The sequence below is a fragment of the Bombus bifarius genome, unplaced genomic scaffold (assembly GCF_011952205.1).
Source record: "Bombus bifarius isolate JDL3187 unplaced genomic scaffold, Bbif_JDL3187 scf7180000008008, whole genome shotgun sequence".
Taxonomy (NCBI): domain Eukaryota; kingdom Metazoa; phylum Arthropoda; class Insecta; order Hymenoptera; family Apidae; genus Bombus; species Bombus bifarius.
In genome coordinates this window covers 3,479,303-3,723,095 of record NW_022884386.1, presented here as the reverse complement: position 1 = coordinate 3,723,095, position 243,793 = coordinate 3,479,303, and the positions used below count along the sequence as shown (strand labels likewise).

General features: G+C 41.9%; 12 protein-coding genes across 25 annotated transcripts; 5 read left to right on the top strand and 7 right to left on the bottom strand.

Annotated features, from left to right (window-relative positions):
- Positions 1-2,439: 2,439 nt before the first annotated feature.
- Positions 2,440-148,797, top strand: LOC117206678 (protein Fe65 homolog). 9 transcript variants are annotated; one of them, XM_033446212.1, is made up of 16 exons: positions 2,440-2,457; positions 24,549-24,605; positions 36,189-36,541; positions 88,875-89,193; positions 139,328-139,480; positions 141,321-141,550; positions 141,698-141,816; positions 141,898-142,010; positions 142,121-142,319; positions 142,405-142,532; positions 142,635-142,640; positions 142,718-142,968; positions 143,039-143,241; positions 143,308-143,484; positions 143,560-143,698; positions 143,881-148,797. In XM_033446212.1, the coding sequence occupies exons 3-16, from the start codon at positions 36,250-36,252 to the stop codon at positions 143,901-143,903; spliced, it is 2,352 nt and encodes a 783-aa protein (XP_033302103.1). In that variant the 5' UTR covers positions 2,440-2,457; positions 24,549-24,605; positions 36,189-36,249; the 3' UTR covers positions 143,904-148,797. The 9 variants fall into 9 exon arrangements, with proteins under 9 accessions (XP_033302103.1, XP_033302106.1, XP_033302107.1 ...); XM_033446215.1 differs by having other exon boundaries at positions 143,560-143,730; XM_033446216.1 differs by having other exon boundaries at positions 143,560-143,730; positions 143,854-148,797.
- On the bottom strand, positions 12,938-15,149 carry LOC117206682 (probable cytochrome P450 28d1). Its single transcript, XM_033446223.1, has one exon. It carries the CDS (start codon positions 15,147-15,149, stop codon positions 13,659-13,661), a length of 1,491 nt encoding a protein of 496 aa, XP_033302114.1. The 3' UTR covers positions 12,938-13,658.
- Positions 18,747-20,658, bottom strand: LOC117206684 (cytochrome P450 9e2-like). The gene has a single exon (XM_033446225.1). The coding sequence runs from the start codon at positions 20,515-20,517 to the stop codon at positions 19,027-19,029; it is 1,491 nt and encodes a 496-aa protein (XP_033302116.1). The 5' UTR covers positions 20,518-20,658; the 3' UTR covers positions 18,747-19,026.
- On the bottom strand, positions 21,967-23,573 carry LOC117206683 (cytochrome P450 9e2-like). Its single transcript, XM_033446224.1, has one exon. The coding sequence runs from the start codon at positions 23,499-23,501 to the stop codon at positions 22,011-22,013; it is 1,491 nt and encodes a 496-aa protein (XP_033302115.1). The 5' UTR covers positions 23,502-23,573; the 3' UTR covers positions 21,967-22,010.
- A 470-nt stretch (positions 148,798-149,267) lies between the features above and the next one.
- On the bottom strand, positions 149,268-178,640 carry LOC117206681 (bicaudal D-related protein homolog). The gene is made up of 5 exons (XM_033446221.1): positions 176,264-178,640; positions 155,474-155,806; positions 153,167-153,336; positions 152,210-152,528; positions 149,268-151,808 (listed from the first exon to the last, which is right to left on the bottom strand). Exons 1-5 carry the CDS (start codon positions 176,501-176,503, stop codon positions 151,191-151,193), a joined length of 1,680 nt encoding a protein of 559 aa, XP_033302112.1. The 5' UTR covers positions 176,504-178,640; the 3' UTR covers positions 149,268-151,190.
- Positions 178,641-179,565: 925 nt separating this feature from the next.
- Positions 179,566-182,605, top strand: LOC117206769 (coiled-coil domain-containing protein 63-like). Its single transcript, XM_033446389.1, has 7 exons — positions 179,566-179,741; positions 179,969-180,349; positions 180,428-180,762; positions 181,173-181,396; positions 181,548-181,810; positions 181,935-182,224; positions 182,386-182,605. The coding sequence occupies exons 2-7, from the start codon at positions 179,999-180,001 to the stop codon at positions 182,564-182,566; spliced, it is 1,644 nt and encodes a 547-aa protein (XP_033302280.1). The 5' UTR covers positions 179,566-179,741; positions 179,969-179,998; the 3' UTR covers positions 182,567-182,605.
- Positions 182,606-182,772: 167 nt separating this feature from the next.
- On the bottom strand, positions 182,773-184,317 carry LOC117206770 (cilia- and flagella-associated protein 73). Its single transcript, XM_033446390.1, has 4 exons — positions 184,072-184,317; positions 183,558-183,866; positions 183,213-183,452; positions 182,773-183,130 (listed from the first exon to the last, which is right to left on the bottom strand). The coding sequence occupies exons 1-4, from the start codon at positions 184,180-184,182 to the stop codon at positions 182,801-182,803; spliced, it is 990 nt and encodes a 329-aa protein (XP_033302281.1). The 5' UTR covers positions 184,183-184,317; the 3' UTR covers positions 182,773-182,800.
- A 121-nt stretch (positions 184,318-184,438) lies between these two features.
- LOC117206765 (protein sly1 homolog) lies at positions 184,439-186,838 on the bottom strand. Its single transcript, XM_033446382.1, has one exon. The coding sequence runs from the start codon at positions 186,467-186,469 to the stop codon at positions 184,580-184,582; it is 1,890 nt and encodes a 629-aa protein (XP_033302273.1). The 5' UTR covers positions 186,470-186,838; the 3' UTR covers positions 184,439-184,579.
- An 85-nt stretch (positions 186,839-186,923) lies between these two features.
- LOC117206763 (jmjC domain-containing histone demethylation protein 1-like) lies at positions 186,924-192,144 on the top strand. The gene is made up of 7 exons (XM_033446379.1): positions 186,924-187,202; positions 187,285-187,564; positions 187,641-188,328; positions 188,406-188,730; positions 188,817-189,114; positions 189,207-189,502; positions 189,577-192,144. Exons 1-7 carry the CDS (start codon positions 187,152-187,154, stop codon positions 190,588-190,590), a joined length of 2,952 nt encoding a protein of 983 aa, XP_033302270.1. The 5' UTR covers positions 186,924-187,151; the 3' UTR covers positions 190,591-192,144.
- Positions 192,145-192,408: 264 nt separating this feature from the next.
- LOC117206766 lies at positions 192,409-207,443 on the top strand. 5 transcript variants are annotated; one of them, XM_033446384.1, is made up of 4 exons: positions 192,409-192,573; positions 203,714-203,886; positions 204,641-206,002; positions 206,634-207,443. In XM_033446384.1, exons 2-4 carry the CDS (start codon positions 203,879-203,881, stop codon positions 206,887-206,889), a joined length of 1,626 nt encoding a protein of 541 aa, XP_033302275.1. In that variant the 5' UTR covers positions 192,409-192,573; positions 203,714-203,878; the 3' UTR covers positions 206,890-207,443. The 5 variants fall into 5 exon arrangements, with proteins under 5 accessions (XP_033302275.1, XP_033302277.1, XP_033302276.1 ...); XM_033446383.1 differs by lacking the exon at positions 192,409-192,573 and adding an exon at positions 197,508-197,617; XM_033446386.1 differs by lacking the exon at positions 203,714-203,886.
- Positions 192,750-196,406, top strand: LOC117206768. Its single transcript, XM_033446388.1, has 4 exons — positions 192,750-192,862; positions 193,669-193,772; positions 193,851-194,691; positions 195,326-196,406. The coding sequence occupies exons 1-4, from the start codon at positions 192,765-192,767 to the stop codon at positions 195,546-195,548; spliced, it is 1,266 nt and encodes a 421-aa protein (XP_033302279.1). The 5' UTR covers positions 192,750-192,764; the 3' UTR covers positions 195,549-196,406.
- Positions 197,948-203,875, bottom strand: LOC117206764 (trichohyalin-like). Of its 2 annotated transcripts, none has more exons than XM_033446380.1 (8): positions 203,520-203,875; positions 201,054-201,300; positions 200,494-200,781; positions 199,659-199,978; positions 199,330-199,573; positions 198,782-199,058; positions 198,429-198,717; positions 197,948-198,361 (listed from the first exon to the last, which is right to left on the bottom strand). In XM_033446380.1, the coding sequence occupies exons 1-8, from the start codon at positions 203,691-203,693 to the stop codon at positions 198,200-198,202; spliced, it is 2,001 nt and encodes a 666-aa protein (XP_033302271.1). In that variant the 5' UTR covers positions 203,694-203,875; the 3' UTR covers positions 197,948-198,199. The 2 variants fall into 2 exon arrangements, with proteins under 2 accessions (XP_033302271.1, XP_033302272.1); XM_033446381.1 differs by having other exon boundaries at positions 198,782-198,983.
- Positions 207,444-243,793: the final 36,350 nt, after the last annotated feature.

The window sequence follows — 243,793 nt, the reverse complement described above, 5'->3', positions numbered from 1 at the left end:
AGTGTCTGATGTCGTGCTGTTAAGTAGGCGACAGACTTTAATCATGATGTACTGAGCGTCAAGTACATCGCGAGTTCAACGTTTTACAAAACTGTTGCGAGTAATTACGAAAAAAGGGTGAGAAAGATGGGATCATTTAAATTAAACCGATATATATGGTACCAGTATAATTACTCCATAACGTGTTCTCTTGGTGATCTAACGAAAATTTCTAATTTAACCTGGCGTCTGATGCGAACGAGCTCTAGCCTCGTTATTTTTATGGTGTTTGAATTTAACACCGTTTAACCACACCCTCTGAAGGATCGCAGTCGGCTCTGCTTAAAGGGTAATGGCGCGATACGCGATATCTCGGACTCGTTTCCTGCGAGTCGTGCTTTTACGAAATATTACATGACTGTTTTTATTTAAAAAAGCGATGCAAGATACGCGTAAATTACGAGTACACGAACTGTTCGTATTGATTTTTGTACGCCTGTCCTAGGAAGCGTGTGCCACGACCCTGCAACTCACTTTTGTGGCCCTCCCTTCTGGCAAATACACAATTACACATACCGTTCGTGCCACGCTTCCTGAATCCATTGTCTATTATAATCATTAACGGGATTTCGATTATCCGGCAGAACGCCTCGCCGCTGCACACGTAAGCTTTTCCATTTTCTGATTGTTAGAGATTTTATCGACTATTCGCTCCCTCGTCAAAGGCTCGTTCTACGCCAAATGCTTGCTACAGATTATCATTTAACAATGGCTATATCTGATTTTGTTGTAATTATCGGACCGATCTAAAAATTTCTACAATGCTCGTGGTATTTACCCTTAAAGCCATATATGTACTGTATGAGAATTATAGTGGTGCAGATAAGTCCACTGCTACTTTTCATAAATTACTATTCTATGTTTATTGTTACAAAAAATTCGTATTTTTTCAAGTCATGAAACTGCATTGCGGCAGAGAATAATGTTTTAAGTTAATTAATTATAAAAATACAGGAATTCAAATTTTTAAAATATCGGCTTATAGCATTGTAATTTCCAAACCGATATATTATTGGGACTCTGTTAAATTCTTCTCCTTAATAATTATTATTGTTTTGAACTATTAATTGATGTCAATGCAACTTTCCATAACCTCCAATATGTTTCTATTAATAAGAAATTTGAGGTTATTCGAAAGACATATTAAGATCATAAAATGTTACTTCTAACATATTGATATATATCTATATATATATAATGGAACAACTGAACATCATAGGAATTCTTAATATAACTCCATATGAACATCCAAAACACGATCAAATCGGAGCAACCGATAGGAAACGTACGAAATTACTCACTCATTCGTGTCTTCGGTTGTTTTTTCCCGGGAAGCAAAACGAACCCAGTTCTTAAGAAGAATTGCGACTTGCTTGATGTTCTAAATGAATATTTCGATCCCAGTTGAATCTCGCGTTATAAAACCGTATTAAACATTCTGATATCTTGTTCGAAGTTCGGATCATATATGTATGTGCATCAACCGTTGTTATCGTCCAAAAATCTGCTACGTCAACAATTTAATCGGTACAAAAATCTATTTACACATTTACCACCGTTTATGCAACCAATAAAATAAAAATGCATGACGTATCGATCTATCGTATACCGCGTAACCGCCATATTACGATCACTGACACTTTAGTATTTGAACTACTAAATACATACAATATTCCAAATTTCTCAAACATTACCAATAAAACACAAATGCGATCAATATAATCATATCTTAATTAAATTATGTATTTTAACAAGTAAAATATTCCCTATGAAAGTGACGCTTATTAAAATCAAAGTAATTAGCAATACTGCATATGACTTGCGAACTATGTAGTTTGAACTTGCATCCAATTGGGAGTCGACTTCAGTGAATATATAATTAGTGCTTATTTCCACGAGGAACCTGTATGTTACATATATGGAAAACGGTGGTGGAAATTTCGGAAAATCGTTTCGATAGTTGTTACGAGGGTAATCGTAGAAATTAGCGAACAATACGGATGAAAACCAATATTCCTGGATGGTGGCTGTTGGTGGGGATTGGAGGGGTGGCCAATAGCGTTTGCGCGGGAGAAAGGTACGAAACGGGGGACATATTCGTAGGGGGATCGTAGGAACGCGGTCGCATCGTCGCTCGGCAGCGCCGCGACGCCCTCGAGGCGAACTAGACGTGATACTCTGTGCTCGCCACTACTCGGACTTTTTGGCGTTTCTAACCTTGTCTTTGCGCTGGTGTGTTGCTCCCTTTGTTCATACGTATAACGTAGTGTCGTGCGTTATCTTTTTTGCTCTACTTTCTTACATACGTTGTTAGTTTGTGACCGTCAGTTCGAGGTGAATCGTTCGATTTGTGAGCAAGAAAAAGGAGAGTCCGCTGACGCGGATTTTCGTCTTACGAAAATGCAACAGATTTATACGGTAAGCGTTCTTTCTTTCCTTTAGTACGAGCCTTTTCGAGGTCAGTTGCGTCTTTCACGATCATTTTCAATCGCTGTCACTCGTTCGCGCTCACAAATATTTGAACGTGCATCTCTTTGAATCAACTCGTTCTATAGGTCCATTCGCATGCTGCGTATTTCGCGCGAAATTTTCGAAGCGAAAAATTATGAGTCGAGTGATGTTATAAATTACGTATTAATAATTGCGTTACGTGGTCGACATGTATCGCGAAACGACGTTTTGTTCGTTATTACGTTGTAAAGTCAATAAGGACATTGATGTTTAATGTCGCGTAAATCGGCGTTCAAATTCTACTCGAACGATGCGACTGACAATATCACCTCACCTGCCGTTTTGCAACATTTCGCTTATAATATTTACGAATTGCGAAGCGTTGGGATATTCGGGGTATGGGATAAACAGGGCACAAGTTTAACATGCCCGCAGGCAATTTGTTATTTTTATATTACTACATACACGCGGCGAAGGTAAGAAGCCAGTTGCACTTTAGAAGAGCAATATATTTTTCTATAGAGGGCAATAGTGTAATTTTCTGTGTATGCCCTTGACACGGTTAATTTGCTTGGACAGTCGATAACATCAACTGTCTACAGTTTTTAGAACACACTTAACGTAATAATACTGAATTAAATGTCTCCACCAAGAAATTCAATATCAATTTTTTATTCTGATTGATCAATACAATCAGGTGTTTGTGATTTTTTTCTACGGTCAAATCCTACTTTTTACGAAGATTGTACGTAATGACGATCGAGCTACGATCGATCCTCTTGAATAATATTTAAAGACATAGCTAAAGGTCGACCAACTTGACTGTTAAATTTCCTCATACGCTCTTCGTGTTGAGATTCTTCTACGATATAATATAGATTTTACGGTTCGTGAACAATATTGGCAATACTTTATTTGCATTATTTCTGGAGTACATGCGTTCACTGTATATTATTTATAATCTTCCGGCATTTCCTACGAAACATCTAACCATCTATCCCAGAACACCAGAATCTAATCTGAATCGTTTAGAAAATATATTTATCAAACGTATAATTCTAATGACAAGATCGGGGTGTCGAAAAAGGGAGAAGGGACAAAGGGAATATAACCATAGTTTCGTCTCCCATCAGAAGACCTCTTCTTTTTATTCTCTCGTTTCCATTCTCTCGAAGCGTCGAACGTGTCTCTTGTACAAACGGCAGAACCACGCTAGCTCTTTCCGTGTATTATTTTTTTGCTCTTTCTCCCTTCGTTCTTGTTTTTTCTCGTTTTTCTCTCTACTTTATCGTGGCACCGGGGACGGAAAGACTGGTCACGGATGTTGTTTCTTCCCTTGCTCTTCTCCACCGATTCTTCCCCGTTCTCACTCTCGTCCTTCGCCTCTCTGCATTCCATCTTCTTTCCTCTAGGCTTTTCCTTTGTCTCCCTGGAAACCTTGCGGTAGTTATGCGACGTTCAGCCCAGCCGCTCGGCTGGTGGGGTTGGAAAAAGGGGAAGGGGGTGACTCGAGGTTGTGTAGGCGGGAGGGGGCATCGGAGTTGAGGGTTGAAGGAGGAGAGGATACGGTCCTGAACGTGACTTGGATGCAATATTTAAAAGCGGCACAACGTCAATACTCCACTCTCTCCTCTTTCTCCTTCTACTGCTGTTTCCCTTGGTTTCTTCTTCGGCGACATCTTTGCGATCCCCTTTACGATCGGTTACAACAAGACGATCCTGAATCGGCTGCTTGGTCTGACCTTAACCCGGCATCATCCCCTTGTTCTTTAGAGGAGACCCTTTGCTATGGTCTGAAGGGAGCTAGACCCTAATGTTTCCTAAAATTCGTTACTTCATCCCTCGGCGCACCAGTGACCGGTGGCCGGTTTACGAAATTCCTCTCCGTTTAACTTTCATATTCTTTGAAAATCTTATCCGATTACCTTTTACGGATCGAGCAATAGGAAATTAGCGAAGGGTGAATTTTTGAACAGTTACGTCCACGAATTGATAAGGAACATGAAATATAAGAACGTGTGCCATTTATCGTGTGTGGTAATTCATTGGGAATGACGCTTAAATTTTAGATCACTCTCGACCGAGAGTTATTACAGCGCTCGTCTTTGCTAATATTGCCGCTTCGGGAATATTTTATCAATTTTTGACGCTGCTCGGTAATTTATCTCTAACGTCTTTCTCTGTGGTGGTCGGAGGAAGGACAACGAAGCGCAAAGGAGAAAAAAAGAAAGACTAACGAGCAGTATGACATAAAAGGACGAGAAAATGCAGGAAGTTATGACAATTATGAGCAGGGGAGGAAAGAACCGTCTAGGTGTGCGACGGCTCGTGAAATGAAATCGGTACGACGAACGATCGTTTATAAGTTCGACAGATGGAATTTTTCTTTTCATCCGCTTCTTTTGCTCTTATCCTTTTTCTTCCTTTTTGTTTTTTTGTCACAAAACTACGGATCAGCCGATAAATGGGTCTTCTATAATTCAATTAGGATATGAACCGACAGGGAAAAACAAGCAGAATACATTCGTCCGCTAATATTCGATTTTTGGAAATGTTATTAAGGAAAACAAAAATCTTGAGGTTCGTTAAATTATACCGATCGATTCGTTTTCTTTTCCGTTTCTTTATCTCTTTGTTCTTCGATCACGCGTGATGTCACTTTCGTGACTACTAAACCCATCGGGAAATTTTCAAGCGTAGCATGCGAGTCACGGAAAGAAAACTCCTTGTACTGTATGTGTGTGTACTGTGTTCTAATTAAAAGGGAACTGTAAAGTTCACCCGTTTCATGCTTATCTTTATCTTTATTACATTTTCCCGAAACTTTGTTTTTCGTTCTTTATCGAGTTTAGCTATTTTAAAGTATCATCAAACATTTCTTTTCGCTTCTCTTATTTAACTATGTAGTCTTATTTTGTTGTAGGTTATTGAATATATCGGTTACATTTCCAACATTATGACTTATTCATGAATTAAGTCAAACTCGACACAGTTTCATTTTATAGACAGTGTCTATATCAAGGATATTTGTATAACACATTTCTCCAGATATTCATTGCGATAAAATAACTACTTATCGGATATGCTTCATTACGTAAAATATTATATTTGTTGATCATATTGTTGTACATTTTACGTAGATATTACTTATAACCTCAGGCATTTAATATTCGGAAAAATCGAGTTACACTCAGGACTTAAATGTTAATTCTAAAAATACGAACTTTTTATTACCGACTGTAGGATGAAACATCCTTGAGAAAATAATTTTAGCAATGTTATCATATTAATCAATAACAAACTCACGTGAATATCTTACACGTTGTTTTCTTCGCTGATAGCTAACTATGGTTATAAAACCGATTATATAACGCAGACACGGTATGGCCAAGGATTTTACGATGACCTTTACAAAACTCAACTTCTTGGAATTCGTAAAATTTGAAGGTTTATTTCTTTAGCGAATCGTTAGAAGAGGTAAAAATGGATAAAGTAGCCGGTAAAACGCTAACACTGTCTGATCAATTTTACACTGCGCCCTTTTGTGCGCAGTTAAACATTGTCAATAATTCTCAGACATCGCTTTATCCGAAATTTAATGTCAGATTAAATCCGGGAAGATATGGGAAACGAGAAATTATTTTCAGCAGATAATTTTGAAGATTTCCTGGAATTGTTTAAAGAAGCTGTTAAGGACTCGAAGAGACGTAAATTGATTCTGATGCAAAAATTGTATTAAATGAGATATTTTGATTTTTTCTTCTTTCAACGCATAACAGAATGTAAATATTTGAATTCCACCCCCCGTTATACGATCTCTTTTTCTTGTATTTCATTTTATCTGCACGCCCTTGCCCTTGACTTCCTCACCCAGACTGCCTTCAGATACCACCTTATCCCGAGCTTAATTCGCGGAAGGAACGGTCGATGAAGGGCGTGTCTGGATGTTCGAGAAGAGCAGTTAGGAGGAGAGAAAAATTTTATGCTTACATAAGAAATGCTTGCTCTGTAATATATTCCAAAGTTGAACATTTCGCAGTAACGTCAGGATGACATTTAGCATATTTTCAATCCCCTTACCATAGAACTGTGTTTCTTCTGTATCGTTTATCTTGCACAATACATTCTTGTATTATGTTTTGTTACATATTCATAACACAGGTTACAACGTCGATATTACAAGTTTTGTGTTAATGTCAGTAATGCATATTCGAGCATATTCACGACGCTTTAGCCAAGGACTATCTGTAATCAATATTTGCGTGTTGCTTTCACGTGCAGTACTAACTGTTATTGACCGAAATGCCACTCGGCCTGAGCATCGCTTCGTGTCGTTTCCTTCGATAATGATTCTATAAGGATTCCGAAAGGCATCCTCGAATCTATAAGTTTACACTTAATTCTGATACGTTGGCTATTCTGAGAACCGTTTAGGTGGTAACTGCTTCGTGATACTGGATTTATGAACTTATCACGTTCCTGTTAAATTTAATAATGGCACCAAGATGATGATTTACGAAAGCTGCAGCTCACGAGATACAACGATCCGAGTTGTAAAGTCGATCGCGAGACGGTTTAAAAGCTTCTAGCAGGATTAGAATGGAGAGGGAAATGAATTCGTTTATTTACCATTAAAGTCGGGTGTCAACGAATAAATTTCGCGCGTCACACCTTAACACGCGGGGGTGTAAAACGAGACACGGGTGAAATATTTATTTTAACGCTGTTGTAATTACGTATTCCGCTATAGTAGCATGTAATTTAGCTGTTGAATGCACTTACGTCACGGCAAGAGTTTACGAGCTGTGCGTTACGAGCGATTCACATAAGTAAAACTATAGTGGAAAGATGATTTAAAGTAACAGTACGAAGCTGCGGGTCCGAGAAATTCGCTGGAATAATACAAAAATCTAAAAGTATATTACGGTGGCTAAAAAATTGCGTGAAAGAAGAATTAACCTTCGTCCTATTATCTGCATGGGAAACGTAATAAAGTTATTCGTATTGCGAGCACGAATTGATTTTCATCTAGATTAGAGATACTAATTTCGCGACTTGTCTCGCAACTTGCCCCATCAACTCGTCCAGACTTTGTCTCCTTGCTATGGTTTACAGGAAGCTCTTCACGTTGTGTTACAACGTAGCGACGTAACTGAGGGAGTCTCCCGAGAACTTTCGACCTGGAAATTCAATTTTCATCGCGAGACTCGCAGTAATGTCTCGCGACTTCTTTTTTTCTTTCTTTCCTTCTCGCCGCCTCCTTTTTTCACGGATCTTATCTCACCCGGGAGACGTGGAATGCCTATAACGGGCGATTTTTGCATCTTTTCTCTTCGCATGTCAAGAATGAGAGAGGTCGCGAGAAAATAGGAAAACAGTCTGGAAATAAAGCGAGAGAAAGGATAGATAGAAAGTGTACGTGGGCGATAAGAAGAATGACAAAACGAACAGAATAGTTGGCGTTCACAGGGACATTTTGCACAGCGAGAGCCTCGAGTTATTTGGAAAAATTCAGAAACATTGCTTCTTACGGATTGTATTTTACGACTTGTTTCCAAGTAATGGCAAAGTGGAAATCGATTTCTGCCTTAACTTTATAGTCGAGCGTAATACAAACTGGATGATAGAATTGTTGCCACCGACAGCTGTCAGACGTATAAAATGCATTCGACTGTTGCATTCGATGCCGCGGACATATAAAAGTTTTAAACTAAAAAATAGTCTTCTTGATGACTGTCCGTGCATAACGCGACATAATTCGGCTTTTGTGCATCTATAGCAGATTATATGATAATATTTGAGCACCGTATCTCCATGTTAATATCTAAGTTAGATTGACCGGAAAGGAAGATCGTATTTCTCACAGAGGAGAAGGAATACACCTGTTACGCTGTTGAATGGACAGGCCCGGCCGTATGTAGATTTGCATATGCATATTCACACTGAGCAACGGTGTGGGATTACAAACAATTCCTTGCACGTTATCCTCGAGCAAGTATTTAGATCTTCACACACAACGCGAAAAGAAAATGGACGCACGAACTCGCTTTTACGTCGTCGTAAATAATTTCCAAAATAAAGGGTGTTTCCGCGCCTTCGACAATTTCGACACTTTTATTCAGGAAAGGCTCCGTTGTGGCAGAACTGGCTTATCCTCCTTTCTTCCGACAATATTGAGGTTTGTACTGTCCAACGGTTCAAGGGTGATGCTTACAGGCTGATGTCCTATCGCTATCCTAGTATCTCGGTGAGACTAACTGGCAGAAAGGGTCGTGTTGCTTCAATGTGGCGTGGTTACATGTGTTTGCCTCATAGGTGATCGTGGTGTCACGTGCAAGGGTGTGCGCGCACCGTCTTTACTAGAGAACCAGCTACAGAGGGATAACACCATTTTATGTCCTTGGGAGGTCGTAAAGATACCAACAGACGTGCCTTCGCCCTTTCCTTCTTCTTTCTCCACCCGGAGCTAACGCACGTTTCCATCCATTCGTACACGCAGGAAACGTGCGGAACACAAAATCAGGCGCAACAAAATTGCCCTATCGACCTGTCTCTCTTCGCAACTTAGGAGGAAGATCGATCGATTCATTTAGTAGCCAGACCAGAAACACGATAAAAAAGAGGAGGAAAATAAACGGTGTATGTTAAGTTTCGGATAATACAGAATCTAGTCTCGAATGGAATTAAAAAATATTTAGATAATCTGATTGATTAAAGTTACTTAAATCGTGAAACGTTGAATTCAGTTCTGTGGCGCCTCTCTCTTTCTCTTTCTCCAAAAGCTGGTGTGGACGACGGTGCTTTATCGGTTAGGGAATACCAGCGCATCGTGACTGGCTAGAGATTAAAGCTATTGTTTTCGCGCTTACTCGAATCGAATGACCTAAGGGAGGACGAGAAATACGAACTCGTTTCGAAGCAGCTTCTCTGTTCATTTCTTGCCATGTACCGACTATACCTATACGTGCTTTGCTAATTTCCGGTAATAGATCTTCGCCTCTTATATCAACAAGCTCCTCTTGTTAGTGGCCCTCTCGGTGGTGATAGGATTTTATCGATGTTCAAACAGTTCCCCGTTTCATCTTGTTATTGTTCGGAAGGTCCGTTTTATTTTTGCTTCAGCGGTCGGTCAAGTGATCGATACTCTTCAAACTGATAACATTTGCTACATAGACTTTCTAGTTATTACGAGTTTCATCGTGGGCCCGCGTGTAAACCGTGTAAATCGAATAAAACGATCCACTTCTCCATTGAAAGCTACTTGCTCGTGAAACGGAAGAACAGACTACACGCGTGCATACTGTTTTCCAATGGCGCGCCCATGTAGGTAGATTGCGCATTTTTTAACGTTGTAGCCAGATACGAACGGCGGAACAATTTCCAGGGAACCGTCGCGTTATCACACTGCGGATGTTGAAGACACTAATTCCTGAATTGACAAGAACCAAAATGACTTATTCTCTATAATCTGCCAGAGATCCCTGGGCACTCGCGAAAGTTTCACCGGCTAAATGAACCCCTAAATCACTCAGACACGATTTATTATCGTTATTACGCGTCGTCGCGAGGTGGGAGGCTGCCAGAACCAGAGAAGCGAACAAAAATCGAAAAATGGATAGACAGAGCGGGAATAGAAGGGAGGAACAGGATTGGCGTTAGTGTTTACCGTCCGTTCCCGCGGGAATCAACCGTTGTGTTGGTAGCACTGAATGACACTATCTAACTTCACCCTGTTCGCTGATTCGCAGCGGCAATGTTTCAAACTCTCTTCCTCTCTTTAGTTTTTGTTGGCCCACTCCACTACGTTGCCCACTACCGTTTGATACGTTCCTGCTTCACTCGCGGTGACGCAATCTCAAAAAAATCCCCCGGTTATAAATGGCGTTAGAGATGAAAATGAAATTTTTCGTTGCTGCACAGTTCGCATTACACGCAATGCCGATGATCGCATTACAGGTGAAAGCTTTGGTAGTTTTCGCGGCGGAAAGCTTTCGTCCCTCTGATAAATCCTTTAACGAGTCAGCATAATACGTATTTAATGACCTCCGCTCTCTGTTTCTATTCGGAATCACAGTTTTCCGATTTCCACGAAAAGGATGGGCCAATTTTCGAGCTATGGATCCCTGATATTTCCTATAGTAGTTATTCGCGCGCTGTGGTGGTGCGTGTTTGTGTGTCGAGAGGCGCTGACGTGGATTATAAGAAAGCGTGCGAGGGAGAAAATCTGTGTACGTATATATAATCGAACGAATGGCAGAAGGAGGAAGGATAAAGAAGGACAAAGAGATACAGGACGAAGGGAGGGAGGAAAAGAGAAGAATTCCAGCAGGAACACTGAACAAGAGGGACCCTTTCCAGGGCGATGCCTAGCTCCTAATTGCATGCCAGAGAGTGACTGCATCTCCACCCTTTTCCCTACTATTTTCACCCTCTCTATTGCACTCTCATTCTTCCTCTCTCGCGCGGTGAGTATTTGCAAGCTACCCCAACCCCCAACAGCACGCCACTCCGGAAACGTGGCATAAGAAACGTTATTGCGCCACTCCGTGAAATTTCCTGGTACGTCCCTGTCTCTATCCCCTTTCTCCATTTCGTTACCCCCTCCCCCCTTTACCCTCGACGATGTGCATTCGGAAAAGGCGGCGAGCAAGTATATTACGTTCTGGGTTGACGTTCTTCCGGTATCCTTCCAACCGGGATGCTAATATCGCTGAACAAGAGTAAAGAAAGAAACACAACGCTGAGAACAAGAACGAAAGCAGTCGAGGGAAATCGTTTCATGGTCGTTTAAAAAATTTATCTTTCATACTTGGGCTGCAATTGGTAAGCGTACGCTATATTTCAGTCCTTATGAAAACATTTCTTGAGAAAATATCAATCGTCCTTTACATTTTTCACCAACTTTTCGTTGCCGGAATACTTTTATCAAAGATTGCAAGTAATTAACCTGTCAAATTTGTGAGTGAATAGTTAGTATACATGGAACGACGATAAATTAAAGCAAGAGAATGGACGTTGTGAGATTGCATAAGAGAAGGTGAATAGTAGGATTTAGACATCAATGCTACCAAGTATTGAACGTCCACTGAAGGGGATTGATTTATTGCCATAGCTTTAGTCAAAAACAATCGAATTTGTCGAGTTCTCTGTACCATGCCGCTAGTAATATTCCATTTAAGAGGATTAGTTCGCTCCGTAATTTTCAATTTACCGCATCGCCGTTACTACTGTCCGTTTTAATTAAATTAAACCCAACTTCTACCTGGTCTCTCCTATTTCGAGTTGTCCCCGTCTCTGCGTGATCTGTATCATCAGCTTAACAAACCAAAATTTTCAATACTGTCTTCGTGTTTCCCTTCGATAAATACAATGACAAACGAATTCATATAAATTTGTATTCCCAATATCTCTTGCGATATCTCTGTACATTAAAGGATAGCGGCTGCGATTTCTAGTCGAGGGATAGTGTCCTGTACCTGTTGATCCCTTCCTGGGGTCCTCGATCCTCCGATTCTGTTCGTCTTCTGTACGTAGATAGAAGGGGGTAAGTAACTGCTAGTAGGGAACGGGGGTGGAATTATGCTAGCTTCTCGAAAAGCAATAAAATAAATCATGCCATGCGAGAACACGCGTTGCGACTCTGTATCTATCTACCTTTCTCTTTCCTTCATACTGTTCTACCTTCGATACGTAGCAGAAAGCTACCGAGACGACTTCTCCCACGGGAAATCAGAGAAAGATGCACTACGACGTGAAGGACTCTTTTCTCATCCCTCGAACCACTCTTTCTTCTTCATCGTTCTATGCCCTGCCTCGTTCTCTTCTTCTTCTATTCATAGAATGACGCCACACATTTTCGCTTTCCGTGTGCGCACGTGTTCTTTCCACTTTCTTGTTTTCCGGCAGGCGAACGTACAAATCGATCGGTCGTGAACAGGGATAAGATAGAAAAAGGAAAAGGAACTGGCAGAAAGGAAAGGTAAAAAGAACGTAGGTACTAACCGGGAATGCGAGTGTATTGTGCTTCGCTTTGAAAGCGTCAAAAGGTGTTGCTCAAAGATACAATTTATCATTGAGAAAACTCAAAAATCGATCATTATTCGATTTCCTTGTAAATTTATAAACAAGAATTATGATATTTACAGGATGAAAAACTTCAAAGTTGGAAGCTAAAAGATTAGATTAGAAATTAATCTCTATTTCGCCTGTAATTTACTTTTATCAAAAGTGATCTGAATTATTGCACAAACATTTGTAATCTGTAGATAACATTTGTACCATCCCAAGATATGAGGTTATGTTTTTCTTTTTTCTCAGAATTTTCATCATCTCTACAATTATCAGTTCAATATCCACAGTTTTACTCTTTCTTTTTACGTCGTTTGCTAAAAACGAAAAACCCAATCTTGAAGAATTACGTCAATAGCGTTACTATATTTTGTTTACTATATTTTATTTTGTTCCTATTTTGTTAAGAAGAATCACTCTTTTTTAGTCGTATCACCGTGGATCAGCCTATATGATACGTTATAACAAAGGATTATTTATTTTCGAAAGTGCACGCCAATTTGTCGCGTCTTTCTATATACATATATTACGTAGCAGATGATACGATATATGTACTGTGTACATATAAAATATAGAATATGTACGCCAACACACATACGTATATTTGACGCAGTTATGTATACATAGCCACGGTGAACACGGGAAACCACTCAGAAAACTCGCTCGAGTCCCTTCGTTTTGAGACACGGAATATAGACTCGTATACACACTCCCATAAATGCTATACGTCTAACTTTTTATTTTATTTTATTCATTCGTCTTTCACGCTTGCATCATGCTCAAAGCTTACATAACTTCCGTATCAATTCCGTAATGTTAAATTCCCCTCTGTTAATAAGGCGTATATATATATAGAATGCCAAATCAGAATTTATTATCAAGTAACAAAGGTCGCTGTCATGATAACTTTATTTTTGCCGATTAAAAGAAGCAGCAGCGTAGTGATAAATATATTACACCTATAATTATCTCTTCTTTATTCTAACAAACCTCTTTACTTAACAATTCTTAGCCAACGTAACAGAAATAAACGTTGATCTTCGCAGTATTATACATCTGAACATAAATATATGAAAATTTATAAAAACTTTTCAATAACTTTAAAGCTTAGAGATATATACCCAAGCACCGCCATGTGGGTGCGTTAGGAAATAATGCGGCGACATTTTCAATGGAAGTTGCATTTTTGGTGACAATTCCAATTTGTAGTTTCTCAGCAAAGTAGCGAAACAAGCCTTCACCTGTAGCAAACCCATTCTCATTCCAACGCAAATTCTCGGTCCCTCACCGAAAGGAAGATATACCATTTTTTCTATAGTTTGCTTTCTCTCATCGCTGAATCGTTCCGGATCGAAAACTTCTGGATCAACCCAATAATTGGGATCGTTGTGCAAACCGTGAACGGATAGGAATATGTCAGTGCCAGGCTTCGCGCGATAGGTCAATCCATCGGATCCTTGAAGCTCGAACTCTTCCGTGCATACTTTATGCATGAAACCTAGTGCTGCGTGACATCTTTGAGATTCACTAATTACTTGATTCATGTACGTCATCTCCTTCAACGCCTCGTACGTCAAACCGCCGTGCTTCTCGATCGTAGATATCACTTCGTTCCTCACCTTTTCTTGAATCTCTGGACGAGCAGCCAAGTCATATCCAACGTAATTCATGGTGACACTGGATGTTTCGATACCATCAAGGTAGAAGGAAACTGCGTGGGCTACTACAATCTCTTCGGCGATGTGCTCTCCTGCTTTCTCCATGTCGATCATTAATTGAAGGAAATCTTTCCTAGGTATCGATTCGCTTCTTCTAATTTGCAAATTTTCTGCGACGACCTTTCTGAAAAATTGATCCACGTGTTTAGGCAGGAATTTGATCTTCAAGAAACGATTGACAGTAGGAAAGTGGAATCTGATTATAGATAATAAGGATTCGGCGAATGCTTCTCCAGAAAGTTTATCGAATGCATTAGGACGTGGTTCATCTTCGAAACAGTAACCCTCGACACCTAGGCCAGCGTTCGCCACAATTTCACCAGTGAATTTTAAAAATAATGCTTTTAATTCGATTTCGTACTTGTTGTTTCTTTCTAGTCGTCTGTTCAAGAAATTTTCGAATTTCTTACACACTCCGTTAACAGCTGTAAACAGGATCTTCAATCTCACGTTAGAAAACGCATAGGTTATACGTTTTCTTCCAGTTAACCATATATCTCCGGAACAGAAGAACGGATTTGTATATAAAAGAGGATCCGCGTTTGGATCGACATGAAATCCATTTTCGTGGAAGCTGGAGAAATTATTTTGCAGTACGGTTTTCACTAACTCAGGGTCCCGAACAACTAGTGCCGGCACTATCCCTTTGTACACTCCAACCATACTGTAATCTTTGTAATCTTCGTATATTTGACGAATAAGTCCGGCAAGATTCATTCTTCTTATTACTACGGGTAACAAGTGGCCCACGATTGGAATACATCCTTTGGCAGTTGGAATTCCATTTCTCTTCCAATGATTGTATACCAGATACAAATAAAAACAGAATAGTAAGAACGCTCCTATAAGGAGCGTGACAAATGCAGAAGCCATATGTTACTCACAGAGATAATATCGTTAAATTACTATTCCCAATTACAACTACTCCAACAGTTTCAAAAGCACAATGTAGAATGATCGTCGTATTGCAGTGCAATTCTATCTAAGCTTTAATGCCCAAAATGATTCTCCCACTCTAGTTGCCTTAATACGTATTATATTATGAAATCAAACTTTTTGGCCACAGTCGTTTATCTGAAAAATGTAGAAAGCGGACATATTACATACGTTTATCTATTTCACAATTGTTTTGTTTTATGGTGATAACACTTGGAGGAAAACAATACAGTACATATACATATTATTTATATATATAACTAGTTACTAATGTTTACTAATTACTATTGTTTGATATCAATATATTTTCTAGATTAATAGCCCTTTTACGTAATTTATAGTTAAGAAAGATCAGTATTTTCTTATATATGATTTTATTCAAAAAAACAGATTAGGGCTCGTTGTAGATTCTCTACACTTCACGGACCCCATTGGGAATACCTAATTGTAGTACGTAACAAGAAAAATTAATCACGTTAAATTAGATATATTCCTGTTAAAAAGTCTTAATCTCCCTTCAAAACACCTATCAATATGCTAAACAGTTGTGCAAAAAATATGTAGCAAATAAAATTTCGAATGACGCGACCTTGAGATATGCGAGCCTCATTCCTAGAAACTATACGACATTTTAAAGATACACCCATTGTTTAGTAGTCGGTTGTCACATGTCACGCCTACGTCACGGTTATCTCTCTGCCGTGCTATTTCTTATCTGGTTAACTAAGCATTGAGTACATCTGTTTTATGTTATAGCTCTACTATTCATAATGCAATCGTCATGTCGAAGCAATGATCTTTATGAAAGCTAAAGAGTCTAATGAACCCATTAGAATCTCCGAATGCCTGTTCGTTTTCACGCTAGAGAAACTATCTGAAAACTGTTTTGTTTTACGAGAAACTCTTACTCTATTCCGTTTCGAAATGCAATAGATCAGACAAGACGAATTACCTGATTTTTCAGATTCTTGTTTGTCAACCTACCTCTTTTTTACATATTTCATTTTAACTCAAATGAAATTGATGAATTTGTAATTTCGCCATTTACCGTTTACTTGGTTACTTGGTTCATGTACGTCATCTCCTTCAACGCCTCGTACGTCAAATCGCCGTGCTTCTCGATCGTAGATATCACTTCGTTCCTTACCTTTCCTTGAATCTCCGGACGAGCAGCCAAATCATATCCAACGTAACTCAGGGTAAGACTGGACGTCTCGGTTCCATTAAGGTAGAGGGAAAATGCATGAGCCGTTATAACCTCTTCGTCGACTTTCTCCCCTGTTTTTCCCATGTCGATCATTAACTGAAGGAAGTCATTCCTGTATATCGGCTCCCTTCGTCTGATTTCTAAATTTTCTGCAACAACTTTTCTAAAAAACTGGTCTAATTCTTTTGGAACTAATTTGAGCTTCAAGGGACGACCAATAGCGGGAAAGTATTGCCAGACTAAAGTTGTTAGCGATACCCCTAACGTGTTCCCAGTAAGCTGATCGAACTCCCACTTTGCTTGTTACGATGCATATTATATACATGTATGCGATCAGATTTGTCGATTAATGTCGGCTATCTCAAAAACGTATGTGAAAGATACATTATTTGTGTTTATCTATTACTGAATTATTTGTTTTATAGTTTATCGAGAAATGGAATAATACATTACAACGATACATGTATATGTAGTTGATTTTTCGTACATATAGGCCATATGGTACTGATAACAATATCACGTAAGCGCAAGCACGTGGAACGAAATAGTATTGCAAATCTACATTGTCTTCTCCTAATACCGCGAGGTTATTGAAAAACCTGATAGCTATATAAAGTGGAATAAAAAGTACTGCTATTTAATATGAAAATGTTTCTCAATTGAATAACTTTTTTAATCTGCAGATAAATAGTTTTATGCCTTTTTGTGAAACTCGAATTGTTTTGTGGAAGACACGAAAGTAAAGAATACAACTAATTACATCGAATTATATATTTTCCAAAATCACTGATGCTTTATTTAAAAAATCTATGAATACGCCTAACAGTTTTGTAACACAACATTTCGAGAATAAAACCTCTAGTGATATGGCCTTGAAACATGCGAGCCTACAATTGTGACTCTACATGTGATTGTAATGATACAAACATTATCTAAGTGGCTGCTTCCGCCACTGATATCCCTTGTACGCACTATATTGTTTTTCTCTGAATTGTGCTTTATTATGTTTAACGCAGTGGCCTTTTTCGAGTAATGAACTTTATGAAAGCTCCGCTAAGTAACGCTTAGATTTGTAATTTATTCTTCTTCCACAGTGATACATCCTGAAATAGTGAGTGAGAGAGAGAAGGAGCGTCCTTCTGTCCTAGGCTAATGGCTAGGCTCTACGAATCCTGTTAAGTTTTCACGCTAACTGCACGAAACTATCGGAAAACTGTTTTGTTTCCCGAGAAACTTTAACTCTATTCCGTTTCGAGGTACAGCACGCGTAATATACGAAAGATAAGTAATGAAACAATGCGTCCACAAGAATTTTCATATTTGATAGGCAACTTTCAGAAAGCAACTTTTCTATTTAATCACGAGAAACTATACGAAGCAATATGTAGCATTGATCGCGTTTATTTTCACAGAAATTTAATCTGTTAACCAGAAGAAACGAGTTAGCTAGTTACTCAAATTGCCCATTCTGTGTTTGAGTCTCCCTTTCCTCCCATTATTTATATGTCGTTTTATTTGGTCATAAATGATTTAAATGATCGCGATAGGTCCAGAAGGGGCAGGACGGTTAGGTTCCCAACAGCGCGCACACTCTAATAGATGTTTACTATCGCTTATCATTCTACACTTTGTTTCAATGCCGTTGTTTTATCACACGGTATGCGAATCACAAGATCAGCTAGGTCGTAGCGATTAACTATGTATCACACCACTATCATAGCACGATGTATGTATGAGCACAGCATATCCTATTTAAAATGATTTAAAACTCAATTGAAATTGATGAATCTGTAATTCCGCAATTTACCAATTGACGGTGTAATAAAGTAACGAAACACTCAGAATCTCTTATTTCTTTATCTGTAAAGGTTGTCACTTTCCGGAATGTGAAATTACTATATATATATATATAAATTACTATAATTGCCTGAGTCTCCTTCAGGCGACGCAAAGGATTAAAAACAATTCCGATTAAGAAACGACTCAGTCAACAGGCTAATAGATCGCACATAAGTTACAAGAAAACTAATACGATATATATAGAAAATATAGAATGTGTATGTGGACATACGTCCATATATATTTGATACATTTGTATATATTTGACTTACCTAGCAATATAAGACAGGGGAAACCGCACCGGAAACTCGTTCGAGTCCCTTCGTTCTGAAGAACAGGATATATATCAGCTCTCGACACACTCTCATAAATTCTATATATCGTATACTTTTTAATTTTTCACGTTCATACATCTTCCATGCTAATATCACGCTCAAAATTTGCTCTACTTCTGTATGATTTCGATAATATCAAATTCCCGCCGCTAGTGAGATGCATATAATTGCAAATCGCAATTTATTATAAAATGTACAAAAATAACATCGTTACGATCATTTTATTTTGTAATCTGCCCATTAAAAGAAGAAATACTGTAATGACTAATACATTACGTAGAAAATTACAATACATATGTTCTTCATTATATAACACATAAAAATGTTTTACATAAAAATAGTCAACACAGCAAAAATAATAATTTGACTTTATGTAGTACAATTTTGTATTCTATAAATATTAATACATGCATTGAAAAGTGCAACGATAACTTCAAAGCTTGGTGATATATACCCAAATACCACCACTTACTTCCGCCAGAAAATGATTCGGCAATATTTTCAATGGGACTTGCGTTCTTGGTGATAATTCCAATTTGTAATTTCTTAACAAATTAGCCAAACAAGCCTTCATCTGTAGCATAGCCATTTTCATTCCAACACAAATTCGTGGTCCCTCACCGAAAGGAAGAAATGTCATTTTTTCTATTGTTTGCTTTCTCTCTTCGTTGAATCGTTCCGGATCGAAAACTTCTGGATCGATCCAATACTTCGGATCACAATGCAGTCCCTCAGCGGGTATGATTATATTCGTCCCAGGTTTCGCACGATAGGTTAATCCATCTGAGCCTTGTAGCACAAACTCCTCTGTACAAATTTTATGCATGAAACCTGCAACCGTGTGACATCTCTGAGATTCGCTGATCACTTGATTCATATATGTCATCTCCTTCAATGCTTCGTACGTAAAACCTCCGTGTTTTTCGATCTTAGACATCACTTCGTTTCTCAGCTTTTCTTGAATGTCTGGATGAACGGCCAAGTCATATACAATGTAATTTAAGGTAAGACTGGACGTCTCGGTTCCATCAAGGAAGAAGGAAAGTGCATGGGCCGCTATAACATCTTCGTCGACTTTCTCCCCTATTTTTTCCATGTCGATCATTAATTGTAGGAAATCATTCCTGTATATCGGCTCCATTCGTCTGATTTCTAAGTTTTCTGCAACAACTTTTCTAAAGAATTCGTCTAATCGTTTAGGAAGTAATTTGAGCTTCAACAAACGACCAATAGCGGGAAAGTATTGCCAGATTAAATTTGATAGTGATGTGGTTAACGCGTTTCCTGTAAGTTGATTGAAGGCACTGGCAGTTGTTTCATCTTCGAAACAGTGACCTTCGATGCCTAAACCAGCGTTTGCTACAACTTCACCAGTGAATCTTAAGAATAACGATTTCAGTTCGACTTCGTACTTGTTGTTCTTCCCTAGCTGTTTGTTCAGGAAATTTTCGAATTTCTTGCACACTCCGATGACAGCTGTGAAAAGAACCTTCAATCTAACGTTAGAAAACGCGTAGGTTAGTCGTTTCCTTCCGTTCAACCATGCGTCTCCGTAACAGAAAAACGGATTTTTGGATAAAAGAGGTTCTGTATCCGATTCGATTTTCAACCCATTTTCGTGGAAACTCGAGAAATTACTTTGCAGCACGGTTTTTACTAAATTAGGCTCTCGAAGAATTAGCAATGGCATTGTTCCGTTGTATATTCCGACCATGCTGTAATCTTTATACTCGTCGTATACTTTTCGGATAAGTTGACCGAAGTGTATTCTTTTCATCAATACGGGTAACATATGGCCGGCGATTGGAACATACCCTTTAACAGTAGGAATTCCATTTCTTTTCCAATGATTGTGCCTTAAGTACAGAAATAAACACAATAGTAGGAACAGCCCTGTAAGGAGTGTAAAAAATGCAGACACCATCTTCTATCGCAGTGTTGTCAGAGCACTATTCCGAATTACAACTACTCGAACAGTCTCGGGAGCACAATGTGGAATGATCGGCGTATTGCAGTGGAATCCAGCTCAGGCTCTCATGGTTGAATCGTTTCCTCCCACTCTACTTGTTATCGTGCGAGTGTTTACGATCAAACCTGTATACGGTTATTGTCTGTCTTAAAAATCTAAAATAATATTATATTTCATGCCTTTATCTATATCTCTGTTATGTTTGTGTTATTTAATGATAACGTGCGAGGAAACACAGAAAGACAAATATATATATATATATATATATAATATATATATATAATAATATAATAAATATATATATATAAATATATATATATATATATATATATTTGTCTTTCTGTGTTTCCTCGCACGTTATCATTAAATAACACAAACATAACAGAGATATAGATATATATATATATATATATACATGATGGTACATGTATGTAGATAACACGACAGTTATAAGCGTATCATTTCAATGTCACATAGGTGTCATTGATAGGTGTATCACGATTGTATTATCCTGTGTCAATATCACGTGCTAATGTAAGTAATTAATAGTTACATAGTGTGAACTAAACTTACTTACTAATGTAGTATCGTGGAAAAAAGGCCTGTGGCTGCCTCGATAGCAAATACCACCACTCGATACTAACTAGTGTCAGACGATGGCAGCGCAGTAGTTAGTGCCTTAAGTTACGAACGTTCGGAACCCGGTTTCGAATCCGGCGACCGGAGTCCGATTTTTCTTCCACGATAAAAAAATGAGAAGAAAAGCAGCCGTACCCAGCAGCGACATCTACAGTCTAAGTATTACGATACTACGCTAATATTTAATATTAAAATATTTCCTAAATAAATGAGCTTTAAGTAATCTATAGATAAATAGCTTAATACTTGTTTATGGAAGTTAAATATATGATTCCAATTGGAAGAAAAATAGATTTAACCTTCACAGATTAGCTATAAGCACACCAAATCACACACTAGAAGAAAAATCTAATTATCCTAAATTATATTCGCCCCGAAATCACTGAACCTATATACAAAAAATCTGTATATATATATTTACCAGTTCCGCGATAAAGTATGTTGCTAATCCCCGTGGTTGATCGAACATTGCAATCGTTCAGAGTTTGTTATATTTTTCACATGGTATGTTGACTAAGTAAGAACTAGCTATCTAGCCGGAAGAAACCACCCACTAATGTGGGAAATGATTACTGGGACGATTGCTAAGAACAAAAGATAATAAATAAACTATCGAAGACGAGATCTAATTCGAGACAACAGGCATTTATTGGAAAGGGCAAGTGGCGACTACGAGTGTTGACTCGGGGGAGGACTACTAGGAATTAAATAAGGCAAAATTAGAGAATATAATTTATTATCAGTAAACAAAGATAGCAGGGATAGGCAAATGCCATTAAAAGTCGTAACAGTGAAGCCATACAATAACTTCAAAGCTTAGAGATATATACCCAAATTCCATCATCTACTTCGGATAACATAAGGTTTGCCGACATTTTCAACGGGATGTGGGTTTTTGGTGATAATTCCAATTTGTAATTTCTTAACAAATTAGCCAAACAAGCCTTCATCTGTAGCATAGCCATTTTCATTCCAACACAAATTCGTGGTCCCTCGCCGAAAGGAAGGAATGTCATTTTTTCTATTGTTTGCTTTCTCTCTTCGTTGAATCGTTCCGGATCGAAAACTTCTGGATCAACCCAATATGTAGGATCAGAGTGCAATCCATGAACGGATATGAATATCTCGGTGCCAGGTTTTGCACGATAGGTCAATCCATCTGACCCTTGCAACTCGAACTCTTCTGTGCACACTTTATGCATGAAGCATATAGCTGCGTGGCATCTTTGAGATTCGCTGATCACTTGATTCATATACGTCATGTCTTTCAATGCCTCGTACGTTAAACCTCCGTGTTTCGCAATCGCAGATATCACTTCGTTTCTCAACTTATTTTGAATGTCTGGATGAACAGCCAAGTCGTATCCAACGAAACGTAAGGTAATGCTGGATGTTTCGACTCCGTCAAAGAAAAAAGAAACTGCATGAGCCGCTACAACCTCTTCATCGATATGCTCCCCTGTCTTTTCCATGTCGATCATTAATTGCAGGAAATCATTTCTATGTACTGGTTCGTTTCTTCTGACTTTCAGATTTTCTGTGACGATGTTCCTAAAGAATTGGTCCACTTGTTTAGGCAGGAATTTGATCTTCAAGAAGCGATTGATAGATGGAAGGTAGGATCTGATTATAGATAATAATGATTCCGCTAACATATTTCCAAAAAGTTGATCGAAGGCATTTGCATTTCGTGCATCTTCAAAGCAGTGACCTTCGATGCCAAAACCAGCGTTCGCCACAACTTCACCAGTGAATTTTAAGAATAACGATTTCAGTTCGACTTCGTACTTGTTGTTCTTCCCTAGCTGTTTGTTCAGGAAATTTTCGAATTTCTTGCACACTCCGATGACAGCTGTGAAAAGGATCTTCAATCTAACATTGGAAAACGCGTAGGTTAGTCGTTTCCTTCCGTTCAACCATACGTCTCCGTAACAGAAAAACGGATTTTTGGATAAAAGAGGATCTGCATCCGGTTCGATTTTCGACCCATTTTCGTGGAAGCTCGTGAAATTACTTTGCAGCACGGTTTTCACTACATTAGGGTCTCGAACAAGTAACATTGGCATTATTCCTTTGTACATACCGACCATGCTATGATCTTTGTACTCTTTGTATGCTTTTTGAATAAGTTCGGCAAAATTCATTCTTCCCGTCATTAGGGGTAACAGGTGGCCCAGGATTGGAATAGATCCTTCGACAGTTGGAATTCCATTTCTCTTCCAATGGTTGTGTCTCAAATACAAATAAAAGCACAATAGCAAGAAAGCTCCAACGAGGAGCGTAAAAAATGGATAAGTCATCTTTTGTCAGCGGAAATGATATTGTTAAAACACTATTCCAAGTCACAATTACTCTTGAACTCGCGGTTGTACAATGTACAATGATAAGCATAGTAGAGAGTAATCCACCTTAAACTCCCATACTTGGTGCGTTTCCCCTACTCCGTTTGCTGTAGTATATATTATATTCAGTCGAACTCCTCATTTCTTATCGTTTGCTTTAAAAACAGAATATATCGACTGATAATGCGTTCTATAATGCGTTTATCTATTTGTGATTTACTTTTATATTCTGCTGTGATAACACACTAAAATAGAAAACGGTACGTGTATAAATCGCTGATGCTGCATTATGTAATATGTAGGCGATACGGTATTAGTAGTTGTATCATGTCAATATATATATATATTTTATGGAATAAAATTAAGAATAGGAAATTGGAATTGAAACGTTGACGTTGAAATTGGAATAGGAATGAAATTTTATCATTATCAAAAGCGTTATCAGTATCGAAATGTGGTAGTTTACTAGTCTGTATTACTCTGTAAAGATCTAAGAATTGTATTGAGTGAAATTAAGCAAATTACTTTCATTTGAAATTAAGGTATTTCCTACGTTTTTCTAACCAATCTATGGTTGATTAGTTTGATCCTTTTTTATGGAAGTTAAATACATCCAAAAATATATGATCACTTTCGGAATAAAGATAAATTATATACTTTCTTGAATGATGTACAGTTACACCAAGGAGTAAAAGAAGGAACTAATTACATCAAATTATGAACTTGTTGAAATCAATCAATCTTTATACAAGAAGTTTATCGATATGTTAAACAATTTCGGAGATGATCATGTACAACGATTTAAATGGGTCAATCTATATAAATAAAATAAATTAGGTTTCAAGTGCTTCGACATTGAAAAATACAAGCTTAAAGGTTTGACACTCTGTGTTACTGTAATGGATCAGCCATTATTTAATTGAATTCTTACGTCATTGCCATATCCTATGCGTGTTAGTTCCTATTTAAATTGTGCATTGAGTGTAACTATATTTTCTGTTACAGTTCTACCGTGTTTAATGCAGTGGCCTTTTCGAAGTTGCGAAGTTTATGAAAATTACGGTAGGTAATGCGCACATTCGTAATTTATCCTGTTTCAAATATGAGACATACTCTTTACTCTTTGTACGATATGAATATTAATAATTACATTACGTATGGTGACGCCTAAGATGAGAAGATACTACTATATTTGACATTTTTCCTATGTCTCCTTCAGACAATACAGTTAGAGTTAAGCGACGATCCACTCGATAAATGAAATTATTTTTGAAACTCAAATGTTGAAAGAACAATTTAATTTAATAGCGAAGGAGATCGATTTCTCGGTGAATTTTGCGCTCGTGGAAGTCTGCTAAATGGAGCTTAGACTCAGATCGCTTCCGATAAGGTGTCCTCTCGCCTCTCTTTACCTCGCTGGTCTTTGCCAAAGGCAGCCTCTGGTAATTAAGTCGAGCCCACAGCAACGTCGCTTCCATTGTGTTGGGCAAATGGGCTGTTTAGCCCGGACACATGACTTCATCCCCCTGTTATTGTGCATGTACCGACGCAATCGATCACCACCCTTGCTTTATTCTCGCCATCTCAACCCCACCATCCTCTATCTCTTCTCCGTCTCTTTTTCTTCTTCGACTTTCCACCGATTCTGTTCCAACCCTCTTTTTCTCTGGGCTAATTCTGCCCTCCTTTCCATCAACCTCGATGTCTCGTCGGGCCTTCGATAATCGCCTAACATTAGATCGAAACGTTTAAACGAACAGGTAAAAAAAAAGTACTCCGAAAGTTGATTCGAACGAACTCGGTTTGTCGTAATACGGAAAAGATAGACACTCGTCTCGTAGCCGAATGACAAAAACTCCTGTGTCAGTCTCTGTGCCGAAACCCTAGAAACATCCGGACGGAGGATTTGCTAGAACAAGTTTCCAGTTCGAGTCGAATCTGGCCGAATGAAACGTGATTCGACGGTAGTAATACGTGGTGTATGTTTTCCCTTTTTCGAGTACATGCCGTCAAACAGTCTAGGCACAGATCACACACAAGAGGAAAACGAAAATATTGTTCCATCAAGATACATTTTGTTTGTGTCGGCCAAGTGGCGCTCTGTCATCTCTTTGTACGTGTATACGACCACCTCTGTTGAAGTATACCCGTCTGAAAGATGGGAAATCCAGTTGAAACGAATTCAGGAAAATTCTCTCTAAGGAGTGGACGACGATTCGTGCTGCTTTCCCGCAAGAGTTTCTGCGAGCTCTTTGACACCGGATGCTTTGAAAACGTGCGACGAATATATAAAATATGTCACTTTAGCGGTAACTATTTCCTTGGATATAAGCAGCACTTTTTGACACTATCGAGGCGGAATTACTTCTCCTTCAAGATCGTGTTTCTCCAGATTTTCATTCGAAGCATGAGATCTTTCCATATATACATACGTTACATACATAAAGTAACTAAATACTTCGGAATTTTTATGTTTATTTAGATAAAAGAAATTTGCTCGCTATATTTTTGAAAGACACGTTTGGCCACAAATTCCTTCAAACTTGTTTGCAATTATATCTTCCGTTGTTAAGTTCGCGTTAACTTTCAAGTTGTTATATTCCGGAGGAATAGCAGACAGCTCATAACTTCGGAGCGTCGAACGAATCTAGTTTCGCGAGAAACTTTGGCGACACGGTGAACTTTCGCGACACGTTGCGAATATTTCACGTACGTGAAAAGAATGTAGGATGTGACTGGTTGGTTATTTTGTAGGTCGAGAAGGGAAAACGAGATGGTTCCGCAATTGATGACAATCGGTATCAATTACCATCGACCACGTACGATTGTCTTCATGTAAGACGGATATTGAGCGCTCCATCGACGGTACCCCTTGTCCTTAAACCACGTTTCTATCGATCAGATGTGGTTTGGAAACCACCTGACGCTTCGAGGATCTGCCTCGTTCCTGAGGAATTACACGATGTTCACCACAGATGCACCGATCCTTCGGTGAATAATGGCCTTCCGAACTAAGGAATCTTGTCACGAATTCTTAAAGCGATAAATCAACCGACGCTAAATACAACGTTCCGACGTTGTGAATTTGTGAAAAGCGAACGATGGATGTCTAATTGGAAAAAAATGTTAACTAGAATCTTTCTTTGCATTATGAAACATCGTTGGCGGAGCAATTGCTGCTTTAATAAATTTATGACGTATGGAAGTTGGTTACAATTATGCGCTTTCAAATTAATAGTGTAATTATTCACGGGCGGCGATATGCGTCGCGCTTTCCACAAAATGTAATAAAGTAGACAGGTGGTTTTCAATGCGCCTGGCGACCGACCTCTGAAATGTCCGACAGAAAATAAAGCTCTGATATGTCGGTGTTGAAGCTAATAACTTAATTTATAATGTAATCAGATAATTTTTAGTAACAGAGAGAGAAGGGAACATCTATCTTTTTCTGTAATGTTTAATAAAATGTTAACAGAGAATAACGTGAGATACTTTCCTGTTTTCGTTCTGGAACAATATTACACGTGAAACAATCTTATTTTGAATAAGACGTATGTGTCTTATATGTCTAATACGTTATATAACGTCTAATATTATACGATGTTATGTAAAGTAATCTTATCTTGTTACACATACATTAGTAAACAGTGGAATATAATTCTCCATATCAAGAAACTATAAATATAAGTATCTTTTTCATGGCTATTCATTTCAATTTATCGAAATCAGAAATTAAATCGACAAGCAGAAAATTCTTTGACATAAGAGACATTTATTACAAGGATACATTTAAGTATAAAGAAGTTAATTCTGAGAGAATTTTCGATCAAATGGGCATTAATCTACATATTACTATGAATATCGTGCGTATTTGCATTCCTCAGACGAATATTCTCAAACTCAGCATCTTCAAATACCCTGGCGACGTCATTCTTGTGATTCCATAATGATTTGTACTATAAAATATTTATATTTACTAAATGACTGTGACTAAATATTTATAATTACACAAAAACAGTTTATATTCATGAAATAAACATTAATATTGTATTATTATTTATTATTACGGATATATATATATCTGTTTAATACATCTGTTTTTATATAAATATAAATATAAATATTTTACAGGAATGTTATTGATAAATGTATTTTTCTCGACCATCATACACAGCGTATCTTTCCACTTATCAATTAAACGTTGCTTGGTAACACGTGGCAATGACTTGGATGAATCTCTACGCAGTTATGGTTCAAATCATATACATACACATTAACAGAAATATTTAATCATTATCGGAATGACTTGCGATAAATTTTTATCCAACATTTATTACATGAAGGTTAAGAACTGTTTTTGCAAGCTAATCCGTGTATTTGTACATCTTTCGATCTTTCACAAATGCATAAGTATCAGCAATCTATTTGTAAAAAATCGATTTTCTCAGTGATTCGATCGACGATGTGTGTCTTCGAAATCCTGATACGAAGGTATCTTCCATCTGGCACGTGTAGCATAATTTTCTTATGTTTCATTCAGTGGCATCCTGGATAAAGATACGGTTTGGCGAGCAACCTTTGCCGATTTATTTCGACACCAAATCCGACAGAGTACTACGACAATTTCGGGGTAGCCTCTTAGCCACGCGAGGCTCACGGTACCTGAGTTTTCTCTGCGTTCGTTCTGAGAACCGTAAACTAGAACAAGCTGCCGTGCCCTCTCTGTCTTCTCTCGAGTGTGACGAAGTGGTCTAGAGTTCACTCTCCTCTCTTTGCATTCAGAAGTCTCTCTTCCTGTCCATCCTCTTTTGCCGTTACTTCCCTTGTCGTTTCTCCGTTTCTCCAATGTTCACGGATTTTAATATTACGCCGAGGTCATCTTTCGAGCGTGTCGCACTCGCAACAAGTTCTCCGCTACTTTAAAATCGATCTGTTTAATCCTCGATCGTTAACGTTGTATCGTGGATAATCCACAAGATTTTGGGATGAAATACTTAATTTTAAAATAACTGGCTTTAATTTCTGTTCTGTGTTTTATATAATAAACACCATGGTGTGCAGTATAAAGTACAGAGAAAATGGAATAAAACGAAACATAGTGAAAATGAAATCGAATTTAATCTATCGTAATCACCTACGAACTAACAATCAAGCATTAATTCGATATTCCGTAGGTCTCTCGTCTCGTATTTTATGATCAACGGAGAAACGAATTAATAATAAATAACAGAAATTAGAAATGTCTGGAAATATATCCATATACGTGAGATAAACGACGATCATCGAGTTCAAACGAGCGGAAGGATTTTGGAAAGTTACACTACGGGAGTGGAAGCTAACTCTAGACATATTAGCGTTGGCTGGCGATGTCGTATCGTGCACAAAAGAGCGCCACTAGGGCGGAGGGAACAGAGTGAGGTCAGTGCATTTTATCGGGCGTATTTTCACGGAGCGGCAACACGAGCTCGCGGCCAACAGCATGAATGTTTGATGGAGCGAGTCAGATCGCTCGGAAGTAGCAGAGTTGCTTCTCTCTCCAATATTAGCCATGATAACGTCACTCGTCGATCAAAATGAAAGGTCCGCTCTTGTGCGGGAAGCCACGGGAAGAGAAAAAGATCAAATGAATAAGTGACTGACAGAAAAAATCCGGGATAGAAACGATAGGTAAAATCACGATCCCTGCGAAGCTGCAGTTTCAAACATTAAAAACTCGATCGTTTCCTTGTCCAGTCATTTTTCTTGTTTACCGCATCGTGACTAAAGAGAAAAAAGAAAAAAAAAGATGAATCGTGATTAAGCGAAAATTCGTTCGTTCGTTTCAAGGTCTATTTCATTCTCCGTAATTGCTTTGGATATATTTATCATTTGTGTATCATTCAAGAAAATTACGAGTCAGAAAATTTATGCCTGAATGTCGTGTAGATAAGAAAGCGAGGACAGATCGTAGAACAAGCTGCATGCTAGTACGAGATATACCTAGCATGGCGCCAGGTTGAGAAACTCTGTGCTGGCGCCAGGTTGGCTGGAACCTGACACGCGATCAATCAACCCGCTGCCCTGTCCACTAGCCGGGTTTACCTGCTGGTTTACCTCATCACTTTAGTTTGAATTCGCGCTCTAAATGCGCTGCATAATTTCTGCCTGCAGAACGGAACTAAACAGAAACTTTTAATTAAAATAGCGAGCAGTTTGTTCGTCCGAAGGGTACGGCGAATTTAACGAACGTAGTTATGTACGAACGCCCTCTCAATTAAAAAACTCTTCCAATGATTCTCGAACAATAAAACGTTTAGACGGAGCTTTAACGCTTATTAAATAAAGATTAACGATCACTTGTTCGCAAATTTACTACATTAAGATACTGTATTTAAATTGACGTAAGTTTCTCCACTTCCTCGACTGTTCCTTCGATGATGTCGATCTCTAACCTCTGCTGACATCGACTATCTGATGTAATTTCTACTCTAATTTTCTTCTTACGACGATGACACGTAAGAAATTCCAGTTCATCGAAACGCGAAATATTCTGGATATATTTGTGAATTTAGATCAACGATAACTTTCTTGCAAATTTACATACGTACCAAGAAATCGTGCTCGACCGACGTAAATACACCGATTCTTTCACGATGTCGTTTTCTAATCTCTACTAACATCGAGATCTTGATATAGTCTGTACCCTAATTCTCTTTTAACGATGACACGTAAGAAATTCCCACTCAATAAAACGTCAAATATATTCAATATATTCGGGTATCTGCGTTAGGGAACTGCAAAGTAGCATCCTCGCCCCTAGCTAACTATGTATATCGTCGTGTAAATTCACCTTCCGTGAGGATAATCTCGACTCAATGGCAAATCCCATTGCCAAGCAATCGCGATATCAAAACCCACTTCTATGTAATGGTCTGTCGTTAGTCGCCGATCGAAACGCGATACTGCTTGCCCACGTCCATTCCGTTAGTATTCATATTAATTCCTCGAATATTGTTTTCGGTAACGAACGTTGACTGCGCAGCTACAGTAAAATGGAATCGAGTCACGTGATTCATCCTTGGTGGGCAAGATCAACGTCCCTGAATTATTTCCAACGTCACGCGTTTTGCGTAAACGCCGTTTATTCTATCGCAAGTTCTCCGTTTTGCTCGCCAGAGTGAAGAATAAGACTCTTATCTCTTCTTTCTCGTTTAACAGGAATCGTAGCTCGCACGAGGATGTAAAATTAGATCAAGTAGGACCAAGGTAACTTCCTGTTGTAACGCGAGAACGAATGGAAGACCAAAGGAAAAAGGCGACGTGAAATGCGGGTTAGATGTTGCGAACCGTTTTATTTTCATTGGCGAGCGTAGTTAGCGCGTGTCGCGAGAAAAGGGCGCGCGGAAGTACCGTCTTACCTGGCACGAAGTAAAATCTCATTTGGTCGAAGAACGAAAGGCGTGTATGTGTATATATAGGAGCGGCCAGACAGGATAAAATTACGTCGAGTCTGTCGTCTTTACGAGGTACGCCATGGCGACATGGCGTCGTACGGCTGGTGTAACAAGCAGAAACCAGTAAATTACGTCTTGGCTTACCTGGCCGCTGTTGCACACGGCGAAATCCATTTCGGCCCCGGCCGCGTGTCTCTTGGCCCGAAAGGTTCTCTGAACCCTGAAATCTTAATTCGAGTGGAAAGCTTGCAGCGATAAGATCGAAGAAACGACATGTTGTTCCTGCGAGATTGACAAAGATAATAGAAAAATTGCAAAGAAACGAAAGAAATAAAATGTGAAATAGAAGAGTCTATCGTTGTTTTATAAAGACGATGATCACTAGAAAGTCAATGGGAATTACGTTGAAAAGATTCGCATCGACCGAAGGTTTTCGTCCTGCTTCAGAAAATAAAGTCTATTTCCCTTTACGGCGCAAAATATCTGGAGAGATAGAGAGAACGAAGGCGCGAAGAACTAGAAACCTATTTGCATTCAAATCAAAAATCTTAATGACGAGATTCTTGTCGGCGCGGGACTCGTCTTCGATTTAGAAGATCTCGTCTTTTCCTTGGAGCTAAGGGGGAGCAAATGACATCTCTCTTATCGAGTCGACTAGCTACTTTTAGACGCTGTATGCAGTCAGATAAAAAATCCGTTCAACTTTCTCGTCGATAGAACTCCTATCTTCGCTCGTTCTTCTAGTTTTTCTCCTTTCTTCTTTTTTTTTTTTTTTTTTTTTGTTCGTTTCTATTTGACGTTTGACGTAGTGTGTGTTCACAGTATCGCACATAAATCGAAGCGACGAGCTCGGAAAACTGTATGTTGTTCTTTTTTCGTCACGCGCGCGTTATTCATATAAATATTTTATCATCGTACGTTTGATATCTCTGGTCCCGTTTTGATTGATATTTCCGTAGGCGTACGCTTACATACCTTTACAAGCCTCGCTGGTAGCAGGTTATCAAACGAAGAATCTGTCCTACAGCTGTAGGGTAAACTCGATGTGTGGAGGTTAGCAGGGTTGTATGCTTCGAACGAGCGACATTGCGATATCGAGCTCGAGTTTACCATACATAAGCTCGACGGTTCGACGACGTCACGATTTTCCGGCAGGTGATATCGAGTCCCGCCGGATTTTCGCGGGCACAGTCGAGATTGGAGTCGGTAACGCCGCGTCGACGATGTTTACCCAGACACGAAGGGGTGAAAACGATCCACCAGGATTCGGTGTGTACGTGCTCGCAAGAGTACTCACCGAGTTCTGTACCGAGAGAAACTTACCACTCGTTTATATATCTATCGACCCGCGCGAACTTCGACTACTTTGTGAATGCGGCAAGAGTTCAACGGCCCTCGGGAATCGAAGCTACAGGGGATAAGAGAAATTCGTAGCTGCAAACAACGCGGGACTAATTTGAAAATTTGCTATCATTTTCCCTGCAACTTGGGGTAGCCTACAGGAAATTGGGGCGCGAAATTTGTCGACCGGACCGGTGGCTACCACCGTTCTGATAATTCGCCGCGCGATGAATCATGATAATTCGACGTGATGGAAATTATACGTGGGAATATACTCGGGAGACGAAAATAACCGAGGCCGACTGCTGAATTCGTTGTCCACCCATCGTTGTTCCTTCTTACCTTGAGCCTAACGATCCGTGAAATCATCCGTTGAACACGAATATACTGTTATAAATCACGGCGTATTTAGCGGTTAAAAGCTGCGTTTAAGGTTATTTTATGAATGGCCACGGAGGTGGAACGAATATCTCGTGCCCAGTGCTCATACGTTTCGTGCTCTAGCAAGGGGTTGTTCCAGTTTTGGATAAGCCGTTGAATAAAGGCAAGAGTGGAGTGGGGTGGTCATGGCGCCCGTTCGTCTGCCGCTCCTGGTCGATGGCTTCCTTCAACCCCTCCTGGTTTCCCGGTGTTATCTGCAAACTTCTTAGTATCGGTATCGCGGTATTCCTAGCCGGTCATGATTCATTCATACCGGTAATAGTGTAACTCGACGATCATGAACATTATCCGAATCGCGTGCAATCAAGGAAAAACGAACTGGAGGAGCCAACAGAGTTGAACACGGTGTTTCGACTGGGTAAATTTTATTGATTCAAACTCGCCAACGCCGCGCGTTTATCAATTTTGCATGTCTCGATCCCGAGCCACGATTGTTCTACCTGCCTCTTTTATGCATTGTTCTAACGATGGGTTTTATCGTTTCGATTAAAAAATAGAAAAAAAGGTGGGGAAAAATCGACTTGCTTCGTTATTCATTGCATCATTATTCTTTTTGAAAGACAGGGAAAACATCTGTTCGTTATTGTGATGTCTTGGCGAGACGCGTCGGCAAACATCGCCCTATGCTGACAGGGAAAATGTATTGTTAATATTTGCACCTATCGCGCGTTGGCGCCGATCAATTTGAAACTTGTTACTCGATCAGAGTCGGAACGAAATTTGATATAGATGATGGAAAGTTGTGGCATTTACCAATGGAACATTATATACGCACGCGTCCGTTCCGTGAATATTAATGAACGGATTGCAAATGAAAAAGCCGAAACAAAAATTTCGTTCGGATACGTAGCTACATTTTCGAACTCGTTTATTATATCTGTATATGTATATATATCAAATTGAACATACCGCATATCTGTGTTACAAACGTATGACAAATTGGAATAACGTCCCAATTTTAAATACGGGAAATAAGCTATACGGTTCATTAATCTTTAATAACGATATCATTAAACGAATTTATCGTACGATACGTTATTCTGTATCGATTAGGAAGCCGAACGTTATATATATATATGCATATTTCGGACGATTTTCAGACTAAATTCACGCACCAAGTCACGTCACTATTCAAGATTTTGTAACGTTATCTCCTATAGAATATTCCGTTCGCGTGTGCGCTATGCACAGTATGCTTTTTGGCGAAAATAGTGCATCGTAAAAGGACGTTCTTCCTTGCTTGGGATTCACCGTCTTGCAGTAGCGTAGCGATGCGCACGTGTTTCTGGAAAATTAAATCACTTTAGTAATACTCGTTCTCTCCCTTCCTCTCTATCTCTTACAGTCGTTACGCGGCACGAACATTTTCCTCGATTTCGAACCAAATAATAATCATCTTTTAAGCTGTCGTCGCGTTAAGAAAAGATGACCGTGAAACGATGTTTGCGTATTCTACCTGCGATATCGACTGTGTCTGTTTTCGGTCGAGCAGCGCCGCAAATCGTATTATGCGTTTCTAGTTCTTGCAATTCTCAAAGCAACGAACGATGCAAATAGACTCCTCCTGTTTTCCGTGGGAGTGTTACACGGCTGCGCTTGTTCGAATAACATTGAATTTACAACGCGCGAAACGAGAGGAACTAGGTAGAGGATATTCAGTCAACATCTGCGCATTATTCCCGAAAATAGATTCGTTGAAAATTGGTAATCGATCTTGGTGTATCTGCGTGGCGTTACGCCAATGCACGCTGCACACGTTCGAAATTCCGATCAGGAATTTCTGGAACTCGAACTCTACTACGATTTCTCGCGATGTAATCCGAATTCCCATGAAATATGTATGTCGCAGATAGTTCGTACATAGACGATCGAATTAACGGGAGATCATTTCCCTGGGTATTTCTCGCTTCTGATCCGTTACGGTTCACTCCGGTTGATCCGCTGAAAGAAATGCGTGCCAGTAAAGCAGGGCCGTATCAACGTCACACACTTCGTTTCAAGCGACACTATTCTCGATACTATTGTGTAAGCGAGTCAATCTCTTTTCACAATGAGTTTACCGATCGCGTGTCCCTTTTGTATTCCTCGCTTGTATCGACGGTAGACTCCCTTACGCGTTTCGATTCAGAAACGTCGCAGCTCCATTCGATTTCTCGGTTGTCTTTTTCTCCGATTCGAACGGGTGATTTATGCGCGCGATAACGCACGATCGACGATACGAATCGATTAAACGAATGAACGCCGCGCTCTGCAGGAAATTCTTGCTGCGGCACCGCGAACGTGAGATCATCCAGTGTCCACACCCACGCACAATTCACCAGTGACGTCAGTCCGACAGAACAGCAACGCGAGTGGCCGGTCCCAGAAGAATGTCTCCGTTGCTATTGGATCGCTTCTGGTTTTCTCTTCGTCACAGTCCATTTACGCCCGTCCACTGCCGCGTTACCGGCTCTCCCTCGATCGTGCATCTCGACTGGTTCTCGCGAGAATACCCGTAAATTTCGCGTGAAAGTGATCCCTCGTCTCCGCTCTTTCGAAATTTTCACGCAAGATCAACGAGAAATAGAAGATTCTTGTGCACGTGAATGGATGGCGCCGGTGGGTTCAATTTCCGGCAGTTTCGCCGTTGAAAACTTTACGATCGAACCACACGTCGACGAAAGAATTGTCAAACGCTCTTCTCGATCGCACGTTTCTATAAAATTCCAAGGCGTGTGTCGTGATGGACAAATCGATGCGAGCGGATTTTTACGAGTCGTCGAGTGCATCGAACGTTTTTACATAACGCACAGGCTCCACCTCCGAATATTATCTCGTATAACGTAGGTCCATATCTCATCGGTCTGTGTGTATTGTATATTCGAGCCTCGCACACGTGCTTGGATAGCGTATATATGTGCGTGTGGCATTAATTTACGCGCATTTCGCGATAATTGTGCAGAATCGTATTGTTACAGCCGCGGTGTGTCCAGCGTGTTACGCCAAATCTTTTGTTATGCAGATGTTTCACCAAGTTTTGTTCTCAACGGCGCATAGCGCCTTTCGTTACGGCATATTATTCGGTTTCGTGGTCGGAAGCTGAAAGAGTAACGACCTTAAGTTACGTGGCATGCCGAGAGCAATTTAACACGGTCCACGTTTCGGGTGTTTTTCTTCTTTTAATAGCTATATTCTTCGTGTACGTTTCTCGTTGCCTTTTTCCTCGTTTCGCGATAAAGATTCGTAAGATCGTAAAGATCGAGAGGATGAAGCGAATAAGATATCGTTTCTGTGGAAGGGTTGAAACAGCGACGAAATTTCAGTCGACGAAGGGTAACGATCCTTGTGGCAATTTAAAACGATTATCTTCTCCTTTTTATTCGATCTAGGCTAAACTGCGTAATCCCGCGACTTTTGTTTAATCCGACCTCCGTTGAATCTGTTGATGCAGGTAGTCGGCATCGAGGCGTTGCCAAGGTCACGAGGGAGGAGCTGAGGTCATCGCTGCACCTATGTTGTGCGGCGAACTCCTGAACGGTGGCTTCGTCAGTACCGGAGCGGTACCGGTGATTCCCTACGGTCTCTTAGGATTCTGGTTGCCGGGTTGTCTACGTGCTACCAGTCCCACTTCTCTCAACTCGTCTTATCTGACCTTGTTGGCCGAACTTCTGGCCACGGGCCACCTGGATCATCGAAGCGAACTGATGGACCTCGCGAAGAGGAGCCGTCAGGCTCCCACCAACGGGGCGGTCGACCTTGACCTCGACCTGCACGCCGACGACATCGATGAGAACGTCTTTCTCGGTGAGTAATCGCCTATGTTTGTTACTAGGAAAATGACGCATGATCCAAACGTGAAGGTATTTTTCATTCGTGATTTTCAACACCGTCGCGATTTCCTCGCGGACCAAGTTTTCTCGATTTAACGAGGACAAGTTATCCGTCAGTGTGTAATTAACAGTATTAGGTCAAGGAGAATCTTTTCCATTAAACGCCCGGTACGTTTCTCGATAAATGCATGCATTTTAATAAGACGCTTTGAGTATCGAAACGCGGATACTTCTAACTCGGCATTATAATCAAATCGATTTTTCACGGAACACCGGATTTCTTTGTCTTTTGTGCGCGTACTTTTAACGAACATCCCTCGAGCCAGCTTCGATATGAATAGTATATTGAATTCCGTTTCTGTCGAACAATCGGTCGAACACGGTTTTACCGGCCCGCTCTACATACGTCGAACAAACAACATCCGATGTACGAGTATCACGGTATTATAACGGCTCTATTTCGAAAGTGAACATTCCTTGGTAACGAAGGCGTCGTATTTCGCGTTAATGGGCAATACCCTGGCATGACGACATCGCGAAAGTAGTTGCGCGTTGGCAGAAGTGAGTGTGGCGTAGGAATCGCGATTGCGACTATGGGTAAATATGTCTGTTGGCTGAGAACTCTCTGTAATATTTCTCGTTTTTTCGCGCGGTCTCTTGGCACGATTTGTAGACTGATGCACCAAGAACGTACGTACATGTATATAATACGTTTGACAAATTTCACCAGCAAACTCGTATATTAAATCTCGATTAGAACGAAAGAAACTTTTTCGCGAAATGACGCAGAATGGCTCGCGATGCACGCGTCCATTTAAATCGACGAAAAACACAGATACAAGGCGTAGGTTTATTTTAACTCGCGACATTCCAGTCGGTTCATGCATTTCAATCATTCTCGCGACAAAACGTTCGCGACGTTCACGGCACAGCCCTATAAAAGATCCGACTTTTTGGCGATCGACCATTCAGCCCTGAATACCCACGGAGCCTGGCCGGCATCCAACTTCTTTTCTTCTTCTCCATCCTTTTTTTTTTTTTTTTACTTTTCCATCCGATTCTTTCCTTTCCTCCAGTCCTCCGAATTCGCGAGAACTCGGCCTCTCCTCTAAATAATGGAAGAACGTTAACAATCTTTGCAGCTGTTTATCAAGATTTAGACCCCAACGGGTCGTTGGGCGAATGTACCGCGCTATCGTTGTTCCCTTTCCGTCTCTCGACGAGAATTTAAGGGTGTCCTATATTAACAGGGAGCTTCCTCTAGCCAGACAGATCGTGATTCTTGGCAAGCTCTTTCGGTTCATTACGTCTGTCGTCGGCGCGCGACTTTTAATTCCGTCGATTCTTCTTCGAGATTCTTCGCAGTTTCGCCATTCCGGAAAACTTCCTTTCGACGCTAGAAAGGAGTAACACCGATGTGCGACGCGAAATAGGATCTATAAATCTGGATTTTCCAAGCAACAAGTCCAGCTGTAAACAAAATTTTTGTCGATCCTCCAGCCATGAGATTTATGTTCGTACGTGTGCAAGCAGACTTCGCCTTAGCTGGACTCTGCGGGAGTATTAAGCTTCCCCTGGACAAGCCGCTTTCTCCCAGTCGGGTCATCCTTCTTACCTCGGCTACATCGACCGAACCATGCAACATCCCGCATTTTGGTTTTCCTTCTGCTTTTCGAACTTTCAGGAATCTTAATAAATCGTTTCGTGACTCAAACCTATTCCGATAGTGGCTCCCGAGAAAAATGGACTATCATCGTAGATCCTTCGGGATCTTTCGAGTAAAAATTGTCCGACACTCTACTTTCTACTGCTCTGAACGCTTTTAATCCGAGGATAATATACCTCTATTGTCGCGCTATCTGCCTAACGGCCGACGATTACGGTAATTTCTTTTTTGCGATTCGTTCGAGAGAAAACGATTTCAGTGGAAAAGAGCAGACCATCCTTTCCCGGTTACATGTAAAGTGAGAATTTTTATTACGATATACCTGGAAGTATGAAAAGGTAGAGACATAATATAGTTTCAGTATGAAAGCAAAGGTATAATTAAATATACTACAATAATCCCAAGTTATTATAGTACAATACATCACAATACACAGCTGTCGTTGAAGAACATAACGCGATATCTTCTAATATCTTTGTATTCTCTTTTTCTCTGTCTTTCCACTTCTTCCACTTACTTCAAACTTCCTTGAAGTTTACACTTATGGAGCACAGTTGCAAGTAGATTAAAAGCAGAATAAATTCCACTTTGATAGGATGAAAACAAAGTTGATCAATTTACCTTAGGAATACGATTAGTACGATTAAATTGACCATAAAGAATATGGTGTTATTCTTCAAATAGAAGCGTTTATATATTTAATCTATTTACGCATTCTTTTATCACCTAAAACTCTGTCACTCGTAATAGAAAGTCACCTGAAGTTCTCGTTTTCTCAGCACGTTCAAACCTATTACCCAGAAATTAACATCAAGCAGAACGAAAGCGTCCTCGCTCGATCAGACGATCGATTAACGCCTCGAGGATACTAGCGCCTAGATAACTTCCGGTGATCGTCGAAGGAAATTTTGATCTCGCTCACGTACCACAATACACGAGTTACAAGCTTGGCATAATTCACGTAACAAACTCGTGGCCTATTATGGGGGCTGATCGAAGGTCCGCTCTGCGTTAGACGTCCCTAATTGGAATACTATTCCCCATCCGTCTTATTCGACGGAATAATGCATCGGCTGGGAGACTGAGAGCTCGGGGCATCGAAAGTGGATTTTCGTGGTCCGCTCCAAAACCACTCGTCCTCTCTAGCCTGCAAAGTGGATGCGAGTTTGATGACAACACTCCGTTGCGTCGCCGCCACACGGCGGCCGAAAGTTGTCGAAATTGAATCGAACTTGCCAGCTTTCGAGCTACTTTTATCGGTCATCGCTTGCTGGTTCCCCTTAAGCCGGTCCGCGCACAAAGAGGCAATAACCCGCGTAGTCGTGCCTGGCTAAAAATAATTCTCATTCGAAGTCCTCTCGCGATATTACATTCGCTGGAACGAATTTACCGAGCGGGAACAGAGGCACAAAAGAAACGGTTTTCCGGTTTATTGTGGAAGAATATGAGAACACGTGGCATAATTCAACTGCCGCTAACTTTCTGCTACTCCGAGCAAAAATCGGGTAACTACCTGCTAAGAAGCTTCAGAATCGCGTTTACCAGATCTTTTACATTCGTCTTTGTAAACGATTGATAATAATTAGAGATGTTTGTACATTTATGGGATTTTTAAGCGCACAAAGAAACGTAAAATGCACGTAATATGCAAAAGTATACGAAATATTAGATCAAGACCTCCATTATACAGGGTGCGATTGAACATTTGAAATTGTAGATGAACTAATTCATTCTCTTGATGTCTAAAATGAATCCCGTAAGCAGCGCTCACTTTTGTACTCACACTCTGTGTAGGAGTTGAAATAGATTTTTATTTACGTTCTATTCCTTCGATTGTTCCCATAAAAATGTGAATTTAGAGTTAAAAATAGCCGGTACACGTTGGATTTTTCAATTAATCCGATCGGATCTCAAGATTCCAAAGAAACTCTTCGAGAGATTGAATCGAACCGTGGGGTTTGTTACTCTTATCAGTGACCAGTTAAACCGTGACAGTTTCTGAACACGGAATGGTCTGTTGGTCACGACCAGGCATAACGTTTGGTTGATGAAAATACGAGGAATCGTGGGCGGCGCAAGCATGTTTCTTGATTATCTGAGGAATCGACGGAAACACGGTAAACACGAAACTAACAGAGTAGGAATAAGAGAGAAAAAAGAACGAAAGTAAAATCGAATCGATGCTTTCGGTACGTATTGGAAATTACTCGGCAAATTAATTCGTTTGGCCGAGCAGCGAGTATACCATTTCGCTGATGTATTCGAACGACAGATTGTTCTCTTCCTATCGATTGAATAAACGTTTCAATCTATCCTCCCCGTTTCGTTTTGTTTTCCACGTTCCACTTCGAAGGGAGACGATAGAATATGAGCGCACGCAAACCTTTGTAAATAAAAAAATAAAAAATGAAACGCGGGGCGGAAGATAGAACAAAAAGAAAACATACAAAAGAGTCGCGACAGAGTCGATTTATAAATATATCCTTCACGAGGTTAAACAATCGCGCGATTCGAGGTCGCGCTCGGCAGGGGATAAAATTGAGAAACGAGATGGAATCACAGTCTTTGACGAGGATTGAACGTGAACACGTAAATGGGGTTACACGTTTTACTACAGGAGACCGATCAAAGTGAAAACGAAATACACCGGTTGATGTAGCAGAAGCATAGAAAGACGTGATATCTGTCCATGATGGGAGTTAATAAAATTGATTTGCTTGCTCTGTATAATACAGTGATACAAGATGAAAGACGCGTAAATACGCTATGTTACGTTACTCTGTGCGTCGTTACAACCCTGGGCGAAAGAAGATATAAAAATCCTATTCGATAAGCGACCGTGTAGAACGAGCTTGTAAAGACGTGGAAATGCGTTAGCACTAAGAAGAATGGATGCATGGAAAGCGCATTGTGCTGTGGGCGAAAAAAAAATTGATTTATTCGGCGAGAAAGCATCGCGACACAAAGAAGTATTACAGCTCCCTTTCTCCGTGTCGAATAAATGCTTCAATCTGTCGGGGATACTTCTCCTTCACTCCGAAGCCGTCTAAAATATGGGAATACGTGTGCCATTCGACAACGACTACGACTCGCGATGGTTACGAGTGGGTTGAAAAAAGATGAAGAAGCAACGTGGCGATGCATGAGACAGACGCGAGATAATGAAGAGAAGAGAAAGGAAGGAGGTGAAGGGAAATGATGAGAGAGGTAAAAGGGAGCTAGCGAAACTCGACAATGGAGAAGGGTTCCTAGAACAGACCCCCGATGTTAGCGGCGAGTGAATGAAGCGAGACACATACAGAAAAGCGAAACGGGAACAATGGCCGCGGTATTATTTTCTGTTTGCTGCGTCAGACCAACCACTCACTATCTCCCCCGTTCGTCGGTGTTCGTCCACCCCCAGTTTCTACCATTCTTTCTTTCTCTCGACTCTTCTCCCTTTTTCTCCCTTTTTCCCCCTTTTTCCCCTTCGATCTTTCTCTCTTCCTTTTTCCGTCTGTCTTTCTAACCGTGTTCGCTCCTTTTTCCCGGGTTGCTGCAACGCCACTACCATTCCGAACCAGAATCCAAGATTACGGGCTCGATATTTGCCAAATAAACGAATAATCTCCGCCTGGCTTCGCTGTTTCGTTCGATCGACCGAATAAATCATCCCCCTGCTTAATTTCCTTGGCTGGTTCGTCTCATCGGGGCAAAAAGGGCGTCCTTCGTTATCGAATTTCCTCGATCGTGTCGCGAACGTGCTCGTTTAATTAAAAGAAATATTTATCCCGTTAATTCTTCCTCTCTCTCTACAGAGGTAGAATTTTTCAATTGCATTTCCTCCTTCGCTACCAAAGCGACGTCGGATAGAAATATTTCGCCAAGGTAGATTGTCTCGAAGAACTTTAATCTTTCCAACGAATTGCTAACAACTGTTGAATCTGTACGCGTACTTCGTAACAACGCCGTTTTACAGGAAATAGTCGTGGATCTTATTATCCCTTTGAACGCTCGAACATTGCAATTTTTATAAGGTCCGTGGGCTGAAAGGCTCGTGGGCGAAGATCGTAGATAATGAACGCGATGTTTCTCAAATAAACGGACATTAAATAAATCTCCCTCGTATCCTGATCGTTTAACCCGTGGGGGATGGAGACGGATAGTATTTACTGCTCGAGTTTATCGATAAAGTTTGTCAAAGCACCTGTACCTCGAAATTAGTAATATCCACGCGAATCAATCGATCTTCGTGTCTTCTTATCTTTAATTCCCGTGGTAAAATTCGCCCATTGTAGAAAGCACAATGGGCACGAATTAATGCTAGATCAATAATTAAAATGTTTCTATTCGTTGGTAACTGGAAATCCGTCGATAGTTTCGAAGCCACAGGGTAATTGCACGGTCCTGTTCATTTTGTTCACGTTCGAGATTTATTTCTTCTTTCGTTCGACCGTCTCCATCCCGATCACGGAAAATCCGACGGAGACGTCCTTTTGTCGTTAATCATTTCCGTGCTCCTCGTCAGACCGTCTGCCCTCCCCCTTGGAAACGAAACTGTTCTCGCAATTAAGCGTATTCAAAGGAAAGACCTCGTTTCCTTCGGAGCACTCCGTCTACACGTGCTTTCGGCATTGCTCGTTTCGCGGCTAATTCTCGGCCTTTTCCTTCGTTCCGTCAAAGTAGACCGTCGTTTTTCTCGTTTCCGCTGTTGACATCGATATTTCAATATCTGTAGGAAAACCCCGTCGCAAACAATCTCTCAGCTCGTTCACAAATACTCCGATAGACTCTCGTGATTTTTCTCCGTCTCTTACGTTTTCCATCTGTTATCAACACCTTTGAGATCGAGACGAACATTTTCTATCGAAATTTCCATCGTCGCGATGCGTCGCACGTTTACGCGCGACGTTCCTTTTTATAAAACACGAGAATGGGTCGCTTATTCGTGAAAAATAGAGCGTGCCGTACCGCCACTTAAAATATTCCAACGATATGTCCAGCGTCGATATTTTATTAATTCCGCGAGATTCATTTCCATTGGCACGAGACGGTCGAAGGAGCATAGCTGAAGTGTTGAGGTTTGGGATTCGGGTCGAGTTTTCGTAGCCTGTATGGAAACTATGACGCCGGAAATCACCGGTAGGCTTTAAAACGAGGACGAGCATGCAAATTGCACCTCGTGGATTACAGGTATATACGGTATATAGGGGTATATACACGATGAAGAGACTCGTTCCGTGCCAGTTTTGCCGCGGGGCTTTGGAAACGCGGCGTAAAAGTCCTGTCGGGGGATCGAAGTGGTGTATAAGGTTTCCCTCAAAACTCACGGTACGTGAATATCAAACGACCCTGACGAGAGATCCGGAAAGAGCCAAGCTCGCGGACCCTTCCAAGCCAGATTTTCAAAGTGTTAAGAGAGCCACAGTGCCATTCACCGACCCATCCTGCTTCTAGCTTTCGTTGTCATCGTCGGTCCTCCAGGTTCATCTTGCTCTCATTCTGTCGCGTCTCCGTTCTAATTTTATTTTTCTATCGATCTTCCTTTTCTCCACAGTGTAACTTAATTTACGTTTCATCGGATGTCTGGAGATTATTCACCTTCTTAAAGGCGTTCAGAACTAGTGCATTCCAATTGCACTCCACACTGCCAGCGCAGAAACTCGATTATCCGAAATAATCATGGCACGCGCTGTTCGGATAATCGGATTCGTTGATGTTTCTATTAAATTATTTTATAAATATCGATATTGAAGAGGAACAAAGTTTTCGAATAAAATGTCGCCATATTACGCGGAACAATCGCACGCGATATGTTGAAATTTCATCGGATATCGATCGCGAAGAGAACCACGGGTCTCATCGAGATACAGAGCTTGCGTAGTACTTGAATTGCAGCGGGAGTTGCAAATTGATAGCCCCGGAAAACACAAGCTAATTAATGCCTTCGAAAGAAATTACCTCCGGTGTAATTCGGCCGGTGTACTAGCTGTTAGTCTCGGGATAGGAGAGAAGCCACGAAGAATCGAAGTGGTTGGCCACGGATAATGGGAAGAATGGAAGATTGAAAGCCTCCATTTCCCTTTATCTTTTTTCCAGCCGTTCCGGCCTTTTTCCTCGGCAGCTCGTCATTTACGTCACGCCACGAATCAACTATCTCTCCCTGTAATTAAATATTTGTCGTTCGCGTAGCCGATGGGCATTTACGTTTTCGACGTAAGGGTAATTTTACGTAGCCTCGGGCGGATTTACTCGGGCAGGTTCGCGCGGTCACGAACTTATCGGATAAAACCAGGGATATCTAATAGTTCTTCTTTCATCGAGTGGAGTTCTCGCGTAGAAAAAGCGGAGATCACGTACGTTAGTTAAGACTTCGACAGGTTGTCGGATCTCAAGGGGATGACGTCGGTTAAGAAGCAATTCTCGCCGGATGAATTTATGGCTGGTCCGGATTAACACGGTCGGCTGCAATAAAAGTCACGAGGTTTGGTCATCCTTCCTTCTTTCCCCGCTCACCTTATCTTTACGTTCTCGTCGTCCCTTCCCTTTAATCTTCTTTTTCATTTTTGTCTAAGAAGACTCCGTCATCCGGTATCCTTGTCTCGCCTCTCCCCGTCCCTCTCTCCCTCTCTCTCTCTCTCTCTCTCTCTGCCTCTCTCTCACAGAAGTTTCTGCGTTCAAAATGCTTCTCTTCTTTATTTCTCGGTCTCTTTGTTCTCCCCCGATCCACTCCGATTTAGAAGAGAGAAAATGAAGAAAGAAAGAAACGAGAGTGAAAAATACAACCCTCAGCCCCTTTTCGTTACGAATGGACGGCTCCATCGGCATTAAACCACCGGAATGTTCCTGTTTTCGAGACACTCTGCCTTCGTTCGGAGAATCTCTTTCCTTTCGTTCGCCTCTCTCCCCTAGTATCTCTCTTCGGCACTTTTTCCTTGACGCATCGGATAAAAAAGGCTCGTGGCGTAATACAATACGTACTTACGTGCAGATTGGTTTCGTACAGCCGCGAAGGCGAAGCATTTATGCCGCGACAAAAGACAAAGCACAAAACAAGAGGGACGATTAACGAAATGCAAGAGGGATGGAACGAATGTATCGTAATTTACGATCGCGTTATATGAGAACAGTTTCGCATCGGAGCGATTTGAAAAACGTTGAAGTCGGTGTGGTAACGATTGTGAGAATTTTCCTGTCAATGTATTGGTCGAATAAGAAATGTCTAACTTTAACTGTAACGTCGTTTCGATGGATAACGCGAATCTGAACTTCTCGTGAAAGAGTTCGTTTATCTCGTCATTGATAATGGCAATTTTAACATTTTAACTAACTTTAGATCGATCTTGTTAATTATGAACGTTTTGCCACTTATATTCTTCATTCAAATCGTACCGAGAATTATGTCATTCGCCTGCAATATCATCTATACAAAATTGAATGTCTATTTATGGCCTTTCTCTGGCTCCTTTTGTTTGGAATAGATTCGAAAGCTTGTCAAAATTCTCTTTTCAATGCAGCGAACATGCACGAAATTCGAGTCATTTTCTTCCGTGCATCTAAAAGTTATTCTGTGGTTAAATATAAAATATTATCGTAATATCAATAATTCGTTCATCGCGAGTATTATCTGTGAAAACGAAGAACATGCCAGACTCGAGAAAATTGTATCAAGCACGGTAATCTTGAAACGGTTTTAGATACATTGTATTTCGATAGCGAGAGTGTGCTAGTTTCAATAATACGCCCCGACCAACGTCTAAACGACGTTTTGTTCGATACAATAGCCAAATAGAGTCGTCGATAACCGATTTCCGCATCTCAGATTCGATTAAAACGTATCTCGCGAAAATTTTGTTTCGTCTTCTATCGACAACAGCTGTATTTATAACGTAATTCCCGATAACTCGACGCTGCTTGAGTTACTACATGGTCTGACCGTAGTGCGTCTTATTCTACTTGACGGCGGTACGTTGTTCGCGTGGCGGTTGTCGAGTTTCCTACGGGGCGGTACGCCGTTAAAACCGCCGTTCACGTAGAAGCCGGAGGTATATGTCGAAGACATTCGAATCAGCGATTTCCGAGAAGCGAGGTTGCATTCTGGTTACCCCGTTCGACGTCTGCACAAATCTCCCCTCTGGCGTTTTATCGGGCCGAAAGCCGGAAATACCAATGCAGGCGGAAATATCCAGGCTGCATTCCTCGGTATCGGGCCGTTGCTTTGCGAGAACACGAAATGGAGTCCCGAGGAGCTCTTTCAGTCGGATATGTGATCGCGTAATGGACATGCTCCCTCGTACAAGGCACAAGGAAGACTTTTCGACTCTGCTGGTCGACCGATCGAACGGATTTAATTCGATTTTAGAAAAGTGCGGTGTCGTAGCCGGCGACGAAACGACGGTTGGGGATAAAATGCGATTCGACGACACCAGACAGTATCAACGATTCGATGTTTCGTTGATTTTCCTCGGTTCTCCTTTCCCGACGAATGAACGGAATCCACGGAAGACCTTCGTCGTCGTTCCTTCGTTACTCTCCCTTGATTTCTCTTGGCATCCCTGGATTCGTCCATTTCGTTGAACACTGACTTCAAATCGCATTTGCGACAGAACAACAGGAAACATAAGACGGAGAAGAACGACAGAAAGGGGTGCGAGGAGAAAGAGGGAAGTAGGCGGGTAACCGGAACGTGTCGCTAACGTAATAACATTTCAATTCGAGGACGGAAATTGCCAGAGGGCATGGCAACACGTCCCTCGCAGTTACGGGGTGACTACCCTGCTCTCTCGTTCTTCACCCTTGCGTCCACTCTCATTTTCTTCGTCTTAACGGAATGTCCGCGAACCTGTAAGAACGTAGAGGAACGTCACGAACGTGGAACAACGTCGATCGGTTTATGATCGTCGGATAGCTTCGACTGACCGGTCGATTGATCGTTAAAAACGAATCGAGCCCTGCTTTAAGTCGATGTTCCTGCTCCGTTTTCACGCGAAGGAGAGACTAACGAATCACGCGCAGGATTTTATATTCGTTTCGGTTTTACTCGCGCGAAGGATTCTTCACGTTCCGTTTTAAATCGAGGCATTAATTACGGCGCCGCCCTCGGCCGGAATAATTCCCAAAGAAGCGTGCCACGATTTTCCCGAAGTTGCGACATGCGAACCGAGAAATAGGAAAGAGCACGTTGCGATGGGGGTAAGGAAACAGAAAAAGGGAACAAAAATAAGCGAAAAGCAGGTTGCTCGGTGAAAACGCGAGGCCCCAAATGAACCCAGCGCGTCGCGCAGCCCCGTAATTGCGTTCAGCGTCGGCGTCGCTTTTAATTAATGCGACATACTTTTTTTCATCGCTAAAAAGTGCCACATCCTCGTAATCCACACCTGCCCCTTGCCCCCCTCGCCCGCTGCTCGCTGCCTGCAGGGAGTACGACCGGTGGGTGATCGTTAAATGGATGAAAAAAAATATGCAAACCCTCCAGGCACTCTTCTTTTTTCTCCTCCCTCTACCTCTGCCTCTCCCTCGCATTTCTCGTTTCTCCCTATTTCTTTTCGCCACTCTTCCTTCCTCTCCTTTTCATCTTCCTGTTCTCCCTCTTCGTCTCTCGCTTTTCTCTCTATTATTTTTCTCTTTTGTCATTCGCGATTTCCCTGTGCCACCATTCCTCGGAGTCCTTGCGGCGGAAATAAATCCAACCGAATCGACCACCTTCCTTTTTTCCTTTGAGTTTTCGTCTCTATAACATTTTTCTCTCCGATTCGCGTGCCTTTTATCCCCTCGGCTCCTTTTTTCGTCTTTTCCTCGCCATCGACGCGCCGCACGACCCCATCGTCGCTGCACTTTCTCTCGAGAGTATTAATCCGCGTAACCTACATGTGAACAGGGGGAGGGGGTTGCGCGCGAACGATGAAAAGGACGACGATAAAAACTTCTGTATAGGTGTATGCAAGACTCACCCACGCCAACGACGACGTACCGCGCGTGTCGTAAAAATATGATGGTCGCCACGCTGTGATTTCTTCGTCTCTTTTTTTCTTTCACATCCTTCGCTTGGAGGAAAATCCGAGACAAGCTGCCCTCCGACGCGCCAGCCTGATCGTTTAATACCGGAATAAGTCTATGGAGAGGCGATTCCTTCGAGCTCGAAATAAAAAGGGAAATATCGTTCCTTTTATACCTTGAATTAACGTAGTTGACGTTTACGCTTTCCTCGTCGCTTCTACTTATACTTCCCTCCAGTATTTGTTCTAGCCACTCGAGTCGACAAACGTCTCGAATTTCAAACAACGTATACACGTCCCCAAGTTTCGCACTCGTTCGTCAACCGATACAATTCGTTCCTTGGTCGTCCTACGAACGGTGTTTCCTGTTATAACACCAGTGACAGGTGCGCCAACCAAGTTTTTCGCAGTCCTGTCACCTGCACAAGAGCGTCTATTCAACGCCAACGGGATACCGTTCCTAGAGATGATTTGTGTAGGTCATCGAGCAGCTGTTTTGGTAGATACCAGACAAACAACGCGGCAGACGAAGCGAGATGCGTGCGGCAAACTCTGATTTACTCGCAGTTTACACGTCGAACGCTTCCACGCCTGTTACCGTTGACACGAGTTCAGCTGTTACTGGTGTTTGATCTCGCGGAATAATTCATCTGTTTTCAGCCAGTTTTCCACCAACTTTACCATTTTTTTCACATTTTCGTTTCTCAGAGTTTGTCGATAAAAAGCCAGAATCACGAAGATCGATGATTTTCTAGCAAATCAAACTAACGGCGTAGCATAAATTCCTGTTATTTTCATTTTAAATCCTCCAAAAGGAGAAAGTTTCGGTGCACGAGTTACAGTTCACTTTTGTCGGCAAACGTCGAGTTTAGCGTCGACGAAGTACGATTACGCTTTTTATCGCGGTACCGTTGACTATACCAGGGGGATCGTAAATTTGTAACTTGCGCCGGTCGGGCGTATGCAATGCCCGTTGAAAAATCGCAGATATTCACGTGGAATTCGTATCACGTGGCGGTAACGACATCGATATAAACCAAGGTAAAGAAAAGAGGAGAAAAAAAGATTAGAGTGGCGTGCAAAGAGTGGAAACTATGGCCCGTGAAAAGGCATTACGTATCGGTGATCCTTAATGCGACGAAACAGAAGGTATATCGATCGTCGAACACACGTGTTCGCGGAACTCGAGCTGATTCGAGAAACAGATCTCGTGGATACGTTCGTACGTGGAAAAGTCGAGATAACGTTGCTCGCGAGAATTGAGTGAAAAACGAAGGGTGTCCTCGAAAGAAAGAGATTAATCGGTAATCGCAAACCTGTCGCAAACCTTAGAAATACGACGTGTAGTATCGAAAATACTTTTGCGTCCATCTCTGAACGCGAAGTTGAGCGATGGTTATATGTATCGATAAAGCTACTCAGAACATTGACTTTAACGGTATATTATATTTCAAAATAATTGAAATCCATAGAGTGTGCTATATTCTATATAATTACCGACTAATTACGTAATCCATATGTCTCTGTTCCTCTGCCTTTTTAATCCTGACATTTTATCCCTTCCTCGTTTATATTACAATATTATAGAGAGTAGATTCGACCAGATGAAAAACCAATACGTTTCCATCGGTGGAACGTATGCTGAAAGAGCGGCGTGAACAGCGATGGTAAAATGGATTTGAAATTAAATTGCGGCGCACGATTATTAAGTGCTGGAACGCGCTTTTAATTACGCGTCTTTCCGAGTTGCACGCTTTTAGCATATCCGAGAGTCAAAAGACTCGGGCTAGCTCTGGGCTGCATGCTACTGCCCCGGTTGCTAGGTTCTTTCTCTTTTTTTTCTCATTGAAGAAAGTTAGCCACTGACCGAATGTAGTCGTAAACGAAACCTGGAAGACGGGAAGAAGGAAGGGGAACGAAGAGAATTATTTCGTTTTGCGTTAACGTTTTTACGTTTCGCGAGATTTACACTCCGATTCCCCGTAAACCGATGATTACGCGGAATTTAATTTGGTTTATGGATTCGATGAATTAATTTCATTAATGAGAAAATTACGAAGCGCATAGCGCATCCAGGTCGGTTAATAACTAATAATTACATACTGCTTATAAACGTCAAATTGATCGCCGCGTCGAACACGCGTACTGAGTGCCAGGTAGCAACAACGCGTTTGCAAAATGCAACACGTTTTGAGAATCGAAGACTCGACTGTCCTCCGAGTTTTGGCGACCCAACGCCCTCGTTATATTCCCAAAACGTTTCTATCTCGACTCATAAATCGAAGTGTATGCAGCGAATGTCAATATATTGTCAGATTATACAGTTTTTCCGATGCTATCACGCCCATTGCCCCTAAAATAATCCCGATGATCTCTATTCACGCGATATCCCTTGTTAATAGAGTCATCGATCGTTGGATGACATATTCCAAGAGGGAGAACCGATAGAGAGAAGGAGAGGGTAGACGCGGAGATAACCGATCGCAGCTTTCCTTTTTCCATCCCTTTGGTCCGACGATACCTTCCGAAAGGATTACTCGCTCCCGCATCGCTTCGGAATTCAAACTAGTACGATACAAGCCGATCAAACGGCGAACTGAATTTCATAATCGATAATTTTCATGGCGAATAAGCAAACAATTTTCCCAACAAAAAACGGCCGATCTGTCGACTGTTTCGTGGTCCTGGTACCTCGTTTATTCATGAACTGTTTACGGCATGGATTAACTCGCATTATTTTCCACCGGGCGAGATGAGTTACGGTGCACGTTTCTCGGGGAAAAGTCGACGGAGAAACGCAAATAAAAGGGGCGGGAATGGAAAATTTTTACGACGTACAAGATTTACGGGGAAGTTTTTTGGACGCGTAAAAGTTTCCCAGTAAATCCACATCTGGCAGCAGTACCGATCGCAGTGACGGCTGAATCGTGAGCCGCGCCGCCGGTAAGGCGATTTTTCCGTGGAAATTTTTCGGAAGAAAACATCTACAGCGTTGATTTACCACCGGCTTTCGCGCCTCTTCCACTTTCTTTCTCTCTGCAGCCTTCCTCTTTCCTTGCTTTCTCTTTCTTTCCATCCAATGCCCCCTTCCGCCGTTCCTTCTGCACCGTGGAATTTCATTTCAGCTAGAACGACGGCGACCTCGTAGCGTTACGTTGGAAAAACCTTGTTCGAGCGTGGAATACAAACAGGCAAGTTTTCGGCGCTAACCTATTTCCCGGTTCCAGGAAAAATGGTGCTTGGCATGCGTTGCATCGTATCGCAATTTATAGGGGCGCCGCCACTGTGTCACGTCCCGTGATCTCTTTTAACGAGTTGAATCGAACGGTTTAGCCGGCTGATATAGACGTTACGTAGAATGTCGCCAAACGTACGCTCAAAGTCGCCCACTGGCTACTTGTAATTCTACCAACGATCCGTACCTTTCCTTCCTTCCCTCTTTTTATTTTTATAAATTGTTTCTTCCGTGGGGGGCATAATGGCTTTTAAACGCTCCAATATCGAAGGTATGTAGAAGAAGAGAGCATTAGAGAAACATCAAAGCGTGAAAGGCTCTTTTGTTCGTGAACGTGGTCCGCCGGTACTTTAATCCTTCCCCGAGGATCCCAAGGATCGACAGTCCTGCCATTGCGTCACACATCGTTCCAAGATCGAACAGACCGCATGACCACCTATCCCTTCCACGAACGTTTCCCAAAGTCCGCAAATACACCTTTATGCTCGTTGTTCGTTCTCAAACTGTGAGAACCCCTGCGGATGACGTCACCCGGCACATGATTGGCCGACCTAACGGTCACGTGACCACTCGCTTGGCCAGTGTCTGGGGGGTTGTAGAGTGACTAAGGGAGAGGGTGGAAGCGCGAGCGAGACCGACGAAGGATGAGAAAGAGAAAGAGCGGGGAAGGGAGTTCGGAGAGCAGGTAGGAAAAAAAAGGAAGGGAAGAAGAGTGACGAGGATGGTTCTCGCGAACGTGCATCGGAAAAGGAGGGATTGAACCGCGGGGAGAAAAGAAGAGGGCAAAAGAGGAAGAAGAAAAGGAACGAAGTTGGAAAGAAAAAGAGGGGGATGAGAAAGGACGTGGAGGGATGATGTTCCGCGCAAGAAAAAGAGCGAGAGAAAGATATAGATGTATAGATAGCGGTTGGTGGCGCGTTGGTGGGGAGAAGCGTAGGGATGCAAGAGGGTAAAAGAGAATTGTTGGAAGGGGTTAGAATTGGAGGGGGTAGCCGTGAGTCTCGCCAGTCACTGCGACGACCGCGACGCCCCAACGTCTCGGGGTGCCATTTGTCCGCTGCTGACCTTAAAAATCGTCGTAATTTTCGTCGACACCTACTTTACCGATTTCGAGTCGATACGGAACCAAGTAAATCCACGTACGATTTCACGGCGTTGCGAACGATTTTACGGGCGCGAATGAAACCGATCGAATGGAATCGAAGTAACCGCGCAAATTTGCGTATCAGTGCCGCGAGAGAACTCGAAACCGCGTTTGTTTCTCTTTCCGTACCGTGTTATCGCGTCCCCATCGGTTCCACGATACACGCGAAAATGTGTTAGAAACTTTTCACGTCTGTTTTATCTTTTTATTTTGCTACGTGCCTCTAAATATCTAAATATCCGAATATTCCCCGTTCATTCGCGGAGAACCCTTTACCTCGCGAGAAAAATGAGCTAACCTCGTGAGAGGGTGGAAAGCACCGAGTCCTTCGTGCACGAGTTTCGCTTCGGGAACCAGTGGAGCTATCGAGGACATTTTTATAGTTGCGTAAAACACGACCACGATGGTCATCCACGGAGTGAATCGTAAGTTATGTGTCCCTTATCATCCTCCTTTCGAGCGTATTCCCTGAATTTTTACAACCACCTAATCGACGTTGTCGCATGTACATATTCAAACATCTTCGAAACGATTTACCGTGCAACGATCAGGTGATCGAAAAGTCGTCGAATATGCTTCTAGTTCCTTCCTTCCCTCCGTCTGTTGTCCAAACGTATATACATGTACGATTAGCAACAAATAGAAACCCGACTAGCTAGTGCTCGTTTAAGAAGACAATTCATCCCTCGATGTGTTTGTGTTTCGTTTAAATGTACCCCAGCATCGAACGCATTTCCTGATAAGCATCCTGATAAAGCGAACCCGTGTATATAACGGTTCTTAACAAATTGCATCCTAGCACGCTATTATTTTCCTAGATTCATCGTCCCTAAAAATAATTACGTTCAATCACTGCCATGCCATCGATCTAGTCGGTTTCGTTTCTACGTAGTCACGCGTTGCTCTTCCTCGAGAGTCGTTTCGTCGAAAGCTTTCCCAAGTGTCAATCACCGAGGTCTTTGGCACTTTGGTTATTTCGTGTCGACCCTGACCAATCGCACACACAGTGGCGGTAACGGTATACGAAAAACGGAAACGTTTGGTCGCGTGACCGAGGAAGCGGTCTCAGGGCACGCCTCATTACTCATTGTAACCGTTCGATCACGCGAGATCGGAACAGACGTGACGGAACCGACGACCCGGTCAGATACGCTCTGACGAATGGCGAAGACGCTGAAATCACGACCTGTTTGATCCGTATCGCGACCGCTATACTCTTACCAGTTTACACAGCCCCACCGGAAACCTCGTTAAAGATGCATAGGCACGAAGATGACCTCTCGACGCGTCCACGCGAACATCTTTGTACCGAGCGAGGAAAATATACACGCGTTAGAGCACGTTGATGGCGACGATCGTGGAAATTCCTCCTTTTGTTCCCGGCTCGATAGGTTTCAAAGGCAGTCAGCGTTAAAAATACTCGAGAGGCTTCCTCCGATCGATTAACGACTGACTTTTACTAAGAATTTACGAGCCGTTGTTGAACCTGTCCGACACGCGATCCTACCACTCGTTCGATTCTTTTTCATGGCTATCGATCTCGCGTTGCACCGACGCCGTTCCACACGACGTGGTCACATACGAGAACGTTAGAAGGGATCGGAAAAACAGTCGCGTATCAAGGATATGTAAATTTTATTACGAAGCTTTTCGTTGGCAACAGGGAGAAGAAAGACGATGGCGAGCGTTAAACGTGATGGGCTACAATTATCGACGGAGTTGGCTCGCCAGGACATCTGGGAAAACGAATTTCCTCGACGAATTTCCGACAGCTCGTAAAACTCGCGCACGCCATGCCACGATACTACATTAGCTAATTGTTACATCGGTATCAAGATCGATCTTCTTGGTTCATTTTTGTCACTAGTTTTCGTGGATTTTGAGTCTCTTTTTTTATACGTATCGTACAGCTTTTGCCGCGAGTGTAATTTTTTGTCGGAATAATTCGAGATAACGAACATCTATATCGTCGTTAACTGGTTACAGCTTTGTACGATCGCCAGATTGTCAGAGGTTCCAGTTATCATTCGTTTTGGAAACCAATAACGGGGCGCGTATCGTTATTGAAACAGGAGAAACTCGTCGGTAATCGAGCGAAAATACGATCGCGTTCCTTTCGCAGTTTTTCGACGAGCAACGAAAAAATTGATTCGTCTGGAAAATTGCATTTCGATGTTGTATATGGATCGCTGGACTCACGCCTATTGGCTAATTATCGTCGACGTATCCAATTCGTTTATCATTTCCGTTCGCCGTGCAATTCTCAGCGAGCTGTTCTCTGACCGGAAATTAGCGTAAGTAAATTTGCCTTCGTAGTAGATATCGACTAACCGACGCTTCTATATCGGAGGCCAGGTACTCAGAAAGCTATTTCCACCGCGGAAAATATCGTGGACGCAATTAGGTGGGTAATAACGCGTCTCGTGTTCGTGGAAGAGTCGTAAAAAAAAAAGGCGGGGAACGGAGATAGAAACAGAAACACAAAGACGAAGAAACAAAGATGAAACACGGTGTTTCGAGTAATAAGGAAGAAGTTTTATTCTGGCACGAGAAAAACTTCGTTCGCTCTTACATGCATAACAAATTTCAAGTTTTATCTGAAACACAACCGTGTAACGTGATTCGTGGATTATCTCGGTTCCCAAGTAACAGTATGGGTTACGAAATAATGCATTCTATAGGATAAAGAGTTTCGCAATCTACATATTGCAAACAGGGTCACCCATCTTGGCCGTACGGAACGATCGGTATCGAAACATCGTTATAAATCTTAGGACGTTTTCGTTGCTGAGTACGCTAAACGACAAGAAGTTGAATGGTTTTAAAAGAACGATCGTTTAAAGTTGGACGAGATGGTAGTATTCTCGTAGTAAATTCCATCTAACCGTCGAGTCACGAATTTTCAATGGTTCTCCCTTTGTTAAAAAGCTCCAGCGAACGAGCGATATCGAACCAGCCACCGTCTCGCGAAGCTATCCTCGGTAGCTCCTTATAAAACACAATTACGAGTCTTAACCAAGTTTCAACGCACTTAATTACTCGAAAGTTAGAACCAGTACCCTGTTTCAGCCTGTCTTATCCTCTTCCATTCTCTGCATCAGCCATGACATCGTCGTACCAACGATAGTTAGGGCTTTTCAGTCGCGGCACAGGGCTATAATAATGAGGACGAAAGGTGGCTGACATACTCCACCATCAACTACGCCTATCGCCTTAGACAGCGTTCGCTTCGCAGCTACTTTGATGCCGCGCTCTACCGCCGAAAGGTTTAGATATTAATAGTATCTGCGAGAGTTTGGACATCTGGAAAATATATCGTCGAGGAAATTTACGATAACGACGAGTACCGAGTAATTAGCCTCCAGTTACGTGGAAGAACTATGAAAACCTCTTTGTTAGAAGATTTCATGTTTATCCGCTATCTGATTCCTTCCGAGGAACATTTTGGCTTCGATGCGCATAAGCCAATTTTGTCGAACGAGCGTTTATATAGCGTATGGGTTATATAAAACATTTTAAACGTCATTAGCATTGTGTCGAGTCACGACTATCACAGTTACGTTGGTCTTCGAAAACAGTTTGAATATGTACACACAAGTCGCAAGATATTTATTGCAAACATATATTCAGTAAAAGACTGATATACGGCGCGAACAGGTGTCTTAAGCATATAACAAGTGTTGAAGATAGTAGTTGTAATTAGTTACAGTCACAATTACCAGCCAAGTTCGGCGACGATGTTGTTGCGGAGGAAAACTATCGATGGGTATTGCTTTGCGGTCGCTTTGAGTAAAAGGATGTTTTGTAGCAATTAAGGGCTTTGACAGTAAAATAAAAAGGCTTAGTTTTATGACAGTTCCTGAGGATTATTGCAGTCCCACTAATTATATTTACACGGCTAGTGACCGTCTTGACCGAGGGATGAATTCCGGTTTATGTAGAGAGTCACCGGACGTAACAAGCTGTGTAGAATGTTGGAATACTCTCGTGTGCCACTGTATGTACAACTGTCACAGATCTGGCGATGATCGCTTTATTTTATCGTTACAAAAGCACTACTACCCATGCGCTGATGCTGCGAAAATGCACGAAACAAAATTGCTCATCCGCATCCAACTTTACCATTAAACTTGCTGACCCTTTCGATATGTAATGCACTGTTTTGCTTTCACGAATTTCATTGCTCGCACAAATACCGCTAATCGTATAGACTTGGAACGTGCACGCGAAGCATCTAAATCTTACAGCTAACCATCGCGTTCAAAGCCAGAAGGTTGCGGTCTTGTCGTGACGTTCAAGAACCTCGATGCTACCTCAAACAACGTCGGCCTCGAAATTTCTCCATCTCATTGCACGATATACGAAAGTGGCGGGCACGGGTTGTCGGGTCTACGCGGTCCCTGTTTCCTTCGGGTCGGGAACGTCTCGCCGGATACGACCTTCGGGCTACGACCCTAAATTTCCACGTCTACCCATCTGTAAATTGTCCGACGTAACTGGAGGCATCGTGCTGGCGTCGCAACTGCGATGCCTTCGTTGAAATACGAGCATCGTACACTGGCGTGGATGCGCGTGCATGCATCAGACACGTTGTAACGCCTCGTAGATTTGTTCTGCGCGTCGCGTCGCACGACCGCATGCAACTCGCATTCCGCGTAATGGCAGCCGAACGGAATCCTTGGGGTGCATTCGCGATGAGCTGCAGCGATTTCGCTTGTTTGCCTTGCTCGATGAGAATCGATCGATCGCGTGTTTGCGCCCTTCGAAATATTAACAACCCTGTCATAATTGAAAACGACAGAGCAAAGACACGATGTATCTTATCCTTTGGTTTCACAAGGAGGCAATTTTTAAATTCAGTATATTATAATAATCTCGTATTATATTACATTTGTATTTGGCTTGGCATACATATGTATTTTTCTCACCCTTTTGAATAATTCAGGAGTGTTAGTAGTCATGACATTAATTATGCCATTGATTTTGTATGTATAATACTTGGTTGATGTGTATACATATCATGTGTGTTTACAATTTTCTTTTTATATCCTTGAACTTAACAAGATCGTTCTCTTTTCCAATTATTATATATATTATATTAAAATATTAGCATAAAAATTAGAATAAAAGAACACGTTCATTACGTATTCCAATGTGATAGTCAATTATTTTGTTATTTTCTTTTCTTTCTTTCTTCGATTCTTGATTGTAATTAGGTTGACATTCGTGTTATTAGTTTCGCGTCATGTCAGGTTGAGTAGAGTTGTCTAAGGGAGTCAACGATGTTTATGTCGATTCAAATATGCTGGATGGATTAATTCATATTAAATTCGACTAAAATACGGGGATTACGTGGCACAAATGCGAGCAGTCGTCATGCATGATTGAACGATTCCACGGCATATTGTGTACCCGCAGATGGATGTCAGCTCGAGGGGAGATTCCGAAGGCGTATTCACGATATTAATAGTCGTAGTCTTTCCTCTTCTGTCATTCATTTCGTGCTAATAAATGTTTGAAACTGTACTACGAAGTGAGAATCTCATTTTACTTTTCTAACTTTCATAAGATTCCTATGCTTTACATATTGGCCGAGTATTTTGTTTCTTAAATCCTATTTACGATATTTTACACATATATATAAAATATCATACATCCATCTTTTATAATAACAATAATGTAATGATCTCCATTAGTAAAACGAAAAAAGAATTTATGCGTCGCGGGAATAGTGGCAAATTAGGTTTCCCCAGGTACTTCATCTTTCTTTCCACCCTCGAACTACGTATAAAATGATCGTACTCGAATCTCATAAACACGAAGCATTATTCCAAATGGGCGTTTGACGATGGCGCGAAGGGCGCAAAGACGACCGACAGGCACAAGGATGGTATTGGTATCCGACAAAACGACTCTCTCGAATCGTGATATACGCGAAAGGATGCCGCGGAACGGCTTTGCTACAACGATATTTTCCATTCGCAATATCCGTCGAGGCAAACAAAAATCTAATACATATTTGTCCGTAGTCGCGGCTGTGGTCCGCATAACTGGCTACGGACACGAAGTGTGGAGGAACAGAAGGTCGTGTGTGGGAGGGGCGGTATCATTGAAGGGGCAGAGGCCACGGTGGCTGCCTCCCGATCTGCCAGTCGAACACGCAGCCGTACGAACCAACACGACGACATTATCGGTTTCGCATCAACCGTAGTTTACTTCGGCTGCATGTGTCACGCTCCCTTACCATTCACTCGTTTCGTACTTACACTCGTATCAGTGTAGATTTGAAGACCCGTGTGTCGCGATAAAGCAGCCTTTCCGTAGCGTTTTCGACGCTGTGGAACGACGAGAGTCAGCGACAAAATAACGTTAGCCGATCTCTCCGTCGAAACGAGATTTTGCCTCGAAGAGGGGGCAAACATCGTCTCAGGGTGACGTTTACGCGGCGTAAAAAACGCGGAAACGGTTATATTTAAGCGGAGTTCTCGCTCGGAGGGAAGGGTCGCGTCGTTTGCGCGCGTTACACTTTTACGATTTACTTTCTGCCCTTGATACACACACGGGTCGAGCCCTCGAAACACGAGGGGCTACTTATTCAATATCGTGTCCTGTCTACCTGGGGCACTACTGTTTGCACTCACGGATCGTATTCCGCTTTTCATGGCGCGATAAAACACACAGATCACGAAGGGGGTGAACGCGTGTATCTTCTCGGAGAATTGCCATAGCTGACTCCGCGGTAAGGCGGGAAGGGCATGCACATACATAGTTGGATGCTCGGATGAAAGCGGATGAAAGGGATGTCTTTCTCCGATACGTCAGCTTATCTTTGTCTCCTGGCGATTCTGCGTGGGCGAGCAAGGTGAGGGTTACGCGCTTCTTTCCGACCTTCGTTGAGTTAGCGCGGATAAAGCCGACCATCTTTCAATTATTTTCTAGTATTATTAGGTCCAACGTGCAGGAGATTCCCGCTCCGTAAGAATGTCGCTTTCGTCTTTTATAGTCACCTTAGCCGCGTAAACGGATAACTTAAGTTATTCTCGTCGGGAGGACCCTTCTGCTCCTTTTTCGTCGTTTTTCTCTAACGAACGTTGGGAACACAGTGTGCGACAGGCACATCCGTGGCTGGTGGCCGTAAATCCGACCTGGCTGTAGAAAAATTTCCGGACAAGACGCGAGCGTGTCACCGTATAATATTTGAGACGTAAAAAGAGGCATAATTCGGTCGTTGCCAGCGAAGAGCAGAGGCAGTCGGTGAAACTCTCGACGTCGCGGCAGAAATTCGGACTGAGGACGAGCACGAGGACGAGAAGAGACGAGGGGAAAAAACGAGAGGAAATAGAGGAAGAGGAAGGAGAAGGAGGGCTGCACGAGCTCGCTCGCAGACGAGTCGAGTATCTCGACGACTTACTCGACTCGGTTTTTTAGAATGTGACGAGGATATGCGGTCGATGGGGAACGAACAATCTTGCAAATGAACGGATCGCCTGGGTAAAAACAGCGTTTACGGCTGCCGGTAGTTGATTTCCGGAGCCAAGTCCTTCAATTAACGAGACAAATTGGCTAAATGAATGTGCCTCCCCCGAGGTAACGAGTGACGGTACGATTCGTCGCGCTTTATTTCACCGTTCCGCAGGAATTCCAAGGCCGAAGGCAAAGAAATTGCACGGCGTTCCGAGTGAAAGGAGATCCACCGTTAACTCGTTTGTATCAAAGTCTATCGGCGTGGATGGCGGCAGGTGGCTGACTGAGTCAGGAGTCGACGAAGGGGCTACAATTTTTCGAATTAATAGACTCGGCTAAAGAGAGGAACGAAAGCAGTCGCCGGAGGAGCTGAAGTAGCAAAGAACCGCGGGCCTGGCCTGTTCATGCATAATACATGCCACGCGCGGCAATATGTCGCCCTCGCTGCTTCCCTTGTTTTATGAATCCTTCTTGTCCCTTCAGACCGGCTATCTCGACTACTTCCAAACGTTGCCGCAGTTTTTCATCGCCCCAGGCTAGGGACGAGATTCGTCGTCGTCGTCGTCGTCGTCGTCGTCGTCGTCGTCTTCGTCGTTGTCGTCATCGTTGTTGTTTCCTTTTCTGGAAGCACTGCTTCTCGAGATCCACTAACCCGAAACTCCACTCTAAAAATTATTTGTCGTGGCTCGGTCATCTCGTTACCCTGGCAACCAGAAACGCGAAGCAAGTCAGCTAGGGAGCATCGTGCATACAAAATACTTTTACCGAGAAGGTTTATCATTGGTCTACAGAAGAAAAGTGGATATTTGCGTAAGAGGAACGATCGAAGCTGAAATAGGAAACAGAGAAGAAGAGAAGGAACGAAACGATGACAGTGGACCACGAGGTGGATGCTGGCAGAATCCTTGGTCCGTTTCCATTCTCTGACCTCCCTCTTCCGACAGTTTGCCTTCTAGCTGGAGAAAATTTATGGCAAATTGTTTTAACCGTCGGCGTGGTAGCACCTGGTGCACGAAATATACCCGGTATATCGGCCCGCTAGAAACAGGCGTGGTCGTGCAGCAGATTTTGCGATGACACCGAACCGGTGTCTCCTTTTTCCTGCACGCTGGGAGATTTGGACGACAGCAGGAGAGGAGGAGGTCTCTCCCTTTATTAGTCGGCTTACACCTGGTATTTTCTATCTATTAAATTTCGAAGCTCGCCAGTTGAGCTCGACATCGTTGGAGACGCGAACAATTACGAAACTGGAGGCCGTAATCCTATTTACCGGCTTGCAAAATTATGATGGTCGTAAAGTTAACGCTAGACGAGCTAGAAAGCAAAGAAAGCGTCGTAAAGGAAAATGCCGAGAAGAAATGAAGGAAAGCTCGGGTTGCGCGAGGACAAAAGTACTTCTAGGACTAACGAGGACTACGTCTTGTCGGAGCAGAAAGGACCGTACGTTTCGCCACTTTATTACGAGGCTTACGTCGAGTTTCCTACCTATTAACTTTTGTGGACAGAGAGGTAGGCTGGACGAAGAAACGAAAGAGAGCCTGCATCCGGCTTGAATTCCTTTCTTTTTTCTCCCTTTCTCTCCTCCCTCTCTCTCACTCTCTCCCTCTTCTCTAGCACCGTATCTTGAAGTTGAAACGAGAGCAGGAGGAGCAGTTGAAACGAGAAACAACTGCGAAGAAGAGAAACAAGAGGGGAGAGAGGAAAAACACGCTCGCGCAGTGAACAGGCGTTGTTTTTTCCCATTTTTCTCTCGTTATAATGCAGAACAACGAGCGAGTTGTTAAGCGGCACGGCCGCGAGGCAAATAATTATAATTCGCGTAACGTTCGGGGAATTAATGTCGCGTATATGTTTAAAATTCCGGCACGCATTTCGAAGTGGACCAGCGAGCGCTCTGACGAGACAGAGAGAGAGAGAGAGAGAGAGAGAGAGAGAGGGAGAGAGAGATGGAAAGAGGGCCCGGTTTTCTGAAACGAGCCGGGCAACTGCGTGAAAACACGGCAATGCGTCTTCGAACGCCATTTTTTAATTACGTTGAAACGCGTTTAAACGCGGATGCGCGGAGTTTATAGCGCGCCTGGCCCATTATTTCTGGAACGAGGCAAACTTCATTGTCGTCGTGGAACGAGGAGGCGAACCCCGGCTGTTCCAGGGGAGCATTGTGCGACCGCCGTCGCGGCGAGAGCGTCGCCGCCGCTCCAATTGTTAAGACAAAAAGCCGGATTCCTCGAGAGTCTGCGGAATGTAAAGCTGTGCGACCGGCACGCCGAACGGAGAAAATTGAAACGCTCGGAAGTTCTCGAATGACAAAGATTCTCGAAGAAATTGGAGCAGAAAGTGACGTAGGGATTAAGCTGTGGGACAAAGCGTGTTGAGCGCAAAGGATAGAAAAAGAAGGAATAAACGGAAGAAAAGGAAACCGTTTCCCGTTTTTTCTTTCGCTACATACCACCTCTATTCCTATTGTACTTGATGTATACGGCCTAGTATGTATATGACCCGATCCTCAGACCAATACCATTTGCAATATTACGCAAAATTGGCGCAACGACGCGAGCCACGATTTATCCGGCCGACCAAACCGACATTAAAGCTTGATTTATGACACTTAAGAGGATAAGAAAGCACACAGGGCACGAGCTTGTAACTTGCGATGAGAATGAAGAATGGATAGGAGAAACGGTGAAACTGCGAAGGGATGGGCTTGTCCATTAGCCGCTTGGCGTGTAGTGAATAGAATGCGTGTTTTTGGGAAACGCGGCGAGCAATAGCAACATTATGTAAACCGTGCAACAAAAGTACAGGGACCGCACCCTCGCGATGCCTTCTCTCTGTTGATGCTGTCGACGGCTGGATTATGCGGAGAACGCAAGCTGAAGAACGATTATGCGGTTGGGTCATGGACGAGAGGGTGATCCGGCTGTAGAAAGACATCCTTGTCGGTGTGTTTCGAGGTATACAGGCCGACGTACATCTACAAACGTATCTCTATAGATATATATATATATATATATTATATATGTTCACGTATATACGTTACGTACACGTGTATACGTGTATTACCTCGAGAATTTCGTGGATTAGAGAGAGGAAATGGAAGCCCTACGCAAATGTGTCGAGACTAGAAATGTACCTTTCGAGGGTTATACCGACCGCAGAATATTAATACGTTCCTCTGGCCTCGTCCGCGTCTCACCGACACTCGCAAGTAGTGCAGACTTTTTCTACTTATGGACATCGTTGTCGAGGATTTGGAGTTTCGAGGAATCTAGAAGGACACATAAGAAAATTGAAAATGGAACGGGAAGAATTCAAGAAAGTATTAGAAGCATTTATATTATATTTAAAGGTAAACAGCTGGCAATACCAGAGGATATGCACCCACGAGAGTACAATTAAACCAGGGAAAACCCGGGGACCGAAAGTCAGGATGTAAGCACGAGACGAAGCTTCTGGTGGGAGTAGCAACAACATCTTACGACAGTCCTCATCAGAGCATCGTACTTTTCATATTCAATCTCAACAAGATCGTACAACCGACGTGATCAGAACGTCAAACTCTTCGTGTATACACGAATAAATGACCAAACCATAGTAATACTCGATATATTTAATTTACCTCCACCTTGAGCGTTAATCTCATTCAAGGTTCCCGATATCAACCGATCGGTTGAACTTGATCGATCGCTATTTAGTTGAGAATTCGCAACAATCGTATCGCCTCGAAATTTATGCTCTTCTGTGGAATGCGGCTCGTGACCGGTAGAAAGAACAGCGGAGTAACGATCTGGCAAACGGACTCGGAATCCTCCGTATCAGACACGCGTTTCGGGAAGAAAGAAAGATAGAGGACGAGACGCGAAAGGAGAATCAAGTTTGCAAGGAAATTCAAAATTTCTTGTCGTTTGAAGTCTTGTCGTTTGAAGAGTGCGATAAGAAGAATCGGCGTATCGTAGAACACTTCGTTATCCGTAGTAGGAGTTTTCATTTTCAGAGGAACCAAAGCACACACGCTTAGAATATTCGCGTTACTCGACTTCTTCGATATTTATTATTCCCTATCTCCGTGTTCCTGGTCTATCACGGACGTGTGATGCTCGGAAAGAAACGAGAAGCCTGAATATGCAATAAAGTATGCAAAGGTGGTAGAACGGAAAACGCCCTTGTGGCGGGTATAACATCTCGATAGCATTCCTCGTCGAGGCAACGGTCTCGTTTCCTCTTCTTTTTCGTTTCGTTTCCGTCCCGCTTTTCTTTTTTCGTCGTGTCACGACTCCTCGTTCATTCCGTTGTTCCCTCGGCCTCTTTCTCGGTCCGTGGCTGAGTCGACGCGTACCCGCTGTTCCCGTCGGCCATCCCTTTTCCCTTCTATTGTCTCTGTTGCCCCCGTTCGACGGTCTCGCCGTCGCGCAGTTGGCACAACCCCATGCAAATGAAATTACCGCCCCACTTTTCCAACGGTGCACGGAGATCATCGGCCTGGTTGGTCGTCACCCTGTCGTCTCTTTCGTTCCGCGAGTATAACAGAGTTCGTCATGCACGTAGTAGCACGCGCGCACGCGCGACCTCGAGCACCAATGAGACAGACACACACACGCACATAGCTACGTACACAAACAGGTGTATACGCGTGCAAATGCGATACACGCAGACGGTGACGAGTAACGCAGGAGAAATTCGCAGAGATAGTTGGCTGGAGCGCGGCCGACAAACTCACACAAAGAGCTAAAAGCTTAACACATCAAATGAAAACACGTATTTGCTCTTCGCCTGTCACGTGCAAACAACCACGCGTGAACGTGCCTGTAATACGTGCACGAACGATTTGCCACGATCTCTCTACTATCTCTCTATCAACGGTTCGCTCTACCTTCCCTCTTCGTGCAACGCGCCAGTCTCACCGAGTTCACGTCACCGTATTCCGTCTCTCGGTCGCGCCTTGCTACAGTTTCCGCTGCTGGTCCACCTACCTCCCCTCACCGTGATCTGATTAACCCTTGATGAAGGCGACCTGGCGCAACGCACGTCTACGAAATCCTTGGAAATTAGTTGGCCTCGAGATAAGACCATGGAGACTATCTCAGTCGACTTCCATCCTCGATCTTGGTGAACTGTTTGGCTAGCTTTCTCACGGTCGTTTCGAGCTCGAGATCCTCTTCATTTTTGACGCTCCGAAGATGGCTGGCGGTTTATCGAGGGTTGACTTCTTCGTTTTATACAGGAAGTTTGGTTAACTTCAAAAGATACCAAGAAGTCGATTCAATTGTCGGAGAAATTCTATACAAACCATTTATCTCGGTGATTTTCCTTGAAAAATTCGACGACCAGTTGGCTCCATTGTCATTTCGTAATTACCATTCCATTGTCGAAAGGGCTAACTCACGAGCCATTCTAGTTAACGCGGTTGGCCCACGGGCTCCCCAGGGTTTTGCCGAAGTATCGCCGAGCATTTTAACATTAATTCCAAGACAGCCGAATTCAGGGCCATTGTTTGCCCTATCGTAGGTCGGGGAAGAAACGAGAATGGAGACGGCGATCCTGGTATGCTGGTTAACGTCCGGTCCGTTCAGAATGGCGCGAGTTGCCTCAAGGGTCGTAGTCTCTATTAAAGCGGGATAGTCCAGTGGACCTTGTCAGCAGATCAAAACGCGAAGATCGCTTCGAATGGAAGCAGATCGCCCGATTTTGTGCACGATTGCGTCACGACGTGAAATTGCACGAGTTGGAAAAACGTACTCGTTCGAACAAATAGCCATTACGCGACAGAAATATTCGCTCTTTATATCTAAAGATCGCATGCATTCTTGCAGAAACTATACGAACGCGTATTACTTTGTGACGTTCCTTTCGTCGTGTCTCAAAGAAATGGAAAAGAAATGGTTAAACGAATGGCAACGAGGTCACCGATTTATTAACAATAAACGTCAACCTGGTATTCAAAGTCAAAGACACATCTCTCGTTTTTTCGTCGACTGTATACATATATACGTAGAGCACGGTCAAGCTGATCCCTTAATGGACAGGATCCCTAGTTCGCGATTAAGCCACTACATAATATACATAGGAACGTGTATTGCCGTTGTTTCCTCGTGGGAGCGTTGAACAGGTTGCTGCTATTTGTCCGACCTAATCGAGGCCGATGAAGCACAACGGCGCGACGTCTCTTTTCTTCGTGCAACACGAAACGCCATTCGCGTGAAACTTTAATAACCTTCTTATCGATAATCGTTCCGGTGCACAGGGTTAACGAGCAGATGGGCGGCCGCGTCAATAGACTCTCCGATAACCCAGAAATCAACTTTCTCATCCTCGAAATATCCGTTCACCTGTTTTGTGAATAAATTAAACGCGTCGCGTACTCGTCTTCACGATCGATCGAACGCTCATCGCCCACGATGCACACTGCTCTTTCTTTTCCTTTTTCGGTGTTTAGTTTCATCGTAACGCTGGAATCAGATATGAGAGAGAAGCACGTCTCTCGTGACGATTGAACCCTACCCTTCTGTAATGCAAGACGCCCCTTTTATCCCTTGCGTCGCTCGATTCACGCGGAACGGATTAAAGTAAGCAGATTCGGACTGTTCGTTAGAAATCCGTACAACTCCAAAGGAATTCGAGTTGCCTTCTACTTGCTTCTTACGGAGCTAGTCTTACGAAGCAACCTCGCTTATCTTCGGAGAGTAATAGGTATTTAAACTTATAGCAGGTTTGGAAGATTTCAACCCCGAAATAGAGATAGAGACAGCCAGGTTGGTTCGGCGAACGATTAGGTGTTCGTTCGTAGACAAGCTCCTGCGGATTAAAAGGGTAGCTATCGCCAGTAACAAGATTATCCTGAAGAAGAAGCACGAACGGGGATGAAGAGGCGGAGGAGAGGGGCAGGGTCGAATGTAGTAGACCGGCACGAGGATGAATGTTGCCGGGAGGGTGGAACCCGCGTGCTCTAGTTGAAGCCCTATCCGTATAGGTGTCTGCCGTAGAAACGAACGCTGATCTCGTTACCGTCTAAAAAACACATCGGGAAAATCCGTGGAAGTATCGGAAGAAGCGGTAAACCGAGCTACCTCGTCCTGCCTCGTAGAATCGATCTCGGGGAATTTATCTCGTGGCTTGTGGCTCTTTTTTTCTGCGACCACCGCTACGGAGTTCTTAAAATCATTGTGGGTAAGTAGATACTTAGGAAGATAAAATCGATAAACTGGCACGATAAAGAGGTCCGATACAGCAACGTCGAATGAACGCCAACTTGGATGCCGTAAAATAGTAATTCCGAAGGGTGTAGAAATTATTTGACGATGAAGGACGAAAAGTGGATTCAATGAACTCGAAGAGAGTTATGACGCCAAAGTTGAAGCTTATCGGCGAAGTTTTTTAGTTTCCGCGATTCTTCCGCTCTCAAGATGAATTGCTGCTTTTTTCGACGTTCATCGAGCTTAAGGGTAGGAACATTCCCAGACCGCATTATCCGGCCTGCTACATAATTTATCCTCCGGTCTGATTCGTCTTTAGATCGTCGAATGGATTAACGAAGCTCGATCATAGACCGTACGATGAACATTTTCTATCCTCTCTTTTACATTTTCCTCTTCGAATAAGTTAATCCGTTGGTAGTACGTTTCCCGAACTAATTTTCTTCCTCGTCCGTTCCATCTCATTTGCCGGATTTTTCGTTATCGTTTCCCCTCTCTTTGTGCTCGATATCGCGATCGCCCGTCAGACATTTCGGAGAACGATCCTACGTCGTTGGGAAACAGCTCTCTGGGAAACTTTCAGTCGATACGGTGCCACGAAACACTCGTTTCGGCCAGAGGAGCTTCCATCCCGAACGAGAATACAAACTTTCTCCCCCCGACTGGGGAAGTTCATATCAGAAAAGGGTCTCTAGCTGACCCCGAAGTGCTCGCGACTGAAACTTCCAATCGACTTTCTTCCTCGTCTCTACCAAGGAATTTGCATGTACCTTAACCCGTAACGACTCTTTTCATCGCGAAAACAGGGTATTGCCCCTTTTGCGACCTCTGTATTAAGCAGCGCGTTCAAGACAACCTCTCCGAGCGGGCTGCTTCTCACCAAAGAATAATTTTTGACGGCCAAGCTCAAGATGGTAGGCGAGCTTCTTTTATGCGAAACACTCGCTCCGCTCCTTGTTATCAAAGGACATTCGAGGCGCCATCGTTGGGACACTTTTCCTGGCCTTGTTTCTTTAATATTCCCGTTATTCCATCCCGTGAAACAATCTAGCATTTCGTACGCCTTCCGTTTCGCACGCTCAGCTACTCGACGAGAGAATGAAAGTCGACGCCGAAAGAAAGTTCCTACCTGTTTCTTTTTCATGGCCACCTATTATAAACAAGGCGGATCAGCGGAAATATTTCGCCAAGTATTTCTTCGAGTTTCCTTTAACGCGCTTCGAGCGTGAATAAGACGCCTCTTTGACTCTTCAAAATAACTCGAAGAAATTAAAGATAGAAATGTGTGTAAAAATCCACCGTGGAAAATATTCCTTTCGACGATCAAGAAACGCTTCCTACGCTGCTTTTCGCGTTCGCGGGGGATTACAATTTTATTGAAGTAAGCACGGTGTATACCGTTTAAGACGCAACCATCGGCTGTGTGCAGCGTTCGTTCTATTCGTCAAACGTTTACAGCGTGAGCACGTAACACGAGGCGAGCTTGGAAAATTGAATAAGCTGCGCTGTAACCGCGTTTCTGCTCGCGTTGAAAGTCGTCGGTTGCGGAGAAACGTCCTTTTCGCGAGAAATCCGTCAAGTGTACGGTAGCTAATGAACCTGAGAACAACGTTTTACTGGAAAGCTGTTTGATGGTTTTGCATTTCCGCGCGATCCTATGTGCTTAGTTTGCAAAATATCGAACAAGTTGCAAAAAGTAATAGAAAAGGCAATTATAACGGTTCGTGGAATCCTTTGGGGCCGCCCACTGGTTTGCCCTTTTCCTTTTTCTCGTTTAGTCGACCGAACCCGACAAACAGTTGGGACAGGCAACCAATAAAACATTGGTCGATCGGAAGGTAAACGACGAATCGAATTTGAGCGGCGCGTGTTTCATTTTGAACAGAGGAAATGCAACAATCGGGAACGGAATTAATTAACAACGGAGTAGCTAATTTCCTCGGATTTCAATTGCACGGATTATAGAATACGAGACAAGCCGTCAAACGGCGTTTACCATATTTCAGTAAACATGGCCCGTAGCATCGTTGTTGCCACAGTTAACAGTGCGTTACGCTCGAGCATGTGGGACGATGCATGCATACCGTACCGTACGGTGTGCTCGACCTTCGACACACACAGATATAGACATACGCGCACAAAGAGGCAAGCTTGTCCACACATATTGGCAGGCCGTGTAAATACGAAAGGCGTATCGGCCTTAGGCCATTTATAGGTGAGATCGAGAGTGTTACTTCGTCTCTACTTCTCCCTTTATACTCCTATAACCCGCCATAATTACGATACTGGCTTAGGCGGCCGTAAAGGCAGCACGGAGTAAAGTAACGAGACAAGGGTGCCTGTATCCGCGCTGGTGACAAATATTGACGATAAAACCAACTACGATACGATCCTATAATGTTCTCTGCAGAACGCGCAATTATCACAGACTAGCTGACTATCGTTTCATAAATTCGATCCACGGAGGCCGCCGGTCGTTTCGTTATTTCTGTCTGTCGACCTTTTGCGATCCACCCCTTGTAGCTTCATATCGTCTGACCAACCATACGGTCCGGATTATCCTGTTATTCCGGCGTTGGTAAACCGTAACGCACGCTGGATACGCGTTGGATTGTAATTGGTTTGTTTCTCCTGTTAGATGTGTGTGTGTGTGTGTGTGTGTGTGTGCTCGCGCTACGTCGCACGAAAATCGACGGGATCGTTTGGACCGGATCGAACTGATCGTTGCCAGACGGAAGAAAATCGTCCCGGCAGATTTCCTGCGGGGGCGGGGGGGGGCGAATCTCACGAAATATTCACGAGCAAATTACAGTCGAGCATAGCGCGCTGCATAATCGCCGGGCGCGAAACGTCAGTGATATATCACAAACTATGTGAATTATTAGCGCAGAAACTCGACTCGGTGAATTAACACGCAACGCAGTTATCGTTTTATTGAATTATTCATGGAGGCGAAGCGATAGCGGCCGAGGCCGAAGTATCTCGCCTCCCCTCGCCCTGTTCCAACGTGATATTTAATGCGTCGGTGTCTTTAACAAATTTATCTGACCGCGTGAATTCCATTAGCACGGCCATTTGCCCCTCTCACGAGTCGCGTTAGAAAGTACTTTCGAATCCATTTCCGTAATCGCTACCACTGAAATTAAATAGTTTGGCGCCGATTTTCATCGATCTGGAAATTCCCGTATTCCCGTGTCTACCGACCCCATAGCTTGATTCCCTCAAATAACAAGTTGTACGATCGATACGCGCGACACCGACGAGGGAAGGTTTGATGGATGCTAGAAGGTTATCTCGGTCGAATCTTTCGAGACGTCGAGCATATTCAGATAGCATCGGACCATGGTCGAATCGCAGGGAGATTAGACGATCGAAGACGGCCGAAACAAAAGAGTACAGGAAGAAGGGCTGGGTAAAATAAAAGAGTGCTTTTCCGTAATGATTGGAAGGCTCGTCCATTAAAATCCTGCTTACTCACCGAGTGCTCCCACCATTGTCCTAATTAGTCACGAATTTCTCGAGAGCCACTCGTGCTCTCCCTTCTTTCTCTCCCATTCCTTTCCCTTCCCTTGCCTCCTTCCTTTTCGTCTTTTTTAATCTTCTCCAGTCTGCGTCCATCGCTACGTTCGCGCGTCGCCGACAGGATGCCCCGACAATCGTTTCTTTCCTTTTCGTCTAATAGGCCGGGGACCAAATTGCTACGAATTAAAGGTATGATAATCCAACCTGAACTCGAATAACTCGGCCGTCGTCCTTTCTTTGAACTTAAACCGACTGAAACTAACTTTCTCCTTCGTGAATCTACCGCTACTGATAAGAAAACGTGAATCCACGAATTTCGTTCTCATCTTTCTCGCTTCTTGACCCTTGAATTTTCCGTCGGAAGAAGGCGGCGACGCAGAAGTTCGTTTCGTCGTTTCCCTCGTGCGACGCATTCACGGCCTTTAACCGTGGAAACGACGTCGGCAGACGGTTCCCTTAAATCCCATCTGGACGGTATTTCACGGGCCTACGATGCATTTTGCCCGCGTAAATGTCTCTATCATCACGGGTATCGCTTTATGCCTTTATACTTTTATCTCAGAGGCGCGACGGACGTTGCTCTCTCCATGATACGGACTACGATATTTCGCGACGTCGTTAAAGCCTGCTTGTAACTGAAACTTACGAGATCCGCCGGCTCATGACGGCTATTCCACCTAAGGGGACTACTAACCATACGCCTATCAAGTGTCTTTTAACTATTTTCGTAAATGGATTTACGCGTGGAACGACGCGTTATGCGTCGCCTCGATATCGGAAGTGATTGTTCCGCCTTCCCTTATCGTTTTCACCCTCGACGAGCTTTTTTTCTGCTCCCTTTTATTCGCCCGGCTCCGTGGTAATATTTCGTGGAAGAGCAACAATAACCTGCTCTCATTATCACCGGTTATTTATATGCCTTTTATGCTATGTAGACGATCGTATCTCGCCATTCGATCTTACTCGGCTCTTTTTATTTTTCACTATCGTACGTCGTTTCCCGTTTCCTCGCCTGCTAACGGAATTTCACCGGGGAACAATGCGATATCGCGATGTCTGTGACGACTGGCTACATCAGAAAGGATTACGCGATATCATAACGGTGTACCCTGAGAGCGAAACCAGGATTGAAAGAGAAAAGTTAAAAGCGAAAAAAGGAAGGTGGAAGCGCGAGGAGCTCGACGTTATATGTATTGAGAAGCAACGCTAACGACTACGTCTCATGGAAACGAGAACGAGGGAAACAGACGGCACGTTTGTGTTCGCACTCGTATCTCGCGATTCGCGAAAATTCGCCAAGTTATCCGCGTCTGCGACGCCTTGGAACAAAGCAGCAGCCACGACTGCCACGTGACAGCTCGCAAATATTAAATTGCAGAGCAAGGGAACGCGAAAAAATGGAACGGGCCGAGGCGGTAGACGCGAGACTTCCGTCATATTTCAGGGGACACGTTTCACGCATCAGAACTTCTCAACATGTAACGTAAATAACTAGCGCCGTGGCATCGTGGCGCCGTGCGCCCAGCTTGGCACTTAGGTTTACAAAGTTTTCATATTTCATTGTATATCTTTGGCTGAAATTACTCCTTTGGATTTCGCGCAAAGATTACAGCAGAATTTAGGCACACCATTTATCATTCAGTCGCTATGGCTTTTCGCTATTTACCACCTTTACAAATTCGGAGACAAAGTAAATACTAAAATATATGCTATTTATATATAAATTAATATTTATTTACTTCGCCTTAAATTATTTAAGCTTTGCTTCGAAATAAATGATCGTAGTATTTTTATTTACCGCATTTCACGTGAACTTTACACAGGTTCCCTTTAAAAAATATCGTCTTTTGATTTCCTAACATTTACATCGTTTATCATTTTAACTCCCCTAATAGGCAACTATCTATTATTTAAAAAATAAGCAGTTTCCATCGTGTTGTACCAATCTCGATATCGTTGCCTTGTACTCTGAACAAAAGGGTTATTTCGAATTAACCAGAAATCCACCCCGATAACATTTCAACCTTCCAAACCTTCTTCTGTCTTTAGCCATATCAATTACGTATCGTATCTCTATTCGTTGTTTACCTTATTGATTCCATTTCCCTCTCAAGATCTCTGCTTGAACGTTTCCTTCTTGATCTATCTTCTCTGCCGTTTTTCAAGTACTTACCTCACCCTTCAATTACTCATCTACTTTCTCTTTCGTGTTCGCCTCCGATGATAGGATGGTAAGCCCCAGGTTTTCACGAAGAAAAAAGGATTCACGGTGCCGCAGTTAAAATATTGAAATATCACCACCGGGGGATCGTGGGAACGTTGAACTATATTAATTTGAGCTAATTAATTACCGGTTGTTAACGGCGTAGTTCGCTCTTACTGCGCGCCGACTGTACTTATCGGAAATAATTAATTGCTTCGCAGACGATATCAAGTCGCGAAGTAACAGTTTACCGCGCCCTACGCCATCGTAGAAAATTTTCAACAAATAATTACGCGAAAATTAATATGACCGATTGTTTTGCACCCGACGTAATATCTGCGTCGGTGATCCACCACAATTTCGTCAACCGAACACCACGTTCTCGTCCGCGTTACAAACACGGAACAGTGGAATTCGAAAAATTTCCTTTCAATCGCTAGAAACGACTCAACGATGGTTGTCAAAACACCAAATCGATTAAAACGACGCAACAATCCTCCGAGGGCTGTAAATTCGTCACGCCGTGTTTCAATTACGATTTCATTTTTAATTACGCGTGGTCGTTTCGCGATGTCGTAGGGAACCACGTTACCGTCGCGTTATAAGGAAATACGAGGCGTAAGTATTCCCGTTGCTACGACCGGCTATAGCAGTAAATTATAAAAAAGAAAAAGAAGAAAGATGGCAAAGGTGAGGGGAGGAGAAAGAGAGATCTTCGGATAAATTTACGAGGAACGCCGCGAGCTTCGTAGACAAGTGGCGCGTCCACCTCGTAAAATCCATGCCTCTCTTTCTCCCTTCTTCTTCGGCTGTTCCCTTTTTCACCCTTGCCATTCCTCTTACTGCTACTTCGCAGTTCTCTCTATTTTCGACGAGCATAAAGTCCACGGTGGGCTAGCAGAGCGCATTTACAACCCTTGGACTCGAAAGCCAAAGCGGGTATGTGTGCACGTTGATTAACCCCCTTGTAATTCCACCCTCGTAGTTACGTTAACGCCACGTACCACCCCCCACCGCAGTACTCTTTCACCCTCTTTTCGTCGTACGCGTATGCCGCGGTTGTTACCGACCGGCTTTTTCGCTTTCCTTTACCCTCACTGTACGACGTTAAACGCGCCGATTTTTTCCTTTATCTTTCCCACCCCCTCCCTTTTCGTGCCATTAATACGCGTTGTTTCCCGACTGAAACCAATTTTTCACCGGTTCGTCGCTCGTCAACGAGCTTTACCGCCACCTTGCAAATGATCGCGCCAGCATTTTTTTCAGCCGCATCCTCCTCTCGTCCGTCGAATCTGCTCTCGTTCGCTCAGTGCGCTATTTCGTTCAGCACTTTTCTCCCCGCTTATTATCCGCGGCAAGATACAAAATCGTCGAGTAAACGCTCACGTTGCCGTTTAATCGCGAAGTACGATCTTACGACGGTCGTTGGCGCGACGCGACCGATTAATGGCGCTCGTTCTGCGTTACAAGTGGTGAGCCCTAGGGGCGGAGGAAGAAGTTTCACGAGGCGCTTGGTTCCGTCGCCAATTTCAAGCCAGTCTATTAATTAACAAGCACGCTGCATCACATTTGCATATCGCTCATATTTTATTTATGATCGTAGGAGCGCGCGCGCGCGCGCTAGCGAGCTCCATGCCACACCCGACATCGTCTCCGCGATACGTCGCAATTCCAGGAGCACGCATAATTCTCCATAATGCGGAAAGTTCGTTTTTCTCGAACGGAACAGGGATGTGAACGGCATTAAGAGAGACTTACACGGTGCCCGGAACATGTAGTGAGAATACGCGTGCAGGCTCATTACCGTCGGCTATTCATGTATTCCGGTATGATTATTATCGCGCAGCGATTTATGAAGGTTCGCGCGTGAAACTGCCGCGCCAAGCGCGCGAGACGACCCGGATAATTTGCGAGAGGATACTGTTTCGGATTTCGTAACAGAGGAAGAACATCTTCCGCCTTTATTCCGCCAACATTCTCATCGCGACTTCCGTGGCAAAGCTGTTCGTCCGAACGCTTAAATGTTTTCGAACATTCGTATTTCATGTTCTCTTTCACTCTTACCCTCTTTCTTTCTTTCTTTCTTTCTTTCTTTCTTTCTTTCTGTTGTATTTTTTTACAATGATACATTTCAAAATGTTTTATACAATACACAATATATAATGTAGGTTTTTAAATACCTTTGTCAGGCACGAAAGTGTTTCAATCTACATGGAAAAGTATATTGAAATCGTTGAATGAGTTTTTTTCGTACAAAAGTTCCAAGCTGCTTTTGTATTTCACGTTTAACGAATCGAACCTTTTCTCTCATGGATCTATTATTCATCGTATCGTGGGAAAATATTAGTTTCCTACGTATAGAAATATAGCTTGTTATTTTTAGACGATGAATTGATAACATTACCATCTTCGCACTTTCATTTTCAAATAATTTCAAATATCTTTTGTACCGAAGATAAAAAGTTTGTCCTAATAACTAATAAACGTGTAATAAACAAGCGTCGTCAAACATCTCACAATCCGTGTTGAGACGATTAAATTCAATTAGAAACGTTATACACAGAATCACTCCCGAGGCTCACGAAAAGTGTTTCTGATCGCGTTCTGTTGCGAAACGTTGCAAGGAGCATCGTCTATCGTCGCCTGCAGGCATGCAAGGAGCTTCGGCACCGCATAACTATCGATCGATCGAGGAACGTAAAACCGTTTCGTGACTGGCCGCGGGAAACTCGTCGCTTTTCGTTGCTTCTTATTGGCGGCTGGCGAACAGCCAGCAAATCTTCTCTGCAATCTCTTTTCCCAACCCGGACCAAAGACACATAGTCCGTAAGTCAATTATAAGGTGAGAAAACGAGGACAGTCGCGGGTTGGATGGCTAGCAATAACGGGAATGGACAATATAAAAGAAGCCATGGCTTCGTGACGCAGTTACAGAAGCTTCCTCGGGGGGTTTGCCAGAAAGCTTTGTCCTTTCGGCGCGTCTCTCTCTCTTGAGCGTCGATACAAAGACGGCTTTATGAAATTCCAGGAGACGGAGCTGCAAAGAGGCGGCTAGTTTCGTTCTATCGTCGTACGAATCCTTGGAATCTCTGATTGTGAGTTAAATTATGAATGAGACGCGATAATTGAGTATTTAAAGTAGTTCAAAGAACGTCCAATATTTATTCGTATTTGTTCCAGAGATTGTTAGATATTTATTAGGATCTTGAATGTAATGAATAGTCTCTTGTTCTTATGATTTAATAGCATCATATAAATGAAAATACTTTTCCAAATTGGTTAAAATATGTATAATTTATCAACACCTATCCTGAAGGATTTTGGAGATATATTAGGGTCCTGGATATGACGCACAGTCGTATATTTCTAAGACTTTTTAGAACCATAAATAAGGTTATAATAACGAAATATATAAAACGATCGGTAACACGCATCAAATCGTTCGATCTTGGCTTCATTGATTTCGACTTCTGAATAACATTGAGCGAAATAACGGAACGCCCAAGCTGGCTACTATTGAAAACCTCTTAAAGCCTCGCCTACTTTTCCATTGACTGGCGATTCGCCAGCGATACGTCCCGACGATTTCGACGATTGTTCGAGCCCGATGAAAAGCCTCGAAGGGTGAAAGCCAACGAACAGAATGGACTGGATCAATTAAAAGACGCGAGAGGAGAATTTACGGAAACGCGGAAGAGAAATGGCCAGCCGAAGAAACATCGTGGAAGGGTTACGAGCTGGAAGAACTAAACGACTAGCAGCTAATATCGCGAGAAATACTGTTATTGCTGCTGATATTTCGTGAAAACTCGGAGCACCGCCAGAGGGAAATCTCCTTATAACCCCTTCCACCGCGAAAGGATTGCGAGCGATACCAACGTCCATATTGCACCTCGTTTCACCTCTAATGCCTGCTTCCCGATCTCCCAACGAGAACAGACAATTCTCTCCAGATTAAACGCAATATAGATGGGAAAAAGTGGAGAAGTTACGCTCTCACGAATGTTTGCGCAAATATTTGAACGATTCTGCCCCGATACAATATTGTTTGACAACTCTTTCTCCCTCTCTCCCTCTCTCTCTCTCTCTCTCTCTCCCTCGCCCTATCTTTCTTTCTTTCTTTCTAACGCTAGGGATAAATCCTTGAAAAATGATCTTCATCCCATGAAGATTGTATTTGTATTCAGATTCAAATTTAGATGTTCAAATACAAATTCAGTGATGAATCTTCGAATTGAAATTCATGGCTCTAAGTTCAAATTCGAACTAGCATTAAAATTCAAATTTAAATGCAAATACGAATTAAAATTCGTTCAGGCAATTTTAAATTCCGGTTTTTCTTTTTAGATATGACATTTCGAGGATCATATATACATCTTGATAACAATTTTCTCATATCCTTTGGCATCGTGTTTTTGTAATCTGTACTCGAACGTAATTGTGATCGCACGCGTCTTCCGATCGATGCACCTTTTTTTCGTTCAATAACTAATATCGCGGCAGATATTGTTGCCGCTGATGTAACAGGGAAAATTTGCAACAGCAAAATTCGCCTCGGGAAAGCTTCTTGCAACTGGTTTCGTGCGGGCGGAAGGTTTGCGAACGATACCAGCCGGGTTTCATCCGCTTCCCACGTAATTCACGTCGACTCTTGTTACCGAAGCCCGGCCGGAAAATTCACGGCGAAGATCCGGAGGGAGAATATTTTTTCGCGAAATTATTATTGTTTCGCGACTAAAATTATATACGACGCGGTAGCGTCTGGCTTTTAAACGCTACGTTACAGGAACAATATGAAATTCACGGAAGCTACCATTATCCCGATTCGCAGAATTTCTATACGGAATTCGTCTCGCGTTAAAATCCAATACTTATAAATTTTTTAACAGAACTGAAAAAAGAGTAAAACCGTATTTTTCAATTTTCGTAATTAGTGGCGTGTCTCCGCTCTCGCTAATCGAGAAGTTTCTTTCTCCCAGACTCCAGGTAAACTTTCTTCTTCTGGGAAAATTCTAACCGCATGCGATAAATCGCATAGTTTATCGCTAACGCGTATCAGGCTCGCTAAACGCTTAAAAGGTGGCTGCAAAACGTACATTTTATGTTAGTACGGAAGTTAAACGTCGTTAGAAGGAGACAGCAGTAATTCCTTTAACGTAGTTTCGGCATAGGAAGAGAGCATCGTGGTTCCGCCAGTGTTATCGCTACTTACTCAGTTGAACAATCGAATTACGATTGTATCGTCTGTACGCGCAACAGTACTGTCCGAACATTGCAACGCTTCTCGTTTAATACGTAATGCAACAGTGTTAAGGTAGCGTGTACGAGATAATCAAAGCCCCGTCTCGCCCAGCTGTAATCCGGGATAGTTTCTTCGTCGAAGAGGTGTACCAGCCGCGTTTCCCCTATAATCCTGTAATCCACTGGTTCTAGAGTCTATTACGTTCTCTTTACATAATCTATAGGATCGCCGCTGTCGTCGTCGTAAGGAAAGGCGCCATAAACAAACGGCTGATACGTGTACCAAATGCGTCGTTGGGCGGTTTACCGGCCGTTCGAGGGAGCCGCACTTTTGGAACGACAGAAATTATTTCGCAATATTGATCGTAGCGGAAAATTCTCGGGAGATCAAACGTACGATAAACCGGTATCTAAGAAGAAGGGTGAGCGGAGTCAATAAAACCGGCATGTCGTAAACTAAACGTAACGCCACGGAGAAAGTCGGTTGCCTGTGTAGTTAAAAGGATTAGTCGAGATGCCATTGCGCGGAAACGGTAAACGGATGCCAGTACGACGGTTCCTTCCTTGGTAAAAATTTCACCAGAAACCGGCGCAATATCGGTTTTACGGGCGCGCTTTAAAGATGTATCTAAGCCGCTTGTATGACGTGTACGTGCTGCTCGATGGACATTAAGGGGTTAAGGCACGTGAGAAACCAGACAAGGCCAACTTGTGTATCGCTGAAGTCAAAACCCCCTTCTTTTCGTGACATTAGTCACTTTTCGTATGAAATACGAACGTTAAATTTTTTGATAAACATTTCTGTCGTGAATAGTAGATAGGACGAGGGTCCACTCGCGCGATGATTCACCGGCAAATAATGCCAGCAAATTACGAGTTACAGATTATAGACTTCTCTTTTACGATATTACAATTTTTCCTCGAATACGATAATCGGATAACTTGTGCAGTTCGTAGAATTTATTTGTAAAATTTTGTTCGTTTCATTAACAGGCTTTTCACCGTTATGCAATGGTATTTATTAGCAGCGGTAAGTCGTCAAGCTGTAATCTCGCGCTAAATCACGTTTCAGCAAAAAAGTGTCGTGAAAATTCCATTCAGCTTAGCGAAGCGCGTTACTTACTCAAATAACGAAACTAAAAGTCGTTACGTTAAAAATGCAGATAGTCGTACAAGCGCAGAGCTTAATAGACGACAAGGGAAAGTACTGCAGGATTTTCGTACATAAAAGGTTAAAGGGGAGTTGATTTATGGCGCGTTGGGATCTTAGGTGAAAAATGGCCGATCGAAAGTACGGGCAGAAATATCTAGCTGGTGGCTTTGCCGCTCGTACGAAATGGCTCGGTCTCATGCCGCTTAAGTACATATGCCAACACGATTCCCCGTGAACCGAGCACGATCCGAAATGGAGAGCGCGTCCGCAAAGCGCGATAAAGCTCCTAGATCGTGGTGCGAGCACGCAACCTCCCTCTTGGAACGCGTTAAAATTGCATCATGCTCGGGATTTATCGGTCTCCATCATCCGTAATCCTCTTCTAATTCGTTGAATTTTCATTTCACCGACCGAACGAAGATTCTCGTTCGAAAGATGTGGACGTTTATACGAGAAATCGCGTTGGAAACACGTTGATCGTCGCCATACGATTCCCTGAGGGAAATCTTCGACATACTTTCTAACCGAATATCCAGAAGTTGGCAACGCTCGTTGCCCGAAATCGGGCCGCCTGGAATTACCAAGAGGAGTTGCTCGAGTGCGATCGTGCCGCCGGAGGAGGAAAAAATGATGACCAAACTTAGGTTATTACCGCGGCACCGAGTTTAATCTAAATGCGAATCTAACGAGGACGAACCCCAACCTCGTTCGTGTGATGGCGCACACTCAAAGTCGTCGCTCTGCAATTGTATTCCTCTCGTCTGTACGTACCGCGTCTCTGTGTGTTTCAGAGTACACAGATTCGCGACTCGCGCTTCTCAGACAGCTTCTGTCTCGCCGACGACATGTATAACGGTTTCTGATAACTAGCACGACCTTTCGAACTTTCCAGACTATCTTGTAATTAGACGAATTTGCTTAACTTTCGCGCCGCGTATCGCCGTTTTCGTGTCAACCGATCCTCCACCGAAGATCCATAAATAACAAGAATACAAAGTGACGAATAGTTTTCTTCCTTGCGCCGTAATTCATACTTTATCACTGCGTGTAACTGGAAATTGTTGTCCTCCAGAGTATTGCTGGTATCAAGGAAGACACGAGTTAAATTATTCAACGGGAAAGGTAAATAGGACCTACAAAACGTCTACTCGATATTCTTTATTCCACCGTATCCTGCTGATCTTTTTCTCTTCCTCCTTCGATTCCTTAATACGAATTCGATCTTTCTCTCTGTCCGCCAACTACGGTAGATCGTCGTTCAGTACTTTGCGTACGACAGCTCGTCCTTGAAATATCGATTCGCATCCGACGGGTACATCGAACGGTTTCAAGATGGCGGTTGACGAACGAAGCAGACCAGAAGACGCAGTCAAATTAGATTATCTCTCTGTCTTAGTTTCTAGAATGTCTCTCCTCTCGCTCTTTTCTCCCTTCGTGCACGGAGAACACGAGGACAGGCAAACTTGGATTTCTGACTTACGTTGAAACGCAGCCACACTTTGCTCTGACGTTCGCATAGATTTGCATAATTCGTCTTAATAGCGATCAGCCGGAATCCTTAAGAAGCAGTACCCTTCTCTCTAAGGATTCATCTCGGCAGAAGATAAAATATTCCCTGCAGCTGTATAAAGTTAAGGATTGCTTCCGGAAATTTTCATAAAACGATGTACGAAGATATCAATGATCGTCTGATAGAAACGATGCGAGCTGTTTATTAAATTGCCACGTGCGAAATGTTTTTCCGAAGTTTACATTGTACGAAATACGTAATACCATCTATGAAATATTATCCCGTCGTCGATCAACCATACCGAAGATGAAGATATCTGTTGCAAATCATATACGTCGAATGCTACGATTAAATTTGAAAAAAATTAAATTTGAAAAAATTTGAATTTGAAAAAAGCCTTAAATTTGAAAAAAGCGAAGGCATGAATAATTAGAAACATAAATTTATTTGCCATGGTCTAAGTACATTGAGAAGGCGCGTTGAGTTACGCGGAGATTACTTTAATTAAATATTTTATGCCTTAAACAAGCTACGTATCGGCGTAATTTTATATTTTCAAAAGCAACACTTTATATACACCGACCTAATATTTTCTACGATGCGTTAGTCCATGAGAGACGGTTATTTTCACTCTATGAAAACACGTCAGAAACACCCAAAATCTTCGCTGCACATGCTCTTCCTTGACCTGACACAAAATTATTGCCTGTCACTGGGCATTCCAATCGAGTAATCTCAATTCTACGTCGAAACTACCGGTCGATCGCAATTACTCGCACGCGGAATTCTGCAGTAACACACACGCGAGACAGGAGAACCACTTACGATTAGATCGATAGCTCGAGTCAGCGTTACCGCGACGTATGGCTTGGTGCCAGACTCAGTCACTTCTGTTTTGTTGCCGTTTTTAGCGCTGCCTGTACAGACGTGGTCGCATACCACGTACCTACGTATACGTATCAACCCGTGGCCTTTTTCCCCTTGCTACGTCGTTCTTCGAGCGACTAAGCGTGGGAACGGCTATTTTTACAGATCATCCCTGAGTCGAACGTGTGACGAAGCAGCTGTCATCGTCACGAAGAAATCCGTTTCGTCAGAGCTCTTTGCGTTGAATTTCCATCGCCAAAATTCGATAACCCTTTTGAAAGCCATGTCACTCACGAGACATACGAAACGTTCGATGGCCAGAAATATAACGCCGCGTCGTTGACTCGTTCAAACTATCGCGTAGGAGATATTAAATTTGATAATTTTCTGCTTTTCAAACGCCAATATTGCAAATGATACATTTCCAATGATGAGAGGAGAGTAAAGCCGTGAGTTGAAAGAAATTCTATGAAAGCGTCCTTGGGTCGAGAGCATTTACTCTTCATTAAATCGCGCGCTAACGCATCGGCAAATAGCAATCGGGAAAAGTAGCCGTCTGAGGCATTAAGTAGTAGACTGTTTGAAACCGGATGCCAAAAGGACGAATTGAAAAAGACGCCTGGCATCGGCGTGTAGGTATACTTTGCGAATTAGACTGTCACTTATTCATATTCATTGAACGTCCCTACTTTACACGAACCATAAACCAGCAGGAAGGTTTTAACTACCGACCCATGACCCTTTTTACTGGCGCTAGCATGGTTAAGTGAAAACGACCGGTGTCTGGTCAGACACGAACGCGTCTTCCATCTACTTTGCTTCCCTATTCTCGTTGATGAAAATTCAAGTGTTTCGCGGAGATACTATCTTATTCGTATCGTTACTAAACGTTTGAACGTATTAAACAAAGGATTTACTGTTCACCACTACTGCCGCTAGTACGTTTAAGCGAAAACGATCGGTTCTTGATCAGGCACGAACACGCCTTTCATCCGAAATTCACACGAGTTACGAATTGTTAGTGACGCTAATATTTCTGAGTGAAAACGGTCAGTACGTGATCAGATGTAGACCTTTGATTCTGCGTCTATTTCTATATTATGACAGTCATAAAGTTATTACTAGTAAATACACCATTTTATACGTATTACTATTAATCACTGGAACTACCCATCGTGTCACACGAGATACGATCGAAATTTTCACTAGTGAAACTGCAAAAGGTCGAATGTGCTTGATGGTTTACCGATCGTGTTGCTTTTATTAAAAAACAGTTACCAGGATATTCGAGGCGCCGCGTGGACGTAGTACGAGAATGATATATCGTTGTCCAGTCCACGGCCCACACGACGTAAATCATTGACGAGCCACGGTACGAAGCACGTCGAACTATCGTCGTCTATCGATCGCAATTATCCGGTAATAATATCATGCAATGCATCAATTTTCTTTAGCGGTCATACGTGCATCAGTGAAACATCCTGAACCAAGGTTATAGTATCGAAAGAAGATATTCGATAAAGTAATGAGAACACGTCGATGACTTTGTAGTCTAACGGAAGACTTTATTGGTCCACTCCGAGTGACCGTTGAACGGTATCGAGAAGCCAGATAAGATCGTACGGGAGAGGTCGACGTTGTTGGCGAGAACAGGCGGGGTTAGAGACTAGTTGGAGGCGGTATGGCGCGGCTAATAGTGTTTAAGGGTTGCGTGCGGCGCCGTAGGTGAATGGCGCCAGGACGTCTAAGCGCCAACGGGCCGACCGTTTCCAAAGTATACAGTATACGTGGTTCGATCGTCGAGATATAGTCGACGATTCGTTGCTGGGAGGGGACAAAAAATACGCATAAGCATCCTTCTGTGAAGCCAATCTACGTAATCATGCAGAGTTACGTACATCCCCGGGAAACGGTATTGCGAGAGTCGAGCGAAAAAAGGGCTGAAAGGCCAATTGCCCTCGAACGAGATTGTTCGTAGCTTGTTCGACGAAAATAAACGGGGGAACCGAGAAGAGTGGTTGCGCAGAGGGAGGGGTGGATGCTCTTGTTCTTTGATTCTTTTCGTCGCTTTTTTTCTTTCCCGCTCTTGTCCTCGTTTTTTTCCTTTTTTTTTTTAACATTATCCTTGTCGTTCCTTCTCATCGACTTTCGTTTCGAGCAATGGAAATGTAGCAAAAATACGGTGAATAGTTCTCTGAGTTGCTTCATCGTTTGCATTCAATCTTCCCTCTCGAATATCTTGATACTTCGCTCCGTCGTCTCGTTACACGACCATATACGTCCGTACGTATACAGAGAAGCATCGGGATCTCGAATAAATTTGTCTTTCGAATGTGTCTTTTAACGATCGCTTAAGAGACGTCGACTTCGTCCGCTTTCGGATATTTGGAGAACACGATGATCGGCTATGAGGATCTCGGACAGGCGACGAATAGAAATTCAACGGTAGGGGAGAAGACAGTGTTAGACGCCATTACCTGAAAAAATCTTAACCTTTTCGAAGGTCCGCCAACATTTTCGGCGCGCTGTAAAAGTTAACGATGGGTTTTGAAATTGCCTCGGCCTTTTTTCGCCGTAACGAGACACGGTGCTTGGTTCTTTGCACCCCATTCTCTATAGTCTCTCGTGCGAGAAACATTTAAGACCGTAACTCTATTGTTATGGGGGTAAGGGAAAAAACCAGAAGGGGCTGTGAAAGAAGCGGGCAGCATCGACAGCCGGCCCAGACCGTAATCGCAAGGCCGGGCTCGAATAAACGTTGAATTCCGTGAAAGGGTTAACGTGGGGTCGAGAATCACTTTATTTCTCGGCCCGTGAAGAATGTTATCGCGGTGAGCCGTGAACGAGAAGAATGGAACGTAGATCGCGAAGGATTTTTCTGCTGCTGTTTCGTATTATACAGCGCAAGAGCTATTCTGTTACTCCGTTACAAACGAAACAAACACGGCATGCATTTTCCTTTTCTTCTCCTTCGTATCTAACCGGCGAATTAATCCGTCTGAGAAAATTGTAGGAGGAAGTCGACTTTCAATCGAGACATTGGATATTCAAATTATCGTCGATCGACCTCCAGGAAAATTGGTTTGCATTGCGTCGTCCTGTTAAAAAATGGCTATCCTCGGTCCCAGGAATGCTCGACGGACATAGTCAATCGCCTCCGGTACTTATGAGATACGTGACCCCCGCAATTCGTGGGGCGGAGGTTGCTCCGCGCCCATGAAACTTAATATTCCGTGGAAAGGACTTACGTAAGGACGTGGACGAAGGAAGAAAGAAAGAGAGGCAGGGTGAACGCGAGGAGAGCAGAGGTGAAGGGGCCAGAGAAAAGAAGGGATAAAAAGAAAGGGAAAAAAACGGAGGAGAGGTACTCGTTGGTGGTAAAGAGCCCCTTCGCCCCCTAGACTTTACCTAGACTCGACCGAGGAATCGATAGGGTGACTCATCGAGGGGCGGTGACGGAGTTCTCTCCCTCCCTTATTCCTTGTCCTCCTTGTTCAGCCTTCCCACGCCCTTCTCGTACTCTTTCCATCACCTTGCTTCCGGTTCTAACGCCGAAAGCGTGTCCAAACTTTCAAACTCTCGCGTACGACCTACGTTCCGGTTACTTCTTCCCGTAGACTGTTCCTCGTTCTTCTCCTCCCTTGCGGGGTCGAAATAACGAAATGCACTATTCGGGGGCCTCGTTTCGGTATTCGCTCGTCCGCGGAATTTGCTGACTTCGATGGCGACTTAAAAAGTTGCAAACAGAAAGGGAGAGAGAGAGAGAGAGGGAGAGAAGGAGAAAATAGAACAAGCTTGCTATTTTCTTGTTCGCCGCGTGTCGTTTTCCTCCGCAGTGCGGTCTCCTAACCAACCTCGGATCGTTGCAAACATCGAATCGATGCCACGAATTTGGCCACGTTCGAACGATATCGTCCTCTTTCTTCCTTGTTTTTCTTGCATTCTTTCTTTACCCGGTGAAAGTAGAGCGACAGACGCACGGCATAAGTGTAAAGTTTTCGCTCTTCGACCACCTCGAGGAAACTTTTCTCTATGAAATAACGAAGTCCGTTGGAAAAGACCGCTGCAGCTGCAACTCGCAACTGCAACTGCATTTCTTCGGTCGTATCTATAACGAACATGCGGCAATATGATCGCGACGCCAGCCAATTTATCGTACACGAACGATCCACCCTCCTGCTGAGTCATCCGACGTCCCTCCTGAATTAACGAAATCTTTCGCACATTTCCATCGGACTTACCCTACGAATTACACGCTCTCCTTTTGCTTCCTTCCGCCATTCGATCTTTAAATAATTAACCATCCAAAGATCGTAAGCCGATTGCACAGCTAAAATATTCACGAAAAGAAGTTAATGGAATCTAAACGAGCGTTCTTCTATCGCGGACAATTACCACGAATTCGCTCTTTTTGCTATAGCCATGTTCGCCTTTTCTTGCTAACGGCAGTGCCGTAAAATCAACCTTCGGGTTTCCAACGTTTTCCAACCGTTCCTTTTCCCCTAAAACTTTCATGCTCCCTTTCTCTCCCCTCCTCTCTCTCTCTCTCTCTCTCTCTCTCTCATTCTTTGTACTTCCTTCTTCGTTCCTTCGAGCTGCTTTCGAAATAACGAGATGTATCGATGTTAACAAAACACTAGAGTATCTACTTCGTGGCACGTGTAACGAGCACGCGACCACATGGCCAATTTGTCGCCCCTAACCATGCCGCCCATTCGCTGATTCATCTGAACTTCCCCCTCGAGTCGTTCAACTTTTATCGGACATTCAGGATAATCATGAAGTCGAGCACCTGGAAATTAACGAACTCGTTTTTTACTCTGTCGATCGGGAAATTTTCAACGTGGCGGATCGTAAAATCGGCGAACAAGGATGATTCATGGTCGTTCGTGTGTCAGAGATAGATGAAACGCGAGAAAACTGATTACCCTCTTGTTCCGGGCAGAAATATAGCTGCAGTCGATGAAAACCGGCGAGGGTCGTAACAAACGTCGAATTAGCCGAAAGAGGTAGCATCAAAGGGTTGCAGAAGCAACTTTCGTTCGCGTAATTCGATCGGTTAATTATCTCTCCTGTCGATGGCCCCATTGTTTCCTCAGATCCGTGGAAAAAGCGTATGGGACAGAAATTCGCGAACTAAAAATAGTTTGTCTTTGATCGAACACTTTGTAATCGTGCATATGTCCGCTCGATTAATTTCATTCATATTTTTATCTCGTCAGTGTTTTCCTCTATCGTGTTTACAGTTGCTATTTCAAATATAATAACACGATTCTTGATTTAATCCATGGAAAGTGATGCAACTAACGAAAGGTGGCGCGTTTTTTGACAAGCGACTCTGGTCGAACACGAATTCCGCGTCGATTTGACCGAAAGAAGCTCGAGCTCTCGAAGTACAGAGCTTAAAGCCCGCGGTTGAATCAATACCGAGAACAGGAGGGAGATAGGTAGACGGCAGAAGAGATAGGAGTGTCAAGGATAGAAGAAAGGAAGGAAGGAAGAAAGGAAGGGACAAAGGAGGCCAAGGAGATTCGTCTTAGACACCCAGATACATACACGTACACGTAGCCAGACACACACATTCTTCGGGCCTGTTCTCTGTGTACAAGCCAGCGTGTCTGTACACCGTGTATATACCCGATAGTTTGTCAATAAGTACATGGAGGTTCTTCGCAACGTTTTACGATTAACCGGCCAGATTTTTTTAACGATATGACCGGCGTCGCGTCGGCATGGATGCTTTATGCCGGTTTCTGTACAACGTCCTTCTAACTACTGTCGTCTTGCTAAGGAGCATCAGTGAGTAGTGTAAACGTACCGTGCTAAATATAAAATATCATGTTTAAAATAATAGTCATCATGATCATCGGTATATCTCTGTCTCTGTTTCCGCCTCTTTCTCTCTCTCTCTCTCTCTTTCTCTCTGTGTTACTGCGAGCTTGAAACTCACTCCTTTTTTACGCTTTCCAACCTTCAGCCTATACGAGACCTGATCAGTCGGTCAATGTTTTTAATCCTCTTACACCGTCAAGAAGAAGACTTTTGGTCTTCCCTCTCGAGGATTCTCGAGCGTATTTCAACTCGCGAGGTCGTCTCTTCGCGATTGATCCGCTATACCCTTCGTTTCGTTTCCTATTTACCGCTCGAACGATCTCTCAATTTTTCTTCCGTTGATTTATTTTCGTTCGCGTTTTATATCACGAGCAAATCGTGACGCTTTCGTTAACGTAACGTCAACCACACTTTTCTACGAGTGGCACCAAAATTAGAACTAGAACTATCTGGTTATTCGTACCCGAGCTTTTATCACATCTTCGTCAAACGCAAACTCATCAGGCGATTAAAACGCTTTAGTTTCTATATATGCGCAGTAGTATTTTACATACTTCTCATTCAATGGTTACGTCTATCTTAGGCTCTTGCAAAACTAAACTTTGACCTCCGTTTTTAATCTACCGATAGTCTCTTGCCTCACGATTAACAGCACGCGCGTGTCGGTTTGACGCATGTTTTACAAAAACAGTCTCACGAAACAGTCGGGCGACCTTCGAAAGATATAATTTAGAACTATTGCTCAATGATTTTAACCCTCTAACATCGAGATCAAATTTTTTCGCACTTTGGGAAAGTTTTCTTTCTGTTTTTATAAAACCTAATGCGCTGTAATTTAACACTAATTTGACCGAAAATAAGTATAATTATCATTTGGTTCATCATTTAATTAATAACTTCTTTACGTATAGTGAATGGAAGTTCTTTCCTTACATTCTGCCTTAGTTCTTTCAAATAAATGTCTATCGTCCTTAGCAATTGAACGATGAATCACAAATTCGGAACTACCAGAATGTAAATTATGACTTCTAATACTTCTCTCGCATATCTCCCAGTTTACTCTCAAATCTCTCGCAAATTACTTGTTGTGACTGTAGCCATCGAAAATTGTAAGTGTTAGTCATCGACGAATTTTACAACTCGCTATGTCGTGTCCACCTGCTATGATGTCTCCTATACGTAATTTCCACTGTGAAGTGATCAAATACTCCAATGAACGTTTCCCTGCGTATGCCTTTAAGCAAATTCTCTACCGATGTTACTAAATTAATTTTAATTCACAGAAATTTTTCTCAATGTGTTTCAGAAAACGGTCTCCTCTCTTTTGAGAATCCCAACTATCACTTGGACCCAGCTCGCCTGGACGATGCTTTGAACAGCAATGAGAACGGCAGCTCTCTGTACGATGAATTGTATCAGGAATTGGTCGGAAACGGTGGCAGAAGCGGCGAAGTGACTGGCGGCGGCGGCGGTGGCGGCGGAGGCGGTGGTACGAGGGTGCAAGCCCGCAGAACGTATGCCACATTGGATCTAGGTAGCATGGGGGTTGACGTCACTCAAGGTCCACTCACACAGGATTCTGTGACCGAGGACGCACCGGACAATACCGACAACCATAACCTAGGGTGAGTAGAGATTCGCTAATTTCGTTTCGTTGACATTAAATACGAATTCACGTTCGCGAATAATATATGAAACGGAGAACGTGGTCGTGATTAAATTCTTGGATACATGCGAAAATATTATAGACAAAAATGAGCAGACCACACGGGCTAAACATGATAAATCCACTTTTGATAAAAGTTGAAAAGAAGAAAATAATCAGATAGATACAGAGATACTGATAGCTTAAAAGTAGGTGACGTAGAAGACATATTTAATTCCAATATATTTTCAAAAAGACATGTGTAATTCCAGAAATAAATGTAAAAGGACATTTGGAAATGTAGGGTAGTTTAATGGCATGTACGACTAGAATTTTAAAATAAGAGAAATATAATTTATCATGTGTCATTCTCATAGTCTTAAATCGGAAATCCCGACTATCCGAATACCGGTTAAAGAGACAATGTATTATCGTAATTTCGATTCAGAAAATTTAGAATATAAATCTGAAGGTAATATTACATTTTTATATAAAAATATTTATTTTTGTTTAATTCTGATATTTAACGATCATATGAAGATAAAGTTATTGTATCGTCGAAAAATCCGATCGTTCTAACAGCTTGTGTTACGATCAGTTTGTATAATTAAAGTTCTACTGTATGTATATCTAAAATCGATAACGTAATGCCTAATATACTCGATTTGACGAAACAGAGAGTCTGATTTCCAGAATGTCCATAATATAATCCGCGATTTATATTAGTCGTCACAGGAATCCACCATTTTCATCAGAATATCATTACGTTTCTGCTTTTAAACGGGTGGCGAGCTCGCAACGACTCTCCGAGTTTCCCTTATTCGTAATATTCTCGAGCGGCTGTCGAAAGCTTCGTATAAGCGAGAAATCGGCTTCTCGAAGCGAAATCGAGAAATCGACTCGCTGGGAATGTTCCTCGTGGTCGTACCTAGGTAATATAAGATCCGGCCAGGCAGAATCGTTGATAAAAGTCCCGAGTCGGACCTCATCGGACTACCGCATAAAATTTCAATAAATCCGGATCCGTGAAAAGGACTCGGACAGAAGGAACGTATAGTCGATGGTACAAGCCAGTTTGAACTTATTCCCGACTGTTACACGAGAGGGAGGGTCTAGGTATTTGTTCGATCACTGAAACTTCTCTTCGTTCAGCTCCGACACTCTCATCGAAACTCCTTTGTCTTCCACGGCTGTTATCGAGCCCTGATAAACGTTGAGAACCACCTTAAAGGGAACCGTCGTTTCTCCCTTTTTGTTCTTTCTTTTTTTTCCTCTCTCCCTTCGATGAAAACCATGAAACAAGAGATTCTCATCAATTCGATGTCTATTTTTCCAATTTGATCGGAATTCTTTTGAAATCATGGCGAATTAAGACTTTTTCCGGACTGTAGAGAAACGAACCCAGCACCGATGAATCGAACGAGCAACTTCGTCAAACCGTTCCAAGTTATTCGAACGCGACTGTTACACCGGCCCTCCCGTATTCGCGATTGTTCAACGGCCTGGAACTCTCCGCGTCTCCTTCGTTCGACACTCCGGTTCTCGCCCAGCTGTTAAGTCCTTTCGTCTCGAGGACCTTTTGTCGGCGATGTTTGGAATTACCCCAAGTCTCGTCCTGACTCGTTAATCTCGCAAACGAGGTCTCCGTGAACTCGATCGCGGCTCCTTTTCGTCGATTTCAGAATTAGATTGGAGACGTTCCTCCGGTTTCGTCATCGCTTTTCACGATCGTCGACGAGTTTGTCGCCACGATTCATCCACAATAAACGATCGAATATTGTGTTTTATCGTGAGAAAGATATTTCGTTGGAAAGCTGTCGAGAAACTTGCACATCGTATTAATATTAAAAAAGAAACAGACGTTAAAAGGATAGTCTTTGGAGTTGATAAATATATTATCACATGGCTTAAGCATTTTGAACTGCCTTACTATCTTACTATTACCTCGTCTTTCAACATCTTACGAATTCGTCTAGGATCCGAGCTAAAAACGCGAAAACCAATTGTACATTGAAATATTAGAGAAAAGGACGAACTTAGAGTTTACCAGTCGATGAGTCAGTGATTTGGTCATCCAACAACTCGTTTATTCACGAAGAATAATTATCTATAACGAAGTTTAATGAGGCAGAAAAAGAATCGTAGCTGCTGTGAACGCACACACTCTAGCTGCACCAGGTTTCGACGCGTTCAATCAACACGTATTTTAATGAACTACTACTGCTTTTTCGCCATTTCATTTTGTTCGGTCTGCTCTTTTTCTTTTTCTATACCTTTGACCCTCGTCTTCTTTTCGCTGCTCGGAAATCCGGACAAACATAAAAATGCAATTAAGGAAACGCCTGGCGTCTGGCAGAGGCCGCATACTTCTTGTTCCGTCGTGAAAGGTGGCTTCTTCTTGCTCGTCCCGACGACTTCCTCCTGTACCACCCTTCATTACCTCTTCTTTCTCCTTTGTCTTCCCTTCGAGCTGCCTAAATTCAGTCCACCGTTCCGTTGGCTTGGTTAAATGGCCGCAAACCCAGGAAACAGACTAGAGGGAACGCCACCGTGACATCGAACTTTGAAGCATCCAGTTCAAGCAATTAAAAAGTTCTACGGTGAAGGGATTCAATAGGCGATCGACCAAAGGAGATCCTTAATCGTCCCTGGTATTTTGATGCCGTGTTCCTTCCACGAAGACGATCACTCTTCTCCTATTAATCGTGAATTCTGAATACGACTGGAAAAAAAGAAAACCGTTCTTCACTCGCCATCGATATTTTAGGATAACGATTTGAAATATACTGTCTCATCGAAGAAGGAAAAATATCAGCGAATGAAATCTCCAAGCTAAAACAAGAAAGAAATCTTGATAATCACAACTGTCGATGAATGGAATCGTGACTGTCGATGCTGCTACGAGGTAAATGGTTAAAAGGCTCGCACTGATGCATCTGAATGCTCGCAAACTACATAAACAAACACTTCGGACGTTTCATCGGTTGGAATCGACGCCTGTCGCCAGGTCCGACGCATAGTAAGGTAATGAAGCTATCGGCGAATGACAATCCGTCGCAACTGATCGAATTTTACGGTCGAAGCAGAGTGGAAAAGCGAATTTCCCTGCCTGCAGGCCGACCCGCTTTCATCGTGGGTGTAACGTTAACTTCGTTTGCGTTGATGCGCCTGAAACGTACGCAGTGTTACGTTGTTAGGCGCTTGACGTGCTCGTATAATTTCATGCATCCGAGGTGGCTACGTCACCATCGCGTCGCCGGAAAATCGGTAACCTAATAACGTGCTTGATTATTCGACAACCGTCCGCGGTAATTGCCGATCGCGAAATCTTTTCCCGCAACCTTCCCGGATAACTTCGTTTACGTCGCATCGAACATCGTTCAAACTTGGGATCGCTCCAATTCATTTACGCGTTCTGCGTATAGTAACTCTGCTCCGATAGTTAGGCTTCAGATAAACGATTTACGTCTTTCTTTACGAGAAATTATGGTGGACAGATACTAAAGTCGAAACGAAGGGAACGTTGTACGAGTGTGGTAAGTTCATTGGTTGGATACAGTACTATTACACGGTAGACGATCAAAGTTACACGATAAGTTGCCGGACTACTTTTCCCCCAAATTTAAGCGATCTGCCTAATATCATGGGGTCTCGATTTTACCTAGTTCATCTTCTATAATGGATAGGGAAAGTTTGAAGTGTTAGCGAAGAAGCTATTCTAGAAGTCATCGTGGCCAATTGGAGCTTTCCAGAATTGGATATTTGGAATCTTCCGGAATCGAATGTTCGAAATGTAGATTCGATTGTCTAGAGCCTTTCAGAATCGGCTGTTCGAAACTTCTTGAAACTGAAGATTCCACTTTAGTCGTTCATCTGACGAACTATCTTTCTGCGAAATGAAACATAAGAGCGGAGAGCTGAATTGACTGATTCACTAAAAAACGAAATACACGCGATGTAGCTACTATCTTCGCAACATTTTCTGTTCGTCGGAGAACGCATGCATAACATTACACTCATGTACATTGCGTTATTAACTCTTTGCGATTGCCGTATTTTCTTCGATGGTACTACCAATTAGTCGAAGCATCAAACGTTTACAGTTTGAAATGAAATTTCGAATGCCGCCACTGAGGCGCACATTCAGCTGCATAAAGTTAAAAATGCAATCCTGCCCAGTCTTGCATCGTCATCACTGCAAGATCGCCAAAATATTGCATCGATCTTCGCTTACGCCAAACTTTAAGAGGAAAACCTAATGGCCATGGCGAAAGAGGAAAACCCAATGGCCATCGCGATTGCAGAAGTTCTACGATGAAAAGTTCGTCACCGTATCCGGTGTCCAGACGGTATCTGGTAACATTCGGCTGGCAAAAATGGCTTGGAGAAGAGTCGGTGCAATTTCGAGGGTCGGTCGCTTTGTCAAAGGCGAGAGAAGAACGAGCGAGAACTGGACGAACTCTCGGCAGAACAGAGAAAGCGAAACTGGACGGTGATGGGACTAGACGCGAAATGTCCTGATATTTCGTTCCAACCTCCGGCCCTCGAGGTGGGATATTAGACGATAAGCCTGCGAAAAAAGGGGTCGTTGGACGGATGAGTAGAGAGCTGCAACGACCGCCTGGCTCAGAGATTGAACTTCATCTAAACTTGCGACAAACTTTGCTCGTACTTGCCGCTATCTCTCATACTTCTGTCGAATCTCCGCCTACAACCCTTAACCTTGTTCCACTCTGACGATGCCGCTGGGAGGGATGAGAGAAAGTTAGGTGACAGGCAACGAACTGCTTCTGTTCTCCTCCGCCAGAAGGATGTCTTCTGGTTCTTTGAAACGAAAAGAAGGTAAACCAGAAGGGAAAGGCAGGTATTCAAAGGATTCGATTCAAAAGAGGACGAGATAAAGACGAGGGAAACGAAAGTTGAGAAAATCCGAGTGTCTACCAGGAAAACAGAAAGTAACATGTTTCACGATGAAACGAGCTAAAACGATCAAAAATAGAAATCAAAGGAATGACTTAAGAGACACCAACGTTATCAATTAACGGCGTTTGTCTTTGCCATTCGTCTTGCGAATTTCTTCTTGAAAAGATCCTCTTCAACGAGCTCCTATTTTCTGTTTAAAGGAAGACAAAATCTAGGAAGGAATAAAAGAAAGTAGAGGAGGAAGAGATAGAGAGAAATCCGTGAAATTCGACGCGCTCGAAAGCGAACAAATCGCGTTTCAACGTTGACGTGCCGCCAGAGAGCGGAAATTTGCTACCGAACGGAAGGAAGGGCCGATAGAGCGCGGTCGGAGCAGAGGTACCAAGCTGGACGTGCACGATCCACAGTCTGGATTATATATTTTCCAAAAGCATAGCAGAGGCTAGAGAAGGACGAGAACGCCGGCCATCCGGCGCGCTTAATATATCCGCATTATTCTTCGTCTGGTGAAAACTGGCTTGGTCATAGAGCTAGTAACTGATGCAAGTCCCTGGCGGTAGTAGTAGTAAGGACAGGCCAGACAGAGGTAGATTAATGCAATCCGCATCAATCTCCATCGGGGTTGAAGGGCCGTCTTCCCTCCAGGAAGCCATCAGCATCGCCGTTCGTATTCACTTACGCCTGTTCGCCGTTATTATGCATCATTTTGCTCTCGCTTTTTTGGCCAATCATCTCATCGCCATACCGGTAGACCGAGTGTTCAGGCAAATGGACCGATTACCGTCGAGTAGCCGCGCGATGTAAAACATCCGTGGCCCAACAGTTCCCTAGTGATAATTGAATTTTTATCGTTGTTCCCTTCTTCGGGGCATTATTCGTCGAGCTATTACGCGAATATCTCGTTATCGATGTTCTTTGTGGTGCTGTGGGAAAAAAAGGACAAAAAAAGAAGGAAAAGAGCGTTCCATTAGGGGCCTGTTAGTGGATTTGTCAGTAGACTGCCTAGGCTTCTGCTTTTAAAGGGTAGGTCAGGGATTACGTAGGATTGATACGCAGGAAATATAGGGATGATAGAAGACTTTCGCTCAAACATCTTAAAACGTCTTTCATTCTTAGCAAAACTCCAATATTTCATATACACCGCTCGAAACAATTGGTACAACAAGTAATTGTTTAGATTCAGAACTTTCAATTACATGCAGTTTTTAGTCAATTTTCATGTGTTTCTTATATACGAGGTACCAAATATTTTTGTATTATTTTCCTTTATCACATATTTTTTCATGCTTGACCACATAAAACAACTATTCTAGTATTTTCCAGTGGTACTGGAATTTCGACAATTATGTCTTTGCTTCATATTCCTGTAGCTGTGAGTATAGAAGGACCTCCACTTTTTCTATGTAATTCGAATAATCCTCGTAATAATGAGAAAAAATCACCTATACCACGATGCATTCGTGTCTTTCGTACTTTTCGCCGGTTTCGAACCACAGCAAGGCTATCGAGTTAACATACGCCAGGAAGCAGCGCCTCTTCATTTTTATTATCGCCTGGTTATTGTGCGGCGGCGAGCATGTGTCGCGATACGTGCGGGCAACGCGAGCTTCTCAACGACAGACACACGCGTCAGGGTTGAATATGCGCGCATAATCGCGACCTGGCGTACAAAGCGGTGTCTCGTAATGGGCATATCCCTGTATCCTGATAAAATTCCCTCCCAGATCTGGCCCATTCAGGAAGCGTAAACCCGTAAGAAACGACGACGGTCGCTATTCGAACTACCCTGTGAATTGCGGGTCATCCTCTATAATACTGACACAGACGGAAGGGAGAGGGGCAGAAAATACTCTTAGCTGTAAGTTTCCTCTATCGGTTTCGTTGATGTCATTCATACTACGAAAACTATAAAGAAATATCGCGTAACTCAACGCGTGACACAACATCAAAGATTTACTTTATCAGCGAGTTTAAGAGCTCGTGATAAAAATCATCCTCTATCGTCTCTTCGATTTCTGTTCAGTATATTTCAATTCTTTCGTATTTTTGTATATAATTAAATAACGAAGTTCTAGTCCTAATATTTTCATAGAACCGTATCGTACATGTACCTATATTTCTCTTAGCCCCTGATATTACTCTGAGGATACATCCATGGCAGATTAAAAGCCCCCGGCAGATACGATATTATTAGTTCTATTTTACATCAACTTCGAAACAGCGTAACGTCTACTGTACTTAATAAAAAGAGGAGAAAGTAGGAAAGATGGGTAAGAAAGTTTTCGGGTAATTCACGCGCCAGCGTTCAGGGAGCGTTGTAAGTCACCTCGACAACACCCTCCGGAGCACTCGAAGCCGAAACGCACACACCCGTGAGAAAGAACGAACCATTTCCAAGGGTTCTGTGAAAAAAAAAAAGGAGAGAAAGAAGAGAGGGTCGGAAGACGAAGGAGAGAGGAGGGAACGAAGGTATCGTGGAAGAGGCTAAAAGTGGCGGAACTCGCACCTCGCTAGGATAGGTATCTTAACGATCGTGTCTGAGGCGGGATACATTGGGCGTGAAATAAGGCGCCTTTGTTAGGGCAGCTTTTCTTTAGAGCCGGCACCCCGCCTAGCCGCGACTCATTCCCTCGAAGCGTTCGCCTTTAGTTTCCTTCGTTGCCACCCTCGCAACCGCAACCTCCGTCAGGATCACCGAACAGAGGGTCCACACTCTCTGACGCTCCGTGTCTTTCGCCAGGATCGTTCTGCTCGAACTCGATGCAGGAGGACTGACAGAAAACGAACGTTTTCTCGAGACGGTGTAATTTACATTGAAAACTGATACTTTTGATCCAGATGAAACATTTATTTGGTAGACAGTTTTATTACAGCATATTTGGAGCAATGGGAAAAAGAGGATTTCGATACCAAAATAGGAATATAATTAGATAGAGTCTAAAAATTACGACTCAACGACTATGGTTAAGGATTTTTATAATTTGAAACTCGTTAAGGACTAACCCGCGCATTTTTCACGCGATATATCCCCAGGCCCGAGCATTCTCTGTCTCTCGAAGCAGACTACGAAAATTCCTCCCTGCTTTTCTCTTCTCTTGGCTTCGAATATTTTCACCTGGGTGCTGAACATTGCTTGACCTTGAAACGAAATCGAATCGGTGGCAGACGAGTGATATCGTATGCATTCCGCGCAGTCGTCACTGTATCTTCAAGCCCGTCACGTCTCACGCTCCCCATATACGATGTGGAAATTTATGATAGGCTGGCAGGCGTCCTCGCGTCCCTGTAATCCCTTAACGCCGTTACCTGCAACACAGTCTTGCTTTCCTTATTTCTACCGATCGTTCACGGGGAATTTCGAGCCGCGACATTATCGTCGATCACGCGTCGAATAAAGAACACGATGAAACAGAGGGTTGACATAAACCAGGGCGTCCCTCGTTCAAGATTTCCAATTGATATCAACGCATAATCCCGCTTCTATATACCTCCGTGTATCCTCTGATTTTCCTCCGAACCGAGGTCACGCGTATTATTCTATCGTTCTTTGATCCGATCTTAGATTTCGTATGTTCGCTTTGACCCTAGCTACCCTTCGAACGGATACGGAAAGAATCGAAATCGTCCACCTCGAAGATAAATATAATGGCAACATCGAGCAATACGGCTTTTCCGACAACACGTACAACATATAGGAATCAAAGCACGACAGTTCGATGGAATCTGGCAGTTCCAAGGCGCCCAAGTTTAACTTGCGAGCGTTTGCTAATGAACTCCCAGTAGCGCAAGTAGAGCCGGTCAGTACATAGTCGGCCACAGAACTTGAGGAACCTCGTTAATGAGAATAGGCATCGCGAGTACCGTACAACTACCGTGAAACACAAACGTTTCAACAACGTCTAACGAAGAAACAGCTACAAGGTATAATAGGGAGGCGCCGGCAAAAGGTAAACGACACATTGTTCTCGTACCAGTGCAGTGGTAATATCGAGTATACAGTGGACCACGTTGTCAGGGACGAGTAATATACTCGTGGACGCTCGCTAGTGGGCCGAGCTTGGTCAACTATAATTCCAAACGCTTAAATAATGCAACGAATGCATCCACAGACCGCGCATACGCGGCTACATTCGAGCGACGCGGTTTCTCGTCGACCGCGTTTTCCTCGCCGATAAAACTTTCACGACTATCCCCGGATCGAAGTTTTATTGCGGCTTATCGATTATCTGCCATAGACGTAATTGGATTATTTCTCTGTTCAGGACATTGATACCTCTCTCCCCCCTCCCCTTAGTCCCTTTCGACCCGATTCGTTTAACTACGATGAAATTGAACTCGGTCAACGACATATTTTTTTTTATCTTCTCGCGCCCCGAGGAAACCGAATCCGGATCATTTTGATGCTCTTAAATCAAATCGAGCGACGGGGCCGTTCTGCGTTTATCCGCGTTTCATAGGCATCCCTCTCCGATTTGTCTGTACTGAGTTTGTGGAATACGTTTTCAACGATAAATTGAATGGATTGTCCATAATATTAAAAGTAGACTAAAAGGATTCAGTCTTTGTTTTCCTACGTCAAAAACAGATATCGGTGAAAATCTGTAAGTGGATCGACGCGTTTAATAGTCGGACGTTCCGACGTTTGCCGTTCCACCGAGGATTTTATTACGAGAACAGAGAAGGTGGATTTCCGGAAACATGGAAATAGCAGTTACTCGAAATCGAGGTCAGATAGGGCAATGGTTTCTAGAAACGTTCGGTACGCTCGATTCATATTATAATACGCCAGAGAAATTGCTCTCTTTCTCGTCTAGCTACGCTGCATTGCGGAACACCGTATTGCGGCGCGTTTGATGCAGTTCCCTGGCGTAAATGTGTCGTGTTACGATAGATCCTCTTCAACGGCTTTTGCAACTTGCTTTATACGTCATACCTGGCCATCTTACAATAGCGCGACGCCCAACTATAAATGTATATCGATTCCATGCCCACGGAGATAAATACGTCACACGGCGTACAGAATACACGACGTCGTTTTTGATATCAATACTGATCTTCAAAGCAGCCGCGTGAGACGCCAATGCGTTTCGATCGCGAGATGTTTTTCCAATCAGATTTAATCTCGACGTCGCGCGTTCAACGACTCACGGCATCGAGAACAGAAAGAAAGAGGGAAAAAGGGGAAAAGAAAATGAAAGCGTATCGTGTAACGGGATCTCGATGTTCCCCTGCGACTGATGAAAACGAGGCTGTATCACTATGAAAAGTTTCGATTCCCAGCTACGAGGAAGAACCTATATTATGTCTGTCGGTCTCGAAATTTCTAAGGGAAGATCGATACTCCGCCGCGATAATTATTTAAAGCAACAACCCGGGATGGTTTTTCCATTACTTAGTACGGATTAAATGAGATCACCCTTTTTCTTTTTACGAGGAAGAACTGAACATGGTTTACGTAATTGATGAGGTTTGAGGAAAGTGTTAGATATAAGAAAGTAAATATTTCGTGTAAGATAATTCTGGACAAAATTGATCTGTAATAGAGAAATTTGGATACTATTAAACGTTAAAGCGTATTATTATATGTATCTGTAAGGATTCTGAAATTCATGACACGACGCTTTAAATAAATGTAGCTGTTACGTATCATTCCCTGTATTTAGTTCGTTTTTGGTAGAAATGCACTTTTCTCGTCTCACATTTAGTAGAATAACGAGATTATCGATATCCAAATTGATGTTATTCTCAGAATATTAACGATCAAATGACGTGAGAAATGAAAGCATAGAAATAGATGCGGAACAAATAGATCATAGCCCGAAAGTTGACCTAAAATTCGAGTTCTAAAATGAGTCATCAACGTCCACATACACGTTCCATTTATTTTAAAGATATGGAACACACGATTAAGTAAAGATTAAGAACCAAAAATGTAAAAGTACGATTTATAGACAGAAAATAAACCTATTTAGGTTCTAAACTTGGTAAATCTGTTACTTCTAAAGTGTGAAAATTAAACACGGGGTAGAAAGCAGGGAAATAAAGTAACGAATTGCTATGAAAAAATTAGCCCAAAAATTTATGCTGCAAAATCACCAAATCGTTGCAGTCCAAATTTCGCTTTATATCCAAACCAAACAACGACGCTAAATGAAAATTCGATACGAGGGAACTGAAAATACCAATCGGCCGTTAAGTTAAAAAATTAACTTAGAAATTGGATTTCTAGAATTAACGTTAAATGGGGAGAATTTTCTCGAGGAAAACGAAAACGTAAATTACAGCGAGAGAAATCGTTCGAATAGCACGGGATTCAGCGAGGCGTCTAAATCCGCTATTCTTCGGCCGAAGAATACGCGTCGCATCCTATCGATCCCTGGGCGCTCGGAAAAACGTATCCGACCGGGCGCATTCACGCACGAGGAGGCGCGGCCGGCCGCTGAAAATTTCAATCCGCGATTTCCATTCTAACGAGAGGCGGCGGACGTCGATCGCGGCGCACCGCCAAGAGGCTTTCAATTTCATGCAAATCGGCGGGCATCGTTGGAAGAGGTGCACAAACACATCTGCGTATCTCGACAGACGTAGACTCGCGCGCGCGCGTCGCTTGCTTGTTATTAAAATGCTTACACTGGCCGGTGGGTCGTCGAAATACACCGGATATTGCGGATTTTTCGAGCACCACCGCAGGAAACGCTCGGCCATTCACGAAAATTTCTGTCTCCGAATGTTACTCTTTTTCCGCCCCTTTACCCCTACCATTCCTCGAGCTTATGAAAACCAGCTACCACTTTTTTTCGGCCTTCGATAAAGGGGAACGATTCGAATCGAGGGATTTCCTTCTGCTCGTTATGTTTTGCGCTCGATAATTCCGACGAGCCCGACGTTAGGGGATGAAATTGCAGGATGTGAACCTACAACGGCTCACAATCGTACATGTAGATACTTCCAGAAACTTTCTATGAATATATCGTATGGAGATACGATAGAAGATATTTTCAGATTCCATAAGTAAGCTATAACGAAATTTGACCATTATCATCATTTATTTATTTATTTATTTAACAGGCGTATAGTGGTCATATTAAAGGGTATAGGATACACGAGTATAAGAACTGATATAGAAAGAACAAGCATTAAGTACGAGCAGTGAGTTTTACAATTTCATCGGAGATGCTCTATGGCTGCTTTAAAGCAGGTTACGGTTCCGTGAAAGAAGTCGACGATTTCGCTAGCATCGTTCACAGTTGAACGAAGTCTATTAATACGATCGGACATACCTAAGTTAGTCCGGTATTGAGCCATATAAATTGCCATCTTCTAATAGGAATTACAGGAGCGAGTATCATATTAGTAAAATTTTATAAGAAGCTACGTGTTATTTAGCGCAAGTCTGTATTTCATAGAGATCAGAAAAACATTTCCACGATTAATCCATTACATTGATAAACCTCAATATTCAGTTTAACATTTATTATATGTTAAAAATGGTTGTTCACACTTTATACTAATTTTTTACCGGATACATCGTCTTGTAACTTCCATAAACATATTCAAATTGATTCCTAGTTTTACCGATATAATCACGACAGCCGTGATCTCATTATAGTATTAATAATGAAAGTTTTCTACGATAAGTATCCTTTCTACTATTTTCATGAACCACTATACATGTAGATGTATATCGAGGCTGATTTCTATCTTATAATTTCGGTCCGGTAACAAGAAGAGGAGAACGAACGATATGAAAAAGGAATTACTTTGGTCGGTAAAGTTTCGTCATTTTGAGGCTGCAATAAATACTGACCTGTTTTATGCAAATTACTGGTTACAGGCGCGAAACTGACTACCTCCCTTCAGTCCCGCATAAACGCGCTTCCAACGCCTGTTATTAAAGCGCTTATGGTACAGCGTACTTCCGCCGAAAAGAAGCATTTTTCTTTTCTTCTTTTTTTTTTTTACGGTGAATGGCGAAACCCGTAGGAAAAGGAAGGGGGATCGAGAGGAAGAGGAAAAAGTGAAATAAAAGAAGAACGAGCTAGAGTAAGGAAGGAATGCAGGAATTTTAAACAGGTCACAGCAAACGTTTCTCCATTTACATACCATACATTTATAATCGCGCTGTAAATTGTACAACAAAAATATCGTAGGATGTCCGTGGTGGTCTACGACCTGAGTCGGATCTCCGCGTTAAATATTTAAAATAGGATGATAGGTCTTTCCGCATAGCGTGGCGAAAAAATTTTGTTCTCCGATATAGATAGAATATAGAACACCTTCTTAGTATGTAGTTGGTGCAAACATTATATGTATTAATATTGCATTCCACGAAGTATAGAGCCAACTATAGAGCTGAATATACCGATACTTGTGGGTCGTAAGAAAATATTTGATCTGTCTTTTCAATTTAGAAGCATTAAGGATCATATAGATTATCTTCTGTTAAATAAGATTAGCATTTATATGTCATCTAAGAATATTAGAGGAAATATTATATTCTTTGTTAAACTTATCGGATTAAAAGTATCAGATGATAGTCTCGATTCGATTTGTTAACGTCGCAATTTCTTCTGCTAATCACTTCGACTGCTTTTCGTGGAAATTCTTATGTACTTTGTGCAAATCTTTAAAGTACAATTAGAGCTACACGCCATAATCTATGTACTTTTACCTTTTTTCTTCTCTCGTGTGAATTACATTATCGATTGGATGTTCACAGTTCGGAAAGTCATCTTCGCGCAATATTCAGCAACAAAATCTCACGATCTTTATTCCAGACTAATTGAAAACTTCTTACAACCACAAAACTAATGATATTTCGAACCATGCTTATTAACCCTTTCTTTTCGCGTTTTAACGAGAATTACATGGTCCCGAAGTTTGGCATTACCTTTCCGAAACGCCACGTATATCACGATCTCCATTAACAACGCGCAGCAAAACTCCGTTTATGTGAACTTGTCGGAGGACAAATGGTTTACGTAATTGAAATTCATATCATGGGAGTCCGTTCGTTGTTCCCGCCAACTATTACTCTTCGTTCGTGTTCGAATAAACGAATTTAACAAACAGAAATTCATTCAAACCTAATGGAAAATTTCATAACTAAGGCTTCGTTCAAACAAGCAGAATTCGTATAAATGGAATTCTACTGCATAATTATGATGATAATATCCGATTTCTATCCATCCTTCGAGAATCCCGATGAAATCGTATATAAAGCATCGGCGTAATTGGCTCAACAGTCCGGCGAAACGAAGCGGGAAAAAACGAAACGAGTAGCATCCGGCCCGATAATACTCTTTCCTCTCAACCCCTTGGCAGCTTCTTTCGTATTCATCGGCAATTTTCGCCGCAGTGCGCAAAACGTCGATAAATCGCATTATCCTGGGAACGGGCCACAGTCAGCGAGTGTCCGGGTTTATTCGGCCACGCGTTAAACTCCCGTTAGCGACGATTTTTCCGCGATGAAACGCGCATCGTGCTGCCATTATCCTCGAAAGCGATATTTACAAAGCGGCGCGTTTCAAGGTGTGCTTATTAAATTTTAACAACGTCCTGTCGACGCGTCAATAAGTGTGAACCGTAAAGGAAAATTACGGATGGCCATGGCAAACGCTCCTCTAAACTCATAACAACAAGATAACAAGGTGATAACAGGAAATCGACCGTGTACACAGGTACGTGGACTATACGGCTTAAAAGAACCCGTGGCCCGTTTCTGAATAATTCAATCGCTGCCAGCCGGTCGAAGTATGTACTTCCATTTTTCGGGCTAGGTTGTGTAATATACGAATACTGTAGCGCGTCACGCTGCTAATTTGGCACACGAAATAACTAGTTTGCCGAGAAATTAGATTGCCGTAGAGGCATGTCGTAAAGTGGGATTCCTGAATGGCTGTGTATCACGTTCGTGTATCTAATAAAGAGAAGGCGAAGGTTATCTTAATAGGCTGTTTTTGGAGGCAAATCTCGAAAGATAAACCTGGATTTGTTCGCCAAATATTCTGTATTCAACATCAGAATTACGAGACCGGATAAAATGAGCAATTATTTAGTAATTTTTCATTGAAATTTTGTACGTTTATATCGGTATATTTCTGAAGATTCAACTTTTTATAAAACACGTGGTTAAAAGCGTGTTTTATATCTTCTCACATATCTATCATTTTAATTTTTTTGATACGTGATGCATTCTATACTTTAATCTTTGATAATTCAAGCGTTAAGGCGTTTGATCGGTTATTTGAATTAAGTCGGCAACATGTATATGTATAGTGATCTAAAATAGTAATTGCAACATTAAAAGAAAATTAAAACTTCGACCGTATCGCTGTTTAACGTTGAACATAATAGGACCAACAGGAAAACAACAGTAGTCCGGTCTATGATGGTTCTCTGCACAGTAAGAGGATAATTACGGATTTGCTCGTTCAATCACAGCGTTTCGGTTGAGCCACAGTAGAAGAGCTACGTTCTTAGTCGTACGTAGCTGAAGCGACGGTAGCGTAGCGTTTGGCACGAATCGGTTTCCATCGATGCACCTTAATTGCGATTGCACTCGCTGCTCCGGTGGAGAGCTCTCGTCAAATTTATGCGGCGGATAACAGGCGCATCGCGAATGTTCCACGAACCGTCGTAAATCGAACAACGCTCCACTGCTACGAAGAATCGGAAGAGTTTTCATTGCCGCGACCAAGAAGGCGAACAAACCGAAAGTACTCTCGTCGATCCTCTTTCGAACTTGAATTACCTTTCTCCATTATTTCTCGTCTCTCTTCTTTTTCTCCTTCCACCTTGCAAATAAATTACCAACGGCTATTATTTCGTTGGCAAAGCTAAACACGAATCTCGCGTGAACACTCGTTTCCTCCTATTCTCTGTTCGCATCTAGCTCGATAAGGGGTAGAGAAGGATCACTATAGGTGGAAAAAGGGGGTGAAAACGCGACGGAGGATGCACTTGGCACGAATCGGTTCTCTCCTCCGGCGGCCTTAATTGTAGTTACACTCGGCTCCGTGGCTATCGTCGAATTTGCCCGTTAATGCCGATAATGGGCACGCCGACGCCCGGCGAAGTTGCGGCAAGTGAATGTGCGGCCGGCGCATCTTATCGTCGTCTCTGGCACACCGTGTAAACGTCCGTTAGATAACGGCCGATCCGAATAATTATTTTCCGGAGGCGCCGTTTAACGTCCGGCAGGTAGCAGAAGTTTCGCTTAGCTTTCTGTGTCTCTAAGCTTGCTACGAACTTCCGTTGTAAACTTTTAATTACCGAACAGTTCATCGTTTAATCCCTACAGATCACGTTAATTTCCTTGCTGCAACGTTAAAACCCTCCACCTTTGTTTTACCGTTTTATTCTTTCATTTTGTTTTATCGCTTACCCGCCCCCCGCCCCCTATCTTGTTTATTCTTCAACGGTGGAAAAAAGCGTTAAACGTTGGCGGATAAACACAGACGCTTTTTGTATCGATCGATAAGCCGCCATTCAATGCCAGTCACTTCATTGGCGGCTTCGATACCGAACGCAGGTTCCGAGCGCGCGAGTTCATCGGCAATTTCGTGTGTATACCACCATAGAAAGAAGGAGGAAGGGGGAGAGCTGGAAATCGGCTTTGGTCACACGTTGGCATCGTTTTTCGCGTACAATGCACGGCGACGCGGGGCCGATCCTTCGAACACGAGCGCATTTCCCCGGGACACGTTATTTCGTCGATAAAACCGTTGAGCTCATTGACATTCTGCCAACGGTGCCGGATTGTACCATTGCCCGCGCTACTTCCTCTCGCCGCCACTCCCGTATCGGCCATCGCATTGTACCGACTCAATTAACGACGCCATAAATGATTCATACCGATATATTACACGAAACGGAAATTACGGGAGCGGAATTGCCGCATGCCCGACGAACGTCTACCCCCTTCCTCCCTGGCCGGCGAAATAAATTGACCGGGAAAGTTGCAGCTAATGACGCACGGCCGCGATGAAATCGCGCGAACACTTCCATTTCACGCGGATCCGTGTTTTCCGGATTAGCGGCGCCACCGATCCCATATCGGGATAACATACGGACATACTACTCGATAAAACCTATGTGAATTCTTTTTTTTTTTTATTCTCCGTAGTTAAAATGAAATAAATTCACACTGTATCGTATCATTTTATGTTTAAATAAATTTTTGTTCGTGAAAGTTGAAATTTTTGATAAAGGTTTATGTGTGGAGATATATTATCGTTCAGGAGTATTTGCATGTTCGCTTGTTTCCGACAGAATGTATTTTATTATTGGACGAATGAAACTGTAGTAATTCTCTATTTTACAATCGTTACTGATGTGTATATAATAGAATATTATGAGGTGACTAAATTGATTTTTTTTAAATCATTATACCTTAATAAAACTGACGTTCGTAATTATTAAACTGTGCGGGAAGTTAGATTCAGAAGATTCTCCTCGATTGATAAACAGATTTCTAACAGACTATCTTTTTTAACTTAAGCGGCGACATTTAAAAAAACACAGGCTTGCAAAGGAAAGAATCGTATCTCGTATGAATTGCTTAATGCTCCTCGTAATAAAGTATGAAGGGTTGAAATCGATACAGCTTTAGCCAGAGAATTGTTTCCGCAAACAAAGAGCCTCTCGCAAGATATAATCATTCGAAAGCCGCGTGCGTCTCGGAGGAAAACGGTCCGCGTGTTGCACACACGTGCAACACGGTCGAAACCCTCTTCTCGTCCATTGGCATTCACCGGACCACGGCGAATTTCATTTATATGCTAACTCAAAGCCACGCGGCGGTCCCTGTTTTCACCTTGAGATCCCGACGAAACGTGTCGGCCTCATCTCGACGCCGCTTCCAGGGGACCACTTACGCAACCCCGCCGACGTCAGGGACAAGTTCCTAGCAATAATTGATCCACCCTCGCTCCCTTGTCCGTCACGAACAGAGAACAGCACGAACAATTTTGATCAACGTTAATGATCAACGTTAAATTTCATTAAATAAATTAACACGCACACCCTCAAATACGGAAGTCCCGTATGTATATACAACAACGTAATAACCGGAGATAATTCAATATTTTATGTCAACTTTTATATTACCTGTTATCTACTTTTTATTTAATTTTAGGATAATCTTTATGCAGACTCATATTTTTATGGGCTTAACTGAACAATTGATATCTAAATGCAGAGTTGTTTCGTCTACTAAATACTACAATCGGGGCTTTGCTTTGAATATTTTTTATCTGCATACCACGTGTATCCTCTTTAAATGCCCTATAAATCCATGAATATCCACCATTTAATAATAATAATTTCACGGGTAATTTGGTTCTTTAACGCACGATTGCCAGTCGATTTCATTCAGTTGTACGTTTCGTCAATCAATTTAGCACGTTTTGTTCACAACAACGAAATGATTTTGCGCTTTTCAGCATGATGCATTATTATATCCAGATATAATATAATATCTTATTAGAAGAATAAAGTTAGAGGTATTGTGGTATATTCTGTACTTTATATCGTTTCAACGATACTAAAATTGGAAATTGAAACTATGATCGTTTCGTTAATTTGGAGTACTTTAACTGATTCTAGTACCAGCCGCCTGTGTTTCTTTTCTTAGTCAAATTATCATATCCAGTATTTTTTCGTTTCTTCAGACATGTCGAAATATTTGAAACTCCCCGTGCTTGTTTAGATTTTATGCGGAATTACATCACACAGGCTATAAAGACTAAATACTTTAGCTTGAACGAAAAGAAACGAGTACCGAGATGTTTCGAAACTATGGAAAGAATATTTTATGATATCATGGCAATACCAGTGACGAATAGACTAGGCTGATATATCGAACAACGTGTTAATATTAACGCGGTTATTCTTAACCTCATTCCGAGTTATTTAACTTCTTAATTACCAGATTGACCCGAATTTCCTCAAATTTACTGCAAATACCCACCAACTAAGCATGAGGATTTCCGATAGCAGGCCAAGCGCGGGAAATTTGAATTTTCTCGCGGAGCTCGCGCGATTGTGGTCGGTCCGTTGGCCGGTTTAATCGCAGCGTAATTAACGCTTGGCGATAATTAAACGACCACGGGAGCAGCCGCGGGAGTACGTCGTTATAGCGTTGAGACGCGCGCATTGCGTTGCACTTTCTCACTCTCTCTAACGTTCTCTCCGTTTCTCTCTGACGCTCCCTTAAGCGCGATAATTCGTCCTGACGCAGCCGTCGTCCTTAGAAGGGGCGTCGTCGCGGAGGAGGGACGACACCCTCGTATAACGAACGTTGGCCGGGCACGGCTCGTTAGCGGACCGGCCGTTAATTGAGAGTTAAATTTCTGTTCTTCGTGGCCTTTGTTTACCGCGACGTGGCGGAGGAACGCGTGACGCGCTTGAAACAGTCGTCAACGCGAAGGAGAGATCCGCGCGTGAAAACGAGTCGTTGCGTTAATTAAAATGATTACGCGACTTTGTTCACCCGTTTGATGCTCGCTTCATCAAAGTCACCAAACTATTCCGACCTATTTAGTTTATCATGTTTGTTTTCCTTAATTATTCGCCATGGAGGGCTCTCTAACGAATGGTAATCGTACAAATGAGTCAAATGTGCCATTAAACATTCCTGCTATTAAAAGCACGGGAGGCATTAACATGGATATAGGTATTTTCACGTTTTCTCTGTGACACATTTTTCTTTTTCGTTCATTGTGGAACGTAATTGCGTGTTATCTGATTGTATAATAAAATGCAAACGCACTAAAACGAGATAAGAAACGCGAAACGAATGAAAACGGTTTATCACGTGGGACACGTGTCACGTCGTAAACTTTTCTTCTCCGTGTTTTCTCTCTACAGAATCGTTCTGCTCTCATCTTCGCGAAGCACTCGAGGACGATAGGTGGCGGAAAAAGAAAGTTTTCCTCGGGGCGCGAGAAATGTGTCGACGCGTGTTATGAGAACGAATCGCTCTAGGGGTTACGTCTCCCTAGATGCCTCAGCTACGAGTGGATGAGCGCTGAAATCGACCAGGTTTTACAAAAATTTTGCATTCTCAAAACACGTGAAATTCTAATGAGTAATTTAAAATTACGATTATAATAATCTCTATATAATGGCAATGGTTTTAGTAGTCATTTTAAATAATAAAAATGGGAATTTTGTAAAAATGCATAGAATTTTCCATTGGAACGTTCCACGTGTACAGCAAGCACAGCTAAAAGAGGAATCGACAGAGCTTGAAAAACGTGTCAGTTTCCGGAGACAAAAATCGTTGGTGCGTGAGCAGCGTCGTAAAGTTCCACGATCCGACCGTTGTCCACTCGAACGGAGGGGCGTTTCGGTTTCCCTATGCAAAATTAACTGCTCTATCTATTTTGCAACGTTCCACGTGAACGCGAAATCGTTCCTCGAAACGGTACACGGAAACGCATCGGGATAAAAAATTACTCTCGTTTAAGAACACGAATGAACTGCATTTGTAAAGACAGAGCGGAAACGTAGGAGAAGCAAAAATGCAACGTCAAAGATCCGTAACTGGGATAAACTGTCGGTGTGCACCGGATAGGCACTAGAAGGTATACGAGAAAATTTCGCAATTCCGACGCGCGCGCCCGGTTCGTTCGCCACTGCTTCGAAATTGCGAGTGTAAACATTTTCGACAAGGACTTGTTTTTTCAAAATCCGCGAATGCATTGTGTACATTGGATGTAGCAAAGTCAGAGAGGAAAATTCGTGAATATTGAAATATGCAAATACAGAGTGAACACGAAAGTCTCTTTCTTTGGCGAATTTCTCTGAAATGATAACGTTAATTCGACGAGAAAGCGTACAGGAAATTTATTTATCCAGAGTGAAATACTCGTTATAATATTTAGTACATGAAAGAAACGTATAAATAATATATTAATCTTGAATAAATAATAATTGTGCTCGCATAAAAATATGAATTTACGTAAATATCCACGGTCTATTAATAACATTCCCATATCATTATGTCGTAAAAAGTTAGATGAAATTAAAATCAAACGACGTGGATCGTCAAGGACGAAAGGATCGAAGTAGAAGGTCGTGACTTCCGGTTGAAGCGTAATCGTTGATCGTCTGGCAGGAAAGGGGAGTGGAAAATAAAGTGGCGACTGAAAGCGGGCGTGTAGAAGGGATGAGTTTCAACCGCAAGTAAATGCATACGGATAACACAGGTTGATACTAGATGACCTATACGGGGGGTAGGGGAGTTGATAGAGGGCCAACGAACCCTTCTTACCCTTTGACCCTTTCGTACAAGTCCCTACCTCCCCCCCTTAGGGGAGTCACCAACAGAAGGATCCTCTCGACCGGAAGTGCTTTGCAATGCAAGTCGCCGCTATGAGTGTGCGAAGGTCTTTGTAGCAAGGTGCACTACGATGCTTGTAACCAAGTGCACCGTACGATCGATCGACGAGAGAGAAAGATGGATCGAGCAGCTGCGACAGCCACGCGAACCGCTTTTCATCCTTTCACGTTTAAATTGAGTCGCGTCATATAAATTCGCTTTTAAGAGTAACCAAGATTTCTTGGAACCTTTGACTTCGAACCGAAGCAGCCTCCTATTGTATCCTTTATTTCTGTCGGTCTTTTTAAGACACGATTACGACGGATACATATTTGAACAAACTGACGTTCCGCAACGTCGCAACATCTGAAGATCGCAATTCGCGTATTCGTAAGGATCTATGTACATATTTGATCTCTTCGAACACGCAACCGTGATACGAATACGTAACCATAGCCTTATAGATACATACGTACTTCTCAGTTTTCTTTCCGCGAACAATTTATTCTGAACAGCAGAACGATGTTACGATTCTTGTATTACGACGAAACAAGACATTGGAAAATATTCATTGAACCTTCGTTTTCATTCCCTCCTTCGGAAGGTGTCGACATCGGTCTCGGGGTTAATAAATCATGTCTCTGGATCTGGTTTCGAATAAAATTGTGACAGACCGTGCACACGAAGGTAACGTCGCACTTAACCGCGTATATACGCGCAAATTATTGGGACTAACGTTGTACAGAATGTTGAATCGATGGTTTACCAGCTCCGTTATTCGAAATGAAGTGCTCTCTCCGCGGACGGACAATTCGCGGTAGTCTGAGTGGAGGAATCGAGTGGACGCAGACCGTGGCTGAAAAAACTATGAATAAATATTCAAGCCTCGTCTACTGTTTCCCTGGTTTCCTTCGAGAGAGAAAGAGAGGAAGAGAGGATAGAAAGACGGAATCGTGTTCGAGTGGACCCTCGACACCGCACCAAGCCCGTTTCTTTTTCCTGCTTACGAAGTTGTCCCTCTCATCCCGCGAGAATCGTAACTCTGTCTTACACCAGTCACCCTCTATTTTCGTCCCTTTAGTTCGTTTTCGTAATACCTGACTAGAGAGACAAGAATCGCAACGCGAAACGAGACGCACGAAAGAGAATTACTAACGACACGAAGTCCTCTGACGACTTCCAAAATCGTATTGTTATTTTGTCGAGAAAAACTGTCACGTCACGAATACAATAATGAATCGAGCTCCACGAATATCTTGAGCGTTGTGTTCCTATTGGTCGTTAGAAATGCAACGATGTGTTTTATTTTTCTTTTTATTGAAAGTCTTTTGAGTAATGAGAATGTCGACGTTTTCGCGAAGATGTATTTATGAGGGCGAGAATGAGACGATACAAAGGTTATGTTTCTAGGAATTTCCCAATGCCGAGATTTGTATGATTTACGCTGAACAATCGCAAAAAATGCACAGGGATTCGAATCAGGCTAGGTTTCATAAAGGATGAACTAGAAGAGTTTTCTGGGGAAAGAACTCACCGTACAAAATGACGAACCGAGTAAATTGCATTGGTAGTTTTAGTTCTAGTTTTTAATATTACTGAAGTTCAAGTTGTAATTATTAGACCGTGGATTTTTACACATTTATGGGAAATTCGATGGTGCAAAAATAAACAGAATGCACATAGTATGCAAAGATACTACCTAGGCAATAGGATAGTACTCGTAATAACATTTCGTAGGTAAAACAAACTTTTGCGTAGGTTTTTATTTTGGTAATTACGCTTTGTTCTTTTCATATGTGCAAGCTAAATAAAAATCTCATAATTTATCCAGATGACTAGAAAATACACTGGCCGTCAATAAATGTACCACCGACCTATAAGCTCTTTTTTCGGCAGACTCTTCGATTTATAACTCTCAACACGGAGAATATATAAGCTGTAAATTCCACGTTTCTATTCGTTTTTCTCTCTTGCGATTCGATCGTTCGAATTAAATGGACGAGTCAACTGGCTGAGGTGTCGTTTAATCGTAACACATGGGCTCGAGTTCGATCGGTCGCTAGCTGAAAATTTCACGCTCAAGAAATATTAATCGAACGATCGACGCAGCCCGTTGGAAATAGGTCGGCGACTGGCATCGTCTCGTATTTTTACTCATCGAACGGCTAACGAACTTCCGCCAGCACGAGAACCAAACGATTTGAAAACATTCCGCTCCTTGACACGCGATAAACGATGTTAAACGATTTACGTGTCGTCCGTTGTTCCTGCCGCCTATCTCTCGGCTCGTCTTCTCTCTCTTCGCCTTTCTCGTCGTTTCTCATCGCGTCGCGTTCTCTCCGTTGGCCAGCGTGATAACGAAATTTCAGGAGATCCAGCGAGCCGCGCCGCTTTGAGCCGTGATAACTTCCGGTTCAGCAATTTCATTGCTCACGCGAGTCTGCGCTTAGCTCCTGGATTTAATTTATCGTCTTCGTTGGAGCAGCACTCGGGGATCGTGTTCCGTTCACCCTTCCCGTAATTTCTCTATCCATCGTTATGGACGTGCGCCACATTCGTCGCCTCACCCGAAATAATTCGCCGACCTGATGTATGTACTCTGTCCAATATTAAAAACGGGACGTTCCAGCTTGTCTTTTCCCCTTCTGTTCGTGAAATATGATTCTTGCAATCGTATCGAACTGTTCAACCCTTAAATCCGTGATTTCTTCAGATGTAATAAAATAATAATGTAACGTACTTAACTTTGTGATACGAATATAATTCTAAGATGACCAAATTACGCTCAAAATCATTCGTCGATCTAATGTCTAAATTGTACAAGCTTCGCGTAAGCTAATTGTAGTGAAAATATAATAAATTACTTAGCTCGTTAGGTATAGATATAGCAAAGTTACTAAGGCACTTTGTTTATCTTTGGCCGTAATAGATTTTATCTACTCTTTTAGCTATTCTTAACGATAGAATGACGTTAAAATCGAAGAACCAACAAAACTCTAAGTATGTATCGTGTTTCCTTCCTGTAATCTTTAAATGGTATGCACTATCCTTTTAAGGGTTGATTACTGTCCACTTACTAACTCGATCGATAGCTGCATTCTTTAAATATTACCCTTATAATCAGATAACGATTTGCAAATTATCGAAATATAAAAGTGTTATTCTGACGTAAGCATAAAATTACGACGTATATATAGAAGGGTGCAGAGCCTCATTAAATCGACCTTGAACCTACCTTAACGCCCTCGTAAAGTTGCTCGTAAAACGTAGTTGTCCAGGTCGCGTAGGGTTGTATAATGTTCGACGAAGTGATTTGACGCGGTGACCACAAGGGAGGAGGAAATTTCGGCGGGTCGTTTCGAAGACGGCGACGCGACGAGCTCCTGGCGGCGCACGAACCACGAAACTTGCGACTAGGGGACGAACTTGTTTCAAAGGCGTCGATAATCCTGGCAGGTGATTAGAAATTCTGTCGCGAGACCCGAGGTCGAAGACTCGGGGGTATTGGACATCCTTATCGAGTTTACGCGAGTTCTCCCGCCTCGTCTGGTAATTAACTCGCGCAGTGGGGAATCATGAGAAGCACAGGCTGGTTGGTACACGCGATATCTCGTCATCAGTGTCGGATGTGATACACAGTTTGCAAGCCGTCCATCGTGTATTCCTGATACTCGACGCGCCTATCAACGAGCCATCCCCACATATCGTTTCGAATCGAAATCCAACGTTGGCGCGAAATTGTTGCAAAATGACGATCGATATGATGTGTAAAAATACGTTTAAAGCAGCGATAATCGATGTTCGGTTCTCTTTTCTAACAACAACGAGCCGCTAAATAAACAGAGAAATTAAAGAAAACGACTATCAATTACGGAAATGGTGGAAACCGAGGTGAATATCGCGATGAAGCACCGCTATACATAATGGACGGTAGGGTGGTGACGAATGAATCCATAAAACTCCACCCTCTGGCGTTCTACCTCGATGGGCTCCGATACTATCTGCAATTATGCTTACGAAACGCTCGAGCTATTTTACTTCGGACGTTCAGCACCGGTTTGGCGAGCCCTTACCTCGTGGTTAGCTTCCTTTTCCTCGCGGTTTATGCACGGGGAAGAGCCGGAGAGAAATGTCGCCAATAAAAACCGCCGTCTCGTTGCACGACTCGTATATATTGCCGCGCTACTCGAGTACGACCATTTCGCATGCAATAACGTTTTTCCCGGTATCGCCGTTCAATTTCATTCTGCCCCTGTAATCGACTCAATAACGAAGCGACTCGATCGAGCAACAATTGCAGCTACATGGAGCAAACGAACTAAACTGGGTGGCCCAACAGGGAGAACGAGATTCTCCTCCTCTCGTTGGCCTCCAAAAAGAAAGAGAAAACCGCAGGCGAGCGGCTGTCGATATTTCTTCTGCGGACACATTGTTTCGGCAACAATTTTGTTATCGCGCTGGCAGGGGTTGCGAAGCCGATACGCGAGATTGCTCGTCGACGAACGGTCGCTGCTTTATCGGTGGTAATTTTACAACGGACAGACAATAACAATTCTCTCCCTTAGAAAGGAGATAATAGATATCAGGTACAGAATCGAAGGAACGATTCTTCTATTTGGCGGAGCGAGAGAGAATCTGACCGCGCGCCGCCTCTCCCACGGGATACAGAGAGAATGGTTGGCCCCGGCGTTATTATCAGTTCGTCATCTTTGTCTCAATCGTTGCCAACGACCGGCGGTAACCCTCCCACTCCTCTATTTCCACCGCCATTTCCTTCTTTCCAGCCATTCTACCGGCTAGATGAGGGTGGAACAACCCCTCGCGTTTGGTTCCGGAGAGGAAAGCATCGAGGACGACGACGAAGCGGCGGCACTTCGGTCACGTGGACGAGAATGCAGCTCGTTTAGGAGGAGCGGCAATATATCTGGTATCGAGAGAATGCACTCGATAAGGCCGGGGCCAGTGTACTCTATTGATTGGGCTGCGGCATTCTGTGTCGAATTCTGTCTCGTAATCTCCGGCTGCGTTGCACGCACGCGTGCGTTTCCTCTATTCAAAGGAATCTGTTAATTAAATAAATCAACGGGACACAGGGCATAGAAGAAGAACGAAGGATCCTCCTGCCATAATTCGATCGTCCGTGCGCTCTCCTCCGATCGTCTCGCAAAACCGATATTCAAACAGTGGCGACGTCGAAACGAGACAAGAATTATTTTATTCCTTCTTTGCCTTTTATCTTTGTTACGGTTACATTCGTTCGTACGCGAGCAAAAAGGTAATAGAATGAGAATGCAGACACTGTTATTCCACTGGTTTTTCCACGCAAAATCGAGCGCCGTTTCCCGTGTACGCTGTTTGCACGCTGTTTTTATTGTCTCGCCCTGGGAAAATATTTAATCCCCTCTTTGGTAATAGATTCGATGGCGAGACGCGATGAATAAATAACCTGCTCACGGATATTTTTATTCCATTTTCTTTCTCTCTCTCTCTCGTGTATGCGGAAAATATTTATCTGGCTGCGTTTGCCCTGCACGATGAAAGGTAGCACGTGTACGTTCGAAAGAATCGTACTCCTCAAATTCAATGGACTCTAAATCGCATAAATAGTCTCGTACAGCAAGAACCTTTTAAAAACCTCCATTCCTCCAATCGATGAGTCATCTTGTTGGAAGATTTCCCGAACGTTGCACCGGGAAGAAAACCACTCCACTTCTTTCTCCCTTACACTCCTGCAGCGACGCCGATCACAGTCTGGTTATATAGCGAGTAGACTCGTTTCTTGCGTAAACAAGTCGTTTCTGCTGTTGGCAACTTCCACCTTATCTAGTCAATTAGACAAACTACTTCTTCGTCGGCAAACAGAGCCGCGCTTGTTCGCGTTTCCGCGCTGTGTTCGGCTTGTTCCTGGGGCCGGTTCGTCGCGCGTGTCTGTGTACGTGCGTGCCAGGCCAAACTTTCGAACTTACTTTGCGGACTTCTCTGCCCTCTCCGTAGGTAGCTCGCGTTTATTAAGAGCGGGGTGAAAAGTTCCAGGAAAATAGGGGAAATGAAAGCCGCGAGATCGGTGTTTCCAATCTACTAATGCCGTGTTTGCTGTGCGTTTTGTAAATTTTCTAACTCGATTACATATATTTTCTGCTTATTTATTCATTACTTTTTTACCTGTTGTTTGCGATTTTACATTGTTGCTTTATGTTATTCTTAAACTTTCACATTTGCCCCTTTTAATCTTGGCTGGCATCAACGAGGAACGACATGCATTGTATTTGTTAATTATATCATATTTAAACTTGTCTTTTTGTCGCGTTCGAAGAGGAGAATTTATGAAATTGTACTCGCACTGAGAGGATTAAAAATTCGTATCCATCATAACGAAGAATCGCGATTAAAAGAACCGAGTTTGTCGCGTTAAACAACCATGCATTAAGGATTACGCGTTTTCGTCGTTCCATATTCCCTGGCCGTAGATTACGTTATCGCGATCGAACTGATTTCAAATTCGCGTGATCCTGACTAATGTCACCAACCCGTTGCACGTGCCAATTACTTTCGCCACAGAGACAAAAGCCACGTACTAGAACAAGTAAAGGAAGATCATGCTTTACGCTTGAACTTCGCTTACTCTCTGTTTCTACTTACATAGTATCGCGTGACCTGGCTGCAATCTAATAGCGTGATTTTCGGGGTTTATTTGAATATTTTCAAATCACCATGATCTTAACTTAACGTATACGGCCTCTAACTACCGTAATTCCCCGCGTGCGTTTGAAAAGAAAGTAGCAGAGATCAACCGTATAGCCAGTCAGACAAACGAGCCCTGATTGCAGGCATTCACAAGATATTCCAACAACGACGGAAGCGTCTAATTCAAATAGCGGCTTATACGGTGCTTTGCATTCCGCTGGCTTGCGGAAATTCGAAGAAAAGCGGTAAGAAAAAGTGGCGGAACATTCGTAACTGGAAAATACATCGTGATCCACCTGCGGGCGACCGCAAGGCGCCAGTAGTATGGGCACGCGATGGTACGGCAGAATGACGTCATGGCCCGCGACGAATATCACCGAGGCGACACGAAGTTGCGCGAAATGTACCGCCTCAATCTCGAACGGCGCTCAGTCTGTCGTCGACCGTTGCGAGGTTGTGACGTTTGTGTCGTCGTGTTTCTCATATACCTTTTCGAGTAACTCTTTCTCGTTTCTCTCACTCCCTCTCTCTATCTCTCTCTTTCTGTCTCTCTCTCTCTCTCTTTTTCTCTCCGCGTTCTCTATACATATCATCCCCCGCCTCGATGAATCGTTCGCGTGAAAATCGAACGGTGGTTGTTCGCCGAATGGCTGCTCCGGTGATCTCGTGCCGGTGAAACGAACGTTCTCCCCGTGTAAATTGGGTAAGACCATCGGTACGGTCGAAAGAGATTTCGCGTTGAAAATTCGAAACCGGTTTTGACTGCGGTGCAACGACGATCCACCTGGCCGAATTAGAAGGAGGAGAGTATTGATTAGCACGCTTCTAAATGAATAACAATCCCGGCGCGGTGGAGGTCGAGCTCGTGCCGCGACTCCCGTTGCACGCTGATCTTCGTGGCAGCTGACTGTAAGTGGTTCCGATTCCCGTTTTAAAGTTCGTTGCCCCCTGTATTCGTAGTGACGAACTCCTTACCTCGCTCTCGTCTCCCTCAGCCACCTCCTCCCTCCTCCTCGCTGCTGCTCGTCCTTCCTACCCGCTCGCCACCCTCTCCGCTAGACTACCCTGCCTCTTTATTCACGAACGGGTGTAAGTTGGCGACGTCGAAGCGTCTGGAAACGAGTGGAGGCCGGTAATCGAAGTTTAAAGTCGCTGGAAGAAAATATTGATTCGCTCCACTGCCGTGCGAACCACGACGCTCCGCTGGATCCCAGGCTAGGGGAAGTCGCACCGACGCGTTCGTTCAGCAATTTTGGGACCGCATTATAATTCTGGGAACGTCTCTCTCGGTTCTTCTTTCTTTCGCGGTCATTACGTACGTATTCATTCCTCGATTTTTGTCGCCTCTGTGTGTACTTCTGTTGAATTCACTCATACGTTTCAAAAAAAAAAAAAAAAAAAAAGACAACCGGTGAGAAGTTGCACTTGAAATTCTGTCGATGATCGCGCCCACTCGCGACAGAACGTACGAACGATTGAATCGTCGAAAAGCGTCGATCGTGATTCACACATAGATCGATCGACGCGTATCGTTCGCCGGACGCGATCGATCATAGCGTCGCGTCGTGACAAGCTGGTGCAATCGTCGACGACACTGCGTCCTCGGGCGCACACGCTTCGCTTGCTGAAGTGCGTGTCTCTCCGCTGCGCGGCGCAAATTCTCGTCCGCATTTTGTTCAGCATTGCGTGAAATGGATCGGATGGCGGAAAAAAGTTATCGAACCCGCGCTGACCTGCCACCGTTTTCACGCTGAACCTGTCTCTCCATTTTTATTTATTTGCTTATTTATTTATCCATTTATTTTATTTCCACGTTGTCGTCCGGCGAAACGTTCCCTCTCGCATGAACGAACTTCGATAATTCCATGTCACTGTTTTCGCGAACATATGGTTAGACATTCGAGCTATGAAATTGTCGAACACCCTACCAAATTGAAAGTACCGATCCTCGTGTACGCGAAAGGTATAAATCCTTAGAGGGGACGGCCTTCGTCTCTAGAGTATTCCTAAGCTACGAATGAATCACTCTGGTCTTGCACGGCGACACTTTCAGCAGGATGAGAACCAAAGAATTGTCTGCGCTATTTCACTTATCTAACGCCTCCTTCCATACATTGCACATTTAAATTTTTCGCTCTTTCCGTTCTTTTCTTTTCGAAAGCTCGAATCTCACATTTTTTCAATCCTTCCATTCATTTTTCTTAATTTGATACTTCTCAAGCCTACGAAGAAAATATAGAACATAGTATAGTATTTTTACATGAACGCATTATAGTCGTAAAAGAAATGAAATTAGTAAGAAGCACTTGATGAAACTACCTTCGCAAATACGATACGCACGCATTGCTGCGCTAACGTAGAATAGATGTAAATAAAATCAAATTTCAATGTATCGAGCAAGCTTTAAAATATAATATGTAATACGATATTGTTGTAATAATCGAGAGTGGGCATAAATAAATTAAAATTCGAACGAAAGTTGATCGTAATGCACAAAGCGATCTTCACGATACATTATCGTTATACCAACGGAGGGTAGGTGTAAATAAAGTAAAATTTGAAGGGGCAGCCGGTCGAGCGATCTTTCGCGCGAGTTAAACAGGGATTCGCGCTGTTCCTCCGCTCGAACGTGTTAGGGGAGGTCGTCAAAGTTGCGCGTTGCGAGTTTACCGTTCGCCCGGAAGCCTGTCCGTTTGAAAAAGTAGTCTGCTGGAGGATTCTAGGGGCGGATAGAATGTATAGGGGGCAGGCTAGGAGTACTAGACGCGAAGGGGTGGTCGATAAAAGCTACCCTCGCGTGGCTGCGTTATTACGTATAAAGCGAGGGATTGCGCGCTCGATGACTGCACTTTGCTTCTCGCGTGCACGCGCTTCGCTTCGTTTCGAGTCGCCAGCTCGCCAGTCGGCCCTCCGTTCGATAACGGCGATCGAACGATTAAGCCGGCGTAATCTGGCCTCCGCATCGCGGCGATGGCGCTGCGTCGTTGTTATGCGAATATCGATCGGACGGTTAGCGAGAACCGCGATCCCCGTTCCTGCTATTCTTTTGGCGCAGTCTTCGACGCGCGCGCTTCGTACCTCGCCGAGGAAATCCACCCAAGATCGTCGAAAGCGTTTTAAAAACTTTTTGAAATTGTTTAAGTCGATGGTGGATAATCAACAGGATTTCTTAAGATGTCCGAGTGTTCGAAAATTTTCTGGTTGATGATATATTCTATGTACAGAAACGTGGATCTAGTAGTTGCTTTATCCATTGATCTTCACGGATCCAAGCTACGATATTATATCTTAGTTTTATCGTATAAAGATTTAATCGTTTTCGTTGGAAATCTTTCGTTAAGAAATTATAACAAAAATACGAAATACGAAGAGAACACGGGGTTGCCGTCACTGGTACTATAAGAATATTTTTCTAGTCAATGTAATCACGTGCTGTTAATATTCCATTTCAAAACGTTCACCAATCTGGTCAAAAAAAAAAGACAGTGATAAAAAAGAACTGCTTATTATTCTTACAGAGTTCATTTTTATACTCTTTCGTATCGATTAATCAGTCAATTTTTTATTTCACTTGATAAACTTTTTTCTTCGATTCTTTCTTTCTTACTCTCGCAATAAGAGTTTGGTAGTATGAAATTGGAAATATTACTTTCGTCGCATTTCCTATTTTTATCACGATTTTCTAAAAACGTTATGTAACATCCTTCTCTTCTTTGTATCCATAGAATATCCTGAGAAAGATTAACCGGAAAATCCTAAAACGGCCTGTACATACAAATACAAACGGTGGTATTATTTCTTTTATCAAGGCTCTTCTTCGATTTTCTGGTAATACGAACCTCCTACGATAGACAGACGTGATCCGTGCTCGAAATGCAAATAGCTGAGAATTTATCTAACCCACTTTGCGAATAACTCGGTGCAGAGGATATATCCGACCGGCTGGTTTAGCCCGTTAACGTGACGGCTGTTTAAACCGAGTTTCGTTTATAAACACGAGAACGTAATAAAGTTAGTGCAAGTATGTTAAAGTTATCTTAACCGTATAGATTAGCTAATCCATATTGCAACGAGGATATCGCGCAAAATTATCCATCAACGTTCTTCTCGCTACCTGAAAATATCGATTCGTCGTAATATGTTGTCGTCAAGTCAGAATCTATCGCTCAAGTGTCACCCAAACGTTTTATTAATTCGTTTTCAGAGATAGATCGAGGGGAAGAACGATGGATGGCAGCTAAAAAAAGAAAAAGATACGAAAGAGGGAAATAGGAGGGACACAGGGATTTTTTCAGGTGGAAGCCGATCTATCGAGGCTGGCACGCTCAGCTGGGCCACTTCGCCATTCTAACCCTGGCGACAATCGTTAATTAAACCCAAATGTCCTCCAGAGCACTCGCACTTGCACTTGGGATCAGCTGGCGCCGATCTGTCGGCCCTTTCTCCCCTTTCGTAGCCGGAGAACGTTCAATGCCTCGTTAATCGCGGCTCGCCGCCAGTGAAATGGATTTTATAGCGGGGAGAGACCACGATTCGAGTATAATCGCTTTCAAGGGGGTTTATAAATAGAGCCGCGTGGCATTCCGCCGCGAAACACGTACAAATAAAGAACGCGACGTTCTCAGCCATCGACAAGCACGTGATGCTTGCCGGATCCGTCGGATCGTTTCTCTGCGAGCGACTTTGATCTCGGATTGATTAGTCGCCGACACCCTATACACCGCTTCGTTTTCGTCCAAATAAATGAACTAAACTCGAAGGTTGTTACCGTACCTACTTAATTAATTTTAATACTACGTACGTGGTGTCGACCTCTGTTAGGTTGCAACATGGTGATAAAAAGTATTGAGATTCCAGTTACGACGTCTAAAATGAAAATAGAACACTTGGTTTGTTTATCGACTCGTAGATCGATTGATTAATTGCAGTGGGAACGATTCTTGCTTGATCGTATAGAATCGACTAGATCGAAATTAAACTGCTGTGGTTGGAACGTTGGAGCAAATGTGAGCTTCGTTTAACGAAGAAAAATTTGAAAAGGAGGAGTAGCTATAGATTTGACGATTGATAGGACACTGGTTATAAGTATCGAAAGAAATTCGCTGTAAAAGTGGCAGAGCTAAATGGTGTTTGCTAATTCTGCGAGATGCGATTCCTTCAGAACCGAATAAATTATATTTCAAAAGGGAACATCGGTGTTTTACTTGCCTTGTATTTTCGATCGATGAATGTATCGCACGTGTGCTGTCGAATTTAGGGGAGAAACGTAGAACAGTCGACGGTTTCGACACGACTCAAGGAGGATTTCGTCGTTGTTGTTTGCAAAGTACTCGTGAAAGTGGCGAGCACGTCGTAATCGTATTTCGTTGCAAGGCTGCACTTGAACGCGTTTTCGTATCATCAGCCGGGCTGGTTCTGTGATCATCGAGACACACGGGCTCGATACACACGGTGTCTCTCTAAAATTAGAATCCACTTCGCCCGTCTGATCCTACCCGTCCTTCTTCCCTTTCGGCCGGCTTTCCGCCGTGCTCTCTCCCTGCTGCCTAATCACTCCCTCGCTCCTCTTTGATCGTACCTCCTCTTTCTCTTTCGGCTCCGCGCCTACATCTTTCCCATCTCTCCCGTTCTGCCGTTGCAGAATCTAGTAGCTGTACAAAATTCATGCGCGAGCAAACACGGTTTCGTTGTGTTCGTGAGGATTTCAAAGAATCGGCCGATCTCATCAAAATTGTTTTCTCTCTCTCTCTCTCTCTCTTTCTCGGCCTATTACGAATTTTTCCTTTGGATGTTTGCCTTCGGTGTTCATCGTGTTCACCGCGCGGCGCCTCTTGATTTTCACAGATCAATTTTGGACGTAACGCTGCTCCCTTCTCAGAGTTATATTCCCGTGAAGAGCTTCGGGAAACAATTTTCAAAGTTGTAGAGTTTTACAACCACTCTTCTGTTTTACTATCCGGCACTTATTCCCTTGTTGAAAAACTTGCCAAGCTTATTACTCGCGGGCTCGTGCCTTCGCAGCACTTAGAAAATCCACGATACAGCGTCGCTCCTGCAGGGCATGCTTTACTCGTGTATTCCATTAACGTGACAACGACAGATTCTCTCTAATTGAACGATCTTCCTCCGGCGTACCTCCCGGAGATCCGGCTTAATCGCTTCGAGACAAAGAAACCGAGCAATTACCGAATAATTTTATTTGCCGCCACTGCGGGAATTCACTTTGCTCGTCTAATTCCGGCCCATCTGTTCCACCCCCGCCATTCTTACCGTTACGCCAGTCCAATTCCCATTTGCAACGGCCGCGTTCGCGCTTTGATATCATCCGGAAAATAGCTCGAAGGAGCAACATTGCAATTCCATGCACGCGTAGCCGGAAACGAGCGGAATTCCAGCGAATCGCTAGGAATCTCTCGCCTCCGCGATCGCCGCCCAACGGAAGAAGAGAGGCCTCGATAAACGCGCGATTCGAATTCAATTTGGATGATGCAGTCGGGAAATCTCGTTAAATGGAGACAATCCCATGAAGTGTATTTCGCTAATTGGACAGTCGGCCAAAATGTCGACCCGTTAATCCCTAAAACCAATTATAAACGCGTTATTGTACGCATCGCTGTTTCGATGAATTGTTTCGCAAACGCGTCCGGTGCTCGTTAACAATTTTTTATCTTTATTTGTTCTAAGAGTTCTTTACGAATAATCGCTACAATCGATAACAGACATTGTATTCATCGATCGATATATCGTGTGCTAGCAAGAGTTAGATGATTCGAAATGTTTGACTTTACGATCTGCGTAACGTTTCTCGCGACAGTTTTCCTTCAGCCACTTGCACTGTTTCTAACGCGTCCATTTCCCATTATCATCCACCGACACTGCCCGTTCTAATGGTAATAGCGGCGCTCGTTCCACTCTAGATAACACAAGGTGTGCAACGATGTACCTGTCCTCGGTTAAAGAACCACCTTGCGGAACATTCGCAGAATCGCCCTCTCTGTGGACGAGAATTTTATAACTGTTCGCGATTAAAAAGCCTCGATGATGGAAACGGCTAATACCACTCAGCATTATGATAAAATGATATTTACGGACAAGGAAATGCTTATTGCTGATAATTCAGAAGAAACGTATTTTCATTTCCAAAAACGATACTTGTCGATATTCGTGTGAAATCCAGAGGATTTTATTAAGAACAGATAATTGTTCGGATCGCGAATCAATAGAACACGAGGAAAAATTCGTGTAACCCAGTAAATATTATAACCACTATTGTACTTTGAATATTTCACATATTTTATTAGCGTATTACGTGCGTTCTGTTCATTTTCGTGCCTTAAATTTCCTAAAAATCCACGAACATCCGCAGTCTAATTTCGGACCATTACGGTTACACGTAGTAAGTGTTTTACTCGCAGCTCTCGTTTACAATTTTATTCGCAGCTTTTCTAAATCATAGATTTTATCATTTTCATCACTGTCACTCTGAATCACACATTTATCTCTTAAATTAAATTAAATTTAAACGATAGTCGACAAACTTCAAGTATCGATCAGAAAACGGTTAACACGTCTATTGGCATTTTATACAGATCAGTCTAGAGTGTCAAATCAGCGTAGATGCGTGACGATTTTGATACAGATAAATGTAGGAGATCAATTTTCAAGCGTATTGTCTTGCACGTCGTTCGTAAGTAGAATGTGACAGTCGAGGACAGACGTTCAGTGAATTCTAAAGGTCTTGCCAGCAGCGCGAGCTCGTTTCTTTCAGCACGCTCCGGGGAAAGCTAGCTCGTTACTCCATCGAAACGTTTCGGCCGGCTTGCTAAAAATATATCCTTTTAAGACTTGCGATGGAGGGCCTCTTGACTCCGGTGCACCAAGTATTTTCGTCTGTCCGCCGTAGACGAGCTTTTAATGGTTCGCTGGAGGCCTTCAAGGCATTCAGAACGAGCAAAATTTCATGGCTGCATAATGCTCCGACGTGTTTTATAGCTAAACAAAAACACTATTTCACAGGTGTGTAAATATTCTATTAGGTACAATATGTTGAAATTAATCGCGATCGATCGTTAAAATATGGCGCTACGTTAAATACCATGGCATATCGTCGACGTGCTGGAAGAACGATACGTTTTTCAGTTAATCGATTGTAAGATATTTGCAAAAATTAATTTACAAACTACCTACGAATCTATCTACTTATATTTATAAATTATTTAAAACACTAGTTCCTAAGATTGCGCTTAACAAAGTCATTAATTTTATTATTGTTAATCCTTTTTTCAATGGTAAGCGATACACGTAAGCAATATTTTATGAAAGATCGGAAATTACGTAAATCGCGAAGAGAAAAGATTTTATCTTCAAATCGTCGTATTATTTTCTACTTCGAAAGATTCTGTTTCAAATCGATCTCTTAACTTATATTGCTCTTCTAGCAAACTAGCAATATTGCTGGCACATGACTATCCTGTAGAAACACAATACCTGGATTGAAGTTTTACTCGTAAAATTACGATCTCCTAACCGTATCATCGATAATATTTGATACGTATCTCGAGGCAAGAAACAACCGCATGATCTGCAACAACTCTCAACGTCGCGTTTCATAGGTTGTTTGGTATTTTCGACGCAGATTGTAAATCGATCTACAAGCAGGAGCAATCGTTTATCGCCGAGAGAAATATTTGCAACACAGGGAAAAGGGAAGATCCGACGATCCGTAGCACGAACGAACGTTCTACGAAGCTAGCAGGCTGTTGCGCAGATTACGCATTCGCTCGTTGTACCGTTGGATGCGGAGATATATTTCGGTCGTTAAAAATGCACGGTTCCGTATATTACCCGTGGAACAACCAATCTTCGATATCGGCGATTTAAGCAACGTGGAACACTCGCAGGTGCAACGATAATGGCAGCCACGAGCTATTCCTCAAAACGCGGAAGAATTATTTGCGAGAATAACTTCGTACTCCCCTAGAGCTGGTCGGTGAAAAACGACTATCGATGAGCATGATGTCTACCGCAAGATAAAAATTGTAGCTTTCGACAAATCAAATTCTTGATGGAAAATTCATTGAAAACTAAACGAGAAATACAATCGGTCGTTACCAAACTATGAATATTTATATGTTTACGGTGAAATTTAGATGTAAATAATATTCAAGAATACGAGTGAAAAATATGAATTCATTATTCGTGAGACGATATTACTTATCCTGTCTGGCCATCAAGTATCGTTCTACTCGGCTAATTTAATTCTGCTAAAACCACATTTTATTAAATTTCTAAAAACATTCTATTAAAAACACGAATTTCTGCCAACATTATTTAGCGAATATCCATTTAATTTTTACGCCATTTATTTCGTCTAACCGATTCATCACTGTTCTACTGTGAAAGTCACGAAAAGCTAATACCCGTCCTCAATTGTAGCGACAAGAAAAAGCTTCTTATTCCCACGGTAGACTTTTTCTTGTCAGTCTTTTAAAACAACCAGCAGATACATGACGCAAACTGTACTAGCCACTCCAGGAAACGTGCTGGAAACACAGATAGGCAAGTTCCTTGGTAAAATTCGTCCGTGAGGTAAGCCTGTCCGACAAACAAGAACCGCAGGCAACGAGAAAAAGAAGAAAACGGCATAAAACGGAAGCGGGAATGGGGCCAGCCAGTGCGGGACAGCTGGTTCGCGGGCGTCCCCGTTCTGGATTTCAGTTTAGCCCGATAATCTCGTCTCGGCTGAAACCCCGGAAGGACTTTTTCCAGTATTACTCTTTCTCCTATCCGTGATAGCCTCCGAGACGCCTTTGTCCTCCTCTCTGTCCCTGAATCGGCCGAGCTTTTACAAAGCACCACGCGGCAAGACTTATCAAGCGCACCAACTTCCCTGGATCGCCGATTACGTCGCACAGGTATTACCGCAAGAAAAAGTGCGAAGAAAGAAAAAACGGTCTGAAGCAAAGGAAGAGCAGAAAGCCATCGTGCTACAGGGGTTACCATTTTAAGAATTTATGGAAACGGTACATGCGTACTCGCTTGTTTGCTTGCTTACGTCGTTGCGAGATTAGTAGAGTTTCTCATTGTTACATGAAGCGAATCTGCTTTCATTTAATATAGCGGATGTTGATGGGCTCTGTATTGAACATCGTCTCGCGTACGAGATTTGCAAGATTATTATGGAACGAACAGTTTAATTGTTGAAAGGTTATGTCGGGCGGTATACTCGTAGAATACAGAAGTGGTGGATTTCAGAATATCCTTTTGTTATGGTAATACGGCAGAAGTAGTCTTTGTTTCCATTAACAGGAGGCTGTATGAGTCTTGATTTAGCGTTGAAATTATTATGAAGGTAATGTTGGAAGAGATAGAAATACCGATGTATGTGATGTAAGACTCGATGAATCTTAATTTGATATTTAAGCTATAAAAAAAAAAAAGAAAAGAAAAAATGGCCAGAGCTTATATCGAGCCTCCAACGTAGATTGAACATTGACTCTTCAAGAACACGTAGTCTTTTGGCTCACCTAAAATATGCGATTCCATATAAGGGACACGTTGACTGCTGTCAATATTCCTGCCCCTATTTTATCTTTGCTCGTGTTCGACTTCTCCCTTGGCCCGATAAAAAAACGTATACGATAAATGGACCGACGTGTAAAAGCCCTAAATATTTTTCGATGGAAAGAACCCTGAAATTTCCTCATCCTCGTATAAACGAATATGTTCTCCAGACGTATATAAAACATAAAATGCCAAGTAAAGTCGATGAAATCATTTCTTGCACGCGTAGTTGATCGATACCTTTTTGGTCGATGCTTCCGACGTCGTACCGTTAGATTAAAATCTACTTTTTAAAAAGACGAACGAAGGAGGAGGGGAATGTGTTGTGATCCGAAAGACAGAGGGTAAAACATGGAGTATCGTAAAAAAAGAAAAAAGAAAAGGGAGCTCATAAACCAGCAAGCCGGCTAGCGATCCTTTTCACAACCGACAGTTTATTAACCGCATTGTACGCGCGAATTCCGTGCCGAAAGAGAATGCTCGATTTATAGTGACGTCAATCATAAAGCTTTACGGTCGACGGCGAAAAAGTTTCGCGCTTTAATCGCGACTTCGCGGTCTTCGTTTGTTGTTTGTGTAATTTATTCGACACGCAAGAGCTTGTTTCCATTATTATTATTTTCAAGGACGTAAAGTATAAATATTAAAAAGTACCGCCAGTAATGCTTTTTTAAATGCCCTGCTATAGGTGTATTTGAAATTCACAAAGGTTTTCCTAGAACACGTTATTCATTTTCTTTTCTTTATTCTGTGAAGAGGGTAAACGAATCGGTAACGACAGATTTCTAAAGCCGAACAATTTGACCAGCGGAAACATCGTGCGAAACTGAATAAGAAATATTCACGGATTTAAAAAAATTGCTTGCATTAGCTTTATTTGCGCGAAACGATTGTGTGTATCTTTTCGCCCAGTTCAATGTTGACGGCGATAAAAAATTTATACGAAAGCAGTGGTTGTCGATTTACTTATGCTCTCCATTATATACGTAGTAAATACGCAGATAACTATAAATAAATACCTGTATACGTATATAGTTATTCTTCCATATAGAGAGCAACAAAAGTTTTATCGAAAGCATCTACATGTTTTTATAATTAGAAAACCAAGAGATCTGAAACTCGTCAAGGTGATGATTTTACCAGTTCTACGTGGTGTGAAAGACCAAAACAGTTTCCAGAATATTTTTATAAATCAAGTCACTCGAGAGACACGGTATAGTCAATTAACGATGGGCAAGGATAAACCGAGGGACCCAAAGTTATACACGGATCGTGAACGCGAACTATGTCCGGCGACGCTTCGTGTTTCTCACGGATATGAGTCAGCTCTGGAACCAAGAACTTATCAAGTCGTTCGGATCGTTTATCGAAACTTTCTGATTACGAAACTGTCATAGTTTCGTGATCGTTTCAATCCAAAATGACCTCGTTTCTTACTTGCGTGAACCTTAGAGAAGTTTGCTTATTAATATTTCGTAGCAAATAACTCGTGTCAATTCCTCGTCTATTTTATATACGTGTACGTAAGTACTTCCAACTTGTTAACTCTTAAACGCAGAGTGTTGCTATTTGACAGCATACTTATATTTCCCAACGTAGCAGACGTATTTCAATATCAATCGTAGCTATTATCGCTTCTTATATTTACGGTCTTATTAAACTAAAGTGCTTAAAAACTTGTGCTGTACGATCAGCAAGATAAGCAATCTATTATATTTCCACGATACGTAATTTGTTTATATATTTTATAACCGAATATCAAACTCTTCCCGAATGAAAAGAACGCGTCAAGCTATTTTTCCACGATTTATTAATTAACTCGTTAATCTGTGGATGTTTTATTGCATTAGGTTGTCCGAAAAGTGACTTTCTTTTACAGACACGTCTTTTACAACGATGCATCTTTATACAAACATGAAACCTAATCTGTCGAACGTTGCGATCTTTATTTTGATTGAACAAAATGGACCATACGTAATTCGATAAAATAATATGAAACGGGAAATGTTGTGCATCCATCGATTCCTTATAAAACGAAAGAAAGTTTTCGGGCGACTTAATATTTGAAGAAACCGTGCATCTAAAAATCGAAAAATATCGATGTAGGGCATTGTTTTTCCATTATATATAAATATTGAGATATTGTTTGAAAGTAATTACGGTTCTCAGACCTGCCACTGTACACGAGAATGAGAAGTCTTGCGAATCTAAATTCAAGCCATGACTTCCGGCACCATACGATATTTATAGAATTTAATCTGAACGTGAAAGACGGTATCTTGGAAGAGAGCAAGAACGCGTTACCGAACTCCGTAACGTTCCTTCCTCCGCTCTAAACTTAATTACCTCAGTTCACTGTGTACAGCCCTGGAACCCTTTGGAAGGGCGCGGAATCCGCAGGGAATACGTTGTCGGGTCGACCAGACTTAAATGGCTACCCCTCTTGCGCAAGCCAGTCGATTCCAGTGATAATATTTGGAAGAGTATCGTGCCCTTTTTCGTATACCACTCGTCAACTATTTCTTCAAATATTCTTTAAGACGATGGAACTAAATTTAGTTTCCGATCCAAGTAAAGACTTTTCTGCGTTTATTTTCTGGTTATATTATTACGAATCTGTTATTTATTTTTTATTTATTACACACGTACGAAGGTATTTGAATATTTACCATAGAAACCTTTTGTGTTAGAAGAACTTGTCTTATTTGGCGATATGATCGCGATGATCGAACCTCGACGTAATATCGATGAAATGTTTTAATGTTCCACGCAAAGATACGCGATATATTTATAAAAGGTTTCTACGAGCGTTCGAATACTCTGCGATCAATCGTACGCTTTCTAACGTAAACTACACCGAATAAAGCAAAATTTGTTGGAGCTTTCCAACGGATACAAGGCGGCCAGATGCCGCAACACTTAACGTGGAACGGCTCAACATCAATTACGCGTCACGATCACAGTGTTTTACTCTCCGTCGATATAATCGATACCTAATTCTCATTTACCCTCATCCAGTGTCGAAAGACTCTCCCAACTCTATCAAACATTTTCAACAATCTGCCTAAACTGAAATCGAGACCAAACATTCCGCCGCGTTCCCAGTCGAGCGATCCCGATCGGAATTCCACCCTCGTGATTCTAAAACGAAATCAAAACAGCTCGTCTAACCCCGATGAAGTACGGCAACCCGCGAACGCGATAACAAAGCCCGGTTGAACGATCTGTGCCGTGAAAAGCCAGGAAAAAAAAACGCGTGCACGCTAATCGGTTTTTCCTCTCGCGAGTGGCGCGAAAAAAGCGAGAAGGCGCTCGCGCGATAAGACTTGTAGAGCTAAACGACAGCGATCTCGAGCATCTAAACCGACGATAGTAGGGGTCGTTCGAAATGGAATAGGGAGGATAGGGTGTCAGGGGTGAACGAAATGGACGAGGGACGGCGTGGGACGCAGAGGGGTTGCTGGTAGTGTGTATTGATCGAGCTAGAGGAGCACCCCCCGACTCCGCTGTACTTCGTACGAACGCCCACGTACGCGGTGTTTCGCTCGTGTACGATTCTTTCTTCTTATATCGTTCGTTTTCATTTCACCCTGGCAGCCGTCGTTCGTCACCCTTCTCTCTCTCACACACACACACACACACGCACACACGCAACCCCCTGTACCCAGTGCTTCTTTCCTACCTGCGAGTGTCACGCCGAACGCCTAACAGATTACGCGGCCTCGCATCCGATTAATGGTCCGCCGTGTAAGTAATTCTATTTGGCGTCTCTTGCTCGAGAAAATTGATGGCCTGTTCCCCTCGCTCGTGCAACGACTCAGATTGCCCAGATCCGTGAATTTTGAATCGGCTTGTGATTGATTGAGAATGGTAATTAAACCGCTCGTTGCTCGTGGCGGGGAATCGCGAAATTGATGAAGCGCTAGAACAGTTCTTTTGGAAGTTCGAAATTCGCCACTCGCGTCGTCGGAGTACCATTGTTTCGCGGTTGCGTGGATCATCGGTGATGAAATCTTTGTTCGATACTGGTATTTCTAAACAGGCTGGCAGTTCGAAATCGTTTCGTTTTTTATGGAAATTAAGTACGTATTTTTAACAAATGGGGAAATATAGGAAGTCTTCTACTTGGGAATAGTTTTTAGTCGAAAATCTATCGCGATATTAATTTCGAATTGGTAACGGAGTTCGCAGAAGAGATTCGATAGTATAGTTGGGAAACTGATCCGATATATGTTTCTTCGTAAGAGAAAAGAATCGTAATTAGACTGCGGATGGTCGTTTAGTTGTAGAAAACTTAATTCGTATGTCCAATATACGCGTAATATACAAAAATAGACGAAATATGAGAAGCGCTCGTTAGAATATTCACAGGGTGAAAGAGATATTTATATGTGTCTAGAAAAATATGAATTTGCACAAAGTTTCGCAGTCTAGTTATAATTCATTCGCAACTTACGTTCTGGAAATTTCAATTTTACGAGATCGCTAAACTGCTAACAACGATAGAAATTCATTTCTAAAGCGAAGTGCGTGCAAGTAGAACGCGTATACTACCAGACGCAGTTAAATCAGTCGCATTCATCCCTTCGTACGTGACTTGTCGCTACATCCCTCCCATTAATTGTAAATATACCGGCAGTGACACGCGTGATAATCTAACACTTGAGATAAAAATTGCACGAAAGCAACGCAACATTGGACGTGTTAATCGTAATTCGAAATCTTTCCACCCTTCAGCGAATAAAATTACAAGGTCGACCTGTAACTGATCGCAACCTCGGTCACGATCGTTCTAAACCAATGGTTTTTCCACCAGAGACCGCAAATTCTTTACGATCTTGCTATTTAAATAATAGACAAATACCTGGTCTCGCCAAGTCCATTACGCCGAGTGTCTGTTAACTGCGATTCAAACGGTCCGCAGGGAACAGAAAATCCAGCGATTACCAGTCGAGTCACGATTACGCGAAAGAACTAGAATCCGATTCCGTCGATCGGCTTTTCAGCCGAGAGCCTCGCGCCAAACGGACTGTCTAATTTCCACCGATATCCGGACATCGGTGTTCCGGCCAGAAATTGCAAAGTTGCGTATACCGTAATCATGGTCGCGGCGGATAGAGAACTTGCCGGTGTAATTTACGGTTCAGCCAGGTGCGTCAGAAGTTGCTCACCTTACGACCTAATTGGGTTTAATTACAACTCACTGAAAGTTACGGCAACACCGTGTGTCCATATATAGGGTGGGTTTACAATTACGAGCCGCCGACAGCTGATTTCAGTTACCGTGATCGGCCATATTACGTAGTCGTCTATGATTTCTCGTCGTTGCCGTCTGTGCCGGCTCTGGTTCTTGCTCCTAAGGTCGTGAAGCTAACCACCAGCCACGGTTTATATTAAGATTTCCTACGCTCTCTCCTATTTCTATCTTCGCTCGAGTTTAGATCTCTTGGATAACGACACGATTCTACGTTAGGTTAGCAGTCTGTTCGCTGGTTTCTCTGATCGTTCATGTGTCTGAAGGTAATCACGAGCAGAGCAAACAGAACGGCTAATCGATCATGAAACCGGTTGCCAAACGTGATTCGATTCACGCTTTGATTGGAAGGGTACCATTAGGGGATCGAGTCTCGACTATGGCGCCAAAGGTAACTTGAATGAGATGGAAATCTCGCGATACAGGTCGACCAGGAATTTAGTAATGTAATTGGATTAATACTCGATAATACCCGCGCTTCTCTGTGGTGATATTATTTTACGTAGAGTAGACGTAATTCAAAAGATATATAATTAGGGTTATTAGAGTAGATTTAGAAGAGACGGGGATTTGCTCGAGGTCGTTTGCTTTCAATATCGTTATTTTGATATGAGGACGATATATCTAAGAAATCTTCGATTTTAAGATTTTACTTGGATAGGAATGTCATAATTATTTAATTACGTTAGGGTATTTATCAAGAGATGTCACAATTTGCCCCTTTTTGTAATCGTAAAGAATATGAATATATAACATTTTATTAGAGATCCTGAAAATCAAAGTAATATTAACTAAATTGTAAAAGGGGAAAAGTGAGCAATTAATAATTATACGTTTCAAAATTTCTGTATCAAATCTTTTTTCTTATTTTTTACTTTTTTCAATCGAGTCACTCTTCTAGCAAGAGATCTAATTTGTATACTAATAACGAAATTTTATGTACTCTGCCTTCACTGTTGTATGAGAATAGCGCTTATCGACGTATTTATTCTTACGAAAAAAGGCACGAAGTAACTTTCGTCGCTACACATGCTAGTAGACGCCGTTTCGATTAAAGAAGTATTAAATTCATCATTCGTAATATCAACTTTGGCTGTTTCGACTTTGGTACTTGCGAAACAGCCCAGCCCAGAAATTACAGTGAAAATACTACGAGAATTCCCTTGTACGAAGAAAAGAAACTAAATATTGACGCTGGTACGTTGTACAATATTCTCGGTGGCCCTTGGACCGTAAGCTACGAGCCTCTGTGACTTACATTCCGCCAGGCACGTCTCGAGAGAACGTAATAAGAGACCCGGGAAACGGAATCTAAACGCGCGAAACACTGCTTGCTCGGAAGTCGCGAACGACTTGCGGCGCAACATTGTTCTACGTAGTAAGAGATGCAAATGAGCGGTTCTCTCTTTTTCTTGTAGCATGAAGGCAGTATCGAAGCTATTCCACACTAGCGATTTTCAGTTAGTTATTTTATCGCACAGTAATTACGCTGTAAAATATTGTTTTTCGCTTCATATCGCTCCTAGTGGTTTTACTCGAACGATTTTATTAATTTCACGAATGATCGGTGGCACGTCAAGATTACATTATCGTCGATCTAACATTGGTCCGAAGAACGTATCAGTGAAAATAAGGAAAAAGAATAAAATTTTGGGTGCATGGATAATCAACGTTCTCTCAAAATCTATTTTTACGCTTCGCTTTCTGATTTAATTACATATAAAAAAAGAATGTTCTCTATATTTTTATCTGACGCGGCATACGTTTGTCAAATTATTATCAAACACCAGGTATAATTTAATTGAACGGAGAATACGTTTGCGAATATTTATCTCTTCCGAAAGATAAATACCAATTATCGCTATCGCCTGAATTTCACATCGTGCGCGTATTAACACTGTGCTGACCAGTGGCGCTACGGAATCGTCACGTTAATGACCACTGACGCTATTGGCCTCGTGCGAGTGTCAACTATTAGCGTATAATGGCCATAGCTAAATTTTGTACAGTTCCCTTATACATTTAGAGGAATGTCTCTAACTGGTCGTCATAATATTAAACGCGGATTCGACTCGTGGAAACGGCACATAGCGACGAAATAATGCTCATCGTCGTGTGTGTTTCGCTCGTGCATATACGTAAATGTACAAATATTCCTAATCGTACGCCCACGTCAATTAGCAGCGACCAAATAATGCTCATTGTCGTGTGTGCTTCACTCGCGCGTATCCATAAATGTATAAAATATGCTTAAGCACACATCAATTTCTATGTACACGTAATGTACCTGCTTGCGTGGAATCGTGGAACGCGTGAATCGTGAAAACGTTAGTTCGTCGGGAAATGGATCGGTTGTCGAAACGTAGTCTAAAACATTCGGCCGTAAAGTCAAAGCGAAGGAGCGTAGGTTCGTTAGCAAATGGCGCAAGAATCGCTCGTTTCGCGTTAGCCAGCTGCGATCGGTACACAAACGGACAATTGGTCGCCGCGAAAGTTGTCGCATCGACGACGATCGATAGAGAATTCCCGCAAAGGTATTCGGCTTAATCGATCGCCATCCGCGCTCCGACCGCATTTATGTACATTGCCTTCCTCCCCGTAACTTCTGGCGAATTTCCAAGCTTCTGGCCGTACCTTTGCTAACCCACATACTTGCTTAAAACGGTGTTATTAAGCTGCGGACAGTCGTTCGCGCGAAACCTCGCGCCTTCCTTCTCCATTCCAAGTACAGATAGTTCTTGGTCCTCTCTGTTTTCCCAACAATGCACTCTCTTCGTTCTCTACTTTCCATCTCTCTGTTTCTTGTCTCCTTCTACTTTAAGCGTTCGAAGCTATATGCACTGTACAGTCTACATAAAAGACGTCTTTCTATGCGAAAGTTCTAAACGAAAACACGCGATTGCGATCGCACTTGAACAAGGAAAGGGGTTTGTTTCGCATGGCGCATGATTCAAAGGGAAACTAACGATCGCAGTGTGTTAATGCGTTTTTGTACGAGAACGGAGACATTACTTTTCAAGGGGAATCATAAGTGGAAACTACAGGCAGGAAACGTAACGAGTATAATTTTTACTGATTTTCTGATTTGAATGTTATTTAGTCGTTAAAGGAGTGTGCGTTAAATACGATATAGTTGAAAAGAAGGACAACCTGTCTGGTTGCGTCTACAACGGATAAAAAATCCATGAAATTTTGCGAAAAAACGAACGACGTACCAAATATTGTAACTGTAATGATTTTTATTTGAAAGTTTCATGAGAACCCTACGATCAGATTTAATAAACAGACGATTTTGGTAATTCGTATTTGATTAATTGACAAGATGGAATTTAATGTTGCTCTCGTACGAAGACTAGCTTCTCATTTGATTTTGTAATTGGATACGTGTCTTTGTCACCCTCTGGAGCATTCGAAAAGTAGTAAGAACGTTAATTATATGCAGCCTGGTATTAATCAGATTAAACTGATATTAGAATTCTCTTTTGTGATATTATTCTCTTTTTCGACAATTTCGTACTAAAATACCTCTTTTTACTTGCCAATTGTAATTTTTTCTGTGGCGTCAAAAAATACGAAACACCCGACTCGTCGTATCTTTTCCCTGTGGCTTTCAATTTTAATTACATTCCTGGAACGCGTCGAGATACCCTCTATAAATAATGTACGTACATTGTGCAAATATCAACTACAGCAGCATGAAACGCGCCGCGTTCTCTGGTTTTGTTTCGATATTTCGAGCCGGTCAAAGGGGTGTGTTTAGAGAGCTAATTAACGACATATACAAAAAATTACAACATGTTCGTTGGAAACTGTAATTAACGGTTACCAGTTGCGTCTACCGAAATCTCTGTCGCGTTTATTAAAGCTCGATAGCCAGTCACAGGAATATATGACGCGAAGGTGTACAATTGAGAAAATTTAATATCGGACCGACGAAGACCCTGACAAGTCCCCGTCAACTTAAAATATGGTCCAAGTCGAGGGAGCAGAGGGATAAGTGTCATTCATGGTCGGGTCATCCGGTCCGGATAAAGGATCGAGTTTCTGACTGTCAAAAGGGATCGGGATTCCCTCGAATAATCTATCCGTCCTTTTGCCTTCGCATCTTGATACACGATGAATTAATAACCTATTGGCTTCTGATAAGAACTGTTATTGCTGTCGAAGAATCCTATCATCAGCGAGATATCGTCCGAGAGCTTTTACTTCGGAAGACAAATATTTTTCCATCGGACGATTCGTTACAGTGAAACTTGTCCAAGTAATGGATTATGAATGTGAAAGATCGGTAGATTGGCCCTCGGTTTTGGTCACCTTAGCAAGAAAATGTGCATCAACGTCGAGACATTTCAAAGATCCGGAGACTCCGCTTTTCTTACCATAGTGATGGATAACCGTGATCTATATGAGAAGGCAGGAACACGGTATTGAAGATCGCGCTTGCTACTGCTGCAAGATATTACAGAACCTTCGGAGGGTGTCATAGCTGCAAGAAGAAAATGCATCGGTGGGATGATGGGAAAGAAATCGTTTAAAAAGAAAGTTCCAGCTAGCTGTACTTATGAGCTTACGAACGCGATAAATCATTCGAAAGGTAGACGTCAAAGTCTATTCGTGGCTTAACGAAACGTATTTCTCTCGTAAAGGAATCTATTTCGAGATGTGTCCTGTGGAAAATAGATATTAGTAATTATTCGACGATAAGGTGTCGTTGTAACGTTCCACGAATATCTTACAATGGAAATAATAAATGATTTCCAGAATAGATGCCGTCAAAGTCTGTTCGTAGATTCGGTTAACTAAAAGTAAAAAATGGATATTGCAAAAATCATTGAGAACGCGAACATTAACGAATCGTGAAAAGACTAGAAATGATTAAGAAATATTGGGACAGCTGCTTGTTGTATCTCGAACGTCAATATCGACGATATTTAGGACACTTAGACAGGCACGTACACGGTATATCAAAAACCTACTCCTTATGCTTTATATTTGCGAGAAAATTGAAATCCCAGTGGCGGTCGGAAATTAAAAGTTGACCGGTTCGAGATCGAAGGAGACGACGAAGACTAGGCCAAACGACGCTCCGGAGAGACGAACGACGTTAGTCAGCAAACCGCTCGGCTAATCCCCTAATTACTTCGACATGGTTAGCGACCCTGTACTAACCACGTCGGTGCCTGGCTCCGTTCCCCAATCGTTAATTAAAATGGCACTTCCTTGCAGCCGCGGTAATTTCCAGCCAGTACGGCGCGCACAAATCACGACGCGACGGTTAATCGAGCTCGTCTTTAAGCCGTTGTACTCGCTCATTGGAAAATTTATAACCGTTGATACTATTTTCGCCGGTAGCTCGGCTCGTAGTCGAGTTTTTGACTTTGAAGCTCCCAGAATAAATAGACGGAACAGTTACCTCTGAATTGTAACGACGCCTGTAGGCGTATTTAATTATTCGATCGAGTAGGTGGCGATCGTTTCGTTTGATATGTCGCGTGGGCGAATGTGATTTTGTGAAAGAAGGAAAAAAGTAGTGAAGAATATGTTTGAACTTTATGGCTAGATTTCTTGAAAAATTGCGAAATTTTGAAATGCAGGAAAGAATTCGAATGGAGTTTTTGTAGGAGAAAATAAGGGTAGACGAGATTGTAGTACAGTTTTCAGGAAACGACGTCAATTTCCAATAAATTCTCGTAACGAAAATTCTATTATTCCCTTTTGAAATTCCAATGAAAATTGAATTTTTGTATTACCAACGTGGTAAACTACGTTCGCTGAAACTGACGTCATTCGTGATATTTTCACCACGGGAAAATAAAAAAACATCTGTAACGCGTATTTATAAAACGAGAAGTAGGTTCTGAACAAAATCTATTTGCAACGCGTATCAACGCTCGATTCGACTGGTCAAAAATATCGGCGGGAAAATTCGCTTGTATAAATACCACACGGCCGGCAAATGCTAGTAAATCGAAGTTTAATTATGCAAAGTACTGTCAGTGGACAGTTATCCATTCTCGTCATAACGAACCCAGGTTCATGACTTTGTAATAATCGCATCGATATGATAATGCGACCATCGCGTACAATGTATGCATCAACCAGAAACCAAATACGCTCGATTTCATACAATTTCGGTCGCCGAATGGCATCAAAAAACTTCCCTGCAAGAAACCTACTCTTGTTTATCATGAAACGCGATAGAACCGTATTTACTCCGTACACTCGACCTATTTCAACGCGATTCTATCGTCGATAAAAAATAGAACGACAGAGAAAATGGTAGCGAAAATGATAGAGAAAACGAAACATGGTCCAACGACGATCGATCCCTTAAGTAATGCGCACGACGACGTGCTGATTCAGGTACCGCAGCGAGGGTGTTGCGGAGTCTGCTCTGGTCGACGACACCCTCAACGGAAATCCTCGATCTTCGTCGTCGTCTTCCTCGATTCTGCCTCCCGTTCAGTCAGCATCCGCGGACACGGTCGACGCTGCGAATCTATCGGATTCGAGAAAGTACGTACGATAGAGCCACTCGTCGTACCCAGAAACCTTATTAAATCGCTGCACTATTTCTTAATCGAACAAAGTTGTTGCTTCACAGTCTTCTGTTTGTTGGATGTTCATATACGTATACATATTATATTATTGTTGTTATTGTTGTTGTTGTTACTATACTATTTGCTGGCTGCCCCGCTGCTACACATAATTTCGTTTATTATTATATTCTTAAACAAATAACCGCTAGCGTCGTGTCTGGATACTTGTTCCAGTATATTTATATTATATATATATATATATGTATGTATGTATGTATGTATATATATATAATTCAATGGCTGACCCGATGCGATTTTCACCTGTAATCGCGAGCTTTTGTAGGCGGCAATGCTCCTCGCTGCTCCGTAGGAAACTCGAGCCCGAGTTGTTGTTGCTTATCCTTGTACCAACCTTCCCCTCCATCCAACACCCTGTATACTTTGCAGTATTGTGAAGTTTGTTGGCTGTGGACGCGTTCAGCATTGCATGCTAGGTACACCGCGCAGGTTCGAAACGTGGGACGCGTGATCAATCGAGTATTCGAGGTAACTCCTCTTCGTATCTCTCGGTCGACTACGCCACCCATTTTTTCAAACATTAAGTTTGACAAAAAGGATGTAAGCATTTAGACGTAAGATACATGAGAAATTGTGATCAAAGTTTGGCTTGTGGTGAACGACAAGAAAAAAAGAACAGGAAGGAAAGAAGGAGATATTCTTTCCGATTAGTCAAACACGCAAGGAAACGCGCTCGATGGAAGATCGCACTTTTCCCCAAGGAAAAAACGCGTCAGTTCCGTTGAAAACGTGGAATAAAGTAAAAATTCTGCCCGCCAGACATACCAGACTCTTCACGGTGCTCGCATTAGAAAGTAAAACCAAGTTTTCCCCGGGTACGCGTCGATCTTTCGACCGCGCCTTTATCCACTAGAAAGTGGGCGTCTGAATGCCGCATCAGTACCTACGACCTGAAGAATGGATTTTATTCCACTGAGCGGCAGTGTTCCGCACAGCGGAATAAAATCAACTCCTATTCAATATAGATTCACGTCTACGAACGTTTCACTGTCGCTGCACCGCTTTTACCATGTTTTTAATGTAGCACTCTCTTCGTCCATCCGTACCGTTTATGCATCTCGTAGATCGTGCGTTTATCACCATTGTGAAAGTAGCGGATCGTCGCGAAACACCAAGAAAAGAAATTCCAACGTGAACGAAGTGTCCGTGAAGATCGATCGATTTAGTTCATCGCCGGTTTCTCGTTTCACTCGGTGCTCGTGGTAATTTCTATTCTCACCTGGTACGTTAATCACAAGTTGCGCGCTATTCCCAGTAAGTAGGTCCGATGACGCGTGCAATCATCGACGCGATCGCGATTCGTCACTGTCGAATGCTAATCGCGCGATCGATGAAACTCTACCAGCCACTGTCCATTGGTCAATTACGTGATCCGTAATGCGATTGATCGTAATGCGAACGACGATAAGTAAAATGTTAACGAGAACCATCCATCTGTACGTGGCGCGCGAAGCTTCCTCCGCTTAACGTCGAATTATAAATCTGAGAAATCGTTGTCTGCTTGCGAACGATCAGTACATGTACGCGTACGCGATAATGTAACCTTGGCGAGAACGACGTCAAAGTAGAACGTTGAAATTAGCATCGTTGCTTCGAGGCTGCGGTCTTTTTGCTTTCGTAAAGTCTACTATATCTATCAGAGTAAATTCTCGTGGTAAAGTGAGTGGTTAGAATCGCACAGAGAATATCGTAGGGTATGCTCGTACAATGTGATAATCTTGAGCCGTGGGATATTACAGTTATTGCGAGAAGGCGGATAACGAAACGACAGAAATGGGAGGCGTTCCACACGTGGAGGGTGGATTGAACAGCGAGCTGTACGCGGTTCCTGTGAAGCGGAGGCAACCCAAGGATCAAAAGAACAATACCACTGTGCAGAACAATACCCAGGAGAAGCCGGCGGAGGTGGATACCACCGATTCCGAGGATAAAGATGAGAATCTGCCACCCGGATGGCAGAAACACGAGGGTGAGTATCGGATCTGAGCTACGAATATGTAGCGAATGAATACATTACCGATAGATGGCTTGTTGTAAACTTCTCTACATCGAGACGAACGAAAAACGCGAAACGTCTATTCGGATCGATTCGACGAACGATTCAATTTTCTTCCAGACGAGAATGGACCGTATTATTGGCACGTTAAAAGTGGAAATATACAGAGAGAGCCTCCAGAGGCGCCGCCACATTCCAAGAGGGAGTCGCGCAGAAGTCTTATCAAAGACAACGACAGCGTGAGTAGAGATTTAAAAAGTACTTTTAATAAATAGAAATTTGGAAAGAATACTTTTATGATTTGATGTTATCGATAACAGATAAATAATTTTCACACTCTGAGCGGCATGGTGAACACCGTCACCCGCAGTAACACGAGCTCGGCCCTGGATCAGGAATTAGAAAACAAGAGAAAAGTGGAGCTAGCTCTCAAGTAAGATATCATCGATACTTGTTTGTCAGTTTTTCTTCGATATAATGGTTCGCTTCATAAAAACACACACACTCTCTCTCACTCTCTTTCTCTGCCTGTTCACCTTTCAGACGAAGGAGCTATCCCGCACGTGCGGATTCCGAGGGCAGGGACAAACCTATCAGATTCGCCGTACGCTCTCTTGGATGGACAGAAATCGCCGAAGAGGACTTGACGCCTGAAAGAAGCAGCAAGGCTGTCAACAAGTGTATCGTAGACTTGTCGCTGGGTAGAAACGATCTTCTCGATGTGGTTGGGCGATGGGGTGATGTTAGTGTCAATTGCGAATTCGATTTTTTATGTTGCAACGAAAATAACGTAGCTACTAAAATATTTTGATTTTAAATGTTACCAGGGCAAAGATCTGTTTATGGATCTGGACGAAGGAGCGCTGAAACTGATAGACCCAGAGAATCTTACCGTTCTCAACACACAGCCAATTCACACGGTTAGGGTGTGGGGTGTTGGCAGAGATCACTGCCGGTAAGTAAATCTCGATGGATACCCGAAGAAGTTTTAACCATCTTTATAATGCATTTATGATTCACGTTTCATGGCTGTTCCATCTGACTGATCCTCGCACAGTGAAAGGTAAGACGCATTCCAAACGATGACATTTAAATTCTTTCACAATCTGTTAACCTGTCGACGCGTCATTTATCTTTCAGAGACTTTGCTTACGTGGCAAGAGACAGATCGACCCGGAAGCACATGTGCCATGTGTTCCGTTGCGATATCCCGGCGCGCACGATCGCGAACACGCTGCGCGATATTTGCAAGAAGATCATGATCGAGCGGTCGCAACACCAAAATCTCGCGAAACCAGTCGACATCAATGGACGAACAAGTTTGGCCACAAGACCGACTAATCTACCCACAGAGCATAGACGCTTCCATAGAAACGGACAAGCACTAGTCAGTAAGTAATTTCCAAAGTTTGAGGATTTTGTTTCAGGCGAGAACTAGATGAAACATTGACCTGTTTTCAGCACAATCGTTTCCAACACCGATGGAGGAGCCAAAGAAAGTGTTGCGAGCACAATATCTCGGATCCATGCAGGTTTCTCAAGCAACTGGAATGGAGGTTCTGAATGACGCGATAGATCACATTGTAACTAACACACCGATCAACCAGTGGCGAAACGTGAACGTAGCAGTTGCACCCAGTATGATTTCCATCCTTACACCGAACGTAAGTGGATCGATGAGTAATAATACTTTTAAGGAGGGCAGACAGAAATAGTGGTACATATTTCAGGAAGAGAAACTCATCACCGAGTGCAGAGTACGTTATTTGTCGTTCCTCGGCATCGGTCGCAACGTGAAACAGTGCGCCTTTATAATGCACACCGCGCAAGATCTTTTCATCGCACACGTCTTCAATTGCGAGCCTAGCAGCGGAGCCCTATGCAAAACGATCGAAGCTGCTTGCAAGGTGATTAATTTGTTAAAACGATTCCGTGTATTTTTCTAGACTCATTCGATTTACATTCTGTGCTCAATTATACAGCTGAGGTACCAGAAATGCTTAGACGCACATCCGCAAGGCTTTAGAAACGCTAGTAGCCTGAATACTCCAAGTGGAAAGGGTCTTGGCGCTACCTTGAAATCTCTGGTCGGTTCTTTGACTGGGCGTAGAAACAAGCAGGGTGAGTCCTGAGACGAGGCTCTCTCGCTGCAGGTAAATGATCGTTCGTAGCTGCTACAATATTATCTAAAACGAGAGAAGAAACAAAACGACCAAGTATGTTTTTTCGCGATCGATGAACGATACGATCGCCAATCATAGAACACTATGTTGTAGTTGATACCTTCGCTCGTTCCTTCGCAGGAACTGTGGCCGCTGCCTGCTGAGCGAGAAGTGATCAGACACAGACATCTGCAGTCACCCCTGACCTTGAAGTACTTTAGCGGATCGCCACCGAGCGCATCCCTCAGGTCGCTTCTTTCGCCCTCTCTGGATAACAGGCGTATTCAACTGGCCCGTTGGGAGAGCAATCCTTAAGAGGAATGTAGCTGCAGGTTAAGACGATTCTCGACGAGGAAGAACGAAAGAAGAAAGAAAGGAAGAAAGAATAAAGCAGAAGATCGTATTCTTACGTTAACGACTGAATTGTGAATTCTGCAAAGTGCTATACTAATTACCACAGCTATAGTGGACTACGCTTACGTGTGTCGATATAATGTTATGTATGTTACACGCAGTGTCTGACAAAAAGAAAAAAATAAGAAAAGATAAAAAATATATCGTCGGAGAAATAAGACGTGAACCTCGTGGATTGGCGCCACGAAACTCGAGGTAGGATTCTTCTCAAGGTCGAAATGTCCATCGAGTGAACGCTTGCATGTTTCACTTGGAATGACCTTCGAAGAAACGGAAACAGCGTTATCACCGTTTAGGATCCTTCGATCGTGATGCGAAAGCACGTTCAAGGAGTGATGGTATCCTGCAAAGTTTGCGACAGGATAGAGAAAATATCTGTATATATACGGGATGGTAATTTATCGCGCTAAATTTAGTAAATTCGCTGGATTTAAAGGAAGTCCAGAGGAAGAGTGAAAGGGGAACGATGCGTGAGTGACGGAATGACTGAAGTAGCGTCCTAGCGTATCCACGAGGCATTCGAAGATTAAACGAAAAGACAAACAAGCTATAGAGAGCTTAAATGTATAACATACATGTGTATTCTCGGGTGTACAGAAGAAACGAGACGAGGATGACCAGACCACACGAAATAAGACACGTAATACACGTATTATATAGAAGAGACACGCATAGAGATACTCACGCGATGGAATACACGAGTACACATATGCATAACATATGCATGCGCAAAAACACAGACGCGCGTACAGATACACGGACACTTAACACGTGCAGGTAATAGGAAGTTTATTTTTTATGGCGAATTATAGAAAATAATTTTTTTGCACCTTTTTCAAACGAAGGTAATACGACAAATGCTATAGCGCGACCCGTCCTTTAAATCCATGGCAAAGAAAGAGACCGAGTCGAACTTACCAAGCTACGTACCGATCTTGACACTCGCAATAATATATTATCGTACGCACAATCGTTGTGCAATAACGCTAACGCCTACACAAAAACGATTAACAACTCTATTCTGTTGAAACGGTGTAACGAATCGTTATCGTCAATCGTTGTTATCGTTGTCGTCGTCGTCGTAACGCGCCTCGCTGAACAAAACTAATTATCGCTGAATACCATCATGCGCCCATGTGTTGCAATGGCGTCGAAAATTTTAACGATAATGAAGTTCCGTATAAAGGAGGAATAGAAGCAGAAGAAGAGAAACGAAAGAACATTAACACCCAAGAAATTGTCCAGGGAGCTTATTCACCGCCACGACGTTCTGCGGAACAGCTCGAGCATCGACGCTTTAACTCTTGCACGTGTGTGTCACGCGATCACAGAGAGGAATAAATTATATTGCGTACACGTATATTATCCGCAAACTCATTATTCGCACGTGCACAGCGTCGACTGCACCCTTTCACACGCGACGAACGTTCAAAGACACCGTACACTTGCAACCAACAGAGCGAGGATAGCATTCGTTCTGTTCGGTGTCGGTCAACGGAAATCGTGGCACGTTTTAATGAACGTTGCATCAACGCGCATCGTATTCCGCGAATCATTGCAGCTCGCGTGTTTACGCGTACGTGACCACACAAATGCACGACATCGGCGATTCGAAAGTAAACTCGGAGCTTACCAAATTGTACTCCTTACTAGCTAAACGATCGTCGTTTGAAGTGCTCGCGATGCCTAATGTCAATCAGTAGTTTAGAAAAAAAAACCGTGAATAATTAATCCGTACGTGTATCATCGTGCGCCGTTTTCTCTTCGGTTCTCGTTTTCTATCGATAGCTTTAGGCATTTTTCCATACGCGCCGAATTTTTGCAGCAAATCGCAGCGAATTGTACAGAGAACGAAGAAGAAGGTCTACTTCGCCCGATCCTTGATTATTTTCGTACGATAACCTCGCGATTAGACACGTGACGATGTCGCGAACCGACGTCTCATCCACGTTGTTCCGGCTGTAATCGAACACGACTATGCCGATTGACAACAATGTGTCTATCGACTAAATTTTCTTCGCTCGTTCAGTCGCGCTTCTCACGTTTGACCGAAAGAAAAACGTTCCTAGCAATCGCGGCAATACTCTGGTTTGGTTCTCCGCGTGATAAAAGATCTCGCGACGGACAGGCGGAAAAGCGGCGTCATGCAACGATCCAGAAAAACAAGAACGAACCAGAGAAACAAGATGAAACGGGACAAGGAGCGGCAAAATTCACCGGTCGTTTACGTAACAACGCATGTACTGTCAGCAAGAAAGCTACCGTGGCCAGCAGTAGGTCAACGTTAATGTCCCGGAACGAATCGTCCGAAGGGAAAACTGCTTCCTCACGAGAGAACTAAAAATCTCTCTGATTCTCAAGGAAGAAAGCCGGTTTATTTTCTTGCTTGCAGCACATCCTCGTCGTCCTTCGATGACGGTCACACGTCGTGGTAGCCATCGTCATTGCAAAAGATACAAAGTTGTGCGGGACCCAGAACGAAGAGAGATATTTCTACATATGTAGCGTTTAAATAAGAAGGGTGGCTGGCCAGAATAGGAAAGAAAGTTGAGTGGAGCGAGCGTGAATGTGTTAAATGGTAAGAAAGAGGAAAGCGTGCATGGTGTAGGCTGCTTGATGAGGGATTCTCATGTGACAATTATACGTAGATGAGGATGTAACGATTAGAGACAGAATCGCGAAGATGGTTTTCATCCTTTGTACATAAAAATACATGTGACGAGGATCACCTGCCTTTTACTATAAAGAAGATGAGAAATAAGAAGAGAAATGATGAGGAACGTAGCGATATTATGAAAGAAAGATGAATAATGCCGCGTGTGCGAAACGCCTCGTCTCATGGCTGAATGTTATATACAGTATCTCGGAAGAGAAGGTCCTCGAAGGTCTACCAGCATTGCATCGCGGACCTTTTTGGAAATTCCCTTTCGATCTATCCGCAGCTTCGAATTTTCTTTCGCCTGTATCTATCTTGCGTTCCTTCCGTTATCTGGTCACTCTCAATCTCTACGCGGGTAGGTTTGAGAACCGTGTCACGAACAATAACTAAAAGAAAGCCGCGCGACGAGGCCTCCCGTGCGACCCACGCTCCGGAAACTCGATCATCCACGTTTTATAGGAAAGAACCAGCGATGTTTCTTCTGCTATTGATATATCGTTGATACGATTTCTTGCTTTGATATACGAATATATATATAAATATATATATATACAAATATATATACATATATATGGTTGTTGAATTTACATTATCATAATGTTAGATCGGGCGGACGATCAAGAGTGGCACGAGATAGCCTCGTGAGCGCGACGAGTGCGCAGATAATGTGGTATGGATGTAAATATAATTATTATACATTTGTGTAGAAATGTAAGAGACTAAAGAGGAGAAGAGGAAAGGTCGAGGAGAAGTTCAGAAGTTAAGGACACCATCGTTGCATCTATCGTCCGAGAGATCACTTACGTCAAGTGAAATGAAAAATTGAAACCGACATATTATTCAGGCGTACACTTAACGATACATACATGCATACACGGACATGCAACACACAGGCACACACATTACACACGAAAGAGAGAACACACATTACACACGTTCACAAAGTACGCGTAGCTTAACTGTCTCCTTAATATAGGTGTTGACACGCTGTCGAGAAAGGTAGGAGGATATCGTGAAAAGAGCGAATACTGAAGATACCAACCACGGGTTGAAAGAGGCGGAAAAAAAAGAAAGAGGTGGAGGAGGGTAAAGGAGAAGGGAAGCCACTTGTAACTGACATAGAATAGTGCAAACCTAACTATATTTACTGTGACATGTAATATCCTTAATGAAAAAAAAAAAAAATGCGATCTACTTGATAGGAGAGTTGTTCTGCACAAACACGATGCTTCATTGATAATTATAGTGTCTCTCTCTCTCTCTCTTTCTCTATCTTCAAAAAGTACGTACCTCTCTATACCTTATGGCAATTTAATGTATCCAACACGATATTTTCGATCGACAATTCGTTTCGGCAAATAGAGGGCGAACGCTTTTCTTCGCGTTCGCCCTCATTACGGACGACCCCTCGTCATCGTTTACTCGATTCGAGCTCATCATTGAAACGAATCACGCGAAGATACGCATCATCGAACGATCATTGTTAATTCTAATTGTAGTCACGGTCACTATCGTCGCGTTAATATGGAGTACAAGTATAGGGAATTCACCGTCATCGTCATGTCGTCGTAGTTAGTGGGAAGTATTCTAAAACGGAAGAAGAGGAAATATCGTTACCACCGACTAGTAAAAATCATGCAGAGGAAAACACATGGATAAGAGAAGAACGGGAAGGAATTTTTATATGTACGTATAAAAATATGTATGTATATTCCCGCGTGACGATCGGCTTTGAAACGTCGAGCGATCGATTAAACGTGTAACGTAGACGATGAAGAACGATCGACTTCTTTCGTCAACATTACGAAAAATCCCACGCGATGCGACGCGATCGTCGTTATCCGAGTGGAAGCCAACGAGATTCTATTTGGAACATTTAGACAAACCAATTTCCGTTCTTTCGTTTATCCCTGGAATAGAATCTTGCTGCGCGCGTGTATCTTGAGACGAGAACAAGTTCTAAAAGCAACGAGGAGAGGAAAAAATAAAAATGAGAACACCGAGCGACGCGTTTCGTAATATTCGACGAGTCCACGTGTCGTTTTTACAGCGTACGAAAGGACAAAACACTTTGTATGCACCCGCCCCCCTCCCCCATTGTTCATGCCCATTTATATTGCGTAGATGGACCGATCGATAATTATAAACGGACGTGAGAATACTATTATATATATACATATATATACATATTATATATATAAATATATATATATATAAAAGCGACAGAATGAAACTACTGTAACTACACCTGCCTCTTGTGAATAAATGCCTATTTGTTTCTTTTCAATCTCGTTGTTATTCTCATGATAGTTTCAATGTATATCGATCGAACTTATAGCAATTTACCGCAACTGTTACTTACAAAAATAAAAGTCAATTTTCGTCGAAAACCTTAGGGATTTAGCCTATGCGTTTTAACGAGCCTAACGCGATTATTATTTGAAGATACGACAGGTCCGTAAAACAGATTTTTATTAAATAAATACGTTGTCACAATTGTTTAGATCAGGTGGAATCATATAACTATCGTACAATCTCGACGAGTACGTTTCGACTTCATCGATTACTAATTTACAAAGAAGGTTACTGCGCGCGCGAACGTCAGCACAAACGCTACGCGGGCGCGTTAAGCGAACCGCGTGCAACCGCTTCGTTGTTACTTAACACCGATCGTTTAATTAAAGCTAAGCATTCAGACTGAAATGGAGAGAAAGAATGTCGAGGAACATCGTCGCGGTTGACCGACGCAAACGCATGTGAAAAAGTTTCTCTAGCATGATATTGCACTGCCGTTGTGTAAAAGGTTCGCAGGGTTATAGCTTGGTCGATCGACATTCGCCACTAGCCCTAACAATGTCTTTGTTTTCTTTGTATACAATTTTCGATTCGTACTACTTAATTTCCTGATCCATTTGGACAGATGGACGGACGGACGTTATTAACCGTTTGAGTCTCAAGTAGTGCGATCACACTGTTTAGATTTTATGTCGAAAAGTCCCAGTACATTTGGACGCTACGGACAATTGACGATATTTTGTATTTCATTGTCATCTTGATAATTTTCATGGAACAAAACTTGGAGTATTTATAAACTAATAATACGCATCTATAATAATATAGAGATAATTCATAAAGTAACAAATATGACGAGCGCTATCGCGCCGTTTGGTTCTCTTCGCAATCGATTAAAACAAGTGCTATCGCACTGTTAGAGAGTTTTCTTTTTTTCAATAACGCCTGAGACTCAAACGGTTAATGGACATTTAAAAAATCGCATAAATATAAGCCATTAAAATCCTCTCCTAACTTTTGAATTTAATTTTTTATTTCTCCTCCCCTATTTGATTTAATTTTCGTTCCTATACGGTACTCTTGTCACTAATGTAACGACGATAGCGCCATAAATTCAGTTAAAATTTATCGTAATAACGATAATGTATATTACATAAATCCGTATCATCGCAATCAGCGTCCGAAAGAAATTTCGCTCTCGTAAAAGTCAACGTAAAACTCATTTGTCTTACGTTATCACAAACGTTTCATATAATATATTTACAGCCGCGGGTTGAAAAAGATCGATCCTCTTTAGGTCGCCTCGTCGCATTTCGTCCAATAAAAAGAAAGGAGAACGAGGGAGCTGGCTATAGTTTCGCTTAAACGCATCGCCCAGAATAATGATAAGTTTGTACCGCGAGTCCGGAGATCTTTACGAGTAGACGCCGCTAGAGATCGTTCTTACTGTGGTAACGAGTTGTTCCACGACTATGGGAATGACGAGATATTCGCCCGGAGGGAAAAGAAACGTTCGCGCTCCACTGTATACCAAGTAATCGCTTAAGTCTGCCGATTGACGCTTTCCTTCTTTTCTCGATGAATCGCACGGACATCTGAAAAGAAGAAACTTTCTTTCGTTGTCTTGCATTCGAACACGTAACTGTGATATACTGTTCGACATTAAAAAAGAAGAAAATAATAATAGTAGCAGTAATGAATCTATTGTCAAGTACGTTTAGGAAAAACCTAGCCACGCCAGAAAATCTACTCCAAGCAAGGTAAACGTCCCATGATCGAGACTTGATTTCGCGATCTTGCTAGTAAAAAACGAGCTGCCCTGTAAACTTAACAACTATACAAATTGTCGTAAAAAACGACGTACGCGAAGCGCCTTCTATGGCGTGTTTGCTGCTCAAAGTTCGAGTCAGCGGTCTGTCTCCAAACGTGATGGAGAGATGAGCGAGCGAGTGGTCCCTGATACGCTGGCGGCACAACGAAAAGTAAAAAACCTTTTTTCGAGCGCAGTCTTTTTCTCTCACCGTGCACCGGTGTCTCTTGGCTTTCATTTCGCGCAACGCGAAGTCTACGCGAACAGTCATTTTCGTCAAAACAGACCGAACACCTTTCTCGACGAGGTGCTCCGCTTTTTCCTAGCCGGAGCCACGATTTCTGAATTCTCAGAGTTCGCGGCGGTGATAGAGTTCGTGACAGGCATCAGTTTGCTTCGAACATGTTCATCCAGAAGTAACTGCACATCCATTTGCCATTGTTCTAGCTGTTGACTAAGTTCGATCTTCTGTTGAATAGCCTCCATCAGCTGGCTGTTAGCCTGAAGAACGTCTATCCTCGTTTTGGCCAGTTCCACTTCCGCCCTGTTTTTCCTAGCCACAGCTTGGTCTCGAACTTTGTAAGCTTGAGCCAAAATCTCGTCCTTCGTTAACTGCGAATGTTCCATATCGTCTCGAGCTCTATCACGTTCCTCTTTAACCCCGCGCAGTTCGGCCTCGCTCACACTCAGTTTGCTCGTCGTATCAAGCAAAGCCTCTCCGCGCCTCTTTAATTCCTCTTGCGTCTGCTTGTGTTGGTCCTTCACGTTCTCCAGCTCTTCGCGCACCCTGTGAAGTTCCACGGCTAAACCGAGCTCTCCCGGTGCCCCTCTTCCGGAAAGAGCCAAGTTGTATACCTCCTCCACCAAGTCCAACAAAGCACCGGGACAATTGGCCTGTAAAAAACCGGAGGGAACGCTTGTATAGAGAACATATGGCGAACTACTTGCGAGTACAATGCCATTGAGACTCGGATCGATCGTGGAAAGATATCTCTATCGCGCGGCAAATTACGAAGAATCTTATCGGTGCAGGCTAGATGAAAGCAACCGTGTAAACAAACTCTGCAAACACGAGCCACGTCGAAGCGTTATAACTATAGCGTACTTACAGCCGTAGCTCTCTTAAAAGTACCAGTCACAGCCGATTCGTTATCTACGATCGAACCAAGTGTTCCAATCGGTGAACTGAGCACGTTCATCGAGTTTTCGTGGGCGCCCGACACGGGTTCCCTATATTGCGTAGCCGGAAACCGGAAATGGTGGAACAAAAGCAGCGAGTTACGCGAACCCCTTACCGAACTAGCAAGAGTCTCCTGTCCATTCGTGTCCGCCTCCTCCGCTTCCGTGGTGTTGTTCACGATCACGAGCATAGACTCGTCGCAATCACTCTGCAAACCGGAGTCGTCCTCCCCTCGTCTCAAATGGACGCACAGCTCCTTCAATCGTTTCACCGCCCTCGCCACCTCTGCACGCAAATCCTCCTGATCACCCAGCGAGCTTCCGCTCTCCTCGCACTCCATCTCCGCCTGCAGGGACCTCGGTGGTTTCTGTATCGAGCCGGATCTGCCTCTCCTTTCCGCCTCGATGGCCGCCAATGTCGCCGCCAGCTCGTCCCTATGGATTCGATCAAACGATCAAACGATCAACGTCAATCGTACGATAAATCGTTCCTCTAAACTCGATCCAACGAACTCAACTCGTTCCAACAAACTGACATTCGCTGCCACGTTTACGGATACGTGGTTACCGTCGTTCGCGTTTCGATAAGTTTCTACAGGCAAACGAAAGAGATAAACAAACACGATTACCGTGCTCGAGAAAAATCGATCACCGCTTAAAGCGACTGGAAAACCTTCCTCTATTTTCCGGTTCTCGCCTCGCGGAACGAACACGCGTAGGCATTTGAAACGAACAACGAGTATTAGTTTCTGCTCTTTCAATGTGCGCCATGAAAAAACTCTCCGTTGTACATACGTGGGCTGCGACGATTAAGGAGAACAATCTCCTGTGATTCTAACAGACGGTGACAGATAACTGACCATTATGTGGAGATATTGTACTATCATTGTGGACCGAAACGATGTTGGTTGTAAGAGAATAATAAGTTAACGACGACGTGTAGTGTCTTATTACAGCGTTAGATGTCTGAAGGGGTACAGAGGCGCTTTCTGACCATTATCCTTTAATTTATCTCTATTAATCTTTATTGAATGTCTTTCGGTTAAGGACCCAGTTAAAATGTCGTATCTCACCTCTCACGTTCAGCTAGTTTTGCTCGGTGTTCCGCCTCGTGACCGAGCCGTTCCAAGGCCGCGGCTCTATCCTCGGCTTCTTCGAGAGCCGCCATCGCTCTCGCCCTCTCTTCCCTCAGCTCCAAGGATCTCCTCTCTAATTCTGTTCTTTGTGCGGACACCAACTGTACCTGGAACACGTCCGACATAACTGGCTTATGTTCTATTCGATTTCGCTATATCGGCCTGTGTCAATCGGCTTACTGATCTCCCTACGATCTACTACCTACGTTTGCGTATCCGTACACGTTGATGTTTCGTACACGTGATGCAGCCTGAGAGCGCGTGCTTCCGGTACTTTCGTAAGGAGAAACTAGCACGTAGAATATAGACGTGCGTACAATCGTTGCCAGAATGAGATTCAATAGTATGTTAATTAGCGAAATAGGTTTTGGATACGCTTGGTGCTGGTATCGTAATAACAATAATATTGGGTACTACGCATTACTCCTTTCTTTCTATTCGACCTTGTAATAGATACGTGAAAGGGAATACCGGTTGTTCTGTTTGCCTAATACAAGGAACGCTTTTGAAGTTGTAGCAAGGGCAGGTTAACATCTTTAGAAAGAAATTTATAAAGAGGAAAGTAATTGCTTTTTAATTATCCGTGAGAGATCTATTAATCAGGTTAATTATCTTACCGTATGAACTACTAATTTCTTATTATTATATACTAATTTTTCTTTATTTACAGATCATATTTTACTTCTCTTACTCATATTCTCTTCTCTTTACTACCTCTATATTTGCAAGAAGTAAAATCAACCTCGCTAGAATCGATTTGTCCTTATCGGCTTTTAGAGAGATTCTAATTAAAGAATTAGGCCCATTGAACGGATTAAATCAAACTACCTGTAAAACAATTTCATCTACTCAGAGATATTTATATACAAAAATGTTCAGCGTATCTTCTGAAATTATACTTGAACAAAAAAGGAATTAGACGAAAGTAGTACGTACTAGTATTCCTGAAACGATTAAGTTATTCCAAAGTCACCTTTGTTCTCGCCCATTTCCACGTAAATTGCTTCGAGTTTCTTTTCACGAAGTCATTTTCCAATCTCTCGCCGATAAACCGATAGCATGACATAATCAATAACGTGGGCGTAACGTGTAGACAATGTAACGAGTATATTACTCGGAGGGAATTTGCGCGTGAAGGGTATTTCCTGAAATTCGAGTTTCTTCCACGTAAGAAGAGAACAAAGGGCGCCAGTACGAAGGACGAGGCAAGTTAAGTCGATCGTCGAGGGTCACGACTCACGACCTGTTTGCTTCGAACTGGCGTACCGCGCGAACTTCTCACGGCTACGTGTACTTCCTCCCGCGATCTGCCTCGAATTATTAGATGCTCGTACACAGCCCATTGATATCTCCGGGGTCATACATATTCAATGCTGCTAACGCCGAACAATATCCATTAACCACGGTCGCAACGGTAAACATCCAGCTGGATTCCCAGAACGATCTAGCTACGATTATCCAACAATCGTAAGCAAAAACAAACGGGTACTGCGCTCGAGACAATCGTTCGACACAAATATCTGCCGAAGTTACGAGGACAATTCCATAATGGCGTGAAACAGAAGAGAAATAAAATACTTGATTGCGGAAGCGCGGATCTGTTTCGAGAAACGGGCTCCCCCTGAAGCCTCGTTCACGTTAGCCAAATTAGTGGAATTCACGTCGTCTGAATCGATTGAGTTTAATTTCACGTTCATACATGTTGCATCGCTTGACTTTAGATTTAGATTCTGATTTTAGATAAATGTCGAAGGCAATATGAACAAATAAAATAATTGCGTACGTTGCGTACCTAACGTTGCGTTTCAAAGCGGCACAACATATTACGTTGTTTAGCAACTTGTCTTCCTTTCGAGTTAAAAAACATTTAAGGGAACTTGGACGATCTTACTCGAAACTTGACAGGATATTTCGAAACAAGTAACGGGATCGCGTTAGTCAAGGAATTTCAAACTACGCTGAACACAAATGATTCGAAGGTGAATGACTGTACTGATGAGAATGTGTATAGAAACTTGAATAGATGAAGAATAACATATTTCCATGACTTCAAACGATTTGAAGTCAAAGTAACTTTGCCGATAAAGACTCAAAGTTTAGACGAGAATATTTCAAGTTACGTAAACAAGAAATTCACACTAGCAAATTATTTGAATCGAAGCTTCAGATCATCGATTAAATTGAAAGTAACTCGGCTAACCTGAACGTGGCTCAATGCGCTGCTCTCGGAAACTACTAATTTACCTCGTCCCTGAGAACCTCCAGGCTACTGACGTGATCCTGGAGCGTGGTACTTCTGAGGGCACACTTTTCCCTGAGCACCTTGACCTCGATGAGCAATTGCTCTTCCTGCTTCGCGGCTTCTCTCAGCTGATCGGCCAGCCTCGTATTTTGTGCGGTGAGCTCCGCGACAAGCGTCGCCTGGTCCCGTTCCGCTCTTCTAGCTCGTTCATTTTGTTCTTCTAGCTGACTCCTCAATGTTTCCACGTCCGCCTGGAGCTCCAAGGTTCTCGCTTCGTTCTCGCTCCTGGCTTCCTCTAACCGTCGACGAAGCAGGTGCCTCTCTTGTTCCAGACTCTATGACAACAAACAGCGGGAACGTTAAGACTATTATACGAGATCGATGAAAGCCAATTAACAGGCTGTCGCGTGTTTCGATGTCGAAACTTTTCTTCCCGGCACGTGTCGAAACACTCGACTGTGTTTGTCTGTATATCCAAATGATCTCAAATATACATATGTGAAGAATTTGTAGAGAGAAAAAATAGGTAAATAAAAGGCATGTTTTTCCGAAAATGAGATAAATATAGCAAATGGTACGTAAGATCTGTTCTTATCTAATAGAAAAACTGTACAAATATTTCACCATGATAATGATAATCTTTAGTCAACATAAGGTAGTGACGATATCTAATGTTTCAATATTTGGAAACATCGGAAGTTTTTCGACTAACTTTTTGCAGTTCGTGTAGCATTTAACATTTTGCCCTGTGTAATTCATACTCGGTAAATTACTTTCAAAAATATTAACTCTTTGACTATATTTTTGTAATTAATTGCGTGTATGTATTGCCATATTTCTATTAAATTAAGTTACAACGCAAAAGAATATATTTTATAGGATATTAAATTTATAAGCTCGGAAAGAATAAAATGAAATACAGTATCGAGTCGAGTTCGACTTTATCCTATACTTTTCATAGGTCAGAGATTTTATCGTGATGTTTCTCCAAATCTTCGGTATGCGTATCGTATGATCTCGAACGGAATATTTAGTTTCGAAAGTATATCCGAACGGAGAATACTATACTTTCTCGGTATCCATGAAAGTGGATGTTTATTCACGCAGTCTGATCGATGTAATAACGGTGAGAAATATGCCTAACAAACGATCATGGCAAGAAAGCCTCAGCGCTATTGAATAATAAAAACAGAAGAGTCAAGAACGAACTGCAGAGAAAAGAGCGGCGGTCTACCTCAACGATGTTTGTAAAATCAGCAACTTGAATCGCTTGGTTACCTTCGACCTCGAAGCGTCGTGATCGACCTACGAACGAAGGCTACCGCAAACGTCCCTGACTAGAATATCGAAAAACAGGATTCTGTCGTCGAGTCTCCTTTCTCGAAATTGTCACCTCGTTTCACCGACTTGGCATCGTTGGACGAATTTTAAAAAGGCACGCGGTGACTCACCGGAGTCGACGCGACGCTCGCCTACTTCTCTCAGGTTCAATGATGACGCTGATCCTCAAGACCTAACAAGATCCGGTGAAAGGATAATGTTTGGGTGTTTCGTAAGAACGCCAAAGCTCCTACACGAGTTTCATCATCCGTTGAAATTGAAAACATGCACGCTGGCTCCTTCAATTTATTATTATCCGCGATTAATCCTTTCGATACGATCGTCGTCGATATTGCCAAAAGCGATATCAAAAATTGGAATCGAATTTGAAGTACGGATATCATTTATTAACGACTTCGTCTGATACCGCATTTATCTTTGCTACCTTTCTGCGTTTGAAGGAGGCAATTTATGAAAATGTACACGTACTTAAAGAATTAATGAGAGACAATGGTTTCTCATTAATGCGTGTAGGAAGACTACAGACAAGATCATCTAGTTTATAGTTAATTACACGCTCTTTCTTTTTAATTCGTTGAATCGGTTTCCGGGAAACGACAGAAAAATTCATTCATTCCGCTAATCGACCATCACGCGAACGCTTCGGCACGAATAATTCTAACATATCGATAATTTTCATCATAATTTATTCATAATCAGTGTACATATCCGTAAAAAATTCCCTTGTAAATTATAAACGTCTGAGCTTCGCTTTGGACTCTCTCTTCGACAATTACGAATCAGTTAATGAGCTAGTTATATCTACCTCTTTTAATTCAATGCTTAAGCGCTTAATTTTCGTAGTCTCGTTATAATCAAAATCATTCGACATATTTTCATTATCATGAAGCGTGGTCTGATTTATCGATCGCTTTTGAATGAATACATTCCACTCGATAACGATTACGTATAATTGGACGCGGCACATTACGACTGATCCCTGCAGTTATAAATCACGAAATCGCGAGGCTAGAAAATAATTGGTCGTGCTGGATCCCGCATCTGTTATCGTGAAGCTCGTCCAAGAATAAAGCCAACGAATGGCAAATGCCTGGAACGTTCGATTCACGGGGGAATGCCAGAATTTTAATTTGAATGCGTTCACGCAACGCTAATATAGAGTTTTGCGGTACGAATTGCGATGTATTTGCGAGGTACCGAATGAAAAAGCAGCTGTAATACAGGCCCGCACACAACGATCACACGGTTCGATGTTGGTGGAGTTTATCGAGCTAGAAGGTAAGTACGGCCTTGGTTTCCCGTGGTTACTCATCGACCGATCGTCGACGCAGCCAAAGGCTCGTGGTCGCTCGATCGCTCGAAAATCGTCGACCACTAACGATTCGATCCTCGAATTAACGCTAATTTTCTTTATTAGGATCGTAATTACGTGTCTCGTAAAAGGCGAGAGAAAGAGGGGAAAAGCAGAAAGAATTTGAAATTAAATTAACCACTGGATAAAGAATTATCAATGGATACGTGATTGTTATCTTTGTACTGTTTCTTTTTTTATATGTGTGTATCTTTTAGCTTTCAGGTAAAGTTGTATCGTACAGACTGTTACGAAATACGTAACGACGTTTAAGTTGAATGAAGAAAGACAAAGACAGAGCACGAGGAGAACGAGAAAATTGCGATTTTCTTAACTCGATATATTATATAGTATATACATATAAGTCTACAAGTGGCAAGACCAAGTCCGCGAAAAGGTAAAAATTATGCATCAATAAAAGACGCGAAATAATAATCGTATATCTCGCGTGTGTGCGAGTTGAATCTGTAAAAACGAAGCGCTGATATATTATGAAAAATGAAAAATGAAAAATTAAAGTTACGTGGCTTCGACGGTTGTGAAACATTTCCTCGATATTTGTTTGCAATTGAGCAACAAATTAATTCAACGAGTAACGCAATTTCACACGACCGAGGTATCTGGAAATTTCGCGAGTATTTCAAACATTTCTATAGAAAGCATAATGCAGTCACGTCACTTTCAATGCCTCTCCAACAATGCCTATTAAAGACTAACAATGCCTGACATTTTATTGTGCCGATACGTTTATCAAAAAGGCTACGAAACAGCCTTTGTCTTCGCCGATTTTAACTTAAACGTCGGCTAATTTGAAGCCCTACCGATTATATCCACCTCAAGGTGGTTAAACTCCTTAAGGTGTGTGCACAAAGAGAGGGAAAAAACGACAAGTGAAAAAAACGAGGAAGGTGTACGTGGAGGATACGGCACAAGGGACGAGACACACGGGGCTACGGACAAAAACCAGAAAGGCAAATACGCGTGTGATGCATACAGGAAGAACAAGAAACGCGCGTGTACGCTTTTTCCATAAGGTACATAACATGGTCGAAGGCGACTAGCGGAGATCCATGAGTCACGAATCTCCAACCCGTTCTCCAACACGACTGTTACTCCGATTGCGGTGGTTTCGCTATCCATGACGCTACCAGCTAGCTCCCACATCGGTATATTTCAGAAAACATCATTTCTGACACCTCATCGACCTTTGCGTCCACATAGAATGTGCGATTTCTCGCGTTTGATCTCCCAGGACTGTATCTAAGCTTCTCGAGTTTTTGTAATACTCACAATTAGTCCTATTTCAAAGTTCAGCATACATTGATTGGATTTAAATGTAAATTTCTGAATTAGGAAAATCTTGTATGTAATCTAAAGAGAGATCACGTGTCTGGTACGATGGGTAAACATTCGCTTCGATACATCTTGCTTGTCTATGTCTTTGAAATCAATTAAGTAAAGAAGTTATTACGGGACAATAATAATAAAACAAAATTAATATAGAATGAAATTTGATCATGTCGGGGATTTTAGGAGGTAAATTTGAAAATCGAGATTTCAATTTGAAGATTTGTGTTTGAATGTAACTATTCGATTCAAATTACACTTTTCAACAGAAATTTATTCGTGTGCAATCCTTCGCAACGTAGATAACGATAACATTGCTATTCATACCGGACTCAACCTGTTTCGCTATCTATCGGATAGGATGAATCATCGATAAGTAAACGTTAATGATCCTTCTTATGGATCGAAGCATCTGTTAATTCTAGTTAAAATCAAGCTCGATTATAATTAAGTTCGACCCCAATTCGATTACAATTATATTCGATCCCAGTTCGATTACAATTATATCCGATCCCAGTTCGGTTACAAACTACACATACGTATTCATGAGCAAATGGGGGTGCATAATTGCAGACGGTATTCAATTGTAAAAACGTGAAAAGGTCCAAATATCGATTGAGTCACGAATCACGTTCGATGTTCCATTCTCGTTTATTCCTGTGCTCTTTCAACATCGAAGCTAATGTCGTCGTTAATGGTCGTTGCTACATCATGACATGTACGTAGCGAAATACTTTCATCAAGACACAGAATTAATTCGCAACGGATTTGAAAAAAGTTTCTGTCTATTACAGACGTTAGATCTGTTACGAAATATTTTCAATATCTGAGAAATGCTATTGATCGAAACGTAAAGCGGATGTAAAACTTTTATACGTATACCATACTCGTATATCACAAGCTTAAAGAGAATCTTTCATCCTACTAGACAGTTCGATCGATTAAAGCAATGTGATTTGGCAAACGAAAAATCTGAATTTCAATTTCTCATGACTACATCAACCGATATAGCTCGCTCGATGAATCCTGTTTCTCGGAACATGCATAATAACGTTTCCTCCCGTTAAAGGGAAAACCATCCACGACAAGCAGATTATTCTAATTATACAGCCGTGACCAGCAATACATCTTCCGGCACACTTTATCGGACTTCTAATTTAATGGCTGAGCTCCTGTCACTTTCTGCTCGAAGAAACAGACATCCGCCCGATAGAAAGGGAAGTAACCGAAACAAGGAAGCGGAGTGAACAGTGACTGGTACGTATGGACGCGGATCTTCGATTTATCATTTCTCTGTCCAACCGCGTGATACCGCTCTGACTACGAACATTGCATACCTGTTTCTTTGATATGGAACGAACATCATTTTCCTCCGTATACACAGTCATATACCATAAAATCCGACTTTTTTCGTTGCGACTTTCTTACAATTTCCACTTCGACTAATTTCTACAGCAAAAAGTTTTAAAAGTTGAAGTATACGCCTATTTGTTCTCATTAACGAGCTCTAACGATCCGCCAATTGCGAAAACGAAATGACGAGTGTTTTACAATGTATGGCAATGCGCGTATTTCCTTCCTCGTTGCCGAGTCGATCTTCGTGCCGCGTCTAATTTAATCACACGAGTAAGAACCTTCGCGCAAATTTATTTCCTGCGACGAAGGATCCTTCATTCCGCCTTTCATGGATCCGCTGTATCGTTAAATAAAAGACAAGAACTACCTAATGTAATCACAGAGACTGTGCGACATAATTACGACGCAATCGTTAAACGAAACGAATCATAGTGTCATAATCGCGTCTTAATTACAGAAGGAAAGAAACGTCTTAATAGCTTCAACTGCCAACTACTCTTCGTTCACTTTTCAGGACGATTATTTTCACGACTATTATTCGAGAATACTATAATTTGCTCGGTGAAAGAGCGGCATAACTACGTGTTTTCCAAAAACGAGATAAATACGGGGGACGATTATCTCGCGAATTTTGAAATCTTTAATAGTAGACTGCAGATTTTCATGCAAAGTTACGAAGGCATCTAAAAAATTAGAGATCCAATAAAAAATTGTTTCATCTAATGTAAGCAGAGTACAGTTGGTCCTCGAGCAACGCGAAAAGTTTGCTTATACGCGGATTGTTTTCTCGATCAATATTGTAAAAGTTTCCGGGATGACACACATACTATGTATGTAATCCGCGTAGTAAAACGTGACTTTGTAACGAATTAGACGGCTAACGAAGAGGTGTTGAAGAAAAAAGCGAATCGCTGTTGTTAACAGACGATCGAACAGACTGTTCCCATATCATTGCCGCGGTCGTGAGATCAGTCGTGTGCCAATCGTCACATCATCGCAGTATAAATACGATATATCTATAAATAATATAATAAATAATACGTGTACGTATTTTCTCTCTCTTATATTTACGTAATTTTTTTAATAACATTTTCTTCTCTCTAATTTATCTTATTATAAGAATACAGTAATAACGCATGTATGTAATATGCAGAATAAAGCTTTCAGTCAACAACAGATTATTATATTGTACATGTACGTACATACAGAGTTAAGTTTTTTTGAGACTCAGAAATTATACGCGGATTTTCGTCTACTCTGAGTGTCTGTGTCCATAGCATTGTTCGAGGATTAACTCTATTCTACTTTACATATATTCTTTTTTAACATTACATGCATCCTGTGCATTTTCGTATCTATTTTACATAAATGCATAAAAATCCGCAGTCTATTTATGCGTATCTATAGCCTGGATTCAGTCAAATAGCGATCCCGAAGGAATCTCAAATTGAACATTTTTAACGCCGTAATTAAATATTAAGTTACAATCATGTTCCGAAGAAATACTTATTTTTCGGATCTTCTCTTTACCTTGTTACAATTTTTTTTTTCTGTTGCATAAGGGAGAGACAGGATCATTGGTTGCTTAGCTATTATAAAAGGAGGTCGCGACACGTATTAATATATTTAAATATTCCAAAGCATACATATTTCTTTAGCAGAGTTCGACTTGACCCACAATTTTTCTACAAAAAATATCTTGTCACTTGCACCACTTTTTCACTCGATACATTTATTACACTTTTCCATAAACCGCTTTTATAAATAAACAATTGCCGATAAACAGGTCTTGATTCGTGCGCAGCTAATCGAATAAGTATTATCTAACGGGTTTCCTGGCGCATGCCACAGGTATAAGTCACAGTTTATCAAAAGAAATGGTGCACGTGTTTCATGATTGGCGGGTGTAGCGAATGTTCGGGAATAAAAAAGAAACGAAAAGATCGCGATAATGGCCGTTTTAATTGGCATTGCACTTCGCGGTGACGCATTGCGCTCGCCTCGGCTCGGCTTTTGGCGTTGCGCCGCACCGTTCCTCGTTCACTTTCCCTCAGAAGAAAACGATTATGCGAGGTGAACCTTCTCAGAGAAGGAAAAGGAGGAGAAGTAGGGAGGCTCGTAATAGAGAGGCAATGGCCCGTGACGAGCCAGGCAATGATCGTATACTATTGCAACAACCAAAGTCCATCCGCGTATTACGCGACCTGCTCCAGACGGTGGATTAATGTAACAAAAAGAACTAGATTATGGTATAGGTAGGTAAATGTACCATTTTGAAAGTTTTAAATATACCACGTATATAATGATACTAAATATACTATTTATTCGTTTTAAAAATTATAAATATACAATATAAAAAGAGTATTATATCATGGTGTGTACATATATATTGTTTTAAGAATTTATCGTATTCCTTTCACCTCTATGATCACCTGTTTTGACCTGTTATGTCGAAACGGAATGTGCAGAATGTAAATATATATATTAAATATATGTATATGTATATTAAAATTACTTATATATTCGACGTATGATTTGTCAATTTATATGCAATTTTATATATGTAATTTGCGTACTGGTGTAACCAGTTTATTCTACGGAAATTTTTACAGAGTTTGTCAATCGAATAACCTGACCAATTAGATATATGTTTCTTACAGATGCATATGAGTCTTAGCGTAAAAGGCTAAAGTTCGTTTTACGCTGCTAGAAATGTTTTCTAGTATAGCCAATGAATGTCAATTTTGAATTTAAAAAACTCTTTGTTCGTTCGAGAGTTACACTGAACTCTGCACACAACTTTACATTCGCAAGATGTTACATCACTGACTGTTCAGCTTTTAATCAAGCGAGCTTAGTTGAATTTGGAAAGTTTTCTAATTTCAAAGTTGTTATTTTTGGACTCTATTCATTGAATACTATAATGAATAATTTTCGCCTCTAACAAAGAACTTTAATCAATGAAAAAGTTTGACTTTGAGATCCTTGCGGTTTTCACGTACCAATGGCGATCAGGTAACAGCAAAGCCGGATACGTCCATAAGCATTAACGTGGACGAGAGCAAAGGAAACCCGTGGCGATCGGCGTAAAAGCGTTGTGTAATTTCTCCGGGCCTATTACGGTCAGAATATCGCTTCATCATGGAAAGAGCTAATTGGATCGAAGCGTGATTCTTGTTCGATTGCATTTGCCTCTGATTTCCAAAGTTCTTGCTCGAGGTTCTTATTCGATGCTCTTCCATCAGGTTCTTGCTTAAGCTTCTAGCAGAATTCGAGCGGACAAGGAACATTATTTGATAACACTATATGATATTTTTCGCAGCGGTAAGAAACGAACCGATATATTCTCGAACGTAAACGCGTTGTGTAATTAGAGCCACGTGAACACCTAACCAGGTGCGATGCGTCGAGCGTCACGATTACTCCATCGACATTCGATAATCTAACACGCTCGATCCGTTGTGTTATTTAATTTCGCGCACAATGTACCGAATAACGGGTTCACCAACTTCGACATCGCGTTATCGTTTTACGTAAGCGACAGCTTTAGCTCGATTCCGCGATTGGTTGTCGTTGCCAGCTCCAAGGTGGAACGATTCGGGGCCGTTTACACGATCGAATATTCAATCTACTGTGACGAACCATAATAAAATCTGCTACGTGTCCTAACGAGACATTTCGCGATTTCACTGGAAGTTGGAACCAGCTAGAAAACTGTATCGCCAGAATGGTTTCGGGAGATTACGTTCGTCTCGTATCGATATATCTCGCTCTAACTATCAGCGAATAGGTATCTGAAAGCTAAGAACGTACCTAGAAACTAGAAACTGGTATATCTAGAAACTGGTTGAAATTATAGGCGATAAGACTATCTTTGTATCGGTTCGGTTTTAAGGAAAACTGCGTTTTGTACCGAAAGAAAGTAGATCAGGAGATCAGTGCGGGAACGCGAACACAATGCGTTATTAATGGTTATCTTGAACGGTAGTGAATTCATAGCAACAATCTGCGCTGCAAATCGAGGCTGATATTAAGTAATTATTGTACTAAATGAACGTTCCCGTAGAAGTTGCGCGAAACGCTGGTAAAGGACGCGTATGTCTGCTCCGTTAGCGTAATTCAGATCGATGATCGAAACTCGTTTGAGAACGCGGAATCACACGTTCTGTAAGGGGAAATCGCGTAACTAAGTAGAAAACAAGGCTGCCGATTATCTGTAGAATCTGCGAAAGTAGCTAGCCAAGTACACGATTAATGAGATTAGCGGCCGATTACGACAAACCAAAAGGAGGCCGGTGTCGCAATCGTGTCAGCGACAGTTACCGTCGTTTCATGGCTACTATTATTGTTTACAAAACTTATGTGACTCACCAGCAATTAAAGCGATGTTGAGTAACAAGAAGTTTGCGGTTCGTGCACCTTTCGAAATGTATCAAGGCTGCCACGATGCGACTAAGTTCGAGTGTTTGCCAAACGTTTTATCTTATCGACTCGGTCGATTCGTCGCATGACGTGTGCCTCGACCAATCGAAGCTTAAAATCTTACGGCAACTTCGATAGCGATAACGATTAAACGCTAGTTTAATTAAATAATGCGGCTTATTAAAGTGAGTGGGATCCACGATCGCGTTGAATTTGAGATATTGGACGATGACGATGGCGTGAAATATCGTCTAGAAGAAGATGCTAGACGACATCTGATGCTTCTTAGATTCTAACGTAGCATTAGTACTTGATCATAAGTAAATCGATCAGCCGCTGAAATAAAACGAAATAATCAATGTGATAATAATAGCAAAGAGAGAAAAAAATGTGTTCCTCTGTGGAAACTGTGAATGATCTAAAATTCTTTCGCACGCGATCTGCTCATCTATCGACGCCATCGACTGAAATCGTGGGAAATAAGGAAACAGTCACGAGCCGGATCGATATTGCCACCAAGAAAAATGAATATTTTATTTTACAATGGTCCCTTAAGCGGTAAACCGCGTCTCGAGAAACGAGCGTACCCGATCTCCCGTTTCAAATCGTTATCCGACACCGACAGGTGAGAGTGCACGCACTTCATGCACGCACTTCACGCACGCACGGTGGCCGTACGAGTATTATGAGAACGAAGGAAAAACCGACGATCCAAGCACGTAGCCACGAAATTTTCCCTGTCGTAAAATTCGCATAGACCGTGCACAATTGAATTGGCGTAGAATAATCACGGAAGGAAAAAAGGTGATTCGCCAGAGACACGGTGCGATAATTAAGTGCCACTTCGCAGTCCCATTTAAAAGAATTTCTATCTTCGCCTTTTTAAGTTTAAAAATAATCCAGTGCATCCATCGAGTTTCGCGATTGTGTTAACCGGATCGTGCCTTAATCAGAGACTCTTGCAATTACGAAGTTAGAAGTTAGTAAAAACACGAATCTCGGTTAGGTAGCTTTTAATTTTTGCATATATAAATGCGATAACCCAAACTATATACTGATAGAGGAATGCAAATTAATAGAAATGAAAGAAAAAGCATTAAAAAGAGCAGCGAGGTACGAAGAGAAAGCCCTAGAATCAAAAAAGGAATTAGTAAAGGAGTGCATAAAGGAAAGAGAGAGAGAGAGAGTGGGGGAATGGTCAGAAAGGGAAAAGAGCAAGAAAGAGAAAGACACCTACACAGCACAAGTTCAGCTAGCCTGAGGATCCGCTATAAACCTTAGGATTTTGTTAATTAATTGTTCTTCAAACGGACAAGCAGTCGTTGTCCCAACTATGGGAAGATCGGAGAAATCTATTTTTCTCGCGAACAACGCTTCCGCTAGCAACTTTCCCTCAAGGGCGGCTAGCATCCTTTTCTAGTCACCAACGTGGAAATTGACCAATTAACAGCAACGTCAATTTCCCTCACTTTCTGAACGAAGGCTATCCCCGACGAATCCGATGATCTCGTGTCCTTAGACACACCCCATCGTAGTTTTCCTCTGGAACATCATCGCGACGGGAAGTCATTCTCTCTTGCAACCTCATCGACTAAAAGAGTAACGTCTTTGCGATCAGTGATTATTTCACGTTTTGCTAACAAAGAGTCAGACTTAGATTTTGTGAGAACGTACATCTATCATCCCGTTGACCGCGGATTCGTTATCGAACCTGAGGCCATTGTCACTAGCTTCGCGAGTGCCTAATCGCCGTGATTAATTGTCAAGACTGTAACAACCCCATTACATCTGTGTTGTATCGCATCAATGGCTAATTCCCGTGAAGATTCATTTGACGCCCACAATCCTACTCCCAGTGCTAACCCGACAAATACATAACTAGAACAACTGAAATGAAACACTGGAATTTCTCAAATTGGCACGAGGTGGAATTTACTTTCCCTAAACTTCAGTTTCATATACCTGAAGCCTACGCGTCGACCTAGTTAACGACGACTATGATCCTGAACATCGATAAAACTCCAGACCTGAAATAACAGGAAATCCATAAAATCCAGTCGCCTGAATCCTAGGGAAGAAAGCATCGACCCATCGAGCAGGTATAGTCATCTTCGCGAGCTATCTCCAGAACCGTGCAGTTACCTTGTTAAAGCGTCACGGTACATTTGGAAGTGGCTCGGTACAGGTTCACCGTCAAATCAATTTCACTGCATCTCGACTCGTTTGCAAGTAAATCGTTCGTGGAACAGACTCGCAGCCACGCATGTTCGCTCGTACGAGGATGCTCGTTCTCCGGCCTCTACGAGCACCAGCCGCCGAGAAACTGGCAGAACAATGGGGAAAGATAACGAACGAGGTGTAATAAAATTGAAAACAAACAATCGGAGTTTCCGACTAACGGTACAGAAGCTCTTAACTAGCCTGTTTCGTGACAAACCGCGCTGAACTTCTTCCAACGTCTCTTCTTTCCGCTCTTTTAATTTCACCTACCCGTAGGGTGTCTCAACGAACCGTTTCCTTTCTTGCACACCAATTCCGTTCAATTTGTATCCTCGTTCGTACTCAACGAAGTATAATATCGTGGCTTTATGATCCAACGGGTGTAAGTCGTATCCGTTCGCGATAAAGTATCAACTCTGTACAATAAAGGAACCAAAAAAGTGGAAGAATCTACGACTTAGTACAAGGCTTACGGCATCTAACGTTTATCTAGCGATCGCGTGACATCCATTTTAATGGTATTTCGACGAAATCTCTTGGAGTTCGTAACAAAGATTTAATGTCGTAACGATTAGCCGATTGGAACGGTGCTCGTGATTGTTTCTTAAGAGAAAATACTTGTTGTTTTACTAGTTGATCGTTTCGACTAGTTGCTCGTTTCCTCGGGACGGCCCTGTGGCACACGCCGGCGCTCGTTCAGAACGAGCAGTTGAAAACACGAGTACCCTTCTGACTCGAGTTTCCGTGTGGTGTTGTTAAAAACTTTCCCTATACAGTTACGCTCTTACCTACGGCCGGAAACTCGAGCTAAAGAACGTTTGCTTCGTTGCAAAACGCGAATTCCGCGCGTCGGACCAGGAGTATGCATTTTTCGATGCTTGCAACGAATTCGCGAAATTTGCTAGGTTCGTTTGCTAGGTTGTCGTATGGTTCGTGTTCCCTTTAATGCGTTGGTAGGTAAACAAGCCGAGGAAAGAGGGTAGAACGTTCCTTTGAAATAACGGTTTGCTTTTTAGCGGACTTCCGGTCTGCTTCGCATTCTCCTAGTCTTCGAATCACACCGTCGCAAAAGCGACTGCTCGTTCTATGGCAATTAGTCCTGCCTGTGCTGGGAACACGTCATTGTAACACGCACAGATATTCTTCTTCTTCTTCGTGAAAACTGTATCCGCCTTTTGAAATCACACTTTTGCGTCGATTGTATACTCGGCTGAATCTTGGAATTCTGTTGCTAATATTCTCAATGATTTCTTTAGTTATCTCTGCTGCGTCGAATGTCTGGAAACGAAAAAGCAGGTAGTCCACGATCTGCTCACCAAATTCGTAGAACTCAGAAAAGGTATCCCTTTGTGGAAAAAAGAATTTTCCACGGGTCATTTTGACTAAGAACCGCCGCGGGAATCCAAATACCGTATTGAGATAACACAGGTAACCGTATTAACGTAGCTGAGAAAGCGATTCTAAAAAGCGGCGAATATTGTTTCGTATCTGACCCGCTCGACAAAGGAAAGCACGTCAAGCTCTGGAAGTAAATACGATAAATATTTAGAGGGAAAGGCGTAGCAACGCTGGATCCCCTTATAATCGCCTAACCGCGATCTCACGATGCACTTTCATACAAATATTAGCGGCATAATAGTGGTCCGACAGAAATTTCGCATCATAGGCGCGGGCCAACCTCAATTGCATTCGCACTTTCTCACAAGGATTCCTAAGAAATTGTATAATGAACCATTGAAATCTCTCATCGAATCGTAAGACAATAAAGCTAATTGCGTTACGATGCACGATTGAATTATTTGTAACGTTTACCAGTGCAGGATTACGTTGCTCCCAAGTTAATAATTTCTGCCAACGATCGAGAACCTAGACAAATTGAGTAACAGTTGAACAACATTGTTACGAAATACACGTTTCGTTCTCACGACATCTGCCAATGCTATACCAACACTTTATCCAACTGTTTATTCTCTACGTATCATTAACGTGAAAAGAAGAACACTGGGATAACAAATTTCTGACACGAACGATAATAGGGATACGCCAATGGTTAGCAGAACGATGGTGCGTATCCCGCGGCTAATTATCGCGAGGTTAATGAATTTTTAATAAACAGAATCGCGCCACGAGCAAATGGGCAGATCGCGTAATTCACGCGCTCGAAATTCCCAGGTCACCGGCTGCGAGGAGCCCGTGGAATCTCGGCTTTCTAGATCTCGGCTGTGCCAACCGTGTAAGTGCCGCTTTTTATTGCCGACACGGTGCCGCGATTATTCTACCGCCGCTTTCAGACTACCAATTATACAATAACGAGAGGCAAACGTAGCGGCTCGATCTCATTGCTACTTTAACCCACTTCTTCTTTCGGCATCTGTTAACAGTGCATCAAAAGCTCGGTAAATTTGGATCAGTGATACCGAAGTCCTTGGAACCTCTTGGGTTCATCGCCCTCTTTTTTAAATAAGCGTTTCAGCTACTCTGAATTTTCTTTAAATAGACAATTTGAAATAGCTCTCTGTTATTAGACATGTGACGAATGTTTCGCAGTATTGCAGCTTTCTTGTAATATATTTAATAAGATAATTCAACGAAATTTTTTAAAACTCTTAGGTCTGTAGTTTCTTTTTAAAATACACTTTCCAGTTTTGTCGAATGTTTCGAAATTTGAAACTACGAATAGCTTTCTGTTATTGTATAACATTTTTGATAGCTTTACGTGTGTAAAGTATTCCTACGAACGGTTCTACTTCTTCCGATAATCATCCAATTGCGTTCAATTCATACTCTCATTAGTCTCTAACGAAGTATAATATCGAGAAATCTTGTGATCCGGAGATCGAACAGCGACAGTACAGTTTTTAAAGTGTTTTAAAACTCTGAAATACTATACTGCGGTATTGTATTCTTCGCTCGATTTTATCTTACTTATTTTTAAAACATAGTACTTCTTTATAATTTTCTGATAATTTCATGTTATAAAAAGCCTAGAACTAATCAATATTTAATTTGAATATCTTTCAAAAGATTTGCATTAATAAAATTATACCATTCAACGAACTAAACTCTAATTTAACTCATTTTCACAGTTACTCCAGCATAGATATGGAACTATAGAATTAAATTAAAAAATTGTGTAAAACACAAAACCGAAATAGCATCTCGTTATTGCATATAAAGAATAATTATTTCCGTAACATTGAACATTAACACTACATCATTACACATCATTCGTAGTTGTAAATGAAGCAAGCGTGCATTACAAGATTATGCCACGCGAATATTAATTAGAATCTTTAAACGGAACTCACGGTCCTTTGTCTCGTTAACTCCTGTAAAAACACAGGTCAAATTCCTAATGATAGAAACATTCATTCCTAATCGACGTTTTTTAAAGTCTAATCGCCGATAAATTAACGACATTTGAATTTCATAATTTCAAAACTCTTCCATGTCTAATTGTGAGTAGCTCCGTTTCAACGCCTGTACGCGTAAATCCATTGTCCGTTTTCGCTATTAAACTACTTTTCCCTCGATTACCATACTATTTTTCGTTGTTCGACCGCGGAAGGGTTACCATTGAACGTTCCGAAAGCATTATTATTAAATAATCGGATATTTCGCAACGCGTCGATGCCATCGACCGATCGTCCCAAAAGGATAACACACAATCGAACAACCGTTTAGTTGCCACTCGATTCTGCATAATTCATGCGAGGGTATAACAAACCACGATACAATGGAATGAAAGAAACAGCTGGCGGACGAGTTGGAGGTGGATTGGTCGGGGAAACCGTCGATCGGTCGTTGTTAAAATGCTTTCTAGAGGCTTTACGTAACTTTTTAAGCATACACCACATGTGCGATAACGCCGGATACGCGAACTTGTAAAAGTAACATGAACGGATTTAATTAAAGTAACCGGAAACGAAACATTGTAACCATTCGATCAAAGACTTCGTCGTGACTATTTCGTGCGAGTCCTTGCAATTCACACACGCATCTTATACCAACGTGTATCTGAACAAGTTCACGCATAGTCGTGCGTCGTTTATGAACGAGAAGTCCATCGTGAAAGTGAAATTGTTGAAAGCAGCGCGGAGTAAATCGAACAAAAACCGGAGAAAAAAGGAGAGAACCTACGCGTTCATGGATATTTTCTTAACGATACCGGATAAGAATGTACTCCAGTATCGTTCATTTCAGAAATAATCCATTCATGTGAATCGCACGTGAACATAATGAAGTGAGAATAGACGGGCAATAACGCGGGTATTAACGACGCGATACAATCGATGACGATATCTCTTTGACGCGATACTGTTCTAGCTTTGTATAATTATCGAACAAAGTGACGATGCAACACCGACAAAATATCGTTTTCTCGAATGTGTCGCTTCTTTCGCGATTCCATGCATCTTCGCCGAAGGCTATGACGCAAGCCATAATTATATCCGGTAGCAAGGCGGAAGACACGTAAATTCGTTCGAAAGAAAGCACAATCATTTCTGGAATGCATCAGGTTGCAATATAAAAAGAATCGCGAACGCCCAAGTAATCGTAATGTTCGCGTGTTTTGTTTTTCGCTCGGCAGAATTTTTCCTTCCAGCGAAATTGAATGAAACCCAGAGCAGAGAGAAATATAACATTCGATAGAAATTCTCCAAGAAATACGCATTTCGGCGAAACCAATTTCCCTCGTGTCGAATCGCTCTGTACATTAATTGCACAACCTTCCAAAAAATCTTTTCGTATTCAACAAATGGTCGAAAATTTCAAGTCTCGAACAGACGAAGTTTGAAGTAACCCAGTGAACTGAATCCCAGTTTATAAGCGTGAACCAGGCACCGTGTGTAACTAGCATTGTAACCAAAGACAAAAGAGAAACACAGGAGCGTGCTCATAGCGTGTTCTCCGGAGGTCAAAAATACGGTGACAGGCAAAACGCGGAAAGATAGACGAAGAAGCGGGTACGCGGGCAGGCAGACCGTGGTGCCGGGCATTGTCTTTGACGTTACGTTGCCTAAGACCTAAGTGACTTGTTTCCACGCTTTCGTGGCTTTCTGTCCACCACCGTACGACTGTCTACTCCAAGTCGGCAAGTTACATGCCATCGCAACATGCGGACAAGCTACTCTGTGTCTTTTACAATAAAAACAACATCTACAATTGAACGTTAATACAATAGTATACAAATTCGTGTCTTTACGATCATAATTAAATAAATAGAGATCGAAGTTAAGTAGAGATTGATTCCAAATATCATAGCAAATGCAGTGGCGGTCGTATAAGTACGCGAATGCTTGTTCGTAAATCCAATAATTATATTGTGCAAAGTTTTATTTCTCTTTTTTCCTATAATATGAAATTTAAAGGTACGTTTCTTGCACTTTGAGACAGACCAAATGTCAGAATTTTATTGCCAGTAATAATTACACAATAAGTTAATCTGAATGTAAATTTATTCGTTATTTATGTTCATTATACCAACATTTTGACGTCCGTACAAATTTACTAACGACTTTAACCAGTAGCCGGTGTCTTTTGGTAAAAAAGTTCAAATTTGTAAATTTTATGTAATCGATCGACTTGCACCAATGTGACACCAATGTGGTAGTGTCTCATCGGACACATCGCTAACATTCGGCCTGCACTTGACAACACGTTGTTATCACCACACATGAAAAAGTTAATACAATAACCGCTACATTTTATTTCCTATATATGTGCATATATGTGCATATTTTATATAACTATAAACAGTTTCTTTTTCTATGCATGCATTGTATATCCGCAGTCTCCCAATAATCTTTCGCGGAATACATAATTCTAATGAAAAAGATTTATATAGTTACGTGGTTCGAACATCTCAATTTTACGCTTTCCAAGCTGTAGGACGATATTACGAATGCATATAAATTCCACTTGTAGTAATGATCTCGCGTGAGACTTCCATACAAAAACATACATGGAAAGCCATCGTATATGTATATCTAAAATCGCGTTGAATGCTCTAACAGTTAGGTAGAATTACAAATACTGTACAGGAAGGTTCGTGATTATTGCGATTAGCGTGTTTTCCGCTGCTTCAAACAAGTGATTCCGTGATTTTCCCTTAAATTCCGATTGCTCGAGCATCGTTTAACAGAGCGCTGTTAATAATATTTTCACAAGTTGCAAGTTACGTGACACATAAGAGTGACTCGGCAACGAACAAAATTAACGATGAAAACGGCGAAAAATCTGGAAATTTTATTCTGGTATTCCCGACGATTTCATGTATAATATACTGTTAGTCGAATATAACGGTTTTTAAATTTTGGATTCTTATTCTGTAGGCACCAAGTGTAAAATAGAACACGATATTAATCTTATTAGTAACATGTAAAACTCAACAGTTAAACTTATAAACTTATAAAATATTTATAAAAAATATATATAATTTTTGAGGAAGAAAATGACAAATTATTTTTCAATAAGATTAGATATAATATACAAATAAAACATAAAAATGTGTAATACAACGCGAAGGACACGAGAAAGAAAACGCTAACAAAACTACGTTATTCTCGATTTTTGCATTTTAATGTCAAATTTTGTGAAAATGGAATATTTCACTACAAAATAGTAGAGATATACAAAAGCTACAATAACCAAATGTACAGTTAACGAACTTTCGTAGACTTTAAATAGAAATTGGAAGTTTTTGCATGATTTTATAGTTATCAGATGCGATGTAAAACTGTGTAAAATCATTTTTTTTTTTATTTATTCCTATATAGCTGTCAGTGGCAGCAATATCAGGCAGTCGAAAGAGAAAAGTAACACGTTGATCGCGGTACAAATGCGTCGCACCGAACGCGAAAGCGACGCGACAAGGTGAAAAATGAAATCGGCACACGTGACGGAGAGAAGTTTATCAACGAATGACGCTGCGCTCAATGTCAGCGTTGCCATTAGTTTTCGCAGATAAATTTATCGTCTGCCACGATCTCGAATCTCCATCGCGGCACGGCACTCGTTAAAAGTGCATTTGAAATTCAGAGTCGTGCCCCGTGGCCCGATTCCGGCGAAATCCGCGGAGAAACGTTTTATCCGCTCGCGAGCCTGCACCTCGACTTTCATTTTTCGTTTTTCTCCTTTCTTTTCTTTCCTTGTTTCGATTCATTCTTGTGAAAAGTCGGCAGAAGTCATGAAAACTTGCAGCAGGAGAATGAGCACACGCAATGCGAATCGCTCGCTAATAAACTACCACTACTCCATAAACTACTACTCCAACAACCCTAACCGATCCACTTGACTGTTTCGGCAAATATTCGAATGCCATTCAAAACAAATGAATATAAAATGTTCGTTACTGATCGAATTTTTATCATCACAATCCCAAATATTTTGTTTTCTTTTATAGATGATTCTTGGAGGTCGCCTTTTATGACAGAAACAATTTTACCATTTCTTATGACAAGACAAAACTTGATCCAAAACTATAAACAATATAAACAATACAAACTATAAACAATAAATATAAATATGTATGTGTATATTTATTGTGTACAGTTAGAAAATACTATTATTTATATATATATATGCAGTGTTATAAAATCTTAAAAATATGTACTTCAGCCTCCAAGTCATTATATTGCGCATAAAAAATAATGAAAATTTGTTTTCCGCCACGTTTCTCATAAATCTACCAACTACGGGAAAAGTACTGAGTAATTAATAGCGTAAACATCCTGTATGCTAACAAGCAGGATCTACCACCATATTGTAAAATTTTACGTACATATATGCTTTGTTATTTATTATGGAAGTTTTCTTTTTTAACGTCATGATTTTTGCTTTAACGATATCATGAACATATCGTAAAAATACGCGCAGTTTCTGATCTGAGACGTACAAAATAAACGCGTTAAAGCTTTTATGATAAGAACAATTGTGAAAAGATAACCATATTTTAGAATGACCTAGACTAAGGACAGCTAGTTGATTAGGTTTTTTTTCAACGATTCACGCGCGTGCTGGCATACAGTCATCCTATAGCTCTACCTACACTATTCATAGATCAGTTAGAGGCTTTTTTTATTCTATTAATACGAGATGATACGGCGACTCCCTTAATGCGAGCTTTCAGTGTAATGAAACGGTGTGTAACCGGTCTGTATGAGAACTCTAGAGGCAAACCACTCCTCCACGATTAATCTAATAAAACCTTCCCTTACGCAATGCGAATCGGTGCCGTTAATCTTCCGACGAACTGTTATGCCATATCACTTTCAGCTATAACATTGATTTCGATATAAACGAACCTATCGCGAGACGACGATTTTATCGTTTTATATTTTCTTTTTTCTTGATTAAACAGACTACCTTGATCGTACCCAATTATAACATACTTTCTTTATCTCTCGCAACACAAATCGATATAGTAGTTAATAAACTTATGCTGTTTATTACACAAAATTCCTTCCATGAAACGCAATGGAAATGTATCATACATACAAGAAAGGAATCTCTGGTAGTTTTCGCAACAATTTCTTTATTTTTATTGGTAATATCGTATTCAATATAACAATTCGTTTTACAGTTGGTAAATTAACGAGATTTAAGTCAATATCGTTTCCTAACAACGAAACTGACGACGAAGTATATCTAGTGTTATAATAATATAATAACTTCATGATACAGTAATAAAGTAACTAGAATGAGGGGCTAGAAACCCAAAAACATAACCGTTTAACTTCAAATAAAAGCTTACCTCTAATTTTGAAGAGTACTCCTCGGTGAGTGCTTCACTCTGTCTGGTTAATTCCTGGTTCCTTTCTAAAAGCGCTTTCCCCAATTCTGCGGCTAATACAAGGTCTTTGTCGCGTTTTTTTAGAAGTTCCACCGGATCCTCGAGGTCCTCCTGGTCTAGGGAATTTCGTCGCGCTTGAAGGTCGGATATCATATCCTCCAGAGCGTACGGCTCCGGATGGCCGTCTTTTTTCGGTAGCATCGTGATAGCGAGTCGTTACACGCTCGCCAATTGTCGATCGAATGTCACGTGTCAGGCCAACGCGTGACTTTTATTGTCGTTCGTAATGATGACACTCGCGAAACCAAGTGGCCGATCGTCTCAACGTCACAGTCATTTGTAATGCACAAAATGCGGGTATACACACTAATCAACACGGGCAATCCAATAGAAGTAACGTAGTTTGAATGTCGCGTACCACGCGGTACTTGTGTCGCGGATGATTGACATTAATACGTAGTATATACATATCTAAAATCTCACTGGAAAAGCGATGTCATTGAAGCTTGCTCAATCTTCATTTTTTATCGAAGAAAATCGTTGGCGTATGGTATGCAGATAATTGAAATCGGTTGTATCGACTCCTCAACAAAATATATAAAATATAAAGTGGGATCTTTAACTGCTTCTTCCTATACGATTAAAAGCTTTGATAACTAAGAGCTTATCTTCAAGTTAAAAATATTCGAATGCGCGTTGTGCGAATATCACGCTGATTCAAAATTTCGAAAACATAGTTGAATAACGTGAGTCATACCGCTCACCTTCGCATATTGTAAATAAAATAAACGACGTGTGCAAAAATAAAGACCGTGTAGAAGTTCACTTTTTCCTCGCCTCGACTCGTGCACGGCACGTTGGAATCCAAACAGGTTCTCTCGTCGATCAGTAAAGTCTCTCACTATCAGGAACGATCAGCTGTGATCACACTCACGGACGTAATCTTTTGACGAGTATATTGCTCTCGAATACTTCCATAAATCGTAGCCAATACACAATTCGTCACACTACACATGCACGTTCGCACGATCGACTCACTTCGAGATAATTTGAAAATAAAGAGTCCTTGCGAGATATGCCGCGATTAAATCCTAGGTTAGCATCGATCGACATTCGACTGATCGCTTGTCGATCGATTGTCAATCGATTGTCAATGCGACATTCTCCGACGAGTGAAAAAACCAGGTGAATTGTTACGGGACTAATTCCGTTGTTCTGCTCCGTTTCCTCGTTATTACACGCGAACGTAGAGGCAGCAACGATTCCTGACTTTACGATAGAAAGTCAACAATGTAACCACGCTTCGAAACGACCAACATGGGTATAACATACGGACGTAACCCCTCTACCGTCTTGCTCACGATCGTTTCCAGGTACGATACACACGCAAAAATTGCCGCACTGCTCACTACGACACGTACATAAATAAGTGATCGATGCACAAATCGTATTCGACTACTAATAAAATTACAACGATTCAACGTAGTATCCTGAAACTCGATGTTGGACATTAGACTGATATATCAAGGAACACTAGCGTCTGTTGTCGATCGTATTCTGCGACCCATTTTTACGAATATCGATATAACCTTCGCGACATAACAAGTGCTGTACTTGTTTTCAGTTGTCCTTCGATAAATATGACGTCAGTGGTTCAGAATATTCTGCCTAACACTTGAACGATACCGATTTCAATGAGACGATGATGCTTTTGTATTCCGTTCCGTCTTGAATTGCGACAATGTGGAAACGATACGATCACCGTGGAATCGATACGATCGTCGTGAAAGGAGAATGATCTTTTTCACCAATAATCCCCTTTATTCTCGTTATCCTTTGCAGATCCTTCTGTACAAGACAATCTCGACTGGCTCGTAGCGTCACCGTGAACTCACTGTTTGCAAGAAGCACGCGCAGAAGGACACGGACACACGAGGCGACCAGCTCGCCGCACCGTGGTCGGCCAGGTAGTGACTCACTAGCCGCCAGTAGAAAATAAATATTACGGAATCGTGCGCCGTGCTTCTCAGCCAAGTAGAGATCCTCCCACCTCCGAGACCTCGGCTGAAAGTAATTCGTTCGACTGGTCAGGCGCGTTCCGCTACGAAAACGTTCACTCGCACTGCTAAATTCGATCCTCTGTGTAATTATGTATCTCGATTGTGATCGTTCGTATCACCACCGACGCTACGTTATCGCATTAGATTATCTTCCGAGTAATTTACGTTTATCTCGCATCGTGTATGCATAGTATTCAGTATTCACTTGTTCTTCGCATTGTAATGACTATAGAAAGAAAATAAAACGCGGGATAATAAGAAAAAATACAGTGTGACAGGATTTTATACGAAAACATAAGACAATCGACCTGCCGACCTTTCCCTCTATAAGCATACTAACCTCTCCCTTGGCTGTACCCACCACCAGCGTTACCCCCACTGCTTGACCCACCTGGTCGAACCGCCACCTGACTCGATCTCACGAAATCTATGGATCGTGTTTAACATACGATCCTCCTACGTTTACCGCTGTTACCGATGTATTATGTTAAAATAAATGTTGAAATTCCTATTACTTTCTTTTATATCGACCTATAAATTAATATAGCACAAAATAAATAAACTCTTTCGAGAGTTAGAAAATATGTTTCATACAAAATGGTTCGAGCAGTTTCACTGTAATTCCAACGTGAAATTGAACGAACGAATGAAAAAAAAAGAGATGCATCTTCGCGAAAGAAAGAAACTTACTTTATTATACAGCACTTTACAAACTGCCTAGTAATAGATCGATTAAAGGAAAAGTATGTAATGAAATTTACATTTTTTTGAAGAGCTGGTGATCACATGACACTATTCGTTAGCAATCAGTCGTTCTTAGTAATGTAATTATTTAATAACATTAGTTTTCATTAAACGACTTGCACCATCTAGTGGTTTTTCGAGTAACTGGTTTTATCAGAAGAAGTAAAGTGTCACTTTGATATTCAACGAATCATTTTAATCTTTTTGTACTGTTTTTTTTCTTCTTTTTTTTTTAGAAACGATATATTTCTTCGTTATATGCTTTTTTAAATTCTTTGCAAACCGGTATTTCTCGTATAACGATGAAAGATCACTTGAATATTTTTCGCTAACTCACAAAACGAGGGTCCCGTCACTATACACCCCTGAGAGGGTGCTTGGCAACCGGAAACATCAACAAGAAAGAATAACGGTGCCGCACGTACAGCTAGTAGAACTATATAGGGTGGCAGATGTGTTTCTCAAATGTCGCCGCTGAACCTCATCGACAGTTACATTGGGAAAGTGTTTTCCTCTCCGTGGATCCTAAAGATCATCTACGTGGACGGCGAGGAAGACACGGATGTGAACGTTGCCAACTTCCGGAAAAATCTCGGATCCATTGAGCGTAACTTTCTATAAATGATTAATAAATAGTGAGTTTCGCACTAACCTTTATACTTAGACGTCAATCGATGAAAAGAATCTTAAACAACAAGTAGTGTATAGTTTGTAATAAAGTTTGCTCAATAAATAAAGTTTGAGAAATTGTAGACTAACTGTAACGTGTATGTTTATTGTATGTCGAAAGAAATAAGAAATTAACATTTAAAGAAAAATGATAGTGATAAAAATATAACAAAATCGTATTATGTTTTGAAAGGTTGTAATTATTGAAAAATAAAGCTCCATAATGGCGCATAAACTGCAACATATACCGGACGAGATAGAACTTGAGACGATAGCTATAGCTGAACTTTCAAGATTGAAAAGGCAGTATAGGATAATGGAAAATGATCGGGGTACTTGTACAGAGGATGCAAAATTACAACTGCACAATCAAATGAACATGATTAATCGGTTGGAGTACGAAAAAGCAGAACTCGTTCTTCGTATTAAAACTGCAACTTCGAAAACGTTTGTTCGTAAAGATGAGGAAATGGAAGAAAAATTAAAGTGTATGTTAACAACGCAAGCAAAATATGACGAGATGATAAAGACGGAGAAAGAGGAAATAGCAGAGCTCGATAATGAAATTCACAAGGTTTATCAATCGTCGATATTGATTTCAAGCACGAATGTTTCAAGATGAAACGATACTATTAAAATGCTTTATTTTCAGTTGTCAAAAGAGGTTGAAATTTTCAAAACAAAAATTAAGACAGACACGCAACTAAAAGAAATATCTTTGCAACAAAATAAAATGGTTTATATATTGGAAAATCGACTTGAAGTAGCAACGAAAAGATTCAATATTGTAGTTGCTCAAAACCAAAAGCTTCGAGAAGAAATCGAAAATATGTTGAAGGAAAGATCGCAGTTCACAATACTTTGGAATAAGTTAATTAATCAATTAAACGCCGGAAAACAAATAATCAATGATTTAATAGAGCAAGCTACCATCGCGTTCAATCAAAGGGACGAAGAATTGAACAAGATTCAAGCTCTTCGTGAGAGGTACGCTTTTAAAGAATCTTTTATCTTGAATATTAGTATAAAATGAAACTACACAGAAACGTACTTAGTATTGTTGCCACAAGTTTCACGACACTCTTTACCAACGAATAGCTGCGAAAGTTGAAAAGATTGGATCGTTGTCCCCATAACTCTAAGGATTACATTAATGACCTGAAAGTTATTCGTATTTCACGTAGAACGAATTATCCATCGTTGAATTAGAAACTCGGAACCAAGAGTAACGATCGGAAATCAATGACGCGTGATAACATCCGGTGATCTCGCTTCTACATCGGTTATCCAATATTTTATTTGTCGGATCATTAATTGACTTACACTTCTGTTGCTTCCGGTGACGGTGTACAATCTTTCGAACAGAAATGAACATTGAAATATTATTTTCTTTAAAGGGGGCTAAGAGATCTAAAGGCTCACGTGTCAGAAATGTGCGAATTACAAAGGACAATGGACAATGAAATGAAATTGCAAGAATTTCTTGGTGTAAAAGGACAATATCGCGAAATGGGTGATTTGAATGCAAAACGTGCAGCTGAAAGGAAAGCGAAAATAGAAGAGAAACAAGATAAGATCGAGAATTATAAAAATATCTTACAATTGATTAAAGAATTCACCGGTATTTCTGTTTTTTTTATCTTCCACATATATCGCGAAACAACACGAAACATAATATTAAAATACATATTAGTATTAATATTATAATAACATGAAAATAATATTAAAATTCAAAAGTAGTAAATTTTTGTAACGAATAATCGTTTTTGTAGGCGTGCACGACGTCAATAAGCTGATAGCGTATTTTATCAAGCAAGAAGAAGAAAACTTTGCTTTATTCAGTTATGTGAACGAATTAAACGATGAACTGGAAGGTCTCCAGTCGAGGATGGCTCAGTTGACAATAGCTATACAAGACGCTCGAATTACGAACGAAGTTACCGATCAAGAACAGGCCGAAACATTGGAGAAACTCAAACGAGAACTTGAAGAACAAACCGCTCTCGCTGATGCGGCTGAAGAAAATCTGATACAGGTGACATCTTACTAATTCCATCGAATATCAGAGAATGAAAATCTACGAAATCAAACCACGACGTCGAATTTCCTTAAAAATTAAATATTTCTGCTCAAATGAGTAACTTTATTATTTGTTTCAGTGTGACGACGTAATAGAGAAATTGTTAAAAGGAATAGATTCTCTCTTTAAAGCAATTCGTTGTGACAATTCTCCGATCTTGCAACTGTTAGGTGATAATGAACAGATAACAACGTGCAATGTCATGCTATACTTAGAAATCATTGAAAAACGTATTACTCAGATGTTCCACAAAGTATATTGGCTAGATAAAGCTACCAAAACGCAACAATTGCGACTTGACGAAGAGAGAAGACCCAGATTGAAAGTGCCTCCTATTGAATATATTGCCCCTACCCAACCCTGTGCCTTGTAAGTCCTTCGATCCCATCTACCTCCATCTATTCCTCCTTTCTTTCTTATCCTTCCCTATTTCCAATATTTTTGAATTTTTCTTATCTGTTTGTTTTCGTTTAGCTTCTTTGCATGTAATGTTTATAACGAATATTTATTGAGAAAATTAAATTGTATAGATGTATCGAAAAAGAAGAGTTACAGATCGTATCCGAAGGTTTAGAACATCCATTAACGCGCGATGAAGCTACTAAAAAGTTAAAACAAAGACTCGAAGAAGATTACTCGGAACTCCTGCATAATATATCTGGTTGTCATTTACCGGCAGCTAGGAAAATCATACAGAAACGATATCAATAAAATGGTAACAGAAAGCCTGTAAATTGGATACACAATCATTAACATTTACGAAGTACAAGGTAATTGGCTGAATCATCGACGTAATTGTGAGACTCGTAAAACTGTTCTGCCACAAATTTTCAATCCAATTTTTAGTAACAATAGTAAGATACTTATCAGTATTATATATATTTAATTTCTTTAGAATATTTATTTACAGTAGCTGGACAAGTAATTTCAAGTAAAACGATTCTCTTATTTCGCTGCGCGTTTTTTTGCAACTCTTATGATTCGTTTTAATTCAAGAATGGTTCGTTTAATATGATCTAACTGTTGCTCGACGTCATCTTTGCTTACAGTCACGGGAATATCCTTTCTCTTGCAGATCTGTTGATATAGATTCCAGCAACACGTTTTTACTTGCATGTGCTCCAAATTTTTCTCCGCTGCAGTTACTTTTATTTCAGCCACGATTGTTTCCCATTTACGAGCTTGTACTTCTGCCCAATCGCGTCTTGCTTGTAGTTGCGCTAATTTACTATTCAACCCCATAATTTTTTGTGACTTTGACTCCGTCATATGATGCTATAAAAAAAAAGAGATACGCATCCTTTCCATTGTACAATTATAAATGGAAAACTAATAAAATATATCTTAAGAAAATTACCATTTCTGTTCCCCTTTCTTCTAATATCTCGAGATTTTTATCCTGATGCTCGGACAAAATCGTTCGTGCTTCGATTAAAGTTTCGTAACGATTAAAAATCTCAGAAATTGAATGAAATTCGCCTGTTTCGACAATGACCCTGTCTAAATAATCATGATATTTTTTATATTCTTGTACATATTTCTTCATCCTATCTCGAACATCATTCATGTAACTTAATTTTTCTTCGAGTTCTTTTATCTGAAACATATGTTCTCTACTAAATAAAAAATATTATTCTATTTACTACGTATCTATTTACTACGTAAATAATTTTCTTTTATTAATTTTATTGTGATATGTTACTTCTTCCATCCTACTTGCTTGACGATCACGTTCTTCTTTAATTTTGCTATCCGCGCGATCACGTTTTTCTTGATTTTCTCTCACGAATCTGTTGAATTTTATAAATGATTCTCGGAGGAACAATTCCTGACGTCTCATCTCGTCCCATTGCTCGTCCATGAATTTCCGCTTTTTCTCTTGTTCGACCCATTTTGCATGTAATCTCTCTTCGGTTTTTGCTAACTCACAACGCGCTCTAACTACTTCTAATGCCGGGTAAACTCTTGGCTTATCCCATTCAGGATACTTTCTAATACATAAAAGACAAAACTCACATATCTTTGGAGATGTTAGCTTTTTTTTTAATTATATAAAGAAAAAGCATAAAAATAAGATACTTTGACAACCTTTTTCATAAAATTTTACATCAGTTTCCTAATTGTTATCGAACTGAAAATAAAAGAATGCAAAGAATATACTTGTAATTTATCGCAAATTGATCATATGAAATAGTTTCTTTGTTACATTACTTAACATCACGATCTTTTTGCTTCGAGAGGAAGTATTCCGTAACAGCTTTTTGCGGGTCTGCTGTAATAACAGCTCGTCGAATAAAATTTTTTACTTCTTCTTGTATGGTAGCCATTTTAATTTAGTACAAAGTGATGTGAATAAAAATGAATGTTTTAATACGATGTTCACTAAATTTTTAATATTCCACGAGAAGATGTTAATTGTATGTATAATCCATTGATCAAACAATTTGAAATACAGGTTTGTTTCTTTACTAACCAAAAATCCCTAGATTTTCTATGTAGCATATTTTAATTGAACATACATCTGGACCATGGACATGTATTAGATATAACAAGTTCAATGACAGGTAAATACAATTAGAAAAATTGTATTTAAAATAATTAAACGTATTTTATTTATTTTACATTTTTACAAAGAGTCAATTACAGTAATGTGGAAAATCACTGTACGCTATAAGGGAATGGGAAATAAGTATTTTCAGATATTTATTGTATAATATGCAAATTTTACGAGTGAACTTCTTGTCCTAAGAGTGAAAGTTGTTTAAGTAACTGTTTTGCATTAATAAATGTTGTAGAACCATACGTGATTCGTTTATTGACCCCAGCCCCACTTTTTTGTTTTACATAGTCCACTAGGTTTTGATATTCTATGTAATTTCCACCACCAACAATAAAAACAATTACATCTTGAAATGTTGGTCTGTTCTTTGGCATTTGTTCTGTAGGTTTTAAGAGCTTTGGATCTAAATAACAATAATCATCTGCTTGAGATGATTGCCTCGATTCCATTAATTCATCGACTATTTTTGTGACTGGTAAATTATGCTTCTTAACAACCAAATTTTTTACTCCCTCCATTACAAATGATGATCCTTGATTCATTAATTTTGAAAACATACTAACTGTTTTAGTACCACCACCTTCGTAATTATTTTGGATTTCTGCTATTCGGGTGTAACTTCTTAATCGTTTTATGTATATTAGAGGATTTAAGTCACACCCAGCAGCAAATAATGCTGTCTCGAGTTTACTATATTCACTGTCTGACATATTTGTACAAATATAATATATAATAGCAAGACGTAATTTATCTTCCGGAGTACCACAGTCTGGATCACTTATTGTTTCTAATACACTTCTATCTAATGTTTGCCTGCTCATTATTTTCTCTTCTAATTCAAAAAATGTGTCGAGTCTCCTGGACTTTATAAAATTCAGAATACCTGTTGCAATTGATGTATGCATATCGATCAATCGTTTCATTTCCAAGAGTTGTGGTAGATTATTAACAGCATTTGTCAAACGTGCTGTATTATTGGAAACCATTGATAATGCTACTTCGCTATCATTATCAATACCCATAGATGATTTGAGCTTTTTAACATCATCTTCAAAAGTACGATATTGTTCCAACTCTTCTTGTATAGCTTCAGCTACTCTAGGGAATGGACTACCTTTATGTTGACACCAAAATCTATCTCTGTTATCTAGTTCATAAGCCCTAGTCTTTGAACGTGTTCCTCCTGCGGGAGATCTTCCCACATTTTCCTCGACAACGAGTCTATTCAATGTCATTTCTAATACATCGTGCGCCAATGCTTGATAGGTCCATGTATGATGTAATGGTGTTGCCATATCTATGTTACGATCCAATATAATTAAAAGTGGTCTTTGAAAACTATAATGACCAGTTGTCTCACTTTCAAATAAATTATTTCTTGTATCCCAAACATTTTCCCTTAGTTTTTTATCAATCATTTTAGCAACCATTTCTGCAGCATTTCCTCTTGGACATCTTATAACCGGTACAGTACCCAATGTAACAAACACAGAGAAAAGACAATCAACTATAATTTCCATTACAGATTCCATTTCAGTGTCTTTTACTTCACCCCGATTAATTGCATGATACGATATGACATCGCTATTTTGATGTCTCAGGATAAATAAATCATCCTCCAATGATATAAAATTCAAATATTGATCGTATACTTTGTGAATATTTGACACTACACCTCCAAGCAATGCAGCAGCTGCTAAATCTTCCATCTTCTGCCTGGTTATTGGTGATATAAAATTCAAATGATAAATATCATATAATCCATTTTGCAAATCTTGACCAATTCTACCAAGATTTTCATCTGTAGGTGCACAAAAGTAAATAGCTGGTACTTCAGGAATAGAATCTCTGTCAGAATGTAATTGCATATGGAGTGTAATACCAAGTTCTCTGAGCTCTTTTACAGATATTAATGGTGAAATAATATCCTGTCCAAGTCTATCATAAATTAAAACTTTCCATACAGGTATTGCTTCTTCTAATTTTTTTTCCGGTTGATTCAGATTTAACATCAGTTTTAAGGCATTTATTTGCCTATCACGAAGACTCATCATGGTTAACTCGTTTATTGAGGTCTTTATTTTTTAATACTTTCCTCACTTTAATAAATATTTTAAGTTTTATAGATGAAAAGATATCTTTACAACTCTTTTTGATTAATATTTTGTGATTATATAAAAAAATAAAAGATTTAAAACACCATAATATAAATAAATATGTCAATATTCGATTCTTAACTCTAAATTGTCAAAAAATACCCATACAATGTAATACTACTAGGACTTAACACTGTAATATGGAACACATCAATAGTTCTCTGAAATGATGCAAAATCTCTAGATCATTGCTGATATCTCTTATATGAAATGTAATTAAAAATTGTACAATTATAATATCTTTAAAAAATATATACCTTTATGTCTTATAATACTATGTAAAAATAAGGAAGTATTTTTTAAATTTATATATAACTAGATGTAACATAACATTATATGAAATGATGTGAGATTCTTTATGGCTCTTATTGGTAGCATTGGCCGGCAACAAAATGGGGACCTCATTTTACTGGGAAAGTAAAATCAAAGAAAAGTTCGATGTTAACATTAGACTATTGTGCGTGACATGTAAATAATAAACGAGATTGTGTTTATATAATATTAAAGGAACTAGTTTGACCTTCAAAGGACAATATACATTGAATATTCGATGAGATTTCGGTGATACGTTTCTGACAGCATGTCTGCAATGGCCGATGACTCTACTTCTCTGCCAAAAAGGCGTCAATTGGTAAACAAACCTAGCATAACTTTTTAATTTAACATTAATTCCAATTGTAAAAAAATCATATTTGTCATGAATTTTATTGTAGCGAGAAAGAACTCGAAAGTTATATACAGACGACTGGACCATAGGCGATGAGGAAATTGAGGGTCGTAGGACTTTCCAACTCGATGAAAAAATCGAGTGTGAAAGATACAACCTTAACAATTTCACCGGGTTATTCCGTGAAATGGCAGGTTCTGAATTCAATTTAGCATACCTGCAAAAGCATGGTCTGAGCATACCATTGCTCTTTAGGGATAAATCTGGATTGGGATTAAGAGTCCCCAGTACAAACTTTACTGTGAATGATGTCAGGACTTGTGTTGGTATGTTTAATTTAATTAAACATATTTTATTTAATATCCAGATTATTAAAAAATATTCATTGTTAATGTTTGTCAGGTTCAAAAAGGATATTGGATGTAATGGATGTTAATACACAGAAGAATGAAGATATGACAATGAAAGAATGGCAGAAGTATTATGAAGATCCCAACAAAGAGCGACTGTTAAATGTAATTTCATTAGAGTTCAGTCATACCAAGTTAGAAAATTATGTACAATCACCTGAAATAGTGCGACAGGTTGATTGGGTAGATGTTGTATGGCCAAGACACCTAAAAGAAGCACAAGTGGAATCTACAAATCTGTTGGAAGATATGATGTATCCAAAAGTGCAAAAGTATTGTCTCATGTCTGTAAAGGGTTGTTATACAGACTTTCATGTTGATTTTGGTGGAACCAGTGTTTGGTATCACATTTTAAGAGGTGGTAAAATATTTTGGCTTATTCCTCCTACTGAAAAGAATTTGACTCTTTACCAAGAATGGGTATTAAGTGGTAAACAATCTGATGTATTCTTTGGAGACATGGTAGAGAGATGTGGTAGGATAACTTTAACAGCTGGCATGACTTTGTTTATTCCAACTGGTTGGATTCATGCTGTATATACCCCTCAAGATTCTTTAGTATTTGGTGGAAACTTTTTACACAGTTTTGGTATTGAAAAACAATTAAAAGTTGCACAAGTAGAAGAACATACAAAAGTGCCACAAAAATTCAGATATCCATTTTTCACCGAAATGTTATGGTATGATGAACTATTTAAGAGATTCAAAAGAAATCTATTATATTATCTATACAGCAATTTTTTGTTATTTATTACAGGTATGTTTTGGAGAGATATGTTCATGTTCTTCTAGGCAGAAGTCACTTGGATATTTCTGAATCACAACGTCAACATTCAGTACCACAACACCACCAACATGTACATTTAACACCATTTGAATTGCATGGTTTAAAAGCAATAGTTATGTATCTACATTCACTACCTTCCACGAAGAAGAATGTGCCTGAGCTAATTCGCGATCCGGTTGCCTTAATTCATGATGTTCGATGTCTAGTAGAACAACATAGACATGATAATCCAGAAGCAGCTGTAACAGGGAATCCTGTTTTACCACCTCCACCTCCTTTGACAATTGCTGAAAGAGTATGTATAAAATGTTAAATTTGATTAATAATGTTTATTTCTTACATCATATTTACACATATCTTATGGCATTACTGGTATAATAGGAACGCTTGAGGATAACTAAGAAAAGTTTTACAAAGATTCAGAGACATCACTCGCAAGAAAAGTCTGAAAGAGCTTTTCCGCGACGTAGGCGTACTAGATGTAAGAAGTGCGAAGCATGTACAAGAACTGATTGTGGAGAATGTATGTACTGTCAAGATATGGTAAAATTTGGTGGAAGTGGTCGTGCCAAGCAAACGTGTTTAATGAGGCAATGTTTGAGGCCTATGCTACCAGTTACCGCAGCTTGTAAAGTTTGTCGATTAGATGGTTGGGGTCAACCGCCTGCACCGTTAATGGGTACTTATTTATTTCTTTATTTCTTTCAATGAGTTATCAATCTATTGTTAAGGTAATAAGTAGAGATACTTCATTTTTAATCTTCGATACAGGAAAGCCAACACCTACAGCTCCGTCAAGTTTAGTAGAATGCTCGATATGCTTCGACATTGTACATCCTGAATGTATAGGATTGGATCCACAAACCATAACCGTCAGCGACGATTTACCGAACAGTTGGGAATGTCCCGAGTGTTGTGAAAGCGGTCGAAATCTAGATTGTAGACCACGACAACCTAAGGCTCGTGCTCGAAAACTTTCCGTATCTAGTGCAGCTTCATCAGCACCCACAACAGATTCTGAAAGGGCTACCACACCAAGTAAACGTTCAAGACCCGATCCCAGCGATGTAAGTCCCCAAATGGAATCTGAAACGGTCTAAGAATACGAAATTATTCATGGTTTCTATACAAAAAATTCCAGGCATGGAATGACAGAGAACCGGCTGAGGGTGAACAGCGAACAGCTTTGCGTACACAATTAGCTGTACAATTAACTGGTTCAAGTAGTAAGTCATTGAAGAGGCCCCACGTGGTGGTTAGGCCTGTTCCACTTCCGCCTGTTCAAAGACCAGGGCCCGATTTTAATGGACAATCTTTAGCATATGACAAGACAGCATTACTTGCTATTTTTAGATTTTTAAATATAAAGGACCTGGCGAATTGTGCCTTGGTTTGCCGTACATGGGCCAGATATAGTATAGATCCTAGTTTGTGGAGAAAATTGGATATGTCTCATTCCCATCTAACAGCTTTACACTTAACTGGTATAATACGCCGCCAACCGGAAAATCTGTCCCTTGACTGGACGAATGTTACTAAAAGACAATTAGCTTGGCTATTAAGTAGATTACCACAGCTCAGAACATTATCTTTACAAGGTTGTACGTGGACTGGAGTCTGTGCTTTAAGAACATGCACTTGTCCACCACTTGTTACCTTAGATCTAAGTCATGTATCTGGACTAAATGATTCGAGTTTGAGAGAAATGCTCAGTCCACCTACAGATTCGAGGCCTGGTCTAATCGATAAAACTTCAAGACTAAAACATCTTAAAAATTTATCTTTGGCTGGATGTGATATAACTGATGTAGCTTTGAGATATATAGTTCAACATTTACCCTATCTGGAGACATTAGATCTTTCTTCTTGTGGTAGAGTTACTGATGCTGGTGTAGCTCAATTAGCAACTCCACCAGCGCAAGCAGTGACGAACCTGGCATCATTGAATTTGGCAAACTGTAGATTACTTACGGAAGCAACATTAGATCATTTGGCGAGATGTAAAGTGCTTAAACGTTTAGATCTTAGACACACTACTCAAGTCTCAACTCAATCTGTAATTAAGTTTGCTGCAAAAAGTATTCATAATTTGCATGTAACTGATGTTAAATTAGTAGAAGAAAAGAAATTTAAAGCAGAAGTTAAAGTTACATGAAAACATGTATTTTTTTTTCCTTTTTTTAAACTGTTACGAAGACTTTCGGCAAGTGCAATTTCGTTACCGTGTAAAACCATAAGAAATGGCAATGAACTTAGTACTGGATTTCAATTAATAATTATTTATTATCACAAAAACCCATTAACACTATATCACATCTTCATAATATAAGAGAATGGACCTGACTAGTATAGGATTTCTATTTGATAATGTTCAGTTTTATCGATGTCACCGTGCAATCTGGGCGAAGAAGAAAAAGGGAAACTACTGCTTATATATGATTTAAAATGACCAAAATAGTTTTTATGTTCTGCTTTTTATTATGGTAGATGCTGTCTTCCTTTATGCCTGGATAGCTCTGTGCATTCTTCAGAAATATTTTCACGAATACAGGATATTAAATAAGTAATGCAGATTCTAAAAAAAATATTTATAAGTGACTAATACAAACCTACACTAGTTGAATCTACAATAGTCAAAATATAGCAATGGTTAGCATTCCTAATATTAAAATTGTATAAAAGCGAAATGTTAGGTTCTACTAACCTTGCCAATCAAGAAAATCATTACTCGCTTAATATTCAGTATTCTATAAAATCGAAATATAATACTTACATCGATATGGAAATTTTTACTGTCGTATTGCTGAAAATGCGAACGTTCAGTATTTATTTTGTAATTCTATGTGGATGTAAAAATACAAACGCGGGTAAAAAACATATTAACATTCATAGTCTTATGAAAAACTCAGCAGATTAATACACCAACGCTATCATTCTCCGATATATTGCTACAAAAGAAGAGGTATATTTATTTCTGCTGTGTTTGGGATAGGTGTCCAACATGAAGATTACTAATTCATTCAAAAGTCGCAAAATAAGTCGTAAGGCAGTTTGTTGACCATATAAACTCATACCCTAATTATAAAACCGAAATCGCGCAATGAAACGTATTTGATTATACTATTTCATATTAGATATATAGTTAACGTTATGCTGAGAAACATGTATATTACACAAATGTTTTAATTTTCGACCCAAGTTATGTTAAATGTAATGTCGAATGTTTTTATGTAAACGAATGTACATACGTGATTTCTTTTTTTTTTTTTTTTTAATAAATTTACTTTCTCGTTTTATTTTGTTAACGTGCATATTATGTACGTAACTTAAGAGTGATAATAATACCGAGCAATAAGAATTTAATTACCTGCACTTTCAAACTAACTCTAGCTGTATAATTAAAGTATCTCACATTGTTTGTATCATCTCTGTGAAAAGCTCTCCTAAAGAACACGATCTATCCGTGATTAAAATTCAGCATATTTTTTTTAATTTAGCTTCGGTGTAATTAGTTTCACTATACTCGTTATTGTCAGATTGTTTATGACGAGTAAAATTTTTATAAATGGAACAGGTTTTAGGACCATTTAAGATACAAATAATGTTCTAAAACTATAACACTACTGTATATATACATAGAATATGTAACCCATTGGAAAACAATAGTGATATTCTGATTTTTCAAATATAATTTTGAATTTTAAAAATACCGCTATCATCTCTGCTCATTTATTTTCGGCATTTTACATTCCTTTTCTAATTGTATTAGCAGAAATGTCGATGAAACAGAAAAATAGGAAAAAAAGATATTGTTCAATAAACATATAATTATGAAACAAAAATTTGATATATTTGTTAACGACGATGACTATACGCCTGTAATGTAAACTATATGCAAGTGAAATGTTTGCGACGCCAGTGTAAGAAACATCACTAGGGATTTTATCATACGTCATGTTAGATGTAGGTAAACGTTCTTTTCAAACTACGTTAATGCGTAGTTGCAGTTTCGTTGAAGCTGTAATAAACGTAGTGATTTATGTTATTGTGTACTCTAAATAAAATATCATCGTTGAAAAAATATAGCTTGTACATTCTGGAAATAACCTGCTCGTTGATTGATTTCAAGTGCAAGCATGTAAGTATTGTAATCATTTTTTAGAAACTGTATAGAAACTTGATGATCGTGTAATAATCGTCTTTATTAAAAAATATTTAACAACAAAATAGCAAAAGAGCAATATTCGTAATCTCATATAAACATTTCCGGCGTTCATGGGAAACATTACGATAGATGTGTATAGATGTGTTATATAGAACACACATTACATGACATGCGCCACAGGCATTGCGTCTTTTGTTTCGATCAATAGATACGGTTTGATATTTTATCTCCGGTCCGTTACACCATTTCGAGTAAGGACAGCGTAAGTATCGTCACGCGTACATAAGATATTTGCCATAGATACTAAAGAAAATAAATTATCGCGTTTTATAATAATCGGTGCGTTTAATAATCAGTACAACAACATAATAGCTCTGTACTTTGCAGTTGATTGAACAAAAATTGTATTTGTATAATTTTCTACAAAAAACGTTAGGCGATAAGTGAGTATGCGTATAATAGTTGCTTTTGGTTTTTCAAACATAATATTTTCTATATTTTCAGATGTAATAATTATATGTGTATGTATACAATTATTCATAATCATTCTTAGACATGCTTTTTTTTACATTAACTTAACTCTGCTAACACGTAGTCAAGATCTTCCCGGAGAGTGAGACTATTTCCCCGTTGTCTTACTAAATCATCTTTCAATCTGTCGACTTGTGCTTTAAGGGGCACAATTGCAACTAAACGTTCTCCGCGTTTTTTTGGGGGGGGGGGCGGAGGGGCTTGTTTGTGTCAAAATATATGTACAATTAAGAGATTCTTATTTGACACGTCGTATAACAATTTGTATCACCTGTAAAGTATTTCGTTGACTTTCTAGAAATTCATCTTCATTTTCAGATTCCTTAGATTCTGATTCTTCTGATTCTGTTTCTTTTTCTTCCTCTTCTTCCTCTTCATTCTTATCGTCATCTTCACTTTCTGATATTAACATTGCCATTTTATCAACTTCTTTCTGAGGATGTTTATACTTCTTTTCTTCTTTCAACAATTTTTGTTGCTGTTTAATTTGATATTTCGTATCCGATGATTGATTAAATTTTGTTTTTTTCTAATCAGATTCGAAATATTGTCAAGAGATCATCAACAGAAGCTTGTCTCGTGTTTAAAAGTTGGGACGATATCGAGAGAGTCAATCAGTACAAGCTGGGACACTCTTAGAGGTACTAATCCTCAGTACTTTCGTGCTTACGGAGATTCGATAAATGTTCGTTCAAGTGACTAAAATTTTCATCGTAGAGGCTTAAAAATGAGCGAAAATAGCGATAAGATCCCTCAGGAAGAAGAAATTGCGCAAAAGGAACCGAAACCCCTGCGCTATCCTCCGTATCCAGGATATTCGTACCACGAACCTGGAAGGCCTGTTTCCAAGTATTCGGCTCGTTATGCTCATCAAAGTTTAGAAAATACTAACATGAGAACTAACGAATCTGACGACAATCCATCAAATAGTTCGTCTGCTGATTCTGGTTCGCCAAATAAAGAAGCTCCTCCTCGTGTAGATGATAAAGAGACCGCAACAGAACTAGATATCGTGGAAAACGATTTTAAAAACGACACATTAAGCGCAAGTAGTCCACTCAGCCCGAAAGATGAACAACCCAAGAATCTCGCTGAACAGGATGATATTTCCAATCAAAACATTGATCAAGATAGTGTGGATACATATGAGATAGAAAGCTCGATAAACAAATATAATAACGACAGAGATCAAAACACAGAAAAGAAGGATACTCAGGAGTTCGAAGTTGAGAAAACCATGCCCTGGTTGCGAATGATTCCCGAGGACAAGAATCTCTCGAGGCAGATGTTCCTTTACTTGACCCACACGGAACTAAAATCGAAGATCGAGGACATCCAGAAGAAAGAGACGCAGGCGTGCAACAAGCACTGTTGGGACGAGGCTCTACGGTTGAGGGACATGAAGAACAGGCTGGAACTAATTCGCGAAAAGAGGATGTATCATACGGAGAACATCGATTTGGACGAAGAATCGAGAAGGTGTGGATTCGACAACATCGATAAGAGGGAAGCGGAACTTCTTCAACGAGAAAAAGTCTGTACGGATTCAACAATGTACAGGTAAATTTTATCAAATTACAATAGTAGTTTCATTTGATTGTTGGAAATGTTATTTCATGACCGTTGGTGACGAACGAGATGATTCGACTATAATATACATAAAATTATATATGTACGAATAGAACTCGAAAATACTTACCTGCAAATGTAATGTAAGTTCTTTTAATGTTCATCTGATGATCAGATCTGGTACAATATCGGTATGTGACCGTGAACGATGTTAAGGGTCTAAGACGACAAATAGCATCTCTCGAATTCGTCGAAATTCGTCAAAGTTGTAACCGAAAGCCGTGTCTCATTCGCGTCTCTTTCTCTCACTCTCTCTTTATCTCTCGATGTACACTAACCGCTTACATTCGTCGAGTGTTTCGTAAATACGTACCAAGGCGTTCGTCATCCCATACGCCGACATTCGACCCTCAATAGATCGCAAATAGGTGGTCTACGATGGAGTCTCTAACGATAAAGACGCGAATGGTATAAGAGTAGATGAATGAAAACATAATAAAAAAGAATTGGGAAGTCGAGTTATAAGTAATCCTGGATCATAAGAATGATGAAAAATATTAGAATTATTTTATTGTAATTTTCTATTAATCTTTAATAATCTTTGTTTTTGTATATATTATTTTAGTGACGATGCAAAAGCCATGTGGAAGAAATGGGTGGACGAAGATGAACAATCTACGATCAAGGACGCTTTAATGCGAAGGGAAGATTTGATGAACAGATTGGAAGAAAAATGGCAGCGCCTAGCAATTCATGAGAAAGAAAAGATCGCACATTCGTACCACATTGTAATGAATGATTCTACTCTGCTAGAGCTGCCTAAACTAGCTGCAACCGTTAACGGCTAGAATGAAACGGTTCCCAGTTTGTTGAGTTAGACCATAAATAGTTTTTACTCGTAGTTCATGATTTTCTGCCCACAGTGTCAGATACTGTTGGATGTATTTGAAGAAAATTTAGAGAATATTTTAATTATAATAAACTATAGATAAAAAAATAAAAATACAAAAAAATAAGACAAAAAGGAAAGAGATATGTTTAACAGTTTATAACTGTTGAAAGTATTACATATAGTGAAAATGTTCCTAATAATTTCGTGCATTTTTTAATATATTAAATGATTGTTTGCAAAATTAGACGCTATAGAACCATTACTTACTTGTAAAAGTTACAAATGTAATTAATGGGTTTTTATTTTCGGTTTAGCATTGTAGTCACTGTGTTGGCAATATCACGTTATTGTTTTTACCTATTACACTTTACAGTCAATTCCAACTATTTTTTCACAGATGTAAATAACGATATTTTACTAATGAGATTACTGAATGTTATATTAGTGCCTTGGAAAAAATGTTCACGAATACAGGATATTAAATAAGTAATGCAGATTCTAAAAAAAAACATAGGTGACTAATAGAAACTTACACTACTTGAATCCAAAATACGTCGAAATATATCAGTGGTTAACATTCCTAATACTAAAATTGTATAAAAACGAAATATTAGGTTCTACTGACCTTGCCAACCAAGAAAATCATTACTCGCTTAATATTCAGTATTCTATGAAATCGAAATGCAACATTTGCATTGATATGAAAGATTTTATTGTCGTATTGCTGAAAATGCGAACGTTTAGTATTTATTTTGCAAGTCTATATGTAAATATATGTATAATATGTAATATGGATGGAAATAAAATATGGATTAAAAAGTACAGATGTGGATAAAAAAACAAATATTAACATTTATAGTCAGTCTTATGAAAGACTCAGCAGATTAGTATACGGACGCCATCATTCGTCGATATATTGTTACAAAAGACGAGGTATATTTATTTCTATTGTGTTTGGATGGGTATCCAACGTGAAGATTACTAATTCATTTAAAAGTTGCAAAAGTAAAGCAGTTTGTGGACCATGTAAACTCATACCCTAATTATAAAATATATTAATTTTTGACTTAAGTTAAGTCAAACGTAATGCCGAATGTTTGTATGTAAACGAATGTACATACGTGATTTCTTTTTTCTTTTTTTTTTTTTTTTTTAATAAATTTACTTTCCCGTTTTATTTTGTTAGCGTGCATATTATGTACGTAATTTAAGAGTGATAATAGTACCGAGCAATAAGAATTTAATTACCTGTAATAATTTAATACTTTCAAATTAACTCTAGCTGTATAATTAAAGTATCTCACATTGTTTGTATCATCTCTGTGAAAAGCTCTCCTAAAGAACACGATCTACCCGTGATTAAAATTCAGCGTATTTTTTTCAATTTAGCTTCGGTATATTCAGTTTCACTATACAAGTATTGTCAGATTGTTTATGACAAGTAAAATTTTTATAAATGGAACAGGTTTTAGGACCATTTAAGATACAAATAATGTTCTAAAACTATAACACTACTGTAAATATATATATATATATATATATATATATAAAAAACAATAGTGATATTCTGATATTTCAAATATAATTTTGAATTTTAAAAATGCCGCTATCATCTCCGCTCATATACCCGGCATTTATTTTTTGCATTTCGCATTCCTTTCCTAATTATATCAGCTGAAATGTCGATGTAACAGAAAAATATAAAAGAGAAAATACCGTTCAATAAAAATTTTATATATTTGTTAACGACGATGACTATACGCCTGTAATGTAAACTATATGCAAGTGAAATGTTTGCGACGCCAGTGTAAGAAGAATCACTAGGGATTTTATCCGACTTCATGTTAGATGTAGGTAAGCGTTCTTTTCAAACCACGTTAATGCGTATTTGCAGTTTCGTTGAAGTCGTAATAAACGTGGTGATTTATGTTATTGTGTATTCTAAATCAAATATCATCGTTGAAAAAATATAGCTTGTATATTCTGGAAATAACCTGCTCGTTGATTGATTTCAAGTGCAAGCATGTAAGTGTTGTATTGATTTTTTAATTTGTAAATAACCTGTATAGAAACTTGATGATCGAATAATAATCGTCTTTATTAAAAAATATTTAACAACAAAATAGCAAAAAAAGCAATATTTGTAATCTCATATAAACATTTTCGGCGTTCGCGAGAAATTTTACGATAGATGTGTATAGATGTGTTGTATAGAAAACTTACATTACATGATATCCTTGACGTTGCGTCTTTTGTTTCGATCAATAAATACGGTTTAATGTTTTATCTCTAGACCGTTACGTCATTAAGTACAGCGTAAGTATCGTTACGCGTACATAAGATATTTACCACAAATACTAAAGAAAACAAATTAATGCGTTTAATAACCGGTACCACAAAATAGTAGCTCTATGCTCTGCAGTCGATTGAACAAAAATCTATTTGTGTAATTTTCTACAAAAGACGCTAGGCGCTAGGTGAGTGTGCGTGTATTAGTTGCGTCTGGTTTTTCAGACATAATATTTTCTATATTTTCAGATGTAATATTTATATGTGTATGTATACAATTGTTCATAATCATTCATAGAAATGTTTTTTTACATTAACTTAACCTAACTCTGCTAACACAGAGTCAAGATCTTCTTGGAGAGTGAAACTATCTTCCCGTTGTTTTACTAATTCATCTTTCAGCCTGTCGACTTGTGCTTTGAGCAGATAATTACCTTTTCTTAATGCAGCTAAACGTCCTTCGTGTTTCTTGGCTTGTTTCTGTTAAAATATATATACAATTAAAAGATTCTTATGTAACATGTTATCGTATAACAGTTTGTATTACCTGTAATGTATTTCGTTGACCTTCCAGAGATTGATCTTCATCTTCTGTTTCAGTTTCTTCGTCTTCAGATTCTTCAGATTCTGATTCTTCTGATTCTGTTTCTTCTTCTTCCTCTTCCTCTTCATCTTCATCCTTATCGTCATCACTTTCTGATATTAACTTTGCCATTTTATCAACTTCTTCCTGAAGATGTTTATACTTTTTCCTTTCTTCTTTCAACAATTGTTGTTGCTGTTTAATTTGATCTTTTAACGCGTGTCTTTCTTTTCTGGCATTAACAGCTTTGTCCCTATTTGATAAAATTGACATTAGTTTCTTTATTATATATTAAACTTTAATATATTATTACTCACTTGAAATTTTTAATCTTGGTTATCAAAAGTTTGATCTCTCTTTGTAACCGTTTCTCTGCTGCCCTTGGATCTCTGTCATCTTCTTCCTCTGAACTTTCTTCTTCCTCTTCTTCACTTTCACTCGGTTCTTTTTTATCTATACTTTTTTGAGAAGCTATTTTTGCTACATCTTTTGCACTTGGACAACCAGCCAGTGCCATTCCTGAAACATTGTACCAAGCTGCTTCGTGGCCATCATCTGCTAGCTCAATTATTGGTACAGGCTCAAACTCTTGCTCTAATTTGCAAAGCGTTTAATAAAGAAGCAAAATTAGTATAAGCGTAAGCAGGTTTAGTACTATTAATGAAAAACTAATAACAAGTCAGATCAGATATTTAGTTTTTCATTAAAAGTTTTTGTTATGCATGTTGTTAAAATATTTCTAAGATCATGATTTTTTAGTATTACGTATATAATATGTGCGAATGATCTTAAGTAGAAATGAAAGTTAAGTAGCCCAGTCTAAGTTAAGTAAGTTAAGTAGCTGTAAATATTCATTGGCTTGTACCAGCTTTCATTCGTCTTTCTAAAGCAGCATACATCCTTCTTATTTCCTCCAATTCATTTTTTAGTTTGTCTCTTTCGCCCGAGACAATCGCATATTCTTTCTCAAATTTCTCAGCATCTTCTCTTGCTTGCTGAGCGTCCCTTTTCAATGATTCTGTAATTTGCTCGTCGTACTTCCTTTGTTCTTGCACGCTTTTCTGAGATTTTGCATGGTCGACTTCGGCTTCAAGATTTAAAATCCTTGCCTGTAGGAAACATCAAGGAAAATCAACAGATTGTCGCCGTTTTTTCCGACGATACTCTGACTTAACAATACTTTAAGAAACGTACTTGTAATTTTTTGTTCTCCTTTTCTAATGCCTCCTTATTTCTAAGTTCAAGCGCAAGCATTTGTTTAGTACTTTGTAAGTCATCCCTTACGGCATCAATGTCGTCCATGTCATCCGAAATAGTGTCATCCGTGGGTTCTTCAGACTTTTGCATTTGCTCCTCTATCGTCAGCTGCCTTCGGAATTTCCTCAAGCCCTGTAGCATTGGTCTCGATCGATCGTTGGTCTGTACTCTCTTTAATTTTACACCTTCCTGAATCTGCTTCAGCAATTGGTTATGCATGTTCGATTTTTCAGATTCGAACACAAAGTGTGCCTTCCCTAGTTAGAAACACTCTATCAGTACAACTGACACACATCCACCGTTTATAATAAATACAATTCAGAGACAATCTCTATGATTCCAACCTTAGAGTTCATTTAGGGGATAAAGGAAATAGGAAAAAGAGGGTATGTCGATAAAAACCCACTAAACACGAAGACAACAGTTAATTCAACGATAATAATATTATTAAGCTACAGACGAGAGGGGTTCTCTTCTAGGAGAACGGGATCAGAACAATAGCTACTGTGTGTACTACAAACAGGTCATATCACAGTTCAGAAACAAAAGCTGATCGAATGAAAGCTTATTAACAATTTAATTAATTATACTCGTACGAGCCCCTTTTAGATCGACATTCACAAGGATAAAAAGAGGGTTCGAGGGGTACGTAACAAAACAAAAGGGTTTTCTACTAGCGACTAATCGACAAACACGGTGAAATCGGTTGTTCGTTCCGAAAAGTATCACCCAAGGGAAATCTGAGTAGAATCGAAGTTCGATCGACGATCACCTGCTGGATCAGCTGTAACCTTGTTCACCCTTTCGATCAAGGGCGCACTTCTGTCATTGCACTTCACGTGTCTCAAAGGTTTTCCGCTTTCCACTTCTTTCATCATGCTTGCCCAGTCAGGACGTTTCCGTGGTCTCTGTTTCAACATTTCCAGTTGTTGTTGTTGCGTGTCGTTTAGTGGCGGAAGATCTTTCAAGATCGTTCTACTCGGAGGTGGTGGCGGAGGTCTTGGGGGTGGTGGTGGCGGGATCGCTGCCCTCGACGAGCTTTTTGATAATGTCGGCGCTCCTATTTATACGAAAATTTTATTTTTATCCTGACCGAATGGTATCGCAAATTTTTGTGCCTTTTACGTTTCATACATGATCATTACCGCGAAGAAAGTGAAATTAGTTGAAAACGTTTGTTGCGTTTAACATGATATATAACTGTCGCGTTGGCGCAACATAAAAGGTATCGATTAGAATAGATCTGATAATTTTGTAACGTTTATGATAATATTACGAATGTTTATGGTTTATGGTTAAGCTTTGTCTTTACGGAGAGGTTCATGCCGTTACCTGTAGTGCTCTCACTCTTGGAGAGAGGTATCGTGTCACCTCGAGATCGGGACCTCTCGATTCGAACCTGTCGTTCGAGCTGTGGCCTCGAATTTGGCTCTTGTCGTCCATTCTCGCGAAGCTTCGTCGGTGCCGGTTGACTGCTCGTATTCTTCTCGCTTTTAGGCTGTGACGGGATTATTGTGATCTTGCTCTGTTTACGTGGCTGTGTTTCCGCCGAGGGCTTCGCTTCTGGTTTCGATACACTCTATAAACCAATAAACAGTTTTATTTCTCTCCTTTGAATTTCTTACCATTTTATCGATATATCACCTTTTATCAAGATTTTCACTAGGAATTTTTTCCTCTTCTATAAAGTATTTTGTTAAAGTATTTTCTTATCCCTAACGAACAGTACTTCGTAGTGTCTTTATACGTTTTAAAAATATGCCTTCCACTTCTTTCGCGTTTATTCTATTTTCATCTACTTGAGACGTTTTTCGCCAGGAGCCTAAATATTACGTTTATCGTACTAGTAATATTTACATGCCAATCGCCAGTCGTCGCGTACTCAGTTTTTCGGTTACAATCACTTTACTGTTTACGATCGACGAATATTTATGTTCGCAGCAGTTTTGTATCTCAGATCAGCCTGTTGGCGATTACTCGCAGGACTCGTTGATTATGACGCGTGGTAAAAGGAAGAAAATGATAGTACGTCGTGCGTGCCGCGAAAGATTGTCGTATTGGAAAATAGATAAAAAGAAAAAGACCGTACTCCCCCACCTAGTATCCTTCGTTCCTAAAGAAAGAAAGTCTCGAGAATTCTCTTGGCAAGTATCGATGTTCGTTCGGTCGTCTTTAAATAATCTAATTCGCACTTGCTCCGCGCTCCTTTTCAATCTAGAAACTTCGATCATTATTTTTCCTGATATTGTACTGTTTCTTCTTTTTGAAAAGAACGTACTACTTCTTTGTTGATCCTATCGCTTTATGAAAGAAAATTGAAGCGTGGGTGCGAAAATTGGGATGATTATCGGAACACAGAAACGTCCAGATCTTTACAGTAGAATTTGCAAATCCAGCACAACTTATCGGTATATTTACGCAAAACCGTAATATAAACTCGTTAAGAAACTGGCGGAAGACGCAGCTGGCAAGACAGTTGAAATAGAAACGCGTGTTCTTTAAATAATCGTGACCCAGAGGCTTATATGCGAGGACCCGTAAGGCTAGCCTTCTCTGTCTGATCGTGCTTGTATCGAGAAAATCAAATTAATTCAATCCCTTTGATGTCTCATGTAGGCAGGTGTACGAACAGCTTCACGATTCTAATAAATCTCCGTTTAATTATATTAAAATCCGATAATCCATTTGCATAATTCGAACTTTAAAACGAATCGATAGGTTTCTATCATCCGAGAAGCTCGATCGTATTACCAATCATGGGATTAAAAACTTCCTTATCGTATGAAACGTTTGCGATTAAAGAAATTCTAGCGCAAACAGAATATTTATAGAAAACAGGTTATTTTTGTATTATGTTAATTGGATTATTCATAGGAGAATGAATAGAGCGATATTTTTGGAATTTCTGAATTTCGTATTTGTTGGAAAATTTTCAACTTAACTGTTCGATAGAAAATTTCGTATGCGCTTTATGCGCTGAAATATCGAGATGTAGCGAAAGTGATGGCGGATTTCGTAAATTGCAATCGAACTCGTCGATGATCTAACTACTCGCGACAGTTGTAAACAATAGCGTGACGCGAATGATCATGACGTTTCCACGTGTCTTTGGAACTTCGAACATCACGTTTCTCGCGTTTTCGCACGATCGAGGATCCATTCGTGTTCGTGGTCGTTTCGCGTGGCCCATTGCCAAAATATCAAAAGTACGCGTTTTCGAATCGTCGCACGACGAAAAATGCAAATAAACAAAAGTACGATAACTCGGATGATCGGCATAGGCGGCGTAGTTGATTTACACACGTACACAAGCGCATACAACGAATCGTAAATATTTCCACAAATTAGCTGCTCGCTGTTTTTCCAAGCGTAATTTCATATTTCTAATAATAATCGCACTACGTTGTATAATTCAGATGCAACGCCCTTGTAAATTTCTACTTGTCGAAACGATTATACGCGAGAACTTGTTACTCGACACCCACGCATGTTATTAATAGTCAAGCCTGGTGACTTTGAAACCTAATATCTGAATGGAAAAAGACTGCACAAGGCGGGCCTGATTCTTCGTCGTTTCTAGTAGCATAAGTCCGTATTTGATCAGACAATGAGCTAGCGCCCTGACGATCCCGAAACCAGACAAAAAAAGCAAATTCAACCGGTGGACGTGTAATTTGTTTGACGTAAATTGAAATTGGCTTTTGCGAATAATTCTTTCGTATCGTTCGTATAATCCATTTTATCGCGTGTTAAAAGTTGACAAATATGACAAAGTAAATTGAGAAAAGAAAGACTCACTTTTAACGTAACTTGGGTAAACGGAGGTGGTTCCTCGACTTTTGATTTCGAATCTCTTCTGGAATTGAGGGTCCAGGGTGCAGTAGGCATAGGTAAAGGTGACGGACCATCTTTGACCCAAGGTGGCCTGAAGGTGGTCCTCTGCGGTGGTGGTTGACCACCGGCACCAGGCATTCTTCTTTATTCTGTCACAGGGTTCTCTTCTCGTCTTAGCTTCGACTTTCCTATCGACTTCCACCTGTCGATGGAATTAGACAAAGAGGCACGGGGATCTGTGTATCGGCTCTGGGCGTGCGTAATGACGAGGATCCTCTCGAGGACGTGTACGATGCGCCACTGACGGACTCCTGGACGACGAAATGAAAAGGTGGGGATCGGTTTTACGTGGGAGAGCCACGACCCACTTTCCTCGAGACGTTTTACACTCGGGAAATCTTCCGGATTGTCCTCGCGGTTCACTGGTCCCGTTGGACCTAAGCGAAGAGATCTCGCGACCGAATTAGGATCCCTTTTAGATCTACGAACGATTGATCCTCGCCAACGTCGACAAGAGGAATTACCGAAGAGCGAAGTGGTTGAGAATTTTTGGGAGTCTGGGAAAGATTGAGACCTGGACCACACATCAGGGCCACGACTGCACCTCCCTAACCGCGTGATATTTTCGTCGACGTGACGTCACAGAAAGACGCAAGCTCGAAATAGAAGACGGTCCTCTTCTTCTAGGATGTTTTCGGTGACTCTCTCGGTTGAAACGCCTCTTCGCTTGATCCTACGACGTATCCCACGTCTGTTTACGATGCATCCGTGTGCCGATCGACACGAAGGTCGGATCGATCATCGCGGACGTTCACGAGATGAACATCGTTCGATGAATCTGTTCGACCTACTAACGCTTTGGCACTTTGCGCGTCGATGATATAATAATCGGATAATAAAGACGATATGTAATTATTTTTTATAAAATATCGTATCATCGATAAAACGAAATTACTGCACCAATTTTATCAATAAACCATCGTTGCCATCGCTCTATTCGATGATTGATTAAATCTTGTTTTTTTCCAATCAGATTCGAAATATTGTCAAGAGATCATCAACAGAAGCTTGTCTCGTGTTTAAAGGGTGGGACGATATCGAGAGAGGCAATACCAGCTAGCTGCGCAGAAACACAACCAGGCGTTGCTCAAGCACGATTATTACCAGCAAATCGCGAGATACTTCGAACGAGAGTGCCGAATCGCCAAGCACTACGATTCTTGGAATTATAGGAATTTAGACCCCAAAGGTGAGCTCGAGAAGGCTAAAAAAGCGGAAAGGTTACATGTCAGAAGGAACAAATTGAGAAATTTGTTGAAGGAGGAGGATGAAACGTACAGAAGAGAATTGGAGGAACGAAAAAGAGTAAAAAGCCGCGAGGAAGAAACGTCGTTAGAGGCTTTGAGGCAAAAATTACGAGAGAAACGCGCAGAACAGAGTCTGTATCTACCTAGAACTTGTCGAAGATATCAATCTTACTTCGTCTGTCCCAAAGAATCGACCAATACGGGGTGGGACACTCTCAGAGGTACCAATCTTCAATATTCTCGTGCTTACAGAGATTCGATAAACGTTGTCCGTCCAATCGATCAAAATTTTCGTCGTAGAGGCTCGAAAATGACCGAAGATAGCAATAAGACCTCTCACGAGCAAGAAATTGTACAAACAGAACCAGAACCTTTGCGCTATCCTCCGTATCCAGGATATTCGTACCATGAACCTGGCAGACCTGTTTCCAAATACTCGGCCCGTTATGCTCATAGAAGTTTAGAAAATACTAACATGAGAACTAACGAACCTGACGACCACCCAAGTAGTCCGTCTCCGGCTTCTGCTTCGCCAAATAGAGAAATTCCTCCTCGTGTAGATGATAAAGAGTCCGCCACAGAACTAGATAACAAACAAAACGATTCTAAAAACGACACAATAAGCGGAAGTAGTCCAGTCAGCCCGAAAGACGAACAATCCAAGAATCTCGCTGAACAGGATGATATTTCCAATCAAAAAATCGATCAAGATAGTGTGGATACATGTGAGGTAGAAAGCTCGATAAACAAATACAATAACGACAGAGATCAAAACACAGAAAAGAGGGATACTCGACAGTTCGAAGTTGAGAAAACCATGCCCTGGTTGCGAATGATTCCCGAGGACAAGAATCTCTCGAGGCAGATGTTCCTTTACTTGACTCACAAGGAGCTGAAATCCAAGATCGAGGACATCAAGAAGAGAGAGACGCACGCGTGCAACAAGCAGTGTTGGGACGAGGCTTTGCGGCTGAGGGATATGAAGAATAGGCTGGAACTAATTCGCGAAAAGAGGATGTATCATACGGAAAACCTCGATTTGGACGAAGAATCGAGAAAATGGGGATTCGTCAACATCGATAAGAGGGAAGCGGAACTTCTTCAACGAGAAAAAGTCTGTACGGATTCAACAATGTACAGGTAAATTTTAACAAATTACAATAATAGATTCATTTGATTGTTGGAAATGTTATTTCATGACCGTTGGTGACGAACGAGATTATTCGACTATAATATACATAAAATTATATATGTACGAATAGAACTCGAAAATACTTATCTGCAAATGTATTGTAAGTTCCTTTAATGTTCATCTGATGACCAGATTTGTTACAATATCGGTATGTGACCGTGAACGATGTTAAGGGTCTAGGACGACGAATAGCACCTCTCGAATTAGTCGAGATTCGTCGATGTTGCAACCGAAAGCCGTGACTCACTCATGTCTCTCTCCCTCACTCTTTATCTCTTGATGTGCACCAACCGCTTACACGCATCGAGTGTTTCGTAAATACGTGCCAAGGCGTTCGTCATCCTGTACGCCTTACGTTCGGTCCTCGATAGATCGCAAATAGGTGGTCTACGATGGAGTCTCTAACGATAAAGACGCGAATGGTACAAGGATAGATGGGTGAAAACATAATAAAAAAGAATTGGGAAGTCGAGTTATAAGTAATCCTGGATCATAAGGATGATGAAAAGTACTAGAATTATTTTATTGTAATTTTCTAGTAATCTTTAATAATCTTTGTTTTTGTATATATTATTTTAGTGAAGATGCAAAAGCCATGTGGAAGAAATGGGTGCACGAAGATGAACAATCCGTGATCAAGGAGGCTCTGGTGCGAAGGGAAAATTTGATGGACAAATTGGAAAAAGAATGGCAGCGCCTAGCAATTCATGAGAAAGAAAAAATCGCACAATCGTACCAGATCGTAACGAACGATTCTGCTCTACAAGAGGCGCCTAAACTAGCTGCAGCTGTTAACGCGGCTAAAATGAAATCGGTCTCCAGTTCCTTAAATTAGACCATAAATCATATTTTACATTTACTCGTAGTTCATGATTTTCTGCCCACGGTGACGGATACTGTTGGATATACTTGAAGAAAATTTAGAGAACTTATTCAATTATAGTAAACTATAGGTAAAAAAATAAAAATACAAAAAAATAAGATAAAAAGGAAAGAGATATGTTTAACAGTTTGTAACTGTTAAACGTTATTGAAGACTGATTATATTCTTATTAAATTCCTGTTTCGTTAAAAAAAGTATTACATATATTGAAATTGTGCCTAATCATTTTGTATATTTTTCAATATTTTAAATGATTGTAAAATTGGACGGTATAGAACCATTACTTGTAACAGTTACATATTTAATTACTGGATTTTTATTTCAATTTTATCATTTCTATTATCTCTAATCGCTTTTATGTTAGCAGTATTACAATATTGTTATTATCTACTACCCTTTACCGTCAATTCCAATTTATTATTCACAAATGTTTATGACGATATTTTACTAATGACATTACTGTACATTGCATTATTGTCTTGGAAATAAAATGAACTTGGAAGTAACGGCGCATTTTTTCTATGTTTATAATTTGAAAAATCTCAATTTTACTATCTATATGTATATGTATAAAGTAGAAATGTATCGACTAGGGTTTTGGCCAACTAGTCGACTAGCCAATTGTGTCGACTAGCCAAAGAACTAGTGTTCTTTTTTGTTATGATAAAAGTTGAAAGTAATGTCCAAAGTTCCTAGTTAACTGGTAACTATTTCGCTTATTTCAATCTAATACTAATTACTGTATTGAATTTTGTATGTGATAATTATGTAACGTTAAAATATGTACTTATAAGTAAGTAGGTATACTACATATTAAAAAATAGTAAAATTATGCTAATGACAATGAAAAAAGAATATTATATATATTTTTATTTTTATGCCTTATCAAGTTATTTTTATTGCCTTATAATACTGAAAATTTAGGACTGATCAATTTGTCTCTTTTGTCGACTAGCCTCCTTCTGTAAAAGTCGCTTCACCACTAATACGATGTAATGTGGCGAATTTCAAATTTGCCGCGAAAGATTGCACGCCGATAAAATTTGAAATCATTTTCTGTTTGGTACGCAAGATGGCGTGGCGAGGTTGGCAGTCGACTCACGAAAATAGCGCGCAGCACTCGTGTTCGCCGTTATAAAGTTGCGTTTATTTGTAATTATTGATACTGTCAAGACGTGTTTAAGTGATAATTAGTGCATCAATCACCAAAACCACAATGAGAACGTGTTTGTCCACACAGAGGCACTCATCCTTGTATACTTCACATGCTTTCGGCGATTCTTCAGTCTTCAGTTAGTTAAGTACAAACTTTGCTTATATATATTTTATAAAGAATTACATAATTTTCTGCCTGTAACATGTAATAAAAAATGTATCATATGCTAGATTTTGTTACTATTATGACAATTTGTCGTCACAAAAAAGTTTGATTGTATAATACATTTAGTGCTACATGTTCCAGATGAGTACATATTATCATATAACTATATCAAACATATAATACGTGAATTTCTATTCCCTTAATGATAAACGACGTATAACCTGAAAAATATACAAATCATGCTATCGTTCGTAATAGGAAATATGCTTTCGAAAAGTGAGAAAGTATCGCACGTGCGTCGCGAATACTATACGTATATGCGTATATGTATATCAACAAACGTTTACAGTACCGCGAATTCCAATAGAATCTGTTTTTTTCATTACCACATGTGTTTAGTTACAAGTTGTGACAACAAATCGAGGATAGCGGCCTTAGTACTTTATTATTGTTTCCATTCGGATCTGTTAATTAAGGGGCAACTTTTTTTTCGTCTGAACGAAGGCACGAAAGAATTTCCAAGGAATTCGCGGTAGCATAAGCTAGGTGGTCGCCATTAATCGTCAGGCATACCCCGTGACAACGACCAAATTAGTCGGCCGATCCGTCAAAAAGAGCATTTCTGTGGTAGGCGTGCATTATATCCTCCGCGGACCGAGCGCCACATGGCACTTTGCGCGCAGACACGCCTGCGCATTCACCTTCCGAGTATTCTACGGCAAATGTGTTTGCATATACAGTGTTGTTTAAGCGTTATTACGTTAACGTCGGTTCTACTTTTTTAAATTATTCCGAAACTGAGGGAAAATTTGTAATTTAAATCATTTAAATGGACATTTCATAGAAATATTTATATTTATTCATTTGGAAAAATATTTGATGGGAAGTCTCCCTTTAGAAGTATTAGAAATAACAAACTACAAGTCACGAGTAGTTAAAGAACTTAACCTGTTATAACTCTAGTCTCAAATTCGATGTGCTTCCATTTTTCTACATATCGTTCATATCCATTTTTCTAAATAAATTACTCCACATTTAATACATTTGCAAGACCTATAGTCGATCTAATGACTATAATTTATTGATTCAATAACTTTGAAGTTTGTGATTATGCAAGTTTCTATTTAATAGGTTAACGTACTCTTTCTTGTAATAAGGTTTCTTTAAATCGCCTGTTTACGCATATAAGAACGGTATCATAAGGGCATCGATGGTCTTTTTTCCATTTTCAGTTAGAATAGAACAATTAGTGGCGTTAGGTATTCGGAATATAATTAAAAGTAAACTGTGTAGATCAAAGAATTCAATTAGAGTAGCTACAGAAAGTGATTCGCACATCATTATATCCATTATGACATTTACGTATTGATTAATTAAGTCCAAGTGTATTAAGTTTCGTATCATTTAGCAATACTTTCATGTAACAACAAAAATGTGATACCATGAAACTAAAATATAGAACCTGATAAAAAAGCGCCCTATTGGAAAATAGGGGTAGGTATATGCAAATACTTGCTGTCTCCACCTTGCATAATATTATCCTACTGAATTACACTAAAAAAAAAAAAACTCGCTTATACCAATACGAAAAATAATGTAACTCTCAAAAGGATAAATCATTGTTCGATCCGCGGGCAAAATGGTCCAAGTCTAACAAACTACTTATCATGTAGCCATGTATCCTTAACGACCGTACAAGATGCATCCGCGTTGTATTTTTCAGCGGGCCATCGATCTCGAATTTTCGTGTTAACATTTAAATCACACCCACACTGTACATCCGGGACCATGGTAAACTCAAAGCAAAAGACATAGAGGAAGCGGGAGAGAGAGAGAGAGGGCGAGCGGGCGAACGAGAGAGAGAGAGAGAGAGAGAAAGAAATATAGTTCGTAATACGTGGTATCGTGCGTGCAATGGCCCGTGAAAGCTGACTGTCTGCTCGGCACCCAAGAGAAGAGGGATGCAGCCACGCCAGCTATGTTAATTAAACGCGTTTCTAGCCCCCGCATAGGAAATCAGAGAAAAAAGGAGATGAGACGAGCGATGCTCGAGGAGATGGGGCAACGTGAAAGAGGGTGCCGGCTAATAACACGTCCCGTACGACGAACGCACGCCACACGCCCGTCTTCTGCTTCTTCTTCTTCTTCTTCTTCTCCTTCTTCTTCGTCTTCCCCTCTTCTCCTCAACCTCCACCATCTTTTCGTCCACCACTTCTTTCTCCGTCTGCTTCTTCTTTCTCGTTCTCCTTCCACTATTGTTTTTCGTCTTCGTCCGTCACTTGTCTTCTTGATGCCAGAATGTCGTAACAATCCGGTCGACTGTCCGAACGACTGCGTTTTTTGATATTTCGAAAGGCTGAAAAAATTGCGAGGGTTACGGGAAAGATGGCGATTCTTGTCTTGTAATTTCATAATTCAAAAGTTTGGTAAAAGAAAAGAAGAAATAAATTCGTTCGGGGGCAAAAGCAATTTTAATGCGTCGTAGGCTTGTTCGACGGTGCTTTCCAATTCTTTGCTTCTTCCAAATAAAAGCCACGGCGCTCGAAATAGTTCCCTTTGAGACACCACTTTCATCTTTCTTCTTACAATTAGTTTCAAATCGTTAAACTTCAATTTTGACGTTAATTTTAGTAAAGATCGCTCGTCGCAACACTAATAATCTCGGTAAGTTTCAATTGTCCTATGAATTTCATTAGGTCGTTGGTCGCTGAAAAAACGGGGCATCGATAAGATCCTGTCCTAAGACCGATTAGTTCAAATCGCGATAAGGTTATTGGGTATCACGGTTACACGGAAATTACGCTCGTCACGGGTTGTCGCTTATACATGATAAAGAAAAAAAGAAAAAAAAGACAAGAAAAGAAAGAAGAGAAGGAGAATAAGAAGAAGGACAGAAAAAGAGTGGTGCCAAGTAGATGGAAGGAGAAAAAAAGACACGCTTTAAAGGGCCAGCTAAAGTTACGCTAGCGACAAATTAGTCGACCAATAACGGAGTGTGAGGGGTTGCTGGGTTTCACGGAAACGCATACACGGACCACGTGGCTCCCCATAAAGGGAAGCAATGAAGACAGCATATGTCTGACAAGCGCTTAATCATCGGGGAAAATTTTCTGTCGTCGACAGATTAGCCTTGCGAGAGCGAGCCGGTTCGACTTCTAACACTTGCAGTTTGTGTGCGTTTCGCACCCTTGGTGTCTCTTCCGCGACGTTCGTTCCTTTACGATCGTACGATCGGCTGATCGTAATTTCTCTCGTTTCCTTGTCCTTTTTAGAAGTTCCGCTAACTTTAATGCTTCCGAGAAACGCCGACCGAATGGGAACACCGTTCGCGTGCAATTAAGTATCGATTCGCGGACAGAGAGAAAAAAAGACAGAGGAGAAGGGGGAAGAAGAGAAGAGATTAAGAGTAAATTGTGGCATAATCGTCCGGTGCGTCCGAGTAAAATTTTGGTCGCAATTTTGGCCACTTTAAACTCAATTTGCACGCGTCCTGGGTTATTCAAGCCAGTCGAAGAACTCGCGGAAGAGTGTAACGAAACGTTAGTATGTACAAAGTTGTTCAAGCATGCAAGTCGACGATGCGTTAATTTTTTCTTTTCTCCTCTCTTTACCTCTTTCACTTTGATCGTTGTCCCTCATTCCCCGGCGGGTGGTACGCACGATGGGGGAAAATTGATTTGATTATTCGCGACGAAACGAAGTGAACACCGTTGGTATTATGTAAATTTTTGTCCATTCGATGTTTCTGCCCGGAAAGTTCATTATACGCTCTATGAAACTTGGCCGAAATGCGAACAATAAATCGCGATTATTTGGCCTGGTATTAAATAACCGTTAAATAAAATAATATATTATAATGGGTGTTTACGCGGCTCCTAGTATTCGGCGCGATTTTAATCGCGTTACCGATCCGATAATTGAATACGATAAATGAATCCGACGAATTCGATAGAAAACGACAACCGAACACGGGCTGTGCCTTTGAACGCGTTCGCGCGTTACTCGTTCTCGTTATTCGCACAATGTATCACCCTGGATGGTGGCGTACAGCAGCGACGCAGTTTCCTTGATCCGCGACGCGCAGGTACATTTTTTCTACGATATCGTAACAACGAAGCAATTTCGTTAGGAAGTTGGCGAACCGTTGCCAAGACCGACGCTGGATGATAAATCTTCCTGGAGAAACTTTGTACGCGCGTCGAGTTCCGCGGAAAATCTATTCCCTTCGTTATCGTAAAGTTTCGCGCCGGCCTTGAACGTTGATCGTATCCCTTTTGACCGCGAAACTGGAACTAAAACCTACCTGAACGAGAATCACGCAGTTTACACGGAGAAAATTCTCGAAAATTTGCTTGAAATTTTGATACAACGTATTCGCCGGCGAGTGCCAACTCGCAACGATCGAATTTCGATGTAAAACGTGAAACGTAAAAGTGATCGTTCTTTGTTCTTCCGGCCGACCATTTTCCGATATCAAACGTTCTTTCGTTGCTTTTAAACGATTCAGAGAAGTTAGCATTTCGGCCTTTTAATCCACTTTGATGCCAATGCTTTGACATTGCTACAGGAAAAAAAAGCAACGGAGGAAGAAAGCGATTCTTTTTATTTATTAGCCGCGAAATGGTTTTCTCACGGTGTCCGTGCCATAGTAATTAAAGCGTGTCTTTGAGGACGGAACGGAATGGAAATGCACGCAACGTGATTTTCGCGAAATAGTTCGCGGTTGGACGGATTTGGTCGATGGTCTTTTTCCAATTCGAACGAAACGATTTTTTTCCCTCTTTCTTCTGTTCGTTATTATTCGAAATATCGGCGGCGTTTGTAGCCTCGGATCGCGATTATTTTCCAGCCAACGAGTCCGAGGACGATGTTAACGACGTTTCAAGCTGCTCGATGGTCGCGCTCCCACGCGACGACACAGCTTTCCCGTTTTTGTTTTATAGAAGACACCGCTAATGGCCAGAAACAAAAGTTCAATTTTTCCTGCGTACACGCCGAGATCGTAATTACACCTTGCGAGTATAAGGGACATTAATTGCAGAGATTATGATTAATCGATGCATCGATAGTGATTCATTGTCGCATCTAACGATACCTCGCTTGTAACATCTTCCTTAACAGAAAGCTATAATTAAGGATGAAGGACGGTGACCCGCGATTTCGAGACTCTTTTCAATTTTCAAATAAAGGCTTGTCGTCCGCGCTAACCGAATTATCCGATAGGATGAAAGGGACGTTCGATTAAAACTTGCCTGCTGGTTGCGTCATTTTCTATACGACCGTACAAACGACAAAAGACGCGTAGTTTTAGAGGCTTGTTCGATGCTTACAACGAGGTATCGTTCATGGAAAATTTGTCTCGTTACTGCGAACGTCTGCGATATTTCGCTAATTCTCATCGAAACTGGTATTTTTGATGGAGAGATCGAGCTAGTCTCCTCGTCAATAGGAGAAACGTATGTGCGCGAACGTTGAAGCGTTAATTACGAGAAGAATTAATTACGATATAACATATGTAATTGGAAACAAGAATTTCTCTACAACGCAAACAACGTTTACGTACTTTTTAACGAAAGGATTTCTTGCTACTTGAAGACTTACAACAACCTTCGTAGTGAGAGGGTTAATAATGTTATATTTAACATTCATTACGTCAAATCAATACAATTCGTTGCACGGGAATGAAGCTTGTTCCAAGTCGATTTCTCGTTCGATATAAAAACATCGAAGGGGGAATATCTCCATCGGCACGCGTAAACTTAACACGGAGCTATCTACCAGAGGAGATACCTCGTACGCAATCAGAGCTAGTACGTGCAGAAACGCTCGGTACGCGCAATCTCATCAACTAAAATCGTCGGAAAGCTCTGGTGCAATAGGTGGGGCCGATGGTGATCGCGCGCAGAGCTCAAAGAAAATATATTTATAAAATTCATGGCAGACGTCTGGCTCGGTTAATCGGTTTCCCGAGGACGTTGATCAATTTCGCCTAGAAAGAGGAGAGAAAGATATACATATATATATACGTATATATATATATATATAAAATATATACGCGCCCTCCGAAACTTCTCTATCCAACGTTCACCCTTTTCATCATCGCCTCTATCCTATCCCCCTTTTTCTCGTTCCGATCTCTTTCCCCTCGCTCCCGTTTACGTTGCCTTCGTGCACCCCCTCCTCCTTCGTCCCTCCTTTTCGAGTCGCCAAAAAAATGCCCCTTCGGGCAGAACTCTCGTAGCTTCCGCCGTTCCGAGATACTCGCCGCATTCCCGCCTCCGCTTCGGTCCCGATCCCCACGTCAATGCCACCACCTCCACCTTTTCTCTCTACGATCTTGCTCTTTCTGTTAAAGACAAGCGAAGTGAGCGCGCGGCCTAGGTGCTCCGTGTGCCCGTGTGCCAGTGTGCAAAACCACGCGCTACTCTTCTACTTCGTCCTCTACCTGGCAGCGCAATATCGGTCCGCGTGCATGCATATACAGCGAGAGAACGATAGATAGAAACGAAGAGAGAGAGAGAGAGAGAAAGATATATATATATATATATAGAGGGATTAACAGGGACAGAGGGAACGTGGCGGCATAATATACGCGAATACGGATGCAGCATTGCACACGTATATATATAGGCGTAACGTGGTTTTCTTCTCTCGCTCTCGCGAGCCTGTTATGTAGAAAAATAAGTACATGCAGCCACCTAGGCACCCAGCGTGAAGAACAGACGGAGATACGGAGAAAAAGGGACGCGGCACCGATGGAAGAAGGAGAGAAGAACGAGAGACCAGAGTCCTGCACTCTCGGCCCGTTCACCACCTCTCTCTCGGTGTGTCCTCTGCCGTGGTTCATCCGTGTGTTCGCGTGTACCTACGTGTTTCATGTTAGTGGCCCGTACGCTCGTCTTCGTCGCCCGGCTCGCGCCTCTGTCTGCGTGCACGTACATTAGGTACCTGCACGTATATATAGGTACCTATCTATAGGTACCAAATGGTAAATGAGAGGGTAGACGCGAGGTCCGGACGCCCGCAGCTAGCGGCGACCCAAAGCTTCGTCTACCGCGGGGCTGTATGTGCCACCACACGTACCGGGTGGGCTTTAAAACCGCACTTTTTATCGTCGCTCATTCTTCGTAGCGTTCGATACGATCGTCGACGCACGATTGATTTCCGGATCTATGGATTGAGAAAATAAATTGTGACCGATCGATGTCGGACGAGAACCAACGTAGGAAATTAATTTAGCGAGAATGAAACGTGATACGAAGATCCTTGAGCAAATTTTTCGCGTGCGTCTCGTCGCGAGTACGATTTTCTCGAAAACTTCGAGCGAAAAGTCGGATAAAACAATGGAAAACGTTCTTTTTCGAATATCTGTATTTTATCAGATCGACGCATCATTTCAATCGAGTTTCCCGCAACTTGTACAAATTAATTCCTCGTAATAATAATATACACCCGTTTCGAATTTGTTCGTTCGAATGTTTTAATATGTAGCCGGGAAATATTTTCTGCGCCGATTCGTAAAGCCGTTCGAATTGATGGTTTATCGGTCGGCGTGAAACGTTTTCGAAGGCATAGGATAAAAAAGAAAGACAACGATGGCAAAGGGAAAGAGAGAAAAAAGGAGAGAGAGAGAAAGAGAAGGAGGGGCGCAGGAAATGTTGTAAAGTTCAGTCTCGGTGTGCATCGCAGTCAGAGATGAAAAATTTTCTATATCGCCACCTATTATCGTTGCTTTAACTGTATTCGACCGGCGCGCTTTTTCAATCGCGCCGCCGGCTGTTGAGTGTATTTTGTTCGCAAATCGGAATGAAACGGTGGTCCTGGGTGGCGGGACGAGCAGAGAAGGATGGCGAAAGGGGCAGGGGGAGGGGAGAAAAATTGCTACGGTTGCACGAAATTTCATATTTTCCCGCCGTACAATAGGCGATAATTCAGGAGCAGACCGAAAGGTGCATCGCGTGATAACGATGACGCGATAACTCGAGGAAAATGGAGCAGAAAGTGCATTTTAAAAAAGTCATGTACTGGGTGAACGGAAATTATTCCACGATTGCGTGAAATCATTACGAAATATCAACCGAATCGTACACACGTGCATCCAAGTACATACGTACGTGTAATATCGTGTGTTTCAAGTTTGGCGAACAGTTTGAATGTCTATTGAGAGTCGCACGAGTGCCTCGTAGGCGTTGATATTTGCGAAGTCGTACATTCGATACGAAGCCCCGGAAAATTTCTCTCGCAATCGGCATTGTCGCCGTTCTACACGCACACGCGAGCGCACCGAGGGGTTTTCTCGTGCGACGAATGAAAGCGTTGTGTCGAAGCTGTAAGATGTAATCTGGTCGGCCGATCTTCCGAATCGCCCTGGCGATTCGAATTGATTAACTTCTCTACTGGTCTCCGATCTGCTGTTGTACGTTACGGTAGAATACTTGTCATTGAATCCACTGGACATTACTCGCGCGTACATGTAAAATTACCGAAGCGAATAAAATGTTTTCATAGAGTTATAATTTTAATTCAAATTATAACGAATGTTACGTTTAAATGTTGAAATTTTCGAAATGTTAAACGAAGGTAAAACGTCCAAACGATAATTGCGATTATCCGACGTGTAGCTGATTCGTTGGCACGAAATAATTAGATTTTTTAATTATCTGCTAATTACTAAAGCTGCGCATACTCGTTGCAACATTTTTCTTTTTCTTTGTTACGAGCAAGACGCGCGCGTATCGCGGTATAACGATAGTTCGTGTTCCTTCGATTTGGATTCTTAGCATCGTCAGAACTTTGCTTAGAGAATCCTTTTTTCTCGTACTAGAAACGGACGCGGTTCGCGGTGATTAGCAGGAACTCGTTACTCGCTATGCACGTGCTCACACGTGCACCTCGATTTCGCATTCCCGGCTATTCCAACGCCGCTGACTTCAGCGTTTGACGTTCGAGAATCCGAAACAATTAACGACGAATAATAAACTTGCCCCGTCAAAGGAAAGAAGCGAACCACGACGCTTCATCCGCGAACGCTTCGATCTTCCCGTTCTTGCAACGTGATTTCAGACTCGTACAGACTTACAAAAGTTATCGAACGAGCGGATAATTGTTCCTTCTTAGCGATTATGGTTGCTCATCTGCGAAATCAATATAAATTCGATCCCTGATCGTTCTGTGTTTTTCTTCTCGATTTTATTTCGTGTCGGCAATTACCCTGAGAAGGGACAAAGATTAGCTCGATCTTTTAATCGGATCGTTCCTCGAATGGAAGCTTCTATAATCGCAGAATTAAAAATGAACAGGGACGGATCAATATCCGGTTAGGTTAATTTCAGTCTTAGTGACCGCAAATGCGATACGGTGGAACTTTTATTCTCCGAATTAATCACGACCGGACTGCGAATGTTCGTGCCAAGTCATATTTTCGTCAAAATGATATAAAAAATACAACGTAAATAGAGAAACACGCTTCGCTGTGACATTTAATATAGTTTTTCTAGTCACGCGCGTTCTGCAAATTTGTAGATTTTCCATAAATGCGCAAGCATCCGCGGTCTAATCGTGACACACGCGTTATTCGAATCTTTCGAACTGTTTTAAGCACGTCGATATTAAACAGGAACAAATTTCTATTCTGTTTTTCAATCTGCCATACGAGGGATCATCCTTAAATTCCTATTAATCCACGTTTCGACGATCGTTCTATCGATCAAGATTCTATCGCGCAGTCTGCTTCTAACAGAAATAGAAAAGGAATAGAGGATTTTTAAATAAAAATATTATCAAGTTCGAGAGATTAGCAATCCGAGTAAACGAGTTAGCCAGTTAGAGAAATAACTGGAAAAAGAATTACAGGTTGTAAGAGACATTAAAATTCACGGTAACATCGGTTAATTATCGTAATGCACGATGCGTGTGGAGTTTAATATTTCGCGGAACGCGGTTGGTGTTTCCGGTGACGGCTACCAGCTAAACACCTGTTATCGGTGGTTCCGCACTATTCGACATTACACGGGTTTCTGTTATCAAACATAGTATTCGCGACCAGAGGCGGATCTTGCGGCACTTTAAATCCGTATTGGACATACGGCGACTGTCCGCGTGTAATTTAAATTGCAACGGCGTCGAAAGGCGAAACGAGCTACCCGGGGCAAAAACGCCTGGCCGAAAGCTGGCTGCGTTCGTTCTTCGTCCATCGAAGCATTATCGTTCCGTGGTTTTGCAACAATGAAGCGAACAAATTCCCGGGGAACCGAGCCAAAAACCTGCGGCCCTCCGAAACCATGCAAACACACAGGATGCAGAAGTTGCCGCACGAAACTCCCATTGTCCGTTTCAATCCTGTAAATAAAAATTCACCGCGTGCATTATAAATCTCCTTGGGTCGCGCAAATAATCGCCTGTCCGGGTATGCTACCGGCGACGAAACCAATTAACCGGCGATCTTCTATTTTCGATACGCTCGGACCCGCTTCGCTCTTAAACATCGTCCCTATTGTCGACTCGAATCGAACCCGGGCAAGAAAAAAAGAACTCGACGGTCTATGATTATCGAACGTACGGATGTTTTCGAGAGGCCGGAGGAAAGTGCGTGAGCTGTGACGCGGTTCTTGCACGGACACCCGGTATAGAACGACCCGTGTTCCCGTCCACGAACACAGCCGAGCCAGGCCGCGGACTATATCGGTGTAAGAACGGTCGGTCGATGGGATGAGAGAGAGAGAATCGTCGTCCGGAGCTCGCGTCTACCCACCGAGTTGATAGGTTGTTCGAGCGAGAGAGCAAGAACGAGAGATGGAGCGACGGAGAGGGCGAACAGCGAGGGTGGGACAGAGAGCAGTGACCGCGGTTGCCACGGATCAGACAGAGAGGAAGATAGAGCGCGAACGAACGAGGCTGAGAGTAAGAGAGGGACAGACGAGCAACGAGATAGAATTAGAGGAAGACGGAGGAACCTTTACCTCGCCGCTGTTCGAGGGTTGAAGCGAGAGAAGCGGTGAGAGAAGCGGCGAAAGAGTGCGAGAATATCGCGGAGAGGAGAACGAGAGAGATAAGAGGTCGCGAAAGGAACGTCGGAGTAAGAGGAGACTCTCTTTCTCTCTCTCTCTCTCTCTCTCTCTCTCTCTCTCCTCTCTCTCTTTCTCTTTCGCTTTCTCTCGCGAGGAAGAGAGGCCGCGAGAAAGAGCGGCAGCCGAGTGTGCGTATATGCAAGAGAGGTAGGAGGTGGAGCGAATAAGAGAGAACCGTGTTTCGTTTCGTTCGGCTCCGGCTTTACCTCGGCTTTCGTTCGGCACGAAACTCGGAAGGGTGGAGAGGATGAGGTGTACGTGGTGGAAGAAAGAGAAGAAAACGAACGGAGGGATGGGCCACGTAGAAATCGTCCTACCGTACCCTGCTACTACCTGCGATCCTGCGGTGAATCCGCCTTCCAGGATCCCTTCCTTCCTTCCTTCCTTCCTGACGCGCTTCTTCCTTCTTTGCTTCGCATCTTCTACGTCCTCCCTCTTTACCGCTTCTCGCGGGCTGCTTCTTCTTCTGTTTTCTTCCAGTTTCATCGACAAAGACCAACCCCACTTTGCATCTCTATCTCGTGCTTGTCGGATGTTCTTTCCTTTCCCTCTTCCTCTTTTCCAATAGGTAAGCCTTTCGTTTCTTTTCCTCCGCCTCATCAGTGGAAACTTTTAAATTCCGAAACTGGTATTCGAATATCCGTCGCCGAAAATTGAATTTTCCCCGCGAGAAGATTCTTCCACGATCCGGTTCGTTTCTACGCCGTTCCTCGCCGCATCCCTTTCGCGCGTTTCTCTTTTATTCTCTCGTTTCTTCCCCTCCTTTTTACTCTGCCACGTTTCTGGCTTCAAAGCTTTCGCATCCCACCTAGCACCGGGATATATCCATTTTTTCAAGATTGAATTCGTCTAGCCGCTATTCTCCTCTCCGCTATGCTTTTCTCCTTCATTTTACCTCTTTCTCTCTCTTCGTTTTCAGCGAAGCGTTTTTCCGTTGCATCTTCGCACCGCACCCTTTGAAATCTCGTTCCGCGCCAAGCTCTTTGTTCGCGGAGATTTCAGCTGGAAATAACGCCGGGGAAAAAATCCTGTCTTCCCCGCGAAAATAACGATGCTCGTTTCCCCGAGAGAGATTTCGAGTCAAAACGATTTTCATTCGCGTATTTTTCTTTCCACGTTCCCTTCTTCCACCCTCTTTCTTTTCCCAGCTCTTCGTTCGTATGCCTATCTCGTGCCAACCGTCGCTTTTATCGATGCTCTAATCTCGCCCGTTTGCGATATCGAGGACAACGCCAGGTACACGATCCAACGCGCAAACTTTATTACGACCTCCTTTTTTGGCCGTCCGCCGCGGTCGCATACTACTTGCACCTGTCACCCGAGTTTTGCCCTTTGTCAGACGTTCCGCTTCCACCGGAGACCCGGTGATCCGTTTTCTGCGTGCTTTCTTTTTCCTCTTTGCCACACTGCGCTGTCCTTTAATATCCTTTTTCAATTTAAGATCGCGATCTTCCGCGCCTTTTTCACGCCCGCCCTTTTTTGTCCTCGTTTACCGAACAATTGCACCGTTCAACGACGCGTGCCAACAATCCCCATTTTCCATCCTCGTTAACATTCGCTAGTTTTTTCCAAACTTTTCTTTCCTCTCCTTTCGTCTTCCTTCTCTTTCTCCGTTTCTCTGCACTCGGGATCCTCCTTTATTTCCCTTAATTGTACGTATCGCAGGCACGAACAAAGTTTCTTGCCGTTGTTCCCGCGTCGAGACGCCTCGAATCTTCGCCGTTCCGCGAACGACTCTGTCTTCGCTCGTTCGGACAGTACAATTTAAGTTTCGAATTAGATACAAGCAGCCTGTTAACGTTAGGGGATCGATCTTCTCGCGGGGCACGATCCTCTTCGAAGGTATCGGCTTTTCGCCCATCGAAAACGCGTGCCTATTCGTCGGCAGACTCGTTCCGCAGTCGGAAGGAAAAAAGAAAAGAAAGAGAAGAAAAGGAGAGACAAGGGTGGCGACGGCTGTTTTGAAACGGTCCAACGTACGTCGAGTTTCGAACTCGCATGCCTCTCCGCGCGATTAATCGTCTTCTTTTTTCCGACGTAACACGTACCGCGGCAGGAGAAACAAGAAACAAGAAACGAGAAGGTGGATCGCTTTGGAATAGTTTATACGTGGCAGCCGATCGAAAGGAATCGCGTGAAATCGAATTCGCACGCACGTACGACACGCAGGAACGCGAGGAAGGGAGCGATCTACGGGGTTGGGAAGGGGAAATAAAAACGAGCCCCGAGGAGAACGGTGTTCGAAACGATCAAAACGCCCTCGATCCTTCGACCGAACGTCTGGTCCCGATCCTTTGGTACTTTGAGCAGCGGAGATCGTCGGCTGCCAACGATGACGAAGCTGTTGCCATCGAAGAAAGCAAATAACGCCGGCTCTTATCGAACTCTGTGCAAACGTGCATCTCGTTTGCCCGATGATTTATCTGAAAATTTCATCGTCCGCGAACCAGAAACTATTTGCGATGATCGAAGAAGAAGTGCCGTCGTTTTTCTTTTTTTTTTTTTTTTTGCCACGCAACGACTCGCTAATACGCGTTTATGCTTTCTCGAATCGATCACCTTCGATGTTTTACAACTCAACTGGTCGTCAAGGCACTCGGGTGTGTATGTGCGTGTGTGCGCGCGTGTGTATGTGTGCGCGTACAGAAGTTTTAAATTTCAAGGAATAGTTGAAAATTTTGTTAGCGCATTTAAAAGTAATAAAGAAATCGCTGTTTTCTGAATAGCGTTCGCGAGAATACCAAAGGTTTGCACAGGAAAATCGTAAAGTCGACTGTCGTAAAACATTCTTCAGGTTCTCCGTCGTCTTCCTGCTGTTCCCTCGAACCTCACCCCCAATCATTTTTTCTTTTACTCGCCGTGTTCGTTCAGCGCCAATTTCAAGTATTGCGTAAGACGGTCGTTGGCAAAGTTAAAGGCGGCGAGGCGATAATGATAATCTTTAGCCGCAGGTCGGACCACCGAGTTCGAAAGGTAAAAGCGACGCGGTTGCAAGGATGCCACGAGATATCGCGGGCCCCTTGCGACTCGCCGACGATCGAATGGAATCTCCAATTCTGCGCTCACCTTTACGTATTCGGTATTTCGCAAATGTCACAAACGCTGCCGATATCGGGATACGACGTCAGATTCCGCGGCTGATTTCATTAGAATTAAGAACTCGGCAAGCGACGCTAATTATTCCTTCTTCCTTAACGATCGTCCCGGCCATATGCCAACTACGCAAATGTTTACACAGTTGCTCGTACCTACAAATCGATTAACTGGAAATTCTTGTAGTTTTAAAGGGATGTTTTAAAATGCCTACTCGATCCGGTCGTCTTTCATTCAAAGAATCGATTCACCCGTGAGGAATAAAAAGATGGACGACGCTCGATATTTATGCAAAAGTAATCTCCGCTTCCTCCTCGTGGACGGCCGATTTCCGGCATTGCATAAACCCGAGACGATTGTTCGAAGCCAAAAGGGCGCGGCACGATAATAATGTTAAATATTATCCTTGGGTCAGAGCACCGAGTCGATGTGCAATACACTCGCCGTGTTCCGTTCCTGGCTTTGGCAACAAAAGCTTAGTGAATATTTACGGGCTTTCCCTTTGATTGAAACGCGAGCAGTTTAATTTAACGTTTGGCGAAATTATAGTAAGAGTCGTGCCGCGATTAATTCTTTCGTTAGAGAAATGTTGATTTTTCAGGGGCACGTTGAAAATCGTTTCCGTTTCTACTGTTCGGCGAAAGCAGCGACGGCAGTCGCGCTGATTTTTTAATAACGCTGGAAAATATTTTCGCTCGACGAGATTACGCGCGGTATGCGTCGGAGAAAATTAAACGCCGGCTTCGAAATGCAGGAAAATGAAAACGGGGGGCAAGGATCCGATGGTTTGGACGTTTCGCTTGCGAAGCACGAGAAAATCTCGACGGACGATGTAACGACAACAATCTCCGTCATCTCAAGCGTTCGCTGTTTCTTCCCATATACGTTTTAACTCAGCCACCAGTTATGCAATATACAGATGCTATCGCTAATCGGTATCTTCTGCTTTTTAATACGTCTTTTTCTCATGCAATTAATTGATAAATACTCTTATGAATCAGCGACTCGATACTAAAGAATTTAATCATCGGTGTGACGCGACACAGATCACCGATAAATAAGAAGTAATCGAACGATTAATGGTTGAAATAACGATTTTATGGATTTTAACGATTCACTGTAAAATATGTGTACGAGTGAAAATTTCTTTTTCATATACGTACATTTTCCTACAATTTTCGTTATATCGTATTTGCTATCGAGCATAACGAGAAATTTGACAGATTTCACGGTTATCTATGAAATATACCATTGAATCTTACATTGTAGCTACATGTTTCTATTACTTTCCGTTTCAATTCTCTTAGCAGAAATTTTACGCTATAATCGGCGATAGTTTTAGCGTATCGCAAAGTAACGATCTATCTACCATGCGTAACTGAATTCCTGACAAGTTCAATACATGAAAAACGCTAGACATAACGACGTCGGTAATTCCACGTAGACACAGCGATCGATCGGACCGATATCGATACTCGCGGTCTTCTATCACGTTCGAGCAGACTTTTGACGAAACAATGAAACACGGTTCCGGCAAGACGGAATACTTCACGCCTCGAACGTTACGCCGCGTAATTTCGTTGGCGCGTAAAACTTGATCGTTTGTCGACGTGTGCGTACCTATGGCGGAACTTAAGCGTAGTTCACACTCGGTCGATGAATCGCGTATACGTAAAGTACACGTGCTATGCCTGACAAGGTTGGCTTTCTCGGTGATCGTGAAGGGCGATAATGATCGTGGCCAATTTGTTTTGCCCGTGGTACGCCTCTAGATACAACGTTGCCGTAATTATGATAATCACGTTGTCGTAAAAAGTGCGACGGGCGCATGATTTTTCATGAGTTACCAGCCGCCAAAGGCACTGCGAATATACGTAGGTCGCTAACGCAGCTTTCGATTTTCCCTGCCGCCTCGCAACTTTGTACTCGCGGAAGGGTTGTTTTTAATTGAAATATCAGTAGCTTCGCGGCGTTAATTGCGAGCTTCTGCGAGAAACATTCATTACCACCTATAAATGGAATATTTATATACGCGCAAGCTACATCGTCGAAAATTTAATCGATCAATCAAAAGGAAGATAATATACGTGTAGACAGAGAGGCGCGTGTCAGTATATACCAGCGTATATATGTGCGTGAATATTTGTGTACGTATCAAAACGCGTATGACCGTGGTACTTACTTGTCAACGTCGATGATCAATGGTGTCAACTTTTGTTTCTCGTTAAAGAATCGTGCTCGCAACGGGTATCAAAGTCGATCACCAAGCTACGGGCTTTTCGATCGGTATAGTTAATTCATTCGATAATTACGATCGGCTACATTGTACCATGCGCGCGTGTACGTTCTTCCTTGAAACAGAAACGTCGCGCCGCGTCGCAACGTAACGTTCAAACTCGGCTGGATCGGTTTTAACAAGCCGGACACCGGTTTATTATATTTTTCCGGACACCATGTCGTTCTTTGGCATATCGTTTTAATTATTTCAACGATATTACGTTATTTAATACTTTGGGAACACGAGTGTGTGACCGCATAAAATGTTGCTTTATAGCTACCAAAAGCTCCGCTTCCAAATATCGAGTAACAACGGTGGCCAGGTACAGAAGGACGGTAGCAAAGAGAAGGAAGGGAGGGTGTAGCAGGTTATTAATAATCCTGAACGATTTATGCTGCTTCGGAAACGTTCGTGCCTACAATTTTCAATAGTTTCGGGGAGGACGAGGGTGGTGAAACTCGAACGCAGACGCTGTATATCGGCGGGGTAAACTGTTTAGCTTAGCGCAAACAGGCAACGCGGCCGGTAAACATTCAATTCAAGAGAGATACAATGGCTTGGACGAAAACGGCGTACGAGGCAATTTGAATTTTCCTGCAATAAGCTTTCGTTAGACGTGCGCGTCGTAATGGATTAAACGAGAGCCGGTACACGTAGATTTTCGGCCGATGATCGCCAGACCGACAGATTTTCGAGACGTCGAGCCACGTTAGATCCTCGATTCGTTTCGACGAGTCGGCGATTTATTTTCCCCGGGAAACGTGCCTAACCGGCAGGCCAGCTTTAATTATTTCAACGACATCGCAACAAGTGCATTAAACGTTATTTAATCTATCTCAAAACGGGGCGCGTATGGCACGGCCACATAAAATATCGCTCTGTAACTGCCAAAGGCTCGACTCTCGAAACGAGGAGGGCGTTAATGATCGTGACCAATTTGTTTTCTGCATGAAACGCTTTCCCGCGGCGACTCTGCCGGCCCCGGACGGAATTTTTGTTCCTCCCGTTGCGCCGCATTGTTCTACGCGAGCGTGTGTCCTCCGTGTGTACGAGTTCCACTTCGCACAAATGCAAACACATTTCGCTTTGCCAACGTATTGTTAATCATTAAACGACGTCATTATGAATTGTCGACACATCGAGCTAATATCGTTCGAAAAATTCGATTATTTAAAGTTCAAAGCTTTCGAAATGGCGCGCGATGCTTCGATCGACGTTCGTTTCCTTCTTTGCTACTAGAAACTGTTACGAATAAATCTACCGTCTTTGTATTCGTCGCGTAAAACGACTCAATCACGTGTTTATGAAAATTTACAGAAAAGTATGTGCGCTGATTTCGTATTTATAGAAAATTTGAACTTTCTAAACGCGCTGCCCGATTGTAAGTATCAACAGAACCGCCGATATTCGGTGCAAATCGAACGCTTTTATCTGCTTTTATCTTCTGATTATTTTAATATTAATCTGTTATTTCGTTGCTCCGTTATCGTGCGTGGTTCGTAGTATAAAATAACGAAAGAAAGTAAAATTTAGAGTCGTCACGATAGAATATGTAAAAGCGTACAAAGTATCGAAAGTCGGATACTCCTTGCAATATGTTTTAACGAATTTCTGTTCGAGTTCTACCTTTTTACAGTCAACTTTCGTCAAGATATGAATTTGCGTAAACACGTGTAATTTACGGATGTTATCGGCGATTCGTTTTCTAATCCGCTTTTGATCCACAACCGTATAGTTGACTTTGTGGCACAGTTTTCACTGTAATTTCAGTATTTTCTCGTACACCGTCTCTTTTTACTTCGTAACCTCTCCCCCTCCCCATGTCATTGCCTCTCGTGTACCAACACCGATACACGTTTGGCGCTTGTCACGCGGTCAGAAGGTTTTCACGTGGAAAACGCGACCGTAAATACTCCTCGTGTTGGTAACTTTCGACCAACACGTTCCACCGTGTCATTTTCCATCCACCAAGTTTTCCGTAACGATTAGAATTATGAATTTCTGCGAACGTTCGACGCGAACGTTCTCTACCTTGCACGTGTGTAATCGCACTCCTTATGGATAACACCAGGCATTGGAAAATAAATCTCGACATTTCTTCGAGCCTTTCGAGCGCCCTCGTTTGTTCATCACTCTCAGTTTCTATGCCGTGATCGTTGCGAGGCCGTTTGAAACGAGCCTCGCGCTGAAATACGTTCTTGGTTATTTATGATCTGTTTATGGTATTGCGATAAGTGCGTTTGACACGTATTCCGATTTCCGATGCAATTCCCATGGCTGACTGAACTACGATCATAAGTCTCCTTTAATGTGACTTTTCGAGTTCTCCTTTCTAGCCTTTAATAAGTATTTCCACAGGAATTGAGGAGTTGCAATGGTAAACGACGTGAGTGGCAAGAGAATAAAAAAAGGATATTTTATCGAACAAGGACGTAAATTCTGCGCGGAATACGGCGAGGAAAGTTGTAAATGTTAGAATAATTTATTTCAGCTTGCATCGCAAAATAGAACCATGGTCGTAATTGACAATTAGATTACGATCGAAGAAGCTGAATATTTAACGTATCTGCAAACAAATAAATTCGTACAGTCACGCTTTTATCGTATATTCTACTCGTCGGTGATTATAAAAATGATAAACGCTGAAAATCTGTACAGCATCGAAGAAACGATTGACGCGAATGATCGATATAGATATCGTTTACCGCTATAGTCTATGTGGCTATTTTTTTTTTAAGCAACGGCATAAAGATGTCGGACGACGTCGTACGACGACTTCTTAGTTCGACACACGTGGACAAGAGCTACCAGGAATTCCGGATGCGTTTCAGAACGAGTAGGGCGACACACCTAACAGTCGTTTTGATCCTAATCTCGAGACCATCCGAGCCGCTCGTCTTATTCGGGTGCTTTAAACGTAGTATCCTGGTTTGGTGATCACGTGGGCAGGATTTATGCGTGTTACCTTAGGCGTAAGTTTCTCCCGTGGACACGTTGCATGGAAATGCCGATCGGTTTCGTCGCAGGGATCGTTCGTAAATTACGATGTGTCGTTAAGCTAGTAAATACCTCTTTCGGAACAATTAAGGACACGTCGTAACTTTCGCTGCCGTATATCGCCGATACGCACGAAAGTAGGAGATTGGAAAGTACGAGTTTGGTGATTTTCGTCGCGGCAATTAACGCCGATTATTAGAATAGGAAACGGTCGGTCCGTAAGTTTACTTCGATCCTCGAACAGTGGCTCGCGTTTCCTGAACCAATCGCCAGCCTGCCGTTCATTTTAGTCGGCGTGATTTCTTTTTCTACCGGTAATGGCTACGAAATTATATCCTTTCAAACAGCCAGCTTGTCCTCCCGGCCACCCAGTATAATTTTCGGACGACGAATCGTCACTTTGCATTCCATTCACCGGATACACGAGCATCGTCCTGGCGATATCGTGGATACGCGCCACGGGTACCCGTTCCCTCTCCGTTAAAACGAACGAAAATACGGATTTTGTTATCTTAATGAATCCATGTGAACGAGACCACGAGTAGCACGACACGGCCACGGTAGCATCGAGAAGCGGTCTTAGGAACTCGGAGCTCGCGAGCGTGACATCGCCGATAAGATTACGTTTCTTTATTGGCGCCATCGGTCGACTCGATTTAATTAATTCGACATTAAGGAACGACAACCGGCCAGATAAGAACGTGCTTTTGGTCTGTGGACGATTTCTTTTTTACGCTAAACGCGACTGTTTGAAAAGGATTATCGAAGTCGCCACCGCTGTAAATAATTTCTCATTACGTTTTTAGTTGCCTCCGTAAAGATAACCGCGAGGTACGCGCAACACTACTCGGTTGCTTATCGACGGTTAAGAGGAAGTAACACTTGTAAAATATATTACAACACCGTTCACGCGTATATCGAAAGATACACCGGTAGATAAAGAGCAAACAGTTCCGCGCTAGCTTTTTCGCCGCGAACTGTTGCGCAAAAATTCGCTAGATCGTGATCCCGCGAGACCAAATCGACTTACGGAGAAGTGGCGGGCTTGGACGAATTCCCGCGCGTATGCAACTCCGTCGCGTTTGCCGACGCCGCTTGCTCTCGCGTTGCTTTCATACGTCTATCTACGCAACATGTTGCTGCGAATCGAGAGTCTATCTGATAACGCAGATCGTATTTATAGAACGCTTACCGATCTAATCCGACAGCAGAATTGCCTAATAAAGCTTCTCTCGCTAACGGCTATGAAAAATGAATATTACTGCTTTTATCTTCGAATTATATAAGAAAATTGTTAGAGAGTCGCCCTGTATTCGGTATATCAAAGAACTCGATCGTTCATTACTCTAGCCTATTCGTATATTCCTATCATTTTAATAAATAATAATTACACTTGTTTATATTCTCATTCGTTCGTTTACTTTTCCGTGGTTCATGTACATTTTGTGATTATTTGTTTACGTTTCGCGGTTCATTTGTCTGGTTACACGTATCGATAGAAATTAATTGCTACAAAATCTGTACCATCGATGGTATATCCTTACAGCCGGGCAAAAGAACGTACTCCGCCGCCGTCTTAAATTTCTTACGTATCTAATACAAAATCGTAGATGGAGAAAGACTAAAACAGCTCATTGGCTTTCTTCAGGAACTTAAATTTTAGTTCTTATCCCTGTTAATTGCCAATTTTATCCGCGATACGCCGGAACCATTTCACTTTATGATCGCTCCTTCGGGAAGAAATTCCTAGTACGTTGCGAGTAGCTGGCCGGGCAATTCGATACTTGCCAGTATCGTTGGTGGAACAGGCACACACCATCGAAACCCCTTGATGATATTGTATTACTCGGCTGGTACGCTTATTACGTTATCAAAACTCGAAAACGTAGACGCGGATCGCGAAAGGGTAACGTTGCGAAGGAAAAGAAGCAAAATGAACGAACGGCCATAATGGTAGGCGCACGGTACGTTGTTACGTTCGCGGGTCACCGACGACGTAGCCACGATAAAAAGTCGGTTTTCGTTCCTTTCTCCCTCTCGTCGATTTGCCTCGAGTCAAAAGTTACGAACGGACTGACGGACAGGTGACGCAGACGGATGCCGCTCATTTGTCTCGCTTCGAGATGAACGACGAGAAGAACGAGAGAAAAGGTGTGCTTCGTGGTAGGTGCGAAAGGGATGAAGATAGAAGGTGCTCGAAGCGAAGAATCGGAACGGAGAAGGACGGAAGATTTTTTGGGCAAAGAGGACTCCCCGTCGCGTTGGGCTTCCCGCTGGCAGCGGTCAATTTGCTGCTCCTTTTTTTCTCCCTCTTTTTCTTTCATTACGCCAAACTCTCGACCGCGGGAATCTCTCTTTCTTTCCCTACCTTCGTCTTTCTTTCACCACCGTCGATCCGTGGCTCCTCGTCTCTTTCTCCTTGACGTTCATCGTCTTATTGCGTTTCTTCCCTCTATGTTCCTCGCCCCCGTTGTCTTTCGATTTTCGCTGAATTTTTCCCAAATGAAAATCCTACGGCCCGTCACTCGGATACACCGTACGATCGTTGCCGAGTAACAATAACGCAATGGCTCCATTCGAGCTACTAAAAAATAGATTCCTCTAACAGGAGCTTTCGTTGTTGCCACTCCCCTAGGTGTTCCAGATTCCACGGTCGATAATTGAGTTTCCTTGCGAATCGAACGCTTCTGATCGCTAGTTTCTCGAGTTTCCCGCGGCAGAAGTTCCGGCCGCGAGAATACCGTCTTTCGAATGGAAATAAAATGGATGGAAGTTGGTCGACGAAATACCGGAGCGTGCTCCGGTCGCTTGTTGAAATTGCCGCGTCAAAGAAAATCGCGACAATCTGTTGTTCTTGTTCCGCGAATGAGAAAGAATCGTAGCGACGCATGGAACGAGATCGTAACGGTCCGATAAGCTATGAAATTTCTCCTGCCTTTAAAAAGTCCGTGGACCATAATGTCCTTAATCCGGACACGGGAAAACGTTTTCCTGCAGTTTCTTCTACTTCTTCTGTTCGCCCACCTCCGTCTCTAGTTCCTGCTCCTCTTCTTGAATTTCTTTTCTTCCGCGTGAAACGGCACGGCCGAACTTCGTCCTCATTATTGCGGTACGACGGAAGGAACGGCTCTTTTTATTATCGCCACCTTTTCAAAGGATTCCCTAATGGCGTCTCGTCTCGCCGATAACACCCCGGCAGCGTCCTCTTGTCGCCGGAACTCTCTTTTCTTTCTCTTCTTTTTCTCCCCCCCCCCCCCCCGCCCTCCCCCAGGATAAGGAGAATGGAAATCTCGCGGAATTCCAAGACGAAAAACGTCACTTTCCTCTTGAACAATGCGAGAAAAGCATCGATACGACGGAAACTTTTCCACGTCGCTCACGATGGTTGGTCCGAGTCTCTTTGTCCTTGAGAAGTTGCGAAGGCAACGCCGACGATAAATCTTCGGACGATGCGCGTGGCGGATAATAAACTGTTTAAATCGAAGCTACTTTTATCTGGAATATCTGGGAATTTCATCGACGTTGGACGATATTTCGCGTTCGCGTACGGTTAAGGAGAACGTTTCCGATGTCTCGAGCGACCAAGTATTCTCTGTTCGTTGCTTAAAAATCGCACTGGTTCGCGATAAATTACGTACTGTTTATACTTATTACATAGCTCTCGATCGCGTTTATCTCGAAGGCGATGTCGAAGGCGAGCGAACGTTCGGCTGTTGGGCTTCGCAGCCGACGTGTTTCTGCTATTACGTTTGCTCACGTTTCGCTTTCTTTTTTCACGCGATCAACGCAACTACTCACACGTGAAATCGCTCGCACAATCGTCCACCGATACTACTCCTTGCCTTCTGCGAAGCCAATAAAAAAAAGGAACGCGAGTTCCTCGGAGAGGTATCGGCTCTCGCGGACGTTATTTCTGCTATTATGTTTACACACACTTATTCGTCGGCGTTCAGGTCTCTGTTCACGTGCTTACACCGCGAAGAAGGCGTTACGAGCAATCCCGTTTTCTCGAATACACACCGCGCTTCGCCGCTTGACCAGGAAACTCGTCTCTCTCGATCGTCTTCGAAAACGGGTTCTCGATTCTCCTCGGTTCGTAAAGATCTTTCTCTTCCCATATATTTAACACTACGCACCGCGGACGCCTCTTATCGATTTCTTCGATTTCAAGCTGCCAGCGTCCCGGCACCGCTTTTCTATTTGCGTAACTGGGAAAATGGATTCCCTATTGGGCACCGGTTTTATTATCGGTACCGATCGCACGTAATTAGTAGCTGAAATGGATTAATGTCGGAATATTCTCATTACGTGGTTATCGTATCGCGGTGAAGCGACAGTGGCAACGCATCTAATCGTGGTAAATTATCGATCGTGGTCGGTCGATTAGCGATCGATACGAAGGTCGGCCGGCGCCGCTACAACATTACTATCGTAATTTCGATATCGATCGGAAGTATCGTACACGGCTTTGAAGAAAAGATTGACAAATCCATGGTACCACCTCCCCCGGTCTGCCCTTTCTCGTCTTTCTGCCTTTTTCTCGTGTTTCACGTCCTTCGAGTCCGGCAGCGGTCCGAGGTCCAAGAGAAGAAGACCGTGGCGGCGCGGCGGTCTCCTCTTTCTCCGCTGGTCTCTCTCGCTCGCACCCTCCCTTTCGCTCGTTGTCTCTCTCTCTTTTTCTTGCAGGCCAAAGACTTATGGATATCCATAGCAACGAAGTCAAAGCCATTAATAACTCCGGTGGGAACGCCCATCCTCATCTCGTGCCTTTTCTTTTAAAGTCGAGCGTGTGCAACAAACGCTCGTCTCACGTGAACGTGAACGCGCTCGCTCTCGCGCTTACTCGTACGTTAACCAGACAGAAACGGAGAAACGGTGGGAAAAAAGAGACAGAAAGAGAAAGGGAAACTGGGAGCATACAGAGGGGTGTGTGTCTGAGTGCGTGCAAGCGAAAGATAGAGTGGGATCGAACGAACGAACGAACGAACGAACGAACGGAACGAAGGGACTCCGCGAGAGACGTAAGGTAAAAGAAAAGACGAAGAAAACGGAGGAGAAAGAGGGAGGAAGGGAGCGAGCGAGGGAGAGAGAGGAGGCGCGGAACAGGTAGATACGCACCGCGGAATATATTGGAATACCTGAGAAATTTAGTGGCGGGGCACTAAATTTCACTGCCGTGACTTTGCAGGAGGCGATGCTCGGCTGCAGGCCGTGAGCCACCGGGCGAAAAATCCCCCTCCCACCCCCGTGGCGGCCTCGTGGCGCTCACTAGCTCGGCCGGCCGGCCGGCCGTCCGCGGCCACCAAAGAAACCATCTATACCAGACTTGCACATTTTTTGACCAATTACATACTTTACGGTCCACGGCCTGGTAAATGAAAGGCAACCCGATGACATAAATCATTGCCAGTTTATAAGATTTTTGTAGTTTTGCGCCAGCCTTTTCCTTATCGTCACGGATCCGCGAGAACTGGAAGTTCCTGTAACCTGCGCGCATTCGAACTCTCACATCCACGGATATCCATTCAACTTCTTGAAAGCTTCTCGCGGGCGTGCAGGTTATTAGAAAGCGAGTTTTTTTCTACTTGTCGCGAGCTACTCTAACCGTATCCAGGTTAATTAGTAACTTGCTAATGATTTTTTCTCCCGTTTAAACCCTGCACGTTCGACCTGAGTCGTATCGATCCGATGCGATGGCAAATTAATTGCGCATCTTCCATTCGATTCTCGTTGCTTTAACGCGAACGATCTTATCGCATGGAGCATCGTTTGAAGATACATCTTTAAAGAACGATTATACGAGTATCGTTTAAACTCGGCTATCCGAAATCCGTTGATTAACAGAGACTTCTGTTCGTGATCGTTCTTTAGAAAGAAGGCCGGGGGACAAGAACAGAAACCGAAAGGGATTCGTATTTAAAATATAAAAGCTTTTATTCAACTTATTCGAAAGATTTTAAGAGTTTAATCTCGATATTCGTTGTTCGAAATACCTCGATAATCTTCTCTCGTACGAAACAAAGTTAAACTCCAATTATTCGAGCAGCGTGTCTTCTGGTTGATTCGAACGATCAAAGTTGTGGCGAGTGTAACAAAACCTACGTATGCGCGAGTGTATCTTGAATCGTTTCCACTCATCTCCGGTGTTGCTACCGAACGCAGTTTCCAAGGATGGAGATATCTTACGTAAAACATGTTTGGTACACGCGGAAGTTGGAAATACCGAGGATAAAAATATCGTCTCGTCGACGTGTCGGCGACATTTCTTCCCGGCATTTTCTCGTCATGGTTCCGATGATCGGGGGGCGGAGTAAGTAGGAGAAGGGCTAAAAGAAAAAAAAAAAAGAGAGGAAATTGTCAGAGGGGAAAAGGAGCGAAGTAATCAACGGCGGAGAGTGAAAGGACAGCGTCGCAAGCACGGAAACGACGACTCGGCGATGTCGAAGGAACGAATTTTCATGGAAGCGTTTTCGCTTGGTCGAAATGAAAGTGGCGAGGAAGCCGGAGCAAGTGGAGAGGAGGAGGATGAGGAAGAGGAGGAGGAGGAGGAGGAGGTGGAGGAGGAATGTGGGCGCGCTTGCACTCGATTACGCGTTCGATAGACGTTGATTATCGACAAAACACGTTGGTTCGACAGCCCCCTGACGATGACGAGCGGCCCTGTACGTGTGTTTACGTATTTTACGTGGGTGCCGATGCGTGGCGCGGCTTCGCGATAAATGAAGTCGTGTCTCCGTGAATCGCTATTTTCATTCCCGGTGAAATATTACGCGAAGAAAATCCGCTAGACGTTCTCCCGTTGGATAAATAGGTCATCGAAGGTAGCTCTCCTCCTTCTTCTTCCTCCTTGATTACATTTATGACCTACTCGTCGAAAAATCCACTTACATTCGTTCCTATAAATCAACGGAAGAAATAAATGTCTCTTATAAAAATGCGAGATAAAAAATGCGAGATAAAAAATGCGAATGGACTGTGGAATAATTTGTGGAAGATTCGATGCAGGAAGTTAGAATGGCCGTTGTTAGTTCCTCTACCGTCGATACGAGAAAGCACGGGGACGTCTCTCATAAAATTATTATTACACGGTCGGCTCGACATTAATCACCAATAAAACTCGTCAATCCTAAAGCAGTGACGATGACAAACGCGAACGTGGGTGCCGATGCGTCGTAGGGGGTCGCCATACAGTGACGCGTATCGTTCTTTTTATGGGGTGTCAAGACGTCTTGTCGTTGCGATCATTCCCTCGCATGGGACTCACGGGCAGGTGCTCCGGCTCCCCCACAGCCTACGCTCGTTTCGTTCCTTCGTTTTGTTTCTCTCGTTCTCTTTCATTCTTAAATATCGCGCGTACACGCACCACGGTGACATTCGTGCTCCTTTATCAAGTGTTTTAAGGTAGCGACCAGTCTCGTATTTATATCCGGGACAAACGCGAGCGTATTTAATTGAACAGAGAAACGAAGCAAAAGGACGATCGGGCATATTCGCGTTGCTGCGGCGAACGTTCGGGCCGTAGTGTCGAAACGCGGATGTCTGTTGATCATCGAAGTGTAAAGGAAGCCGCTTGGTCGCGAGAAAGCCCACTGAGAAAATCCGAAGACCCGATTCCCAGAAATTTCTCGTCGTACGATCTCACTTACCGGTTAATACGATTCCAGGTTGTCGCTGCGGGCCACGGTTTCAAACGCTCGTCTCTCTTTTCCCTCCGTCTCCGTGCAAACGCCGCGTGCACAGTGTCAAGGGGAGAAAAGAGAGACGCGCAATGCTCTCTCGGTGCGGCGTTTTCGAGAGATCCGCAATTCCGATTTCATTAAAAAATGGAGATGGAGCAACAGCAGCAACGGCGGCAGCAAGCAGCTTCCAGGTGGAGAAACGGACGGAAACAAAGAAAGAAAGAAAGAAAGAAAGAAAGAAAGAAAGAGAAAAAGGTGGGCCGGAGAGCAATAGAGAAACGAATGGGAGGGTGGGAGTCCTAGAAGGCAGCGTGTGTCGTGTGGCGTGGCCTATCGTGTGTAAAGGTAGCCGGTCGTCGTCGAAAGAGCCCGCAGAAGAAGAAGAAGAGGGCTCAGAGGCCAACTGATCATCGCATGCATTTAAATTGGTTCATTAAAGCCCCACGGTCCACCCCTCTCACCCCCTCTTCTGGCCGACTAACCCCCTCCTCGGAAACCCCTCTCGTTCCCTCGTGACGGCCAGCCTCCAACTCGCCACCGGACGACCCTATGGAAACCCACAACACACGCTTCTCTTTGCGTACTGGGCGCAGCTCTGTCTGCATCCACCGACTGCAACCACCGAAGTGCGGCATCCTACTTATCACGCCGACACCGGACGAGATGTTCCACCGTACGTGCTAAATCGTCGATGCAATTACTACGAGAACTTCTCTTTTCCCAGTTACTCTAAATTTTCAAACTTTTTCAACCACGCATGCACATCGCATCGAATAGATGCGATTTTTCAGGGGATGATTTCTCTTTTACAACTCCGTATACGATGACAACGAAAAATGGATCGTCTCTAACGAATCTCTTTTTTTTCATCGGATTCAACGTGTCGTTTTTGCAACGTCGAATTTTTACAGTACGATTTACCGTACGATTTTACAACGAATTTGCGATACAAAATTTCGTATACTGGAATCTAGTTAATTAGTAGGTCTAGGTAATTAGTATATTATACGCTATACATATCTACTATATCATTTGCGTAAGTAGTAGTAACGTGACGTAGTAGATAAAATAGTATGCCAATATTTTTTATGCACATTGCGACTGTATCGAAACTTTCTCCGTTGTACAGTCCGAATTTTCGTTCACGCTTCTTTCTTCCTACGTACATGGTTTCGATGGTTTGAGAATCGCACGGAGCGACGTTCGATGCCCTGTTCGACACGCCGGCATAGGAAAAGATGTTCCGCGCTACGTGGTAAATCGTCGGCGCAATTACGATCTCCGCCAACGTCCACAGCGAATATCTAATTTCGTTGTTCATCCTAAGGATTACAAGACAATTTTTTTATTTTTCTATTCCGATACGTTTCCTTCGGTTTACGCGAACAACGTGATCCCTGCTACGCGATGACGTAAAAATTGTTCAGCCAGATTTATTTCTGCGTGTTTGCAATCCGGCAATCTGCGATCGAAAGGTTAACGCACCCCTGCGGCACGTCTGATTACTTACTGGAAATGTGCGTGCGTGCATCACGCCCAGCACGTGTGTTTTCCACGCGTGTGCACAGACGCTCACACGTGCGCATCATTGGTAAATTTTTTAGAAGGCCATTGGTTATACCTGATTCACAAGGTGCGAATCGAAATGGCGCCTAAATTCGCTTGAGAATCGAAAAGCTGATGATCCCAGTGGCGTTATTTAGCCAACCGCTATTTCTCGTAAAATAGTCTGTTCTACGTTTGTTATTATGCAAATACGCGACTAGATCAAAGTTCTCAAAATCTCCACCGTATTACGATCTCTGTATATCGCGACTTTTGGCCCGTCGATCGAGAAGCGGTTAGGGTATCGCGGAGGCTGTTCCGATATTTAAATTATATTTGTTGAAAGAGAAAGAAAAGTTGTAGGTTTCGTATTAAAGAACGTAAACGTTTATTACTACGAACATCGGATAATTGTGAATTTATAGCGTGTTTCAACGATTGACTTGATTTTTACCGATCTTGAATTGATTTTCTTGTTCTGTTGTTTAATCAAAGCAGTAGAAAGTGCCTGTTTACCTGAGCAGCAGCCCCTCCGATCGATCTCGAGGATCGATGTTCCTCTTATATTTCTGTATCGTTCCATAAGCTTCTAATAATTCACACTAGTAAAACGGCGATAGTATCGACTAATAAAACGACGAACGTTATTAAAGCGACAACGAAATTCGTTTTACGTACACGAGCGAACGTAAAATTTATTTATCCACCGGTGGATTGTTTACGCGCTACAAATATGACAAATAGCCGATACCGCATCGCGACTACTGCGATGTTCGCAAATACGACGGGCCGGGCAAAAACCGTACAAAACTTTAGACACATCCTGTTGTCGGTCAACGATTGTCCGATGTAATTTGTTAAAGGTGGTTAAGGATGAGCGTTCTTGTACGTTGCTGCCTGCAGGTTCGTTCGTTGCTTCCCCATTAAAATTCCACTGGGATCGACGGAACTTAGACTTCGTCTCCTTATGTATACGCACTGGTTGTACATATACATGCGTGAGGAAGGTCTAGGTGCTTCTTCAAAACCGATTACACCCGAATTGATCCTTCGAACCATCCAAGGTCGGACATAATTCGAGTAAATTAACATCGACTCGTTCGACCGCCGTTGAAAAACAGGATCGGTGTTGAGCTCATGCATCATATTGACATATAACCGCGTAAAATTTCTGATCCTTCGTCTTTTTTTTCTTTTTTTTTTTTTCAAAAGTTTGTACGAGTCTTGTTATAATTTTTTCATCGAAATATTAATCCTTCCTAGTTGAAATCAATTTTTACGGTTATCTTTCAAGTTGGATCGATTAAGTCCATGTCGGAGACCGTCTATCGGAAGAACGTTAATTTTATAAAACAAAAAAAGAAAAAGAAAAAAAAGAGGAGAGTCACGATGAAAATATGGCCAAGAAATAATTTACAACGGTGTACAGCATATTACGGTATAATACGGCTAGGAGTAAATATCGGCCTTCCTCCTGTGTCGAATGCTGCGTGAAACAAGAAGAAAGCATTTGCCACTTCATCGCGGCTAATTCCGTTGGAATTGCCTTTCCGATGCAGTCAAGGTCGCCCGTAATTCGCGTACATTACTCCCGAATTCATCGATCGATGACCGCGAATGGGTTAGAAACTGTGTCGACGTTAATTTCCGATATTATGCGATATTACGGTCTGGCGAATGGGAAAAATTGAGAAAAAGGAGAAAGAAAGCAGAAGGTACGATATAGACGGTGGTACGTCGATCGTGTTTATGCTCACCTCGAGAAACGGGCGACGAGATAAAGATTCTGCCAACTGCTCTTCTCGTTATCCCCTATAAATCATACAAGGAATGGCTAGAAGCGTGAGTATACCTGAAAGAAAAAAAGAAAAGAAAGGAAAAAAAAGAAAAGAAAAGAACGAAAGAGATCAACACGCTTATGTTAATACCCGAATGAAATTATGTTAGTGGGTCCCGAAAAGAACAGTTTTCAATTAACGTGATTAATCGTGTCATTCGTCATCCTTATGCGCGGTCAGTGATAACATTATCGTGTTGCGGGAAATTCAATTTATCGCATTGTGAGCCGGTAGCCCAGGAAAGTGTTAGAAGTGCGCGATCAGTGGACCGATGATGATGATGATGATGACGATGATGATCGTGATGATGAATTCTTCGCAGGGGGTAAATCTATTATCTATCGTTGGTTCAAAATCGCGCGAGAATCATGCATCACGTGCCACGGCTATCATTATTGTTCCGTGAAATATCTGTTCCGTAAAATGAAACGATAGTATCGGTCAGCCCAAGGCACAACGTCGTTGCAGACGCGATAATTGATAATAATTGACAGTTTATTCATTGATCCTGACGGTACGTGCGTACCGGGCGATCGCGCGGCCGCTCTATTCGCGGCTTCCACCTGGCCGTACGTCACTTTGAGAAAGTACGATCGCCAACGAGGCTTCCTCGAGTTCCTAACTTAAAGACGGTGCTCGATGGAACGTCAGCCGTGATGCTATAAATTTTGAGAATCGCGACGAACTACGCGGCCGCCAACAAGTCTGCGGATACCGTTTTGCGTTACCGTGGCTGGTTATGAATAAACGCGCTAATCTTGGTCGGCTATAAATCTAAACTGGCTGCGAGCAGATCCGCCCTAACGACATGCAAACAAATAGCATCGAGCGTGTAAGGTGTCACGTCACAAAACGATCGCACGACAGTAGGTGGTTATCCCGGTTGGACAGAGGAAGACGGAGCGGGAAGGAGAGTTTTCCAAAGAGACAGGCGCGTGACCATGGTGTGTGCAGGCCGTGTGCCGTCGGGGGCTGTCCGTCATGGCAAGCCCCAGTAGTTACCGTCACGCGGTCGTCCCTGCAATCATCCACGGATCCACCACCGCCGTCACTATCGCCCTCTTCTCTTCCTCCCTATTGTAGCCAACCCCCTGACTAATCCCATTCCCTTTTGAGAGTGACGGTTGCACGTATAGGTGAGCACGCGATGCACGACGTTTGCACCGAGCAGCACGTGGGAAACACGAAATGTGCACGTCCCCTTTCCCTTCTTCTGCCTGCGGTCTCTTCCTCTTCGTCGAAACACCCGACGCACCCCCCATGCACTACGACTCTCCTTTTTCCCCCCGTCGTATTTCCGTAGTATACGGTATACGTTGCTTCTCGTTCGTCGACTATCGTGCCGCACACGATTCTCTTCCTCTGTTTCTCGCGGTCTCCTCCTTCCACGAGTATACGGGGGCAAAACATCAACGATCAAGCTAACCACCCTAAGCGAACGTGGGCCACCCCTCGGCACGAAGGACGAGGAGAAGCGTGTAACTGCCGCGAGCTGGCCAAGTGTCGGATCGGGGGTGGATCGGCGGCTGAATGCGTGCACGGGACAGGACGCATTCCTGGCCTGCGTATGGGGTTGCTCCGAGGCCGCAGGAATGGTCTTACGGTGTTTGTCGATGACCCTTCGCTAACTTCTACCCTTCGTAATCGTGACGCGGAGTACGTTTTCAGGATGTTGGTCGGTGTTAGGGTCACGTGGAAAGGAAACGAGGAAAGTCTTTGGTCGGAACGGGATTAAGTAGCTTCTTCCTAGATTCGAATCTCATTAAAGTAACATCGTTGTATCGCCGATGGTGTCGTAAACGTCGTGTCTTCGAAATTAGAATTATTTCGAAGGCAGAGAACCTTGGACCGATACGGTCATTCGTTTCCGCGCCGTCGAATCTCGATTCTTAATGAAGTAGTTTGCACCAACGAGTGCGCACCCTTTCGAACTTCGAGTTCCACAGCCGGCCGAACGATCAATTGACTCGTCCGTTTGATTCCCTTGGTATCAGCGAGCAACGTTGGCTCTCAATTATCGCAACAGCCTGTTCCCATCGAAGCTGCACTTGCCGCTCCTCGGCAACGAAAATATTAGTAAACGGGCAAAGATCGGGGCAGGATGATGAGAGACAGAGAGGAGAAGATATTTTGTGGGTCGATCGACGAGTGTAAGAAGGGACGAGGAGGTGCACGAGGAGGTTAAAGGGGGCTCCACGCGGGACCCCTGCTGCGCAGTTTTGTACCAGAAGAGGCCTTGCGCCCGAAAGGGGAACCCCCGTAGTGATAATTAGGGGGCCAAGCGAGTGTTTCTGGCCTTCGTGAAGGTCCTTGAAGTTTCGCCGCCCTGATCTCGAAAAAACGGATCGCCAGTCATCGTGTTTCACCATCACCTTCGTTCCTCTCTTCTTCCTCCATCCGCCTCTACCCACCACCCTCTCGATCCTCTCGGGGGTGGGACCAACGCGGGAACATCAATTTTTCAGTGCCTCGTCCGACGTACGGCTCTCAACCTCTCCCTTTCCCCTTCGTTTCGTGGGATTTCCTAGGTCATGGCTCTGTCATCTGGTGACCGGCGTTCCCCTTCTTCTTTCTTCTACCTTTAAGAACCGTCTCGGTGGTGTTTCTTTCTGTCCGTGCCGGCACACGCCGTACATCCCTTAGAGACACACCCTGCCGTTCCACCATCTGTCTTCATTCGCGAGTATCGACAGCCTGCGCTAATTTCCCTGGTTCCTGGGATGTAAAACACTCCGTGACGGGTATAAGAGAGAGATGCTGCGGATCGTCGAGGCGAATCACGTAGCAGATGACGTTCTCTCCCATTGAAGATTGAAACTATACTTGTCGAGAGAGAGTCGGATGGATGAAAAGGGAGGTCCTGGGAACTCGTCGATCCTCCTTGCTGACTACTTTACGACGGATTCCTCTTCTTGACCATAAAACGAATCTTACCCTAAGTCAGAACTTAATCGATCGAGAAGGACGTTTAACTCAACGACGGCATTATCCAACTTTGCAAGATCTTCGACCTGATTTGTTGGAAGACCGTACGCTTATCTTACACGAGAGAGGGTGAAAACGTAGAATACGCTCAAAGATAAAATTGTTGGCAAAATGTTCAACGATCTACCGAAGAACCATAGGCTAAACAATCAATACGATATACGTGTATAATGGTGGGCGGTCTTATCGCCAGTTTCCGACGAAATAACGGAACACAGAAGAAATCGTGGCACCTGCACGCTATCGCGTAGGTGCCGTCCGTCGCTCACGCAGCCAGTCTGTCTTCCGCGCCCTTTGCAATAACCGGCAGACAGTTCCACTTGATTAACCTGATTCATGCGTGCAACGGGGCTGACGTAGCCCGGCGTGCCTTCTACGCCCTATAATGCACGATCGAAACCACTGTTGCGCACAAATGATGTACACTTACACGCGGCTACGGGACGAGGCGGTGCCGCCAAAATACGGCACACACCATGCTCTATTGTCCCGCACGAGTTTTACGCTCGTTTGCCGGTGACCGACCACCGATACGCACCGGGTGTTACGAAAACAAAAGGGATCCACACCGAACACGATCCGCCACTCGTTGAAATCCAAACGAGAGCCTCCTCAAAAATTCGTCCCATTTGCTTTTGTTTACCTGCTCTTTTTAACTTTTTCTTTTATTTAGCTTCTGTGGTTTGTTACGAGCCCAGATAGGGATGATGGAATTCTGAAGATTTTTGCGCCACGCGAATCCTATCGTTTCGCCGTAAGATACAGTCGAAATACATGGTACGTTCGCTTGGTCGCAACCTATCGAGCAACAAAGGTTGCGGTTCCCTTTCGTGCGATTTCTGTTCCCTGAAGCAATAAAATTCGTAAGATTTCTGTATCGCGTACGTTCGATTATCCTCGACTATAAAGCGTATAGATTCAATTGCGCCGTGTTTAGACGCCACTTTCCGTTCTCCAAGTATAAAGGGAATGTTGGGAATTTTGAAGGTGTTACGTCATCCTAAGTCTCGTTATATTTGTATATATAGTCCGATTGCAAAGTATAATCACAGCGTATTCTGTACTTATTTTCTATTGCGTCGTATCTGGCGACTACGTAGCACCGATTTCTGCACGCGCATCGTATGAACGTCACTATGAAAGTATCGGGGAATCGATAGAGATTCTTAGTATCTGTTCTACGCAGCGTCCGTTTCGCTGCTCTGCATCGCTAACTTCGAGACCGGCATCGCATCTCAACGAGAAATTACCTCGACCCTGACGTCGACCACGAACGCGCGTCTCCTCTAACTTAATTTCTTATTTGTACCATCGATATCGCAGAAGATTAACGATATCTCTATGCACCTATTCGATTATGCACCTCTCCGAAATGACGTGTTCCACATTCTCCAGCAACTTCCATTTACCGGTCGTATCTTTAACCGTAAAAAAGCCTCCAAACGATGGAAACGTCGTCGACACGTGATTCAACGTGACCAAGTAAGCAGGCAGTGGCTCGACGCACCGCTGAACCCATTTCTTCGTTCTGTGCCATTAGTTCCAGCCAGTGCAGTGGTACGCTCGTAGCAGAAAGAGTAATCGCGTTCGCGGAAACGCAGCAGCGTTTGTTTCGAGAAGAAGCAACCAGCGTGGAACGAGGACATCCGCGCGATGGTAGGCGTCTGGCACAAAATTCTCTTTCAGCCTGATCGTGCCACGGTCGGCGACGGGGCCAGTCGAAGCTCCAAGTTTGGAAATTCGTGGGGACGATCAGTCACCAGTCGGTAAGATAAATCTGACTCATAAGTTACCGGGGAGTTCCCGTAGGCCAGGGGCGGCCGTATCTACGGGGGTGCCATGGCAAGAGAGGAAAAGAGAGACGAAGAGCAAGAGGGCCTCGATGTAGCCCGTATCAAGATCTCTTTGCATCTCTGCTAGGCGGACGACGGGGGTGGGCGAGTGGGCTACGGGGGTGCTTATCTCCGCGTTATTCCCGAAGGGCGAACCCCGTCAGCCTGGGTCCCGACAGATAACGTTCCCCCGTTCCGTGCTACACCCCTGTCCTATACTGG

Bases quoted from the DNA above. Each gene is read 5' to 3' on its own strand.
- LOC117206770 (XM_033446390.1), bottom strand. From the start codon at position 184,182: ATGGCTACCATACAAGAAGAAGTAAAAAATTTTATTCGACGAGCTGTT. The intron at 183,453-183,557 runs GTAACATATCAC...CATATGTTTCAG, and splicing joins AAGCAAGTAGGATGGAAGAA to ATAAAAGAACTCGAAGAAAA. The intron at 183,131-183,212 runs GTAATTTTCTTA...TTTTTTTTATAG, and splicing joins AAGAAAGGGGAACAGAAATG to CATCATATGACGGAGTCAAA.
- LOC117206678 (XM_033446212.1), top strand. From the start codon at position 36,250: ATGTTGTGCGGCGAACTCCTGAACGGTGGCTTCGTCAGTACCGGAGCG. The intron at 142,011-142,120 runs GTAAGATATCAT...TTCACCTTTCAG, and splicing joins AAAGTGGAGCTAGCTCTCAA to ACGAAGGAGCTATCCCGCAC. The intron at 142,969-143,038 runs GTAAGTAATTTC...ACCTGTTTTCAG, and splicing joins AAACGGACAAGCACTAGTCA to CACAATCGTTTCCAACACCG.
- LOC117206683 (XM_033446224.1), bottom strand. From the start codon at position 23,501: ATGACTTATCCATTTTTTACGCTCCTCGTTGGAGCTTTCTTGCTATTG.
- LOC117206763 (XM_033446379.1), top strand. From the start codon at position 187,152: ATGTCTGCAATGGCCGATGACTCTACTTCTCTGCCAAAAAGGCGTCAA. The intron at 187,565-187,640 runs GTATGTTTAATT...AATGTTTGTCAG, and splicing joins TGATGTCAGGACTTGTGTTG to GTTCAAAAAGGATATTGGAT. The intron at 188,329-188,405 runs GTATGATGAACT...TATTTATTACAG, and splicing joins TTTTTCACCGAAATGTTATG to GTATGTTTTGGAGAGATATG.
- LOC117206769 (XM_033446389.1), top strand. From the start codon at position 179,999: ATGGCGCATAAACTGCAACATATACCGGACGAGATAGAACTTGAGACG. The intron at 180,763-181,172 runs GTACGCTTTTAA...TTTTCTTTAAAG, and splicing joins ATTCAAGCTCTTCGTGAGAG to GGGGCTAAGAGATCTAAAGG. The intron at 181,397-181,547 runs GTATTTCTGTTT...TCGTTTTTGTAG, and splicing joins ATTGATTAAAGAATTCACCG to GCGTGCACGACGTCAATAAG.
- LOC117206684 (XM_033446225.1), bottom strand. From the start codon at position 20,517: ATGGTGTCTGCATTTTTTACACTCCTTACAGGGCTGTTCCTACTATTG.
- LOC117206682 (XM_033446223.1), bottom strand. From the start codon at position 15,149: ATGGCTTCTGCATTTGTCACGCTCCTTATAGGAGCGTTCTTACTATTC.
- LOC117206768 (XM_033446388.1), top strand. From the start codon at position 192,765: ATGACATGCGCCACAGGCATTGCGTCTTTTGTTTCGATCAATAGATAC. The intron at 192,863-193,668 runs GTAAGTATCGTC...TTTTCTAATCAG, and splicing joins CCATTTCGAGTAAGGACAGC to ATTCGAAATATTGTCAAGAG. The intron at 193,773-193,850 runs GTACTAATCCTC...TTCATCGTAGAG, and splicing joins AAGCTGGGACACTCTTAGAG to GCTTAAAAATGAGCGAAAAT.
- LOC117206681 (XM_033446221.1), bottom strand. From the start codon at position 176,503: ATGCTACCGAAAAAAGACGGCCATCCGGAGCCGTACGCTCTGGAGGAT. The intron at 152,529-153,166 runs GTGAGATACGAC...TCGAATCCATAG, and splicing joins AAACTAGCTGAACGTGAGAG to GGACGAGCTGGCGGCGACAT. The intron at 151,809-152,209 runs GTAAGGGGTTCG...GGTTTTTTACAG, and splicing joins AGGAGACTCTTGCTAGTTCG to GCCAATTGTCCCGGTGCTTT.
- LOC117206765 (XM_033446382.1), bottom strand. From the start codon at position 186,469: ATGATGAGTCTTCGTGATAGGCAAATAAATGCCTTAAAACTGATGTTA.
- LOC117206764 (XM_033446380.1), bottom strand. From the start codon at position 203,693: ATGCCTGGTGCCGGTGGTCAACCACCACCGCAGAGGACCACCTTCAGG. The intron at 199,059-199,329 runs GTACAAGCCAAT...TTTGCAAATTAG, and splicing joins AGAAAGACGAATGAAAGCTG to AGCAAGAGTTTGAGCCTGTA. The intron at 198,362-198,428 runs GTAATACAAACT...ATATTTTAACAG, and splicing joins GTCAACGAAATACATTACAG to AAACAAGCCAAGAAACACGA.
- LOC117206766 (XM_033446384.1), top strand. The intron at 206,003-206,633 runs GTAAATTTTAAC...ATATTATTTTAG, and splicing joins ACGGATTCAACAATGTACAG to TGAAGATGCAAAAGCCATGT.